This window comes from Phyllobates terribilis, unplaced genomic scaffold (genome assembly GCF_046119375.1).
Source record: "Phyllobates terribilis strain yellow unplaced genomic scaffold, ASM4611937v1 Scaffold_4__5_contigs__length_816908805, whole genome shotgun sequence".
Classification (NCBI taxonomy): domain Eukaryota; kingdom Metazoa; phylum Chordata; class Amphibia; order Anura; family Dendrobatidae; genus Phyllobates; species Phyllobates terribilis.
Window position 1 is genome coordinate 696,022,171 of NW_027362764.1, and position 288,358 is coordinate 696,310,528.

General features: G+C 46.4%; 3 protein-coding genes and 1 long non-coding RNA gene across 6 annotated transcripts; 2 read left to right on the top strand and 2 right to left on the bottom strand.

Moving 5' to 3' along the window:
- Nucleotides 1–12,326: 12,326 nt before the first annotated feature.
- Nucleotides 12,327–13,382, bottom strand: LOC141264488 (uncharacterized). Of its 2 annotated transcripts, none has more exons than XR_012319967.1 (2): nucleotides 13,345–13,382; nucleotides 12,327–12,821 (listed from the first exon to the last, which is right to left on the bottom strand). It is a non-coding gene; the product is annotated as an uncharacterized lncRNA (long non-coding RNA). The 2 variants fall into 2 exon arrangements; XR_012319968.1 differs by lacking the exon at nucleotides 13,345–13,382 and adding an exon at nucleotides 13,098–13,138.
- A 914-nt stretch (nucleotides 13,383–14,296) lies between these two features.
- On the bottom strand, nucleotides 14,297–19,960 carry MRPL38 (mitochondrial ribosomal protein L38). Its single transcript, XM_073679573.1, has 9 exons — nucleotides 19,810–19,960; nucleotides 18,768–18,947; nucleotides 17,678–17,815; nucleotides 17,277–17,485; nucleotides 17,128–17,200; nucleotides 15,570–15,615; nucleotides 15,326–15,484; nucleotides 15,110–15,246; nucleotides 14,297–14,875 (listed from the first exon to the last, which is right to left on the bottom strand). The coding sequence occupies exons 1-9, from the start codon at nucleotides 19,871–19,873 to the stop codon at nucleotides 14,739–14,741; spliced, it is 1,143 nt and encodes a 380-aa protein (XP_073535674.1). The 5' UTR covers nucleotides 19,874–19,960; the 3' UTR covers nucleotides 14,297–14,738.
- A 135-nt stretch (nucleotides 19,961–20,095) lies between these two features.
- LRRC69 (leucine rich repeat containing 69) lies at nucleotides 20,096–62,254 on the top strand. The gene is made up of 8 exons (XM_073679574.1): nucleotides 20,096–20,364; nucleotides 28,897–29,023; nucleotides 38,390–38,462; nucleotides 49,559–49,754; nucleotides 51,264–51,335; nucleotides 54,518–54,619; nucleotides 58,127–58,309; nucleotides 62,073–62,254. Exons 1-8 carry the CDS (start codon nucleotides 20,188–20,190, stop codon nucleotides 62,181–62,183), a joined length of 1,041 nt encoding a protein of 346 aa, XP_073535675.1. The 5' UTR covers nucleotides 20,096–20,187; the 3' UTR covers nucleotides 62,184–62,254.
- Nucleotides 62,255–65,834: 3,580 nt separating this feature from the next.
- On the top strand, nucleotides 65,835–162,833 carry SLC26A7 (solute carrier family 26 member 7). 2 transcript variants are annotated; one of them, XR_012320170.1, is made up of 19 exons: nucleotides 65,835–66,223; nucleotides 68,414–68,524; nucleotides 68,631–68,800; nucleotides 71,090–71,254; nucleotides 71,336–71,488; nucleotides 72,654–72,736; nucleotides 85,999–86,146; nucleotides 86,795–86,908; nucleotides 89,020–89,097; nucleotides 89,185–89,280; nucleotides 92,943–93,049; nucleotides 102,485–102,551; nucleotides 107,658–107,771; nucleotides 113,366–113,414; nucleotides 141,260–141,357; nucleotides 153,827–153,881; nucleotides 153,956–154,062; nucleotides 158,022–160,502; nucleotides 160,671–162,833. XR_012320170.1 is itself a non-coding variant. In XM_073679575.1 (18 exons), exons 1-18 carry the CDS (start codon nucleotides 66,022–66,024, stop codon nucleotides 158,064–158,066), a joined length of 1,962 nt encoding a protein of 653 aa, XP_073535676.1. In that variant the 5' UTR covers nucleotides 65,835–66,021; the 3' UTR covers nucleotides 158,067–162,830. The 2 variants fall into 2 exon arrangements, 1 of the variants encoding a protein (XP_073535676.1); XM_073679575.1 differs by having other exon boundaries at nucleotides 158,022–162,830.
- Nucleotides 162,834–288,358: the final 125,525 nt, after the last annotated feature.

The following is a 288,358-nucleotide window of genomic DNA, read 5'->3' on the forward strand; positions in this document are numbered from 1 at the left end:
CCCCCCTGAGTCAATACTTTGTAGGACCACCTTTTGCTGAAATTACTGCTGCAAGTCTTTTGGGGTCTGTCCCCACCAGCTTTGGACATCTAGAGGCTGACATTTTTGCCCATTCTTCTTTGCACACTCGCTCTAGCTCAGTGAGATTGGATGGAGGCGTCTGTGAAAAGCAATTCTCAAGTCTTGTCACAGATTCTCAATGAGATTTAGGTCTGGACTGTGACTGGGCCATTCACACACATGAAAATGCCTTGATCTAAACTATTCTATTATATCTCTGGCACGATGTTTAGGGCCGTTGTCAGGCTGGAAGGTGAACCTACGCCGCAGTCTCAAGTTTATTGCCACCTCTAACAGGCTTTCCTCCAGGATTGCTCTGTATTTAGCTTCATCCATCTTCCCATGAACTCTGACCAGCTTCCCTGTCCCTGCCAAAGAAAAGCCTCCCTGCAGCATGATGCTGATACTAACCTGTTTGACAGTGGGGATGGTGTTTTTTAGGGTGATATGCAGTGTTAGTTTTCCACCACAAACAACATTTTGCATTTAGTCCAAAAAGTTCAACCTTTGTCTCATCTGACCAGAGCACCTTCTTCCATATGCCATGTAGGGGCAGGGCCGCCATCAGGGCATAACTGCCCTTACTGCTGTATGGGGCCCGGTGAGCAGCAGTAAAGAGCGGGGCCCGGTGCCCCCTTTCTCTTGTGCTTCTGCTCACCCGGCCCCGGGGTATCATGTGCCTGCATGCCGTTGCCGCCAGTTTACGTCTCCTTCGCACAGGGAGGCTTGGAGCTCTCACAGCCGTCAAAACTGAACGGCCATGCAGCTCGAAGGGAGTCCCTTCTCCCTTTCAGTGACGCGCTGGAGATGGCGTGTACTCGTCGGCATCGAGCGCAAGGATGCTGCCAGTCCAGAAGTGCAGCTGCAGGGGATCATATGAGAGGTAAGTATAAAACTTTTTTTTTTTTAATAGAATTAAATGGTCTTGGGGGACAGCACATGATGAACTGGGAGTGGGGGGTGGGGAGAGCAAGTGATGAACTAGGAGTGGGGGGAGCACACGATGAACTCGGAATGGTGGGTGGGGAGAGCACATGATGAACTGGGAGTGGGGGGGTGGAGAGAGCTAATGATGAACTGGGAGTGGGGGGTGGGGAGAGCAAATGATGACCTGGGAGAGGGGAGAGCAAGTGATGAACTGGGAGTGGGGAGAGCACATGATGAACTGGGAGTGGTGGGTGGAGAGAGAACACGATCAACTGGGAGCGGGGGTGGGGAGAAGTAATGATAAACTGGGAGTGGGGGGTGAGGAGAGCACACGATGAACTGGGAGTGGGGAGAGCACATGATGAACTGGAAGTGGGGGGAGCACATGATGAACTGGGAGCGGGGTGGGGAGAGGTAATGATAAACTGGGAGTGGGGGGTGAGGAGAGCACACGATGAACTGGGAGAGGGGAGAGCAAGTGATGAACTGAGAGTGGGGAGAGCACATGATGAACTGGGAGTGGGGGGTGGGGAGAGCACATGATGTACTTGGAGCGGGGGTGGGGAGAGGTAATGATAAACTGGGAGTGGGGGGTGAGGAGCGCACACGATGAACTGGGAGTGGGGGGTGGGAAGAGCACATGATGATCTGGGAGTGGGGGTAGGGAGATTACATGATGAACTGGGAGTGGGCAGAGCATATGATGAACTGGGAGTGTGGAGAGCACATGATGAACTGGGAGCGGGGGGCGAGGAGCGCACACGATGAACTGGGAGTGGGGGGTGGGAAGAGCACATGATGAACTGGGAGTGGGGGGTGGGAAGAGCACATGATGAACTGGGAGCAGGGGTGGGGAGAGCTAATGATGAACTGGGAGTGAGGGGTGGGGAGAGCAAATGATGAACTGGGAGCTGGGGTGGGGAGAGGTAATGATAAACTGGGAGTGGGGGGTGAGGAGAGCACATGATGAGCTGGGAGTGGGGGGTGGGAAGAGCACATGATGAACTGGGAGTGGGGAGAGCACATGATGAACTTGATGAACTAGGAGTGGGGGTCGGAAGAGGACATGATGAACTGGAAGTGGGGGTAGGGAGATTACATGATGAACTGGGAGTGGGCAGAGCATATGATGAACTGGGAGTGGGGGGGAAGCAAATGACGAAGTGGGGGTGGGGAAAGCAAATAATGAATTGAGGATGGGGGAGCACAAATTATGATGACTTGAGGGTGGGGGACGGGGGACAGCAAATAATGATGACTTGAGGGTGGGGGACAGCAAATGATGAATTGAAAGTGGGGGTGGGGAGAGCAAATGATAACTTGAGGATGGAGGGGGAGAGCAAATGATAATTAATTGGGATGGGGAGAGTAAATGATGATGAAGTGGGGTGGGAGAGAGGACATGACAAAATGATTTGGGGCGGAGGGGGGCATGAAAATATAATGAATCAGGAGTTGGGGGCGTTGAGGATGATGAAGTGTGACTTGTAATGAATTGGGGATAAAAGTACAGGTTCTAATTAATTTATATATTTATTAGGTGAGGAAAGTGGCTATTTACAGTTAGTGGAGGCTCAGTGGTGGATTACAATTTATATTTAGAATGATGGGTTGGATAACAACTAATAAATTAATGTGTCTACAGCTGCGTAATGTAGAAGTTGGGGAATGTGCTCTAGATAATAACTGTGTGTTATTTTATGCAAAGATGAGTCCTGGCTGGAAGAAGTGATGGCAGTCTGTGCTAGATGAAGGAGAAAAGCAAAGATGAAGGACTTCAACTAGAGATGTCACTGGTGAGTTAGTGTGTTATCTGTACATTGACACTATATACTATGTACAGAGCTCCTGTGTATAATGTCACCGGTGTTCACTATTACCTGTACACAATATTCTATGTATAGCGTCTCTGTGTATAATGTCACTGGTGATCACTGTATTACCTGTACACTATATACAGAGCTCCTGTGTTTAATGTCACCGGTGATCTCTGTATAACCTGTACACTATACACTATATACAGAGCTCCTATGTATAATAGCACTTATGATCCCTGTATTACCTGTACACGGACACTATATACAGCGCTCCTTGTATGTCGTCACTTGTGATCACAGTATTACCTGTACACTGACACTATACATACATTGTATACTATGTACAGAGCCCCTCTGTATAATGACACTTATGGTATTATTATTGTGTTTTTTTTATTAATGATCCGTATTGTAATATTCGGTCACTATGTGGTGGAAATATGTGGTCTGGTCACGTGTGGAGGTATTTGTTCCTTGCATGTGGTATTATTCGGTCACCATGTGGTGGTAATATGTGGTCTAGTCATGGTGTGGCTGTATTTGCTCCTCGTATGTGGTATTATTTGGTCACTATGTGGTGATAATATGTGGCCTGGTCATTATGTGGCGGTATGTGTTCCTTGTATGTGGTATTATTCGGTAACTATGTGGTGGTAATATGTGGTCCGGCCATGGTGTGACAGTATTTGTCTCTCGTATGTGATATTATTGGTCATTTTAAAAAATTTATGTGACACATTCCCTTAAAGAAAAATAACTAAAAATATACTTAAAAAGAGTATTGGATATTTTAAGAAATGTTTAATAGGTTAGATTAGAGTAGGACCCGGCCAGAAGAGTCTCCTTGTCATGGTGGTGGCTTAAAAAAATATTTTGGCCAAAACAAAACCTGATGGCTATGTGTGTGATCTGGTGTTCGATGGGAACTGTTAATGTGTGATTGGCGAAGACGTGGTGCAGAAGTGGAGTTTTCCAAGAGTGAATGGTGGGACTGTGGAAGATTTGAGGGGTGGAGGCGGAGCTGGGGTAGAGCCTGGGTGAGTCTAAATGGGGCCCGAAAATTTTGCCAGTATGGGGCCCTGAAATTCCTAGTGGCAGCCCAGTGTAGGGGTCAGAGGTAGCATGTTTTCTGGTCAGATGAGACCAAAGTAAAACATTTGGGTCTAAATGCAAAACGCTATGTGTAGCGGAAAACTAATACTGGACATCACCCTGAAAACACCAACCCCACCATCAAACATGGTGGTGACAGCATTATGCATTAGTGAAGCTTTTATTCAGCAAGAATGGGGAAGCTGGTCAGAGTTGATGGGAAGATGCATGAAGCTGAATAGTGGACAATCCTGGAGACTGCAACAGACTTGAGACTGCGCTACGTTCACCTTCCAGCAGGACAATGACCCTAAACATCCTGCCAGAGCTACAATGGATGGTTTAGATCAAAGCATATTGAATGGCCCAAGTCTAGACTCCATCTAATGTCACTGAGCTAGAGCTAGTGTGCAAAGAAGAATGGGCAAAAATGTCAGCCTTTAGATGTGCAAAGTTGGTAAAGACAGACTCCAAAATTTTGCAGCAGTTATTGCAGTGAAATAGGGTCCTACAAAGTATTGACTCAGGGGGCTGAATACAAATGCACAATACAATTTTCAGATGTATACTTTTAAACTATTTAGTAAATCTTGTATCATTTCCTTTACACTTCACAAATACTTACTACTTTGTGTTGGTATATCACATAAAATCCCAATAAAATACATTTAGGCGTAGTGCACACAATGTGGTTTTAATTCGTTTCTGCGGCGGTTATTCCGCGGCGGAAACGCATTAAAATCGCTTGGTAATAGATCTGTCATGTATAGCAATGATAATCCGCATGTGCTGTGCACATGATGCGGAAATTTCCGCTGCGGATTATCATTGCGGCACAAACCGCAGCACAATCAATTCAGGCGTGATTTCGCAGCGAAATCGCGACCATTTACTTGCACTGAATCGCAACAAACCTGCATGTATAATATCTATACATGCGGATTTGCTGCGTTTCAAAGTAAATCAATAGGCGCAGAATCACTCCGGAATCGCGCCGCGGCTGGTACCCAGGTCGGGAGAGGAGGCTATTACTCCTCTCATCCGACAGCTGCTCTGGCTGATAACAGCGAGAGCAACGTGGATGGGAGAAGCAGCAGCCTGCGTCTCCCAGCCCGCATGCCAGCGGCAGTTAAAAAAAGAATTAAAAAAGTAAAAATTAAAAAAAACAAAACAAAACTTCATACTTCATGTCCTCCTGGTCCCCGGCGGCGATCCTCTCTCATCGGCGCCCTGCAGTGTACTTCCAGGACCTGTGGTGACATCACTGATCATCCGTTGGTCACGCGATCATCAGGTGATCAGTGACGTCACCGATCATCTGATTGTCGCTTGACCATCAGGTGATCAGTGCCGGCAGCAATCAGCTGATGGTCACATGACCATCAACTGACTGCTCAAGCCGGTAATCAGCTTATCGGTCTCAAGACCGATCAGCTGATGCTTTCCGTGGGAACCTTCACAAGAAGGTTCCCACGATATCTTGGTTTTCTCTCCGGATCTGCCCACACACCGGAGGGATGTTCGTCAGGTTCTGCTAAGGCTCCGGCAGAATCGCCTATACGCAAAATTTGAGAAATGCCTCTTCGAGCAGACCTCTCTTCCCTTTCTGGGCTATATTATCTCTGAGACTGGTCTGCGGATGGATCCCGAGAAGGTTTCTGCCGTCTTAAAGTGGCCCCGACCGGAGGGGTTGAAGGCGATTCAGCGATTCATTGGCTTCACAAATTATTACCGCCTCTTCATCCCGCATTTCTCCTCCCGGACCGCTCCCATTTCCGCGCTCAACCGTAAGGGAGCAAATCCCAGGGAATGGACTTCCGAGGCGGAGGAGGCCTTCATCTCCCTAAAACAAGCTTTCTCCTCCGCCCCTGTGCTGCACCGTCCGGATTGCAACAAGCAGTTCTTCCTGGAGGTTGATACTTCCTCCTCCGGAGCCGGAGCAGTGCTCACCCAGAAATCCCCGTCCGGGAGAATGGTAACCTGCGGCTTCTTCTCCAAGCTCTTCTCCTCGTCCGAGCGCAACTACTCTATAGGAGATCGTGAGCGGCTAGCCATTAAATTGGCGCTGGAGGAGTGGCGTTACCTGCTGGAGGGGGCTCTGCACCCGGTGGTCATCTACACTGACCACAAAAACCTGGCCTATTTACAAAACGCCCAAAGACTCAATCCGTGTCAGGCCCGGTGGTCTCTGATCTTTGCCCGATTCTGCTTTACTCTGTACTACCGCCCGGAGGACAAGAACATTAAAGCTGACGCTCTATCCCACTCATTCCTGTCTTCCGACCAAGAGGAGGAGTCTCTACATATCATCGACCCCTCCAAAGTAATGACTGTGGCTCCGTTTGACCTGTCTCATCTTCCACCCAGTAAGACCTTTGTAGCGGTTCCGGATTGCAAGAAGATTCTACTCTGGGGCCATTCATCCAAACTAGCCGGTTATGCTGGCCAGGGAAGACTTTTCTGCTCATCGCCTGACATTACTGGTGGCCTTCCCTATGCAAGGATGTTGCAGACTTTGTTGCGGCTTGTTCCTCCTGTGCCCGTAACAAGGTTCCCAGGCACCTTCCATCCGGCCGTCTTCTTCGTCTTCCCGTACCTTCCGCTTCGTGGCAACACATTGCAATGGACTTCATTACGGATCTCCCTGTCTCTGCCGGTTGCACTGTCATTTGGGTGGTCGCTGACCGCTTTTCTGAAATGGCCCACTTCATCCCTCTGCCTGGTCTCCCATCTGCATCTGTGATGGTTAAGGACTTCATCCATCACATCTTTCGTCTCCACGGCCTACCCCTCCACATTGTGTCTGATCGCGGGGTCCAGTTCACTTTGCGCTTCTGGAGAGCTACGTGCAAGCTGCTGGATGTCTCCTTGGATTTCTCCTCTGCTTATCATCCTAAGTCCAATGGTCAAGTGGAACGTATCAACCAGGTCCTTACCAGCTTTCTTCGGCACTTCGAAAACGCTCACCATAACAATTGGGTTGAGCTCCTACCCTGGGCCGAGTTCTCTTATAACAACCATGAGAGCGAGTCTTCTTCCAAATGCCCGTTCTTTGTGGTCTACAGTCAACACCCCCAGATTCCGTTTCCCATCTCTTCTTCAGTGGACAATTCTGCTGCGGAGTTCCGTTTCCCATCTCTTCTTCAGTGGACAATTCTGCCGCGGAGTCTCTGGTCAGCGAATTTTCTGCTATTCGGGAGGACACTAGATCCACACTTCTTCAGTCCTCCGAGCGGATGAAGAGACATGCTGATAAGAAACGTCTGGATCCGCCTCAATTCCGTCCGGGAGACAAGGTCTGGATCTCCTCCAAATATGTTTGTCTCAAAATACCATCGTATAAGTTGGGTCCGCGGTTCATCGGCCCGTTCGAGGTTCTGAACCAAATCAATCCCATGGCTTACAAGCTAAAACTCCCGGCCACCTTACGGATTCCCAACTCCTTCCACGTATCTCTCCTCAAACCAGTTGTTCTTAATTCTTTCTCTGACGATCCAGGTACCACCCCAGCTCCGGTCTCCGCTGAGGACGTCTATGAGGTAGAGAACATTTTGGCCACCAAAAGGGTAAGAGGAAAAACCTTTTTTCTGGTGGATTGGAAGGGGTTTGGCCCAGAGGAAAGGTCTTGGGAACCCAGGGAGAACATTCATGCCCCTCATCTTCTTAAGGAATTTCTTGCAGGCCTAAAAAAGAGGGGGCGTAAAGTGTGTGTGTGTGGGGGGGTACTGTAGCATCGGCGTCTCTGCCTCCTGCCAGGCAGAGACGCCGTCCCCCTTACCGCCGCGGTTCTGGTCCGGCGTCTTCTGGCCTCCCCGCTGCTGCTGCACGTAGCTTCCCAGGCACTGTGCTTAGGGCGCACTCCCTCTCTCTTAAAGGGGCCGCGCGCGCCATCCTAAAGACTCCCCGGCCAATGGCCGGAGGACTTCCCATATATAAGGCACCTCCTCCAAAATGGAGGTGCCTGTGCAAGGTTGTTGCTCTGTCTGCTTACTGTTGCTTCAGCCTTCAGGTCCCTCTGCAAGTCAGTTCTGTCTGCCAGTCTATCAGTCCAGCCCGCCAGTCTGACTACAATCCAGCCCGACAGTCTGTCTACTATCCAGTCCGCCAGTCTATGGGCTCAGCCCGCCTGCTTACCTGGAAGCACGTGCCAGTTACCTGCCGTGCCCGCCAGCCTGCTTACCTGGAAGCACTTGCCAGTTACCTGCCGTGCCCGCCTGCCAGTTACCCGTTGTGCCCGCCAGCTTGCCTAACCGGAGCACCCGTCTGGCTATCTGCCGAACCAGCCAGATTATCTACCCGGACCACCCGTCTGCCTTCCAGCCGTGCTCATCCGCTGTACCGGTCAGTTCCTGCCATCTGACCTGTGGGAGTCACCTGCTCTCATACAAGGTCGGTCCCAGAGTGGCACCTGGTCCCCCTGCTCGGTCCCTCCCTGGTTCACGGAGTCGATTGAGCCGCCGTGTGACCTTGGTCAGGCCGAGTAGGTACTTATTCACACCACTCTGGTCTCTCCTTGCACCGCAGCACAGAGGTTCCCCCACCCGGACCCGTAACACATATAAGAAAATAATATTTTATTGATAACAGGCAACACGCTTCAAATGCGGACTGCTTTCTTCTTCAGGGCCTAGTGAAGAAAGCAGTCCGCGTTTGAAACACATTGTCTGTTATCAATAAAATATCCTTGTATACGCGGCCAATAATTATTCATCTTCCACCGACCTTGGAGCCCAGCTACCTCATTTTGCCACTTTGCTCTTATCTTACCGTTAGGACACTTCATGGTCCATAGATCACGACAAGGAGGTGCAGCCAAGAAAGGATCGAATATGCTTCATTAGGGTTGTGCCTAGACCCTAGCACTGATATCACTTGAGGGGCGGCGCTGGTTTCTGCTTTTTCCTGCACGCCAGTTAATCTTGTTACAATGTGCACTGACAGTGCGCTCTCTTGCTGGCTCATCACAGCCGGCAAGGGAGCGCACTGTCACTGTCATATTGCACATTGACAATATCCTACTGAGCATACATCAGAATTGACAACCGACGCATGCTCAGTAGAGCAGGGACTAGTTCAACCCCCTGAAACAGAGATCACTGATGATGATTCATTTTAGGATGGAGACAGAGGCTGTGGCACTGACTGCATCTTCTGCCCCCTGATGACGATTCATTTGAGTATTCCAACATGCACCAGGGGTTCTCAAACAAAGTGTCATAAAAGAGGAAGTAAAAAAAATTATACAGTTAAAGTAACATAGATAGGGAAATCAGACCTTCAGCAGGCGGAATGTTATCATGACGAGAGCGGAGTATAAAGCTGTGTCACTAATGGGTAGCAGCCCCAAATCAGCATCGATCACTTGGGTCCGCTATCCATTACTGACACAGCGCTATGCTCCACTATCTTGTCATGGTAGCAGTCCATCTGATGAAGGTCTAATTTATAAGACTGAAACCTTACTTATTTTGGGTTGCACTTCTAATAAAGCATTATATCATTTTTACATACTTGAAAGTGCCGGATTCCCCTTTCTTTCTTTAAATATATGGAGTGGTTTCCTATCTGAGCACCCACCAACACGGAGTGTTGTATATCTTGTATATTCTGTAAAGCCATGCCTCAGCTTATGCCATCAGTTAACAAGCTACACCCCACTAAACTTGTGCTGTAAAAACTGATGGGTCGGTTGAAAAAAAACATGTTTAAATGTCGGCAACTGTTTATAAAGTGGACTAAGCGTTCTCAACATTGTGAGAGAGCGCACAGTCTAGCTTAGCAAGTTCAAAAACCCAAGACTGCATTTCTGAAGTAGGATTGACATACTGCATTACAAAAACAAAATAAAATATATATACATATATACACTGCTCAAAACAAAATAAAGGGAACACTTAAACAACAGAATATAACTCCAAGTAAGTCAAACTTCTGTGAAATCAAACTGTCCACTTAGGAAGCAACACTGATTGATAATCCATTTCACATGCTGTTGTGCAAATGGAATAGACAATAGATGGACATCATTGGCAATTATCAAGACACCCTCAATAAAGGAGTGGTTCTGCAGGTGGGGACCACAGACATCCCAGTACCAATGCTTTCTGGCTGATGTTTTGGTCAGTTTTGAATGTTGGTTGTGCTTTCACACTCGTGGTAGCATGAGACGGACTCTACAACCCACAGAAGTTGCTCAGGTAATGCAGCTCATCCAGGATGGCACATCAATGCGAGCTGTGGCAAGAAGGTTTGCTGTGTCTGTCAGCATAGTGTCCAGAGCCTGGAGGCGCTACCAGGAGACAGGCCAATACACCAGGAGACGTGGAGGGGGCCGTAGGAGGGCAACAACCCAGCAGCAGGACCGCTGCCTCTGCCTTTGTGCAAGGAGGAACAGGAGGAGCACTGCCAGAGCCCTGCAAAATGACCTCCAGCAGGCCACAAATGTGCATGTGTCTGCAGAAACGGTTAGAAACCGGCTCCATGAGGGTGGTATAAGGGCCCAACATCCACAGATGGGGGTTGTGCTCACAGCCAAACACCGTGCAGGACGCTTGGCATTTGCCACAGAACACCAGGATTGGCAAAGTCGCCACTGGCGCCCTGTGCTCTTCACAGGTGAAAGCAGGTTCACACTGAGCACATGTGACAGAGTCTGGAGACGCCATGGAGAGCGATCTGCTGCCTGCAACATCCTTCGGCATGACTGGTTTGGCAGTGGGTCAGTAATGGTGTGGGGTGGCATTTCTTTGGAAGCCCTCCATGTGCTCGCCAGAGATAGCCTGACTGCCATTAGGTACCGAGATGAGATCCTCAGACCCCTTGTGAGACCATATGCTGGTGCGGTTGGCCCTGGGTTCCTCCTAATGCAGGACAATGCCAGACCTCATGTGGGTGGAGTGTGTCAGCAGTTCCTGCAAGATGAAGGCATTGTAGCTATGGACTGGCCCGCCCGTTCCCCAGACCTGAATCCGATTGAGCATATCTGGGACATCATGTCTCGCTCCATCCACCAACGTCACAAGTTGCACCAAAGACTGTCCAGGAGTTGGCGGATGCTTTAGTCCAGGTCTGGGAGGAGATCCCACAGGAGACCATCCGCAACCTCATCAGGAGCATGCCCAGGCGTTGTAGAGAGGTCATACAGGCACGTGGAGGCCACACACAATACTGAGCCTCATTTTGACTTGTTTTAAGGACATTACATCAAAGTTAGATCAGCCTGTATTGTGTTTTTCCACTTTTATTTTGGGGGTGACTCCAAATCCAGGTCTCCATTGGTTAATAAATTTGATTTCCATTGATGATTTTTGTGTGATTTTGTTGTCAGCACATTCAACTTTGTACAGAACAAAGTATTCAATGAGAATATTTCATTCATTCAGATCTAGGATGGGTTATTTGATTGTTCCCTTTATTTTTTTGAGCAGTGTATATATACATACATATCTATATTTTCACAGATCGAAAAAAAAAATGCAAAGAAAATTTGATTAAGGCTGCGTGCCCATGATGCGTTTTTCATGCGTTTCCGCTGCGGAATTTCCACAGCGGAAACGCATCAAAAACGCATGGTAATCCGCACCACATGGTCCCCAATGGCATTCCGCAATGTCAATGCACATGCTGCGGATTTTTCCGCAGAGTTTCTGCAGCGCTCATAAATCCGCAGCATATTCATTAATTTTGCGGAAGCGCCGCCATTGACTTGCATTGAGACGCATAGAATCCGTGTCTGTACATTTGTACACGCGGATAATATGCGATTCAATGTGCGGATGGTACCAAAGTCTGGAGTACCATTGTACCTGTAAAAAAAAGAATAAAATAACAAATAAAGTTTATATTCACCTTTCCGACGGCTCTCTGCATGCCGGCAGCGCTGAAGGACCTTCGGTGACGTCACAGTCATGTGACCGCAGGCCCTTCACCGCTGTGTCTCGCGATATGCCGGCAGCCAGGAACCAGACAGGAACGAGCGCTGCAGCACACGCCGGGGCATCGGGGGTGAGTATAGCTTTATTTTAAGCATTGTTTTACGATCACACTATATAAATCCATGCTGTTTGCATGGATTTATATAGTGTGACCAAGTTGTCAAGCACTTTCCAAGTGATGCTAATCGCCTGGAAAGCGCTTGTCAATCTGCATGCGGAAACGCATGTGAATCCGCATGTATTCTGCAGGAAAAACGCATGCACAATCTGCATGCGTTTTTTTCTGCCAGGGAGATGCAGAAATGCTGCAGAAATTTTCTGCTTCATTTCTGCATCGTGGGCACATAGCCTTATATTGCTGCTAATATAAAATGTTGCATTTTTTCCACCCTATAGAACAGATGGGAAAAAAAAAGCAAAACACCAATACTAAATTATTAGAGGACACTGTTCTGCCCAATACTGTGAATCAATGCTGACGGGCAATCTGAAAAAATGCATGCGATACTGTGATGTTTATTTTCTATACGATTTTGGCTTTTAGAGGCGAAACATTTTACAGTTTTAACTGCAACAAAACAGATTCCAGATCGTAGTAACCACAAGCTCTGATTTCACCTTGAGATCGGTTATTCAGCACCAAATGTTTCCCCATCAGGCAGCGCTGGTATCATACATGCATCCTATTAACCAGACAGGACACATGCACAATACTTGTTGAATGTGACCCTGCGAGTATCTGCTTCATTGGCACAACCCCTTTAAGTTACAAACCTACGATTGCTTGTTTTTTTAAAGTTTTGCAGTGTGCAGACGTAAAAATTGTGGCATAGTAGATGCTAAGTAGATATGAGATGAAAAGGCTTTAAATCCCAATTGTCCTGTGCTATAACTTTTGCTATTGGCAACATATCTGTTAATTCTGTGGATTCCATGTGTTACATGTAGATTTTACTGTGGATACACTGCTGAAAATCTGCTACCTGTGCAGCTATTCTCAATCTGCAAATGTTCTAAGCCAAACAACCTTCGGGCTGAGTGCCGGGTTTCTGATACAGTTCCATTGCAATTAATTTGAACATGTGAAATTATTAAAGGGGTTGTCCAGGCTTACGGCTTGTGAATCTTCACAGTGTGCACTGTCAGGAGTCTCCGATGCCAGGCGTGTTACTGCCAGTATGTGATTTGCAAACATGTGCAGACTAGACGTGTCCGGCCTACACTTGTATTGAGTTAGGCCGGACACGTCTAGTCGAAATGTGGCCACCCTTTCCTCCCCAGCTGCGGCCTCCGCCATTCTCCCCCCCCCTTCCGTCCACCCTTTCCTCCCCAGCTGCGGCCTCCGCCATTCTCCCCCCCCCCCTTCCGTCCACCCTTTCCTCTCCAGCTGCGGCCTCCGCCATTCTCCCCCCCCTCCCTCCCCAGCTGCGGCCTCCGCCATTCCCCCCCCCCCCTCCGTCCACCCTTTCCTCCCCAGCTGCGGCCTCCGCCATTCTCCCCCCCCCTCCGTCCACCCTTTCCTCCCCAGCTGCGGCCTCCGCCATTCCCCCCCCCCCTCCGTCCACCCTTTCCTCCCCAGCTGCGGCCTCCGCCATTCCCCCCCCCCCCTCCGTCCACCCTTTCCTCCCCAGCTGCGGCCTCCGCCATTCTCCCCCCCCCCTCCGTCCACCCTTTCCTCCCCAGCTGCGGCCTCCGCCATTCTCCCCCCCCCCCTCCGTCCACCCTTTCCTCCCCAGCTGCGGCCTCCGCCATTCTCCCCCCCCCCCCTCCGTCCACCCTTTCCTCCCCAGCTGCGGCCTCCGCCATTCTCCCCCCTCCGTCCACCCTTTCCTCCCCAGCTGCGGCCTCAGCCATTCTCCCCCTCTGTCCACCCTTTCCTCCCCAGCTGCGGCCTCAGCCATTCTCCCCCTCTGTCCACCCTTTCCTCCCCAGCTGCGGCCTCAGCCATTCTCCCCCTCTGTCCACCCTTTCCTCCCCAGCTGCGGCCTCAGCCATTCTCCCCCTCTGTCCACCCTTTCCTCCCCAGCTGCGGCCTCAGCCATTCTCCCCCTCTGTCCACCCTTTCCTCCCCAGCTGCGGCCTCAGCCATTCTCCCCCTCTGTCCACCCTTTCCTCCCCAGCTGCGGCCTCAGCCATTCTCCCCCTCTGTCCACCCTTTCCTCCCTAGCTACAGTCTGTGTGATAACCCCCTCCGTGCGCTTCTCTCCTTACGCACACCTAAGTTCCTACCAACTCCACAACCATGGACTCTAAACTTTGGTGCACCAACAGCTGATGACAGTGGCCAAAAACTGCAATGCAGCTGAAGCAGACAGTTATGTCATTACATTAGTAATTAGCAAATTGGTTGTTATCCAGGATCAGAGTGGAAGAAAAGGTTAGAGGGGCCTAATGCAGAAGGAACATTAGTATGCATATTATATACACATGAGATCACACAAGTGTATATATATATTTTTTTAGTGATACTTTTGAGAAGTCTATTTTTATTTTAATTACAAAAACTCCGGCTGTAACCATTTTATGTCCCAGCAGCACAAAACCATTGATTGAGAGACAGCTTCCTTCTCCTGCAGTGGTTCCCAGACTCCAGTCCTTCCAGTCCCCCCAACAGATCCAGATTTCAGAATTTGCTTAGCATTGCACAGATGAGTTTCATTAGCAAGGCATCAGGAATTACCACAGGTTCTCTCACTTGTGCAATACTAACAAAAAATCCTGAATTGATGCTCTGTGGGGGGCTGCGAGGACCGGGGAAACCCTGTTCTGCTGTGTGTCATTAGTACATGTCCCTCATACAGACAGTTACACTGCAGATCTTCATTCACACAAGACATCTATATAGTTGTATAATGATGAATGATGGCAGCACAAGCAGAAAGTCCGCTGACAGGTCATCATCTCTGTATCAGTAAATGCCATATGTTGGCTCATCAGAGTCCCGGTACCGGTCCAAATATCTTAGAGGCTGACCGTGAGGAAATTTTATTTGTGTTGGATGATAAATTGGAGGAAACTGGTGTTCAAAGATGGGTTCCTTCATATCTAGGAGGAAAGAAGAAACGATCATCAATCAGGTAAATTAACATAATTTTGGTAGCAGTAAATGACTCGGTCTCCTGATTTCCCAAATGATTGGAGTTATGTCCAATAGCATGAAGGTTTCCTGTACTTATCGCTCTCTACCGACACACTGTAACAAGTCCAGCTGTGTGCAGGCAGCACAATCTATCATGTGGCAGATAATGGTGGGATCAGATCCATGTACAATGCACTCACTCAGGACATTGTGGAACATGTGGCTCACGCTGTCGTCCCATGCGCACTGGAAGAATGCCAGGCCCGCCGGGGTCATCTTATCCTCATACTTTCTGTAGAAATCCAAAGTCTTAAATGTCCTCATCTTCAAGTTGTGGCTGTAAGAAATGTACAGTTTAATATCTGCATCTAAATAAGACTGGGATCATCAAGGTAAAAGCAAACTTAGGATGTTACCAAGGGTTTGGGAGCAGCTCGTCCTTGAAATTAATATGTCCTTCTTGCTTGAATAGGATGAATATGTATCTATGGTATCCGGTGCCTTTGGCAGGGAATGCGGGGAAGTAGTGACACACTTCATCTCCAGAATATACCTGGTTACCAGGAATGTTACCGCTAAAGAAAACCAGAGACAGCGTGAGACTATATCCAGCCGAGCACAATACAAGGAGCGCAGCCAGACGGACAGCGAGATACTCACACCAGCCAGTGCACATACTCAGAGTCTGTCGCCCTCAGGTGGCCATCTGGAAGTATAGCACAGATGTGAATGTGTCAGATATCAGAGACAATTCAAAGACAATCCAGCACTACAGTATAATAATAATAATCTATATTTTCATATAGCGCTAACATATTCCACAGCGCTTTACATACATTATCGTCGCTGTCCCCATCGGGGCTCACAATCTAGATTCCCTATCAGTATGTCTTTGGAGTGTGGGAGGAAACACACGCAAACACGGGGAGAACATACAAACTCCTTGCAGATGTTGTCCTTGGTGGGATTTGAACCCAGGACCCCAGCGCTGCAAGGCTGCAGTGCTAACCACTGCGCCACCGTGCGGCCCTAGTATCAGACAATGTATAAAGTAGCACAAAGATATAGAAAAGTGACTGCTGGAAAGGTCAAAAACCCCAACACAAAAAAATATGGTGGTTTGGGAGGAAGGGGGATAGCCACTAATCTTCACAAGTTTTTTAGTAATCTTGATGCTTATGTATATCCCCCAAAGAATGACCATGCAAATGTATAAAAATTGCCATAAGTTGCTTTAGAGTGGCTATTTTTTTATTCTTGGGGGGTGGGGGAGGCAGAGACAGCAGCTACAGTTCTCGCCTTTGCTTTCCCTACTGATGCAGCACAAACGCTGACAGCCTCCCTGGTCATTAGCTAGTATGTGACCAGTCAGTGGCCGCATGCTTTATTTTATTGGCTTTAGTGCCGAGCCATCAGCGGGGCAGCCCGTGTCCCACGAGGCCATCAGCGGGGCAGCCCGTGTCCCACGAGGCCATCAGCGGGGCAGCCCGTGTCCCACGAGGCCATCAGCGGGGCAGCCCGTGTCCCACGAGGCCATCAGCGGGGCAGCCCGTGTCCCACATGGCTACTGATAGGTTGAAGTGAAAAAAATATCTGCATTAGATCAGCTTGGAAAAAAAACATCATCATTTAAAGGGGTAATCCGGCTCTGCTCCCACCTCTACTTGTGATGTCCCATTTACAGATATCTGCTTGCGTGCATGAGCATCAGGTTATGTAATCCCCCCTAAACACCTTTAAGTGGAAATGAGTGGAGCTTAACTACCTCTGAAATGGGACTGGTGCATGATACCAGGTATCAGTAGATAGGACATCAGCTTCCCAGCTCACCTCAAAATGTCTGCATTAAATTGGCTTGACAATCATCATTTAAAACATTTAAAAGGGTGAAAACCAGCTTGGCTCCTACCTCTGCTGAAGCAGGAGTGAGTGTAGCCGGATTACCCCTTTATCGGGACAGGTATCAGTAGATGTGACATCACCTCATGATGTTGAAGTGAGGAGAGAAGGACTAACCTTGGAACTTCTGAATTTCATGGCTAATTTGTATTGAACTTTATTTTTGACAAAGAAAATTATCAACACCGATAATGGATGTAATTGACAAGTATTAAATCATGAAGATGCAAGGAAAAAACAACCCAGGATCTGAAATAGAATATTTCACAAATGTGAGATAAGGGTGACACAGAACATGGCAAAGCTTTCTCCTAAATACCTGGATTTGCTAGTAGCACGGTCCACAGAGAACCTTCCTCTGCCTCAAATGAAACCTCTGGGGCGCCCGCAGCCTACAATGATGAACATTGATCAGGTACGTCTCTATGTTAGGAGTCTAGTCCTAGAGTGCGACATACAGATGCCAACCTCTGTAGGAGTAACCACGTTCCCATAATACACAGGCATCACTGCATCCTCTCCTGTGCTGTACTGGATTCTTAATGTGACCCTGGGAACAAATGTGGCTTCCCCAAAAAGATCCTTGTACACCCCATAATGCTCGGCCACTCTCTGTATATGATTGGGGCCACATGATCTCTCCCACTCAGCCCGAACTTCATCCAGGGGAATTCGCACTAGGATAAAACAAAGAAAAATTTAATTAGCCTATAAAATATACAACATCCATCCTACAACCATCAATTTACAGACATTGTCACTGTGGATGTGAACTGCATTATGTGGATGGCTCAGGAGAACGCCCCCGGGGAGCATATTCCCAGTCTGCAAAAAAAAATCTTAAAGGAAAGAGAAAACAGCGGTCATACATGTGCGGTGACGTGAGGCTTTCTCTAGCTCCGGGTTCTTGTGATTTGCTTCAAGCACTTCCTTCTGGGCCTTTATTCTTTTTTTCATAGAAGAGGACATGTAGGGAAAGCCGATGTCAACCTTCTGCAAGCCGTCATCTAGGAGACAGAAAAAAACGGTATCTTACTGCAACTACGGGAAATCAAAAGGACAACTCAATGGGATTAAAGGGGTCTATGAAATAAAGGGACTGAGTGCGTGATATGCACATGGTCATAATTCCACTTTATTCCCAGTGCGGTTATGTGACCGCATGTATGAGATTTGTATACTTGCCGTCTGGTGCAGACCTCACTGTCCTCCACTAGAACATTGAGAAGCAGAGGAGGACTCTTTAATTACTCACAAGTATACAAATTGCATACATGTGGTCACGTAACCCCCAGAGAATACAGGGGAATAGTAACTGTGTGTGACTGATATGATTTTAGGGCAGATCCATGTTTAGCACTGCAGCCTTGCAGCACTGGGGTCCTGGGTTCAAATCCCACCAAGGACAACATCAAGGAGTTTGTATGTCCCCCCCGTGTTTGGGGACAGTGATGATGATGTCTCTAAAGCGCTGCAGAATATGATGACACTATAGAATTAAGCATAATAAATCCAGTCCGCTTTGGCAGTCATGTCGCCATGGCTGGCAGGACTGGATTAAGGACGCCCCCTCCAACTGACTGAACAATTACCGGCACCGACTGTTGTTCTAACCAGGATACACAGCCGGTATTGGAGTTTTCCGATCACACCCACATCCCAGCTCCTGATCAGAGATGAAGAGTAAACAGCATCCTGTACAAACTACCTACAGACTGCTGCTGTGCATTCAGATCATTTTCCATGAAAGAGTTAAAATAGATCTACGAAGCGACAGTATACTGGATTACTCAATGTAGCAGTATGCATGTAAGTATATATGAGCACATCGACAGGTCCAGAAACCCACGGTGAAGTCTGCAATAAGTGCAGTGTTTTCCACGAATGTGAACACGGCCCTGGAGGCGGCTCTTTCCCTATAGAGGACACAACAGGTGCAGGAACTGATATGGACACTACCTGCGACCGGGTACAGGAACTGTCTGTACGTCCTCCACCAGTTTGTCTTCTTGCTCTCCTTGTCGGCGTATTGGTAATACTTTCTGAAGCAGCGATACTTCTTCAAAGATTCCAAATCCTTATCCCGAAACTCGTCATTGGGTAGCGGGCCCAGAGGAGCAGCGCGCCGGCACAGGGCGGCTGCAGAGAGGAAGGAAAGACAGAACAAACCATGAAAAAAATGACAAAGTAACCACATTCTGCACAATCCGCCATCTGCAGAGGACACTCCTCACTGCAGCCTCCCGCTCTGACGTCATACTGATGAGCGGCAGCCGATGAGGATCGGTGACCTCTGATTGGCTGCAGCGATCACATGACACATCTCTGGACCAGCGCTGGTGCAGGACACACTGGCTGATGTGATTATAGGGGTGTAAGATGTAAAAGGACTTGGGGTTTAGAGACCACAAGTTAAAGGGATTCTATAGGGAGTATAGGGGTTCACTATTCTAAATGTGGAAAATGCCTTTAAAGGGATTGTCTTGGTCTGAGATACTGATAGGTGGTCAGGATCAGAGAAGTCTGACACCCGGCCCCCCAACCCCTCCCCCACCCAGAACTGTGCTGTTTCTGCTCCGGTCATACAGCCGACCAATGGGGATGCCAGACTGATCTGATACTGACGGCCTATAGTAAAGATTAGTCACCAGTATCTCAGTCCAGGACATTCCCTTTAAGATACATTGAGGTGACTTTTGAACATTGGGGGAAATGTATTAGCGAATAGACACCAGAAAACTTTAAGACGTGACCTGGTCTATAGTGCGGGCGGCAGGAGAGGGGAAGGTGCCTTATTTTGTGTCCAGGTTGTCAACTACCCCCTTAAGGCTGCGTTCACACACAGCAGTCGCGGTTCTCACTCCGGCACAATGCTCATCTACTCCGCCGCTTGTATGACCGCGTCCCTTTGTTTGGCGGAGCTCCACGTATGACAGGCACAGGCGGCCTGCAGCACTCACTCAGCCTCCGGTCCGGTAACCTGCCATTCCCGCCGCCTTACCCGCTGTGCTCAGAGTCCTCCCTGTCACAGGCCACACTGCCATCCTGGCCAAGGGCGCCGCCATGTTCCCTGTGGTCAGTAGACCCAGACGCAAAAGGCGGAGACACGCCGAGCATGGAACCAATCACTGTGGGACTGTGGGATGAAACAACCAATAGAAATCCGGTGGTGACAGTCATGTGATTATGTCCTAACCAATCACTCTGCACTACGGGAAAGGGTGAAAGGAAAGACAGAGAGCGCTTTGGCCAATCGTGTCACCAGTTTTGCCATTAATTAATATGGCCGCTACCAGAAAACGTAAACGTCGTTGTCTTGGTAACTGGATGCGTCTTAACTCCATGATGACCGGTGGGATGTGGTGATAGCAGCAGGCTCATGGCTGACGTGCTGGTGCTGCGGGCCATCCGGGGGAGAGCCAGGACCCTGAACCTGAGCGGGAGAAAGCTGCACCGTGTGCCGGGGGCGGTGGGCTGCCTCACCCAGCTGGCGACCTTACAGCTGAAGGATAACTCGCTGTGCCAGCTGCCCGCAGAAGTGATCGCGCTGAGCAATGTGAGAGCCCGCACTGATACTGGGCTGTAACTGGATGATACTGTTGCAGTATCTGTGAGTTGGTATCTCCCAAATTGATGTAGATCATCGCCTAGCAACAGGTGACCCCCACTGGAGACTCTGGGCATCCCGGCACCTGGGCGGCTGTGGGGACTCTGGGCATCCCGGCACCTGAGTGACTGCGGAGACTCTGGGCATCCCAGCACCTGGGTGACTGCGGAGACTCTGGGCATCCCAGCACCTGAGTGACTGCGGAGACTCTGGGCATCCCAGCACCTGGGCGACTGCGGAGACTCTGGGTATCCCGGCACCTGGGTGACTGCAGAGACTCTGGGTATCCCGGCACCTGGGTGACTGCAGAGACTCTGGGTATCCCGGCACCTGGGCGGCTGCGGGGACTCTGGGCATCCCGGCACCTGAGTGACTGCGGAGACTCTGGGCATCCCAGCACCTGGGCGACTGCGGAGACTCTGGGTATCCCGGCACCTGGGTGACTGCAGAGACTCTGGGTATCCCGGCACCTGGGTGACTGCAGAGACTCTGGGTATCCCGGCACCTGGGTGACTGCAGAGACTCTGGGTATCCCAGCACCTGGGCGACTGCAGAGACTCTGGGTATCCCGGCACCTGAGTGACTGCGGAGACTCTGGGTATCCCAGCACCTGGGTGACTGCAGAGACTCTGGGTATCCCGGCACCTGAGTAACTGCAGAGACTCTGGGTATCCCGGCACCTGAGTAACTGCGGAGACTCTGGGCATCCCAGCACCTGGGCGACTGCAGAGACTCTGGGCATCCCAGCACCTGGGCGACTGCAGAGACTCTGGGTATCCCGGCACCTGGGCGACTGCAGAGACTCTGGGCATCCCAGCACCTGGGTGACTGCAGAGACTCTGGGTATCCCGGCACCTGGGTGACTGCAGAGACTCTGGGTATCCCGGCACCTGGGTGACTGCAGAGACTCTGGGTATCCCGGCACCTGAGTAACTGCGGAGACTCTGGGCATCCCAGCACCTGGGCGACTGCAGAGACTCTGGTCATCCCAGCACCTGGGCGACTGCAGAGACTCTGGGCATCCCAGCACCTGGGCGACTGCAGAGACTCTGGGCATCCCAGCACCTGAGTGACTGCGGAGACTCTGGGCATCCCAGCACCTGAGCGACTGCGGAGACTCTGGGCATCCCAGCACCTGGGCGACTGCAGAGACTCTGGGCATCCCAGCACCTGGGCGACTGCAGAGACTCTGGGCATCCCAGCACCTGGGCGACTGCAGAGACTCTGGGCATCCCAGCACCTGGACGACTACAGAGACTCTGGGCATCCCAGCACCTGGGCGACTGCGGAGACTCTGGGCATCCCAGCACCTGAGTGACTGCGGAGACTCTGGGCATCCCAGCACCTGGGCGACTGCAGAGACTCTGGGCATCCCAGCACCTGAGTGACTGCGGAGACTCTGGGCATCCCAGCACCTGGGCGACTGCAGAGACTCTGGGCATCCCAGCACCTGAGTGACTGCGGAGACTCTGGCCATCCCAGCACCTGGGCGACTGCAGAGACTCTGGGCATCCCAGCACCTGGGCGACTGCAGAGACTCTGGGCATCCCAGCACCTGGGCGACTGCAGAGACTCTGGGTATCCCGGCACCTGGGCGACTGCAGAGACTCTGGGCATCCCAGCACCTGGGTGACTGCAGAGACTCTGGGTATCCCGGCACCTGGGTGACTGCAGAGACTCTGGGTATCCCGGCACCTGGGTGACTGCAGAGACTCTGGGTATCCCGGCACCTGAGTAACTGCGGAGACTCTGGGCATCCCAGCACCTGGGCGACTGCAGAGACTCTGGGCATCCCAGCACCTGGGCGACTGCAGAGACTCTGGGCATCCCAGCACCTGGGCGACTGCAGAGACTCTGGGCATCCCAGCACCTGAGTGACTGCGGAGACTCTGGGCATCCCAGCACCTGAGCGACTGCGGAGACTCTGGGCATCCCAGCACCTGGGCGACTGCAGAGACTCTGGGCATCCCAGCACCTGGGCGACTGCAGAGACTCTGGGCATCCCAGCACCTGGGCGACTGCAGAGACTCTGGGCATCCCAGCACCTGGGCGACTACAGAGACTCTGGGCATCCCAGCACCTGGGCGACTGCGGAGACTCTGGGCATCCCAGCACCTGAGTGACTGCGGAGACTCTGGGCATCCCAGCACCTGGGCGACTGCAGAGACTCTGGGCATCCCAGCACCTGGGCGACTGCAGAGACTCTGGGCATCCCAGCACCTGGGCGACTGTGGAGACTCTGGGCATCCCAGCACCCAGACGGCTGCGGAGACTCTGGGCATCCCAGCACCTGGGTGGCTGCGGAGACTCTGGGCATCCCACCACCTGGGAGGCTGTGGGGACTCTGGGCATCCCGGCACCTGAGTGACTGCGGAGACTCTGGGCATCCCAGCATCTGGGAGGCTGTGGGGACTCTGGGCATCCCGGCACCTGAGTGACTGCGGAGACTCTGGGCATCCCAGCACCTGGGCGACTGCGGAGACTCTGGGCATCCCAGCACCTGGGCGGCTGTGGAGACTCTGGTCATCCCAGCACCTGGACGGCTGCGGAGACTCTGGGCATCCCAGCACCTGGACGGCTGCGGAGACTCTGGGCATCCCAGCACCTGGGCAGCTGCGGAGACTCTGGGCATCCCACCACCTGGGCGGCTGTGGGGACTCTGGGCATCCCAGCACCTGGGAGGCTGTGGGGACTCTGGGCATCCCAGCACCTGGGTGACTGCGGAGACACTGGGTATCCCGGCACCTGTGCGGCTGCAGAGACTCAAGGCATCTCGGCACCTGGGCGACTGCAGAGACTCTGGGCATCCCAGCACCTGGGCGACTGTGGAGACTCTGGGCATCCCAGCACCCGGACGGCTGCGGAGACTCTGGGCATCCCAGCACCTGGGTGGCTGCGGAGACTCTGGGCATCCCACCACCTGGGCGGCTGTGGGGACTCTGGGCATCCCAGCACCTGAGTGACTGCAGAGACTCTGGGCATCCCAGCACCTGGGCGACTGCGGAGACTCTGGGCATCCCAGCACCTGAGTGACTGCGGAGACTCTGGGTATCCCAGCACCTGGGTGACTGCAGAGACTCTGGGTATCCCGGCACCTGAGTAACTGCGGAGACTCTGGGCATCCCAGCACCTGGGCGACTGCAGAGACTCTGGGCATCCCAGCACCTGGGCGACTGCAGAGACTCTGGGTATCCCGGCACCTGGGCGACTGCCGAGACTCTGGGCATCCCAGCACCTGGGTGACTGCAGAGACTCTGGGTATCCCGGCACCTGGGTGACTGCAGAGACTCTGGGTATCCCGGCACCTGGGTGACTGCAGAGACTCTGGGTATCCCGGCACCTGGGTGACTGCAGAGACTCTGGGTATCCCGGCACCTGGGTGACTGCAGAGACTCTGGGTATCCCGGCACCTGAGTAACTGCGGAGACTCTGGGCATCCCAGCACCTGGGCGACTGCGGAGACTCTGGGCATCCCAGCACCTGGGCGACTGCAGAGACTCTGGGCATCCCAGCACCTGGGCGACTGCAGAGACTCTGGGTATCCCGGCACCTGGGCGACTGCCGAGACTCTGGGCATCCCAGCACCTGGGTGACTGCAGAGACTCTGGGTATCCCGGCACCTGGGTGACTGCAGAGACTCTGGGTATCCCGGCACCTGGGTGACTGCAGAGACTCTGGGTATCCCGGCACCTGGGTGACTGCAGAGACTCTGGGTATCCCGGCACCTGGGTGACTGCAGAGACTCTGGGTATCCCGGCACCTGAGTAACTGCGGAGACTCTGGGCATCCCAGCACCTGGGCGACTGCGGAGACTCTGGGCATCCCAGCACCTGGGCGACTGCAGAGACTCTGGGCATCCCAGCACCTGGGCGACTGCAGAGACTCTGGGCATCCCAGCACCTGGGCGACTGCAGAGACTCTGGGCATCCCAGCACCTGAGCGACTGCGGAGACTCTGGGCATCCCAGCACCTGAGCGACTGCGGAGACTCTGGGCATCCCAGCACCTGGGCGACTGCAGAGACTCTGGGCATCCCAGCACCTGGGCGACTGCAGAGACTCTGGGCATCCCAGCACCTGGGCGACTACAGAGACTCTGGGCATCCCAGCACCTGGGCGACTGCAGAGACTCTGGGCATCCCAGCACCTGAGTGACTGCGGAGACTCTGGGCATCCCAGCACCTGGGCGACTGCAGAGACTCTGGGCATCCCAGCACCTGAGTGACTGCGGAGACTCTGGGCATCCCAGCACCTGGGCGACTGCAGAGACTCTGGGCATCCCAGCACCTGAGTGACTGCGGAGACTCTGGCCATCCCAGCACCTGGGCGACTGCAGAGACTCTGGGCATCCCAGCACCTGGTCGACTGCAGAGACTCTGGGCATCCCAGCACCTGGGCGACTGTGGAGACTCTGGGCATCCCAGCACCCGGACGGCTGCGGAGACTCTGGGCATCCCAGCACCTGGGTGGCTGCGGAGACTCTGGGCATCCCACCACCTGGGAGGCTGTGGGGACTCTGGGCATCCCGGCACCTGAGTGACTGCGGAGACTCTGGGCATCCCAGCATCTGGGAGGCTGTGGGGACTCTGGGCATCCCGGCACCTGAGTGACTGCGGAGACTCTGGGCATCCCAGCACCTGGGCGACTGCGGAGACTCTGGGCATCCCAGCACCTGGGCGGCTGTGGAGACTCTGGGCATCCCAGCACCTGGACGGCTGCGGAGACTCTGGGCATCCCAGCACCTGGACGGCTGCGGAGACTCTGGGCATCCCACCACCTGGGCGGCTGCGGAGACTCTGGGCATCCCAGCACCTGGAAGGCTGTGGGGACTCTGGGCATCCCAGCACCTGGGTGACTGCGGAGACACTGGGTATCCCGGCACCTGTGCGGCTGCAGAGACTCAAGGCATCTCGGCACCTGGGCGCCTGCGGAGATTCTGGGCATCCCGGCACCTTGGTGACTGCGGAGACTCTGGGTATCCCGGCACCTGAGTGACTGCGGAGACTCTGGGTATCCCGGCACCTGGGCGGCTGCGGAGACTCTGTTCATCCTGGCACCTGGACGGCTGCGGAGACTCTGGGCATCCCGGCACCTGGTCGGCTGCGGAGACTCTGGGCATCCCAGCACCTGGACGGCTGCGGGGAATCTCGGCATTCCAGCACCTGGGCGGCTGTGGAGACTCTGGGTATCCCAGCACCTGGACGGCTGTTTAGACTCTGGATATCGCAGCACCTGGACGGCAGAGGAGACTCTGGGCATCCAGCACCTGGGCGGCGGCGGAGACTGGGCATCCTGGCACCTGGGCGGCTGCGGAGACTCTGGGCATCCTGGCACCTGGGTGACTGCGGAGACTCTGGGCATCTCGGCACCTGGGCGGCTGCGGCGACTCTGGGCATCCTTCACCTGCGCCACTGCGGAGACTCTGAGCATCCTGCACCTGGGTGACTGCGGAGACTCTGGGCATCCCGGCACCCGGGTGACTGCGGAGACTCTGGGCATCCCTGCACCTGGGTAACTGCGGAGACTCAGGGCAGCCCAGCACCTGGGCGGCTGCGGAGACTCTGGGCATCCCGGCACCTGCGCCGCTGCGGAGACTCTGGGCATCCCGGCACCTGGGTGACTGCGGAGACTCTGGGCATCCCAGCACCTGGGTGGCTGTGGAGACTCTGGGCATCCCGGCACCTGGATGGCTGCGGAGACTCTGGGTATCCCAGCACCTGGACGGCTGCGGAGACTCTGGGTATCCCAGCACCTGGACGGCTGCGGAGACTCTGGGTATCCCAGCACCTGGACGGCTGCGGAGACTCTGGGTATCCCAGCACCTGGACGGCTGCGGAGACTCTGGGTATCCCAGCACCTGGACGGCTGCGGAGACTCTGGGTATCCCAGCACCTGGACGGCTGCGGAGACTGGGTATCCCAGCACCTGGACGGCTGCGAAGACTGGGTATCCCAGCACCTGGACGGCTGCGGAGACTCTGGGTATCCCAGCACCTGGACGGCTGCGGAGACTCTGGGTATCCCAGCACCTGGACGGCTGCGGAGACTCTGGGTATCCCAGCACCTGGACGGCTGCGGAGACTCTGGGTATCCCAGCACCTGGACGGCTGCGGAGACTCTGGGTATCCCAGCACCTGGACGGCTGCGGAGACTCTGGGTATCCCAGCACCTGGACGGCTGCGGAGACTCTGGGTATCCCAGCACCTGGACGGCTGCGGAGACTCTGGGTATCCCAGCACCTGGACGGCTGCGGAGACTCTGGGTATCCCAGCACCTGGACGGCTGCGGAGACTCTGGGTATCCCAGCACCTGGACGGCTGCGGAGACTCTGGGTATCCCAGCACCTGGACGGCTGCGGAGACTCTGGGTATCCCAGCACCTGGACGGCTGCGGAGACTCTGGGTATCCCAGCACCTGGACGGCTGCGGAGACTCTGGGTATCCCAGCACCTGGGCGGCTGCGGAGACTCAGGGCATCTCAGCACCTGGGCGGCTGCGGGGTCTCTGGGCATCCTAGCAACTGGGCGGCTGCGGGGACTCTGGGCATCCCAGCACCTAGGCGGCTGCGGGGACTCTGGGCATCCCAGTACCTGGGCGGCTGCTGAGACTCTGGGATAAAAACAGAAAGTTGGAGCTTTTCTCTGCACCGAGCCTAACCACTGAAGAGAGTGAGCTGTGTGCATCATGTTTCATCCACTATTTATAACAGAAGCCACACTGCAGGGCCAGATCTGGCATCAGATGCACCCCCTAGATGTATGACGGGGTCTACCTGGCTTTACCGAGCGGTCTGTTGCTTTCATGGACAGCAGCGTAGCCAGGTCCATCTCAAGGGTTATGAGGGCTCCAAGGTGACACAGTCCAGTCCCAGGGGCCATCTTCAGTTTTCACCTATAAATTTGTATTTAGATTTGTTTCTTTTTATAAATCCACCCAAGAATTAGCGCCCTCAATACCAACGAATATTGCTAGCTCTAATCAGACAAATACAAACGGTGCCGGGCAGACACCACCCCATCGGTCAACGCCGTTTCGCATGAACACCTGCTTTCTCAAGGCCCCACCTGGGGGTGATGTTTGTCCGGCACAGTTTGCAAATATGTGGATAAAGCCAGCACTATGTGTTGGTATCGAGTGACGCTAATTTCTGTGTGATTTAGGGACTTATATCTGTTTATAATCTGCGCACCGTTACTTGTGATTTTGGACACCAAATCTGGAGGTGGATTGTGTACCTGCTGTGGGGACTGTCCGGTGGAGTTGCCGATTGTGCAGCCTGCAGTGTTGGTGTGAGATCTACTTTCTACCTTGCATTAGTTGTTTCCTCTGCTTACTGACATTGAATGGAAACATTGATTCCTGAGGCTGAACTGACGAGCTAGCAAATCTCTACTAAAACACAGCAATAAGATTGATGTAGCCGGTGCTCCGTGCTGGAAAAAGTCTGCATCCCTTAGAGCCGTGGATTCCGCTGTACGTCCATTGGTCCAATAGTCTTTAGAACAAGGCCAGCTCCTCACACTATCTGTGGCTTATTCTCTTCTTGTATTTTATATAGTCGTTTTGGGGACAGAAACATTGACATAGAAAAATTTGAGCGCCTTCTGTCTTTAAAGGGTAGCCGGTATTTTTTTTTTTTCATAAATCAATAGAACAAGTGAAAATCAGAAACTTTGTAACATATCTTAGAAGAGAAATCCGCTTCCTCCTTGTCCTGGTCATTCACTCTTTCTTCATGGGTAAAATCTGTCTTCAGTGAATTACAGATGGCGGTTGCTGCTCATAAATGTCTATGGAGATGCGAGGGGGGATGGAGGCGTTAGGGGCAGACAGACATTCTGCTGCACGTTCTCCTGAAACAACAGCTACAATTTAAAGGGGTTGTCCAGTGAAAACAAGTTATAGCCTATCCACAGGGTAGGTGATAACTTGCTGATCGGTGGGGGAATTTCTATGCTCTTTACAAAACAAGTCATATGGCCAACAGCCATCATTCTCTATGAGGCTGCCAAAAAAGACAAGAGCAGCTTTCGGCAACCCCATATGGAATAAATGGGGAAGAGAGGCGGTCGAGCATGTGCACTGCCGCTCCCATCTAGTCAGACCTACACTGATCCAGTATTGATGGTCTGTCCTAAGATATCCTAAAAGGGGCTGTGCACTACTAGGATAACCCCTTCTCAATCTGAGTGTTTGATCCCGTTTTAATCAAAACACCTACACTCACCTCCTGTGCCGGCGCCGTTCCAGCGGTGTCAGCTCTCGTGTTCCCGGGGCTCATTTTAGGTTACAAAAAGGTGTTTTTATTTTAACGGGGGCAAACATTCAGAGTGAGAAAGGGTTGTCCTGGTAGTGGACATCCCCATAAAGATCAGTTAATGATTTTAATATCCTAGATAAACCCTTTGACATAAGCTTGTTTTTAGAAAATCTGAAAAACATAGCGGACATTGCTCAATATTAACCAGATGATGTTTTTCTACAGCTCACTGTTTTGAACTTGGGGAACAACCAGTTTGTAAAAGTTCCTGAAGAGCTGAAGTTTTTACAGTCCTTACAGATATTGCACTTGTTCGGTAATAGGATTACTGACATCCCAATCTGTGTATTTGGTAAGTCCTGAAATGTTGTAAATCAATCGTCTAATATACAGTGATGACACGGACATTTTACAACACTTAGATTACCAATACAGTATTAAAAGGTAGCCTTTCTTCTGAGGACAGATATCGATTGCCATGACTTTGTATTTTAATTTCCCACAATTTTTTGAGGCTATCATCAGATGTCCAAAAATGTACAAACTATTAGATCCCCCTATACTTCAAGAGCAGTTTGGAGAATATGTCATTTAGTATACAACCCCAATTCTAAAAAAGTTATATGTTATGATAGTGTAGCAACTCATTCGGGAAAATAAGTAACACACTAAAAACTGCAACTGATTCTGTTGGTTTTCTTACGGACTAGAGATCATGGCTGTGGAGTCGGTAAGCCAAACCTCCGACTCCTCAATTTCCATGACTCCGACTCCCTCATACATGGCTCATGTGTAAGTGATAAATTTACTATAGCACAGATTCATCTCAAAGTCTAGACCCTTAGATCAGGAATAGGACTGACATTTATAGGACATTTCATAACTTTCCCAAATTCTTAAGAAAAAAATATTCCCCATAAACTGCATTGAACTACTGTACCCAATTTATTATATATTTTAGGAGTCGGTCCATTTTAGTCCAACTCCACCAAAATGGGCTCCGACTCCATGACTCCGACTTCACAGGCCTGCTAGGGATCCTGACCCCATAGTCCCTAGAAGATCCTGCATGAGCTGAGATAGCCCTAATCACATACTAGACTATGGCAACTCTAACCTATGCTGCCTAAAAGGCCCTCGAGCATTTCACGTTCATCCTAAGGAACCGGAGGGCAGAGCAGAGTGCAAATTGCTTACAGAACTGAACGTGTGGTGAAATAGAAAGAGATCCCAGAGTGAGTAAAACAAACCACGAAATAGAAAATAAAGGATTAAGTACGTACTGTTAGACAATATGCTGCATACTTCCTAAAAAGGAACCGAAGATCAGTGCAGGGTAAAGAACATAAACTGCAAAGAGATGAACCCTAGCTGGTCTTTCACTGACTGGCTTACACTACAACAGTATGGCTGGACATGGAAATGAGACTATCACCAGCAGGGGGAAAGTATATAAAGCCGCACCCAAAAGGTGATAGAGAAGACAAATGAGTAAATGAAAACACTTGTTTCTCTAAAAGACTGAAGCAAGGATAACAAAAACTAAACACCTGGAGAAAAGCTGTTTCTGCTCTGGCTTGGCAGAAAGAGAAGCCGACTACAAAGCACAGGTTCAAGGGTTCAAACCCAGACCCATGACATTAGGACGCTGTAAGAATGCAATGATTTGGAAATCTATTATAGCCATATTCACTGCAGAAAATAGGAAATCGATCAGAAGGTGAAAGTTGGAAGTGTTTCCATTTCATTTGAAAAAATTAACTCATTTAGAAATTGATGGTAGCAACACATCTCAAATAAATTGGAACAGGGTTAATAAAAAGCTGGAAAAGAAAGTGTCACTGATGAAAAACAGCTGAAGGGTCAATTTTCAGCTAAGTCACATGATTGTGTATAAAAAAGAGCATGTTAGAGAGGCAGAGTCTCTCAGAGGCAAAGAAACTCCAAGATCCATCAATCTGTGAATAACTGCATCTAAAAATTGTTGAACAATTTCAGAAAAATGTTTCTGAACATAAAATCACAAAGACATTGAATATCCTCCACCTTCAATACATAACATCATGAAAAGATTCAGAGATTCTGGAGAAATCCATTTGCACAGGGAACAAGGCCGACCGTCAATATTGGATGTTCGTGATCTACTGGTCCTCAGATGGCACTGCATTACAAACAGGCATGATTCACTGCAAATCACTGCATGGACTCCTATTGGAAGTAATAATAATAAAAGTCAATATCGACCCTTTAATGAGCCTCACCGCATGACATAGTAGAAATGTTCCCCCTTAGATCCCAGTCAGTGGCCTTTCATACAGCTAAATCAGATCTAATGTTTTACACTGATGAGGGGTAGCAACCCTAAACACGTGTCTGCAAATGTAGATTCTGGTTTGGCTTGTATCCTAAATCATATGGCAAGGCCCGTTAAAGGGTCGATATTGACTTTTAGGATTGCTACTTCCCATAGGAGGTGCTAAAGTTCAAGTCCGCTTTTTCTTTGAAAAGGCAATTTGCATGGACACAGGAATACTTCCAGAAAACACTGTCTGTGCACACAGTTTACCATGCAAACTGTACATGAAATCTATATCATGCATAGAAGCCGTATACAACACAATCCAGAAATGTTGCCACCTTCTCTGGGCCAAAGCACATTTAAAATGGACTCGGGAAAAATTGAAAACTGTTGTGTGGTCAGATGGAGCAGGGAACTTACATTAGTGGCACCACTCCAGCCCTGAAATACAAACAAAACGCTGGAGTGGTGCTTTCATTTGCTACCTGGAAGGCCAACACACAATAAAAAATAACAATGCATAATCTCTGGAATATTGGGCGCAAAGGCCAAAAACATTTTTTTTAGTTTAAAAGCCTAAGGCCAGTTTCACACATACACATTTCACTGTCCGGTTACAAACTGATACACGGACTGGACGCAGGCCTCCTGCACCGAGTGCGGCAGCCTCACATGAGCCCATGAGACTTTCGAGCTTGGATCCGTGACTGCTCTGTGCATTTTGGTCTGTACTCGGACCGTGAAGCACTGATGTGAGAACCCTGCCTAATATTGACTGTGCCCATAGCAGTTCAGCACATCTTACTCTAACATCACATCCCTTTTCCTACTTTTTTGCTACTTGACTTGTTACTGTAGTTATTTTCTAGGAACATGTGTACAGTAGCAGGAACTTTGTTTATGGGAAAGAACTGAGTAGAAATTTGAGAAGGTTTCTTTGACGTAGTAGCACAGTCCTGAGGGCCCTTATGTATAATAACAAAGAGATGACGCCCTCCACCTCCCATTCCTGTTCACTGGTGGAACGTTGCTGGCGCCGATCCTCCATGGCTACTGGATGGGACCTTCAGTACCTTGACTGTTGAGCGGAACAGTCAAACTACTAGATCTTGTAGGGTAATTGAGGTAATGTGATTGTACCTCCTACTTATACACTAAGCCTACTGCCAAGAGAAACCTGGTAATAAGGACGTTATGGAATTGCCCTGGTCAAATGTCCTTAGAGCAGACAAAGGGCAAACTAGATAAACCGGATCAACTAATGACCTGTGAAAGAAAAGTACCGTATATTGATTTAAGAGATTATCTATGACAAATACTATATGTTTGAGCTACAGGACTCACCCAGATGATAGGACAAATATATCTTGCAATTAGAACTTCCCTGGTGGATTAGAGGTGTGAGATGGTGGACACAGACTCGCCAACATTATTTCCAATTTAGGCAGTTATCATCTGTGGGGATTGCTGTGTATAACTACCTCTAGTATATGTGTTGGTGCAATGAACTAATTTTATATGCACAGAGGCGTAGCTAGGGGTTCAGCTCAGGGAGGGCGCAACGTCTGTGTGAGCCCTGGTTACAACTACAATGGTGCACCCTAATTGTGGGCATAGGGGAACCTCATCAGATGACCAGGCTGAAAATACATCTGTATACAAAGACCAGCACTGATACTACCGCCATACAGTGACATACCAGTCCTACAGACCATACAAGTGATTACAGTACAGTTATTTATTAGATTACTTAGATATGACATTCTGATGGAGTCATTAATTTTTTCCATCTTTTCCATCTGGCCCAGACCGAAATGACAACTTCTCCAGCCGCAATTTGTCTGCAGAGATTACAACAAAAAAAAATTTGACTTGTCACATTTCCAGCAGTGTCCCCATTTATCCCCAACCTACACAAACGCCTCATCTTGCTGATATCCCAATACTGAGCCTCTGCTGCAGTATGTCGCCTTATTACTGCACCTGCTGTGTGGGAATTCTCTTAGTGCCCCACATAATAATGCCCACTACTGTGCCCTTTACTCAGTAAAATGCTTCTTTTGTACCTGCTAGATGGTAAAATTGCCCCTTGAGAAAATATTTCTACCCTGTGTAAATGCTCTAAAAAATAGTGGCTACATTTTCCCCCTAGAAAGTAATAATGCCCCCTTGTGTGCCCCTTTGACGGTCACAATACCCTGAGTGCCCTATAACAGTAATGCTTCTTATGTGCCAACTTAACATTTAATAATATCCTGAGTCCCTCCATGTACAGCATACATGTCAAACTCTGGCCCGTGGGCCAAATCTGGCCCCCAGAGTGGTCTTATTAGGCCCACGACACCAGAACCACCAAGCCTATGTGAGGTCCATTATTCTGTTTTGGGACTATGTGGGGCCCATTAATCTGTATGGAGCACTTTGTGGGGCCCATTATATTGTATACTGGTTGGCCCACAACTTTGTCCAAGTTTTTCATTTTGGCCCTCTGTGTGTTTGAGTTTGACATCCCTGATCTACAGTAATAATGTCCTCTGAGTCACCCCTTGTACAGCCCCTCTGTACAAAGTATAATGGGCTAACAGCTCCCCTATACAAAGTATAATGCCCCCACAGCTCCCCTATACACTGTGTAGGGATTTGTACTCACCGAACCGGGTTGGAGGTAGGCACAGGTTCACAGAGTGATGCTGTCTGCGTGTTCAAACAAACTGGTGGTTTGTTTAGTGTCCATACACCAGTGAGGAAGCAAAAGTAACAGCCTTTTCCTGGCACAAAAAAGGAATAACAGAACAAAGCTCAAAATAACAAGTCCATGCAGCACGGCCTCAGCCGTTTAAACAAAGTGCCTTCCTCTGCCTCCCACAGAGTCTAAGCTGCACATGCAAGGTCTGCTCGCCTTGCCCAACACACACAGACTGAGACAGGCACAGCTGTCTTAAATCAGCCTTCCAAGACCTGGACTGGAGGTAAGTGAGCAGCTGTTCCCCCCCAGCTCTTTCAGCTGCTCGTAAAACCCGGCCCTGTAATCCGGGCCCATTAAATTCCTCTCAGCTCTATGTGCGCTGGAGCCTACTTCTCCGGGTCCTACATCACCGAACTTGGCACTTCAGGGGCACATACCTCCCGTCCACGACCTGTCCGGCAGCCACCTTACATACCCCCCCCCTTTGCCCAAAGCCAGGGGGCTTTGCACCTTCTGTCACCATACAATAAACCATTGACAAGACATCAGCATTCCGATGTTGTTTCCCAGGCCTATGCTCTACCCGGAAACTAAAATCTTGTAGAGCCAGGAACCACCTAGTCACTCTGGCATTGTTCCCCTTCTTTTCTCGCATCCACCTCAGTGGGGCATGGTCTGACACTAACCTGAACCTTCTACCTAACAGGTAATACTTCAGAGTGTCTAACGCCCACTTAATGGCCAAACATTCTTTTTCTACAATGGAGTAGTTCTTCTCACAAGTGGAGAGCTTCCGACTGAGGTATATTACAGGGTGTTCTTCTCCGTTAATCTCCTGGGACAAAACTGCTCCCAACCCGACATCCGATGCATCCGTCTGGACCACAAACTCCTTGGAGAAGTTGGGCGCCACCAAAACTGGCTGTTTACAGAGGACCAGTTTCAATTCCTGGAAGGCTGCTTCTGCTTCCAGGGACCACTTGGCCATAGCCGACTTCGTCCCTTTCAGAAGATCCGTCAACGGGGCTGCTATCAGGGATCCGGTATGGTTTTAGATTGACCCGAACATGAGGCTCTGTGAGAACCTCATGCTCTATGACCTGAGTGAGTCCTGGCCACTCCGAAAACAGGTCTTTATTTTGCTGTATCAACTCTTTGCACTGTTGCTTTTGGGCACGTGACAGTGACTCTGCCACCTTCACCTCTTTCACATCGGCTTCAGCCACTAAACAGGGAGCTTCCACGGGCTCTCTATCTTGCCATGGCTTAATCAAGTTAACGTGGTAAATTTGGTAGGGCTTCCTCTTCCCCGGTTGGTGGATTTTATAGTTGACTTCCCCCACTTTCTCTACCACCTCATAGGGGCCCTTCCACTTGGCCATGAACTTGCTCTCCACTGGGCACTAGCACAAGCACTTGATCTCCTGGATTGAACGATCTCACCCTGGCCGACCTATTATACACCCTGGACTGTGCCTCTTGTGCCTTGAGGAGGTGCTCCCTCACAATGGGCATCACGTGGGCAATCCTCTCTTGCATCTGGGCAACGTGCTCCACCATACTCCTATAGGGAGTGGTCTCAGCTTCCCAGGACTCTTTCGCCACATTCAGGAGTCCTCAAGGGTGTCGTCCATAGAGTAGTTCAAACGGGGAGAAACCTGTGGAAGCTTGGGGAACTTCCCTGATGGTGAACAACAGATAGGGAAGCAGACAGTCCCAGTCTCAGCCACCCTTTTCCACTGCTTTCCTCAACATTGCTTTCAAGGTTTTGTTAAACCTCTCGACCAGTCCGTCCGTCTGGGGATGGTACACGGAGGTTCTCAGTAGTGCAATTTGCAATGTCTTGCACAATTCCCTCATGACCTTCAACATAAATGGAGTTCCTTGGACTGTTAGGATCTCCTTAGGCAACCCCGTTCTTGAAAACATGTGGACTAACTCCCGGGCTATACACCTGGCGGAGGAGTTTCATAGTGGTACGGCCTCCGGATACTGTGTAGCACAATCTAATACCAGCACGGATATTCTGATGCCCTCGGGCGGACTTGACCAGAGGCCCCACTAGATCCATTGCTATGCGTTCGAATGGAACCTCGATGACGGGTAGGGGCACTATGGGAATTCGGAAGTGGGCCACTGGGGAGGTTATCTGGCATGTGGGGCAGGAACGACAATAACTCTTTATTTCTCTATAGCAACCTGGCCAGTAGAATCTCTGGAGGATCTGATCCTGAGTCTTGTCTGCATCCAGGTGACCACCCAACATATGAGAATGAGCCATGTCTAACACCCTGGCACCAGCAACTGTTCTATTACCTCACCCCTTGGCTTGGTTACTCTGTACAGCAAATCCCCATTAACAGCAAAATGAGGGAACCGAGTGTCAGCCCCCGGTTCCTGAGGCACCCCATTTAACACAGTAACATTTTCAAAGGCCCCTTTCAGAGTTAAATCCCTGAGTTGGGCAGTTCCAAAGTTTCCCTCGGACACCTCCAGCTCAGGGATATTGGCCTCAGGGGATGTTGCCTCATCCTCATCGCCCACAAACACACAAATGGGAAACTCATCTACCATGTTCTGCACCAGTGAGGAAACAAAAGTAACAGCCTTTTCCTGGCACAAAAAAGGAATAACAGAGCAAAACTCAAAATAACAAGTCCATGCAGCACGACCTCAGCCGTTTAAACAAAGTGCCTTCCTCTGCCTCCTACAGAGTCTAAGCAGCACATGCAAGGTCTGCTCACCTTGCCCAACACACACAGACAGACTGAGACAGGTACAGCTGTCTTAATTCAGCCTTCCAAGACCTGGACTGGAGGTAAGTGAGCAGCTGTTCCCCCCCAGCTCTTTCAGCTGCTCGTAAAACCCGGCCCTGTAATACGGGCCCATTAAATTCCTCTCAGCACTATGTGTGCTGGAGCCTGCTTCTCCGGATCCTACATCACCGAAGCTTGGCATTTCAGGGATACATACCTCCCGTCCAAGACCAGTCCGGCACCACATTACAACTGTATGATGGGTCCACAGTTCCCCTATACACGGTATAATGCCCCTACAGCTCCCCTATACACAGTATGATGGATCCACAGTTCCCCTATACACAGTATGATGGGCCCACAGCTCCCATTTACATCATCTGATGTCCTCACTGCTCCCTCAGAACACAGTATAATGACCCCCACCAGTAGTCCTCACACTGTATAATGGCCCCCACATTGTAATTTGGCCCTTATGATGGACCCTTCAGTAGTTACCACACTTTGAGAGCCTCCCACAGTAGGAAAAAAAAGTAAGTAAAGTCTGCTCACCATTGGGGTGTGGTGCAGTCTCAGCCTTGCTTGGATCCAGCCTGAGCAGCCTGGTTCATGAATCAGAAAATAGAAGGAATGATCCAGCGTATCAGGCTATAAACTTGAATAAAACAGGTTTTATTGAGCCATTAAAAAATGCTGTTACCACCATAATAAGTCTTAGTGCTCACAAGGATCACAGCTGTCTTGAGACAACTGTGATCCTTGTGTGCACTAAGACTAATTATGGTGGTAGCAGCATTTTTAATGGCTCAATAAAACCTATGTTTTATTCAAGTTTATAGCCTGATACGCTGGACCATGCCTTCTATTTTCTGATCCTCCCACAGTAGCCCCCAAACTGTATTATGTCTCCCACATTAGCTGTCATGCTGTATAATGGCCCCCACAGTAGACTCCAAACTGTATAATGACCCCCACATTAGCTGCCACACTATATAATGGCCCCCACAGTAGCACCAGAACAGTCTAATGGTCCCCACACTTTGAGGACCCCCCCCCCAATTGCCCCTGCAATGCATTATTGGCCCCCTCCCCCACTGTATGATGCCCCAAGTCACACCACAAGTTTTACTTTAAATAAAAAACATCATATACTCACCTAATCGAGGATCCTGATGAGTCTACTGGCAAAGCACGGGTGCACGCACAGGGTAGTCAGAAACCCAGCACGGTGCGATGACGTCTCTGTGCCGGGACTCTGATGTCCTGGCGTGCGCCGTCGCTTTGGGCCACTGCATCATTCTACTGTTCTGTAGACCGCAGGCTTAAAGCGACCTGGGGTCTTCAGAACGGACAGCGGTAGTGCAGGCAGACTGTGCACAGCGATATAGTAAAGAGTAGTGGTAGCTCCAGGTGAGCGACCGCACCCTCTGCCCACCTGGTAACTACGCGGCTATTATGCATTACAATAAGCTTAATGATTGGCTGCAGCTGTGATGTGCACTGTAGTCATGACCTCACCATTGCAGCTATTAGACAGCTATTAGACAGTCGTACTGCGTTGGAACCCAGGAGGGTGAGTAACATCTATGGACTCAATTTGACCTTCCTACCTGTGAGGTTTATTTTTTTTTTTCATACTCAACAGCTTGACGCCATTTCATCTTTTAGACTTCTGTTGCCCAATAAATTGTGGGACTTTGAAATCAACCATGTGCTGTAGAACATTGGCTACAAATTGCCCATGTGCGGTCCGCCGCGGACGAGGTCCGAAAACACACTTGTCTGAACGAGTCTATAGTTACACTGTACAATTAATATTCATGAAATCCAGTGCTATAGAGCATATCGGTGACTTCTAAAAGTACCGTCAGTAACATTAGATTCTATGATCACAGAGGTTGTGTACTGATGATCATTATTCCAAAAATGTCAACTTGTGCCTATAATATTATCTTTTTTTTTTTTTAAATGAACAAGATGGATTACAAAATCTGATATCTCTAAATCTGAACTATAACCTCATTGAGAGTCTTCCTGCGGAAATTCAGAAGTAAGTACCTTAAGTTAGCTGCTCAGCGTGTGAAAGTAAAGGTTTCTTACCTTTGATATTCCTACTGATTAGTAACTTCATTTAAGGCCTCATTAACATGTCCATGTTTCCAGTACATGTGGTATTTATTTTTTTTATGGATACCACATGTACTCATTATAACCTATGGGGCTGTTCACATGTCATCCGTGCTGTTGGGAAAAACAGACAAGGGCCAATACAAGTCTATGCATCCATGAAAAACACGTACAGCACACGGATGGTATATCTGTGCTCTACGTATGCTGTACGTGTTTAACATTGCAAAGTATAGGAGAAGCTTTGTCATTTAATTATTTTTATTTCAGTGATGACACAGATGGAAACACTGATGGCACCAGTCCTGATTTTTCACATACGTGGTTAACCTCTTCATGGCACTTGACATACCTATACGTCATGGTCAGGTGAGGGTTACCTACCGAGGACGTATAGGTACTTCATGACGATCATGTGCAGCGCAGGAGCTGCACCTGCACATCACCGCCGGGAGCTCGACTTACGTGATAGCCGAGCCCCGGCTCTCACAGCCAGAAACAGTGCATGCACCGCCCCCGGCTGTCTAACCATCTAAATGCCGCAATCAATATTAATCCCAATATTTAGGAGGCTTGGACCGGGAGGGGTCTCATCACAAGGGTCTGATCGTCGTCATGGCAACCTGAGGTTGTCATGACGATCCCTGAGTCTGCCCGCTACAGCAAGCCTGTTAGACCAGGCTGAGAGCCTGGTCTAAGACGCTTCTGACATTGTAAGGGCTCTTTCATATGTCGTGATATTTTTGGTACTGGAAAAAACAGTATCGGAGATATCAGTGTCATTGTGTGGCATACATGTGCCGCCCATGTGCTGCATCTGTATAACACATACCGGCGCCTGGGAAACAGCAGTACAGTTTGTGCTTTTCCCAGGCACTGGGTGCTGGAGGCTAGTCTCATCATTGTTCCCTGCTCGTGCTGAGCGTCAGCAAGGGACAATGTTGAGAGTTGTATTCAGCCCCCGCTGTCTACAACAAGTGTAAAATTAAGAAAATTAAAAAAAAAAATAAAAAAAAATCCTTCACCTATCTGAAGTTGAAAGAATCCATAGTGTCCCACGCCGTAATCCAAAAGTATTGGCACCCCTGCAATTCTGTCAGATAATACTCAGTTTCTTCCTGAAATTGATTGCAATCACAAATTCTTTGGTATTATTATCTTCATTTAATTTGTCTTCAATGAAAAAAACACAAAAAGAATTGTCCTAAAGCCAAATTGGATATAATTCTACACCAAACCTAAAAAAAGGGGGTGGACAAAAGTATTGGCACCCTTTGAAAAATCATGTGATGCTTCTCTAATTCGTGTAATTAACAGCACCTGTAACTTACCTGTGGCACCTAACAGGTGTTGGCAATAACTAAATCACACTTGCAGCCAGTTAACATGGATTAAAGTTGACTCAACCTCTGTCCTGTGTCCTTGTGTGTACCACATTGAGCATGGAGAAAAGAAAGAAGACCAAAGAACTGTCTGAGGACTTGAGAAACCAAACTGTGAGGAAGCATGAGCAATCTCAAGGCTACAAGTCCATCTCCAAAGACCTGAATGTTCCTGTGTCTTCCGTGCACATCCCTAGATGTGGACGGAAAATAAAAATTGATGAGAGATTTCAATGCAAGATTGTGCGGATGGTTGATAAAGAACGTTGACTAACATCCAAACAAGTTCAAGCTGCCCTGCAGTCCGAAGGTACAACAGTGTCAACCCGTACTATCCGTCGACTTCTGAATGAAAAGGGACTGTATGGTAGGATACCCAGGAAGACCCCACTTCTTACCCCGAGACATAAAAAAGCCAGGCTGGAGTTTGCCAAAACTTACCTGAGAAAGCCTAAAACGTTTTGGAAGAATGTTCTCTGGTCAGATGAGACAAAAGTAGAGCTTTTTCGGAAAAAGCATCAACATAGAGTGTACAGGAAAAAAAAAGAGGCATTCAAAGAAAAGAACACGGTCCCTACAGTCAAACATGGCGGAGGTTCCCTGATGTTTTGGGGTTGCTTTGCTGCCTCTGGCACTGGACTGCTTGACCGTGTGCATGGCATCATGAAGTCTGAAGACTACCAACAAATTTTACAGCATAATGTAGGGCCCAGTGTGAGAAAGCTGGGTCTCCCTCAGAGGTCATGGGTCTTCCAGCAGGATAATGACCCAAAACACACTTCCAAAAGTACTATAAAATGGTTTTAGAGAAAGCACTGGAGACTTCTAAGGTGGCTAGCAATCAGTCCAGACCTAAATCCCATAGAACACCTGTGGAGAGATCTCAAAATGGCAGTTTGGAGAAGGCACCCTTCAAATATCAGGGACCTGGAGCATTTTGCCAAAGAAGAATGGTCTACAATTCCAGCAGAGCATTGTAAGAAACTCATTGATGGTTACCAGAAGCGGTTGTTCGCAGTTATTTTGGCTAAAGGTTGTGCAACCAAGTATTAGGCTGAGGGTGCCAATACTTTTGTCCGGCCCTTTTTCGGAGTTTTGTGTGAAATGATCAATGATTTGATTTTTGCTTCATTCTCTTTTGTGTTTTTTCCTTGCAAGCATTGCAAGCAAATTAAATGAAGATAATAATACCAAAGAATTTGTGATTGCAATCATTTTCAGGAAGAAACTGAGTAATATCTGACAGAATTGCAGGGGTGCCAATACTTTTGGCCAGCACTGTATGTGCGACATTTGCTCATCACCATGAGTGGTGGCTTGAGGCGACCGCTCACGTTGGAGAGCAAAGGAGAATGACTCGATGCAGTGAGACCGGGCCCCTGACCTATGGGGAACTCACTGCAGAGGCGTTTATAGTGATATGATAAGTTCCCTACCACAGTTGTGCTCAAAAGTTTACATACCCTGGCGGAATTTTTCCTTTCTTGGCCTTGTTTCAGAGAATATGAATGATAACAAAAAAACTTTTCTCCACTCATGGTTATTGGTTGGATGAAGCCATTTATTGTCAAACTACTGTGTTTTCTCTTTTTAAATCTTAATGACAACCAAATACATCCAAATGACCCTGATCAAAAGTTCACATACTCCAGTTCTTAATACCGTCTATTGCCCCCTCTAACATCATTGACAGCTTGAAGTCTTTTGTGGTAGTTGTGGGTGAGGTTCTTTATTTGCTCAGATGGTAAAGCTGCCCATTCTTCTTGGCAAAAAGCCTCCAGTTCCTGTAAATTCCTGGGCTGTCTAGCATGAATGGCGCGCTTGAGATCTCCGCAGAGTGGCTCAATGATATTGAGGTCAGGAGATTGAGATGGCTACTCAAGAACCTTCACTTTGTTCTGCTGTAGCCAATGACAGGTCGACTTGGCCTTGTGTTTTGGATTGTTGTCATGTTGGAACGTCCAAGTACGTCCCATGTGCAGCTTCCGGGCTGATGAGTGCAAATTTGCCTCCAGTATTTGCTGATAACGTGCTGCATTCATCTTTCCTTCAACTTTTACCAAGTTTCCTATGTCTTTGTAGTTCACACATCCCCAAAACATCAGCGATCCACCTACTTGCTTTACTGTAGGAATGGTGTTACTTTCATCTTAGGCCTTGTTGACCTCTCTCCAAATGTAACGTTTATGGTTGTGTCCAAAAAGTTAAATTTTTGTCTCATCACTCCAAATTACTTTGTACCAGAAGTTTTGAGGCTTGTCTCTGTGCTATTTGGCGTATTGTAGGCAAGATACTTTGTGGCATTTGCGCACTAATGGCTTTTTTCTGGTGACTCGACCATGCAGCCTATTTTTCTTCATGTGCCTCCTCATTGTGCATCTTGAAACAGTCACACCGCTAGTTTTCAGAGAGTCCTGAATTTCAGCTGATATTATTTGTGGGTTTTTCTTTGCACCCCAAACAATTTTCCTGGCAGTTGTGGCCGAAAATTTTGTTGGTCTAACTGACCGTGGTTTGGTTTTTACAGAGCCCCTGATTTTCCATTTGTTAATCACAGTTTGGATGCTGCTGACTGGCATTATCAATTCCTTGAATATCTTTTTGTATCCCTTTCCTGTGTTATACAGTTCAACTACCTTTTACCGTAGATCCGTTGACAATTCTTTTGCTTTCCCCATGACTCACAATCCACACACGTCAGTGGCTGGATGAAAGATGCAAGAGTCTGTCTGGATCCTAGAAACTCACTCAGCTTTTATGCACACACACTGATTACAAACAGGTCACAGGTGAGGATGTTACCTTTAGTAGCCATTCAAACCCATTTGTGTCAAATTCTGAGCATGTTATCAGGCCAAAATCACCAGGGTATGTGAACTTTTGATCAGGGTCATTTGGATATTTTTGGTTGTCATTAACATTTAGGCTGTGTGCCCACGATGCGTTTTTCAAGCTTTTACGCTGCGGAATTTCCGCAGCGTAAACGCTTGGGAAACGCTTGGTAAACCTTCCCCCATGGTCTCCAATGCAATTCCGCACTTTCAATGCCCATGCTGCGTATTTTTCCACAGCGTTTATGCTGCGCTCAAAAATCCGCAGCATGTCCATTAATTTTGCGGAAGTGATGCGTTTTCGCCGCCATTAACTTGAATTAGAACGCGCCAATTCCGCAAGACTGCATCTGTACTTGCGTAATTGGCGCATTATAATGTGCGGATGGTACCCGAGTGTGGAGGACAAGAGACTCTCCTCCACACCCAGGTACCATTAAAAGCTGTAAAAAAAAAGAATAAAATAAAAAATAAAGATTATATTCACCTTCCGACGGCCCCCGGACTCCTTCTCTGTGCTTGCCGACAGATCGCGGTGGACTGAAGGACCTGCGGTGACGTCATAGTCATGTGATGGCCGGTCTTTCAGTACAGCGTACCGCGATCTGCCGGCAGCCAGCACAGGAGCGCAGCAAGTCTCAGGGGCCATCAGAAGGTAAGTATAGGTTTATTTTTTTTATTTTTAACCATTCTCTCGGGTCACACTATATAAATCCATGCCGTTTGCATGGATTTATATAGTGTGACCTAGTTGTCAAGCACTTTCCAAGTGATGCTAAAATCTCTTGGAAAGCGCTTGTCAACCCGCATGCGGAAATGCATGTGAAGAACGCTTCATTTCCACATGTCCCTGGCATGAAAAACGCATGTACAATCCGCATGTACAATCCGCATGCGTTTTTTTCTGCCAGGGAGATGCAGAAACGCTCAGGAAAAAATATGGAGCATTTCTGCATCGTGGGCACATAGCCTTAAAAAAAGAAAACAGTAGGGTGACAATAAATGGCTTCACCCAACCAATAACCATGAGTGGAGAAAAAGTTTTTTTGTTATCATTCATATTCTCTGAGACAAGGCCAAGAAAGGAACAATTCTGCCGGGGTGTGTAAACTTTTGAGCACAAATGTATATCCATATTACACATATTATCTATTTTAGAAATGAACTAGTCTGGTAGTTATGCTCCAAACTCTGAGGTATCAGTCTTGCTAATAGTTGCCTCTGGAGAGTGGCGACTTTATCACGATGGTATTGGATATTTGATATTTATGTTTTATTATCAGCAATTACATTGTTATAACAGGGTCTAACAGGGGAAGATAGGAACAGCCGCCAACGAACAGGGGCGCCCATCTTGTATCTCTTAGGGTGCCAACCTCCGCAGTCAGGCAGCACCAGACTAGTTCATTAGTTAGGGAATATTAGGACTATATATATGTTTTTTGGTCCAATTTTTGGGTATAATTATATACAAGGGGCCTATTCAGGTTACCATTTTGAGTGGTCCGACCTACCTTGGAATATCCAAATCTTTTTAACATTGTACGTTACACTAGTCTTTTTGGTGTTTTTTAGATTTTGATTAAATATAAACCATTTTAGGGGATTATATGTTCACATACACGTGAAGGGTTAATAAACTTCTTGAATGTGCTTTTGAGAGGTGCAGTTTTTAGAATGGTGTCACTTTTGGGTATTTTCTGTCATATAGGCCCCTCAAAGTCACTTCAAGCGTGATGTGGTCCCTAAAAAAAATGGTTTTGTAAATTATATTGGAAAATGAAAAATTGCTGATAAAATTTTAACCCTTATAACTTCCTAAAAAAAATATGTTTCAAAAATGATGCTGATGTAAAGTAAACATGTGGGAAATGTTATTTATTAACTATTTTGTGTGGTATAACTATCTGGTTTAATGGCATAAAAATTAAAAGTTTGAAAATTGTGACATTTTAAACATTTTCACCAAATTTCTGATATTTTCACAAATAAACACAAAAGATATTAAGCTAAGTTTACCACTACCATAAAGTACAATGTGTTATGAAAAAACAATCTCAGAATCAGGGATGATCCGTTGAAGCGTTCCAGAGTTATTACCTCATAAAGTGACACTGGTCAGAATTGTAAAATTTGGCTTGGTCAGGAAGGTGAAAACTGGCTCTGGTGTAAAAATCTACTTTGATTATTTAAATGTGCTGTCAAATACCCAAAGGGTAGTCCCAGTCCCAGCAAGTGTTCCAGCTTGCTGGGACTGGCACCCCTTATAATGCCTTCCCCTTGGCCTTGATTGATGCGACATTGTTGTAACACGGTACTGTGTTCTGCAGTCTTGCGTGTGCCCACATGCTCCCAGCTCATGCTTCGTTCTCTACCTGTTTGGGCAAAGGCCTTCATTGTATGTTATTGAGACCAAAGCCCACAGCGAGGAGGGTCCTGAACATTGGCCTGGGCCTGGAACAAACAATACATGTGCAAGATTTCAATTCACAACTGTGCCGTTCTCTATCAAAGCCAGACTATTAGCCATCAAGAGATATACAGCAGGTGAAATAAGTATTGATCACGTTGTCAATTTTCTTAGTAAATCTATTTCTAAAGGTGCTATTGACATGAAATTCTCACCAGATGTCCGTAACAACCCATCCAATGCACACAAAGAAATCAAACCATAGTTGTCCATAAATTAAGTTATGTGTAATAATGAGAAATGGTGCACGGAAAAAGTATTGAATAAAGAAAGAGGGTGCAAAAAGCCATTGAAAGCCATGACACCAGCTGAAGTCTATCTGTAATTAGAAAGCAATCCTGCCACTTAGTGAAAAATAATATCAGCTGGTTCAACTGATGGCCTATAAAAATATGTTTCATTACCAAGGTGCCGCACAAGAAACATCTCATAATGGGTTGATGGGTAAAACCAGTGAGCTGTCCAAGACCTTTGTAACCTTATTGTTGCAAAACATACTTTTGGCATTGGTTACAGAAGAATCTCTTGAGAAAGGTCCTTAAATGAACCAAAATGTTGCCATTATGGGCGATTAAACGTCACCTATTGTACTTATTTTGGAGTGCTGATTTCCTTTTTTCTTTTATCTGGAGGTTTAGTGTTTGCCTGGGAAGTCCTGCACCCATATGCTCCTTTGCTGGTTTCTACTTAGAAAATTGGTGACGTGTTCAATACTTATTTCACCCGCTGGCCACAGAGATATGTTTAGACATGTCTTAAAATGCCCTACTTATCGCTTTAAATGATTTAGTAGGCATGCATTATCTGACAGGACCCCTTTAAAGGCCTTATTATTTCATCTTAACCTTAGGACAATTGGATGTTATCTAGGGAGGGTGCCCACTGAGACCCATGCTGTCAGCTGTGTAAAAGACAGGTGGGGCGAAATGTAGGATTATGTGCTATTTATTAAAATAACAGTACATGGGTACACCAGAGCGAAAGCATTGTAAGCTGCTGTCCATTTTTACTGTAGTGGTCTTGAGTGGGTGCCCTCCACCAAGACATATAGTATATACATTACTGTAGCTTTGACATTTAACCAGAGTGATGTGGTCTCCCGGCTGTGTGCTGCATACATTCTTATCCGTGACCCCATGACTAAATGTTTTGCTCAACTACAGGGATCAGTGCTCTTAATCTCTGGGTGTTTTTGCTAGGAGAAAGCTCATGCACATAACTAGAACATGCTGGGCACCATGGTAAAGCTAACTATCGTCATCCACTAAAGAAAACCGAAAATAGCCGCTGGCTGAAATAACTATTCATAAGACTCAAAATAGATTTTAATGCTAAAGGACATTAGGTCTGCTACATAAACAAGAACAGGTTAGCATATGATAAAATGTGATTAGGGTGGCAAGGATATTCATCAGTTTAGCTCTTGTTACTTCCTGTTATCAGAGTTTAGTTGGCACAGGTGGCATTAAAGGAGAGGATGTATTTAACCATATTTACCCCATACTGTATTTCAAACTATTTCAGAAATATAACTTCTAAACAGCAAACTTGCTGACTTGAAGCGATCTTTGACTGAGATCTTTTTTTCACTCCCTGTATCCAAATGCTCACTTGTATATGTCACCTTCACCTCAAAAATATCTTCAGAATCCATCCTTTTCTTATAGTGGAAAAGCCAAAAATAAGATGTTGCTCTGGTTCATTCTCATCTTGACTACTGCAATGCGCTAATAATCTGTCTTCCTTTAACTGAATTCTCACCTCTACAATCTTTTCTGAATGCAGTTGCCAGGATCACATTTCTGTACAGCTGCTACACCGATGCCTCTACTCTGTGCCAGTCATTGCACTGGTTTACCATCCTTGATAGAATACTATATGAACGTATTACAATCACTCTTAGAGCTCTCCACAGTGCTGCATTGCTCTATTTCTCCTCCCTCATCTCTATCTGCAACCCTATCTATCCTCTCAACAATGCTGCACCACCTACATCTCCTCCTTCATCTCTATATATTACCTTACCTGTTAACTCTCTCCACAGTGCTGCATTGCTCTATATCTCCTCCCTCATCTTTATCTACAACCGTACCCATCCTCCCCACAGTGATGCAATGCTCTACATTTCCTTCATCTTCTGTCTACCTCCCGACAGCATGCTCTTCACAATGTTGCACTACCCTATATCTCTTTCCTCATTTTTGTGTACCACCCTGCCTGTCATCTCCACAGTGCTGATCCACCTACATCTCCTTCCTCATCTCTATCTACCACCCTGCCCGTCCTCTTTACATTGCTGCACCATCTTCATTCTCTTCCCTCATCTGTCTCCCACATACCTGTGCTCTCTGTTCTGGTAATGATCAATGACTAACATCCTCAATAAGCCAAACCTCCAACTCCAAGACTTACCATATCTCATGCTTACCAAAATTCTGGAAAGCACTATCCCAAGCTATCAGGTTAGTTCCCTGTGCCCACGGTTTTTAGTGTACCCTATACAAACATTTTTAGGCAGACATATCACTTTCTTTCTTATCATTTTTTCACTGTTTACACTTGGGCTTCACAAGGTGATGTGTGTGCATCACCAAATGTAGTGGAAATCCATGCTAAAATTAAAAATATTTTCATCAATGAGGTGAATGGAGTTCATCAGCTATGAACTCTGCTCACCTTATTCACATCACCGCGAGTTACTGATACTGCGCTATCACGCAGCTCAGTGTCTCTGCTGGATGCTAGGCTGAATAGTTGCATCATGCAACCATTCAGCAAGGCATCTAGATGTAGCAGAGCTAGACTTGTCACGGGACAAATGGATTACCTTCTCGTCGGACAGGTGAGGAATATGGTGGTTTATTATTTTTCCTTTTTCCATAATAAATGGGTAAAAGACGGGGGTGGGGATATTTATTTCAAATAAAGATGTCAGTGTCTTTATTTCTATTAAAGGACTTTATTCCGGCTGTGTATTATTTACAATATGACTATGAGGTTAGTAATGGGTGCGTCTTATAGACACCTCTCCATTACTAACCCCTGGGCTTGATGTCAGCTGCCAATACAAAGCTGAGAGCTGATGTTTTTAGTCTGGAAGGGGGCCAATATCCATGGCCCCTTTCTAGCCTATTAATATCAGGCCACAACTGTCTGCCTAACCTTTGTTGGTTATTAATTACACGGGGGACCCAACATAATTTTTTTTTGGGGGGCGGGATCCCCCATTTTAATAACCAGTAAAGGCTACAGCTGGGGGCTGATATTAATAAGCTGGGAAGTTTCATGTTTATTACCCCCTTCCCAGGCTAAAACATCAGCCCCCAGCTGTTGGCTTTCCCTCTGTTGGTTAATAAAATTTATGGGGGACCTCACGCCATTTTTTACATTTATTTATTACTTAAATACATGTACAGTAAGCTACACATGCAAAGCACTGATTATATGTCTCACATATTTCTATCTATCTATCTATCTATCTATCTATCTATCTACCTATCTATATGTTTTTAAGAATATTTAATTTGAAAACTATCTTTAAATGACATAGAGAATTACTCTCTGTAAAAGCTAATGTTAAAATCGCATTGCATACTGATTGCATTCGCGTGTAATTCGGATGTCATTCGGATGCTAGGTGAGAAAAATCGCATTATACTCGCATGACACTCGTCTGACTTTTCAGGATCAACATCGGACCACTTTTTTTAACGGTGATGGGTATGAGTCCTCAATGTGAACATGTTTACACGGGTGGGACCTGATGCAATGGGGTGGGGCAGACACAAGTCCTGCACAGGGTTCCTTTACTGTCAGTGTCCGCCCCTGGGTGTGGGTGCCAGGTGTTGGACCCCAACCAATCTAATCCTAAGAATAGGTTGTCAATATCTCAGAACAACCTGTTTAGTTTGTGGTCCATAATCTCTTGGACTGCGTTCCCACTATTAGTATTTGGTGAGTTGTTGATAATGCAGATTTTCTGCACCCAAAATATGCAGCATAAAAAGACTCCCCAAAAACTCATCGTGGGAATGTAGCCTTAGGTAAATTCGACTTTTCTGCATCGAATATTATTCTTTGGGTAAAATCTGCACATAAAACTCAGCGTACCTGCAAGAGAAATTGACATGTTGTGGATTTGACACGCGCACCGAAGGTCAGATTATGCTGCAAAAAAAGTACAGTGGGCAGGAGATTCCTATAAATCCCATCCTTAGCTGTTACTGTAAGACTCTGTTTTTTTTTTAACCTTAGTGTTTTTACATGTTTGGCATGTGTCATACCCAAAATAACATCAGCCAGCAGCGTACCTCAATTTTTAATGTGATCTATGTAGGCTGCAATGTCTTGAAAAACTCAGTATAAACCACAACTGTTTACACAACATCCCCAAAGAGTTGTGTATCCTACCAAACCTTTGTGAGCTGCACCTTGGAAATAACCAACTGGAGACCCTCCCGGAGCAGATCGGCTATCTGGGCAACCTGAAGGAGCTGCGGGTCTACCGGAACAATCTTTGTGGCCTGCCGGAGGTGAGGAACATATGTGCTATTCTCATGTTTGGTATTTTGCCTGTTTTAAAGCTTAAATAATGTATTAATGTGACAGATGAGCCCCCTCTGTGGCTGACAGTGCTGTTAGGGTTATACTTAAGGGGTGAAAGTAAAGCCTAGAATATCAGTGCAAGGAAGTCAACTGTATAATTTTGGAAAGCTGGACAGCTACAGTATTTCTTTCGACTTTCCCTATACACATGCATTCTCAATTTGGCATTCATGTGTTCTCAGAGGGCAAAGAAGAGTAAGGCCACGTGCACACATTCAGTATTGGGTCAGTGTTGTATATCAGTATCTGTAAGTGGTGACGAGTTTCTATTATACTTTTCCTCTGATTGTTCCACTCCTGGTTTTGGCTACAAATACTGATATAAAATGCTGACCAAATACTGAACATATGAACGTGGCTTAAACCTGGCAGTGGCTTATCTTCCCTAAAAACAAAAGGAAAGAGTATTGAAATTCAACATGCTCAATTCTTTCTCCCGTCACCATTTATTGGGGGAGAATTTGCACATAAAATTTTTGTCCAATCCGCCTAAATTGGTGTGGTTTGGTTGATTTTTTTTCCTTTATGTTCATGGGCTCCTTTTAAAGCGGTTTTCCAGGCTTACTAAATTGCTGACCTAACCCTGGGATAAGTCATCAATATGAGATCGGTGGGGGTCCAACAACCGGCATCCTCACCAAGCAGCTGTTGTCTGCGCCATTCACTGTTGTGACTGCTCCTACTACAGCCCAACTCCTATTGAAGTAATTAGAAGCTGTGCTGCAGTACGCAAGAATGGCCACTACACAATGAATGGAGCTGTGCTCTCTTGGCTGAGTTCACTATTTACGTCCGGCTGTCAGCGGATCACTGTTTCCATCCAGCTGAGTGTCGGACCCCTGCCACCCTCATATCGATGACCTATCCTAAATTACCCCACAGACATGACAGTAAAGTCAGCTGGATCGGCCGTCAGTCTAATGTGTATGGGGGCCCCTGACTCTCCCCAGGCATCATTTGTTAGAATTCCAACAGCTGATCCTTATGCTCTCTGGGATATAACCCGCTGTCAGGGGATTCTGGCAACTTCTAGATAACGCAGGAATCCTCGGCGGAGCCAAGCGATCCTGTGTATGTGGGAGTCAGGGAAGATAGCTATCTGCTTAATGATTGTTCAGCCGACAGCTTTCTAATGTGTCAGGGCCTTAAAAGGCTTCTCCAAGAGTGTAATAAAATGACCCCGACATGTAATTCAAACGGCAATCTATCCTAGTCACTTGTCAGGACTGGTTGAAGTCTGAAAAAACACACCTCCTGAGACCTGTGTCTCAATTGACTGGAGAGCCATTTTATTACATTTTTATTAAACATTTTACGGATAGCTCATCAATTTCTTAAACCTAAAAAGACTCATTTAATAAGTCTGTAAGGCTCATTGTTTTCCATAATGTGTAGTCTCCATCTTACATACAGTATGTACATTGTTTTATCTCTAGGGGCTTTGTAGATTGAGGATGTTGAAAATTCTGGATGTTGCAGGAAATCAGATACAGACATTTCCATCCAGGGTAAGTAATAAATCCTTCAAATTAAAGTGGTCGCCCAGGATTGAAAAGAACAATTAGTTTTTTTATTCTCCCAGGAATATTTGCCTCTTTCCTTTAGAGTCTGTGTCTAGTACAACCCCTGGCAAAAATTATGGAATCACCGGGCTCGGAGGATGTTCATTCAGTTGTTTAATGTTGTTGAAAAAAAGCAGATCACAGACATGGCACAAAACTAAAGTCATTTCAAATGGCAACTTTTGGGCTTTAAGAAACACTAAAAGAAATCAAGATAAAAAATGTGATACTCAGTAAGGGTTATTTTTTCAGACCAAGCAGAGGGAAAAAATTATGGAATTGCTCAATTCTGAGAAAAAAATTCTGGAATCATGAAAAACAAGCACACAAAAGAACACTCCAATATATCACTAGTATTTTGTTGCACCACCTCTGGCTTTAATAACAGCTTGCAGTCTCTGAGGCATGAACTTAATGAGTGACAAACAGTACTCTTCATCAATCTGGCTCCAACTTTCTCTGATTGCTGTTGCCAGATCAGCTTTGCAGGTTGGAGCCTTGTCATGGACCATTTTCTTCAACTTCCACCAAAGATTTTAAATTGGATTGAAATCCGGACTATTTGCAGGCCATGACATTGACCTTATGTGTCTTCTTTCAAGGAATGTTTTCACAGTTTTTGCTCTATGGCAGGATGCATTATCATCTTGAAAAATGATGTCATCATCCCCAAACATACTTTCAATTGATGGGATAAGAAAACTGTCCAAAATATCAATGTAAACTTGGGCATTTATTGAAGATGTAATGACAGCCATCTCCCCAGTGCCTTTACCTGACATGCAGCCCCATATCATCAATGACTGTGGAAATTTGCATGTTCTCTTCATGCAGTCATCTTTATAAATCTCATTGGAACGGCACCAAACAAAAGTTCCAGCATCATCACCTGGCCCAATGCAGATTCGCGATTCATCACTGAATATGACTTTCATCCAGTCATCCACAGTCCACGATTGCTTTTCCTTAGCCCATTGTAACCTTGTTTTTTTCTGTTTAGGTGTTAATGATGGCTTTTGTTTAGCTTTTCTGTATGTAAATCCCATTTGCTTTAGGCGGTTTCTTACAATTCGGTCACAGACATTGACTCCAGTTTCCTCCCATTTGTTCCTCATTTGTTTTGTTGTGCATTTCCTGTTGTGGAGACATATTGCTTTAAGTTTCCGGTCTTTGACACTTTGATGTCTTCCTTGGTCTACCAGTATGTTTGCCTTTAACAACCTTCCCATGTTGTTTGTATTTGGTCCAGATTTTAGGCACAGCTGACTGTGAACAACCAACATCTTTTGCAACATTGCGTGATGATTTACCTTCTTTTAAGAGTTTGATAATCCTCTCCTTTGTTTCAATTGACATCTCCCATGTTGGAGCCATGATTCATGTCAGTCCGCTTGGTGCAACAGCTCTCCCAAGTGTGATCACTCCTTTTTAGATGCAGACCAACAAGCAGATCTAATTTATTGCAGGTGTTAGTTTTGGAAATGAAAATTTACAGGGTGATTCCATAATTTTTTCCTCAGAATTGAGTGATTCCATAATTTTTTCCCTATTATTGGTCTGAAAAAAAATTACCCTTACTGAGTACCACATTTTTTATCTTGATTTATTTTAGTGTTTCTTAAAGCCATAAAGTTGCCATTTGAAATTACTTTAGTTTTGTGCCATGTCTGTGATCTGTTTTTTTTTCAACAACATTAAACAACTGAATGAACATCCTCCGAACCCGGTGATTCCATGATTTTTGCCAGGGGTTGTATTACAGCTCATCCCTATTGAAGTGAATGGGGGTTGTGCTCTGTATTACCAGACATGGCCCATAAAAAAGTGTGGTGCTGTTTCATGGAAAAAGGTAGACACATTTTTTTATTCAAGACATCTCCTTAATATCTTTAGTCCAGTTTTGCTCTATTGAACTGTTCACATGCATGCTGCCATCCAGCTAACAAGGAATCCTTACACCTAATGAGCCAGCACATGTAGCTCTTACTGGTATTCTCTAGTCACTCCTGACCTAGATACCAGTTCTCCCAGAGATGATAATGAGTGAAAGTAGCCAAAATGTCATCAGTGACTCGAGATGGGACAGTCGGTCATTGTGCCGCCAGCGGGGATCTGTTTGTTGTTGAGCAATCACTACCCTTCATACTGTGATTCCTGCACACGATGAATGGTGCCGCCGCATTTATGGTTCAGCTGCATCTTTCCAATGGGGATAATCATTTGTTGAGCTTTGTTCACATCTGCGTTCTGTCATAGAACAATGAAAATTACATCTACGTCAGATCATGATGGACACTGACGATTGACTATATTGGGGGCTGCTTCTATTAATGAGTCTGTCCTTTTACTATAAAACTGGTATTTTGACCATCTCTGCAAAAGAGGCTCCGAAAGCAGATGTGAACATAGCCTTAAAGCGGCTGTCTGGTTGAAATTTTTATATATATTTTTTGACCCCTTTGTTTTTCTTCTCTTAAAGGATTGCTCCACTACTTTTATACTGATAACCTATCCTTGGGATAAATCATCAATATCAGATCGGTGGGGGTTGGACAGCCAGTGCACCCATAGATCAGCTGTTCTTGGTGCCGTTGGTGAATAGATGTTACAGCTGTGGAGCTGTACAGTATAGCTCTGCCATCTGTGCATTGGCTGCAGTTGGGTACTGCACATCCAGCCGAACCCATCGGACATTGATGACCTATCCTATATTGATGACCTATTGGTGACAGTTTCAGCCAGTCACTGATGCAAGCAGTTTGGTGCTGTCTACATCAGTATAACTGCTGAGCCCAGTGATTGTCTGCAGCTGTCACATGACGTGGACATGAAATAACTGCTGCAGCCACATCCACAAAGACCGGAGGCTGCCACCTGGAGCTGGTGTGCGAGCGGCAGTGGATGAGTGCAGCTGTCTTTATTTTGGATTAAAGAGAATAATAATCTGGAGAACCCCTTAAAATATTAAAGGGGGTTTCACCTATGCTTTATGGGGGGAGGACTTCACAAAGAAAGACCCTCTAATAGCGTGTAAACAATGTCATATATGTGTGTTTTTCTGACTACATTACATCATAAATAGCATTAGACCACATTTCGCATGTAGGTTTGTTCATTTGTGTTTCCAGATGCACGAAATCCCTTTACGAGAACTATACTGTGAAGAAAATCCTCTGCTTGTAAAGGAGCCGGTGACTGCCATCCAGGATGAGGAGATGTTGTCCCTAAAGGTAAAAATGTGCCCAGACCCTGAGTAGATGATTGAGAGAAATGCCGCAGAATCAATCATGATTAGCTTTTGATGGATGTTCAGTAATGGGGTTTAAAGAATTGAGTAGAAAGTGTTATTATTTGTGATGCTGTTGTGTGGTTGTCTGGTGATGTGATTAGCCAAGATCTGGCGCCAACGTGCACGTCTACACGCAAGTCCGTTCTGCTAGTCTGGCTGCGTACAGTGAAGTCTGTAGGGCAGGCGACTAGTCAGTTGTGTAATTCTGGCACACATGCTGTGTATCAACAGGGTGTGGCTTATCGAAAAATGAGTGAGGCTTTAGCCACAGGAGGTTTAGCTGGAAAGAGGGTGTGGCTTTAGGCAGAAATAGGGCGTGGCTTTAACTGGGTGTGGCTATAGTCATAAAGGGGTGCAGCTTTAACCATAAAGAAGGCATGGCTTTAGCTATTAAGAAGGTATGTCTTTAGACAGAATGAGGGTATGGCTTTAGTCCGAATGCGGGCGTGGCTTTAGCTGGAAAGAGGGTGTGGCTTTATTCTGAAGGAAGGTGTGGCTTAGACGGAAAGAAGGTGTGGTGTAAAGTCAGACAAATTCTATAGATACGCCCAGTCTATCATCCAGCATGAGCCGCTGCGATACCACTGCTGCATTTCAGAATATCTAGTGTAAAGTTATGCTGTCAGGGTATTGGATGGCAATAGTAAATCTGCCCTCACGTTTTTTTTTTACCCTGAATTAGATGCTAGGTTAGAGTCAATCAGTTAAATAGAATTACATTACAGCGACCCTCTAATAAAAAATTTGTAGGATATTGGGGCAGGAATAATAATCCTGACTAATTGTTAAGAAGTGTAAAATTTGATATGCATTCTAAAAATTTTATTTATACTTTACTATGTTCATTAAAAAATCGTAATCTTACAATTTTCACACTGGCCACTGGGGCATTTTTAGACTCATACTTACAGTTCTTTACAGAAGACTTTTCAGAAGTCTCATTATAATCAGAGGCAGGATTACAATTGCAGGTAACACCTCTATACAGAGCAGAAAGCAAAGGATCCACCAATCACAATACAGTGGGTACGGAAAGTATTCAGACCCCTTTAAATTTTTCACTCTTTGTTTCATTGCAGCCATTTGGTAAATTCTAAAAAGTACATTTTTTTTCTCATTAAAGTACACTCTGCACCCCATCTTGCTGAAAAAAACAGAAATGTAGATTTTGTTGCCTATTTATTAAAAAAGAAAAACTGAAATATCACATGGTTATAAGTATTCAGACCCTTTGCTCAGTATTGAGTAGAAGCCCCCTTTTGAGCTAGTACAGCCATGAGTCTTCTTGGGAATGATGCAACAAGTTTTTCACACCTGGATTTGGGGATCCTCTGCCATTCTTCTTGGCAGATCCTCTCCAGTTTCGTCAGGTTGGATGGTGAACGTTGGTGGACAGCCATTTTCAGGTCTCTCCAGAGATGCTCAATTGGGTTTAGGTCAGGGCTCTGGCTCGGCCAGTCAAGAATGGTCACAGAGTTGTTCTGAAGCCACTCCTTTGTTATTTTAGCTGTGTGCTTAGGGTCATTGTCTTGTTGGAAGGTGAACCTTCGGCCAAGTCTGAGGTCTACAGCACTCTGGAAGAGGTTTTCATCCAGGATATCTCTGTACTTGGCCGCATTCATGTTTCCTTCAATTGCAACCAGTCGTCCTGTCCCTGCAGCTGAAAAACACCCCAATAGCATGATGCTGCCACCACCATGTTTCACTGTTGGGATTGTATTGGGCAGGTGATGAGCAGTGCCTGGTTTTCTCCACACATACCGCTTAGAATTATCACCAAAAAAGTTCTATCTTCGTCTCATCAGACCAGAGAATCCTATCTCTCATAGTCTGTAAGTCCTTCATGTGTTTTTGAGCAAACTCTATGCGGGCTTTCATATGTCTTGCACTGAGGAAAGGCTTCCGTCGGGTCACTCTGCCATAAAGGCCCAACTGGTGGAGGACTGCAGTGATAGTTCACTTTGTGGAACTTTCTCCCATCTCCAGGCACAGTGATCTTGGGGTTCTTCTTTACCTCTCTCGCCAATGCTCTTCTCCCACGATTGCTCAGTTTGGCTGGATGGCCAGGTCTAGGAAGACTTCTGGTGGTCCCAAACTTCTTCCATTTAAGAATTATGGAGGCCACTGTGCTCTTAGGAACCTTGAGTAATGCAGAAATTCTTTTGTAACCTTGGCCAGATCTGTGCCTTGCCACAGTTCTGTCTCTGAGCTCCTTGGGCAGTTCCTTTGAGCCCATGATTCTCATTTGGTCTGACATGCACTTTGAGCTGTGAGGTCTTATATAAACAGGTGTGTGCCTTTCCAAATCAAGTCCTATCAGTTTAATTAAACACAGCTGGACTCCAATGAAGGAGTAGAACCATCTCAATGAGGATCACAAGGAAATGGACAGCATGTGACTTAAATATGAGTGTCTGAGAAAAGGGTCTGAATACTTATGACCATGTGATATTTCAGTTTTTCTTTTTTAATAAATTTGCAAAAATTTCTACATTTCTGTTTTTTTTTCAGTCAAGATGGGGTGCAGAGTGTACTTTAATGGGAAAAAAATGAACTTTTTAGAATTTACCAAAAGGCTGCAATGAAACAAAGAGTGAAAAATTTAAAGGGGTCTGAATACTTTCCGTACCCACTGTAGGTGGTCACAGTTGCCCCTGCGCCCCTCCCTTTAATGACCTTTGCACATTTTCATTACCTGCTTCAATACACAAAATAGGGACTGCGTCATACTATTGTTTCTAACGTACATGTTTTTATTTATTTAATACAGATTGTAATTTAAAAATAATAAAAAAATGACCAATATTTTTTAAAAATACTTGTAAAAGAAAAAACTTTTTGGGGCTATTTAAAGTGTTAATGCTGCTACAGCAAGTGATGGTATTTGATAGAATATGGCAAAATATTCAGATTAATAGGAGTACAATTGCCAGGATCTATGTTGATCCTAGTACTGGAGGGGCCAAAGCGTCGGCCCCTGTGCAAGCAACTTCTGCACAGCCCAATTCCAATCAGTGGGGCAATACTGCAGATTATCTCAGGCACCGCCCCTGCAGGACCTATACTGGATGTAACAAATAAAAAAAAAAGTTTTAGCAATTAACTTTTTAATGTTTTACATTTTTGTATGATTTTTTTGCATGTTTTATCAGTCAGGCAATATTCCAATTTTATTAGTATATTTCACTTTGATGCTGCAAGCAAGTACAAAATTATCAGATTTTCTGGATTATAATTCAGATTACCAAGTAGCAAGCATGTAGCCATATGACCAGAATTGTAAAGTCTGGGAATGGTCCGTCATCTCTTCTAATGATATCTCTTCTGCTCCATTGCCGATCTCATTACCGATCACTCACATTACTCCCTTTGCCTCCTCTTTTTTATTTTTTCTAGAATGATCCCACTATTATGAATACTTACCATCTGTATTATCATAATCTTCCAGGAAATAACAGCAAGATTTGTTTTAAGTCATCTGCAGAATGGAAGCTCTCAATTATTGCGTGAACAGATCACATATTATCCCGATGCTAGAAGACTGCTGAACAGTAGAAATGTCTGTGCCCTGTGCGGAAAGTGGTTTCTAGACATGTGGCTCGAGTGTGTAAAGTTTGTGGATGTGAAAAAGGTAATAAAGAAAAACGTACATAGTGACCCAAGTTCATTAAACCGTTGTGGCCACAATTCTGTTGTAAGATTGCAAAACGCTGCAATTTTTTTGTGCAGCCGTTAAAAGATTCCCCGAAATCATTAAGGAGCAGACAGCACATAGGAGACTCCAAGACTGGTGTATATACCTGTGCAGACATGGGGATCAGTGGGTGCTCTCGTCCGCTGGCCCGAGAACGCATGGACCAGGACTCCTTTTCTGTGGGCATAATACTACTCAGGCATCACAGGGTGAGGGTAAAACAGTGTGGCAATACTTTATTGAACCACCAATAGACAATAAAACATATAGAACAGTCCCAGCCAATACACAAGGTGCAAATTATAGAGTCTCACCCTTCCGCTGGTTCGCCAGGATTAGAGCAGCTGCGACTTCAGGGCTTCCAGGGCCAACTACCCCAACCAGTTTCACACCGCTTTTGGCGGGCACCCACAAAGAGGAGGTAGCGGCAAGCTTAGGAAGCTGACAGTTCATAGATGTATGTGGCCAGGTGACTTGATTGGCCCAACCTGTGTGTCCCAAACGTCTCCATGGGCTCAGCGATGGGCAGTTGTCACGCCAGCTGTTAGTGCAACACAGTGGGAAAAGGGAAAGGGAGCCCAGATACTAGGGAAAGGGGGAAGTGGAGACCGCCTAGTCTCGTCTAGTGTCACCCTGTCTCAACTACTGTCAAATGTGTATTCCTCCAGCTGGAACCGTGGTCCATTAAGCTGGCATCCTGTAGAGTCTCTCCGGGAACAGAGGCATATCCCCCTTTTATAGTTCACAACTGTCATTCAGGCCATCATCCACAGGTCAGCGGGAAGGTGGGATGAGGTCAACTCTCATTGTTCGAGTATTTAATCAATCTGCATATTTTGTCCTTCACTGTTTGCAAGTCAACAGGCTACGTGGACTTATACAATGGGTAACCAACATATTAGCAAACATCGATTGTACAATTACCCTGCGTCCCTGTCCTCCAAAGATACTAGACAATAATCTGCAACAAACATCAACTCAGGAGTCATCGTTCAGGCTCATATAACAATGGCCTATGACACCGAAAAATAAGTCTGGCCTAATTAAGAATAAATGCTGTGTTGTCACAATACTTCACATAGAAGACACAAAGACTGCTGAATATACATCACATAGTAGACACTGGGACTGCTGTATATACATCACATAGGAGACACTGGTACTGCTGTATATATTTCACCTAGGAGACACTGGGATTGCTGTATATATATCACATAGGAGACACAGGGACTGATGTGTATACATAACGTAGGAGACACTGACTGGTGTATATATAGCACATAGGAGATACTGAGATTGCTATATATACATCACATTGGAGACACTGGTACTGCTTTATATATATCACCTAGGAGACACTGGGACGCCTGTATATATATCACATAGGAGACACAGGGACTGATGTGTATACATAACATAGGAGACACTGACTGGTGTATGTATAGCACATAGGAGATACTGAGACTGCTGTATATACATCACATTGGAAACACTGGAACTGATGTATATACATCACATAGGAGACACTGGTCTTGGTTTATATACAGCACATAGGAGACACTGGGACTGGTGTATATACAGCACATAGGAGACACTGAGACTGTGGTATATACGGCACATAGGAGACACTGGGACTGGTGTATATACAGCACATAGGAGACACTGAGACTGTGGTATATACGGCACATAGGAGACACTGGGACTGGTGTATATACAGCACATAGGAGACACTGAGACTGTGGTATATACATCATATAGGAGACACTGAGACTGTTGCATATATATCACATACGAGACTCTGGGACTGTGGTATATACATCACATAGGAGACACTGCAACTGCTCATCATCATTGAAACGGGAGCTTAGAGCACACTATCTTCACCCACAAAGAACTTTGTTGCATAATCCTTCGTTGCGTGAGCCATAGCGTTGGTAGTGAACTCTACGTGCATGTGCTTGCAGTCTAGGGAGGTATTAAAGGGCCGCAAAACGTGGCCAGTGGCGCAAGCACTCGGTCCCCACCATTGCACTAGAGTGGAATACAATGGATTTAGAGCTCTGTATCCGAGAAACTGATTTTCAGCCTCTATAAAGAAACAATACAAAATTAATTAGCAAATAATTTTGATACTCAAAGAAGTTCAAGGATAGCCATTTACTATAAGACTGAAGCAGGTGACAGGCTATTTCTTTTGGGGAACTTTGATAATTTCAGTCAGGGGCGACCACACAGGAAATGTTGGATAGGTTGTATCTTAAAGGGAAGCTATCTTCATAAAATGACCTATTGTTTAAAACAGATTTTTGTGTTACATTTTTTTCATCATGATCTTTATTAAAAAAATAAATAATAATCTTGGAATTTTCGCAGTGGTCACTGGGGTTTTCTTTAGACTCATAATTACCGTCCTTTCAGGACGAGTTTACAGCTGTTTCCTTATCAGCAGAGGCTGGATTACAATGACAGGTATCACTACTATAAACATCTGATAATACAGGATCCACCAGTCACAGGCGATGTCACAGCTGACCCTGCTCATTAGATGCATCAATACAAAAGATAAGGTCGGAATTTGAATATTGTGGCTAATGTGCATGTGTAGTTCCTGGGACAATAGGAAGTTAGAGTCTAAAAAAAGTCCTGGTGGCCAGTGTGCACCTAACCAAACTATACAGATGTGTTATTGAGGCATTTGGCTGATTGTTTGTTCATTTTACTTCTATCTCATGTCTGTGGCCAGAATAATACTCCTGCTGATGCCAGGTCAAACGAGTGTTTGTAAGACGGCGTGTTCCTGATCATCAGCCCATGTATACATGTCATAAATCAGCTGACAAAGGAGCAAAACGCTCCTCTTCATAGACTGCCGGGATCATTCATGCATGATGCGGCCTATAAATCATAGTTGTTGGCAGCAGATCTCCTCGTGTATTTGCAGGGAACGTCCTGTATGGGGACAGAATGATCTTGTTGCCTCCTCAGGTCCGGCCATTTTTTGTGTTTGCGCTTTTGTTCTTTCTTCTCCTAGCATTTTACTCTTTTGTTGACATAGCCCTAGTTTTTTGTGGGATGAGTTGTAGCTTTGAATTAGAATATTTACTGTAATTGTAAATAATGTACTGAGAGGTGGGAAATGGTAAAAAAAAAACACAGTTCCACCATTGTTTTTTGAATTTTGTTTTTATGGTGTTTACTAATAAATACTTCAGATGAGTATGATTACGACTATACCAAACTAATATAGTTTGTTATTATTTTAGCAGTTTTAAAAATATCAAAACGTTGTTAGAAAAATATGGCTTGTGTCTCCAATTTCAGATATCGTATTGTTTTTATTTTTACATCGATGGAACTGTATGAAGGCTTGATTTATAGTGTGGATAGCTGTAGATTTTATTGATACCACTTTGTAATAAATAAGACATTTTGGTTGCATTTTTGGGGGGTGGAGGGTAGGTAACTAAAAATGGGCAATTCTTGCATATTGACTGTTTTTTGTTTATGGTATTTTTGGTATGAGATGGATGGACAGATTGATAGATAGATAAAAAATACACTGTGCAAATGGAATACCACCATTCACTCTTTTGGCCTCTGTCAGGTAAATTCAGCCCTTTGGATGCGTTTGGCGTCCATGCCCGGCACATACGTCAATTTGCTTAATAAAGTGTTTTTTTTTCTTTTTCCTTGTCAATAGAAAATGAAGACATCAAACAATCTGCAGCTGTTACCAGTGAAAATCTTACTGTGTTCCTACCAGTGCTTTAACCAGAGACATAGTGATATTTTTGGAGTCGCCGTCCAATGAGGGGCCTTATTGTAAAACATTTCATATGATCTACATAATGTACAGCATTTTCAATAAATGTTTTTTAAGTAGCTACTCAATAGTAGTATTTGCATGTACAGTGGATATAAAAAGTCTACACACCCCTGTTAAAATGCCAGGTATGTCTGCAAAGCCAAGCGCACCGACCTTCTACAGCTAGATCCAGAACAACTGTCTGTCAAACCTGATACACCCATGACAATTCCCTTTAACTAATTTATATGAGGTCTGCAGCAGCTGGATTCTATACTCTCCAGCAGCTGAACCTCAACATTGCACACTGCAGCTGCTGAAGAACCTCTCTGTAAAGTTGACCTGTCACCAGGTTAAAGTGTCCAATTTTTGCTCATTTTATTCCTACTGCTCCCCTGAGGATTCCGTTTTTTTTAATTCACCATAAATTCTATAAATTTAGGTAATTTTATTTAGTGCTAATTCTTATGATCTTTACCAAGGGGGTGTGGCTCCCAGGATAATCACGCAGAGTAGCCTAAAGACTCGCCCTCACAGAATCCTGTGAGGCCCGCCCCCTTGTAAAGACCAGAAAAATTAGCATTTGATAAAAAGGTCCATGTCTCTGGTACCATATGAATAAAAAAAATAATAATTTTGAGGGGAGCAGCAAGAATAAAATAAGATCAAAAATTATAGATAGTGGAACAGAGAATTAGTGTTTGAAGATGACCGAGCTGCTGCAGACGATACGAGGTTCCACACTCCAAGGTTGCTGCAAGTAGTTTTATTATGCGTTTCTGGCTTGAACTGAGTCCTTTTCCAAAGGGACTAAGTAAAAAAGTAACAAAAAAAAAAAAAAGTTTTACAAATTTGTAAAAATATAAAAAAAAAATAAAATCACTAAATAAAAAACTAAAAAAACATACTAATAAATACATATATTTATGTAAGAACAAAAATAAACAAAAAACTACACATATTTGGTATCGTGTCTGTAACAACCCAAACTATAAAACTGTCACACTAGTTAATCCCTTCCATGATCACTGTAAAAAAAAAAAAAAAAGTGGTAAAAACCTTTTGCTTTTTCATCATACTGCCAAACAAAAAGTGGAGTAATATGCTATCAAAACGTAAAAAAAAATAGTTTTATTGTGTAAAAGCGGCAAAACATAAAAAACTATATAAATGTGGTATCGTTGTAATCATACTGACCCGAAGAATAAAGCTGCCTTATCACTTTTTACCACATGGAGAACGGCATTAGAAAACAAACAAAAAAACTATTGAATTGCTGTTTTTTGTTTATTCTGCCTCACAAAAATTGGAATAGAAAGTGATCAAAAAATGTCACGTGCCTGAAAATAGTACCAATAAAAATGTCAACTCGTTCTGCAAAAACAAGCCCTTACATGACTCTGTCGGCTGAAATATGGAAAAATTATAGCTCTCAAAACATGGTGATGCAAAACATTTTTTGTAAAATAAAAGCGTGTGTGACAGCTGTAATCGCACCGACCCGAAGAATAAAGTTGTTAATCACTTATACCACCATGCTAGGAACAGTGTAAAAAATACATAAAAGCAATTCTTCACCTGCTGTTGATTTGTTCACTCTGCATCCCAAAGATCGCAGTAAGGCTCGGCTCACATTTATCCTGCTCTCTGCGCTGAGCGCTTACACCGGGGTTTCCGTGTAAATCTATGAAATATGTGATTCATACAGAAAACCCAGCGGAAGATTCCCTATAATGAGGCAGAAGAAGGCACTGTGGACGCCGTCTGGCCTATTATCCGGCGGTGTCCGTCTTTTTTATTAAGCATGCATAAAAGCTCAGTCGCTCACAGTTTTGTGCAGTTCTGAAAAGAAGGACACCGCTGAACAGAGGCCAGATGGAGTCCAGAGTAACTCTGCTGCCTCATTATCGTGAATCGATCCCTCGGGGGTTTCATCTGAATTATGTCACTCAGAGATTTAGATGGAAACCTCAATGTAAGTGCTGAGCGTAGAGAGCTGGATAAATGTGATCCCAAATGTTATGCAAATTGTTCCCAATAAAAGCTTCAACTCTATCCACAAAAAAAGCCCCCACTTAGGTCCATCATCTGTTAATGGAAATATAGGGGGCTTCCTTGTTACTGGTAGCAAAAAGGCTCTGGAAAAGCAAAATGGGTCCTTACTCCCCCAAAAGAAATCCAGCGAATTCTGCTCTCCCAAATCCAAATTTCCCATTCCTTCTGAGCTCCACAGTGTGTCTAAACCACAGTTAGCATCCACGTTTGGCATTTCTGTAGCGATGAGAGCCACCTAATTTATGGGTGCATATCTTCAGAAGCACAAGCTAGGCACAATGTACTAGTCACTACAACCTACTGGGCACTACAATGTACTCGGTACTACAATGTACAGGCACTACAACGACAGATTTGCAATTTTCACTCAGCAACTTCCACTACCGCTTGTTTCTGGAAAACACCCATGGAGACAAATCATCACTACACCTGTAGATAAATTCCCAGAGGGGTGTATTTTCTATAATGGGGTCACTTGAGGGGGAATACTGCTCTTCTAGCATGTAGGGGCTCTGTATATGCAGTCCGCAAACTATTCTATGAAAGTTTGTTCTCCAAGAGCCAAATTGTGCTCTGTTCCTCACCGTGTGGCTAAGCAGTACTGTACAGCCACATATGGGGAATTTTTAAGTTCAGCATAAATTGTGGGACAAATTTTGGTGCTATTTCTACCTATTTCCCCACGTGACAATGTAAAATCTGGGACTAAAACAACATTTTGGTGGTAAAAATGTAATTATTTTTTCTTCACTGCCAATGGTATAAAATTCTGTGACACACTTGTGGTGTCAATATGATCACTGCTCCCTTACACAAATTCATTGAGAGGTGTAGTTTGTAAAATGGGGTCACTTATGGGGGGTTCTGCTGTTCTTGCACCCCAGGGGCTCTGCCAATGTGAAATGGCACCCGCAAACCAAAGCAGCAAAATCTGCACTATAATATGGTGCTCCTTCCCTTCTGAGCTTTCAGGTGCCAGAAAATTAGTTCCCAATTACATGTAGGGTATAGGCGCACTCAGGAGAAATTGCACAAGAAATTTTGGGGTCTGTTTTTTCCTGTTACCCTTGTGAAAATTAAAAATTTGGGGCTAAAGAAACATTTTTGTAGAAAAAATGTGATTATTTTTTTTTATTCTCACGGCTCAACGTTCTAAAATTCTGTGAAACACCTGCAGGTTCAAGGGGCTCACCACATATCTAGAAAAGTTCCTTGAGGTGTCTAGTTTCCAAAATGGGGTCACTTGTGGGGGGGGGGTTCCAAATCTGACTCATGGGAATATATTTTTAGTAAGTTATTCCCTATTAATTCCACAGCTCTTTACAGACATTATTGGCACTGTTCCCATTGGGGCTCACAATCTAGGTTCTGTTAATAGAACATAAAAAAGTGCATCCTGTAGAACTCAAAAAACTGCCACATAACGGGACCCATGCAGACCCATTAATAATCATTGGGTCCCTCTGCTGAGGATACGTAACTGGTAAGCTGTATCCATGTATCAGGTTCTACAAAACCCTTCTACACCATGAAGAACATAATCTGGAAATGTAATTTTTACATATCTACTTATAAAGTGAATTATAACGTCCAGAGAAATGTCCAGTGATTGCAGCCAGTCTTCTCACAGGGCTCGCTTACAGTCATTGCACAATGTGTTCAGGACACTTGCACATGCAAATAAGGAAATATCTCGGTACTTCAGCCGTTCCAGCTGTCAGGGCACATAGTACAGGAGGGGACGGTATTATACAGTGCTGCATTCACATCTATTAGCACGACTGAAGAGATGGCGGGTAAGAAAGCATGCAGGAAAAGTTACCTGCAAACACTATGGGAGCGATTATCTAGGATCAGCTCGTCGGAGGTGAGACGATGGTGGCTGAGAAGAATCCCCATACTGGAGTGGGCTCCCAGATATAAACTGCAGGACAACTTTATTCCAGATCTCATGTCAGGGATGATGCTGACGGTCCAGCAGGTAGCACAGGGTAAGAAAACTCATTTATCTATAATAATTTGTGTATTAAAGGGCTTGCATGGTGTCCCAATCAGTAGAACGGAGATCCTTAGTACCCCATGTGAATGCAGTCCTGGTCCCTTATGTGCATTATGGTTCAATTAATTGTCTATGGGGCTGACGGGGACGGCCAAGCACAGTACTGACATGAGAAGTAATACCTTATGTAGTGATTTGCCTTATGAGCCCATGCAGCATGATACCCACAATCGTAAAGCAAATATACATTTGATTGATGATATATTTCATTTTGTGATTGGGGGGGATGGAGCGCTGGGGGGAGATCTCTGCACGTAATCTGTGCCACTGTCATCATCATCATCATCACCATTTATGTCCCAGAGCAGAATCTGAGCGCATAGTTGTCAATCATAGTTTAGTACCTTCGTCCCACATTAAAGGGAATCCATCACCAGATTTTTGCTACCCCATCTGAGAGCAGTATGATGTAGGGGCAGAGACCCTGATTCCAGTGATGTGTCAATTTCTGGGCTGCTTGTTGTCGTTTTGATAAAAAAAACTTGTTCTTCTGCAGATCTAGCGGTTCTCTGAATGCTGAGTTGTGTATAACCCCGCCTACACCACTGATTGGCAGCTTTCTGTGCACACTATGCATAGACAAGAAAGCTGCCAATTACAGCTGGGTGCCTGGCAGCAGTGATAATCTCCTACTAATAAAATAATTATTTTATTAAAACTACAGAAAACAGCCCAGTAAGTGATGCATGCTGGAATCAGGGTCTCTGCCCTTACATTATGCTGCTCTCAGATTACATAGCGGCAACTTGGTGACAGAGTCCCTATAATTTGCCTCCTAAACACTAAACACTGGGCATTCAGAAGTGGGGAGCGAACAATTTTTTTTTTAAATTAATTAAAGCAGATCCATCACCATATCTCACAATATAAACTGCATATATAACAAAATAAATCTCTTAAACCTGATGAGACTGGAGTACTTACTGTGAAAATGCATGTCAGAATGTCTATATAAGGCTTGTTTCTCAGGGGAAATTTTTTATGCATACATGAAAAATGGTCCAGTTTTCATCAGTGTATTGGATCAGTGTGTCAGCTTTTGCCATCAGTTTTTTCTCATCTCTAAAAAAACCCCTTGTTGCAGGTTTCCAAGCTTCTATTAATCAATCAGTGAAAAGCGGGCAGCGGTAGGCTGACGATGCCATCTGTCTGCTATCCGAGGTATTCCACAACCCTTACACTAGCATGGAAGAAATTGATCATAGATCAAAAGCAGACATATATTAGTTATTTTTTTGCAAATGCTTGATGTGAGCAAGACAGAGTTGAGCTGTTTTTTTCAGAGTGGTTGACAAGTCTAGGAAACATGGAGGTGGGGGGGGGGTGGAGAAGAAGTCCTTCCTTGGGAACGGAAGCTTAATCCTCTGATGGGATACATTACAAGGTTCCTTATATTTGCTTGTTTTATCGATTCGTGAAAAGTTTGTTGAAAGTCCAGTTTGAGCATTCGTCACTGTTTTCATGCCACGTGGACCTTACAGATCCCTTTCCGTAGTCATTATTATCAGACATTTTTGTCACGAAAAATAAAGGAAAGACTAAGTGCAACACAAAGAGAAGAGGGAGTTGAAGCCCAAACACTAGGGAAAGGGAGGAGTGGAGACCCCTAGGCAGATCTAATATCACCCTGCCTACCCTACCATCCCTATATAGATTCCACACCTATCGCCAAGCAGGACCCTAAGCCCTGGATGTCCCTAAAGCTTGGCCCTAGATAGGGAAGGAGAGGGGTGAGCACTGGTCAGGTCCCACTACAAACTAAAGACAACAAGGTAGACAAACAAAAAGGGGATACACTTAGCTTAAGCAGACAGCAGAGGATTAACACCAACTGTCCTCCAAGGGCACCAGAGAAGAAGCTAGCTGACTGCTAGTGCTCCAGGCTTTCACAAAGGTATATAGAAGTATCACCGGCGATTCCCTGGAGCAAACTTGAGTTTTTTTTAACTCCTAGACAAGGGTGTGTCAATCAGCAGCAGGAGTGAGGTAGCCGCTGGGTCCAAAAGGAAGAAGAATTAAGACGGCGTCTGTAATGCCAGGCGCAGTGACCTTCTACAGCCAGATCCAGAGCGACTGTCTATTAGAGCTGACACACCCGTGACAATTTTCTTCTTACCTGCAGGTCTTGCCTTTGCAGTGATGTCATCAGTTCACCCTGTTTTTGGTTTATATGGCTCTTTCTTTGCCCCGTTGATATATGCCATTTTTGGGATGAGTCGCCATGTTATAACAGGTAACCAAAAAAACATTTTTTAAATGACCTTTTCGAAGTCGTTATAATTCTTCAGCGCTATCGTGTACTTCTACTAATTCAGTCTCACGTTCTGTTTGTATGGCAGGGACGTTCGCTATCACATCCCTGATATCTTGTGCTGCCGTTGAGCGACTGGTTCCACTGAACACCAGCAATGTCACCAATACCTCGCTGGGCGATCCGGGCTTATCCGACTTTGATATGCAACGAATAGGAGTCGCGGCAGCGGTGACGTTTCTTGGCGGGGTCATCCAAGTAACAGTCTCATATGTTCATATATCATTTGTAGTTATTAGCCACACATGTTATGTGACTGTAATATACAGATGCTGATTCAGCCAGTGACCCCTAAAATATCTTCGGGCTATAGAAAGAGCGCAGCCATTTGCTGTCTTGACTATAATGGACTGACCATGTGGCATTTGAAAAAACAAGGTTTATTGTAGCCGATGCCTCTTTGTGGTCGGGGGGTTGAAGTTACACTAGATAAACATTCGTGACATATTGCTGCCTCTCCCTATAAATGTATAAAAGTTGATCAAAATATTATATGTACCCCAAAATAGTAGAAATAAAAAAAAATATCTAATCCCTAAACTGACGCATAATTATTAGTTATGGCTCTTACACAAAATCTAATTTGTTTCCATGAAGCATGATTTTATTGGGCAGAATAACCGAAGGTGATCGTAAAAACCGCCCTCAGACAGGGGCGGTCTGAGTTGTCAGTATGGTGCTTGACAGTGATTGACAGCTGTGATGACCAATCGGAGGCTGGGGCATGCTGAGCTGTCCATGTCTTGAGTGTCAGTTTAGCCTTCCAATCAGGACCAGGGTGTGCCGGGGCTTCATCCATGTGTCTCCTGTTCGGAGTATTTACCTGGCTATTTAGCCAGCTCTCTTCCTTAGATTGCTGTGAATTGTAGCTTTGCTCAAGAGGTGTGAGCTTACTTTGTGCTCCTTGTCTTGTATTCTGATTTTTGCTGCTCGACCTTGGATTTACCTTTGACCATCCATTTGCCTAGCTCTTTTTGTTGTGATCCGCTACCTTCTTGGAATTCTGACCTCGGACTGTTACCTGACTACTCCTTTGTCTCACCCCTTTGTCTATGACGTACCCTCCTGGCTTTTGATCTTGGACCTCTAGACTACCCAGCCTCATGGCTTATCTGTGAGTAGTGGCTAGAATCACAAAAAGAAGCAATCATACAACTATATCAACAAGGAAATAAAGGAGGTCTTTATCCAAAAATGCTTTAAATAATTTCCTAAGTTCATCATTAATCTATTTTTGCATGGATCCCTTTATACCGTACATTCATCCTTAGTACGCACTATGGCCCCAATTCATCAAGACCAGCGATTTTCTCACTAGTCTTAAAGAGGTGGCGTGATGGAGTCAGCCACTCCTGATTCATGAAGTGTGCCACGCCAGAAATCTCACTCCAGTCCTGGAGTGAGATTTTTGGCGTAAGGAACACCACAGATGTCAAGAATTACAAGAGCTGTTGCATCAAATCCCCGGTGGTCCCCAATCTCTCCCCAGCTCAGAGAAGTTGGTGTGAAAACACCAAAAGTTGCAAAAATTAAGCCAAAATTTTGTGACTTCACAAAGCAATATACACCAGAATTCTGATGAAATTGCTTTGATCATGAATCAGGGCCTGTATGGAGCAGAACTAGATGTTTGGCACACTGGATGTAATAAAGTTAATAAGTAGAAATTGATTTAATCAGGGGCTGATTAGATAATAGAAAGGACAAAGCACAGACTGAAGGACATTTAAGGTTATAAATGCCTCTGCTAAAACAAAGCTACATTCTTCTACAGGCAATACAATAATTTATGTATTTTCTTATACTTATGTTACTTTCTTGCTATGGTCCATATTGTTAGAATTGTCCACTCTGGACATCTCCTATGACTTGGATCACTATGGTAAGGGCCAGAGACTTGTTAGGATACTGTTACACATTGCAGGCAAATCGGATGTGTATTGAACAGGAGGATCCATAGCAGAAATGCAAGTATCCAAGGCTGACATGTGGATTTCTTCTGTTGATGTGACATTAATGTGCACAATGAGTAACCCCAATTAATTCAATTTTTTTCCCAGTAGAATTCATAAGAAGAATAAACATGATCTTGTGGTCTTTTTCTTGCAAACTTTTTTTTTCCAAAGCGCAGACAGAAGTTTGCAACGATTTTCTATGAAGAATGAGGATGGGGTATAAAATATATAAAATATCCCCTTTGCTTGCAATTACCCCCATTTCCATAGCATCTGGAGAAGTGACTGTGCACGCTCCCATACTAATCAATAGACAGCGGCCACATTTTCATTTCCAATAGCTTCATTCTTGCCGTAAATGTTAGCACCTGTGACTATCGGACATTTCTGACATACATATATTGTGGATGTGCCATACATATCCCAGATAGGACAACCCCTTTAAAACCTCATTAAACATGTGAAGTGGGAACCATATAAAGATCTTAATCAAAGATGACAAAAAATGTTCTCGTTGTTGTTTCTATGATAGATGTCCATGTTTCTGTTGAATTTGGGCTGTACAACCATCCTATTGTCCGAACCGGTAGTTAGTGCAATGACAACCGGTGCAGCGACTCATGTGGTGACGTCACAAGTAAAGTTCCTTCTAGGAATGAAGATGCCCTATATGTCTGGACCTTTAGGAATGTTTTATGTGAGTATCATGTGAATATTATTACATTTTATTTCATTTTATTTGTAATATTTAGGTTCCCTTCTATATTTTGTTTTATAGATTTATATCTATGTTTTTAAGAACCTCCATCTGGTCAATGTCGGAGCTTTGCTTTTATCCCTTCTCTCCCTTGTGGTGCTGATTCTGACAAAAGAACTTAATGAAAAGTACAAAAGTAAAATCAGATTTGTGATCCCCATTGACCTGACACTGGTGAGTTCTACCTGGGGGGGATGATTACTGAAATACTGACACGTTCTGTAACTATGTAATATGTTTTTGGAGGCCCTCTTGTGGTTTAGAGGCTAATACATTTTATCCTTGGTATCAAATGTTCCTAGTGGGCTGATGTTGTGAATGGAGTCATCCTTAGTGGTGAAAGGGGTTGTCAGTTGCAGATATTCCCTTTTATATGCCCTACTAGGTCACTTAAATAGCATAAGGGAATGTCTCTATGGTGTGACTGCTTGGACTGGCCCACAGGAGAAGAGGAGAATTCTCCAATGGGCCACCACCCTCTTATATGAGCAGTACTTGGCGGCAGACGAGCGGCCTACACAACAAATCCTACAAATCTCCACAAAGAGTAAGAGTTGAGGAGTAGTGAACATCACCACTTGTCATGAATCTGAAGAGTAGCAGTCGTCATGCCCACTTTGTTGGATCTTGGCGAAAATTGGTTGAGAATGCCAAAAGTCACATCATTTTAGTGCGGCCACCAGTTGTGCCAAAATTATGCTATTTTTCAAAGATTTTTATGCCACGATACTGTTTGAAAAAATTTGATGTATCGGACACTTTATTTTGCTCTTTCAAGTATTTTATTAAATTTTACAAAACTAGAAACAAAATTCAAATAATAAAAAAGGGGGAAAGAGGTCAGAAGAGGGAATTTAGGCCATGTGCTGTGTGATTTACCAAGGGATAAGTTAGCCCTTGAAATTCTGGATGAGCATAAACTACCTACGGGTTCCTGATTTTGTAATATTTAGGCCACGGCCCCACTATCAGTATTTCATCAGTATTCGGTCAGTATTTTTTCTCAGGAGTGGGAGCCAAAACCAGGAGTGGGTGATAAATGCAGAATTGGTGACTTGTTTCTATTATACCTTTTCTCTGATTGATCCTCACCTGGTTTTGGCTCCCACTCCTGAGAAAAAAATACTGATCAAATACCGACAGTGGGGCCGTGGCCTTAGCTGGAGTATCATTCAAGATACTTGTAAGCTGCTCCTTACTGATAAAGTTATCACAAATACTTTGTTTTTATATCATTGTGTATAAATATTCTAATTTTGCTTATTTTGTGTTCCATTTTACCTCAATGCTTATTTATTTCATATTCTGATAACTGTGATATGCTCTGTTTCTCCTACAGATAGTTTCAACCTCTCTTGCTTGTTACTTTGCTGATATGCCTAAATCTATTGGAGCTGACGTTATAGGACATATTCCAAAAGGGTAATTTTCCAACCTCAATCCATCTTCCCCTCGACTTGGACCATTTTCCCTGTCCCTGCTGCTGAAAAACATCCCCACAGCATGATGCTGCCGCCACCATGTTTCACTGTGGGTTCTTGGGTGATGAGCTGTGTTGTTTCGGCGCCAGACATAGCGTTTATCTTGGTGGCCATAAAGTTCAATTTTGGTCTCATTTGACCACAGCACCTTCCTCCATACATTTGAGGAGTCTCCCACATGTCTTTTGGCAAACTGAAAACGAGCCTCACAATTTTTGTGTGTAAGTAATGGCTTTTTTCTGCCCATTCTTCCATAAAGGCCACCTCTATGGAGTGTACGGCTTATTGTGGTCGTATGGACAGATACTCCAGTCTCTGCTTGGGAACTATGCAGCTCCTTCAGGGTTACTTTTGGTCTCTGTGCTGCCTCTCTGATTAATGCCCTCTCTTGGCTGATTTGTTGTGGTGCCATGTTCTTTCCATTTGATGATAATGGATTTGATGGTGCTCCGGGGGATTATCAGAGATTGGGATATTTTTTTATAACCCAACCCTGACTTGTACTTCTCAGCAACATTTTCCCTGACTTGTTTGGAGATCTCCTTCATGGTGTTGTTTGGTAAGTGGTGCCTCTTAATGGTGATGCAGCCTCTGTGGCCTTTCAGTAAAGGTGTGTATATACTGACAGACCATGTGACACAGGTGCATCTCACAAAATTAGAATATTATCAAAAAGTTAATTTATTTCAGTTCTTCAATACAAAAAGTGAAACTCATATTATATAGAGTCATCACAGTGATCGATTCAAGTGTTTATTTCTGTTAATGTTGATTATTATGGCTTACAGCCAATGAAAACACAAAAGTCATTATCTCAATAAATTAGAATCATTAACAAAAAACACCTGCAAAGGTTTCCAATGCGTTTAAAAAAGGTTCCTTAGTCTGTTTCAGTAGGCTCCACAATCATGGGGAAGAATGCTGACTTGACAGATGTCCAGAAGGCAGTCATTGACACACTCCACAAGGAGGGTAAGCCACAAAAGGTCATTGCTAAAGAATCTGGCTGTTCACAGAGTGCTGTGTCCAAGCATAATAATGGAAAGTTGAGTGGAAGGAAAAAGTGTGGTAGAGAAAGGTGCACAAGCAACTGGGATAACCGCAGCCTTGAAAGTATTGTTAAGAAAAGGCCATTCAAAAATTGATGGGAGATTCACAAGGAGTGGACTGCTGCTGGAGTCATTGCTTCAAGAGCCACCACACACAGACTTATCCAGGACATGGGCTACAAATGTCGCATTTCTTGTGTCAAGCCACTCATGACCAATAGACAACGCCAGAAGCGTCTTACTTGGGCTTAGGAGAAAAAGACCTGGACTGTTGTTCAGTGGTCCAAGGTGTTGTTTTCAGATGAAAGTAAATTTTGCATTTCATTTGGAAATCAAGGTCCCAGAGTCTGGAGGAAGAGTGGAGAGGCCACAATCCAAGCTGCTTGAGGTCTAGTGTGAAGTTTCCACAATCAGTGATGGTTTGGGGAGCCATGTCATCTGCTGGTGTAGGTCCACTGTGTTTTATCAAGACCAAAGTCAGTGCAGCCGTCTACCAGGAAATTTTAGAGCACTTCATGCTTCCCTCTGCCGAGAAGCTTTTTGGAGATGGAAATTTAATTCTCCAGCAGGACTTGGCCCCTGTCCACACTGCCAAAAGTACCAGTACCTGGTTTACAAACAACAGTATCACTGTGCTTGATTGGCCAGCAAACTCGCCTGACCTTAACCCCATAGAGAATATATGGGGTATTGTCAAGAGGAATATGAGAGACACCAGACCTAACAATGCAGACAAGCTGAAGGCTGCTATCAAAGCAACCTGGGCTTCCATAACACCTCAGCAGTGCCACAGGCTGATCGCCTCCATGCCACGCCGCTTTGATGCAGTAATTGATGCAAAAGGAGCCCTGACCAAGTATTGAGTGCATTTACTGAACATTAGTGTTGATCGAGCGCTAAAATGCTCGGGTGCTCGAAGCTCGGGCCGAGCTCGCCGTGATACTCGGGTGCTCGACCTGAGCAACGAGCCCAATGTTAGTCTATGGGAGACTCGAGCATTTTTGCGGCGGCACCCCCGGCAGTCTTTTAAAAGCCTAACAAGTGCCCAAAACGATAGTGACAGTGCTCAAATGACATGGGGACAGCATGGGGATCGCCCCAGGAAGCATTTCTGACCCCCAGGTCACTGCTGTCAACAACGTGGTCAGAGGTATTAAGCCACTTTTATGGGCTCACAATAAAACGTTCAAAAACGAAACTGAAACTTTTTTCCTGTGAAATATGTTAAGGAATTTCTTTTCCAGGGTAAAGACTTGTGTATAAGGTAAAATAAATAACCAAAAACAAAAATACTCCTCCACACCTTGGGCTATGTTCACAAGTAGCATTTTTTATGCATTTTTGCACTTTTGTATTGCTTTCAACTGTGACAAATGCATTCACCGGGAAATGTCATTTTAACATTTTACAACCTTATCTGGCCATGTGCTGTGTGACACATGCATAAAGTGCTGAAAAGACATGGGAACAGCATGGGGAAGACCCCTGGAAGCATCTCTGACACCCAGGTCACTGTCTAAAAGTGTGCCCATCATAAGTGATCCTTGCCGCATCAGAAGATGCAGACTTGCAACTATCCCCGTGCAAGTTCTAGTCCCAGGGCAGTGTTCAATTGTACCTCCCCCATTCCTTGCTATACAAGCGCAAGTATGCAGCCTGCCACCCACCCACCCCCAGGCTGTAATACTATACTGCTTGCTTGCACTTGAAATTGGGCCTTTTAGGCATGTGGAGGCGGAATCTGGCAACCACGTCATGGCTGCGTTGGCGGCCTGGAATCCATACTCAGTCCCCAGCCGCCCGGCGGCCGGGTGTCCATGCTCGGTCCCCAGCCGCCCCGCGGCCGGGTGTCCAAACGCAGTTCCCAGCCGCCTGGGGGCAGCCGGGTGTCCATAAACGGTCCCCAGCCGCCCCTATTTCTCCTTGGAACATCCCCCCACACACTTTTCTTAGCCCGGCCTGCTTTAGGGCAGCATTGGACGAACCCACCAGAGAACCAGACTCCTCCGGTGGGCCCTGGCTTCTCCATCAGGGGAGTTGAGAGTGCCAAGGTGAGGAGCATGATGATGATGACAGAAGTTAGCATCTGCTTTGTTTTCTTTTAATGCAAGTGTAAGTGTGCAGCCTGCCACCCACCCACCCTCAGACTGCAATGCCATACTGCGAGCTTGCACTTGAAATGGGGCCTTTTAGTTTGGAGGAGGCCGAAGCTGGCCACTACCTCATGGCTGCTTCGGCAGTGAGGTATCCATACTCAGTCCCCAGCCGCTCCTATTTGTCCTGGTGTGCCTTATACATAAGATTAAGCGCGTATACCAAAACATTACCTGTGCCCTCCCCAGTGCATTTAGTGGGAAGGAGAGCCTATTCCGCTGTAGTGTGTGCATGCCAAACCCCTGTTCATGGTACATGCGAAGATGCCTCCCACCCTGCACCTGTCATTGCAGACTTGCAACTATCCCCGTTTAAGTCCTTCCTCCCATTCCTAGCAATGCAAGCGCAAGTATGCAGCCTGCCACCCACCCCCAGGCTGCAATACCATACTGCTTGCTTGCTTGCACTTTAAATTGGGCCTTTTAGGCATGTGGAGGCGGAATCTGGCCACCACGCCATGGCTGCGTCGGCGGCCTGGTATCCATACTCAGTCCCCAGCCGCCCGGTGGCCGGATGTCCCCGCTTGCTCCCCAGCCTCCAGGGGGTGGCCGGGTGTCCATACTCAGTCCCCAGCCACCCCTATTTGTCCCGGTAACCTTTCCCACACTTTTCTTAGCCTGGCCTGATTTAGGGCAGCATTGGCCGAGCCCACCAGACAACCAGACTCCTCCGGTGGGCCCTGGCTTCTCCATCAGGGGAGTTGAGAGTGCCAAGGTGAGGAGCATGATGAGGATGATAGAAGTTAGCATCTGCTTTGTTTTGTTGGAATGCAAGCGCATGTATGTAGTAGCGGCTAGGCCTGAGGTGGTCAGCGTTTTGGCGCATATCCTACCTCCTCCGAGGATTGCTGGATGTTTTCCTGCTACTATCCAAGTTCTATGACTCCCGTTAAAACAAAGCTTCAGGTGATAAATGATGGATGAGGTAGTGGCAAAGGAGAAAGAGCAGGAGGAACAGGGACCATTCACATCAATATCAGGCCAGTCAACCAGATATGTCTTGTAGGATATGTTTCTGTAACAAATGGAGCGGTTCGGCTACACAGTTATAGGGCATACAGTGACTGCAATGCCTAACAAAAATTTCGAGGCACTCCAATGCCCCTTGGAAATGAAATGGAGGTCAGAGGGCCTTAACTAAACCTTTTTTTCCATTTATAGCAACTGGGTCTCCTGTGCACTGTTGGCCTAAGCAGTGAATGTAAGGCTTTCCAAAAATTATGAGGAACTGCAATGCCCCTTACAAGAGCCATGCAGTACAGCATATTACAAACATAAGTCCCATTATTGGGGAGTGGGTCTCCCATAGTATTTGCTTATGCCTTCCAAGCAAAAGCTTCCAAAAATTAGGACGGAGCAACTTGCAATGCCCCTTACAAGAGCCATGCAGTACAGCATATTACAAACATAAGTCCCATTATTGGGGAGTGGGTCTCCCATAGTATTTGCTTATGCCTTCCAAGCAAAAGCTTCCAAAAATTAGGATGGAGCAACTTGCAATGCCCCTTACAAGAACCATGCAGTACAGCATATTACAAACATAAGTCCCATTATTGGGAAGTGGGTCTCCCATAGGATTTGCTTATGCCTTCCAAGCAAAAGCTTCCAAAAATTAGGACGGAGCAACTTGCAATGCCCCTTACAAGAGCCATGCAGTACAGCATATTACAAACATAAGTCCCATTATTGGGGAGTGGGTCTCCCATAGGATTTACTTATGCCTTCCAAGCAAAAGCTTCCAAAAATTAGGACGGAGCAACTTGCAATGCCCCTTACAAGAACCATGCAGTACAGCATATTACAAACATAAGTCCCATTATTGGGGAGTGGGTCTCCCATAGGATTTGCTTATGCCTTCCAAGCAAAAGCTTCCAAAAATTAGGACGGAGCAACTTGCAATGCCCCTTACAAGAGCCATGCAGTACAGCATATTACAAACATAAGTCCCATTATTGGGGAGTGGGTCTCCCATAGGATTTGCTTATGCCTTCCAAGCAAAAGCTTCCAAAAATAAGGACGGAGCAACTTGCAATGCCCCTTACAAGAACCATGCAGTACAGCATATTACAAACATAAGTCCCATTATTGGGGAGTGGATCTCCCATAGGATTTGCTTATGCCTTCCAAGCAAAAGCTGACAAAAATAAGGACGGAGGAACTTGCAATGCTGGCACCCTGGTGGTATAGTGGTGGTGGAGGCTGAGGATAAGGAGAAGAACATAAAACAGCCGAAATGAGGAAGCGTATACCCATGTGTGGGTGTGAAGCGGTGCATGTGAATACACCTCCCGAAATAACACTGTGGATTTGACTTTATGTTACTCTGCTGTCATTCGGTGGTGTTGAGAAGTCTGGCCCAATCCAGCCCTTGTTCATTTTGATAAGGGTCAGCTTGTCAGCATTGTCAGTTGACAGGCGAGTGCGCTTATCAGTTATAATTCCCCCAGCGGCACTAAAAACACGCTCCGATAACACGCTAGCGGCAGGGCAGGCCAGGACCTCCAAGGCGTACAGAGAGAGTTCATTCCAAGTGTCCAGCTTGGATACCCAATAATTAAAAGGCACAGAGGAATCACGGAGGACGCTGGTACGGTCGGCAAGGTACTCCCTCACCATATTTTGAAACTTTCCACTCCTTGTGAGAGTAGCCCGCGCCTCAGAGCCTGTAAGCTGGGCGGGTGTCAGAAATCTGTCCCAGAACGTTGACAGTGTTCACCTGCCTCTGCTGGATTGGAGTTGCATCTCTCTCGCCTGTACGCCTTGGTTGGGCAACGAACTGTGACCTCTGCCGCTAGCGTGTTCAGATGGGAATTTTTTAAGAGTTCTGCAGCAAGGGCCTTCTGGTACTGCCCCATTTTTGTAGACCTCTCCACCTCAGGAATAAGAGAGTGAAAGTTCTCCTTGTAGCGGGGGTCTAAAAGTGTCACCAACCAGTAATGACTGTCACCCAACATTTTGACAACGTGAGGGTCACGGTTAAGGCAGCGTAACAAAGTCAGCCATGCGTGCCAGACTGCTAACGGGCAAGATTTCCGTGTCCTCACCAAGATGACGACTGATCATGCTCTCCCCCTCCTCCTCCTCCTCCCCCCTGTCCTCAGGCCACCCACGCTGAACCGACGGTATGACACTTGTACAGGTACTACCGTCTACAGCGCATGATAGCAGCTCCTGTTCTTCCGCCTCCTCCTCTTCCTCCTCTCCCTCATTGTCCCCCAATGCACGTTGGGATGAGATGAGGCTGGGCTGTGTGTAATCGCCCACTACGGCTTCTTGATCCATCTCATCATACTCTGGCTGCAATGCCTCCTCTTTAATTCTCTGCAGAGAGCGTTGCAAAAGACAGACAAGTGGGATGCTGACACTAATGATGGCATCATCGCCACTCACCATTTTGGTGGCCTCCTCAAAGTTTGTCAGGATGGTACATATGTCAGACATCCAGGTCCACTCCTGAGGTCTTATGTGTGGAGTCTGACCTGAATATCGACGGCCTTGTTGCAGCTGGTACTCCACAACTGCTCTCTTCTGCTCACAAATCCTTTGCAACATGTGGAGGGTAGAGTTCCAACGTGTGGGGACATCACACACCAGTCGGTGTGCCGGAAGCTGCAAACGCTGCTGCAACACAGCAAGGGCGGCGGAAGCTGTAGCCGACTTGCGAAAATGAGCTGACAGGCGGAGTACTTTCACGAGCAGATCTGGGAACTCGGGGTACGATTTAAGAAACCGCTGAACCACGAGGTTAAGCACATGAGCCAGGCATGGTACGTGCGTGATCTCACCTCGCCTCAGAGCCGCCACCAGGTTACGGCCATTGTCACACACGACCATGCCGGGATGTAGGTTCAGCGGTCTCAGCCACAGATCTGCCTGCTCTTTCACAGCTGTCCACAACTCACAAGCAGTGTGAGGTTTATCACCTAAGCTTATGAGTTTCAGCACAGCCTGTTGCCGCTTGGCGGAGGCAGTACTGCAGTGCTTCCAGCTTGTAACTGATGTGGTGATATCGGAGATGGAGGCTGAACATGAGGAGGAGGAGGATGATGCGCACTGTGGGGGCAACTATGACTGACATAGAGCCCGCAATCCTCGGTGTGGGGAGGACGTGTTCCGTCCCAAGGTCCGACTGGGTCCCGGCCTCCACTATGTTTACCCAGTGTGCCGTCAGAGAGATATACCGTCCCTGGCCACAAGCACTTGTCCACGTGTCCGTTGTCAGGTGGACTCTCCCAGTAACTGCGTTGTTGAGGGCACGGCAGATGCTTTGGGACACGTGCTTGTGTAGTGCGGGGATGGCACACCGGGCAAAATAGTGTCGGCTGGGGACCGAGTACCGAGGGACTGCCACCGCCATAAGATTGCGGAAGGATTCCGTCTCCAGCAGCATAAAAGGCAGCATTTCCAACGCAAGCAGTCGTGAAATGTGCGAATTTAGGACTGTGGCCTGTGGGGCGTTAGCTGCGAATTTCCGCTTTCGTTCAAAGGTCTGGGATATGGACAATTGAACGCTGCGGTGGGACGTGGACGTGGACGTTGATGCTGTTTCTTGAGAAACTGCCATAACAAGTGAAGACTGAGAGGAGGGGGCATCTTTACATGCAGTATGGACAGGGGATTGCCTTGCACACACAACAGGGGACTCTATTGCACGCACAACAGTGGAAGAAGCAGTGGTGACACCCGCTGACACTGGTCGTGGACCCTGGGTTTCGCCCCACAAAGTCGGGTGCTTTGCTGCCATGTGCCTGATCATGCTGGTGGTGGTCAGGCTGGTAGTTTTGTCACCCCTGCTGATGCTGGCATGGCAGGTGGAACATATGGCCTTTTTGGGGTTATCAGCAGAGTCTTTAAAAAAATTCCAGACTCTGGAAGACCTACCACTTGTGCTGGCAACGTCCCTCGTGTTGGTGTTACGGGGAACGGTTGCCCGCCTTCTGTCTGCGGCCACCACACTGCTTCTTCCTGCCTGTTGGGGTACTCTGCCTCCCTCCCCCTGTGTGCTGCTGGCCTCACTCTGCATGTCCTCCTGCCACGTTGGGTCAGTTACTAGATCATCCACCACCTCCTCCTCTTCCACTTGCGCACCACGATGCTCCTCCTCACTTCCTGGCAATTGTGTCTCGTCATTGTCCACCTCTTGTGACAAATTGCCAGCGTCGACTTCCTGTGGCCGTGGCTGTTCAAATATTTGGGCATCACTACATGGGATCTCCTCTTCCACCTCTTCAAGCGTATCAGGCGAGGGGCACAAATATGGAAATGGACCAGTGAACAGCTCTTCAGACTGTCCAAGTGTGGGATCAATTGCTGTCTGACGACACTCGGCATGGTGGGAGGAAGGAGCATCAGGGTGAGGAGGAGTATGCGGTCGAGACTCACGGCTACTAAGAGTTGACCGTGTGGAAGACAGACCGGAGGTGGTGGTGCCCAGGTAACTGGAAGTATTATCTGCTATCCAATTAATAAGCTGTTCACACTGATCAGTTCTCAACACTGGTGTTGTTCTCTGCTTCCCTAGTAATTCGGTCAAGAAGTGGGAGCGAGAAGATGTGGCTGTTGGTTGTGGCACATTTTCACCTTGGCCACGGCCCCGTCCTCTGCACGAACCATCACCAGAACGTCCACTTCCACGTCCCTTGCCACGCGCCTTGCCCATTGTAAAGGAAGTAAAATAGCTTACACTTGCACTATCAATGGAAAAAGGGTAATAAAAAATAGATTAGAACCGTGGAAGAGGAAAACCACAGTTCTATTTCTCTGGCCAACACCCGACTCTTTTAAACAATCTGAACAATCAGGGAGAAACTATTACTGTTTTTCTTTATGTAAAAAATACCAAAACCTGAATAATAGAGATTTTTTACTGTGGGATGGCAAAACCACAGTTATTGTTTACTGGGGTATACCAGACAATTTTAAATAGATCTAATTGCGGCTGAACAGTGAGCGACACACTCAAACTGTGTTTTTTTAGATACCAAAGGCCCAAAACTGGATAGTACAGAGATTTGACCCGTGGAACTGCAAAACCACACTGGGATTTGTCGGGCCTACACCAGACTATTTTCAACAGATATATTTTTGTGTCACAACAGTCAGGAGACACTACTGTTTTTCTTTACGGAAAATATACCAAAACCTGAATAATAGAGATTTTTTACTGTGGGATGGCAAAACCACAGTTATTGTTTACTGGGGTATACCAGACTTTTTTAAATAGATATAATTGCGGCTGAACAGTGAGCGACACACTCAAACTGTTTTTTTTTTTAGATACAAATGGCCCAAAAGTGGATAATACAGAGGTTTGAACCGTGGAAGTGCAAAACAACACTTCTGTTTCTCTAGCCTACACCTGACTATTTTCAACAGATATATTTGTGTCTGAAAAATCAGAGACACGCTTTTTTTTGGGGGGGGTAGGGACACCAAAAGGTTACTAAGACGGGTATTTGTACAGTGTGAAGGAGGAAAAAAAAGAGTATTTAGATGAAAAAAAAAGGATTTTTCCTGTCCCCTGAGACCTGGAGCTAAGTCCAGCAATTTCAGCAACAGGAGCAGCACACAGGACTGTAATGCAGTGTTTGCTGGTATAACCACTGCGTCTCCTATACTGCCTGCCTGCCTGCCTGATATCTGGGATGGATATTAGTCCTGAGAAGGACTATTTGTTTGATCTGGCAGCCTTTACAGACCCTACACTAACTATTTCGCAGTTTATATCTCTCCCTAAATCAGCAGCGCTGTCCCTACACTGTCTGATCCGGAGCTACTGTGTCCAAGATGGCGGCGCCCGGTTTTAAATACTCGAGGTGACGCTGTGCGGCCAGCCAATCACTGTAATGCCCACAACCAACATGGCTGCGGCATTACAGTGACTGGCTGGCAATCCCTGCATGTTCATTGGCTCTGTAAAGAGCGCCAAATATGCAGGGCGGAGTCCCGAGCTCCCGCCCGAGTAACCCGGAAATGCTCGGTGCTCGCCGAACATCCCGAGTAGCGTGATGCTCGGGCGAGTACCGAGCAGTGTCGAGCATGTTCGCTCAACACTACTGAAGATACATTTCAGTAGGCCAACATTTCAGATTTTAAAAACATTTTTCAAGCTGTTATAAAGTATTCTAATTTACTGAGATAATGACTTTTGTGTTTTCATTGGCTGTAAGCCATAATCATCAACATTAATAGAAATAAACACTTGAAATAGATCACTCTGTTTGTAATAACTCTATATAATATATGAGTTTCACTTTTTGGATGGAAGAACTGAAATAAATTAACTTTTTGATGATATTCTAATTTAGTGAGATGCACCTGTAGATTGCACACAGGTGGACTTCCTTTCACTAAGCATGTGACTTATGAAGGGAATTGCTTGCATCAGAAATTTTTAGGGGTTACATAGCAAAAGGGGTCAATACATGCACATGCCAATTTTTGATTATTTGATCCCATAAATTTAATTTATGCCTATATTTTTCTCACTTCACCAACTTAGACTATTTAGTGCTGATGCATCACACATAAATCGGATTACAAAAGTATTTAAACACAGATTTAGTGTAACACAACAGGTAAAAAGCCAAAGGGGTGAATACTTTTGCAAGCCACTGTAGATTAAAGGTTAGACACAAATGTGTCACCCCAGGCCTGGATGCCACAAATATTAAAGGCTGTGTCTGAGAGCAGGAGGGAGGTTCTCTGGTTAGGGACCATTAGCATGCAGCACCTCCTGTCCCAGGCCAGTAGGGGGAGCAGGCTGCCCCTATAAAAGCTGGAACTGAGGGCAGGGTTAGGGAGACCAGGACCCACTTCTGAAGCATCCAGAAGGGTTCCCAGAGGAAAGGGACAGGTCAGCAGCAGCTGAGGAGTCCGGGAGGCAGATGAGGAACAGCAAGCCAGGGACAGAGGCGACGAGAGCCGGTCCTGGCTGAGAGAGAACTACACAACCGGACACTGGGGTCCAAGGCTGTCAGGGTTGCAAGCCCGGCAGCAGAGAACCAACCCGCAAGGGATTTCAGGTCCCTTGGCCTTAGAAGCCTGGAGGCTCCGCCACACAGAGGGACCAGTACAGCATGGAGAGGCAAAAGGTACCTAAAGCCCGAGTCGCAAGCCATACAGGCGAAGTACACGGCCAGCTCAGGGACGTGGGCTATCACACCACGAAAAGGGGGATAGTCAGCAAGGGCAGAGAGAGAACGGTAGGCCTTCACACTCACCCTGGCCAGTGGGGCTCGCCCGAATGCTCTCAGACACCCAGGCCCATTCCTGCCCGGTACTTCTGTTGGGTCATTAGTAATACCAACAATAAAGACCCTGGACTGTTTGAAGAGGACTCTGCACTCTTATTACTGCGGCCTGCACTATCACCCCCAGCATTCACATACGCTGCCCTGAGGCTACACTCTTCCCGTGGGGAGTTATCCTACCCCTGTGCTGCACACCAACATCAGCCCCAGCGGTCTGCCTAGCAGCGGCGGTCATCCCTGATCGCAATCCACGGGTGGCGTAGTCGGACATTCATAACTCTACAAATAGACTGCCACAGTATTTGGTCTGACCACCCTGAGCCACGGGATCGGGTTGCCACTACTACCCCCATCATCGCACTAAAGCCCGGTTCCGTGTGCCCCACGGCCCAGGGGGCGAGTCACAATACTCAAGCAGTGACGGAGAGTCCCATGTGGCTTTAAGTGGGACCAAACAGGAAACAAGATGGGTCCAACATCGGCCATATTAGAAAATGGCAATAGCAGAAACACAATCGCAGTCTCCAGTGGTAAGAAGTGGAAATGCTGCACAATTTATCAAAATGAATAAGAGCAACCACTAGTGGTTAATCTGCAGAAGGACGCCAGAATCCTGACTGACTGTGGCTCCTGACATCCCAGCTGTCAGCTGCTACTGAGGGCAGTAGACACATAGTATTACACTATGGATGGATTTTTAGATGAACAACGCACATGTAATACACAGACAGCCCGAGTCTGGCAGAGTAGTTAGTTTGTGGCTTTTCACTCTAGCTCATAAAGAGAGGGTCCAACAGTACCCCATCTATGACGTCCAGATGGCCAGACAGAGCAAAATGACATGGGTTGCCTTGGACAATGAAACCAACTGCAGTGCTGCTGTGCACCCCGGTGCAAAATCAATTAATTGATAAATAAAATAAATATATTTACCGTCAGTTCCTATTCTCCCGATTCTCCAGGTCGCCTGCTGGTCCTTTTTTCCACTTCTGTTTACAATAACGTTTATCCATAATTATAGCCATACTATGTGACTTTGACCTCTGCGACCAACATGTCTCCACAATGTCACTATGGCCTGTGGGCCGCTATTGACCAACCCAGTTACGTGTCATTAGTACTCACAGAAATAAGCAGAGTAAAGGAAAGGAGGTCATAGGATCATGGCAAAGCCGTAAATGCATAAATTAGATGTGTATGGGAGCATAGAAACCCATAGTCAGTGGGAACGAGGGTTGTAATGGAGTAAAAATTGTGTCTTGTGTCTATGATGGAAATTTCTGATTGGCTTCAATGAAGGTTCGGGGCTTTCCATCTGTATGGGCTTTACCAGACAAACGGCAGAGGTGGCACAAAGGCACTAGTGAGTGGCCTTAACCTCAGAGGGGTTGACCACTTGTCTTTAGTTTAACAGATGTTTTGGTGACATAATTTTGTGGTACTTAACTATGTAATAGTGTGACAGGTTCTTCTTCTCAAAGCAGATTTCCCCACAGACTGCACAACTCTCCAGTCCAAAAAGTGGCTGGTGAAGTAGGAGCTTGTGACCCGGCCTGTCCATCAGCCTCACATGGGAAAGCTGCTTTTCTGTTGGAGGAGGCTGATGGACATGTCTGGTCACATGCTCCTCCATCAGCATTATGGACAGAAGAGGTGGTCATTTTGAGGAGAGCCTCTTCAATGTTCCTACTAAAGACTGAGATAAGTCAGAATCTGACAATAATGGTTGTTTCTCTCTTACCATCTTAGAATACCCCTTCCTCAGGCACCGCCAATGGACACCCTCCAGCATGTGGTTGTGGAAGCTTTTGGGGTGGCCATTGTTGGATATGCAGTGTCGATATTTCTTGCCTACAACTCATCCAAAAAGTTTAAATACCCATTGTGTGAAAATCAGGTAATCCACGCTTATGTTTTATTGAAGTGATGTATTTGGGGAGTAAGGCTATGTGTACACGTTCAGTATTTGGTCAGTATTTTACATCAGTATTTGTATCCAAAACCAAGAGTGGAACAATCAGAGGGAAAGTATAATAGAAACACGTCACCACTGCTGTATTTATCACACACTCCTGGTTTTGGCTTACAAATACTGATGTAAAATACCAACCAAATACTGACCATGTGAACGTGGCCTAAATGTATCATCATGCTGTAATCAAGAAAAAAGAACGGCAATAGCCCAGAACATAACAAAGACTTCATAAATGTCACAATAAGGCTACTTTCCCATGAGGAGTTTTTGATGCTGCTTAGTTTCACTGCACAAAAAGAGCAGCGTCTTATAGCAAATTGGATGGGATTTATAGAAATCTCCTGCCCGCTGGGCGGTGCGTGTTTCAAATCTGCAACATGTAAATTTCCCATTGAATACATTGAATTTTATGTGTGGATTTTCCTCATTAAATTGCATCAGATAAGGAAAATCCATCAGCGTACAACATCATGTACCGAGGGCATCATCATTCACCTCCATAGAATGTTTAGAGGAATTAGAACATTTTGAGAACATGTTGTTGAAGACCTAATCCTTTGTTTCTTGCAGGAACTCTTTGCCCATGGGCTCAGCAATATTATCCCATCATTTTTCTTTTGCATTCCAAATTCAGGAGCCCCCGTCCGTACTTTTCTGTTATACAGCATGGGATCGAAAACCCAGGTCAGCATCCTGCAATGTCCGTGATATGTGGATGAACATGTAGCTAAGGCTCAGGACAGACCAAGTGGTGCCCATTCTACAGGAAGACCTCCTGACGTACAGGTCAACCTGCCCATAGACTTCTATAGCCAAACATAAAACATGACAGTGCCCGTTAGGATACATTTGGCTGGAATACATCAGGATCTCCAGCTCCATATATACTGTATGACATGCACAGCTATGCTTTCCAGTGTGACTGTGACATAGTAAGTCAGTGGCTTATCGTTGCATATGATCAGGGTTCACGCATGGTGGATTGTATCCAGCACAGCCAAACATCGTCTGCAAAGTCCAGTTTCCTTTGGATATATGAACCAGCAATGAGTAATTTTAGGAAAAATAAATATTTTACGGTTTAGAGAAGTACTGCTCCTCTACCAAGAGAAAACGGTAGGAGTGCTACACACAAGGATAGTGTTGTCATGATCGGATGGATTCTTCGAGAAGTAAAAGAAAACTTGGGGTGAATGGTCCCCAACAAATATAATCTAACCACTCGTATAGCCACATACACTTCATCTGTGAGTTTCCTGAAAACTTTCTTGCTTGCGGTTATGGAGATTGTTCATAAGTTGTTTAAGGCTATGTGCCCACGATGCAGAAATGCTCTGGATTTTTCCTGAGCGTTTCTGCATCTCCCTGGCAGAAAAAAACACATGCGGATTGTACATGCGGATTGTACATGCGGCTTGTACATGCGTTTTTCCTGCCAGGGACATGCGGAAGTGAAGCGTTCTTCACATGCATTTCCGCATGCGGGTTGTCAATCGCTTTCCAAGCGATTTTAGCATCACTTGGAAAGTGCTTGACAACTTGGTCACACTATATAAATCCATGCAAACAGCATGGATTTATATAGTGTGACCCGAGAGAATGTCAAAAAATAAAAAAATAAATATATACTGACCCTCCGATGGCCCGTGCTGTCTTGCTTCGCTCGGTCCCAGCTGCCGGCAGCGGTGGATTGAAGGACCTGCCGACGTCAGCTTCGCGTGACCCGTCACATGACTCTGACGTCAGCGCAGGTCCTTCATTCCATCGCGAAGTGCCGGGAAGCAAGAGGAGCGCAGCGCGAACCGCCAGAAGGTAAGTATATATTTATTTTTTTATTTTATTCTTTTTTTACATCTTTTTAATGGTACCTGGGTGTGAATGAGACTCTCCTCTCCTCCACACCTGGGTACCATCCGCACATTAGAACGCGCCAATTATGCAAGTACAGATGCAGTCTTGCGGAATTGGCGCGTTCTAATGCAAGTCAATGGTGGTGAAAACGCAGCACTTCCGCAAAATAATTGGTAGTGCTGCGTTTTTGTCCGCAATGATAATCCGCAGCGGAAATTTCCGCAGCATGTGCACAGCACATGCGGATCATCATTGGGGAACATGGCAGACCTTCTACCATGCGTTTTTTAAGCGTTTCTGCAGCGTGGGCACACAGCCTAAGGCGTCACTGACCATCATCTTGTTGACTGTTTCCAATGTTTAGTAGTACAACTATGAAAGCGGTTCAGTTTTAGGCTGTGTGCCCACGATGCGTTTTTTAAGCATTTCCGCAGCAGCAAAAACGCTGCAGAAACTCTTAAAAAACGCATGGTAGAAGGCCTGCCATGTTCCCCAATGATAATCCGCATGTGCTGTGCACATGCTGCGGAAATTTCCGCTGTGGATTATCATTGCGGGAAAAAAAGCAGCACTACCAATTATTTTGCGGAAGTGCTGCTCTTTCGCCGCCATTGACTTGCATTAGATCGCATGGATTACGCTTTACTAGATAAGGACTTGCGGAATGCACGCGTTCCAATGTGCGAATGGTACCCAGGTCTAGAGGACAGGAGACTCTCCTCCGGACCTGGGTACCATAGAAAACTGTGAAAAAAAGAATAAAATAAAGATTATATTTACCTTCTGGCAGCCCCCGCTCTCCTTGTCTTCACTTGCCGGCAGCTAGCGATGGAATGAAGGACCTGATAAGGTTAGAACTTTGGTGATAAATGCTCTTTAATTGACAAGTATTGATGTAACATGTATGGTAATGCTGTAGGTGAAAGTATCTCTTTGCTCTTCAGGTGGTCTCCCTGATGTCGTGCGCATTGGTCCTGATCATCATTTATTTTGTAGCACCGTTCTTATACTGGCTTCCTATGGTGAGGGAATTTATGGTCGGAGAAGTGAATCTTTTACCTGCACCTTGAATTTGGAAACTACTAATATTATCCACATTTCCATCGCAGTGTGTCCTGGCTGCGATAATAGTTGTGGGCCTGAAGGACATGCTCATACAGTTCAGAGATCTGAAGAAATACTGGAATGTTGATAAATGGGATTGGGTAAGTACAGGAATAATGGATTTCGGCTACTAAGCTGCTATTTATTAAACAAATATCCATTTTGGTTTCACCATTATATTCTAGTTATTAAACAATCAGTGACGTAATCAGCCCGTAACTTCCCATGGTCCATCCTGAGGGCATTGAATCAAATGTTCCACTGTGTATATCACAATAGGACCCCGCAATCCCTCGATTCTGATCCCTAACAACTGAAAAAAAAAAGAAATGCAGATGGATATTTTGGATCTTCAAGCTCAACGCTATGAGCCCTCTGGGGCTAAAAGAGGCTTTGGAGAACATCTCTGAGTAAGGGCTCATGCACACATCTCTGATTTTTCAAATGAGAAAAATCAGTCTGCGTTTTATCATTGTTTTTTTAATTAGAATTTCATGAGTTTGGTCAGGTTTTTCTTTCATGAGAGAAAAAAAAGGTTTCTTCATGGTGGCTCAGTGGTTAGCACTGTTACTTTGCAGCACTGGAGTCCTGGGTTCAGTTCCCACCAAGGACAACATCTGCAAGGAGTTTGTACGTTCTCCCCGTGTTTGCGTGGGTTTCCTCCAGGTTCTCTGGTTTCCTCCCACACTCCAAAGACCATACTGATAGGGAATCTAGATTGTGAGCCCCAATGGGGACAGCGATGATAATGTATGTAAAGTGCTATGGAATTAATGACGATACATAAGTCTGATAAATAATTCTCCTATGAGTCTGTGAAACTCAGCTGGCATCTGAGTGCTATCCGATTTTCAATATCAGACATTTTTCTGCGATCATGCACTGACCTCTCCATCTGCAAAAAATCACAAACATATGAACAGCACCATAGACTGTCATAAGTACGAAAAACACAGGTACCATTTCTACGCAAAAAACTTACTTGGAAATCAGCCCTAAATCTGATCTCCGTGACCCAAAAGTTTATTTTCTGACCAATATTCCATTCAAGCATCCATCTGCACCATCTGTAGCTTTATCACTCAGTTTGACCAATTGAATTTTTTATTTTGAGACCATCTGGCAATTCATTTTTCTACCTATGCATATGTGATGTTATCACCAGGGAAGATTTCTAAAGATACAAGTTTCATGGTAATCTAATTTTGTTAGATGTCCCGTATGTAACCCACTTGTTTCACTGGTTGGCTTCTTTATATGTACATCTGCCAAATACAGTACAGACCAAAAGTTTGGACACACCTTCTCATTTAACCCCTTAACGACCTTGGGTCTTTCTGTTTTTGTGTTTTCATTTTTTGCTCCCATTCTTCCCAGAGCCAGAACTTTTTAAATTTTCGTTCAATATAGCCGTGTTAGGGCTTATTTTTTGCGGGATGAGTTGTACTGTAAAACGCCATCACTGGTTTTACCATATCGTGTGCTGGAAAACGGGAAAAAATTTCCAAGTGCGGTGAAACTGCAAAAAAAATGCAATTCCACAGTTGTTTTTTGGGTCCTTTTTTTACCACGTTCACTGATTGCTAAAACTGACCTGACATAATTATTCTCCAGGTCATTATGAGTTCGTAGACACCAAACTTGTATAGGTTCTTTTTTATCTAAGTGGTGAAAAAAAAATCCAAAGTTTGGTAAAAAAAAAAAAAAAAATGACGCCATTTTCTGAGACCCGTAGCGTCTCCATTTTTCGGGATCTGGGGCCAGGTGAGGGCTTAATTTTTGTGCGCCGAGCTGATGTTTTTATTGATACAATTTTTGGGTACATCCGATGTTTTGATTGCCCATTATTGCATTTTATTGCAATGTTGCAGCGACCAAAAAAATGTAATTCTGGCGTTTAGAATTTTTTTCTCGTTACACCGTTTACTGATTGTATTAATTCTTCTTTTATATTGATAGATCAAGTGATTCTGAACGCGGCGATACCAAATATGTGTATGTTTTTTTTTTTTATATATATATATTTTATTTTGCATGGGACGAAAGGGGGGTGATTTAAACTTTTATATATTTTTATTTTTTTAATATTTTTAAAAACTTTTTTTTACTCTTTTTGCTTGCTTCTATAGTCTCCATAGGAGACTAAAAGCAACAGTTGTCTGATTGCTTCTACTGCATACAAGCGATGTTTGCGTGACCGTGGCTGCTCGTCTCGCGGCTGTTTGACAGCTGCAACACATGCAGGGATTGCCTGTTAGGCCACCTTATCCGAGCACGTTCGCTCAACACTGGTAACCAATGAAAAATATGCAAAAGTGAGACATAGGAAGTAAGCAAACCGAATACCTACATAACCGATTAGTTCCATATAATAAGATGAGAAGAATATCCATAAATGTGGAAGATCGGAGTAAGAAGGGAAGAAGTAAAGGGAGGAGGGATAAAAGAAGAGAAAGAAGAAAAAAAAGGAAGGGGGGGGCAGTTTATCACTATGCAGCTTAGCTTAGGTAATTTCTTTTAGTTCTCCTTCGTATAGTGATTGGAAGTTGGGGGAACCCCCTAAAGAGAATCTGGGGTTGCCAAAGCTAGACAAATTTTATGTTGTCTCCATTAGCTTCTGCAAAATCTTCCATGTGACATATGTCAGAAAGCTCTTGTGGCCACTCAGAAAGAGACGGGGCTCCTGTCGAACGACAGTGTCTAGTCATCACTGAGCGAGTTGCAGTTAGACAGAATCTCAAGAGGCAACGTTTTTGAACTCCAATGGAGCCAGGAACAATGGGCAGGAGGGCTGTCTGTGGGGAAGGAATAATTCTATCTGAAGTAATAATAAAGTATGTTAAGAATACGTCTTTCTGAAAAGGTTTTAATTTATCAGTGTCGCTCTGCCGGCACCATTGTACTCTATTGCCCCGTCGGCACATATGTTCAAATACAGTTTTGCGGGGGGTTCAGAAGTAAGCTCCGACGGGGTCATCGAATGGGTGCCGGAACGCAATGTGAGAGCATCCTCTGCCGATGGTATGAGGCCCATATGTAGGGGCGCAGCATGTCAGGTTTTGCACTTTCTTTGAACCTGCACAAGACTTTTCCTCCTCTGCATATCCAAAGCAACAAGGTGGTCTGTATCTGGCCCTGTGAAAAACAAGTTATGCTCTACCCTACAAAATATGGGATCAGAAGTAGTCAAAACAACTAGAATGCCTGTAAGAAAATTTGGCTTCCTAACCAGTCCAACTAACATCTCTTTTATTTAGCATTTTTCTTAATCAGTATAATAAAACTCCATCAATTAAAGGACATTTCCAGGATTAGAAAAAAGGGGCAATGTTTTTTCGAACAGTGCTATGTCTGTCCGAGGGCTGTATCAAGTGAATAAGGCTGGGGGCAAAACCAACTACAACCCACACTGTGAAGATTTTGTTTTCTTCCAGAAGTTATTATTTGGTGGTATTTTTTTTTTTCATGAAACCTTGACCATCGAGTCACTGTTCTTACAAAATAACGACCCCTTAAAATGTCAAGTTGATTATAATATTGGTTAGCACCAGTACAATATGCAATATAGACAATAGAGAACAATGATATGGGGACAAAGCCCCAAAACAGGCTTCAGATCCATTTTAGCCATCTGTCAATATTCTAAGTAAAAGAAACCTAGTGTGAAATGTTGTGCTGTCATTCATTGCCGTACAAGAACAGACAGAACACTTTGTAACCTTATTTCTGATTCCTCTGTTTCCTTTCTGGATTTTATTTGCAGGTGATCTGGATTTGCACTTATCTGGTTACAATCTGCTTTGCCGCAAATATTGGCCTCTTATTTGGAGTTGTGTTCAGCATAGCAGTTAGCGTGCTCAGATTAACCAGGTAAGAACTACAGTATATAATTCATTGATTTTGTGCTTCTTTTACATATTTTAGTCGCTGTTGAATTTGTACACTCTGTATTGTTAGATATTGTTTAACCCCTTTCCGGTTTGCTTTTTTTTCCCCGTTTCTGCACCATTTTTCCAAGCCCTTTTCCAAGAACCAAACTGTAAAGAAATCCAAGCGTAATGAAATAGTGAAAAAAAAATGCAATTCCGCCATTGATTTTTTTACCCCCATATTTCCGTCTGCAGTAAAAATGAACTGGTAATATGATTGTCCAGGTCAGTACAATTACGGCGATGCCAAACTGGTTTACTTTTTTATTATATTTTAGTATTTGAAAAAAAATTGACTTTGTAAAATAAAATTTATTTTTATATCGCCATTTTCTGAGACTCATTCAGCTCCAGCGACGGAAAAATTAGAGAATGTTTTGAGAGCTTGCTTTTTGCGCATCGAGCTGCAGTTTTCTTCTTTGGTGCGTATCATGTTTTCACTGCATTATTTCGGGAGGAGCGGCAGCTGAAAAACTAATTCTGGCCCTGCTTTGTTTTCTTTAGTTTACCTTATGGGTTAAATCATTTTATATTGTTAGCTTGGATTTATGCAGACGTGGCAATACCAAATTATTATTATTACTATTATTTTTGAAAAAAAATTTGAAAAAAGGAGGTGATTCAAACTCATGTTTTATATATTATAGTGGGGTTTCTACTCACTTGGGTGCGTCGGGAGGCAAAAAGGAAGCTTTTTAATTTAAATATTCATGTCGGTTTATTGCTTCATAAACCGGTCAAAAGCAAAAGGAAAACAAACAGCCTTTAGTGCAGGCAAAAACAAAGTAAACAGTCCTCAAGCACAGTCTCTGGCTAGCATCCAGTACACGGGCTCAGTCTGGAGACAACAACACATAGGATGCCTTCTCCCTCCAAACACAGACCATGTGTTATGTTCTGCAACTTAGAACTAAGGAATAGGAGGGAAAAGCTGTCCCAGAACTGAGACTCAGCTTAAACCCTATGCTGGGATGGGTGCCCTATTCCTTGTGAATAGCCCCACCGACACTCCTGCACTGAACTCAGACGAAGACCTGAAGGAAAGGGAAAGGGTGTCCCTAAAAGATCTAAGGACTGGGAGCAAAAACAGGAGACCTCCTCAAAGAAAAGTAAGTTGCAGAAATGAAGATAAAAGGAAACAAAACTGGTGGAACAAGAAGTCCCAGGATAACAAGGCAACTTAGCCAGAGCACAAGCAAAACAACACTGATGTCCAGCGGGGAATGGGAGACAGGTGCTGAGTAATAAAAGTGAGGAGATCACGTGACCAAGACAACCAGCACCAGAGGAAAAGACTAGAAGCCAGAAAACCACAAAAAGATGGCTGAAAAGTAAAACAACATAGATTCTAACACCATGTGTCAAACAAAGGACTCCATTTTAAAATCTTAACCACACCCAGAGATGAGGTATGTGGGCAGCCAGACCCGCCATCTCTCATGGCTGCCCATAACCCAGCCCCAGATACACCAAACAGTCCTCTTAGTGCTTAGATGCACTAGAGCAACATTCCTGGTTTACATCACAGAGGACAGCCATCTCTGTGATACATACCTCCCATCGACTATGTGTCCGTGAGCTATCTTACATACCTCCCCACTCTGCCTAAAGCCATGGAGCTTGGCACCTCCTACTACTAGACAGGGGATTCTTGAGGGGGCATCAGCATTCCCATGTAGCTTCCCGGCTCTATGTTCCACATGGAAGCTGAAATTCTGTAGGTCTAAAAACCAGCGGGTGACTACCATTCTTCCCCTTTTTCTCCCTCATCCACCTGAGTGGGGCATGGTCTGATACCAATTTAAACTTTTGTTCCAATATATAGGACCATAGCGTGTCCACCACCCATTTTATGGCCAAGCATTCCTTTTCTATGACAGCATAATTCTTTTCACACGAGGACAGCTTCCTACTCAGGTAGAGAACAGGGTGCTCCCCCCCCGTGTATCTCCTGGGAAAGGACTGCTCCTAAACTGACATCTGAGGCATCTGTTTGGAGTATAAATTCTTTCTTGAAGTCGGGGGCAACCAGAACTGGTTGCTTACACAGAGCCCCTTTCATTTCTTGAAAGGCCATCTCCACAGTCCATTTGGCCGTTACTGATTTTGTCCCCTTAAGGAGGTCAGTCAGGGGTACTGCCATCATGGCGAAGTTTGGGATGAACCTCCTGTAGTATCCCACGATTCCTATAAAGGCTCTAACTTGCTTCTTTGATAGTGGTCTCAGCCAGGTTTGGATTATCTCCACTTTACTGATTTGGGGATTGATCTCGTCTCTACCCACTACATATCCCAGGTATTTGGCTTCCTCTTTCCCCATGGCACATTTTTTTGGGTTTATTGAAAACCCTGCCTTCCTTAGAGCATGAAACACTGCCTGGACCTTTTCCAGATGACTTCCCCAGTCTGGGCTGAAGATAACAATATCGTCCAGGTATGCCACGGCGTATTTCTTATGGGGTGCAAGGATTCGGTCCATGGCTCTGTGGAAGGTGGCCGGGACCCCCTGTAGTCCAAATGGCATCCGGACATATTGGAAGCATCCGTCCGGCGTAGAAAACTCAGTCTTCTCCTTGGCTTCCGGTGACATGGGGATCTGACAATATCCCTTAGTTAAATCCAAAATGGTTATGTACCTTGCTGGCCCAAGTCTCTTGATCAGCTCATCAACACACGGCATCGGATATGCGTCGAATTTGGAGATCTCATTCAATTTACGATTGCAGAATCTCCATTTGCCATCGGGTTTTCGGACCAGGGCAATATAGCTTGACCAACCGCTCTTGGATTCCTCAGTGACCCCAAGTTTCAACATCCGATCCACTTCCTTGGAGATCAATTGTCGTCAGGCCTCTGGATTTCGATAGGGCTTCAAGTTCACCCGCACATGTGGCTCTGTCAGAACCTCGTGTTCTATGACCTTTGTGCAGCCAGGCAATTGTGAGAACAGATCCCTGTTCTTCTGCAGTAAATCCCGACACTGCTGTTTTTTGGCCTTCGTCCGCGTCTCCGCTATTGAGACTCTTCCAACCTCACCTTCTGGTTTGATCAGCAAGCACAGTGCTTCAACAGGATCTCTATCTTGCCATGGCTTGATGAGATTGACATGGTAGATCTGGTATGGCTTCAGTCTTCCTGGTTGATGAATCTTATAATTCACCTCACCAAGCTTTTCCATCACCTCATAAGGCCCTTGCCACTTAGCCAAGAATTTACTTTCCACGGTAGGAATCAGCATGAGGACTCGGTCTTCAGGATTGAACTGCCTTAATCTGACTGACCGGTTGTAGACCCTTACCTGAGCCTCTTGTGCCTGGAGGAGATGTCCTTTTACAATGGGCATCACCTTCGCAATCTTCTCCTGCATCAGTGCAACGTGCTCGTTGACGCTTCTGTGGGGCGTGACTTTGGCTTCCCAGGTTTCCTTTGCTATATCAAGGAGACCCTGCGGATGTCGACCATACAGGAGTTCATGGTGAGAACCCTGTAGAGGCCTGTGGATCCTCTTGGATAGAGAACAACAGATACGATAGGAGACAGTCTCAGTCTCTACTGTCCTTTTCTATGGCCTTCCTCAGCATACTCTTCAGTTTTATTAAACCTTTCCACAAGGCCATCTATCTGAGAATGGTATACTGAAGTCTTCAGTTGGGAGATTTTCAGGGCCTTGCATAACTCCCTCATCACCTTACTCATAAAGGGTGTTCCCTGGTCTGTCAGGATCTCCTTTGGTAATCCTGTCCGGGGAAAACTGTGGACCAATTTGCGGGCTATACTCTTTGCAGAGGAGTTTCTCAGGGGGATCGCTTCAGGATAGCGTGTGGCATAGTCCAGGATGACCAATATATATTGATGCCTACGAGCAGATTTAACCAGGGGACCGACCAAGTCCATAGCAATTCTCTCGAACGGCACTTCAATGATGGGCAATGGCACGAGGGGACTTCGAAAGTGAGAAATGGGTGCGGTTAACTGACATGTAGGACAGGACCTGCAATACTTTAAGATTTCCTGGTGACATCTGGGTTAATAGAACCTCTGCATGATCCATTCCTGTGTTTTTTCCACTCCCAGATGGCTACCCAAGACATGTGAATGGGCCATGTCTAACACCCTTCGTCTATAGGGCCCCCGACACCAATAACCAAGCTTCTCCCTCACTTTCGTAACTTAGTACAACAACTCCCCACTCAACATAAAATAGGGAAATCTTGTGTCAGCCCCCGACTCCTGTGCAATACAATTTACGACGGTGACATTGTTAAAGGCTTCCGTCATAGTTAGGTCCCTATGTTGGGTGGACCCAAAATTCTCGCTGGTCATCCCTAACTCAGGAATGTCAGTCTCAGGGGACACTACCTCCTCATCCCCCACAATAACACAGAAGGTTAACCTATCCGACTCTGGATGTGGTGATACCTCTTCAGGGTTAACTGATTTCTTATCCGAGACAGCGAACCCTGACCCCTTCCCCCACAGATCCCAAAACAAACATAAGTCTCGGCCTATAATAATGGGGTGCAACAAGTCCTGGACGACGCCAACCTCGTGGGACTCATGGGTACCATGGGCCGTTTCAATGTCCATTCTGGCCACAGGGTAGTCTTTAGCATCACCATGAATGCAGCGTACATCAACCTTCTTTCCTGGGATCAGTTGGAGAGGAAGTTTGGCCCTTACAAGGGTCACCAGACTCCCGGAGTCTAGCAGTCCAGTTACCTGCAAACCATTTACCTTCACGGGACATGCTTGTGGCCCCTCACTGGGTGGACAGTTCACACTGCAGGCCGGATATGCATAGTATGAACAGCAGCGTCCGAGGCTACAGTCCATCTACTCAGGGGTAAGGAGACAACGGGCGGCTATATCGCCTGGGCTGTGACATTTCCAGCAAATAATATCACTGATAGGGACCTTTGGCATTACCTTCCCCGCCCCTTTGGACCTTGGATGCCCCACCCCCTTTTGGGCCTCCGCCCCATGTTGGTATCCCCAGTATGGAGTGGGCTGCTTTCCCAAGGAACCCTCCACCCCCTGATACCTCTCGACCAGTCCGATCAGTTCATCAGCATTCCAGGGATCACCCTGGGCAACCCAAGTCTGTATTGGCCTTGGCAGGGAATGCACAAACCGGTCCATCACCACTCTCTCTACCATCTGCGCAGGGGTAGAGGACTGGCTGCAGCCATTTTTGGACCAGGTGCAAAAGGTCAAATATTTGGGAGCGAGGGGGTTTGACACAGCAATACACCCAGTGGTGGACCCGCTGCGCCCTGATAGTCATGGTCACCTCCAATCGTGCCAGAATTTCGGTTTTCAGCTTGCCATACTCCTTGACGTCCTGCAAAGCTAAGTCATAGTAAGCTGGGGCTCCCCTGTCAAATATGGCGCCAGCACCTCTGCCCACTGCTCTGGCAGAAATTTCTCCCTCTCTGCAACCCTTTCCAATACAGTCAAAAAGGCTTCCACATCATCCCCAGGGATCATCTTCTGCAAGGCCCGTCTTACCGCCTTCCGGACGTGGGAGTCATTAGCCGGACTTGGGGTTGGGGCGCTCATCCTGCCCTGGATGGCGGTTGCCAGAAGCTGCATCTGTTGCCGCTGCTCCTGCTGTTGGATCTGCTTTAACAACATTCTGTTGGTCTCCTGCTGGTGCTGCTACGACTGTACCAGGTGTTTCAGCAGGTCCTCCATTTTGTCCAGCGACGCTTGCTGGCTTGTGGCAGACTTCACCCAGGACATGCAGTACACCTTGTAGCAGTCACACGTGTCTGCTGGGAATGCTGCCCGCACTTCTAACACCAATTGTGAGGTTTCTACTCACTTGGGTGCGTCAGGAGGCAAAAAGGAAGCGTTTTCATTTAAATGTCCATGTCGGTTTATTGCTTCATAAACTGGTCAAAAGCAAAAGGAAAACAAAAAGCTTTTAGTGCAGGCAAAAACAAAGTAAACAGTCTTTTAAGCACAGTCTCTGGCTAGCTAGTCCAGTGGGCACACAGGCTGGATAGCATCCAGTACACGAGCTCAGTGTTGAGACAGCACCACACAGGAGGTCTTTTCCCTCCAAACAAAGACCATGTGTCAAACAAAGGACTCCATTTTAAACTCCTAACCACACCCAGAGATGAGGTATGTGGGCAGCCAGACCCGCCTCATCTCTCATGGATTCCTGTAACCCAGCCCCAGATGCACCAAACAATCCTCTTAGTGCTTAGGTGCACTAGAGCAACATTCCCAGATTACATCACAGATGACAGCCATGTCTGTGATACATACCTGCCATCGACTCTGTGTCCGTGAGCTATCTTACAATATATATATATATGTATATATATGTATATATATATATATATATGTATATATATATATATATATATATATATATATAACAGACCAAAAGTTTGGACACACCTTCTCATTTAAAGATTTTTCTGTATTTTCATGACTATGAAAATTGTACATTCACACTGAAGGCATCAAAACTATGAATTAACACATATGGAATTATATACTTCGCAAAAAAGTGTGAAACAACTGAAAATATGTCTTATATTCTAGGTTCTTGAAAGTAGCCACCTTTTGCTTTGATGACTGCTTTGCACACTCTTGGCATTCTCTTGATGAGCTTCAAGAGGTAGTCACCAGAAATGGTTTTCACTTCACAGGTGTGCCCTGTCAGGTTTAATAAGTGGGATTTCTTGCCCTATAAATGGGGTTGGGACCATCAGTTGTGTTGTGCAGAAGTCTGGTGGATACACAGCTGATAGTCCTACTGAATAGACTGTTAGAATTTGTATTATGGCAAGAAAAAAGCAGCTAAGTAAAGAAAAACGAGTGGCCATCATTACTTTAAGAAATGAAGGTCAGTCAGTGCGAAAAATTGGGAAAACTTTGAAAGTGTCCCCAAGTGCAGTTGCAAAAACCATCAAGTGCTACAAAGAAACTGGCTCACATGAGGACCGCCCCAGGAAAGGAAGACCTAGAGTCACCTCTGCTTCTGAGGATAAGTTTATCCGAGTCACCAGCCTCAGAAATCGCAGGTTAACAGCAGCTCAGATTAGAGACCAGGTCAATGCCACACAGAGTTCTAGCAGCTGACAATGTACAATTTTCATAGTCAAGAAAATGCAGAAAAATCTTTAAATGAGAAGGTGTGTCCAAACTTTTTGTCTGTACTGTATATACAGTATATATTTGCTGAGAAGAGTTAAAAATACCTATCATACAAAATATTGAGGTCTAAAAAGGAGGAACATGAAAGTGCAGAGACATCATAATCCAATGCAGAGTATATGGAAAGCATAGTTGCATCAGAAACATCATCATGCAGTTATGAAAAAGACAAATACCATGTGTCTATAGAGATCAATAATACATGTGATAAGTACAGAGACCCATACTTGCATCCAAAAAGTTTAGATGATATAAAAAGCAAGTTCTATAAATAAACTTGTGAAGATCATATAATGCATACAGTGAATGTTAATGGAAACCCATGTACAGTGGGGAAAATAAGTATTTGATACAATGCCGATTTTGCAAGTTTTCCCACCTACAAAGAATGGAGAGGTCTGTAATTTTTATTGTAGGTACACTTCAACTGTGAGAGACAGAATCTAGAAATAAAAACCAGAAAATCACATTGTATGATTTTTAAATAATTAAATTTCATTTTATTGCATGAAATAAGTATTTGATCACCTATCAACCAGCAAGAATTCTGGCTCTCACAGACCTGTTAGTTTTTCTTTAAGAAGCCCTCCTACTCTGCACTCATTACCTGTATTAATTGCACCTGTTTGAACTCGTTACCTGTATAAAAGACTCCTGTCCACACAATCAATCAATCACACTCCACCCTCTCCACCATGGCCAAGACCAAAAAGCTGTCTAAGGACACCAGGGACAAAATTGTAGACCTGCACAAGACTGGGATGGGCTACAGGATAATAGGCAAGCAGCTTGTTGAGAAGGCAACAACTGTTGGTGCAATTATTCAAGATGACTGTCAGTCTTCCTCGGTCTGGGGCTCCATGCAGGATCCCGCCTCATGGGGTAAGGAGGATTCTGAGAAAGGTCAGGAATCAGCCCAGAACTACACTGGAGGACCTTGTCAATGATCTGAAGAGAGCTGAGACTACAGTCTTAAACATTACAGTTAGTAACAAAATAGTCCTTCATGGAATAAAATCCTGCCGGTGCGCAAGGTCCCACTTCTCACGCCAGTACATGTCCAGGCCCGTTTGAAGTTCACCAATGACCATCCGGATGATCCAGAGGAGGCATAGGAGAAGGTCATGTGGTCATATGAGACCAAAATAGAACTTTTTGGTATCAATTACATTCGCCGTGTTTGGAGGAAGAAGAAGGATGAGTACAACCCCAAGAACACCATCCCAACTGTGAAGCATGGTGGGGTAAACATCATACTTTGAGGATGGGGTCATGTATCATGACATTTTGTCCAACAACCTCCTTCCATCAGTAAGAGCATTGAAGATGGGTCGTGGCTTTGTCTTCCAGCATGATAATGACCCGAAACACACAGCCAGGGCAACTAAGGAGTGGCTCCATAAGAAGCATTTCAAGGTCCTAGAGTAGCCTAGCCAGGCTCCAGACCTGAACCCAATAGAAAATCTTTGGAGGGAGCTGAAACTCAATGTTGCCCAGCGACAGCCCCAAAACCTGAAAGATATGGACAAGATCTGTATGGAGAAAGGAGCCAAAATCCCTGCTGCAGTGTGTGCAAACTTGGTCAAGAACTACAGGAAACGTCTGACCTCTGTAATTGCAAAAAAAGGTTTATGTACCAAATACTAAGTTCTGTTTTTCTATTGTATCAAATGCTTATTTCGTGCAATAAAATGCTAATTAATTATGTAAAAATCATACAATGTGATTTTCTGTTTTTTTTTAGAGTGTACAAGCAATAAAAATTACAGACTTCTCTATTCTTCTTAGGTGCGGAAACTCTGGCGAAAAATCGGCAGTGTATCAAATACTTATTTTCCCCACTGTATGTGTATGTTTCATGAAGAGATGCACAGATTAATACCAATAATTGAGCTTACCCATAATGTCAGTGGATAGATGTATTCTCCCAGCTGCTCCAACGTGCGTTTCGCATAGGTGCTTCCTCAAGGGGAAGTGCTGGGCACACTACTAGAAGATGTACACAGCATCATGTATTTTTTTTTCCAAGTGCACAGTTGTCTTGGAACTACGTAAATCACTAAATACATGCATGTTCCTCATATAAACTCATTTATTAAAACAGTTTTCATATATTTAAATGCACACTAGGATCTATGTTTGTTTTCTGGTACATTACATGAAAAATGGCCTGTGAATTAATACAAATTTCCTTACCAAACAGATCAAAGATACTACATATCGTATCCATGCATGAAGAATATTGCCCAATGACTGAAGATAAGCACCCAGTAAGGAATTTACAACTCGCACTCAAATTCTTATTTAAAAGTTTTTTACACCTTTGCACAGTTTTTTTTTTATTCACTTGGTTCCTAAATGCAAAATGAAGCAACATTCTAATAGTCTATATTAGAACATTTTATACTATTTTGCTGCTGCAGAGTTTCCTCTGTTACTTAACTAAGTGCTCTACAAAACTGATGATATACTGTAAATCCACTAGAGCGCCTGCTTGATTCTGATGGCTCTCTCTGCTTCCCATCCAGGGTTGCCAAATTTCCAGAATCTCCTGGACAGTCTGTAAAAATAGGGCACTTTTTTGTTCTGTCTATAAAGAAAAATATAAGGCGTCCGTGATTTGACGCCAAAGAAACTTCTACAGATTATTTTTACTGCAATTATAATTTTACAATTTACAGTGAATGCAGCTGATGTCTTCATATCAGAATTATGAGCTGTAGACATGGATCACTTATCATAATGGTGTATTATGGCTTTCTCACTTGTCCGTAAAAAATATTGTCTGTCCGTGATTTTTATTAAGCTATTCAGAAAAAATAAAAAGTCAAGTTGGCAACCCTGTCCTCATCCCTTCTTTTAGTGCTAGAGATAGTAGCACTCTCTCCACTGTAGATCAGCAGTGGATAAAAGGGAAAGTATTTGCAGTCTCAGGGAGGGCAGAGAACACAGGCTGTAGGTAAGGAGGACAGTACATGAAGAGTAAATAAGTGCAGGATAGAATTTGTGCTGATTTAAGAGCTAATGAAGAACTCATCTGATATATGAGCTAATAAAGGAACAAAGATTGCAGACTGAGACTTTGTGAAATGTTATTAACTAAAAGGGACCATTAGCATATAGAAAATAATTTTTCCCTATCCATAGCTTTTATGAGGCTTGTAGGGGCATAAACAATAGTTCCTATTCCAACTGCTAAGACTTCTACTATGTGTAAGGGTTTTAAAATTATGGACCTGAACAAAGATAAAACCCACCACAAATGCCCAAATGTGTTATATTTGCATGAACCCATGCATTTTAGCTTTGCATTTCAGGACAAACCCATCGGTACAGTTAAACTTCCAACATATTGACATATCCTAGAGCTGTATAATCAATGTTTAGGCCCATCATAATTTTACATTGACTGCACCTAGCATACATTGTGGCATAAGTGTAATATTTATGTACTATTATTATTTATTATTATTGTAGTGCCATTTTTTTCCATGGTGCTTTACATGTGAAAAAGGGGGCAAAACCAATTACAATAATCTTGAACAAAAATGCAGTGGTGACTGGCACAGGACGAGAGAGGACCCTGCCTGCTAGGGCTCACAATCTACAAGGGATGGGTGAGGATACAGTAGGTGGGGGTAGAGCTGGTTGTGCAGCAGTATGGTTGAGTGAGGGTTACTGCAGGTTGTAGGCTTGTCGGAAGAGGTGGGTCTTCAGGTTCCTTTTGAAAGTTTCCATGGTAGGCGAGAGTCTGATGTGTTGGGGTAGAGAGTTCCAGAGTAGGGGGATGCACGGGAGAAATCTTGAATGCGATTGTGGGAAGAGAAGATAAGAGGGGAGTAGAGAAGGAGATCTTGTGAGGATCGGAGGTTGCGTGCAGGTAAGTACTGGGAGACTAAGTCACAGATATATGGAGGAGACAGGTTTTGGATGGCTTGGTATGCCAAGAGGCCAGGAAATAGCGGGGGGAACAGGTGGATTAATCAGGCAACGGCGTTTAGGATAGATTGGAGGGGTGTGAGAGTGTTAGAAGGGAGGCCACAGAGCAGGAGGTTTCAGTAGTTGAGGCAGGAGATGATGAGGGCGTGCACTAGTGTTTTTGCAGATTCGTAGTTGAGGAATGTGCGGATCTGGGAGATATTTTTGAGTTGGAGTCGGCAGGAAGTGGAAAGGGCTTGGATATGTGGTATGACGGAGAGATTAGAGTTCAGGGTTACCCCGAGGCAGCGAGCTTGTGGGACTGGGGAAAGTGGGCAGCCATTGACTTTGATGGATAGGTCAGATGGGGGGTTGAGTGAGATAGGGGAAAGATGATGAATTCAATTTTATCCATGTTAAGTTTTAGAAATCTAGCAGAGAACCATGAAATAGCAGACAGACATTGTGGGATTCTGGTTAGTAAGGAGGTGATATCAGGTCCAGAGAGGTAGATCTGTGTGTCATCCGCATAGAGGTGATACTGAAAGCCGTGAGACTCTAAAAGCTGTCCCAGGCCAAAGGTGAAAATGGAGAAGAGCAGGGGGCCTAGGACTGAGCCTTGAGGGACACCGACAGATAAGGGGCGAGATGAGGAGGTGGTGTGTGAGTGGGAGACACTGAATGTTCGGTCTGTTAGGTATGAGGAGATCCAAGATAGGGTCAAGTCTGTGATGCCGAGAGATGAGAGAGTCTGTAGTAATAGGGAATGGTCCACTGTGTCAAAGGCAGATGCTAGTTCCAGAAGGAGGAGGACATAGAAGTGTCGCTTGGATTTGGCGGTTAGTAGGTCGTTGGTGATGTTAGTTAGGGTAGTTTTAGTAGAATGGTGAGGTCAGAAGCCAGATTGTAAGCGGTATAAGGTAGCGGTATTGATCATGTTGGGGGGGCACTCACTTCACCGGGTCAATTAAAGCACACAAGCCACGTTTTCCAGTAAGCTAAAGTCCAGCAGTTTATTACACGTCATAAACTGCTTATAACATAGTTCATCTCAGTGGCTCGCAGGAATGTTACACATGTAATGTCCTAGAGCCTTTTCAGTGGCAGCTATGTCCGCTTGGCTTTAGATACAGACTTCAGCAAGGTACAGCATTAATGTCCATATAAAGAACCATTTTTACCTTTGCCGGGTCTTAGCTGCTTCTTTCAGCTCTGTTCTGCCACAGCTGTGGCTTTAAGGCTCCCCAGCCATGGTCTCCAAGCCACGTGCCTTCGAGGGCTACTGGCATCCCAAACACAGGGATCTAGCCTCTTGCCTCACCAGGCCTCTCCAACTGTTTCAAAACCACCCGAATTTATATATCAGTCTGTGCACACAGGACCTGTGATGATGTCACAGTCATGTGATCAATCTTCTGATTAAAGAATATGGCAAAGTCTTCAGTTCAGATGAGAGGAGAGTGAAGAGGCGCTGGGGGACAGAGGAGAGAATTGAAAGTGTTGAATAGCTGTTTAGGGTTGTGAGACAGGGAGCAGATGAGAAGTATGTTTGTTTTGCTGCAGTGAGTGTGGACTTGAAAGTAGTGAGGGACAGTTTGAATGCGATGAAGTGCTCGTTGGAGTGGGACCTTTTCCATCTACGCTCAGCAACCCTGAAGCCCGTCTCAGTTCTTTAGTCAGGTTGGTGTGCCAGGGTTGTCTGTTGATTGTGCGAGCTTTGGTATGTGTGAGGGGGGCGACCGAGTTGAGAGCTGCAGCTGTTGTGATGTTATATAAAGCGGCAGCAACATCTGCATCATGTAAGGAACTTATGTCTGTAAGAGGGAGAAGGGATTCAGAGAGTGAGTGTAGGTCAAGGTGTTTCAGATTTCTGCGAGGATGTGCAAGTTTTTGAAGTGGGTATTGTGGACCTGGAGAGGAGAGGGCAGAGAATGTAAGTAGTTTGTGGTCAGAAAGAGGGAGAGATGAGTTAGAGAGATTAGATAGGAAACAGGAGGATGAAGGCGATGTCCAGTGTGTGGCCATCTTTGTGAGTGGCTGCGGAGGACCATAGGGCGAGGCCGAAAGAGGAAGTGAGAGATAGAAGTTTAGAGACAGCTGAGAGGGAAGTGTCAATGGGGATGTTGAAGTCACCCATGATGATAGTGGGGATGTCAGCGGAAAGGAAGTAAAGTAGCCAGGTGGTGAAGTGGTCAAAAAAAGTAATGGCTGGCCCTGGGGGGCGGTAAATGACAGCCAGTTGGAGGTTGGAGGGGGAGTAGATGCACACACAGTGTGCCTTAAAAGAGGAAGCGTAACGGAGGATGGCAGTGGGATTTGGATGAAGGAGCAGTTATCTGAAAGGAGAAAACCTACTCCTCCGCCATGTTTACCGCTGGGGCGGGCTGTGTGGGAAAGGTGGAATACACCGTACAAAAGTGCAGCTGGAGAGGTTGTGTCAGAGGGGGTGAGCCAGGTTTTGGTGATGCCGAGGAAGGAAAGTTTGTTAGTAATGAAAAGATCATGGATATAGGAAAGTTTGTTGCAGACAGAGCGAGCGTTCTATAGAGCTCCTGTTAGTGGGACTAGGGAAGCGAGGGCTGGGCGGTTGGGTATCAGGTTAGAAAGGTTGCAAGAGTTTGTGATAGATCGTGGATAGGAGGTAGAAGTGACTGTAAAGATGTGGTGAGGAAGGCCAGTATATGGGGAGATATCGCTGGCAGTGAGGAGGAGCAGAGAAAATGTTAGTAGGTGGGAGCGGTAGAGGGCATGAGTTGGCTGTCTGTGTTTGGAGACACAGGATTGTATGTTGAGGAATAGTTCTGTTCTGAGGAGGAAGTGAGATGGAAGGGGAGGATGGAGGGAGAGATGAAGATTTCATTACTAGGTGTAGGGACTGGGGGGGTTAGTAGAAAGTGGAGGACTATAGGGGAGAGAGTGAAAACAAACAGAAACATTGTTTACTTTGGCTGGGTATCCAGTTTCCTTCTGTTCCAAATCAGGTCTAATTCATGCATCACACTTGTCTGACACACTTGCATGATACACTGCACCGCAGACTACGTCAGCAGACTCACTACTCACAATATATCTTCTAACAAATGCATTCAGGTGTGAAACAGAGGGAAGAGGCAGCTGACCCATCTTTATCAGATAATTACAAATTGAGCCAGATGCAAGATATAAAACACAGGCAAAGCAAAACAGGCTGGTCATAAACAAAAGTGGTGAACAGGGGTCATACAGGGTCCGCTTACAAACATACTATTTGATTAAATTCTTATTATAGGCAGCGCTATTGACTAATTCCTAATTTCGCCCAAGGAAACATTTATAGATATAAACAATAATGGAAAAACATGAGTTGCAAATAATATTTTGACATAATTACATCTCCTTGTCCCAGTGGTAATCACTCATTATAGGGACTGATGTGAGTATATGAAATGCTAAACTTCCTTTTTCTATCTTTCTTCCAGGAATTAAAAATGATCTCTATTGGGTCACCACTGTTTTTTCTCAACGCCAAGAGATTCCACACGGACGTCCTGGAGATGAACAATAAATGTGTAACAAGAAGAGGATCCTGCACGGTGAGGAAATTATCTTTATATTATAAGCAAAACATTGAGATAGGTCAATGATGGAGGCTCTACCTCAGATCCATGAAAATACCTTTTATAATTCTCCTGTGCCGTATGCTAATCGGTGCAGTTGGTGTGAGGCGTGTTGCAGGTCTGTGCTCAGCGCCTCCTCTGTCTGTGCAATCATCAGCCCTCCTGTCTTGTTGGACATGGATGATGTCTTCCATGTCATCCACCCACCGCTGCAGATCTCGAGTCTGTGCAGTTGAAGCACAAACCTGCTCTGGCGCACCTCAGTCTGCCCTCCTGATGGCAGAGCAAAGTCCTGCATTGTGCTTGCGCCAGCTTCCCTTCCGGGCCATCGGCTCCATCAAGAGTGAAACGAGTCTGCACAGATCTCTGCTTCAACTGCACACACTTCAGATTTGCAGCATTGGGTGTATGACGTCATCCATGTCCATCAAGATAATTGTCATATTTTTTTTCCATAAGGCCACCCTCACACGTCCAGTATTTGGTGAGTTTTTTTACATCAGTATTTGTAGCCAAAATCAGGAGTGAAATGTGGCACCATGCTGTTCACAGGTACCACAGGACCCAAAAGGGTGCATGGATGGACTTCTCCACAAGAGGCCCTCATTACATGCAGACACCTCCACCCTTCCACCTCATACCACCAGAGGGAGCCCTGATAGGGATATATATATATGGAGGGTGGAGCCAGGCAGTTCAGTGAGTAGTTCAGAGAGTGTGCTGCCACTGAGAGCAGTGAAGACGAGGCACGTCTGCTGCTGGATTGAGGGCCCCGAGTGTGGCTGGAGGCAGTAACTAGAGGAGAGAGGAGTTGAGGGGGCAGAGGAGCATCATAGGCTCACCCCAAGACACAAACCGGACACCGGGTCCGCGCCTACAGGGTCCTCTATACCCAGTAGGGACAGCCAGCATACCAGGAGGCTTCCAGACCTGAAGCTACCAGCAATAAACGGACTAGGAACCACAAAGGCCCCGGCGTCCAGGGATAGTGGTTGCCAAAGAAAGGTCCTACTACCAAGCAGTCAGGTGAGAGAGCAACACAACACAGAAGCTAGGCCAAGTTTCAGGCTGGCTAAAAGCTTAGAGAGAGGGAGACACGGACCAGGAGGCCTTATACCCGCTCACTGGGGAGAGTCCTGAAGTGCACCCTTCCTAGCAAGTACCCTGGACCATACCTGCCGTTACTCCAGTAAAGGTACTGAAGCAAACCCTCTGTGTGCATGTCCGTCATTCCCCTTGACCTGGCCATCTTTCACCTGCATCTCTTACATCTACACTGCCCCGGGGGCTCGCTTCGCCTGTGGGGAGGTGAAACATCCCAGCTGCCATCCCATCACCCTCGGAGGTCTGCAGCAGCGCCGGTAACCGTTACCGGAAACCACAGGTGGCGTCACAAAACAAACTTTATACTAAAGAACCCCCTTTTTCAAGAGAGACCCCAGAGTACGGGCCCGGGAGCCGACTGCCGTGACATCCTAAGCAAGGTAAAAAGGCCCGGGTACCGAGTCCCCTATCCCCCTGGGCGAGTCAGAAACAATCAGAGGAAAAGTATAATAGAAACACGTCACAACTTCTGTATTTTATTCCACTCTTAGTTTTGGCTTTCAAATATTGATGTAAAATACTGACCAGATACTGAATGTGTGAACGTGGCATAAATCGTACACATGAAAATAAGTAACTTTGAAATATATCTTATCAGAGAAATCTGCTTCACACTCCCTTTCATTCCACAAACAGTAATAAATTCTGTCTTCAGTGAGTACAGATTTTCACATTACCGAGATAAGAGATGGCAATTAGTGCTGAAACAACAGGAAAGCCGGGCTCCCACTAGCGTGTGGCATCGGATGTGATTGTTAGAACTCTCCTGTTAGTTTTTTTTTAGTTTGCTGGTCACATGACCATTTTTGCCTATTTAATCCGGCTCCGCCCTCCTGGTCTTGCTGGACTTCATTGTATTTACTACTCTTGAGCTAGCTTGGTGCTCTGTTGCCGTTCTCTGTTAGTTTTGCTAGGTTTTCTGACCTCTATGCTTTTTGTTGTGTGTTTGTCTTTGACTGCTACTATTTCTGCTAGGAGGTGTCCAACTTATCCCAGTCCCTAGTTCTTGTAGGGATCCCTCCCTCACATCTATAGGTCTTCGTACAGACTAGCCGAGGACTTTAGCGGGTCTGATCGCAGGATCAGGTTCCCCGTTACATCGTAGGGATCTAGTTTAGTTCTATTGTAGGGACAGTTCTCCTGTCTTTCCTTAGTCCCTGTAGCAGATCATAACAGTAAGTCCAGCCCTAAAAGAAAAAAAAACATTTTCTGAGACTGAACTTAATTACGATATTGGTAATCGGGAATTGCTGGCAATTAAACTCGCATTTGAACACTGGCGTCACCTCTTGGAAGGTGCTGAATTTCCCATTCAGGTTTTCACTGATCATAAAAATCTGATCTATCTTGATGCTGCCAAACGCTTGAATGCCCGTCAGGCTAGGTGGGCACTTTTTTTCTCGCGGTTTAATTTTTCCGTTACTTACATCCCGGGTACCAAGAATGTTAAAGCGGATGCTTTGTCTCGCAGCTTTTCTCCCATGGTCGGTGTTGTGGAGGAAGAGGAGAGCATTTTACAAGAAGGTGTTGTGATTGCTGCTTTGGACTCCGTTTTGGAGGATGAGATTCTTAAAGCTCAGGAGAATGCCCCATCTAACACTCCCCATGGGAGGTTATTTGTGCCTAGGACCTTTAGGAGAGATTTGTTTGTTGAGTGTCATGAGTCTCGGTTGGCAGGTCATCCAGGAATTTCTGAGACCAAGAGACTTGTGGGTCGCAGTTTTTGGTGGCCTGGATGGCAGAAGGAAGTCATTAAGTGGGTGCGCCAATGTACTGTGTGTGCTAGATCCAAGTCTTCGCATGCTCCTGCTGCGGGGTTGCTTTGCCCTCTGGAGGTTCCTAGTGCACCTTGGACACATCTGGCTATGGACTTTATTACTGACCTTCCCACCTCTGAAGGTTTCACGGTCATCTGGGTGGTCGTGGACCGTTTTAGCAAGATGTGTCACTTGGTTCCCTTCATCAAACTGCCTTGCGCTAAGACACTCGCTAAGGCCTTTGTCAAGGAAATTGTCAGACTACATGGTGTTCCTACTGACATTGTTTCTGATAGGGGACCTCTGTTCGTGGCTCGTTTTTGGCGTGCCTTTTGTGACAGGTTGGGAGTTCATTTGTCGTTTTCATCTGGATATCATCCTGAGTCTAATGGCCAGACAGAAAGTAAGAACCAGGATGTTGAGCAGTTCTTGAGTTGTTTTGTGGCAGACAATCAAGAGGGGTGGTCTGAGTTTCTGCCACTTGCTGAATTTGCTCTTAACAACCATACATCCTCTTCTGCTGGGTGTTCGCCTTTTTTTTGCTGTTCTGGGAGACATCCGTCTTTTGGGTCATTCTCCAAATTGGTTTCGGCTGTGCCTGAGGAGGAGAGTTTTTCCGGTGATTTGGAGAGAGTTTGGACGGATGTGCGTGGTAATGTTCAGGAGGCTAACAAAAAATCTAAGAGGTACTTTGATAGGAAACGGCAAGAGGTTTTGTTTGCTGTTGGTGACATGGTTTGGTTGTCCTCTAAGAATCTGCGATTGAGGATTCCTTCTAAAAAATTGGGTCCCAAGTTCGTAGGGCCCTTTAAGGTGCTTCAGATAGTTAACCAATCTGCTGTTAGGTTGGAGGTTCCTACGTCCTGGAAGATTAACCCGGTGTTTCATGTTTCTCTGTTGAAAAAAGCTGATGTGTCGGATGGTGATGCCTCTACCACTGTTCCTCCGGTGGTGGAGGACGGGGAATATGAAATTTCCCGCATCCTAAATTCTAGACGGTATAGAGGGAGTTTGCAGTATCTCGTCGCTTGGAAGGGTTTCGGACCTGAGGATAACTCATGGGTGAGGGCGGATGATGTTTCTGCTTCCAGACTTGTCAGAGCGTTTCACAGGAGGTTTCCTGGTAAGCCTGGGCCTAGGGGATCCGGAGAATCCTCTTAGAAGAGGGGGTACTGTTAGAACTCTCCTGTTAGTTTTTTTTTAGTTTGCTGGTCACATGACCATTTTTGCCTATTTAATCCGGCTCCGCCCTCCTGGTCTTGCTGGACTTCATTGTATTTACTACTCTTGAGCTAGCTTGGTGCTCTGTTGCCGTTCTCTGTTAGTTTTGCTAGGTCTTCTGACCTCTATGCTTTTTGTTGTGTGTTTGTCTTTGACTGCTACTATTTCTGCTAGGAGGTGTCCAACTTATCCCAGTCCCTAGTTCTTGTAGGGATCCCTCCCTCACATCTATAGGTCTTCGTACAGACTAGCCGAGGACTTTAGCGGGTCTGATCGCAGGATCAGGTTCCCCGTTACATCGTAGGGATCTAGTTTAGTTCTATTGTAGGGACAGTTCTCCTGTCTTTCCTTAGTCCCTGTAGCAGATCATAACAGTGATATGCTAATGACACTCGGCTCCTGCTCTGCTGCGAGTGTGAGCCAAGTGTCAGTGCTCCGTGTTCTGGTCCTCTCGCATGAGAGAATCACAGCACAGGTGCAGAGGAGACAGAGAAAGTAATTTCTCCATCTCCTCTGTTGCTGGCGTCAGCGGGAATCACACTGCACTTGGGGGGATATCCGAGTGCAGTGTGATGTTTTCCAAGCGCCCATAGACTTATATGGGTGTGTGCGATCCGATTCACAGATGCAATCGCAGCATGCAAATATTCGCAGATGTGAGCTGCACCATAGGGTAACATTCAGCCAAGTACTATCCGATTGCATCGCAAGTGGGAGCGAGCCCTAAAGGGAAAATTTGTATTCACTGTCCCTGAAGACAAAATTTATTACTGAATACAAAGTTTACAGAGTGAAAGATCAGCCCAGGAGAAAGAAACAGATTTTTCATATAAGATCCATTATAAAGATTATTTTTTTCATCTGCACTATTGATGTCTGAAAAATTATTAAAACAGCAGTTACTCTTTAAGGATTTTTCCCTATTCATGTTCTATTCTTATCTAATGTATAGCTTGGTTCTGTTAGGACACAGATATGATTAGCGACTCCAAGTCCAGTTTAGCTACACTGTCCAAAGAAATGTAAGATACTGTATATCTTTCTCCTGTCTAATCCTTGGCCAAGCCTGCTGCTCTACCCCTATGCTTTACACTGCAGGTGAGCAGGAGAGAGCGATATAGCTTAGACCTCATGCACGTGGTTGTATTATTACTTGGTACATTGGATGGCGTATACATGAGCTATTCACCTATAGAAGCTCCATAGATATAACAGCAGACAGATCACAATATAGCAGCACATGGAGGTGCCACAACTCTGTACTACATACACAACATGTGGCCTTTATGTATTGTGCAGAATTAAGAAATATCTCCGAGGAGAAAAGAGAAGGAACAATGCTCTCTCTGCATGAATGCTGTCTGCATATATTGTATGATCCTATCTGGTATCTATATATGTCTAATATCTATCTATCTATCTATCTATCTATCTATCTATCTATCTATCTATCTATCATAAGATGGAATAACCTGATCTGTATTTTAGCATAAAACTGGAGCTTTACTGATGACAATGCCCAGAGGAGTCTACAAAGGTAAGGAAATGTTTTATTCCTTTAAGATCAGTGAAGCGGCTTATGAGAGAAAGCTCGGGCACAGTGTGGTGCTGACATATACATTTTGATGAGATTATAGCTGTTTTGTAAAGAATTAGTCTCCAGGCTTATGGACAGTGATTTTTTGGTAAAAATAAAATAATATAGGTAAAACCCCCTGATATTTTGGCGACTCTTTTGTAATAGATCTACTGCTAATAAACATTTTCCAATCCACAAAGAAATAAACGTTCCACAACCTTTGATAACTATTATTAGTGACACCGACACTTGCAATGTTTTAGAGTATATATTCACAGAACTACCAAATCATACCACCATACCATTACTAAATATGTGTGGTACCCCTGTACCCCGTCTACTGCTGCCGAGTAAAACAGTTGTTCTGTGGCAGTAGATTTGTTCCATTGTGGCATTACTACTTTGGAGCCTGTGAGATAGGAGATGTAATACATTGTATGTGACTCGCCCCCTGGGCCGTGGGGCACCCAGAACCGGGCTTCAGTGCGATGATGGGGGTAGTAGTGGCAACCCGATCCCGTGGCTCAGGGTGGTCAGACCAAATACTGTGGCAGTCTATTTGTAGAGTTATGAATATCCGACTACGCCACCCGTGGATTGCGGTCAGGGATAACCGCCGCTGCAAGGCAGACCGCTGAGGCTGATGTTGGTGTGCAGCACAGGGATAGGATAACTCCCCACAGGAAGAGTGTAGCCTCAGGGCAGCGCATGTGAATGCTGGGGGTGATAGTGCAGGCCGCAATAATAAGGGTTCAGAATCCGCTTCAAACAGTCCAGGGTCTCTATTGTAGGTATTACTAATGACCCAACAGGAGTACCGGGTAGGAATGGGCCTGGGTGTCTGAGAGCATTCGGGCGAGCCCCACTGGTCAGGGGGGGCTCTCTATGCTCTTGCTGACTATCCCCCTTTTCGTGGCGTAATAGCCCACGTCCCTGAGCTGGCCGTGTACTTTGCCTGTGTGGCTTGCGACTCGGGCCTTAGGTACCTTTTGCTTCTCCTTGCTGTACTGGTCCCTCTGTGTGGCGGAGCCTCCAGGCTTCTTAGGCCAAGGGACCTGAAATCCCTCGCGGGTTGGTTCTCTGCTGCTGGGCTTGCAACCCTGACAGCCTAGGACCCCAATGTCCGGTTGTGTACTTCTCTCAGCCAGGACCGGCTCTCGTCGCCTCTGTCCCTGGCTTGCAGTCTCTCCTCTGCCTCACGGACTCCTCAGCTGCTGCTGACCTGTCCCTCTTCTCTGAGAACCCTTCTGGACACTTCAGAAGTGGGTTCTGGTCTCTCTAACCCTGCCCCTATTCCAGCTTTTATAGGGGCAGCCTGCTCCCCCTACTGGCCTGGGACAGGAGGTGCTGCATGCTAATGGTCCCTGACCAGGGAACCTCCCTCCTGCTCTCAGACACAGCCTTTAATATTTGTGGCATCCAGGCCTGGGGTGACACATTCCCCCCTAGTAAAATTTAGTACTCCGGGACTAACAGAAAACACAAATACAGGGTATAAACAATAACATAACATATTTACAAGTACATTTTGTCCTTAAGGTCACGGCGCTTCCTTGACCGGGTGTCCATATCACCCAACAAGGTGAAGTTTTCCACAGTGTGGGGACCTGTCTCCATAAACCCCAAGTTCCTGGCCTTGTACGGGGCGACAAGGCTGAGCTACCTACTTTCGGCCACAAGGGAGCCAAGCCACGACAGGTTTTTCTTCTGTGGCCATCTTCACAAGAGGGCACCAGGTGCAGCTATCTACATGGTAGTTCCGGTTATTCACCGTCCATAACCTGCCAGTCCATTGTATCTAGGAAAACTGGGAAAACAGTATTAGTAACCAGGTAATAAACATAAAACATTTGCAATATACAACATTTAGATCTTCCAGCGAGCTGGTATTTGACCCCTAGTGCTCCGGGTTGACCTGCGTAACCCACTGTCTGGTGGTGGTCTAACCTGGCTTTCCACACTAGTATTAAGGGTACAGTTACTAGCTCGGTTCATAGGCAGGGCTGGCAGCTGTCTGCGGGTTCTTTGGCTTAACGCAGGCATGGCAGGCTCACTGTCAGCAGAGGGTTGACTCTCTTGGGCTGCTGGCATGGGTTCTTCTTGTTCTTCCTGCTTTCCTGTAGGCTCCTGCTGGGTAGGCTGAAGGAAGTGTAGGACGGGTACCACTATCGCATCGTTTATTCGAGTCCAGGACCGGGGGAACTCTCCAAGAACTGTGCTGATCATTTCTTCCTTGTCCTCTGGGGGTTCAAGGTCATCTTGATCTTCACTTGGACTCTGTAGTTGCTTGGGGCACTGTTTTAGGTGGTCTCTGGAGACGGTGCTAGTGGTTTCTCCTCCATCCTTGGTAATTACACATACCTTCCAGTTGTCGTGGTTGGACGGTAGTACTGTGTACGGGTCTCTCTCCCACTGGTCATCCAGCTTGTGAAGCCTTCTCTTCCGCTTCAGGACCTGCTCTCCAGGTTCCAGGGGACCAGCAGGGGCGTGTTGGTTGAAGAGCCTCTCCTGCATTTCTCTCGCTTGAGCCAGACTCCTCTCCACACTCTCTTGTACCTTCTTGTACTGTAGCCGCCGTTCCGTATCTCAGTCCGCGTCTGGGGAGGTGTCCTCGGGTGTCAGGACTCCCATCTCCAGGTCTATCGGCAGCTTACCTGGTCTTGCCCGCATCAGGTAAGCCGGGGTGCAATTCGTAGCATTCACCGGGATATGGTTGTCAATCAGGTCTGGCAGCTTCTCCGGCCACAGGCTGCGTTCTTCCAGGGGCAACGTCTTGAGGAGATCAATGATGATATTGTTCATTTTCTCACACAGCCCGTTGGTTTGCGGGTGGTAAGGCGTTGTCCGAATCTTCCTACAGCCGTAGAGGTTGCAGAACTCCTGGAATACTTCAGCCTTAAACGCTGGACCTTGATCTGTCAAGACCTGTTCCGGATACCCGTGTGGACGGCAGAAGTGTTGCTGGAAGGCTCTGGCCGCTGTTTGGGCTGTCAGGTCTTTAACAGGAACCACCACCAGGAACCGGGAGTAATGGTCCACAATCGTGAGGGCATAGATGTAGCTGGACCGGCTTGGAGCCAACTTCACATGGTCCAGAGCTACCAACTCAAGAGGCTGCCTGGTGAAGATGGACCTCAAGGGTGTCTTCTGGCTGGTACAGTCCTTCCTTCTGAGGTGGCATGGGCCGCAGTCCCTGCTCCACTTCTCTATGGCCCCTCTCATACTGACCCAGTAGAACCGCTCTCTCAGTAGGAACTCCAGTTTCTTCCACCCGAAGTGTCCCGCTCTGTCATGGTAGGCCTCCAGGACCATTGCTGCATCTCGTCTTGGGACCACTACCTGCCAGGTCAGCTCGTGCGTCCGGTGGTTGACAAGCCCTCTGCACAGCTTACCCTCGTAGAGGAATAGCCTGCTTTTCTCCTTCCATAACTGCTTGGCTTCCTCTGGAGCATCCAGGCCAGGGCTAGCATCTGCCTGGGTCAACAGGTCTTTCACCCGGCGAATTGCAGGGTCACTATCTTGCGTTTCAGCCCAGCTGTGGTGGGGTAAGGGGTTCAACATGACGGTGGTTAGGTCTTTGTCCCTTACCCGGTGAGAACACTGAGTGGCCCCATGCCGGTGGAACGCAGGGAGCTCTACTTCCTCCAGCTCTTCCGAGTCTTCTTCTCCTTCGGGTAGGTGAGGCATTCTTGATAGGGCGTCTGCGTTGGCGTTGGTTCTGCCTGCCCAGTACTTGATTGTGAAGTCATAATTTGATAGCCGGGCCATCCACCGCTGTTCTAGGGCACCTAGTCTTGCATTGTCCAGGTGTGTCAGCGGGTTGTTGTCCGTGTACACAGTGAACTTTGCGGAGGCCAGGTAATGCTTAAACCGTTCTGTGATGGCCCACACCACTGCCAAGAATTCTAGCTTGAAGGAGCTGTAATTCTCCGGGTTTCTTTCAGTGGGCCTCAGCTTCCGGCTGGCGTACGCGATCACCCTTTCTCTGCCCTGTTGATTCTGTGACAGTACGGCTCCCAGCCCCACATTGCTGGTGTCTGTGTGGAGGATGAAAGGCTGACCATAATCGGGGTAGGCCAGGATCTCATCCCCCGTGAGGGCCATCTTCAACTGGTGGAAGGACTCCTCTTCCGGCTTGTCCCACTTGAAGGGTGGCTTTTGGCTTCTGGTCTTGGATTGCCCTATCAGGAGATCCTGCATGGGAGCCGCCATCTTTGTGAACCCGGGGATGAACCTTCGGTAGTAGACTACCAACCCGAGGAACTGCCTCACTTCTTTGATGTTAGAGGGGCTTGGCCAGCTCTTGATGACGGTAACCTTGTCGGGGTCGGGGGCTACTCCCTCTGCACTCACCACGTGTCCTAGGTACTGTACCTTTGGCTTTAACAGATGGCACTTGGAGGGTTTCACTTTCATGCCATAGCCTGCCAGGGCTTCGAACACCTCTGCCAGGTGTTTTAGATGGTCCTCGTAGGTCTTCGAATAGACGATCACGTCGTCCAGCTAAAGTAGGACCGTCTCGAAGTTTCGGTGCCCTAGACAGCATTCCATCAGCCTCTGGAAGGTCCCGGGTGCGTTGCAGAGCCCAAATGGCATACAGTTGAATTCGCTCAATCCCATCGGGGTGGTGAAGGCGGTCTTCTCCTTGTCAGCCTCTGCCACAGGAACCTGCCAGTACCCGCTAGTAAGGTCCAAAGTAGAGAAGAAATTAGCTGATTTTAGTGCGGCTAAAGACTCCTCTATCCTAGGTAACGGGTACGCGTCCTTATGGGTGATACGATTGATTTGTCTATAGTCCACGCACATTCTCATGGTACCGTCTTTCTTTTTTATCAAAACTAAGGGAGCTGCCCAGGGGCTACAGCTATCTCTAATGACCCCAGCTTCTTTCATTTCTCTTAGCATGCCCTTTGCGTTCTGATAATGTGCAGGAGGTACAGGTCTGTGTCTCTCTTTTATTGGTGGGTGGCTCCCCGTGGGGATGTGGTGTTCTACCCCTTTCACTCTGCCGAAGTCTAGTGGGTGCTTACTAAAGATTCTCTCGTACTCCTGAACCACCTGGTAGACTCCTTGTTTTTGGAGCAAGGGAGTGGAGTCAGTACCCACGTGGAGTTTCTGGCACCAGTCCTCCTTGTGTTTCTGGGAGCCATTATCCTCCACCGGGGGAGATGGAGGCAAGGGTTCCACGACCCTGAGAGCATTGTGTTCGACGGCAAAAATTTGGCTAGTGTAGCGTACCGGGGCAAGTGTACTTCCCTTTCCCCGATGTTTAAGATCCGGACGGGTACCCTTCCATGGCGGACATCAACCACCCCCGGGCTGTCAAAATGGTGGGCCTGCTGTCTGAGTACACGGGTTCTACCATGGCTTGGTAGTCTCTCCCTCTTAACCCGATTGCAGTCCGACACCAGATCATCACTTCGCTTTTGGGAGGCATGGCAATGGGGAACGGGTCGCTCATCCTCACGCTACCGATCTCACCACCAGACAGTTCTACCTGTTGCCGTCTCATCAGGGCTCTTATCTCTTTCTGGAGGACCCTCTGTTGGCTGGAGCTCGCATTCATCGCCACCTGCTGAAAAATTACAATTACTTCTGAAAGACAATTTTTAATCACGTTAGTACCCAAAGTTATTTTAGGGTGACTTTCACGACGGTCAATGTCCACAATGATCACTCCCTGTGCCGGCAGTTCAACCTTACCAATCTTGATGGTCATCTCTCTGAACCCCACCTGCGGCACGGGTTGGCCATTGCTGGCGATGATGCTTAAGTCATCGTCTGGATAACGGGTTATATCAGCGTCACTCCAATACCGCTTGAAAAGTACGTAGGGGTTAGTAGTCACTTGAGACCCGGTGTCCAGCAGTGCACTCATGGGGATACCGTCCAGCACTACGGGTAAGACCGGGCATCCCTCCACGTGCTTATCGCGCCAATTAGACGGGTCTGGTGACCTTATGCCTGGGGGTTGGCCCTCTGCCCCAGGTCGGACCCATTTAAAGTACAGTACCTGGCTATGTGTCCTGGCTGGCTGCAACGGCGGCAAATCGGCTGTCCATCCTCAGTGTAACGGTCGGCGGGCCTTCCTCTGAACGACTGGATCCTCCTCTGTCGACGCCACGGGACATCCTCTGGACTTGAAGCCAGCTTGATTGGTCCTGACGGGTCCATCTGTAACGACTGTACGGTCCTGGTCAATTCAGCAACACTCTTTGTTAGGTCTTGGACCTGATGGTGGAGGTTCGCAGGCGGGGATGGATTTAAGGCCTGCGCATCAGCCCCCACAAGGTCTGCGGGGTAGGGCGCTGCCCCCTGGTGGTAAGTGATGGCAGGACGCCAGGAAGCTACAGCGCCACCTGGTGCGGGTTCTCGGAGCACCCAGATTGCCCTATCTTTGAACTGTGCAAAAGTCAAATCGGGGTTCTGTAGGGCCATCAGGCGCAGCTGGGTTCTGTGGGCGCTGGACAGCAGACCTTCTATAAACTGGTCAGTCAACAGTTTATCGGTGTCCTGCACGCTGCCAGGGTCAGCTTGTTTGATTGCTCCCAGAGCTTCTTGCAGGTTTAAGGCATAGTCTCTGATACTATCTTGGGCTCGCTGCTTACAGCCATAGAACCGCATTTTGATTTCTGCTGAGGTACGGGTGTCAAAGGTGTCCCGCAGACGGGTCAGAACCCCCTTTAAAGTCCTTTTCTACTCAGCTGTCCAAGACTTTACCTCCCATTGGGCCGCACCAGTTAACTGCCCTATTAGTATGCTTACTTTCTGTTCTTCTGTCAGGGGATAAACCTTGAACAGGCTATACAGCCTTTCTTTAAAGTCGCCCAAGGTATGTGACTCACCAGCATACTGGGGCAGCCAGGCCGCTCTGGGGATATAGGGCATTGAGAACGGCATCACAGCTGCAGCGGCTATGCTGGTGGTAGAGGGTCCCTCCGCGTCCGAAATCTTCCTCCCCCCTAGTTAACCGTGGCCTACCTTCCGACGATCCTCTTCTGTAGGCCGCGGCTCCACTCGCGATGCTCTGGGTGAGGACCTTGCGTCGCGGGGTGATGACGTCAGCGTCGCTCTCTCTCCTTCCAGGACCTTGCGCAGCGTCTCAGCGTAGGGCACGTCTCAGCGTAGGGCGGAGCTTCAGGTCTCGCGCGTTTTTGACGTCCACGCCCCTCTTCTTCCCACGCGGCGTCCTGAAGATGGCGTCCGATGGCGGGAAAACGGCTGAAGATGGCGGGAAACGGCTCCGGATGGCGGGAAGTGGCCCCGAATGGCGGGAAATCTCTTTTTAAGGTACGTGTACAGTCTTTTCAGGCGCGCAATACCCGTTTGTGGCGGGTTGGTCACAATCCTGCCGACTACGCCAAAGCTGACTCGCCCCCTGGGCCGTGGGGCACCCGGAACCGGGCTTCAGTGCGATGATGGGGGTAGTAGTGGCAACCCGATCCCGTGGCTCAGGGTGGTCAGACCAAATACTGTGGCAGTCTATTTGTAGAGTTATGAATGTCCGACTACGCCACCCGTGGATTGCGGTCAGGGATGACCGCCACTGCAAGGCAGACCACTGAGGCTGATGTTGGTGTGCAGCACAGGGATAGGATAACTCCCCACGGGAAGAGTGTAGCCTCAGGGCAGCGCATGTGAATGCTGGGGGTGATAGTGCAGGCCGCAATAATAAGGGTTCAGAATCCGCCTCAAACAGTCCAGGGTCTTTATTGTAGGTATTACTAATGACCCAACAGGAGTACTGGGTAGGAATGGGCCTGGGTGTCTGAGAGCATTCGGGCGAGCCCCACTGGTCAGGGTGAGTGTGTAGGCCTACCGTTCTCTCTATGCTCTTGCTGACTATCCCCCTTTTCGTGGCGTAATAGCCCACGTCCCTGAGCTGGCTGTGTACTTTGCCTGTATGGCTTGCGACTCGGGCCTTAGGTACCTTTTGCTTCTCCTTGCTGTACTGGTCCCTCTGTGTGGTGGAGCCTCCAGGCTTCTTAGGCCAAGGGACCTGAAATCCCTCGCGGGTTGGTTCTCTGCTGCTGGGCTTGCAACCCTGACAGCCTCGGACCCCAATGTCCGGTTGTGTACTTCTCTCAGCCAGGACTGGCTCTCGTCGCCTCTGTCCCTGGCTCGCAGTCTCTCCTCTGCCTCACGGACTCCTCAGCTGCTGCTGACCTGTCCCTCTCCTCTGGGAACCCTTCTGGACACTTCAGAAGTGGGTCCTGGTCTCTCTAACCCTGCCCCAGTTCCAGCTTTTATAGGGGCAATCTGCTCCCCCTACTGGCCTGGGACAGGAGGTGCTGCATGCTAATGGTCCCTGACCAGGGAACCTCCCTCCTGCTCTCAGACACAGCCTTTAATATTTGTGGCATCCAGGCCTGGGGTGACACATATGTGCGTACACTGAGGATTCATAAATATGCATCGTAATCTATACTTTGCTGCCATCTACTGGTCGGTGTATGTGTATGAAAATTAGGTGATTAATCTCCTCACAACAAGCTGCCATAGAAACAGCTATCTCCTTACATCTCCTAACTCACAGTGCCCAAAGTAGTTCTGGGACACTGGAACAAATCTACTGACACACAACAACTGTTTCACTCAGCAATAGTAGACCTTGTACTGGGATGACAAACTACAACTCAGAACTAAAACAACATTTTTTTTAGCTCTTCAAAGGCGAATAGGAAAGATCGAAGGACTTAGTCACTCAAAGGCCTGCACCAACCTGGAGCTAACCCTTCATATAGTGGCCACTAGTACTATCCAGTCACTATATTGTGACTTTATAGAACAATAGGATTTTTCAAGACAATAACTATCATAATTAACGAAGAAGACTCAACATTATATATATCCTACCAAAGGCAAAATGAGTCAATATACTGTATCTCCAAGAAATTTATAAAAAAAGATTAGAATTTTATTGACTCAACATTTACAAACACTAATAAAAACGGCCATGCTATAAGCACTAGCGTATCAAGAAACTGTCTCCTATATACCGTATTTTTTGGCTAGATGACACGCTGGACCATAAGACGCACCCCGAATTTTGGGGTAGAAAATCGAAAAAAAAAAAAAGATTTTTATAAGATGGGGGTCTGTCTTATAGTCCGAATTTAAGGTATCTTATCTGGGGGGCGGTAGAGCAGGGTCACAGGAGGCAGGGTCCTTTCTTTAGGAAGCTGGCGGTGGCAGAAGTGGGGCAATGCTGCAGGCCCTGGGTTGGAGGAGGGGGTATCCCAACGGTACGATGCTGCTGGCCCGGTGTTGGTGATGAGGCAGAGCAGAGTGCGTTGTGTGACGCCCTGCGGCTGCAGGCTGTCACAGAACTCCTGGGTGTTGCACAGATGGGATTCTCCCCAGTGGCCTCAATACATGCAGACACCTCCACCCAAGTCCACTAGATGGAGCCCTGTCAGGTATATATATACAGTGCCTACAAGTAGTATTCAACCCCCTGCAGATTTAGCTGGTTGACACATGCGGAATTAACTTGGCATTGTGACATTTGTACTGTAGATCAGCCTGGAAGTGGGAAATGCACTGCAGCAAATTTTTTTTTTTTTTTTTTTAAAACGTTAAAAGTTAATTCAGAGTGTCATTTATTATTCAACCCCTCAAACCACAAGAATTCTGTTTGGTCCCCCTAAAGTATTAAGAAGTAGTTCAGGCACCAAGAATAATGAGCTTCACATGTGTGGATTAAAGATCTCTTTTGCCAGCCTTTTCTGACTATTTAAGACCCTCCCCAAACTTGTGAACAGCACTCAGACATGGTCAACATGGGAAAGACAAAGGAGCATTCCAAGGCCATCAGAGACAAGATCGTGGAGGGTCACAAGGCTGGCAAGGGGTACAAAACCCTTTCCAAGGAGTTGGGCCTACCTGTCTCCACTGTTGGGAGCATCATCCGTAAGTGGAAGGCTTATGGAACTACTGTTAGCCTTCCACGGCCAGGACAGCCTTTGAAAGTGTCCTCCCGTGCCGAGGCCAGGCTTGTCCGAAGAGTCAAGGCTAACCCAAGGGCAACAAGGAAGGAGCTCCGGGAAGATCTCATGGCAGTGGGGACATTGGTTTCAGTCAATACCATAAGTAACGTACTCCACCGCAATGGTCTCCGTTCCAGACGAGCCCGTAAGGTACCTTTACTTTCAAAGCGTCATGTCAAGGCTCGTCTACAGTTTGCTCATGATCACTTGGAGGACTCTGAGACAGACTGGTTCAAGGTTCTACGGTCTGATGAGACCAAGATCGAGATCTTTGGTGCCAACCACACACATGACGTTTGGAGACTGGATGGCACTGCATACGACCCCAAGAATACCATCCCTACAGTCAAGCATGGTGGTGGCAGCATCATGCTGTGGGGCTGTTTCTCTGCCGAGGGGCCTGGCCATCTGGTCCGCATCCATGGGAAGATGGATAGCACGGCCTACCTGGAGATTTTGGCCAAGAACCTCCGCTCCTCCATCAAGGATCTTAAGATGGGTCGTAATTTCATCTTCCAACAAGACAACGACCCAAAGCACACAGCCAAGAAAACCAAGGCCTGATTCAAGAGGGAAAAAGTCAAGGTATTGGAGTGGCCTAGTCAGTCTCCTGACCTTAACCCAATTGAAAACTTGTGGAAGGAGCTCAAGAATAAAGTCCACATGAGACACCCAAAGAACCTAGATAACTTGGAGAAGATCTGCATGGAGGAGTGGGCCAAGATAACTCCACAGACCTGTGCCGGCCTGATCAGGTCTTATAAAAGACGATTATTAGCTGTAATTGCAAACAAGGGTTATTCCACAAAATATTAAACATAGGGGTTGTATAATAATTGACCCACACTTTTATGTTTAAAATTTAATAAAATTCAACTGAACAACAAAACTTTTTGGTTTGTAAGATTTATGCTTCTGTTCATAAAACCTACTCTCGTTTGCAGTTTGAAGGCTCTAACTTATTTGCATCTTATCAAACCAGCTAAATCTGCAGGGGGTTGAATACTACTTGTAGGCACTGTATATACTGGGGGTGGAGTTCAGGAAGTCAGTTAGTAGGAAGCAGTCAGTGTGACACGATGCTGCAGCACCAGACAAGCTGAAGTCTGTGTGGCTGAAAGCCAGGCTAGGCCCAAGTTGCGGGCTAGTCTGGCCAGTGAGAGCCTAGAGTGGGCTAGAAGGCAAGGAGAAGAGAAGAGCCATGAGGGACAGAGGAACCGCAGAGGGTTCGTCCCCTGTTGCAAGCCGGGCACCGGGCCCGAGCCTATTGGGACCTCCATGCCCAGTAGGGAATCCGGCATACTGAGTAGGATTTCATATCCCTCAGTCCACCTGTGAATACCGCCTATTTAGAGGACTAGGTACCAGGGATCGTGGTAACCAGTGGGAAAGCCCTCGCTGCCAAGCAAGACGGGTGAAAGAAACATCAAGGGAGCTAGACCCTGTTCCAGGCAGGTCAGAAGCTCCAGGGAGAGAGACAGGAAGATACAGAAAGGAGGCCTTACACCCGCTCACTGGGGAGCAATACCAGAAGTGCACACCACCTACAAGTACCCCGGACCGTACCTGACTACCATCTGCAGTAAAGGTACTGAAACTAGCCCCGGTGTGTGTGTGTGTTCTTCCTCTGACCCGGCTGGGTCCCATCTCCCCTGCACCACCATCCATTACCCCCCACGCTGCCCTGAGGCCCTAGCCACCTGTGGGGAGCCGTTCCATCACAAGCTGCCCTAACATCTGCCTCAGAGGACTGCCCGCAGTGGCGGCTCCCTTTAGCCGCATTCCACAGGTGGCGTCACAAACACTTTACAAATCCATTATAAATAATTCCCCTTTTTGTTGACCGCCCTGGGCCACGGACTGGGCCAGCCACCGTGATATCACCCATCGGCATCCATAGGCCCGGCTGCCGAGTACCCCTCGGCTCTGGGGGCGAGTCATCTCGCATAGAACAGGGTCCATTTCTCAGGAAGCCGGCAGCCACAGAACTGTGGCGATGCTGCAGGCCAGGTATCAGCGGTGAGCAAAGCGGAGTGCATCATTGCTTTTCCAGCAGCCATTTTCCTGAAGCCGTGGGCCACGCGTGCGCAGATTGGGATCTCAGCCCAGCCAAGATCTCAATATGCGCACATGCCGCCGGAGGGGGCCATTTCCCTGAAGCTCGCAGTTCCAGGAAAATGGCCGCCTCTGGCGGCACGTGCACAGATTAAGATCTCGGCTGGGCCAAGGTCCCAATTTGCGCACACGCCAACTCCGGCGGCCCACTGCTTCAGGAAGATGGCCGCTGGGAAAGCAATGATGTACTCCACTCTGCTCACCGCCTACACCAGGCCCGCAGCATCGCCACACTTCTGCCGCCGCTGGCTTCCTGAGGAAGGGACCCTGCTCCACCACTGCTACAACTCTGCATTCAGACTATAACACGCACCCTCTATTTTCCTCTTAAATTTGGGGTAAAAAAGTGCATCTTATAGTCTGAAAAATATGGTATATAAATCAATTGAGGTTAGCAGAATGAGCTCAAAGAAAAAAGGGAGACAAGAAATGGATACATGGAATGTAATGAAACTAGTGATTAAATAGTGTGGTCATGAAGCCAAAAATTATATATATATATATATATATATATATATGTAACCTACTATCAGCTGTTGTGTACCTGTGTGTAGCCAACACCTTACAAGATAATAAAGTAATGATTATAGTAATATAAGTGTGAGTCTCACGCAAGGTAATGGGTACATATGGATACAATTATACTAGATCTGTTACTTATATCATGTGTATCCATGTGCAACCATGTGAAATCAGTAGATAGTAGTTGCATAGATGGCAAACACAGACCGAACATATAATAAAGAATATAGTGTATTACCCATGTCCCACAATGTACACCCTAGTGTACCAACGCACATTTCGGAAAAAAACACCTTCAGGGGGTGGAGCGATTATAGTGTGACTTTTTTAACTATTTCCTGTAGAACTACTTGCAAGTAGCAAAATATAGTTTCCATGAGCTTTTATTGTTCACGTGATTCTAACTTTGATGGTTCTATATCAAAGCAGATTTGAAGACGATATATCAAAGACTGAAACGCAGAAGTGTTAGATATTCTAAAAAGTCATATTACAGATCAAGCTGCTGTCAGTAGAATTTAACTATTACATTTTCTATTTGTTATATTATTACAGTAGCTTCTGAAAGTATTTACCCCCTTCGGCATTTTTTGTGTTTTGCTTCCTCACAACCAGGAATTTCACAATTTTTTTTCAGGGTTTGCATCAGTTCATGTAAAGAACATGCTTACAATTGTGATCATTTGGTTTTCTTTCTATTGTGAAGCAAACAACCAATAGAACAAAATAACTGAAGACTTCAGTGTACATAACTATTCACCCCCCTAAAGTCAGTACTTTGTAGAGCCTCCTTTTGCAGCAATTACAGCTGCAAGTCGCTTTGGATAAGTCTCTATGAGCTTTCCACATCTTGCCACTGGGATTTTTGCCCATTTCTCAAATGAAAACTGCTCCAGCGCCTTCAAGTTAGATGGTTTCCTCTGGTGAACAGCAATCTTCAAGTCTGACCACTGATTCTCAATTGGATTAAGGTCTGGGCTTTGACTAGGCCACTTCAAAACATTTAGATGTTTCCCCTTAAACCACTCTAGTGTTGCTCTAGCAGGAAGCTTTGGGTCATTGCATTGTTGGAAGGTGAACCTCCGTCCCAGTCTCAAATCACTGACAAACAGGTTTTGAGCAAGAATGTTTCTGTATTTCGCACCATCCATCCTCCCCTCGACTCGGATCATTTTCCCTGTCCCTGCTGATGAAAATCATCCCCACAGCATGATGCTGCCACCACCATGTTTCACTATGGGGATTGTGTTCTTGGGGTGAGGAGTGTTGGTTTGTCCATGACTTGTTTGAAGATCTCCTTGGTCTTCATGGTGTTTGGTTAGTGGTTTGGTTAGAGGCTTAATGATGTTGCTGTTATGATCTGCAACATGTACTAAGGAAAGATTGGGGAAAGCTGTCCCTACAGTAAGACTAAGCTGAATCCCTACGATGTAGCGGGCTGCCTGTTCCTAGTGAACAGACCCGCCTTAGTCCTCGGCTAGTCTGAATGAAGACCTATAGAATTAAGGGAGGGGTCCCTAAAAGAACTAAGGACTGGGACAAAAATGGAACACCTCCTAAACGGAGAAGTTGTTGCAGAACACAAAAAGACAAACTGACAAAAATGTACTAGAGGTCCCAGAGGACCAAGCGAACTGACAGAGAAAGTCCAGCACAGCCATAAGGGCGGAGCTGGAATATAAAGGCAGGTGGTCACGTGACTGCAAAACACAAGATGGCAAAAACAAACAGGAGTGTTCTAACAGTTGCAGCCTCTGTAGCCTTTCAGAAAAGGTAAAGTTTGCATACTGACATACCATGTGACCCTTAGATTGTACACAGGTGGACTTTCTTTCACTAAGCATGCGACTTATGAAGGTAACTGCTTGCACCAGAATTTTTTAAGGGCTTTGTAGCAAAAGGGATGAATACATATTCACATGCCAATTTTTACTTATTTAATCTCAGAAATTTAATTTATGCCTATATTTTTCTCACTTCACTCCACCAACTTACACTATTTAGTGCTGATGCATCATACATAAATCAGATTACAAAAATATTTAAACACAGGTTGTAATTAATGATGAGCGAACGTGCTCGCCACTACTCGGTACTTGCCCGAGCATCATGGTGCTCAACAAGCTCGGCAAGTATTTCCGGGTTGCTCGGGCGGGAACTCGGGTCCCCTCCCTGCATGTTTGGCGCTCTTTAGAGAGCCAATGAACATGCAGGGATTGTCTGCCATGCACTGTAATGCCGTAGCCATGTTGGTTATGGGCATTACAGTGATTGGCTGGCCGCACAGCATCATCAGGTCTATATCAGACCTGGCGACGCCATGCTCGTCAGTCACTCCGGATCAGACAGTGTAGAGAGAGCTGCTGCTGTGTCAGGGAGAGATTTGATCGTGTATTAGGTAGTGTAGGGAGAAAAACCGTACATTACACATATTCATCTTAACAAACAGTCCTTCTGAGGACTAACTAATCCATCTGCAGAGATATCAGGCAGGCAGGGTGTATAGGCAGGCGGTGTATATAGCAGACTGCAGTGCATATAGCACAAGAGGCTCCATTCCAGTTCTATCGGCTGCTGCTGTTAGATATTTCTGGAAATAGGCCCAGGTCTCAGGGGCCAGGAATAATTTATTTTGCATCTTAATCCTCATTATTTGCTTAAAAAGCAATCCAGAGAACACGTTTCTTCTGCGCCATTTGCTTGTTGGCACTGCAGAATACAGCCAGGTCCTTTCCATATTACAGCGCTAAAAATCCATCTATTTAAAACTGTGTTTTCTACGTCACACGGATCACATATACGTTTTCAGAAAATACTGCCATTTCTGGCCTCCATTAAATTTTTTTTCAGTGTGTCAGTAAAGTTTTTGACACTGGTTTGCTGTTCAAACCAGTTACCTACAGGCCAGGTATTTAAAACTGTGTTTTCTCCGTCACACGGATCACATATAAATTCGCTCCAAATTCAGTCATTTGTAGTGAGCGTGGAAGATACTGTCCTCCATTTAAAATGGGCAAGGCACGTGGCAAGGGACGGGGAACTGGACGTGATGGTAATGGTGCATGCAGAGGCATGTGCCACAACAAACACCACCCACATCTTCTCGCCTGACCTTCCTGTCCCAATTTCTAGGGGACCGCAGCACACCACTATTGAACCCAGAGTAGTGTCAAAAGGTTGTTGGTTGGATAGCGGATAATGCTTCCAGTCACTTAGCCACCACCACCACCACACTGTCTTCCACACGGTCAAGTCTCAGTAGCCGTGAGTCTGGACCGCATATTCCTCACCCTGATCCTCCTTCCTCCCACCATGCCGAGTACCCAGAGACAACTGATCCCACACTTGAACACTCTGAAGAGCTGTTCACTTTTCCAATTATATATTCGGGCCTCTCGCCCGGTCCACTTGAAGCGGGCAAGAGGAGATCGCGTTTAACGATGCCCAAATATTTGAGCAGCCATGGTCACACGAAGGCGACGGTGGGAAAGTATCACAAGAGGTGGACGATGATGAGACACAATTGCCAGAAAGTCAGGAGGAGGACCAGGGTGCGGAAGTGGAAGACGAGGTGGTGGATGATATAGTAACTGACCGAACCTGGCAGGAGGACATGCCGAACGAGGACAGCAGCACACAGGGGGGGGGAGGCAGAGCACCCAAACAGGCAGGAAGAAGCAGTGTGGTGGCTGCAGACAGAAGGCAGGCAACTGTTCCCCGTAACACCAACACGAAGGAAGTTGCCAGCACAACTGTTAGGTCTTCCCGAGTCTGGTTGTTTTTTAAAGACTCTGCCAATAACCTCAAAAAGGCCATTTTCACCACCTGCCAGGCCAGCATCAGCAGGGGTGGCAAAACAACCAGCCTGACCACCACCAGCATGATCAGGCACATGGCAGCAAAGCACCCGACTTTGTGGGCTGAACCCCAGGGTCCAGGAACAGTGTCTGTGGGTGGCACCATTGCTTCTTCCGCTGTTGTGCATGCAAGTTAATCCCCTGTCCATGGTGCATGCGAAGATGCCTCCTGCCCTGCACCTGTCGTTGCACACTCTCAAGTAGCAGCATCAGGAAGCACGTCCATGTCCTTGTCCCAGCGAAGCGTTCAGTTGTCCATACCCCAGTCCTTGGAACTCAAGCGCAAATATGCAGCCAACGCCCCACAGGCCATACTACTAAATTCTCACATTTCACGACTGCTTGCGCTCGAATTGTTGCCTTTTAGGCTTGTGGAGATGGAAGCATTCCGCAACCTAATGGTGGAGGCCGTCCCTTGGGACTCAGTCCCCAGCCGCCACTATTTCTCCCGGTGTGCCGTCCCCGCATTACACAAGCACGTGTCCAAAAACATTAGCTGTGCCGTCACAACGCAGTTACCGGTAAAGTCCACCTAACCACGGACACGTGGACAAGTGCTTGTGGGCAGGGACGGTACATCTCTCTGACGGCACACTGGGTTAACATAGTGGAAGCCGGGACCCAGTCGGACCTTGGGACGGAACACGTCCTCCCGACGCCAAGGATTGCAGGCCCTAGGTCAATCAGGGTTGCCCCCGCGGTCTACAACTCCTGCACCTCATCCTCCTCCGCCTCCTCCTCCTCTTCAGCTTCCATCTTCGAAATGACCACATCAGTCACAAGCTCGAAGCACTGCAGCACTGCCTCGGCCAAGCGGCAACAGGCTGTGCTGAAGCTAATATGCTTAGCTGAAAAAACGCACAATGCTGAAGAGTTGTGGACAGCTCTGAAAGAGCAGGCAGATCTGTGGCTCACACCGCTGAACCTACAGCCAGGCATGGTCGTGTGTGACAATGGCCGAAACCTGGTGGTGGCTCTGAGGTGAGGTGAGCTCACACACGTACCATGCCTGGCCCATGTGCTTAACCTCGTGGTTCAACTGTTTCTCAAATCCTACCCGGAGCTGCCGGATCTGCTTGTTAAAGTACGCTGCCTGTGTGCCCATTTTAGAAAGTCAGCTACAGCTTCCGCCGCCCTTGCAATGTTTCAGCAGCGTTTGCAGCTTCCGGCTCAGACTGGTGTGTGATGTCCCCACGCATTGGAACTCTACACTGCAGATGTTGAGAAGGATTTGTGAGCAGAAGAGGGCAGTTGTTGAGTACCAGCATTAACAAGGCAGTCGGTATTCAGTTCAGACTCCACACATAAGACCTCAGGAGTGGACACGGATGTCAGACATATGTACCATCCTCCAAAACTTTGAGGACTCCACCAAGATGGTGAGCGGCGATGACGCCATAATTAGCGTCACCATTCCGCTTCTCTGTCTTGTGAAACGCTCTCTGCTCGCAATCAAAGAGGATGCAGGCGGAGCACGATGAGATGGAGCAAGGAACCATACAGGGTGATTACACACAGCCAAGCTTCATCTCATCCCAACGTGGATTGGGTGACAGTGAGGAAGAGGAGGAGGAGGAAGGACAGAAGCTAGTTTCATGCACTATAGACGGTACTACCTGCACAGCTGTCATACCGTCTGTTCAGCGTGGATGGCCAGAGGACAGAGAGGAGGAGGAGAGCATGGTCAGTCATCCTCTTGGTGAGGACACGGAAGTCTTGCCTGTTAGTAGTCTGGCACGCATGGCCGAGTTTATGTTACGCTGCCTTTCCCATGACCCTCGCGTTCTCAAAATTTTGGGTGACAGTTATTACTGGTTGGTGACACTTCTAGACCCACGCTACAAGGAGAACTTTATATCTCTTATTCCTGAGGCGGATAGGTCTACAAAAATGGGGCTGTATCAGAAGGCCTTTGTTGTGGAACTATTAAAAAAATTCCCATCTTCAAACGTTGGTGGCAGAGGGCACACTTCGTTGGACAACCAAGGAGTACAGGCGAGAGAGACACAACTTCAATCCAGCAGAAGCAGGTGAATAATGTCAAAGTTCTGGGAGAGTTTTCTCAGACCCTCCCATCGGACAGGCCCTGAGGCGCGGGGTACTCTTACAAGGAGTGCAAAGTTTGGGAAGATGCTGAGGGAGTACCTTGCCGACCGTACCAACGTCCTCCGTGATTCCGCTGTGCCTTATAATTATTGCGTATCCAAGCTGGATACGGCAATGAACTGGCTCTCTATGCCTTGGAGGTCCTGGCCTGCCCTGACGCCAGCGTTTTATCAGAGCGGGTTTTTAGTGCCGCTGGTGGAATTATAACTGATAAGCGCATCCGCCTGTCAACTGAAAATGCTGACAGGCTGACTCTTATAAAAATAAACAAGGGCTGGATTGGGCCAGACTTCTCAACACCACCGAATGATAGCAGCGTAACAAACTCCAGTCCAGTGTCTTTTCTTGGGAGGTGTATTCCCATGCACCTTTTCACACCCACACATGGGTATACGCTTCCTGATTTTGGCTATTTGCTCTTGTCCTCCTCCTTCTCCTCATCCTCCACCACCATATCACCAGGGTGACTGTGGTCCGTGATGCAACACCCACCTAATTTTTTTAAATGGTGTTTATGATGCCCGTAAAATTTTTTTTTTATACAGTATGCTCATGTATACCCCCCAGGGGTAAATGTTTGTCAGCCCATACACTTAGTGCATGGGCATTACAAGTATAGGAGGCCCGCTCCTTTCTAATGGGAACATTTTTTTATGAGGCCCTCCTCCACGTCTCTTCCAAGGGGCATTGAAGTGCCTCCAAATTTTTGGCAGCCCTTGCATTCACTGCATAGGCCAACACTATGGGAGACTCTCTCCTTTCTAATGGGAATTTGTCATTACTGTGGCCCTGCTCTGTGTGTCTTTAAATTCCTAGTGGGGTTTTTCCTAAAATTGTCAGCCGTTGGACTCACTGCATACCCTATAACTGTATAGCAGACCCTCTCATTTCTAATGGGAACATGTCATACCTTGTTACTGTGGCCCTGCTCCGTGTGTCTTTAAATTCTTAGAAAAACAACAGTTTCGACCTCAAGGCTGTGGGGTCTAAAAGATAGGGGGAGGTCGAGAAACAGGCGCAGATCTAAGTGTAGATTTTCTATGTAGATTAGAAAAAGAAAAAAAAGTCTTTAGGTTAAGTGCCCACGTAGCGTTTTTGTAGCGTTTTTGTAGCGTTTTTACGGCTGCGAAAACGCTTGTAAAACCGTCTGCCATGCAAAGCAATGTGAATTCGGATGTGCTGTGCACATGATGCGCTAATTTGCGCGCCGAATTCGCATTGTGTTGCAAAACGCAGCATGACCATTTCTACTGCGATTACGCTGCAAATTCGCGGCCATTGAGAAACATTGAAACTCAGCAAACCCGCAGGTATATGTGGATTTGCTGCGTTTCAATTAAATTCAATGGCAGCGAATTTGCAGCGTAATCGCAGTGCGTGTGGTACCCGGGATGAAGAGGAGACTACAGCTCTTCTTCATCCCAGCTACCACGTGGTGAAAAAAAGAAATAAAAAAGTTAAAAATAAACAAAACCTGTATACTCACCTCTCCGGCGGCCCCCGGTCTGCTTCTGGCCACGTCCTCTCTCCTTGGCGTCTCGCAGTGTACTGTCAGGACCTGCGGTGACGTCATTTAGTCACCTGATGGTCACGCGACCGCTGACGTCGGCGGTCAGGTGATTGTCACATGACCATCAGCTGACTAAATGATGTCACAGCAGGTCCTGACAGTACACTGCGGAACGCCGAAGAGAGAGGACGCGGCCGGGAGCAGACTGGAGGAGACCAGAGAGGTGAGTATACAGGTTTTTTTTAATTTTTAACGCTTTAATTCTCTTTTTTTTACTATAGATGCTGCATTTAAAGCATCAGTTGTTCACACATTATAAATCCATGCCGGTTGCATGGATTTATATTGTGTGACCAACTTGTCAAGCACTTTTCCAAGTGATGCTCAAAATCACTTGGAAAACTGCTTGAAAAAGCGCATGTAAAAACGCTGAAAAAAAACGCTTTTCTCTGCATGCGTTTTTTTCTGCCAGAGAGAGGCAAAAAGGCTCTGCATCAAATGTGCTACGTGGGCACATAGCCTTAAGCTCACCTTTAAATTATCTTGTAATACTGCAAGTCGACCTCACGGTCTTGTTTCAGTATCCAATTCCTCGGGTATGCAGCTTCATCACAGGTATGACAGGATCTCTCAGCCAGGGATCCATAGGATAGGATTCAGAATGAAATACCCGATAAGACTAGCGCTCCCAGACTTACAAGGATTGGAAAATTAACTCTTTATCTTCAAAAGATTTATTTCACTCTGTTTTCTCGATATAGTATATATTAAAACAATAAAACAACGCGTTTTGGCTATAAAATAAAAAACACATAGCCTTCTTCAGGTATGAACATATCTTAGAGTATATGAGAGTTATATAGTCTTCACAATTGCACCTGGTTATGTTAATTGGATTAGATTAACCATATAGATACCAAGTATTGTTTCAGTTAATCATGTCAGCTGTTTTTCTATACATATATATGTGCAGGTTCCAAAAAAATTTTTTTTTATTTTTTTTTATTTTCAAGTTATCATACATTATCTATAAAATTTATTTTCTTTTTATTATTCCCCCTCCCATACATGAAGAAGGCTATGTGTTTTTTATTTTATAGCCAAAACGCGTTGTTTTATTGTTTTAATATACGCTATATCGAGAAAACAGAATGAAATAAATCTTTTGAAGATAAAGAGTTAATTTTCCAATCCTTGCAAGTCTGGGAGTGCTAGTCTTATCGGGTATTTCATTTTAAATTCTTAGTGGTGTTTTTACTAAAATTGGTCAGCCTTTGGACTCACTGCATACCCTATAACTGTATAGCAGACCCTCTCCTTTCTAATGGGAACATGTCATACCTTGTTACTGTGGCCCTGCTCTGTGTGTCTTTAAATTCTTAGTGGGGTTTTTCCTAAAATTGGTCAGCCATTGCACTCACTTATACCTTATAACTGTATAGCAGACTCTCTCCTTTCTTATGGGACTTTGTCATTACTGTGGCCCTGCTCTATGTGTCTTTAAATTCTTAGTGGGGTTTTTCCTAAAATTGGTCAGCCGTTGCACTCACTGAATACCCTATAACTGTATAGCAGACTCTCTCCTTTCTTATGGGAATTTGTCATTACTGTGGCCCTGCTCTGTGTGTCTTTAAATTCATAGTGGGGGTTTTTCCCAAATTTTGGCAGCCTTTGCAGTCACAGCATGCGCATTGCCACTAAAGGAGACCTGCTCCTTTATAATGAGAACATTTTTTTTACTTAGACCCTCCTCTATGTCTCTTCAAAGGGGTATTGGGTTGCGTCCAAATTTTTGGCAGCCCTTGCAGTCACTGGATACGCAATAACAGTATAGGAGACACACTTGTTAATAATGGGAACAACAAAGCATAGCCGCCTGATGGCTCTCTAACAATAGCTAGGGCCGGCTGCTGGCCTTTTAAGAATAGTAAGGGCCATCTGATATCCCTATAAAAATAGGCTTTATGACTTTCAGAGTCCCTCCATCATAAATAAAACAGTATGTGTCTGATGATGTGTCACACACCACATTGCCAGATAAGGTTGTAAAATGTTAAAATGACATTTCCCGGTGAATGCATTTGTCTTAAAAAATAACGTAAAAAAAACAAAACAATAGGATCTTTCTTTAGTATAAAAAACAGTGTCACCAATTTAACCTCAATGTAATCACATTGTTCAACTCATGCACCTCCTTCTCCATCTCCGAAATGTCCACATCAGTCACAAGCTGACAGCACTGCAGCACTGCCTTGGCCAAGCAGCAACAGGCTGTGCTGAAGATAACATGCTTAATGCTTAATTGACAAACCGCCCAGCGCTGCAAAGTTGTTGAAAGCTGTAACACAGCAGCCTGATCTGTGGCTCTCACCGCTGAACATACAGCCAGGCATGGTCGTGTCTGACAATGGGCGGAACCTGGTGACGGAGAAATGACAGCCGGGGCAGATACGATTTCCCTCTATTCCAGTCCTTTCACCGAGCTAAAGAATATGGCTGTGGTGAAATACAACTCCCACTGAGAAGCTGTTTCAGATTGAAAAAGATTGTGCCCACCAGAGGATTTGATTCTGAGGACTAACCTTTCTTCCCCGCTCAAGAGACCCATAGCAGCTGCAAAGTTAGCGCTATCATGAACTCTCCTGAGGTAGAAGCCAAGGCACACCAGAGGATTCTCTGGTGGGACCGTCCAACCCTGCCAAGAAGCAGTCCTGGCTAAGAAAAGTATGTGGAAAGGTTCCCGGACACTCTATGGCTGCTTTTTTACTGAGGAGGAAACACACGCAAACACGGGGAGAACATACAAAGTCCTTGCAGATGTTGTCCTTGCTGGGATTTGAACCCAGGATCCCAGCGCTGCAAGTCTTCAGTGCTAACCACTGATCCAATGTGCTGCCGTTCACCCTCTAATATCTAACAGGCTGGAGAAACTTGCACCTACTGCCAATCTATCTTCAGATCCTTTGTGAGAAAATGTATTTGGGCAGCCACTCAGTCTACCAAATAAAATTCCTGAGAACAGAATTGAGGATGGCTTCGCTACTGGTACTGGGGGCAGTGCTAATGCCATGGCGTCGTACCATAGGTTGCTGGAAATATTCCAGGCTGGTAGGAGGCAAGCAAATTCCAACAGAAAAGTACCAGCAGTAATGTTCAGGGACCCGCGCTTGTAGAAGACGGAGACAACACCGGGAGAAATAGTGACGGCTGGGGACAGAGTGTGGACACGAGGCATGAGGCATGTGGTTGTGAAAAGCTTCCGCCTCCATGAGCATAAAAGGCCACATTTCCAGTGAAAGCAGCTTTACAGGACTTCCTGTGAGAAATGACATGCAGGGTAGATAGGGTTTCCCTCTATGCCAATCCTTTCACCGAGATAAATACAACTGTCAGCAAAAAAAGTTGTGGACTGAAAAGCTCCCGCCTCCACGAGCTTAAAAGGCCATATTTCAAGTGCAAAAAGCTGCCCAGAAATCTGGCAGTTTAGTGTTGCGGCCTGTGGGTGGGTGGCTGGCTGGCTGCATACTTGCACTTGCATTCCAAGTAACAAAAAACTAAGCAGATGGTGGCCTCTATCATCATCATGGCCTAACCTCGGCACTATGAACTCTCCTGAAGGAGAAGCCAGGGCCCGCCAGAGGAGTCTCCGGTTCTCTGGTGGGCCCGTCCAACCCTGCCGAAAAGCAGCCCTGGCTAAGAAAAGTGTGGGGGAAGGTTCCCGGACACTCTATGGCTGCATTTTTAATGTAGATCGGCCATGCTTATGCATGTCACTATATGGTGGCCTGATTCTAACGCATCGGGTATTCTAGAATATGTATGCGACAGACCGGGCGCAATCAGCAGAGCGGTGTTTAAATTTGGCGCCAAAATCGCTGATTGGTCGTGGCCGGCGGTCGCGACTGATCAGCAGAGCGGGGTTTAAATTTTGCGCCAATAATGCTGATTGGTCACGGCCAGCGAACGTGACCAATCAGCAAAGCGGTGTTTAAATTTGGCGCCAATAATGGTGATTGGTCACGGCCGCGACCATTCAGCAGAGCGGTGTTTAAATTTGGCGGCAATAATGCTGATTAGTCGCGGCCGGCAATTTGGCGCCAACAATGCTGATTAGTCGCGGCCGGCAACCGCGACCAATCAGCAGAGCGGGGTTTAAATTTGGCGCCAAAATCGCTGATTGGTGGCGGCCGGCGATTGCGACCAATCAGCAGAGCGGTGTTTATGTTTGGCGCCAATATTGCTGATTGGTCGCGGCCGGCGACCAATCAGCGATTTTTAACACAAATGTCCGGACCTTTGTAACACCATGCGGATACTGTGGGGACATCAGCGGCTAGGGTGTCAAGGGAGGACCGGGGAGCGGCGCTGCGGGTCCGGATACTTCTGCCACGAGCGCCCGCTCATGTCCCGGGTTCTCGCAGCAGAAGTATCCGCACAGGCAGCGCCGCTGACATCCATGCGGCTAGGGTGTGAAGGGAGGACCAGGGAGAGGCGCTGACATCCAATTGGTCGCCGCCGCTATTTAAATGTGCCGCACAAATCGGTGATTGGTCGCGGTCTTGGCGCGACCAATCACCGATCTTGGCTCCACATTTAAACACTGCTGTGCTGATTGGTCGCGGACGCTATTTAAATGTGGCGACAAAATCGGTGATTGGTCACGCCCAGCGTCGGCGACCAATCAGCACAGCGGTGTTTAAATGTGGAGCCAAGATCGGTGATTGGTCGCGGTCGATATTTAAATTTGACGCCCAAATCCGTGATTGGTCGCGGGCAGCGTCTGCGACCAATCAGCGCAGTAGTGTTTAACTTTTGCGGTAAGATCAGTTATTGGTCGGGTCCGAAGACCGCGACCAATCATCGAATCGTCTTGGTGAGGACCGGGGAGCGGCGCTGCCTGTGCGGGTACTTCCGCAGCGAGAACCCGGGACATGAGCGGGCGCTCGCAGCAGAAGTATCCCGACCCACAGCGCCGCTCCCCGGTCCTCCCTTCCGCATGGAGGTCAGCGACGCCGGCGGTCCTTCCGCTGCTACCGGCCGGGAGATGAGCGCCTCGCGCCGGTCATCTCCCGGCGGCATCTCCGTCCCGCAGATGGGTCCGCATGGAGGTCAGCGACGCCGGCGGTCCTTCTCCTGTTACCGGCCGGGAGATGAGCGCCTCGCGGCGCTCATCTCCCGGCTGCATCGCCGCTGAGCTCCGTCCTGCAGATGAGCCGCTAACGGCCGCCATCTTTTTTCAGAAATCCCGCGGCGCTGATTGGCCGCTGCCGGACCAATGAGCGACGCGGAATTTCCTGGACAGACAGACAGACGGGATAAGACAATTATATAGTAGATTTCTCAAACCGCATTACAGATCAGGCCATTGTCCAACTCTGTATTCAAGAAATTAAATGCGCAAAGAAAGATGTGTGTATGTGTCAAAGCACCACTAACAAGGACGAGTTGATGTTGGACGGGCTGCCGTTGCTTCTGCAACAAGATGCATTACAGGACTTCCTGTGAGAAATGACATGCAGGATAGATAGGGTTTCCCTCTATGCCAATCCTTTCACCGAGCTAAATACAACTGTCAGCAAAAAAAGTTGTGGACTGGCTCCGTACTGTCCCTGGCCACATTCACCTGTCCACGTGTTTGTGGTTAGGCGGTCCTTCCCAGTAAGTGCACTGGGGAGGGCACGGGTAATATTGTGGGACCCATGCTTGTGGAAGGCGGAGGCAATATCGGGAAATATAGTGGCTGCTGGGGACAGAGTATGGACACCCGGCTGCCGCCGGCATGAGGTTATGAAAAGCTTCCGCCTCCACGAGCCTAAAAGGCCACATTTCAAGTGCACGCAGCTGTCAAAAATTTGGCAGTATAGTATTGCAGCCTGTGATAGGGTGGGTGGCTGGCTGCATACTTGCGCTCGCATTCCAAGGAATGGGGTAGGGACAGCTGAACGCTGCACTGGGACAAGGACATGGACGGTGATTGTTGCAAGTCTGCAACGACAGGTTCATGGTGGGAGGCATCTTCGTATGCGCCAAGGATCACTTATGATGTGCACATTTTTAAGCAGTGACCTGGGAGTCAGAGGTCTTCCCCATGCTGTTCCCATGACTTTTCAGCACTGTATGCATATGTCTGATGATGTGTCACACACCACATGGCCAGATAAGGTTGCAAAATGTTAAAATGAAATTTCCTGGTGAATGCATTTGTCTTGGTTGAAAGCAATCCAAAAGTGCAAAAACGCATCAAAAACGCTACGTGTGAACATAGCCCAAGGTGTGGAGGAGTATTTTTGTTTTTGGTTATTTATTTTGCTTTATATACATTGTACATGTCATGGAAAGGATGTTCCTTAACATATTTCCCCGGAAAATCCAGTTTGGTTTAGTTTTGGTATGTTTTATTATGAGTCCGTAGAAGTGGCGTAATACCTCTGACAACGTTGTTGACAGTAGTGACCTGGAAGTCAGAAATGCTTCCAGGGATCTTCCCCATGCTGTCCCCATGTCATTTGAGCACTGTTCCCGATTTGGGCAATTTTTAGGCCCTCTGCAGACCGCCGGGGGAGCCGCCTGAAAAATGCTCGAGTTTCCCATAGACTTACATTGGGCTCGTTGCTCGGGTCGAGCACCCGAGTATTCCAATTTGCTCGACCCAAGCAATGAGTACCCGAGCATTTTAGTGCTCGCTTATCACTAGTTGTAATGTAACAAAATAGGCAAAAAGCCAAGTGTGTGTGAATACTTTCACAAGCCACTGTATAAGGATTGGTCCAAATGGATGACTGACTGCTCATGGTCAATGGCTGCACAATTTTGACGTAAGGTCTAACAGCCTCGGCCATCACATCATGGGAAGGTAGAGTTTGGCTTGCAATCAGTCAGTCGTTGTAACATTCTGGGTGGTGGAACCACTGTGCCATGGCCCGAGGAGAGCCTGGAGGGGCGTTACTAGGGGCCTCACCAAGTCTGACCTCGAATGTACGGCGGCTTGACGACTCTGTGATCCGAGGAGGGACAAGGAAGGTGGACCAGGTGCTACTCTGGGACTGACCTCGGGTGGAATGGCTCTTGGAAGAAGGGAAGGAAAAAACAAATGTGCAAAAACATAAAATCTGCCTAAAAGTGCTGTAAGGTGGCTGATGGTCGCATAGTCGATGGGAAGTATGTATCACAGAGATGGCTGGTTTCTGTGATGTAACTCGGAGTATTTTCTGTAGTGCATGCATGCACTAAGAGGACTAATTGTTGCACCTGGGACCAGGTTACGGGTAGCTGCGAAGAGTTGGGTGGGTCTAGCTACCCACATACCTCACCTCTGGGTGTGGTTAACAGCCTATATGATGGAGGCTGTTGTTTGACACATGGTCTGTGTTTGGAGGGAGAAGGCCTCCTGTGTGTTGTCTCCAGACTGAGCTGTGTGCTGGACATGTACCAACCTGTGTGGCCACAGGTCCGGTTTACCAGAGACTTTGCTTAAAGGACTGTTTTCTTTGTTTTTTGCCTGCACTAAAGGCTTTTTGCCTGCATTTTACTTTCTGACCGGTTTATGAAGCCAATAAACCGTTCTGGACATTTAAAGGAACATGCCTCCTGTTTGCCTCGCATCGCACCTGAGTGAGTACAATCCCTACAGTGCAAAGAGGTTAATGGGCAAAGATAGATTTTTTTTTGTACAATTTTCTACCCAAATGATCATTTCTGTTTCAGGAAAATTCCAGAGTGACAGAAGTCTCAGCGTGACCTTCATCTTAGACTGTAGTAGAATTCCATTCCTGGACTGTACCGGGGTGACTGCACTCACTCAGGTAATCATAGAAGTCATTAACTGATTGTGATTTCTTGGAAATAGAGCTGGGCATTAGAGATGAGCGGTGTTCGACTAGAACTGTTCGCCAATCTCAAATTCGAGCTGTTTTGGGCGGTGTTCGAGTTGTTCGACGAACCCGAACGATTTGCAAAAAATTCGGCTGTTCGAGGTTATGTTCGATAACTGTTCGTGCACCAAAAGCGTGTCCTGCATGTCTGGCGCTATTTAGAGCACCAATCATGCAGGGATTGTCTGCCACTCACTGTAATGCCACAGCCATGGTGGTTGTGGCATTACAGTGATTGCCCAAATCGATGGGAACAGTGCCAACAGTGAAACATGAAAAGCCGGCAATTCATCAGCGGCATACACCGGTACCCGACAATTTAGAACCGAAAGAATAGAGCTTCACACATAGATTAGACAGATAGAAACATGTCAGTCACACATATAAGAAGCACAGTGACAGTGTTGCTTACTGTACTTGTCATTTAGTGTAAAGGATTTATCAAAAAAAATAATAGTGTTTTCATGCACCGTCTCTTTAAAAAAGCCGGCCGGCAATTCAGCAGCGGTACCCGACAATTTATAACAGACAGAATACAGCTTCACACATAGATTAGATAGATAGAAACATGTCAGTCACATATATATGAAGTACAGTGACAGTGTTGATTACTGTACTTGTCATTTAGTGTAAAGGATTTATTAAAAAAAATAATAGTGTTTTCATGCACTGTCTCTTTAAAAAAGCCGGCCGGCAATTCAGCATCTGTACCCAACAATTTAGAATAGAAGGAATAGAGAATCACACATAGATTAGGTAGATAGAAACATGTCAGTCACATATATATGAAGTACAGTGACAGTGTTGCTTACTGTACTTGTCATTTAGTGTAAAGGATTTATTAAAAAAAATAATAGTGTTTTCATGCACCGTCTCTTTAAAAAAGCCGGCCGGCAATTCAGCAGCGGTGCCCGACAATTTAGAATAGAAGGAATAGAGAATCACACATAGATTAGATAGATAGAAACATGTCAGTCACATATATATGAAGTACAGTGACAGTGTTGATTACTGTACTTGTCATTTAGTGTTAAAATAAAGGATTTATTTAAAAAAAAATTGGCGTGGGGGTCCCCATAATTTTAGGCTCTAGCGGAGGTTAACCAGACGGCTGGGGCAGATGTTTGAAGCCTGGGAAGGGGGTAATACCCACGGAGCTTCCCAGGCTACTAATATCAGCCCCCAGCGGAATACCTAGCCTTTACTAGCTATTAAAATGGGGGACCCCCCCAAAAAATGACGTGGGGTCCCCCCTATTTTAATAGCTAGCAAAGGCTAGGCAGACAGCTGGGGGCTGATATTAATAGCCCAGGAAGGGAGCCATGAATATTGGCCCCCTCCCAGGCTAGAAACACCAGCCGTCAGCTGCCCCAGAAATGGCGCATCCTTAGGATGCGCCAATTCTGGCACTTAGCCTCGCTCTTCCACGCTGCCCTGGTGCGGTGGCAGGGGGTAATAGGGTTGGGGTTGATGTCAGCTTATAATGCCAGCTGACATCAAGCCCAGGTTAGTAATGGAGAGGCGTCTATAAGACACCCCCATTACTAACCCCATAGTCAAAGTTAAAAGAAAACACAAACACCCAGAATAAAGTCCTTTAATTGAAATAAAGACACATTCCTTTATTGTTCTAAATTAAACCATACTTACCATCACACCCATTCCAGCTGAAGCCAACGATCTCCTGCAATAAAAGAAAAATAATAAAGCAACCTCATCCTTACCTTTCCATGGTTCCCACGACAGCTTCAGCTCTGCTACATCGAGATGACAGGCTGGACCGCAGCAGAACGCTGCCATCCAGCCTGTCATCCCGCAGACACTGAGAAGCGCAGGCATGCTTGCGCTCCTCAGTGTCTGGCTGTGACGGCATCCAGATGAGCCGAGGTCATGTCCAATGAACTCGGCGCACCTCATGCACGTCACTGACAGCGTGGGAGAATTCTCCTGCACTCAGCACTTCAGCGTGAGAATTCTCCCACGCTGTCAGTGACGTACATGAGGTCAGCTGAGTTCATTGGACATGAATGAGCTCACCTCATGCACGTCACTGACAGCGTGGGAGAATTCTCACGCTGTAGCGCTGAGTGCAGGAGAATTTTCCCACGCTGTCAGTGACGTGCATAAGGTGAGCTGAGATCATTGGACATGAATGAGCTCACCTCATGCACGTCACTGACAGCGTGGGAAAATTCTCCTGCACTCAGCGCTTCAGCGTGAGAATTTTCCCACGCTGTCAGTGACGTGCATGAGGTGAGCTCATTCATGTCCAATGAACTCAGCTGACCTCATGTACGTCACTGACAGCGTGGGAGAATTTTCACGCTGAAGTGCTGAGTGCAGGAGAATTCTCCCACGCTGTCAGTGACGTGCATGAGGTGCGCCGAGTTCATTGGACATGAACTTGTCTCATCTTTATGCCGTCACAGCGAGACACTGAGGAGCGCAAGCATGCCTGCGCTTTTCAGTGTCTGCGGGATGACAGGATGGATGGCAGCGTTCTGCTGCGGTCCAGCCTGTCATCTCGATGTAGCAGAGCTGAAGCTGTCGTGGGAACCATGGAAAGGTAAGGATGAGGTTGCTTTATTATTTTACTTTTATTGCAGGAGATCGTTGGCTTCAGCTGGAATGGGCGTGATGGTAAGTATGGTTTAATTTAGAACAATAAAGAATTGTGTGTTTATTTCAATTAAAGGACTTTATTCTGGGTGTTGTGTTTTTTTAAATACTTTACTAGAAATTCATGGTGGTCATGTCTAATATTGGCGTGACCCCATGAATTTCGGGCTTAGGGCCAGCTGATAATGCCAAGCTGGCCTTAACCCCTTTATTACCCAGTGAGCCACCGCACCAGGGCCCTGGATGAGTTGGGTACAGCGCTAGAAGATGGTGCTTCTATGAACGCGCCATTTTCTGGGGCGGCTGCGGACTGCAATTTGCAGCGGGTGGGGCCCAGAAAGCTTGGGCCTCCCTGCGCTGCGGATTCCAGCTCCCAGCTGCCTAGTTGTACCTGGCTGGACACAAAAATAGGGCAAAGCCCCACGTCAATTTTTTTTTAATTATTTCATGAAATAATTTTTTTAAAAAAGGGCTTCCCTATATTGTTGTGTCTGGCCAGGTACAAATAGGCAGCTGGTGGTTGGGGGCAGCCCGTTCCTGCCTGCTGTACCTGACTGGACACAAATATAGGGCGAAGCCCCACGTCAATTTTTTTTAAATTATTTCAGGAAATTCATGAAATAATGAAAAAAAAATTGATGTGGGGCTTCGCCCTATATTTGTGTCCAGCCAGGTACAGCAGGCAGGAACGGGCTGCCCCCAACCACCAGCTGCCTATTTGTACCTAGCCGGACACAACAATATAGGGAAGCCCTTTTTTTCTTAATTATTCCATGAATTTCATGAATTTAAAAAAAAAATGCGTGGGGCTTCGCCCTATTTTTGTGTCCAGCCAGGTACAACTAGGCAGCTGGGGGCTGGAATCTGCAGCGCAGGGAGGCCCAAGCTTTCTGGGCCCCACCCGCTGCAAATTGCAGTCCGCAGCCGCCCCGGAAAATGGCGCGTTCATAGAAGCGCCATCTTCTGGCGCTGTACCCAACTCATCCAGGGCCCTGGTGCGGTGGCTCACTGGGTAATAAAGGGGTTAAGGCCAGCTTGGCATTATCAGCTGGCCCTAAGCCCGAAATTCATGGGGTCACTCCAATATTAGACATGACCACCATGAATTTCTAGTAAAGTATTTAAAAAAAACACAACACCCAGAATAAAGTCCTTTAATTGAAATAAACACACAATTCTTTATTGTTCTAAATTAAACCATACTTACCATCACGCCCATTCCAGCTGAAGCCAATGATCTCCTGCAATAAAAGTAAAATAATAAAGCAACATCATCCTTACCTTTCCATGGCTCCCACGACAGCTTCAGCTCTGCTACATCGAGATGACAGGCTGGACCGCAGCAGAACGCTGCCATCCAGTCTGTCATCCCGCAGACACTGAAAAGCGCAGGCATGCTTGCGCTACTCAGTGTCTGGCTGTGACGGCATCCAGATGAGCCGAGGTCATGTCCAATGAACTCGGCGCACCTCATGCACGTCACTGACAGCGTGGGAGAATTCTCACGCTGAAGCGCTGAGTGCAGGAGAATTTTCCCACGCTGTCAGTGACGTACATGAGGTGAGCCGAGTTCATTGTCGGCTCATCTGGATGCCGTCACAGTCAGACACTGAGGAGCGCAAGCATGCCTGCGCTTCTCAGTGTCTGCGGGATGACAGGCTGGATGGCAGCGTTCTGCAGATCCAGCCTGTCATCTCGATGTAGCAGAGCTGAAGCTGTCCTGGGAACCATGGAGAGGTAAGGATGAGGTTGCTTTATTATTTTTCTTTTATTGCAGGAGATAGTTGGCTTCAGCTGGAATGGGCGTTATGGTAAGTATGGTTTAATTTAGAACAATAAAGAATTGTGTCTTTATTTCAATTAAAGGACTTTATTCTGGGTGTTTGTGTTTTTTTTTTAACTTTGACTATGGGGTTAGTAATGGGGGTGTCTTATAGACGCCTCTCCATTACTAACCTGGGCTTGATGTCAGCTGGCATTATAAGCTGACATCAACCCCAACCCTATTACCCCCTGCCACCGCACCAGGGCAGCGTGGAAGAGCGAGGCTAAGTGCCAGAATTGGCGCATCCTATGGATGCGCCATTTCTGGGGCGGCTGACGGCTGGTGTTTCTAGCCTGGGAGGGGGCCAATATTCATGGCTCCCTTCCTGGGCTATTAATATCAGCCCCCAGCTGTCTGCCTAGCCTTTGCTAGCTATTAAATTAGGGGGGACCCCACTTCATTTTTTTGGGGGGGGGTCCTCCATTTTAATAGCTAGTAAAGGCTATGTATTCAGCTGGGGGCTGATATTAGTAGCCTGGGAAGCTCCGTGGGTATTACCCCCTTCCCAGGCTTCAAACATCTGCCCCAGCCGTCTGCTTAACCTCCGCTAGAGACTAAAATTACGGGGAACCCCACGCCAATTTTTTTTAATAATAAATCCTTTATTTTAATACTAAATGACAAGTACAGTAACCAACACTATCACTGTACTTATTATATATGTGACTGACATGTTTCTATCTATCTAATCTATGTGTGAAGCTCTATTCTGTGTGTTATAAATTGTCGGGTACAGATGCTGAATTGCCGGCCGGCTTTTTTAAAGAGACGGTGCATGAAAACACTATTATTTTTTTTGATAAATCCTTTACACTAAATGACAAGTACAGTAAACAACACTGTCACTGTACTTCATATATATGTGGCTGACATGTTTCTATCTTTCTAATCTATGTGTGATTCTCTATTCCTTCTATTCTAAATTGTCGGGTACAGATGCTGAATTGCCGGCCGGCTTTTTTAAAGAGACGGTGCATGAAAACACTATTATTTTTTTAAATAAATCCTTTGCAGTAAATGACAAGTACAGTAAGCAACACTGTCACAGTACTTCATATATATGTGACTGACATGTTTCTATCTATCTAATCTATGTGTGAAGCTCTATTCTGTGTGTTATAAATTGTCGGGTACCGCTGCTGAATTGCCGGCCGGCTTTTTTAAAGAGACGGTGCACGAAAACACTATTATATTTTTTAATAAATCCTTTACACTAAATGACAAGTACAGTAAGCAACACTGTCACTGTACTTCATATATATGTGACTGACATGTTTCTATCTATCTAATCTATGTGTGATGCTCTATTCCTTCATGTCTAAATTGTCGGGTACCGGTGTATGCCGCTGCTGAATTGCCAGCCGGCTTTTTTAAAGAAAGCGTCTTCTGAGCAGTTTGTGAGCTTTTGGACACCTTTGAAGGTGTTTTCTATGTGTTCCTATGTGTTTTTGTTTGCCTGCCATTGGTTTTAACGGTGTTCGACGGTGTTCTAAGGTGTTCGACGAACAGTTCCTCGAACATCCCGGTGTTCGACGAACCGAACCGAACCCGAACACTACGGGGGTGGCTCAACACTACTGGGCATACAATCAGACTTCACATTAAAAGAAAATTCCTCATCGGTGGCAGCATTAGGTCAGTGTATAAGAAATATTCCACCACAAAACAGAAGCAAGAAGGAGGTTATTAGGTGAAAGTAGAAGACGTTGTCTAAGGAGTAACGTCTTTACTTGTGGAGAGTGACATGCCAGTGTAAGGAGACTTATAGGCCATGCAATGCTCCTCTGGGAAATTAAATATGCAAACTGCCTTTTCAGAGAGGAAGAGGATTTGAACTCTAGTCCCACCTATTGGAAGTAGCAATCCTAAAAGTCAATGACGATCCTTTAATGAGACTTGCCATATGACTTAGGATATAAGCCAAACCAGAATCTCAATTTGCAGACGTGTTTCAGGTGTTGACCCTCCTCAGTACAAAGCAAGAGATCTGATTTGGTTTTTATCCCAAGTCATATGGCAAGGCTCGTTAAAGGGTCGATATTGACTTTTAGGAGTTTATATTTAATTTTGCTGAGGAGCATTGCATGGCCTATAAGTCTCCCTACACTAGCATGTCAGGCATGTTCCTCTACATAAGGAGAGATGTTACCCCTTAGAACCCAGTCAGAGGCTTCTCATAAAGCAAAATGAGATCTCTTGCTTTGCACTGAGGAAGGGCAACACCCCGAAACATATCTGGTAATTGAGATTCTGGTTTGGCTTTTATTCTAAGTCATGTGGCAGGGCTCGCTGAAGGGTCGATAAAGATTTTTAGAATATAGATCAAGTCCTCTTCCTCTGTGAAGAGGCGAATAGAATAGAAGACATTGTGTGACAACAATACTGCCCTTCCTGAACCCTTCCATAAATCGAATTAACAACAGGTCCCAATACGCAAAAAAACATCTAAAACAGACCCACCTACTATTTACAACACTTTTATTTAGATACTTTAAAGAGGGGGGCTTTATTATATCAGAGATACAATGAGGGTTGGGTAGGTGATCTTACCCTCACTGAGGGTAAGCCGACGGGGGACTCCATATCACAATCTTAGGGTGCCAATCTCCACGGCAAGGCGATAGACTGAATTAGGGCTAGATCACCTACCCAACCCTCATTGCATCTCTGATATAATAAAGCCTAAATGCTTCGCTCTGGGTGTTAGGTTCCTCATTTTCACTAGATCCTTTTTAGAGCATTGATTAATGGATATGGACATGGACACCTGTTTTTTTTTTTACCTGTCAGTGAGCTCGTTCTGTCTGAGAGTTTATAATGGTTTTAGCACTCTTTGGATAGGTTGCCAGGAGCATAATTTCGATCTGGGTGCTGCCGGTGAAAAATCAGACAGCACTCGGACCAATGTTATTGAATGCAGTGCAGATAAGTGATTTTTTTTTCCACGGACTGAACCTGCATGTGAAAAAATGGCAACATGTGCTAGTTTCTTCTGCATATCGGATGAGACTCTCCCATTCAAGTCTGTGGGTGCGCAAAAAAAATCAGATGCAGTACGGAGCCACAGTATAGCATCCGCTTTTTACAGATACATTGCAATTCTGTAACATAGGAAACTGCAAATGGTCCTGAGTGATGGTTGTGTGAAGAGTAGACCTTGTGCACGAGCACATAGACTAACGTTGGATTCATGTGCTGTCTGTTCTCCTAGTGGACTGCATATTGTCCAAAAATATCAGAATATGAAAATATGTGAACGTACCTCTTTTTTAGCATCTCTCAGTTGATTTATGGCCACATCGATGTTCAGCTCCCCTTTGGTGTTCTTTACGGTTATAAATCAGCTGAGAGAAGCTCAGTAGAAGGGATCATTCATACGTCAGTGATTTTGTCACACGAGAAAATCAGTCCGAGTTGAGAGCGAAGACATATAAAATAATTACAAAATCTCTGGTCAGGACGAGCTTCACTGATGGATTCTCAGTTAACTCATTCTGCAGCAACAATAGGTAGGGCAACACAGAAGCAATCGGAGGCAGGCAGTGTAGAACTGTCAATCAAACCCAATTGCAAAAATTATTTTCAGTCCAAAATGTTTGCATTTGAGTAAAAAATCCTGCTCCCATAGGAGTTCATATCTTTTAAAGTTATAGTCTTACAAAAGAAACAGTTGTAGGGAATTTTAATGTAGCTGATTTTATAGAAGACTATTTAAAAGGGAATTTGTCAGCATGATTTTGCTATGTAATCTGATATCCGCGTTATGTAGGGGCTGAGAGCCTGATTCCAGTGATGTGTCACTTACTGGGCTGTGATTTTGTTTAAAAAAAAAGTATTTTATCAGCAGGAGAATATCACCATAGGACTAGTTGTCTTGTGCCTCCTAGTCCAACTACACCCGACTAATGATTAGCAGATTTTTGCCTGTGCACAGTGTACACAGAAAGCAGCCAATCAGTGCTGTGGGCGGGGTTATACAGGGATCAGCATTTGATGTCTGCTAGATCTGCAGCAGAGAAGATAGTGATTGTATCATAGCTGCTGCACCTAGTAAACTAAGTGACACATTGCTGGAACCAGGGTCTCTGCCCCTACATCATGCTGCTGTCACATTATACAGCAAAAACTTGCTGACAGATTCCCTTTAAAGACAGAGGGAACTCCATGGCATAAGGGCTCATTCAGATGTCCGATTTTTGTGTACGAGTCCTACCCATGAAAAATGCGGATTGCACTCGTACCTATGATAGTGAATGGGGTTATTCATCAGTCCGTGCAAAATCGCGGAGACATGTCTTATAACGGCAATGTAAGTCTATGGGTTGGTGAAAAAAATCGGACTGCACTCAGAAGACATTTTTACAAACTGTTAGTCTATGTTCACACATCTTGTTTTTTTCAGCGTTTTTTATGCGTTTTTTTCATGCAAATTTTCAGCTGCGTTTTACAGTACCAGCAAAGTCTGAGATTCCAGAAATCTCATGCACACAGCTTGTTTTTTTTTTGTTCAGGATTTTGTGCCTTGCATGTTTTTTTTTTTTGCAAAATAGAGCATGTCACTTCTTTCAGCATTTTTCACCCATTGGAAGTAATGGCTAGTGAAAAAACGCCTAGTATGAACATAGCTATCATGTTTTGTTGCGTTTTTAGTGAAAATAAGCAAGTAGAGCAGTATGTGAAACATTAATTTTTGTGATTTTACCATCTTGTCTTGGTCACTAAGATGGTAGTTTGTATTAGGAGAGTTTAATTAAGTTAGTAATGTGTACAGTGTAAATATTGGCTGACCTTCCTGTGAGACTGAACAATACCTGTGGCCCAGGGAGGCGTGAAATTGAACAATGCCTGTGCAACTGAATGGCAGACCCCATAGTGTCATACAAACTCAATGCACTGCCAGTGTCTTAGGTAAACTATTCCTGAACAATTCACCTCCCCAACTGTTATTTTAATACCAGAATGAGATTTTTTTTTGCACTGAACTTTATGTACATGCATAAAAGAGATAAAAGGACAGTGAAAAAAAACCTCTGAAAAAAATGCACCAAAAAACAAGCAAAAAAGCAAGAAAAATCCTGAGCAACCTCCTGGAAAGAGATCGGGTTTTGCTACAGAAAAAAAACGCTGAAAAAAACATGATGTGTGAACATAGCCTTAAATTGGAAAAGATAGAGAAACTTTTTTTTTTCACGAATGAGAAAACCTGATGAAACTCAGACCAAACTTTTATAAAGCTCTGATGAATCTCTAACCGAAATCACTATTGAAACTTAGTTTTCCTTGTAAGTGAAACAAATTGACACATGAATGAGCCCTTTGATTATTTTCACACATTGGTTTTTTTGCTGCGTTTTTTGCAGCTAAAACCTGATCTCTTGGCAGTAAAAAAAAGCTGCAGACAAAAGGCAGGTTTCTCTGCCTTTTTTGCAGTATTACTTGCTGCATTTTTCAGTATGCCACAGTTCTGCATAAACAATACAAAGTGCTAGGCCGGCGTCACACCAGCGTATGTCATCCGATGCGAGAGCATGCGATGTGACATGCTAATGACCCTCGGCTCCTGCTCTGCTGCGAGCGGGAGCCGAGTGTGAGTGCCACTGTTCTGCAATTCTCTTGCATGAGAGGATCGCAGCACAGCTGTGGAGGAGAAGGAGAGAGTAATTTCTCCATCTCCTCCATGGCCTGACTCGCTGTATATCGGACTGCACTGAGCTGACATGCGAGTGTAGTCCGATGTTTCACTCACACCCATAGACTTGTATGGGTGCGAGTGAATCGAGTCTCACTGAAAATCCATTGTTCTCTCATACCGAATCAGCATGAGAAAATAATCCCCCCCCATAGTATAACTCTGGGCCAAGTCCTCTGCGATGTTTTATCGCATAGCACTCAGCTGTGTTATACGGCAGTGTGACACTGGCCTTAGGCCACCAATGCAAGACGTATGTGAAATCATAATGTTTTGGGTTAAAAGGTCAATTTGATCAAATGACTTGATCAAAAAACCTTTTTTGATGAAAAAGTTTATTATGTCTGAAAATATAATGACTATTCTGAACAAAAAGCTGGATTCATATATGAATCGCAGCCATAAACTAAGGTTACATGAGTTCATGACAAAATACACGATGGCAATCTTAAGAGCAGTGAGGGAAGTTGAACATTGTTTACTTTCATACATTAATAGGACATTGAGTTGGTAGGGCATTTCTTACTTTAACACATTGGCAGGGCATTGAGTTGGTAGGGCATTGAGTTGGTAGGGCATTGTTTACATATCACTAATTTGATTAATTTGTACTTGGAGACAGGACAAACAAAATCACAAAAATAAATAGGTTTCACATCCTGCTGTACCTGTGTTTTCTTCACCAAAAATGCTGCAAAAACTGATAACAGCATTTTTTGCTGTGTTTTTGCATTTACTCATTGCTGCAATAATTGACATGCTACAATTTTAAAAAATGCAGCAGTTTTTCAACTCAGTGAGGAGAAATAGCATGTGCATGAGGTTTCTGTCCCCATGGCTGTGCTGTAAGTATAGGGTGCTGTGAGACACTGTTTCCAGACTGCCTCTTCACTTTACTTACAAGGGCGATGGTCGCAGATTAGTGTTGAGCGAGTATGTTCTGTTAACCCTTTCGGCGAGTATACTCAGGCCGAGCACAGAGTAGTTACAGCTGCTCGGTGATAAGGTTGAATCGCTCCCGTGTGCATGATTTGCGACTGTTTGACAGCTTTAATACATGTGAGGAATGTCTATTTCTTACACATTCCTCCCATGTAATAAAGCTGTGAAACAGTTGAAATCAAGCACACGGGAGCGATTCAACCATATCACCGAGCAGCTGTAACTACTCTGTGCTCGGCCTGAAAGGGTTAACAGAACATACTCGCTCATCACTATCGCAGATAGCTTTAACTCGACCACAGGATGGCACGTTGATGAAGATTTAGAAGAAACTTTATTTTTCTTGCAGGAATCTTGTTACAGTCCATACAGCAGCAGGTAAAAATAACTTTTCCTGAGAGACAGGCTGTGAGCACATGAGCTTCTAATGGTGGTAAGATGGAGAATGAGGAGAAGCAGGGAGAAGAAGGGAGGGGTTAGTTACATCACAGCCACATGAGAGGGAGACAGGGAGAGAGAGGGGACAAACTTCAAGGAAAGTAAACATACTAGCAATGCAATAGAACAGTAATACATAGCAAGTGTAAGAAGTCCATTATAGTCCATGAAATTCCCAATCATGGGACATAACAATGAGGTTTCGGAAATGTCTGCTTTTGCTGCCACTGTAAAAAGCAACTTTCAATTTGCATAAGAAAAACGCTGCAAAAAATGCGACATGTAAACATAGCTTTAGGCTACATTCCCGAGATGGGCTTTTGGTGAGTTGCTGATTTCTGTACCTATTAACCCTTTCACGACATACGCCATACATGTACGGCGCATGGCGTGTCTCCCCCTCATCCCGGAGCCCGCACCTTTCCGGGGACATGACAGCTGATCTGATCATCTGTAATGTGCCACCGAACAGCTGCGGGTGGAATCGCGATCCACCAGTGGCTGTTAACCTGTTAAATGCCGCTGTCAATTTCTGCATTGTTGACACAGGGAAAATGCACAGTGTCAAAAACGCACCAAAAGCTCATCGTGGGCACATGGCCTGAATGTAGGAAAACTGCTGACCAGCCCCTTTGCTCCTTCAGGAGATAAGCTGCCGTCATGGGTGTCTTTCAGTAGCTCACCCCCATCCTCCCCTTAGATCACAAGCACATTCAGTGAAACCGAGCATGCATGTGTATGGGGGTGGGGGGACCAGGACTTGTTTGCTGGCTAAGGAGTATGAGCAGCTTTATCTGCCTCCACTAACAGCTCAGAAGATGTAAAATATTGCCTTGAATAAAATGCCTTATTTCATTGTGTTTGTGAGTATTTCTATATATTTTCAGATTTTCCAGGATCTAGGAGAATACGACACTAATGTGCTGTTCTCGGGCTGCAGTGGTAAGTACCGTCCATTGTATGGCACGGTGTCTGTTGGGTCTTCTTCTATATTACCGGATGTATTTTCCCTGCAGCGTCACTAGTGAAGGCCCTGATGTTCTGCGGCTCAGACTGTGGTCCGAAGCACAAGCATTTCTTCAGTACAATAAGAACTGCACTAGATGCCGTCAAACTAAAACCGGTAAAACATTTCACCTTAAAGGGCTTATCTCAGCTTCTTGTTGAGGAGTGCATTTTCCGGCTGTCTACTTGCTGGGGTGACCGCTCGGGTGCACTCTCTGATGCTGCAGGAAGAGGCTGCTTTGCCTCTGCAGCATCGGTGGAGAGCAGCAGCACTGAGCCTGTCTGGATCAAGCGATCCTGGCCAGCTTTAGAGCAGCGCTTACAAGTTCTTTTGTAAAGAGCTTGTAAGCACTGCACTCCTTGCCTAGTAGACCGGACACTGCTGATAGATTGTAGAGGTGGGCGCTAAGCTGGGAAATAAGCAGTGAGCAATCAAATGAAAGTTCCCTCCGTTCTTCAGAATGAAGAGGATTTTTAATAACAAGAAAATCGCAACGTTTCTTAATTTTGCGAGCACTTTGCAATACGACCCATTTAACATGATGATGAGAATAACCCTTTATTCTTTGTCACCTTTTATAATCGTCTATAATAAATGCTTAGAGGGGTTTTCTAGAAACAAGTTATCATCTATCCACAAGATTGGTAATAACTACTAGATTGGTGGTGGTCTCAACGGTCAGACCCCGACCAATCTGCAGGACGGGGGACTTTTTTTTATGATACAGCAATTTATCTTCCCCCAATAGTATTTGGAATGCGCCTTATATATTAGTTTATAAGGCTGTGTGCAATATCCAGGGGTCTGAGATCACAGATATCACCAATAATAATTTCCCATACAGCTGCCCCAAGAGGGGGGATTTCTAGCTACCAGCACCTTTCCTATTGAATATCAGCAACTGATGAGGGTTTGTTTTGGTGTCAGACACACAGATTATAATGGGGCAACTCCTTCCTTTTACTAAAGTGTAAAGTGACATTTATCCCAGTGCATGTCAGAGCAGTATATTATAATAATTCAATATAAGTTCTCTACTGTGAGAAGTCATGTTTTTTATTTAATGCGAATTAATGCTTAGTAAGCAGAATTGTAGGAATATATATATATATATATATATATATATATATATATATATATATATAAAATGTTTATATGTGTCATATAGTAGGTCACAGAACCTCCTTGTGCCCATATCAGATATTGTTAATATGAGTAAATTACATTTTTGCCCTTCTTTATTGCAATGCAGTGCCATCTAGTGGTAGTATTGGAGAAGTACACTTTAATTCTCCGACACCATGATCTCTACAAAATTGCATTAGACAGTTGCCCCAGGTGACTCTACGGATGAAGCAGCCATCCGTAACTGTAACAGTAACTGGTATGGACATCAAAAGCTGAAGGTGGAAGGGGTTAATCTCATGGATTGCAAAGAGAGAATAGATGACAATAGAAATGTATTGGAGAATTGCTCATAGTACAATTCCCTAATATACTCTTAAGGTGGAGGGTTAAAACTGTCAACAAAGAGTAGACGGTAATATTAGCGGATATCATGGACAATTTGATGTTAAATGTTTTATTACTTTATATTGCTATGGAAATTACTTAACCCCTTAACAACCTTGGGATTTTCCGTTTTTGCGTTTTCATTATTTGCTCCCTTCTTCCCAGAGCCATAGCCTTTTTATTTTTCTGTCAATATGGCCATGTGAGGGCTTATTTTTTGCGGGACAAGTTGTACTTTTAAACGCCATCACTGGTTTTACGATATCGTGTACTGTAAAACGGGAAAAAAAATCCAATTGTTTTTTTTTTTTACCACGTTCACTGAATGCTAAAACTGACCAGCCATTATTATTTTCCAGATCATTATGAGTTCGTAGACACCAAACATGTATAAGTTCTTTTTTATTTAAGTAGTAAAAAAAAAATCCAAAGTTTGCTTTAAAAAAAAAAAAAATGGTGCCATTGTTTGAGACCTGTAGCGTCTCCATTTTTCGGGATCTGGGGCTGGGCGAGGGCTTATTTTTTGCGCATTGAGCTTACGTTTTTATTGATAGCATTTTGGGGTAGATCCGATGTTTTGATCGCCCGTTATTGCATTTTATTGCAATGTTGCGACGACCAAAAAAACGTAATTCTGGCGTTTAGAATTTTTTTCTCGTTACACCGTTTACCGATCGGATGAATTCTTTTTTTATATTGGTAGGTCGGGCGATTCTGAACCCTGCGATACCAAATATGTGTATGTGTTTTTTTTTTTAATTATTTTATTTTGAATGGGGTGAAAGGGGGTGATTTAAACTTTTATTTTTTTTTTATATTTTTAAAAATATTTTTTTTACACTTTCTGCTTGCTTCAATAGTCTCCATAGGAGACTAGAAGCAGCAGTTGCCTGATCCCCTCTGCTGCATGCAAGCGATGATCAGATCGCCTGTATGCAGCATATGTGCTCACTTGCTATGTTTCAGAGGAGACAGACAGTCGCCCTGCAGTGGTTTGCAGGAGATCTCCACGTTTGGCAATGCAGACAGCTGCCTAGATAGGAGGCTGTGTTTAGGACCAGCGACTACCTCCCTTGACTCTGCATGTATATATAACTGGTGTGTCTAGGTGGGTGTCGCCGGTTATACTCATTTCTACTTGGAACTTGGCTGAAGCATCATTACGTCCTCTCTGGAGTCTTGAGGCCGTTTGCCCTGTTGGAGTTCTTCTAAAGCTGAGTTGTTGTTCCCCTGTGTTGTGCTCCCCTTTTGTCTTTAGAGTGCTAGCGGAGGTTGACTAGTGCCCATCTTCTTCCACCCCCAGCTATAGCCTTACGCCAGGGATAGTAGGGCGAGGCACATGATCGGCAACAGCTGCGGAGGCTGTATAAGGACGTTAGGGAGAGACAGGGTGACGCTAGTCCAGATTAGGAGGTCACATCTTCCCACTTTCCCTAGTGTCTGGGCTCCCTTTCCCTTTCCCCCCCTGTGTTGCACTCACACCTGGCGTAACTCTCTGTGTTGCACTCACACCTGGCGTGACACTATGAGCACCGACAACTGGGCGGTGCTCATAGCAATCAGTACAAGACAACCACAGAGGTCTGCTGCAGACCCCGTGATGTTATGCCCACCCATCGGTGACCCGCGATCACGTGACGGGGTCACCGATGGACGGGGCTAATGCCGCACTTCCAGTACAGCGATGTTACATGCCTCTGTCAGAGATTGACAGCGGCATTTAACTAGTTAACAGCCATGGGTGGATCGCGATTCCACCCGCGGCTGTTGAGGGCACATGTCACCTGTATAAATCAGCTGACACCTGTCCGGTTCAGTGCGGGCTCAGTGCCCCAGGCCAGAAAGGAGTTAAGGCCACATTCACACGTTCAGTATTTGGTTAGTATTTTAGATCCGTGTTTGTAGCCAAACCCAGGAGTGGAGCAATCAGAGGAAAAGTATAATAGAAACATGTCACCACTTCTGTATTTATCACCCACTCCTGGTTTTGGTTTACAAATACTGCGGTAAAATACTGACCAAATACAGAACATGTGAATGTTGCCTAAAAGACCTTAAAGCACCGCTCCAGTGTTTTTCTTTTTATTTCCCTGCTGGAGTGGTGCCATTAGTCCAAGTACCATGATCCTAGTATTATACTTGCCAGTCACCGTCTTCAGCTCTTCCCAGCGCCACTCTGGTCCTATGCTGCCATCTTGTGACCACAATTTCTGACTGACCGGAAGTCAGAGGTAACGGTCACAATCTCTCAGTGTAAATCTATGAGATCCTTGTTTTGGCCTCGTTCTGCCTCTTATAGACTTACATTGAGTAGTGACCTCCGGATCACCCAGCAAACTTTGAAGCAATCCGGCAGGTCACAACCTACAGAAGACCGGAGCGGCACCGAGAACAGATGAAGATGGCGGCTGGGGAGTATAAGACTGGGAGCAGGGAACTTACATTAGTGACACCACTCCAGCAGGGAAATAAGAAAAAAATTGCTGGAGTGGTGCTGTAAATGTGGAGATATATGTTACCTTGGTTAGTTATATGACTGATTTTACCATGTTACCTTTCTCTAGTGCACTGGATCCAGTCTGGAAGTTCTCGACTCATCTGACGCATAGGACAAGAGCTGGAGAAGTAATGGACTTTATTTATTCTGTGATTTTCAGCTGGGTGAACATGCAAAACAATGGGCCCGATTTATCAAAGCTTTACTTTGAAATCTTACAAAATTTAGACGCAACTCGTAGTTGTTCTTACATTGTGCAATTTTTGGCATCTTCATGCCCGTTTCTCTGAACTTCACTAAAGTGGGCAGAGCTGGAGCACGACGGTGGCAGGGGCATGACACCACAGCTCCTCTAATTCATGACAAGCTCTGGAGTTCCCTACCCCAGAAATCTCACTCCAGTACCTGACTGGAGTAAGATTTCTAGCATAGGGCACAAAGGAGCATGCCACTCGTCAGATGCACCAGATTCATGAAGAGGCGTGCACCTCCTCTGACTGCAGCACGCCCCCTTATCAAGACCCAGAAATGGTAAAGGGATCGGCAACACTGCAGTAAAGGTTTCGTGATCAGCAGCAAGGGACGTGTTCTTATCAATAAAAGGTAACATCAGCCACAAAAAGATGAAGGCTTGATGCTTTTGCAAAGATGAGAATATTTAGAATATTTATTAGGATCCGGCATAAGTGAACACAGATGAATTCCAATGTTTTGACCAGTACAATGGTCTTTGCATGACATAATCCCACACATCATCATATACCCAGCTCTTTACTCATACATTGGAGTTCATCTGCTTTCACGAATGCCAGACCCTCATATTTATACTCATCTTTGCAAAAGCATCAAGCCGTCATCTTTCTGTGTGCTGAGGCTACCTCTTATGACCCTCGTCATCACCGGTCTTGATGAGTTTTCTTAATGAATACTCTAACTAAACTTTCATTTCTTTTTCATCCACCATGGAACGTTATGAAACTTTGCAAATCACTTTATTAGGGGATTTGTCTTCACTCCTGTAAGAAAAAAATATGATATAAATGGCTGCCAAGCGCTTGCGTTTGTACCAGCCTGTTTGCCTGCCTTCACCTGCATTGATATCAGAGAATAGTCATTTGGAGTACAGCTGATGGCAGTGAAAGGGTCAGCACGTGTTCTCTTCTGAGTGTTGTGCAGTTTGCCCCCTATTTTGTTCCCATACCAAACCTATGTTTGATTATATTTTACAACCAGTGGGGACGATCCTTGCACATATTCCCAGGATCCCTTCTGCCAGGGCCCTATATGCGTGATCTATGGTATATACAGCTAATCTTAGGAATTGTACAGTGTACTTCCATTATAATCAGAGGAAGAACCGATGTGTCTTGGAACACTTGTAACACCATCTGTTTGCACAGAAAAATGGTGCATAGTGTGAAAAAAATATTACTGTGTGATATGTGTAACTACAGATGTAGCATCTGTTAACTTAACCCACGTGGTTGTCGGCAGCCTTTTATTTCCTTTGTATTAGGAGCAAATAGCATAAATAGCACTAAAGTTCACAAATTGAAACACGTCACATTTATTAGTCACCTGCACCATTTTTCATTTTGTTCCAAACACTGAACCCTATTTGTTCACATATGTGATTGTTAATTACACAGGTTAAAGCGAACCATCAGTAATGCGTGGGGCGGGGCAGTGCAAAATATTATGAAGGACACCAATTACAGCATCATTTTTTATATATGCAAATTAGATTCACAAGTGCACTGGGGACGTATCAGTGCACTGTGCACTTGCAGTCTGTGGCACCACTTTACTTCTCCTGCTTCTTGATTGACAGCTGAGACAGAGGCACGGGTACACAATGTCACCTCTGCTTTCCGATCTAGTGAGCTCCAACACAGAGACCAAAACCTGATGTGTAAAATATACTACTGCAATCAGAGCAGGCATCTGATGCTCCACTTCAGTGGTCTCCAACCCTTTCTGAAACTACAACGCCCAGCCTGCGCTGAAAGCCCACATCTGTTATGGCATTTAAGTGTTTTTTTCATAATCATAAATGGGTAAAATTTAAATTTGTATATAAAACAAGTAACTTTGCAGTGTACCAGTGTACCTCTTATTAAAAATCCCCCCCCCCCTCCACTCATGAGAATGGAGGGATTTTCATTTCTATTGCCCAGGTTGCAGGCCTCTACAGCTGTCTATCAGTGATTTCCTAGGCAAAGAGTGCAGTGCTTGAAAGCTCTTTGCTACAGACTTGTAAGTGCTGCACTGAAGCTGTCTGGATTGCTGGATAGCTTCATTGACACTGCGCTCCTCCGATGCTGCAGAGCGAAGGCTGCCTCTCCTAGCTGCTAGAGTGAACACAGTTTGGCCCAGTGGCTCAAACAAGTCACTGGTCCAAACTGTCAATCATTAGGAGTGTACTGTCACTGACTCAGCAGGAGGAAGCTGGGAGGATGTGAAGCTGGGCGCTCCTGATGACCGATCATGAGAATAAGGTGGGAGGATGGGGAGCTGGGCACTCCTGATGACCGATCATGAGAATAAGGTGGAAGGATGGGGAGCTGGGCGCTCCTGATAACAGATCATGAGAATGACCGATCATGAGAATAAGGTGTCATGATGGGGAGTTGTGCGCTCCTGATTAACCAGTCATGAGAATAAAGTGTCAGGATGGGGAACTGTGTGCTCCCGATTGAACGATCATGAGAATAAGGTGGAAGGATGGGGAGATGTGCACTCCTGATAACCGATCATGAGAATAAGGTGGGAGGATGAGGAGCTGGGCGCTCCTGATAACAGATCATGAGAATAAGGTGGGAGGATGGGGAGCTGGGCGCTCCTGATGACCGATCATGAGAATAAGGTGGGAGGATGGGGAGCTGGGCGCTCCTGATAACAGATCATGAGAATGACCGATCATGAGAATAAGGTGTCATGATGGGGAGTTGTGCGCTCCTGATTAACCAGTCATGAGAATAAAGTGTCAGGATGGGGAACTGTGTGCTCCCGATTGAACGATCATGAGAATAAGGTGGAAGGATGGGGAGCTGTGCACTCCTGATGACCAATCATTAGAATAACTTTTTTAAGGGAGTTGCTTGATCAGAGCTGAATAATTTATGTTTTTTTCAATTAAATAAAGATAATTATGTGTAGAATATAAGGCTGGACATTGATTATTCATGTGTGAATATAATACATTTTAAAAATCAGTCATAAGTTAATGTGATTTTCCCTGTTTCATTAATTTACCCTGTGGGTCAGTGAAGTTCTTAATTCACAGTCCAGAAGTGACCAAACCTGAAGATCTTAAAATGGGTTCTCTACTTTGGACAATTTCCACTTGTTAGCAGAGGACCTTTATAATAAGCAGCTCACAAGATGTCATCCTGCTGGGACCCTCCACAATCAGCTATCATCTGTGAGGAAACCTAGCAGTACGTGTTCATTTATCCTGCAGCGCAACCATATCAAGGAGGAGTCTGAGTAATGTAGTACAGGACAAGTCCTCCAATGCGAGATACCCTCTTTGCCACTGTCCATCACTCTAGCCAAGTGATGAGTATCCTAATCTGCGTCCCCCTATATTACCTCAGTATCGGCACACAGACACGCTGTGGTTAACAATGATATGGCCGCTGTTTCTGGCATTATGATGGTTGCACTGGTATATACTGTGTCTGAGATTGTTTTGTGGCACCGTGGCTATTCCTATCTGACGATGTTTGGGCAGCATTTGTTGTGGGAGCAGTGTGGTTTTCACATTGGGAACTGTTTTGGTCACTGTAATGTGGATACTATAGCATTTTCTCTGTCAGTCTTGCACCTATAGCCCACTGGAGTAAGGTGCGCCAAATTTATGCAGAGGCACCAAATATTAGAATTTCTGCCAGCGTAAATATCGAGTACACTGTATGCCAGTTATCTCGTGTAGATTCTAGTAAATTTGTTGCACTGCTAGATACGACACCTTCTTTCTAAAATGTTCTGGGACTGGAAGAAATGGGCAAAAAGTGACAAAATGTTGCACAAAATGTCAACTGTTGACCCGGTTTTCTGGCATAGAGGTGATGGCAAAATCCCGCCTATGTATACTGCATTGGGTGGTGTATTTTGGTTGTGACCTAACAACCTAATCCTTTGGCTATCTACCAACCTGACATCATCTTTTTTCTAATTCGCGATGAGCGAACCTGAACTGTAAAGTTTGGGGTTCGTACCGAACACCTAGTGTCCAGTGCTGAACTCAGAACATAGACTTCTCCCAAAAGTCCGATTTAGAGAGAGAGAAAGAGATTCAGGTTCAAGTTCTGGTAGAGTTCTGGTACCCGAACCGAACTTTGGACAAAAGTTCGGATGACCCGAATATCCATGGGGTCTGCTTATCCCTAGTCACCAGGCTTTACTCACCCTCTTAGCAACTTCCTAAAAAACCCCACCCCACAACAGACACCCTGTAACAGGTGGAATAATGACATTTGCTTGACACTACAGTGTAGGGACAAAGTGGATGGTGAGAGGCCGTGGTCACTATCACACTTGAAATGTAAGGAACCAGACTTTTTACTATCAGTATCATTTCTATATTTTATATTCTCACAAATGTATGCACTTTATAATTACCTGCAAATTTAATTAGAAAGGAAAAACATAACTTAGCCTTTCTCTATGCACATTTATTCCTACTTGCATTAACACTTGGATTTATCTGCTACAAGTCCTTGATTTCCATTGTTCCTTATCCTACTGAGATCCACAATATATGAAAGGTACATTCTATCTATTCTACTGATCTACTGAGATCCACAATATATGAAAGGTACATTCTATCTATTCTTGTTTACTACCTCGATTACTTTTTCCTGGCAATTTATGGAATTTATTTTTCCTCTAAATGCAATGATTTTTCCTGTTTAAATATTTTCTATATGTTTCATAAAGATCAGAATAAAAAAACATTAATAAACATATAATGTTTGGGTGTAGTACCTTGTTGTTGTCAGCAGATGTCTCCATTGGTCCTCTCCAATTTCGAGGCTCCACATGACTGAAATATTATTACTTCCTCATTAAGACTAGTTTTCTATTTTACGTTTCAATTTTGAGACAAAAGCGTTTCATTCATTAATAAACTATTAGTGGATATATTAGAATTACAGTTTTGACTGTACTTGTGATTACTGCATTTACCTTATTGCAAAATGTCGCTACAGAATTTGTATAAAATCACCCCATTTTAGGTTATAACCTAGCAGGACACTTGCTAGCAGTAGCCCATTGATGCTGGAATAAAGGGGTATTCCAATCTCATACATTTATAACTTATCTACAAGAAATGCCATAAATGTCTGATATGGTGAGAATGGGTCCCTGTTGCACCGTGGGGTATGGAGAGGTGATCGTGCATGTGTCTGTCTCGTTTGTATGGGAATTTCAAAAATGTGGAAAGAGTGCATGGGCTAAAGAACAGGTTGAAGCCTCCAAACACCAGTGAAAAAGTTCCTTTCTGTGTGTATGATGTTTCATCATCCAGACATTGTCTATGGCAGCCATACACTTCTAGCTAATGTAGCATTTGGCAACCATTGCTCACATCAAGGAATGAGAGACTCTGGGTTATCAATGTTTCTGTTTATACAGAACTTGATTATCAGTATATTCCTGGTGATAGCGGGCACAATGCTTAACATTTAGCATCTGTCAATAAGAGAGGTTCTAGCTTTATGGTTTTCAGTGCAGGCACAATACTTGAGCGTCACATTATAGTTGCATGACACAACCTACTTAGTCCATTCATTCTTCCTATATCTCCAGGGTGACTATTGCCCAGCTTCTGTGCAGTCAAACCCAGTATTTTTTCACCATAACTCAGAACCTGGTCATCACTCGCCCCTCAATACCAACTATTCGGTCACAGGGTCCTCCTATTTGCACTTGTGGCTCTGTACACAGCTGAAAATGAGCTTGCATCTGCTGTCTACTATAATTCTGGACATAAGAGAATCCAAACTGACATTGTTCATCCAGGATACTTCTTGCTATCACTGCTGTTTTCCTTCCTAATACATTCCAACTAATACTAGAACTCTAGCATCTGCCTTTTATAAGTAATTCGTCAGAAGTTTTTTTCCACTTAATCTGAGATCAGCATGATGTAGAGATAGGTACCCTGATTCCAACAATGTGTCACTTACTGGGCTGCTTGCTGTCGTTTTGATAAAATCACTGTTTTATCATCAGGAAATTATCACTAGAGGAATAGAAACCTGCTGCAATGTGGTCCAGCCACACCCCCACCAGTGATTGACAGCTTGCTGCCTATGCACAATCTACACAGGAAGCTGCCAATCAATGGTGGGGGCGGGGTTATACAGAGCTCAGCATTTAGAGAACTGGTAGATCTGCAGCAGATAAAACAGTGATTTTATCAAAACTACAGCTAGCAGCCCATTAAGTGATATATCGCTGGCATCACGCTGCTGACATCATTCTCCGGGGCAGCATAGGCGATGAACGTCAGAATGGTAAACGTTCCAATGGAGCTGAAGAAACCAAAGATGTATTGTAATGGAGAATTTAGTGAGGTGGCAGTATAAGAGGATGGGGAGCAGGAAGAGACATTCAAGAAGATAATATGATGTGAGGGCACTGGTGAGGAAATAGCATATCTGAGGAATAGATGAGGAAACAGTACGGGGAGCAAGGGGTGGTGGGTTAATGTGTGCAGAAACAGTATGACTAATGGGGATGTGTGAGGAGATTGCATGGAAAGGGAGTGAAAAAAAGTGTGAGAAGACAGTATGGGGAGTGGGGGAAATGTGTGAGGAAATAGTGTGGGAAGGGAAGGGGGAAATATGTGAAGAGACAGTGGGAGGTAGGGGAAATGTGTGAGGAGACAGGATTAAGGGAAATAGAAGAATAGTGTAAGGAGACAGTATGGGGGGAGAAAAGTTTGTGGTGACTCAGTACAGAGACTGGGTAATGTTTGTGTGTGTGTGGGGGTGCAGTATAGAGTGAGTGCAGCGTGCCAAGAAGGGGAACTGTGAGGAGGGTGCACAGTATAGAGACTGGATGATGTGCGGGGCAGTATAGAGAGGGTACGGCATGCAGAGAAGGAGTAGTGTGAGGAGGGGGCACAGTTTAGAGATTTGGCAATATAGAGGGAAACAGTGTAAGGGGACCATGTAAAAAGGGGGCCCAGTAAGGAAAGAAGAAAGCAGTGTGGAGGGCATGTACCTTAAGAGAAACAGTGTGGGGGTTATATTATGTGTAGGAAGCACAGTAAGACTCAATTATTTATTCAGGGGCACATTGTAGGGCAGATATTTTTTATTCAGGAGCATTATAATGACACTGCAATCTTTAAGTATAGTGTTAAGATATGCTTCAGACGACCAAAGAAGATGGAAGTCTGCAGAGATGAATTATGGATGTGAAAAGCCATTATGGCATCTGGACAAGATGGAGAAGAAAAGAATAAGAATGACTCCAATCAGAGAAGATTTCACTGATAAAGTATCTGGATGTAAATGTTTATTTGTGATACTGAATGCATCTCATCAGTACTGTGGTTCCTGTACAGTCCTCAGTCTGATAATGGCTGTTAGCAACAACTCCCACCATCTCCTTACCATTTTTAAGGACATACTGGGATTTGTAGGTTCATGCGATACAATTGCATGCGATACAATTGTATATGGGGCTGACCTGACATTACAATCGATCGCTGAACTAAGCTTTGTTATGTATGATGTACTAATGGTGGTTCTGGTGATATATGCATGTACTGATGGGGGTTCTGCTGCTGTATTCATTTACTGATGATGGTTCTAGTGACGTATTTCTGTACCTATGTTGGTTCTGGCGTATTTCTGTACTCATGGTGGTTTTGGTGATATGTTCCTATTCTAATGGTGTTCTGGTAATGTATTTCTGTACTGATGGTGGTTCTGGTGATGTATTTCTGTACTGATGTTGGTTATGGTAATGTATTTCTGTACTGATGGTGGTTATGGTAATGTATTTCTGTACTGATGGTTATGGTAATGTATTTCTGTAAGAATGGTGGTTCTGGTAATGTATTTCTGTAATAATGGTGGTTCTGGTGATGGATTCCTGTTCTCATGGTGGTTCTGGTGATGTATTTCTATACTGATGGTGGTTCTGGTGATGTATTCCTGTAATGATGGGGGTTCTAGTAATATAGTTTTGTATTGTTATTGGCTCTGGCCCTTTAAATATCTAACGATCCATAAATTGTAAGATTATGTGATACATGGACATGATAATAAAGTGTTGTGCTGTCTGACGAGGGTTACTACATTTATATTTATGAAATATTATTTATGAAATCTGCTGTTATCTTTATGTTGGCTTTTGAATTTATGTGTCTCTTTGGTTGGTCAAGAAACACAGAATATTTGTATAAGCCTGGATGTTGACACTTGTGTTGATATTTACTGCAACTTATTGTCTGTAGTGATGAGCGAGTATGTTCGGTTAACCCTTTTGGCGAGTATACTCGGGCGAGTACCGAGTATCTTCAGCGTACTCGGTGAGATGTTTGAATCACTCCCGTGTGCATGATTTGTGACTGTTTGACAGCTTTAATACATGTGAGGAATGCTTGTTTTTTTCGCATTCCTCACATGTATTAAAGCTGTCAAACAGTCACAAATCATGCACACGGGAGTGATTCAAACATATCACCGAGTACGCTGAAGATACTCGGTACTCGCCTGAGAATACTCGCCGAAAGGGTTAACCGAACATACTCACTCATCACTAATTGTCTGTTATCTCTGGAGGACAGGGACTCATGATCATGGAACAATGATGTTTGCTAAATATGTTGATTGTATAGTCCATTGTATAAGTCCATGTGGCTTGTTGACCTGCAGAGCAATGGAGGACAAACTATGCAAATTGATTAAATGCTCAAGCAATGAGACATGAGCCCCTGCCACCTTCCCCTCTCACCTGTGGATGATGACCTGAACCATAGATGTAAATATAAAAAGGGATTTATAACATTCCGCAAGAGGGATCAGAGTGAATTGCCAGAGCAACAGCTAGGACATCATGGCTCCATCAAGAGGGACACAGATTTGGATTCTATAGGGTGCCAGCTTAAGGGACCATGCCCGTGGCTGGAAGAATACAGATCTGCTCCATTTACTATCACAGAACCCTTGGACACATTTGGAGAAAGCCATCCATATTCGGAGAAGCCTGGTTGAGACCCTCGGGTCTCCAGGCCATGTACCTCAATAGACTGTCAGCTTCCTAAGCTTGTTGTTACCTCCTCTCTGTGGGTGCGCGCCTAAAGCCTGGTGCCACTGGTGGGAGTAGTTGGCTCTGGAAGCCCCAAAGTCGCAGCTGCTCTAATTCCCGACGGAAGCGGAAGGGTGAGACTGTAATTTTGCACCATCTTTGATATTTGCTAGGACTGTTCTATATGTTTATTGTCTGTATGGTGGTTCAATTAAGTATAGCCACACTGTTTTACCCTCACCCTGTGTTGTCTGAGTAGTATTCTGCCCACAGGAGTCCCCTGTGTCTTCACAGGATTGCCCAGGTTTGGCAAGCTACAATGCTTAATGTTATAATTAAAGGGTTTGTCCGGGTCTGTAATTAAAGTCACTCTATGTGACTACAGACTTCTGAATCCTCACAGTGCATGCACTACACCCTGTCAGGATCCTCCGTTGCCGATGGTGAGAATTGGAGGTCATGTACTGCAAGGATGGGATTTGCATACATGTAGTCACGTGCCAACTACATGTGAGCTTTATTGCTCAATTCACTTGTATTGAGCATTGAGTGAAGTTCAGCACGTCTAATTGGAATGTGACCGGAAGTATGCAAATCACATACTAGCCTCCAGCACCAGAGAGTCCTGACAGTATGCAGTGCGTGCACTGTGAGGATTCAGACGTCTGCAGTCACATAGAGGGACAGCTGACATTCATCACAAACCTGGACAACTCTTTTAAGTATAAAATTAAGCATTATAGCATGCCAAATCCTAACAGTGTGTAATATATTCACTTTCAGGATTTGGTGCTGCTTTCTGGTTGCAGCGGTTACCATTGAGAGAATTATGAAGAGCAGCTCGTTGACACACGACTGTAAGTAAGCAAATCGCATATGAGAGGTCTCATGCCAACTTCTCAAACTGCTTGAGCTATGTATAGGAGGGGCGCCAAACCAAATTCTTGCCTAGGGTGCCGGAAAACCTTGATTCACCGTAGCAAAACACTATGCACCCTACAATATTACCAATAAAAAACTACAGGTTGCCAAGCAAATATCAAGCTCTCAAATCCACCGATGGAAAACAAAACGTTACAGGTCCCAGAAAATGGCGACGTAAACATATTTAACTTTTTATTTACAAAGTTCTGAAATGTTTCAACCAGAAAAATCACTGTAATCGGATTTGAATGAACAATCCCGTTGCCAGGTCATGTTTACCGCACACCAAATGCTGAAATGCCAAAAACTAAGAAAACAAAGGCAGAATATTTTTTCCCACCATTTCACCGCAGATTTTTTTCCCCCCATTTTTCAGTACATTACATAGGGACATGAATGATGTTATACAAAAACTACAACTTATCCTGCATAAACAAACCCCCATATGTCAGTCTCAATGGGAAAATAGAAAAGTTGTGGCTCTTGGAATAAGAGAAGGAAAAAATAAAAGAGCAAAAATGAAAATTGGCCATGGTAGGAAGTCTTTATGTTTAGAAATAGATGGAATACTGATATGTTCATATTTTACAAATTAAAAAAACTACACGGGGCGTCGTTAATTGTTGCCAGCATATACCCAGAGAACTTTTTTTAATCTCACCATGGGTCTGTTTTTTTTTAATCTGGGAAACTCAAGTGCAATATCTCTAACACTATATTGTAGGAAATGAAAAGTGATGATCCCTACTCGCCCCACACATGTTTTTTTTTTTTTTCAAAGCAATGTATTTTAAAGCTATGTACATTGGGTTTTTTGGAGGAAATTAATCACTTAAAAAGCCTCTCAGCCGCTTACTTTTAATTTCTATTTTAAAACCACTTTGCTTTTTACATGTTCCTTGTTTTGAGTGTTTTTATCTGACTTTAGATTTGGATAATCACCTGGTAGAAAAAAAGGAAATGCTTGTCACATCTTTGAAGCTGCTCGTGATAGCATCCAAACTAGGTGCTGTCCAAATAAAAAGACTGCAAATAATGTTTCAAAAAACTCTTAGAAAAAATATCTTCAAAAACTCTTCAAAACTACTTCAGGAGACTAAAAACTCCTACAAAAACTCCCCAAATGGTATGTGCAGACAGCGCCTTTATAGCCATCATACTCACTGAGTTTTTGAAGCAGGAAAACAAGTTTTTGAGGAGTTTTGCATTTATGAGGAGGATTTGAAGAGTTTCCACTCACTTTCTGCTCAGCTTCTGCTCCAAGAACTTCTTGAAAACCTGCACGCACATAGCCAAGTAGTGTTTCCTGAAGAGGCTTGCTCTTGAAAAACCTGTCATTTTTGACCCCAAAGAAAAATACTTTGGCTGCACTTAGCCTCAGGCTCTGATTCATCATTTGCAGTTTTCATGAAGTCACTTTTCTGTTTTTTTTTCTTGTTTTAATCATTGCCAGTTTTTGAGCCAGAATCTTCAAAATGGCTCATGCGGTTTATGAGTTTTGCGCAAAGTCCAAAATGGTCTTTTTTCAGGTCTTTAGCTGTTTCTTTTTAGCACCCAAAAGTCACACATTTTGCAATATGATACAACAATTGCACCAAATTCTCCAACTTTTTTAATGTCACAAATGACAAATCAGAAAAGAACATCTGCAAATCCGAAACATAAGAAAAAACAGGCAAACACATAAAATAGACTTTAAAAAAGGCACAACCTACTAGAATAATTAATAAATTAGGACCACTGAACATCGGCATCGTAGATAGCAGGAAACGGAGGTATATCCAACACTCCGATGAAGGTAAAATATCTAACTTTATTCTTCAGTAAAATATGCAATTTGCCACTTCAGAGAGGACGAGGACTTGACCTCTATAGCGCCATTTGTTGGATGCAATGATCCTACAAGTCATTATCGACCCTTTAATGAGCCTTGCAATATGATTTAGGATTAAAGCCAAATCATAATCTCAGCTTGCAGACACGGTGTTTCGTGGTATTGCCCCTCGTTAGTGCAAAGTATAAGAACTGATTTGGCTGGGTGAGAGGCTCCAGATCGTCTTCAGTAAAAAAAAAACCCAGTCAGACATAGCTAAAAAAGTTCCTCTGATGCATTTTGACAGCAGTCAGTGATCTTAGTCGCAGAACTTTTTTAGCCGTGTCTGACTGGGTTTTATTTACGGAAGAATAAAGTTATAATAAATAATAATAAATTTGATATTTTACCTTCTTTAGAGTGCTGGATATTACTGCTACAAGAAGAATTAGTTGCAAATGAAAAACAGGCGGAAAATACAACAAAACTAGACAAAAAACAGGCTTGGTGGGAGTTTGGTGCTGAAGGGGCATGATTGTACATCTTCTGCTGATGAAAAATGTGCAGAAAAGAAAAACAAGGGTTTTTTTTTTCCGTTTTTCATAAAAATGCTACTAAATACATTCTAGGAACTACAATCTCTATGACAATATTCCACTAGCGTAGAAGAATAAATAATAAAAATATTGTTTGCAGCGGCTTGAATAACAAAAAAGCCGAGCCATTATTTCTAGATGGATGTAAAAACAATAAGAAAAACGTTGAAAGATTAATCTGCATAATACGCATAATAATTGAATATAAATATTCCTTGAACCTTGGTACTCTCTTTTTCTCTGTGCTCAGCTTGATGTTATTTCCCATAATTCTTCCTCCAGAAAAATTCTGCCAGAGAAGAAAAGCTAAAAGATACCAGCATGTAGGAAAACAATGGGCTTATAATGGGAATACAACGTGGAGGAACGCAGAATTTAATTGCGCCCTGCTGCCTAGGGAGGCTCGCTATTTAGGTGTATGTTTTGTCTTTGTCCTGTGCTTTCTTCATAATATGCCCCCAAGCTAATATTTGTGATTTGTACATATCCTGACACAAGCCTCTCCCGGGAGGACGGGCAAATGTGCTCAGATTCACAATTAGTTGTCCAGAAGGATATACCTTATGTTGTTCCAGTCTCCCTCTGTATATCCTCATCTTAGCTCAATAAATAATTTGGTTATCATCAGAAAATTTCCACATTAATGTTTGCATGTCCATATGGTTACTAGTATGGCAAATGTGCGCTAACAAAACATCGAAAATGAGACATAAATAACAAAAAATAACGGAGCTGCCCTCAGTGGGATACAGTCTACAAAAGATTTCTGCACATTGCGAGAATTATTCTCAAAGCCATTTGTGTTTTTCGTGTAATTACCATATGTCTCTTATGAAGCAATATGCATTAGGAAAATCAGATGCTTGATGCACGTTAGAGAATTTATCTGTTTAATTAAGAAAAATATTTTTGCCCCTCCTCCAACAATGAACTTTTATATTGTGCTTTTTCTCCAATTCTACAAATATGTGTGAATCAGATGAATTTGATTTGTTTAACTTGTTCTTAGTATTATAGGATTTTTAAGTAGATAGTCTGGACATGCTCTGATACAGGAATATACTATATATTTCACCTATTTTACGCTCTAGTTTTGATGGCTCACTAGTGACTAATGAGTGAGGGCAAAGACAGGGCAGTATGTTAGATCAGTAGGGCAGCATGCTGGCTCAGTGGTTAGCACTGTTTCTTTGCAGCGATGGGGTCCTGGGTTCAAATCTCACCAAGGACAACAAGGAGGCTTGTATGTTCTCCCCATATTTGTGTCTATTTCTTCTGGGTTCTTCAGTTTCCTCCCACACTCTAAAGACATACTGATATGAAATCTAGATTGTGAACCCCAATGGTGCTGTGGAATATGATGGTGCTATATAAATAAGCATAATAAATAAAGACTATAGAAGGGAGGTTTGGTCCCTTTATGGGACTTAGAAATAAGAATTTTGGCCTTCACCCTATAAATACTGTACAGTGATTTGGACTTACATTGCGGATCCTAGGTTGGAGCCCACAGAGCCAACTGCTGGCTGACAGGAGTGGTCAGGTAGCCAGTTTGGAACCAGAAAGACCATCAAAGAATAAAACCAGAAGGCAAAAAAATAGTCAGAAAATGGGCTGCAGTCACACAAGTTGACAAGCTAAACAGGAGCTGAAAGCTCAGGACTGAACCAGAGCAGATAAACTGTATCCGGCAGCTTCCAGCAGAAATATTAGAGTATTAGTAGGGTGTGGTGATCTCTCATGGGCCAAAGCAGGGAGCTGATTCCTTTAGCTGCACAGCGGACCCAGGCATACTGCACTGCAGATCCCAGGTACCCTAGTCTCACTGGCTGGATGGAGCCTTTTGCCGCCCAGAGCTTCTGGTCCTGACATCTTCGTCACCAGTGCAGAATGAATATGGTGGCATCTGGTTTCAGACACTACAGAAGTAGGTTCTGAAAGAGAAGTGATGTTAAATATGTAAGCACATGGTTGTCGTAAAGTCACTGTACCAACCAGAGACAATTATTTGACATAGTTTCCAACTTTTGGTAATAGGTCTGCATGATTTAGTGCGGTATGATCAAAAATCTTTTGCATAATCACACATTTTACAAGCCATGCTGGATTTGCATGTGAACACTTTGGTACCATCTGAAGATGTAGCATCCTGGCAGCTCATAAGTGAAATCCTCCCGAAGCGCCGCTTTCCCAGAGGCTTTTTGAGACTTTTGAGATGCCAAAAGGAGCTTCTAAAGAGGTAATTGTACAGGGAAGTTTCTCTTCATCCATTTCACACATTTGCTGACCCTTCTGGACATCTATGAGGTCTCTCCCAATTATGTCTCTTGGTAGACCCATTTCTTATCCTAATAATAAAGGTCACAATTAACCTGATGGACTTTTCTTGATGATATGTGTATGATAATAGCAATAAAATCTACTGTGCTCTTGGATGTTGATCTGCACATACTACAGCAGGTGGTGTTTGTACCAAATTAATCACTTATGGGTTATGGCTTTGGGTCCAAGGAGTCCCAGTCTGACACTGGCATCACCGAGTGTCCCGACTATCATAATCCAAAAACACACATTGTATGGCTGCAAACTGTCTTTGTGTGTTCTGGCGCCTTACGCATATAGGCAATTTTTTCTCTTTGGTGAAGTTTTGCTTTTATAGATTATTGCACTGTTAGCGGATTCCTAACATACTTCAACAGTGGAAGCGGAGGTTGGCACCTTCAATAACCAGGCCTGAAATAACCAGGGCTGCATCTCTTTCATTTGATGGATTGTGGGAGTGACAGCAGTCAACCCCTTTTCGATCAGTAAATTATCGCATATCCTTCAGTATACCAGCATCTCCTATAGTGGGATAAACGCTTTCATTACATTATTTATAGACCACACATATATAGTCCAACCAAAGCCCCATAAATTGGATGTACTTACATCAGCCCATAAAAAGCTGGAGAGATTTAAATATATATATTTTTTTAATATACAAAAAAGACAGGAAAAAACAAGTGAGTAAGCTAAAATACAGGAATATCTCTTACTCAAAATGAGAAACAAAATGAACATATACCCTGCTATAAGTAAATGACTAAAAGCAATAGTGCATATAAATAACATTGGGTACTTAGTAAACACCGTTTTTGATAAAAAAATGCGTAAAAGCCATGCCACCAGCGTCAAGGTGACCGAAATTCGGGATAGTCCTAAATTAACGTCTAATATTAAAACCTTACCATGTGTCAAAGTGATGTCAGTGTGACTAAGGGCTGAGCACACAGTAAATAGGAAGCTATATATATGTCTCTTACTTTCTTGCTTATTCCCAGCACTATGCATCTGGTGGTCCTTCAGGTTTTTCTGTTGACCTGCAGTGACACCATTCCAATCCTGTGTACCTACCACTGCAACAATCACTGTCCTCTTAGGTGATGGGCGCATGGTCGGCAGTGGCCAGCTCTGTACAATTTTATATTTTGGGCAGGTGTAATACATCCATTTGCATTATTCCGAAAAAAGATAAAATAGAAATAATATAATTATATGTCATCTCTTCAATACATCACCCAGATGCCAATACTTCATATATATCTCACTGTAGACACCTACATAATCGGCACTGCTCCATGCCATCCTATACATATATACCCAGCTTTCTACTCTATTCCAACAATTACTGACGATTCGATTGAACCTTTCATTTCCATTTCCGCCTAGCATAATTAATAATTACCGGGATGTAAAACTCCTCTAGGATTGTATCTTGTCAATATCTACCATCTGCAAAAGAGACTATACCGATTAAAATCGTACCTCTGAAAACGAGACGGGGTATTGACTTCCATCTCTACGCGCTGAGCGGTTTTATTCTACAATTTTCAAAAGAAAATGATTAGCTTTGTAAAAAAAGGGACACAAATAAAAGCTTTTCTGCCATCAACAGGAACAGAACAGGATGACTGCGCTGTAAAGCCACAGAGAAACCGTTAAGTTTAATTGCTTTTATTAATGACTGAATTCATTATAAGGGGGAAAAAAAATCCTCTCTCAGTGAAAAGCTGACACCAGACAAAGTCTTCGGCAACTCTGGAGCTTTAAGACACAACATCTGTTCCATTAAATCTAACATCCACATTCAAAGCTTTGACTGAAAGTACAGTAGTTGTTTTTGCCAGTCTTCAAACAGCTGTTTTTTTCCCTAGGCCATACATGCTCTGGAACGAACCCATGAAGGCCCAATTTCTGGCGTAAATCTCTGAGGCTGCGCATGTTAAAAGCCACCAGGAGACCCCGGTGTACAGCTATAATTAGGATGAAGTTCTCACCTCCGTATCTCCCGTTTACTGCTGATGTCTAATTTATTCTTATGTGTCAACCATCACCGTTAATATTTTACAGGATTTGTAAATAGCCGCAGATTCTAATGGGCAATTATTTGCCTCCATGTAATTGAAATTGACTGCGCCTATGATATATACTTTTTTCAGTGAAGATTAACCTTTTTTGTTTAAGGGGGTTGTGCCATTTTTCATCAATAGATCTTGGAATTAAAATAAGTTCCACAATTGGATGTGTTAAAAAAAAATGTTCCTGTGCAGAGATAATCTTATATATGAGCACCTGCTGGTCTAATCATACCAAATCTGATGGGCAGGGGAGGAAAGAAAAGAGTATACAGACAGGACAGCAGGGGATCACAGCTAATTTGTTCTTTGAGGTAAAACATTTTTTTAAAAACAGGCAGAGAAATGTTTTCCTTATAGAAAGCAGCAGCTGCGATCCCTCGCAGTAATGTCTGTATTCTTTATTTTGTTTCCTCCCCTGCCCAGGAGCTGTGGTATGATCAGACCATGTTCCTGCATGGTCAGACACAACCATTACACAGTGTATAGCTGGGGCACAGATATATCTTGGCGCATGAACAATTTTTTTTAACACATCCAATTCTGAAACTTATTATTCCAATAGAGAAAGCAGAAAAATCCAGCTGACAGATAAAGTCCAAAAAAGTGCATTTGACAAAAGTCATCTTGACAAAGAGCGCTTGCCGCTCAAAACGCGTCAAAAGATGCCTGCATTCTCTTTTTTGTGAATACACAATTTTAATCTTGGAAAATAAAATGCACTTTTTGGACTTTATCTTTGAGCTGGATTTTTCTTTCTCTATTGGATGTTGCTCCCTGCCCAGGTGCTATCCGCACTCCAGAAGCGTGGAACTGCAGGTGGTGAGCTAGATTTACTTCTGTGACTTATTATTCAAATATCTATTGATAAAACTGTACTTTGTTTGAGTGACAACCCCTTTAAGTGTATGGAGCTGAGGTGGCTTCAAAGGATGTAGCTAAAAATGTTAGCCTTTTGGCCATATGGACATTAAAGGGAGTGGTGTCTCGGTTTGCTATCTCTTTCTATGGCCACAGCCCCACTATCAGTATTTAATCAGTATTCGGTCAGTATTTTTTCTCAGGACTGGGAGCCAAAACCAGGAGTTGGTGATAAATGCAGAATTGGTGACTTGTTTCTATTATACCTTTTCTCTGATTGTTCCTCACCTGGTTTTGACTCCCACTCCTGAGAAAAAATACTGACCGAATACTGACCAAATACTGATAGTGGGGCTGTGGGCTGTGAGCTGGAATAGAGAGCCACATTATATAAGTTATATTAGTTGAATTATACAACAGCTGCAGGCTTATACCGGGGAACTATCTAGGCTGGAAAGTAGAAGACGCTGCATTCAATGATATCTTTTGTTGATACGTGTGATGTTCCTCTCTAGACTGTATTGTACCTCTCAGGTTTGTTTGTAACAGTTTTGTCTACTACTATTCTCCATGTTGTGATAATAGAAGATAATGATTTCTCTATCTTCCAAGTCAACTAGAGATCATTCTCCCACAATGTCTGAGTGCGAAATCATTCTCCTAAAAGCTGAAATCAGCAGCAGTATTACATGGGCCTTCATAAAAAGGGTTGTTCCAGTATCATGTGTTCACCGGAGATGGGATTGACGGAGACACTGCTCCAACTACTGCTCCATTTAACCCCTTCCTGACATAAGATGTAATAGTACATCTTATGTCGGGTCCCTGGGTATGGAGCGGGCACAGGAGCTGAGTCTGCACCATACACGGCAGATGCCAGCTGTCATACATTGCTGACATCTGCCTGGAACATGAGTTTCTGGAGCTCATGGGGATCGCTGCATTTTAACCATTTAAATGCAGCTGATGTCATGGCAAACTCCATCGCCGCCATCTTGGTTCTTCTATGAAGCCCAGCCTATGGGTGGACTTCATAGGAAATTATCTTTTTCATTATATGTGAGTATTGTAGAAAAGACATGGACCGCACATCCAAAATTCATACATTAATATAAAACAGCTAGCCAAAAATTTACAAAAATGAACATGAAGTTCTTAGTTTAACATTCTGATCAGACAATATGAAGTCAAGTCAAAAGGTGCAAGCGTCATGCACCGATCATCACCAAAGCAGCAGCGCACAAGCAAGGTGAGCGACCTAGTGTCCCACAACACTCAGGCTGCAACGCTGTTGTACTGTAGTATGCAGTAAAAGAGATCAAGCAATCACAGGTTCAAGTCCCCTAAGGGGACCAAAACATGAAATTAAAAGTTTTTAAAAATATATATATATAAAAAAAAGTTAATTTTAATCACCCACTTTCCCCCCATTAAAAATAAAGAAATAAAAAAAAAAATTAAAGATAAACATTTGATATTGCTTTAACTGTAAGAGTTCAGTCTATCAAGATATAAAATGATTAAACTCAATCGGTAAAAGCCATAAAGAAAAAAAACTAAACTCCAGAGTTATGAATTTTTTTGTCTCCACAACGTCCCAAAAAATGCAATAAGAAGCCATCAAATTGTCATATCTATCCCCAAACAGTATCAGTAAAAACATCATCTCACCACACAAAAACCAAACCCTCACACAGCCCCATCAATGAAAAAAATACAGAAGTTACGGATCTTGGAAAATGGCGACAGAAGCAAACTTTTTTTTTTTTTTATGAATTTCGATTTTGTTTTCACCACTTAAATAAAAAAAACGATACAAGTTTGGTATTACTGTGATCATACTGACATGAAGAATCAATCTCTAAGGTCTTTTGTACTGCACGATGAACACCGTAAAAACAAAACTAAAAAAATTACGTCATTGTGATTTTTGCCCCATTTCACAGCATTTGGATTTTTTTTCTGCTTTCCAGTACATCACATGGTAAAATGTATGGTGTCCTTTGAGAGTACATATCTTCCTGCAAAAAAAGACCTCATATGGCTATGTCGATGGAAAAATAGAAAATTGATGGCTCTTGGAAGAAGGGGAGAAAAAAACTAAAGTGTAAAAACAGAAAATTGCCATGTCGGGAAGGGGTAAGGTGGGAAGTCAGGACTCAGCAGTCAGACCCCCACTGATCAGATACTTATCTCTTATTACTGGATGGAAGATACATTTATAATTGGGGGGGTCTATCCACTGGGACAACCAATGGTTATTAGGACAGTGGTCCTGCGGAGCTTCCTAACAGCTATCTCCATCAGTCCTATCTCCTGTGAACAGATGTGATCTTGGAACACCTCAAATGCGATTGGCTATGTGCACTGTCACCCCATATAAAATTTATGGGACTGAAGGAGATAGTCATTCACATGCTTAACTGCAGCTCCAATCAAATGGCTACTCTAGACCCCTGTTGTCATGATTAGTGGGGGTCCTAGTGGTCACAACCCACCAGTCAGACACATATCATCTATCCTGTATAGGTAATAAGTTGTAGTCTTGGCACAAACCTTTTAATTTTAATGTCTGGCATGTAACACTACATTGCCACAGTTTTTGGTGCGCCAGCTTCCTCTAGTGATAATATCTGATCCCACAAGGTTTCTGAAACCAGACACAATGCAATCAGCTGGTTTAAATATATAAATTGGTTGTAAACCCCCTTAAAGCAGATTTGGATGGTCATATATAGATTAACTAGATGTTAGGGCAATACTGTAGTTTAGGTTGAAGCAAGAAGTGCAGCCATGTTTTGAGCAGTAACTAAGAGTACTTGGGTCCAATGCAAAATCAGTAATAGAGCTCTGCAACCCCCTCCTCACCTTTCATGTACCATTGATAATACTGATGTGTTCTTTTTTGGCAGAGAGATTTTGAGCCCCTATTGGCACCAGATCCCAAGTGCTGCTGCTACCACTCATCTTTCATAGCTATAAGGTGGAGGGATGAGTTTTAAATAAGCAGATATGTAGCCACATAAAAGTAGGAAAATGGTGACCGTAAGGGGACACTTTTATGGGCGAGTGTTTTGAGCATGATCTGTGACCTGCACAGAGGTCTTTGTGCAGAGAGGGGAGGAGATGAGCACTTGTCTTCATCTATTATCATTTGTCTCCAGCTTTATAATAGATTAGCTAGGTTACCTTTCACTATGACTTAACATTACTTTTAATATTAAAATAGAAACGGACATACATAAAAGGCTATTCATAAATGTCTGTGATAGTTAATCACTTTATACCCTATGAAATAACAATTCTGGAGCATTCCACTGTTGTTTCGCCTAAAAATTTATGAAAAGACTGACAAATTTGAGTTACCATTTGGGGGGAACACTGACTAATGAGAGTATCAATCTGTGTAGGAACGCACCAGTCTGACAAAAGTGAATGCTAATGCCCTGAGTCATTTACGAGTTAGCAAAGATAGACTGAAAATCGAGCCAGACGCAACAACAAATTGAGCACGTTACTGCCTCCGTGTGCAGCTCTGAGCGCTCATCAGCATTGTGAACAGGTTCTAGAGCTACATTATTTTGATATGTAAAATAGACCGAACCAATGTCACACAGGTAGTGATGAGCGAGCACTAAAATGCTCGGGTACTCATTGCTCGGGTCGAGCAAATTGGAATACTCGGGTGCTCGACCCGAGCAACGAGCTCAATGTAAGTCTATGGGAAACTTGAGCATTTTTCAGGCGGCTCCCCCCCGGCGGTCTGCAGAGGGCCTAAAAATTGCCCAAATCGATGGGAACAGTGCTCAAATTACATGGGAACAGCATGGGGAAGACGTCTAGAAGCATTTCTGACTCCCAGGTCACTGCCTAAAAGTGTGCCCATCATAAGTGATCCTTGGCGCATGCGAAGATGCCTTCGTCCCTGCACCTGTCGTTGCAGACTTGCAACAATCACCGTCCACGTCCTTGTCCCAGTGCAGCGTTCAGTTGTCCCTACCCCATTCCTTGGAATGCAAGCGCAAGTATGCAGCCAGCCACCCACCCACAGGCTGCAATACTATACTGCCAAATTTTTGACAGCTGCTTGCACTAAAAATGTGGCCTTTTAGGCTCGTGGAGGCGGAAGCTTTTCATAATCTCATGCCGGCGGCGGCCGGGTGTCCATACTCGGTCCCCAGCCGCCACTGTTTCTCCCGGTGTCGTCTCCGCCTTCCACAAGCACGGGTCCCACAACATTACACGTACCCTTCCAGTGCACTTACTGGGAAGGACCGCCTAACCACAAACACGTGGACAGGTGAATGTGGCCGGGGACGGTACGAAGCCAGTCCACAGCTTTTTTTACTGAGAGTTATAATCACCGGGAAATGTCATTTTAACATTTTACAACCTTATCTGGCAATGTGGTGTGTGACACATCATCAGACACATCCTGTTTTATTTATGATGGAGGGACTCTGAAAGTCATGAAGCCTATTTTGAAGGGCTATCAGACGGCCCTTACTATTCTTAAAAGGCCAGCAGTCAGCCCTCGCTATTGTTAGAGAGCCATCAGCCGGTTATGCTTTGTTGTTCCCATTATTAACAAGTGGGTCTCCTATACTGTTATTGCGTATCCAGTGACTGCAAGGGCTGCCAAAAATTTGGACGCAACCCAATACCCCTTTGAAGAGACATAGAGGAGGGTCTCTGTAAAAAAATGTTCCCATTATAAAGGAGCGGGTCTCCTATAGTGGTAATGCCCATGCTGTGACTGCAAGGGCTACCAAAATTTGGGAAAAACCCCACTAAGAATTTAAAGACACACAGAGCAGGGCCACAGTAACAACAAATTCCCATTAGAAAGGAGAGAGTCTGCTATACAGTTATAGTTAATGTAAAAAAATATATATTTCAGCTCACCTGGGTCAGCCTGCTCGGTCCACTTTCTCATGAGGCAAGGTGCTCGGATTGTAAAGATCCCCGTCTGGGAGACATTAGGCAGTGGTGAAAGGGTAGTTATCCAGCAACTCGTGAACAATGATCTATGTATCCAAAATGCGTAAGCCTCTGTACGTTTTTATTTGAACTATGGTCTCATGTTTTTAATTTTTTCAAAATAAAGGCTATTTTTTAAGTCAATTTCATGAGTTGCTGGATAACTACCCTTTCATATACAGTTATAGGGTATGCAGTGAGTCCAACGGCTGACCAATTTTAGGAAAAACCCCACTAAGAATTTAAAGACACATAGAGCAGGGCCACAGTAGCGTCAAATTCCCATTAGAAAGGAGAGAGTCTGCTATTCAGTTATAGGGTATGCAGTGAGTCCAAAGGCTGACCAATTTTAGGAAAAACCCCACTAAGAATTTAAAGACACGTAGAGCAGGGCCACAGTAACGTCAAATTCCCATTAGAAAGGAGAGAGTCTGCTATTCAGTTATAGGCTATGCAGTGAGTCCAAAGGCTGACCAATTTTAGGAAAAACCCCACTAAGAATTTAAAGACACATAAAGCAGGGCCACAGTAACAAGTACGACATGTTCCCAATAGAAAGGAGAGAGTCTGCTATTCAGTTATAGGGTATGCAGTGAGTGCAACGACTGACCAATTTTAGGAAAAACCCCACTAAGAATTTAAAGACACAAAGAGCAGGGCCACAGTAGCAAGTACGACATGTTCCCATTAGAAAGGAGAGGGTCTGCTATACAGTTATAGGGTATGCAGTGAGTCCAACGGCTGACCAATTTTAAGAAAAGCCCCACTAAAAATTTAAAGACACATAGAGCAGGGCCACAGTAACGACAAATTCCCATAAGAAAGGAGAGAGTCTGCTATACAGTTATAGGGTATGCAGTGAGTCCAACGACTGAACAATTTTAGGAAAAGCCCCACTAAGAATTTAAAGACACATAGAGCAGGGCCACAGTAACGACAAATTCCCATTAGAAATGAGAGAGTCTGCTATACAGTTATAGGGTATGCAGTGAGTCCAAAGGCTGACCAATTTTAGGGAAAACCCCACTAAGAATTTAAAGACACATAGAGCAGGGCCACAGTAACAAGTACGACATGTTCCCATTAGAAAGGAGAGGGTCTGCTATACAGTTATAGGGTATGCAGTGAGTCCAACGGCTGACCAATTTTAGGAAAAACCCCATTAAAAATTTAAAGACACACAGAGCAGGGCCACAGTAACAACAAATTCCCATTAGAAAGGAGAGAGTCTGCTATACAGTTATAGTTAATGTAAAAAAATATATATTTCAGCTCACCTGGGTCAGCCTGTTCGGTCCACTTTCTCATGAGGCAAGGTGCTCGGATTGTAAAGATCCCCGACTGGGAGACATTAGGCAGTGGTGAAAGGGTAGTTATCCAGCAACTCGTGAACAATGATCTATGTATCCAAAATGCGTAAGCCTCTGTACGTTTTTATTTGAACTATGGTCTCATGTTTTTAATTTTTTCAAAATAAAGGCTATTTTTTAAGTCAATTTCACGAGTTGCTGGATAACTACCCTTTCATATACAGTTATATGGTATGCAGTGAGTCCAACGGCTGACCAATTTTAGGAAAAACCCCACTAAGAATTTAAAGACACATAGAGCAGGGCCACAGTAGCGTCAAATTCCCATTAGAAAGGAGAGAGTCTGCTATTCAGTTATAGGGTATGCAGTGAGTCCAAAGGCTGACCAATTTTAGGAAAAACCCCACTGAGAATTTAAAGACACATAGAGCAGGGCCACAGTAACGACAAATTCCCATAAGAAAGGAGAGAGTCTGCTATACAGTTATAGGGTATGCAGTGAGTCCAACGACTGAACAATTTTAGGAAAAGCCCCACTAAGAATTTAAAGACACATAGAGCAGGGCCACAGTAACGACAAATTCCCATTAGAAAGGAGAGAGTCTGCTATACAGTTATAGGGTATGCAGTGAGTCCAAAGGCTGACCAATTTTAGGGAAAACCCCACTAAGAATTTAAAGACACATAGAGCAGGGCCACAGTAACAAGTACGACATGTTCCCATGAGAAAGGAGAGGGTCTGCTATACAGTTATAGGGTATGCAGTGAGTCCAACGGCTGACCAATTTTAGGAAAAACCCCATTAAAAATTTAAAGACATACAGAGCAGGGCCACAGTAACAAGTACGACATGTTCCCATTAGAAAGGAGAGGGTCTGCTATACAGTTATAGGGTATGCAGTGAGTGCAACGGCTGACCAATTTTAGGAAAAACCCCACTAAGAATTTAAAGACACATGGAGCAGGGCCACAGTAACAAGTACGACATATTCCCATTAGAAAGGAGAGGGTCTGCTATACAGATATAGGGTATGCAGTGAGTGCAACGGCTGACCAATTTTAGGAAAAACCCCACTAAGAATTTAAAGACATACAGAGCAGGGCCACAGTAACAAGTACGACATGTTCCCATTAGAAAGGAGAGATTCTGCTATACAGTTATAGGGTATAAAAAACCAGACAATGTGAACTGAGGTCTAAGATGGCAGACATACAAGAAACAGAGGCATGTTCACACTAGCAAAAAAGAAGCAAGACAAAAATATATCTCATACCCTACCATAATTATATATAAATGTAAAGCAAAATTGCATAATAAATATAGGGTACTTAGTGAACTATTTTTGATCAAAAAAAGTATACAAGCCGTCCCACCAGCGGCAAGGTGACCCTAAATTTTGATCAAAAATAGTTCACTAAGTACCCTATATTTATTATGCAATTTTGCTTTACATTTATATATAATTATGGTAGGGTATGAGATATATTTTTGTCTTGCTTCTTCTTTTTTGCTAGTGTGAACATGCCTCTGTTTCTTGTATGTCTGCCATCTTAGACCTCAGTTCACATTGTCTGGTTTTTTGACTTGTTTGCATTCTGTGCAATTTAAGGGTGTGGCATGCCCTTTGTTGAGCTGATTGGTATATATGTAGCTTACCACGGGCCTAGGTGGTCTGGAGTTGGGACCCGGTCCTATTTGTCTACCCTTTTATATGCATTACTTCAACTTTGATATACAGTAAGGTTTTTAATATAGGCAGTATAGGTACCGTCCCAATTTAGGGTCACCTTGCCGCTGGTGGGACGGCTTGTATACTTTTTTTGATCAAAAATAGTTCACTAAGTACCCTATATTTATTATGCAATTTTGCTTTACATTTATATATAATTATGGTAGGGTATGAGATATATTTTTGTCTTGCTTCTTTTTTGCTAGTTATAGGGTATGCAGTGAGTCCAACGGCTGACCAAATTTAGGAAAAACCCCACTATCAATTTAAAGAGACATAGAGCAGGGCCACAGTAACGACAAATTCCCATTAGAAAGGAGAGAGTCTCCCATAGTGTTGGCCTATGCAGTGAATGAAAGGGCAGCCAAAAATTTGGAGGCACTTCAATGCCCCTTGGAAGAGACGTGGAGGAGGGCCTCATAAAAAAAATGTTCCCATTAGAAAGGAGCGGGCCTCCTATACTTGTAATGCCCATGCACAAGTGTATGGGCTGACAAACATTTACCCCTGAGGGGTATACATGAACATACTGTATAATTTTTTTTTTTTACGGGCATCATAAACACCCTTTAAAAAATTATGTGGGTGTTGCATCACGGACCACGGTCACCTTGGTGATATGGTGGTGGAGGATGAGGAGAAGGAGGAGGACAAGAGCAAATAGCCAAAATCAGAGAGCGTATACCCATGTGTGGGCGTGAAAAGGTGCATGGGAATACACCTCCCAAGAAAAAACACTGGATTTGACTTTATGTTACGCTGCTATCATTCGGTGGTGTTGAGAAGTCTGGCCCAATCCAGCCCTTGTTCATTTTTATAAGAGTTAGCCTGTCAGCATTTTCAGTTGACAGGCGGATGCGCTTATCAGTTATAATTCCACCAGCGGCACTAAAAACCTGCTCTGATAAAACGCTAGCGGCAGGGCAGGCCAGGACCTCCAAGGCATAGAGAGCCAGTTCATTCCACGTATCCTGCTTGGATACCCAATAATTATAAGGCATAGAGGAATCACAGAGGACATTGGTGTGGTTGGCAAGGTACTCCCTCAGCATCTTCCAAAACTTTGCACTCCTTGTGAGAGTACCCCGTGTCTCAGGGACTGTGCGATGGGAGGGTCTGAGAAAACTCTCCCAGAACTTTGACAGTGTTCCCCTGCCTCTGCTGGATTGAAGTTGTGTCTCTCTCGCCTGTACTCCTTGATTGTCCAACGAAGTGTGCCCTCTGCCGCCAGCGTTTTCAGATGGGAATTTTTTTAATAGTTCCGCAACAAAGGCCTTCTGTTACAGCCCCATTTTTGTAGACCTGTCTGCCTCAGGAATAAGAGATATAAAGTTCTCCTTGTAGCGTAGGTCTAGAAGTGTCACCAACCAGTAATGACTGTCACCCAAAATTTTGAGAACGCAAGGGTCATGGGAAAGGTAGAGTAACATAAACTCAGCCATGCGACCAGACTGCTAATAAGCAAGACTTCCGAGTCCTCACCAAGAGGATGATTGACCATGCTCTCCTCCTCCTCTCTGTCCTCTGGCCATCCACGCCGAACAGACGGTATGACAGCTGTGCAGGTAGTACCATCTATAGTGCATGAAACTAGCTCCTGTACTTCCTCCTCCTCCTCTTCCTCATTGTCACCCAATCCACATTGGGATGAGATGAGGCTTGGCTGTGTGTAATCACCCTGTATGGTTCCTTGCTCCATCTCATCGTGCTCCGACTGCAATGCATCCTCTTTGATTGTGAGCAGAGAGCGTTTCAGAAGACAGAGAAGCGGGATGGTGACGCTAAATATAGCGTCATTGCCGCTCACCATCTTGGTGGAGTCATAAAAGTTTTGGAGGATGGTACATATGTCTGACATCCATGTCCACTCCTGAGGTCTTATGTGTGGAGTCTGAACTGAATACTGATGGCCTTGTTGATGCTGGTACTCAACAACTGCCCTCTTCGGCTCACAAATCCTTCCCAGCATCTGGAGTGTAGAGTTCCAACGCGTGGGGACATCACACACCAGTCTGTGAGCCAAACGCTGCTGAAGCAAGGCAAGGGCTGCGGAAGCTGTACCTGACTTTCTAAAATGGGCACACAGGCGGCATACTTAACCGCGAGGTTAAGCACATGGGCCAGGCATGGTACGTGTGTGAGCTCGCCTCGCCTCAGAGCCGCCACCAGGTTCCGGCCATTGTCACACATGACCATGCCTGGCTGTAGGTTCAGTGGTGTGAGCCACAGATTTGCCTGCTCTTTCAGAGCTGTCCACAACTCTTTAGCATTGTGCGGTTTGTCACCTAAGCTTATTAGCTTCAGCACAGCCTGTTGCCACTTGGCCGAGGCAGTGCTGCAGCGCTTCCAGCTTGTGACTGATTTGGTCATTTGGGAGATGGAGGCTGAAGAGGAGGAGGAGGCTGAGGAGGATGAGGTGCAGGAGCTGTAGACCATGAGGGCAACCCTGATTGACCTAGCGCCCGCAATCCTTGGCATCGGGAAGACATGTTTCGTCCCAAGGTCCGACTGGGTCCCTGCTTCCACTATGTTAACCCAGTGTGCCATCAGCGAGATGTACCGTCCCTGCCCACAAGCACTTGTCCACGTGTCCGCGGTTAGGTGGACTTTCCCGGTAACTGCGTTGTTGAGGGCACGGCTAATGTTTTGGGACACGTGCTTGTGTAATGCGGGGACAGCATACCGGGAGAAATAATGGCGGCTGGGGACCGAGTACCGAAGGACGGCCGCCGCTATCAGGTTGCGGAATGCTTCCGTCTCCACAAGCCTAAAAGGCAACATTTCGAGCGCAAGCACTCGTGAAATGTGAGAATTTAGTAGTGTGGCCTGTGGGGCATTGGCTGCACATTTGTGCTTACGCTCCTAGGACTGGGGTATGGACAACTGAACGCTGTGCTGGGACAAGGTCATGGACGTGCTTCCTGATGCTGCTACTTGAGAGTGCGCAACCACAGGTGCAGGGCAGGAGGCATCTTCGCATGCACCATGGACAGGGGATTGGCTTGCATGCACAACAGCGGTAGAAGCAATGGTGCCACCTGCAGACACTGTTCCTAGACCCTGGGGTTCGTCCCACAAAGTCGGGTGCTTTGCTGCCATGTGCCTGATCATGCTGGTAGTTGTCAGGCTGGTCGTTTCGCCACCCCTGCTGATGCTGGCCTGGCAGGTGGTGCAAATGGCCTTTTTGGGGTTATCAGTAGAGTCTTTAAAAAACAACCAGACTCGGGAAGACCTAACAGTTGTACTGGCAACTTCCTTTGTGTTGGTGTTACGGGGAACGGTTGCCTGCCTTCTGTCTGCGGCCACCACACTGCTTCTTCCTGACTGTTGGGGTGCTCTGCCTCCCTCCCCCTGTGTACTGCTGTCCTCGCTTTGCATGTCCTCCTGCCAGGTTGGGTCAGTTACTATATCATCCACCACCTCGTCTTCCACTTCCGCACCCTGGTCCTCCCCCTGACTTTCTGGCAATTGTGTCTCATCATCGTCCACCTCTTGTGGCACTTTCCCAGCGTCGCCTTCGTGTAACCGTGGCTGCCCAAATATTTGGGCATTGCTACACGCGATCTCCTCTTACCCCGCTTCAAGTGGACCGGGCGAGAGGCCTGAATCTATAAATGGAAAAGTGAACTGCTCTTCAGAGTGTCCAAGTGTGGGATCATTTGTCTTCGGGCACTCGGCATGGTGGGAGGAAGGAGGATCAGGGTGAGGAACTTGCGGTCCAGACTCATGGCTACTGACACTTGACCGTGTGGAAGACAGGGTGGTGGTGGTGGTGGCTAAGTGACTGGAAGCATTATCCGCTATCCGACCAACAACCTTTTGACACTGCTCTGGGTTCAATAGTGGTGTGCTGCGGTCCCCTAGGAATTGGGACAGGAAGGTCAGGCGAAAAAATGTGGGTGTTTGTTGTGGCACAATTTCAGCTTGCCCACGGCCTTGTCCTCGGCCTCTGCATGCACCATCACCATCACGTCCAGTTCCCTGTCCCTTGCCACTTGCCTTGCTCATTTTAAATGGAGGACAGTATCTTCCACGCTCGCTACAAATGACTGAGTTTGGAGCCAACCTATATGTGATCCGTGTGACCGAGAATACATAGTTTTAATACATGGCCTGTAGGTAAGTAGTTTGAACAGTAAACTGGTGTGAATTGCTTCACTGACACACTAAAGTAAATTTTTAATGGAGGCCAGAAATGGCAGTATTTTCTGACAACGTATATGTGATCTGTTTGACGGAGAAAACACGGTTTTAAATAGCTGGATTTCTAGCGCTGTAATATGGAAAGGACCTGGCTGTATTCTGCAGTGCCAACAAGCAAATGGCGCAGAAAAACGGTGTTCTCTGGATTGCTTTTTAAGCAAATAATGAGGATTAAGATCCAAAAAAAGTATTCCTGGCCCCTGAGACCTGGGCCTTTGTATAGAAATATCTAACAGCAGCAGAAGGCAGAATTGGAATGGAGCCTCTTGTGCTATATGCACTGCAGTCTGCTATATACCCTGCCTGCCTATATACACTGCCTTCCCTTGAGAAAGGAAAGCACAGGCAACGCGAAACGTGCGTTGGGAAGACGCCAATCCACCCCAGCTACCGGTCTGAGGGTCTTTGGGACACTACAATTAGGGTAAGCGGTCTTAGGCTTTGTGGTACAATACTCAGGTACTTATATATGTGTTGATGGTGGCCCTGGGAGTTTGTATTTTAGCAGGCACACTGTGTGCTTATACTCCTATTACTTGCTTTATATACACTACCTGCATTAACCTGTTATGATTAGCCTTAAATATTCCGCTTTTCCCGGCCCATACCTAGTATACAATCATAGATAACCTCTGACCAGTTTTTTTGTTCTGGGTTTTTTTTTTTCCTGACACTGCTCTTTATGCACACTGCTTTTACCCATATTGTCTTCTTGCTAATATGTATACATGTGTATTTAATAAAGATTTTGCTATATTTTTGTACAAGAAAATCCTAGGTTCTCTGTTTTTTTTCATGTTTTTGGAGTCACATGGGCACACTCTTACTTATGCATGCTGATGTTCCCTAGTCTAATATGATCTTGGGAAACCTTTATATAACTATATACACTGCCTGCCTGATATCTCTGCTGATGGATTAGTTAGTCCTCAAAAGGACTGTTTGTTAAGATGGATATGTGTAATGTATGGTTTTTCTCCCTACACTACCTAATACACAAGCAAATCTCTCCCTTGCTCAGCAGCACCTCTCCCTACTCTGCCTGATTCTGGAGTGACTGTGACGAGCATGGCGGCGCCAGGTCTGATATAGACCTGATGACGCTGTGCGGCCTGCCAATCACTGTAATGCCACAACCATCATGGGTACGGCATTACAGTGAGTGGCAGGCAATCCTTGCATGTTGATTGGCGCTCTAAAGAGTGCCAAACATGCAGGGAGGGGAACCGAGCTCCCGCCGAGCAACCCCGGAAAAACTCGGCGAGCGCCGAGCATCTCGAGCAGTGAGATACTTGGGCGAGCACCAAGCAGTAGCGAGCATACTCGCTAATCACTACACACAGGCTATCCCTGCAGGTGTCACAGCTGTCTAACAGCCGTGACACTTTCCACCGCGGCGACAGTAAAAGAAATGCCGAGCACGCAAAAATACTCCGCGAGCACCGCAGCATGCTCGCCGAAAGGGTTAATGAGACATTCTCGCTCAACACTAGTTATAATGGGTTCATTCTCTCTATACCTCTGCCTCAATATTTCAGAGGAGAATTATAAAAATTTAGTACATGGATCAATTACAGCAAATAAAGGGACATATGTGATGGAAGCGGTATCAACTAAACATGAGCTTAGATCAGCCCAGATAGATAAAACCTTTTCTGCCCTGTGCCAAATATATATATGTCATGGGCGTCAAACATGATCACTGAACTATACAAGCTAGGAAATCCCCATGTAATGGTCACCGCCAGTCCTGGTGACATAATAGTCATGCCAGCTATTAATTGTAATATATGTAGTAAGTTCTAACAGATGCCAAAGTATTGGTCAAAAAGAATGTAAAAAAGAAAAGTAAAAATAAATAAAATAAAATATAAATAACATATTCTTTTTTAAAATTACATATAACATGAAATATTAAAAATAATTAAAAAAAAAATGGACATAGTACTGTGAAATCATTTTAGGGAGGTATGGAAAAAAATGTTGCAAAGTAAGAATGCTTTCAAAAGAAGAAATATTAATAGCTTATTTATTAACAATTAACAAAATGTAAAGTGAATGACCAAAAAAGAAATCTAAGGGCTCATGCAGGCAACCGTAAATTCGGTCCGAGTGTGATCCGGCAAATTATCGGATTGCAGTCAGAGCAATGTTATTCTATGGAGCCGTACAAATGACCAATTTTTTCCTTGGACGGAGTCTGTGTGAGGAAAAAAATCACAGCATGTACGATTTGCATCAGTAAATTTCACTCGGTTATGCAAGTCAATGTGTCCTAGTCCTTGTGATCAGAGTGTGATCAGGGTTTGACCAGAGTGTGATCAGGGTGTGATCAGGGTGTGATCAGGGTGTGATCAGGGTGTGATCAGAGTGTATTCAGGGTGTGTTCAGGGTGTGATCAGGGTGTGATCAGGGTGTGATCAGTGCGTGATGAGAGTGTGATCAGAGTGTGATCAGTGTGTGATTAATATAATCGGCCTGATTCTTTTGAAAGAGAGAAAATACGGTTGTGTGACTCTAGTCTGCATAAAATCAATATTACGAGTGACCGCCCTTTGCCTTCAAAACAGCATCAATTATTCTAGGTACACTTGCACAAAGTCAGCATTTTGTACTATTATAGTCAGGTGATAATGATCATCATTTCATATGTAGGTTAAGATACAGTCATTAACTGAATCAGAAACAGCTGTGTAGTAGGTTTAAAGGGAGTCTGTCACACCCAAAATGCAAAATGAACTACTTAAACATTTAGATTGGAGCAATGTATACCAGCAGTATACATTTTAGTGTTTTTGATCTCTTCGATGCACCCATGGTGACACCAAGGACTCAGTGGTCTATTATCGCCCTCCCATTTGCATATTGATCACTTTTTCCTGATCTTGATTGACAGCGCCTGTCAGGCAAAATGTATTTTTGTTCTAGTTTTTAAAATGTTGAAAGGGCAGCCAGAGATGTCTTAAATCTCCGCCCCCTGTTCGTTTGGAAGAGAAACTACTCATGCTTCCCCTCAAACAAGGAATTTTTATAACCACCATAAAACTTCAGCCAAGAGCAAGCATACTGGTCTACCCTGGATTTTCCCTCTAAAGCCCTATTGTGTAACTTTACAAACTTTTAATGTTGAGTTTAATAATGCCCATGACTGTCACAAACATGTGGACCACATTTTTGGGATGCTCACCTTTTTCCAGTTATGATGGTGCATCTTTCATAACTGGGAAACCACCAGAAACCTAGGAAATGGGTTCTGAGCTTCTGAACGTCTTTGAAATATCATATTTGATATCAATCTCCGTGAATATTGGTGACGGCAAACATGATGTATCCATCTGGGATATGGGCCCCCCCATACCAAGATAGGGAAAATGAAGGATTTTTATGTCTTGTGCAGCTGGGTGGGTTCACAAAACCGAGCCCCCATGTGAGGTAAGCAACATGGGTGTGTCCTAGTGTTTTGCCTCCTTACTAAAAACCAAAACGGCCATCTTGGCCCATTCCAACCAGGGACATCAGATGCAAGCACTCCTCGCTGCGTGGAGGAATCACACCTAATTTCCGGGGAGCCGCCCCCCCCCCCCCCCACAGAGTCTGAGACCATCACCTCGTGGCACAGGTTTTGCTATTACTTATCCCTTTTACTTTAATAACTGTTTGATGCATACAGTACAGACCAAAAGTTTGGACACACCTTCTCATTTAAAGATTTTTCTGTATTTTCATAACTATGAAAATTGTACATTCACACTGAAGGCATCAAAACTATGAATTAACACATGTGGAATTATATACTTAACAAAAAAGTGTGAAACAACTGAAAATATGTCTTATTTTCTAGGTTCTTCAAAGTAGCCACCTTTTGCTTTGATGACTGCTTTGCACACTCTTGGCATTCTCTTGATGAGCTTCAAGAGGTAGTCACCGGAAATGGTCTTCCTACAATCTTGAAGAAGTTCCCAGAGATGCCTAGCACTTGTTGACCCTTTTGCCTTCACTATGTCATCCAGCTCACCCCAAACCATCTCGATTGGGTTCAGGTCTGGTGACTGTGGAGGCCAGGTCATCTGGCGTAGCACCCCATCACTCTCCTCCTTGGTCAAATAGCCCTTACACAGCCTGGAGGTATGTTTGGGGTCATTGTCCTGTTGAAAAATAAATGATGGTCCAACTAAACGCAAACTGGATGGAATAGCATGCCTCTGCAAGATGCTGTGGTAGCCATGCTGGTTCAGTATGCCTTCAATTTTGAATAAGTCCCCAACAGTGTCACCAGCAAAGCACCCCCACACCATCACACCTCCTCCTCCATGCTTCACGATGGGAACCAGGCATGTAGAGTCCATCCGTTCACCTTTTCTGCGTCGCACAAAGACACGGTGGTTGGAACCAAAGATCTCAAATTTGGACTCATCAGACCAAAGCACAGATTTCCACTGGTCTAATGTCCATTCCTTGTGTTCTTTAGCCCAAACAAGTCTCTTCTGCTTGTTGTCTGTCCTTAGCAGTGGTTTCCTAGCAGCTATTTTACCATGAAGACCTGCTGCACAAAGGCTCCTCTTAACAGTTGTTGAAGAGATGTGTCTGCTGCTACAACTCTGTGTGGCATTGACCTAGTCTCTAATCTGAGCTGCTGTTAACCTGCGATTTCTGAGGCTGGTGATTCGGATAAACTTATCCTCAGAAGCAGAGGTGACTCTTGGTCTTCCTTTCCTGGGGCGGTCCTCATATGAGCCAGTTTCTTTGTAGCGCTTGATGGTTTTTGCAACTGCACTTGGGGACACTTTCAAAGTTTTCCCAATTTTTCGCACTGACTGACCTTCATTTCTTAAAGTAATGATGGCCACTCGTTTTTCTTTACTTAGCTGCTTTTTTCTTGCCATAATACAAATTCTAACAGTTTATTCAGTAGGACTATCAGCTGTGTATCCACCAGACTCCTGCACAACACAACTGATGGTCCCAACCCCATTTATAAGGCAAGAAATCCCACTTACTAAACCTGATAGGGCACACCTGTGAAGTGAAAACCATTTCCGGTGACTACCTCTTGAAGCTCATCAAGAGAATGCCAAGAGTGTGCAAAGCAGTCATCAAAGCAAAAGGTGGCTACTTTGAAGAACCTGGAATATAAGACATATTTTCAGTTGTTTCACACTTTTTTGTTAAGTATATCATTTCACATGTGTTAATTCATAGTTGTGATGCCTTCAGTGTGAATGTACAATTTTCATAGTCATGAAAATACAGAAAAATCTTTAAATGAGAAGGTGTGTCCAAACTTTTGGTCTGTACTGTATATGTAAATTGTCTCTTTTATAATATCTTGTATATCTTTTGTAAACACTGCCAACTTTCGGGAGTAAATTCTTATTATTTACCAGCTTCGTTCTTCTTGTCCTATGTCAAGCAAACACGTTCCTCACCCACTAATTTCACGTTACCTAACGGGTACCCGATCCACCTGTTAAGAGATCGGTGGTGGCAGCATACTGTGTATTTATGTGATATTGTGGTTTGAGGGTGGCTGGATTGAGGTATATATACTGTACGTTCCTGGACGGAACTGGTGGTATATATACAGTACAGACCAAAAGTTTGGACACACCTTCTCATTTAAAGATTTTTCTGTATTTTCATAAGTATGAAAATTGTACATTCACACTGAAGGCATCAAAACTATGAATTAACACATGTGGAATTATATACTTAACAAAAAAGTGTGAAACAGCTGAAAATATGTCTTATATTCTAGGTTCTTCAAAGTAGCCACCTTTTGCTTTGATGACTGCTTTGCACACTCTTGGCATTCTCTTGATGAGCTTCAAGAGGTAGTCACCGGAAATGGTTTCACTTCACAGGTGTGCCCTGTCAGGTTTAATAAGTGGGATTTCTTGCCTTATAAATGGGGTTGGGACCATCAGTTGTGTTGTGCAGAAGTCAGGTGGATACAAAGCTAATAGTCCTACTGAATAGACTGTTAGCTGCTTTTTTCTTGCCATAATACAAATTCTAAGTAAAGAAAAACGGGTGGCCATCATTACTTTAAGAAATGAAGGTCACTCAGTCCGAAAAATTGGGAAAACTTTGAAAGTGTCCCCAAGTGCAGTTGCAAAAACCATCAAGAGCTACAAAGAAACTGGCTCACATGAGGACCGCCCCAGGAAAGGAAGACCAAGAGTCACCTCTGCTTCTGAGGATAAGTTTATCCGAGTCACCAGCCTTAGAAATCGTAGTTTAACAGCAGCTCAGATTAGAGACCAGGTCAATGCCACACAGAGTTCTAGCAGCAGACACATCTCTACAACAACTGTTAAGAGGAGACTTTGTGCAGCAGGCCTTCATGGTAAAATAGCTGCTAGGAAACCACTGCTAAAGACAGGCAACAAGCAGAAGAGACTTGTTTGGGCTAAAGAACACAAGGAATGGACATTAGACCAGTGGAAATCTGTGCTTTGGTCTGATGAGTCCAAATCTGAGATCTTTGGTTCCAACCACCGTGTCTTTGTGCGGTGCAGAAAAAGTGAACGGATGGACTCTTCATGCCTGTTTCCCACCGTAAAGCATGGAGGAGGAGGTGTGATGGTGTGGGGATGCTTTTCTGGTGACACTGTTGGGGATTTATTCAAAATTGATGGCATACTGAACCAGCATGGCTACCACAGCATCTTGCAGCGGCATGCTATTCCATCCGGTTTGCATTTAGTTGGACCATCATTTATTTTTAAACAGGACAATGACCCCAAACACACCTCCAGGCTGTGTAAGGACTATATGACCAAGAAAGAGAGTGCAGGGGTGCTACGCCAGATGACCTGGCCTCCACAGTCACCAGACCTGAACCCAATTGAGATGGTTTGGGGTGAGCTGGACCACAGAGTGAAGGCGAAAGGGCCAACAAGTGCTAAGCATCTCTGGGAACTCCTTCAAGATTGTTGGAAGACCATTTCCGGTGACTACCTCTTGAAGCTCATCAAGAGCATGCCAAGAGTGTGCAAAGCAGTCATCAAAGCAAAAGGTGGCTACTTTGAAGAACTTAGAATATAAGACATATTTTCAGTTGTTTCACACTTTTTTGTTAAATATATAATTCCACATGTGTTAATTCATAGTTTTGATGCCTTCAGTGTGAATGTACAATTATCATAGTCATGAAAATACAGAAAAATCTTTAAATGAGAAGATGTGTCCAAACTTTTGGTCTGTACTGTACGTCCTGTCACATCACGTGCCACAATAGTCGACATAAATGAGAGCAGCTGCGCCCTGTTGCTTATCCTCGGTCAATACCGTGTTTGACCAGCAGGATAAGGGGGCACCAAAGGGCTGCAAGGTCTGACCAAGTGTTTCCTGACAGCGCCTGCTTGCATAGAGTGAGCACTATCTGGACTCAATCTGCATTCCTACAGATGTACACTGAAAAAACGTAATGATTGTGTCATTTTATTAACTCCTTAAAGGGTTGTTCCTAACATAGTAAGTTATTCCATTGGATTGAGGATAATTTTCTGATCTCTGTGGTTCTGATCTCTGGGACTCCCAGCAATCCTAGGAATGGGGTTATAGAACCTGGGAACCGGTCTCTGCAAAGCCCTGTCTTGAATAGAGTTGAGGTGCACGGCTCAGTTTACCAGTGCTGTCCCATACAAAATAAATTCAGTGTAGGTGGAGCATGCGCACTTCTGCTCCATTGAAGTTTTTGGTTGTATCCCCAGCAATCATTCAATTATCCTAATCAAATTAATAGGGGATAACTTACTATCTTGGAAATAAAAAACATGACAGGAAAAGAAGCAGCTTTACCAATACTAGGTCAGATTACCAATGCACTAGCAGGATGCAGCAGACCCCCATGATAAAGGCGGGGGAGCACAGGTGCAAAATACTGATGCACTTTCAAACCTACCAATTCAAGGATGGAGTGGCTGCCTAGTATTAAAAATGCCCTCAGATGAAGCTTGCATAGGACTCCAGTCAGACAGGTACATATGATGCACAGTGTATGGTTTACAGCCTATTGATGACACTCATACTATTTGGTGTCACTGTCCCTTCCTTAAGACATATTCCTAATCAAGAGGGAGTGAGTGGCCATTCGCAGCTCTCACTTCCTCTTGATTACTTATACGTTTGAAGGAGGAGACAGTAATATCAGCTCTGATTGGGCGCAGGGTTCATGTGACATAACAACCTCACGTGATCCCCAGGAACATGATGCCAACACCGCTGAAATGGCCCTTGCACAGTAGGTGAGTATAAGTGTTTTTATTTTTTCATGGCCAAACATGGGGATTGTGAAGAGGTTGTCCAAGTAGTGGACAACCTCTTTAATTGCATCGTTTTGGAGTAAGTATCTGAGCAGTTCATGTTTTGATCTTTGTATAGGATAATCCAAACAAGCAAATCTGTCATTGTTTTTCCACACTGTTTACAGTTTGGCATAAATAATGTGCTACCTTTATTCTGTGGGACATTACATTAACGGGGATACCAAATAGCTTTTGTATGTTTAATTACTGTAGGAAAGCTAGGTAGGCTAGGGTTTAATCCTAGCACTGCAGGTCTTGGTTAGATGCACCTGACTTGCTTTAACTATTAACCAGGACCTGTGTTCACTAGGTGTCAGTCTGGTGGATAGAGCAGAGTCGAGTGTGCTGCTGGTGACTGACCAGCCAAAATGTGAGCTGTAGTTGAGAGAGAGAGACGTTCCGGGAGTCTCTCTCTGAATGGAGACTGCATGGGTCAGCTCGGAAAGCTGAGCAGTCTGTGGGAACTTCAGAGAACCGTGTGGAAACTGCAGCCTGTTCAATGTGAACTGTGCCCAGAGTTGAACACTTCTGTTTGGTGCTGGAAGCTGCTGGAGCTCAAGCTGAAGTGGATACAGAGACAGGTGGGACCATGCCTCTTCTGTGTATAAAGTTTGTTCTGGGAGAAAGGACTGTAATTGGCTCGGGTGAGCACGCACTGACATATATGTGCCAGCTAAATGAACTGTTTATTTGCTGTGATACCTTTGTGCCCAGAAGAGGCTGTTTTTGGCTTTGAATCCCTTGGAGTTTTATAAAAGCAATAAAACTGCACCTGTTTCGACCAAACTGCATTTCCTGTGTGAATGCTATCTAATGCCTACCTGAGAGCATCAATCCGCACAATACTCATTTAATAAATGCTATTTTAATTGAGAAAAATGTATTCATTCTTTATTTATCTGTCTTCTCAAACACCTTTCTTAACTTTTTTCAGCCCCTATAGGGCACTTACAGTTATAACTTTTATTACACTGGAGTGCCACTATAGTTTAAGGTACTGTGTCACTGCATTTCAGTGAAAGAGCAACACCCTAGAGTCTAGACTGTCATAGTGAACTTTCCAATATTGGTCACTGAAAGGAAGGGGCAGAGGATCTCAGCCATAAACTGTTTTCCTTGTTGGTTAATAGCCCTTTTTATGCCTATCTTCACTCTCCAAGGAGATCAATGCTCGGGTGAGGGCTTCTGACCCCTCTTTTTGTCAAGGTAAAATATATATTATAGAAAATCAATTAGTGTCTTTTAATAGATTACCTAATCAGTGTGAATTAATAAAGAGATGATGGAATAATCTATGTGTATGCATGTATGCAAATGTGTATATGCACATGGATTATGTTAATAGTTAATGAATATATATTAAATTGGTGTAACCTTCACAAATGGTGCCGTGACTCAGATCACACTCGAGGGGAACTCTAGGTCTTGGGGTGCCCATCACCGAACCACCTACGGACGAGCCGGGACTGCTCAAAGCGAGAGCCTGATCAACTCTCATCACTAAATACGGTAAGTCTGCAGATTTAATGAATCCGTAGTACTTACTCGTATTTTGAGCTGTCTCTGGTGAGTTTGTGGTGTCTAGATTGGCCCTTAGGGACAGCCCGTGTGACTGGGCGGGTCCCCGCTGTGTGATTCCAAGAACCCTGGTGCAGTCTCTCCTGGCTAACTGCTGCTCTGTGTATGAATCTTCCTTAACTTCTGACAAAGATTCTTAAGAGACTGAAAACTGTTAGGTTCAGTCGCGGCAAGTGATCGAAGATTGGGTAGGACATGCACACAGATATAACTATATCTAGTGTCCGGAGAGCTCAGAGCAGGACGAGCCCTCCTCCTTTCACCTAGAGCCGTACGTGACTCCCCCGACGGGAGGGGTGAAGTCAGTGGAACAGCAGCTGAGGCCGACCGGACTCGTACTGTGCACAAATCAAGGATCTTTGTCAGTCGAAAGGCAGTAGTGATTAATCAATGTTTCCGTGGAGCAGAAAGAAAGTGTCTCCCCTTCAGGAGGGAGAGGATGTGATGACTATCATGGTCGGTCGAGAGGGGAAAAGATCATTTAAGAATGCACTGAAAGTGTTTAAGTTTAGAAAAGTTTAGGAAAGTTGCACATGAGATTTGTGTTGAAGGATATGTTGAAATAGAAGAGAAGGAAGGAAATATGTAGAGAAAACCAAAAGAGTAATGTCATTGTGTGGGTTGTACCCGGCCCGGGGGGGTAGATTACAGTACGAGATGTTGAATGCAGCAAGGAAGATAATGGGTTGTTGGAAAGTGAATACATGTGGAAAAAAGTTGCGCTGAGTTTGTCGAAAGAAGCGAAAAAGTATGTGCAGAAACTTAAACAGTTAACTAAAATATGCGAGCTACCAGATAAGGGCCAGTTACAGCTGCTAGAATAGCAAACAGCCTTGGCTTGATGCAGAACAGCAGAGAATTTGTCAAAAAAAGGGTGGGTGGAGGAAGAAAATACAGACAATAAGGGAAAGAAGCCATGTTATGTGTATTACAAAGATACTACTCTCCAGCCACCGCCTGATAATGGCGGACAGGGGGAATGGACCTGTACAATTTCCAGTCAGCAGATTATTGTGTTGCATGTCACGTACCCAATCCAGGAGGCCCACCCCTTGCTACTACCCAAGCCACTCCTAGTGCCCCATCCTCATCTGTTATACTTATGTCCGCCCAAAGTTCCAACCCTTCCTGCAGCGGCCATGTTGCTACACCCATGGCAGCACCTCCGGCCTCTGACCAGATGTCCCTTTGGTGGCGGCCATCTTGGTGCACCCTTCCTGTAGTGTGCTTCCTTCTGGTGGCGGCCATCTTGGCACACCCGGAATACAGGCAGCAATACACACTACACCCGGAATATGTATGATGAAGATCCTCATGACCAGTGTGTGACACAACTTAGAGCTACAATCAACAATATTCTGAACTATGTTGGAACAAGGAACCTTAGGGTATGTGCACACGATGCAGAAATGAAGCAGAAAATTTCTGCATCATTTCTGCATCTCCCTGGCAGAAAAAACGCATGCAGATTGTGCATGCATTTTTCCTGCGGAATACATGCGGATTCACATGCGTTTCCACATGCGTTTCTGCATGTGGATTGACAAGCTCTTTCCAGGCGATTTTAGCATCACCTGGAAAGTGCTTGACAACTAGGTCACACTATATAAATCCATGCAACCGACATGGATTTATATAGTGTGACCCGAGAGAGTGGTAAAAATAAAAAATAAATGTATACTTACCCTCTGATGGCCCGCGCTGTCCTGCTCACTCCGTTCCCATCACATGACTCTGACGTCAGCGCAGGTCCTTCAACTCACTGCAAAGTGCCGGGAACCAAGCAGGAGCGGTGCGCGGGCCGACAGAAGGTAAGTATACATTTATTTTTTATTTTATTCTTTTTTTACAGCTTTTTCAATGGTACCTGGGTGTGGAGGAGAGTCTCCTCTCCTCTACACCCGGGTACCATCCGCACATTAGAACGCGCCAATTACACAAGTACAGATGCAGTCTTGCGGAATTGGCGCGTTCTAATGCAAGTCAATGGCGGCGAAAATGCAGCGTTTCCGCAAAATTAATGGACATGCTGCGGATTTTTGAGCGCAGCATTTACGCTGCGGAAAAATCTGCATCATGGGCACAGCACATGCGAATTTCAATTGGGGAACATTGCTGCCCTTCTACCATGCGTTTTTAATGAGTTTCCGCGGCGTTTATGCAGCTGCAAAAACGCTGATGAAACGCATTAAAAACGCATCGTGTGAACTCAGCCTTACTTCTATTGCTCTTCCTGCTATAAGTTCTGGAATGAATGGATTTCCTATACAAGCCTGTGCCCAAGCAATAGTCCAAGCTATACCAGAGTATAGAAGATTAACTATGTTGGAGGAGATAAGACTAATCAGAAATGACTATCATAAATCTCAAATTCTCACCTGAGCTGTGGAAAGTGCCACAGCTAGATCAGACTCACTGAGCCGCCAGATGACCTCACAAGATAACCTGAATGAACTATTTCCTAGACAAACAAGCCCACCTCCTGCTATAAGAAAGGAGCATTAATTCCCTGTGTTTCTCCTGCTAATACTCCATTGTTTACAGTGAAGAAGAAAACTGCAAGAGGAGAACCGGATAAATTCAGAATGGTGCAAGATCTGAGAGCTGTAAATGCAGTTACAATCCTGGAGACCCCAGTGGTGCCAAATCCACATACATTACTCAGTGAAATTCCCCCTGAGGCAACGCATTTTACAGCAATCGACTTGGCAAATGCCTTCTTCAGTGTGCCTCTGCATCCAGACTGTCAGTATCTTTTTGCTTTTACACACAGAAGAGTACAGTACACCTGGACTGTTATGCCTCAAGGAGCTCAGAACTCTCCTCATCACTTCACACTGGCCTAAACTACCTGTCTCCAACCCTGGAAGAGTGAGAACCCTGAAGTCACATTGATACAATATGTCGATGATCTACTCTTCTGTTGTCCAGACGACCAAACTTGCCACAAGTTCAGCTATTCTTTGCTCCAATTTCTGGCCACCATTGGATGCAAAGTTACTCTGCGAAAGCTACAATGGTGTTGTACCAAAGTTGTGTTTTTGGGTCATTGCATATCCCAAGGTACCAAGCATCTCACTGAAGAGCGGAAAACTGCCATCCGTGACACCCCGTATCCGAGAACTGTCAAACAACTTCAAGCTTTCCTGGGAATGGTCACATACTGCAGGCAGTGGATCCCTAACGCGTCAGCTCTCATGCAACCTCTATATGATAAGGTCCACTCTTCTGAGCTTGACCTGCATTTTGACCAAGAAGTTGAAGATGCAATAGACCAGTTGAAAGAACTCATCATTTCAGCCCCTGTACTGGGGATTCCCAACTATGAATTTCCATTCTTTCTATTTGTCTCTGAAGCGTGTAGCCATGCCTCAGGAGTTCTGACACAAAAACATGGAGGCCACATGAGACCCATCGGATATTATTCCAGTGAATTGGATCCAGTGGCGCAAACGGCTCCAACATGTCTCAAAGCAGTGCTGGCAGCTACAGAACTCCTCCACAGAACAGCAGATGTTGTACTTAGCCATCCTACAACTATACTGGCCCCTCATGATTTCAAAGCTATCCTTGCACAAACTCAGCACAACCATCTATCTATGCAACGTTGTGTCAGAATCCAAAGTGAGCTCCTTTTACCACAAAATGTACTGTCTTGAACCCCTCCACTCTGCTTCCTCTGTCAAGAGGGGACTGCCCTGAAGACTTAGGGGGGTCCTCAGAAGACCATAAATACCCTGATTCGAGTGACCATGATTGCTTTGAGGTCATGAAGGCAGAAACCTCTCACCTACCTACCGTCTCTGAGCAGCCACTGCCTGAAAGCGGATCTGATACTGTATACTGACGGGTCCAGATACGCAGATGAATATGGAACTTACCATACCAGATATGCAGTGGTGTCCCCACCAATGGTTGTTTCTGCTGGACCACTGCCATCTTATATGTCAGCTCAAGAGGCCGAACTGTATGCTCTGACCGAAGCCTGCAAGTGCGCAGAGAGTCGAGTGGCCAATATTTACATGGACTCGAGGTACGGATTCGGGATTGCCCATTACTTTGGCCTGATATGGGCCCTGAGGGGCTACAAGACAGCCAGTGGAGCTCCAATCCGGAATGCAGCGGCAGTGAGGAGTCGGCTAGAAGCTCTGAAGTTACCTAGGCAAGTGGCTGTGATCAAAATTAAGGCTCATGGGAAGCTGAATTCAGAGGAAGCCAAAGGGAATCATCTGCCTGACATTACAGCAAAAGCAGCAGCTATGGAACCAATATTTCCAGAGCAAGCAGAGGTGTCGGGGGGTACAGAGGTGTTTGTGCTCACCAGAAGTCAGAGACAACGAGGAGATGAGGAAGAAACGGGAATGAGAAATTTGGGGTTGGAAGATGAAGAGGAGCAAAGATTGGAAGAGAATCCGACACACAGGACTTAAGTGGACCGGCAGAATGCGGTAACGGAAGATGGAAAACAAGGATTAATAATAATAATAATAATAATAATAATCTTTATTTTTATATAGCGCTAACATATTCCGCAGCGCTTTACATACATTATTGAAGGATTGAAAACAAGAAGTGATTGAAAGTGATCAAGGACCCGCCTTCACTGCAGAAGTTACCAAATCAATCTGGGAGATGATTGGGGCGGATGTGGGCCTGCATACTCCTTATCATCCTCAAAGCAACGGCAAAGTTGAAAGGATGAATGGCACTTTAAAAAAACAAAATTCTTAAAGCCAGTAAAGAATTGTCACTTCCATGGCCGGAGGTGCTGCCTATTGCCCTATACTCAGTCCAAAATACCCCGAGACAACCCACAGGGCTCACACTATATAAGATCTTGTTTGGGGGGCCACCTAGAATGGGTCGATATTACCCAGAGCAGCTTAGTTCAGGGAATTATAAGCTTGTGAATTTTGTTGTCGGACTTGCTAAAGAGTTAAAACTAACACATGCTACAGTGTACTCTTCTATTCCAGACTCAGATCTAGAACCAGGTACTCACAGCATCCAACCTGGAGATTTTGTCTGGATAAAGAATCACGTGCTAGGCACACTGGATGCCAGATTTGAAGGGCCCTACCAAGTGCTGCTTACATCACCTACGGCTGAAGGTCGAAATCCGAACATCATGGGTCCACACATCCCATTGCAAGAAGGTGGTCTCAGACCCACAACCCTCATGTTCCTTTGTCTAATGACAGTAGCTGGGGGGAAGCCTTTGTTACGGTAACACGTGCACTCCAAGCAATTATTACTAAAGAGAATGATATTCCAGTTTTCTGGTACAACACTTCCTTGAATGTGGTGACATGAAGATTAGGATTAGATTGGAGGGCAAATAGACTGGGGAATGTGCCATAACTAAAGCTATAATGTCTGTTTACCTTATATCTGAGTCCCAGGAATCCAAAGAGGAAATAGAGGCTGCGTTTACAGGCGCATACAGGGCCAAGGGAGAAGTTAACCCCAAAGGCAGTTTTGACCCACATACAGTTAGGTCCATTTATATTTGGACAGAGACAACATTTTTCTAATTTTGGTTCTAGACATTACATCAATGAATTTTAAACAAATCTATTCAGTTGCAGTTGAAGTTCAGACTTTCAGCTTTCATTTGAGGGTATCCACATTAAAATTGGATGAAGGGTTTAGGAGTTTCACCTCCTTAACATGTGCCACCCTGTTTTTAAAAGGGACCAAAAGTAATTGGACAGCTTAAATAATTGTAAATAAAATGTTCATTTCTAGTACTTGGTTGAAAACCCTTTGTTGGCAATGACTGCCTGAAGTCTTGAACTCATGGACATCACCAGACGCTATGTTTCCTCCTTTTTGATGCTCTGCCAGGCCTTCACTGCGGTGGTTTTCAGTTGCTGTTTGTTTGTGGGCCCTTCTGTCTGAAGTTTAATCTTTAACAAGTGAAATGCATGCTCAATTGGGTTGAGATCAGGTGACTGACTTGGCCATTCAAGAATATTCCACTTCTTTGCTTTAATAAACTCCTGGGTTGCTTTGGCTTTATGTTTTGGGTCATTGTCCATCTGTAGTATGAAACGACGACCAATCAGTTTGGCTGCATTTGGCTGGATCTGAGCACACAGTATGGCTCTGAATACATCAGAATTAATTCGGCTGCTTCTGTCCTGTGTCACATCATCAATAAACACTAGTGACCCAGTGCCACTGGCAGCCATGCATGCCCAAGCCATCACACTGCCTCCGCCGTGTTTTACAGATGATGTGGTATGCTTTGGATCATGAGCTGTACCACGCCTTCGCCATACTTTTCTCTTTCCATCATTCTGGTAGAGGTTGATCTTGGTTTCATCTGTCCAAAGAATGTTCTTCCAGAACTGTGCTGGCTTTTTTAGATGTTTTTTAGCAAAGTCCAGTCTAGCCTTTTTATTCTTGATGCTTATGAGTGGCTTGCACTGTGCAATGAACCCTCTGTATTTACTTTCATGCAGTTTTCTCTTTATGGTAGATTTGGATATTGATACGCCTACCTCCTGGAGAGTGTTGTTCACTTGGTTGGCTGTTGTGAAGGGGTTTCTCTTCACCATGGAGATTATTCTGCGATCATCCACCACTGTTGTCTTCCGTGGGCGCCCAGGTCTTTTTGCATTGATGAGTTCACTAGTGCTTTCTTTCTTTCTCAGGATGTACCAAACTGTAGATTTTGCCACTCCTAATATTGCAGCAATTTCTCGGATGGTTTTTTTCTGTTTTTGCAGCTTAAGGATGGCTTGTTTCACCTGCATGGAGAGCTCCTTTGACCCCATGTTTACTTCACAGCAAAACCTTCCAAATGCAAGCAATACACCTCAAATCTACTCCAGGCCTTTTATCTGCTTAATTGAGAATGACATAACGAAGGGATTGCCCACCCCTGTCCATGAAATAGCCTTGGAGTCAATTGTCCAATTACTTTTGGTCCCTTTAAAAACAGGGTGGCACATGTTAAGGAGGTGAAACTCCTAAACCCTTCATCCAATTTTAATGTGGATACCCTCAAATGAAAGCTGAAAGTCTGAACTTCAACTGCATCTGAATTGTTTTATTTAAAATTCATTGTGGTAATGTCTAGAACCAAAATTAGAAAAATGTTGTCTCTGTCCAAATATATATGGACCTAACTGTATATATATTGATGTTCTCGGAGTGCTTAGGGGGGTGCCAGACGAATTCAAGGCCTGAGACCAAGTGAAGGCGGGATTTCAGTCCATAATACCCATAAAAACTGTTAACAAGAACGTAGATTGGATAAATTAAACATATTATAACCAACAAAGATTTGTCAATTACACCAAAGATGCCTTACAAGGGATAGCTGACCAACTAGCACCCACATCTACCATGGCTTTCCAAAACAGAATAGCTCTGGATATGTTACTTGCAAAGAAAGGAGGGGTATGCAAAATGATAAATGAGTTTGTAAAGTTAATATCCATATTTCTGTGTTAGGGGTGGCCTTCGATTACCCAGTCACTAGATCTTTTAGGGTCTCCACCCCTCTCCTGTAGGTATTCGTACGAGTTAGATTTAGGAACGTTGGTGGGTCCGTCTAAAAGGGACAGGGCGTCTGTCACATTGTAGGGTTCCAGAATAGCCTTAACATAGGGTCAATCTCTTCTCCCCCTCTGATTTTTAGCATATGGATATTAAAAGCAAATAATTGATTTTAGGGGGGTTTGTCAAGGTAAAATATATATTATAGAAAATCAATTAGTGTATTTTAAAAGATTACCTAATCAGTGTGAATTAATAAAGAGACGATGGAATAATCTATGTGTATGTATGTATGCAAATGTGTATATGCACATGGATTATGTTAATAGTTAATGAATATATAACTAACAGCTTCTGTTCTAATTTGTAGACACGAACAACTAAATGATTTCCTGGGAATGACGTATGCATGTGCACGGCTGATAACAGAGAGATTCATGTCGAGTTGGCAAAGATGGCGCTGAGAGGCGAACTCACCCCCTCCATCGGAATTCCTAAGGCGTTACTCAAACCAAGAGATACATAGATGGACAAATTACAGCGTGCCGAGTTATCAGAAAAGAGCAATAATTTTACTAATCCCACCTAGAAGGAGAATGCTATTTAACCCCATGTCTACGTAATAAAGTATGCCATTTTGCGTGGTCCAGTTTCTGAGTGAAGTTTTTCAACCAGATTAGCAGATTTGGATAATTAGCTTCTCTGTATGCACTCAGACATCTTTAATTTGGAGGTTGAGCAGTTACCTAGTGTATCTTAAATTGGTGTAACCTTCACATTTTCAGCATTCATTGGAACCTTAGCACCCAGATCCCAACCAATTCATACACATTCTGACACATCGTTATGAGATGTCAAACAATTTCTGAGTAACGTTTCGTTTTTAACCGTTGTCCCTCATCATAAAGTCTTATGGGTTGTCAGTCTAATGACAAAGTCAGCTCCCCTTCTTCTGTAGTCACTAGTGATCACTATATCCAAGGGGCCATCCAGCAGAGATCAGAGTTATCTGTGACTGTGGCTGTTGCTGCTGGAGGACGTCTGTCAATCACAGCCACCATCCTTTGCTATGCTGTATATTAATGGTGCTCTTCCATAAATAAAGGATTTCAGCACCAAAGAGTTAGCATCTAGGTAAGATGTGTTTGACTTTTTCATAATTTGGTATATATGGTAAATACCTTCCTCTGATCTAAGAAATAACTAAACTAAAAGTGGGTAAAAAGTGAAAGGAAATTTACATTCAGCATTCTTTTTGTAGATTCAATTTCTAAAAGAAACATCTCATTCCATTAGTTAAACTTGGAAATCAATGATGTCCTTTTGGTCAGATGCTCTAGAAACGGTCTTACGATTCACTAACCTATCAACTTATCAATGGATCAAATGTTATTTCCCATTTGTACATGATGCACATACATATAATGCAGAAAGATATCGATACAGAAAACTGCAACTCGACACCTAAACTGACATATTCAATGGCTTGTGCTGTGTTAAAGTATACCTGTCATTTCAGGTGACTTTTCAGAATGAGCAGTCATTTGTATATATAAGGTATAACGTTATTTCTGACTTTTATATACATATGTATATGTATCCTGTTCTATCATTAATTGTCAGTTGTGTCTGTGCTAGTGGGTGGAGACTAACTGCTATGATTTCTCCCATACACTGTGCATCAAAACATGAGGGATTCCTGTTCTCCCGTCTCTCTGTAGCACATGCTCAAGTATCAGTAGCATGGAAGACTAAGCATCCAACAGCAATACTGAGCGGTGTAGCTGTGAATCCAGATGAAACACTTACTAGAAGCTACCATACCATCTTTGTGTGTCTATACATACCTGTATATAACCCCTCTCCTCTATCCTAGTGGCTCTCCCCTTTCCATAGACTGCAACAGGCAGCTGTAATCCGATCCCTCAGTGAGTTGGCTCTTCATCTTGTTTTAAGCAATAGATATTTTAACTGTATTTCAGAGTAAAGGAGGCAGAATGGAGGAAAAGTGGCTCATATTTCTTTGATAAGTTTCTTTTACCACCTTGTGCTACAGATTTTTGCAAAGTTTTTTGAAGCAACCGAAAATATTGAAAGGGAACCTGTCAGATCTCAAAATGCAATTAACCTGCAGAAATAGAGTTCATCTGTAGGAAAATAGCATTATAATGCTCCTGGCTGCCTTATTGAAAGTGCAGCTACTGGGAGAAATTGAACTTTATTCCTATCAGGAGCCGCCGCCTTTCAGTCATTAGTGGCGGTGGATGGAGCTGCTACAGTCACCGCTCATTACACAGTGAGCAGCAGCTTTAAGGACATGTCAACATATTGATTGACAGCTCACTCTTCAGCACATCTGTTCACAGCAATCTGTCAATCAAAGTGCTGGGGCGTGCTTACAGCACTCTGAGCAGTGACTATGGCTGTGCCGGCCGTGCCTCTATGACTGAAAGCCGGAGGCTTCCGTGACGATTAAAGTCCATTAGCTCCCAGTAGCCTCGTTTTCATTAAGGTGGCCAGACGGCATTGTAAGGCCTTTAACCCTAGAACGCATGACCATAAAAATCTACACTTTCACATACCTGGGGCCTTTTAGGCCCGTGTGCAAATAATAAATAAATGACCAACTGGAAATGACAAACAACTATATACCTGAGGAATACCTAGAGTTTCAAAATTCTAACTAAAGAAATCTTGCAGAAAATAGAAAACAATTAACAGGGCGGGCCTGCGAGGCCCTAGGTATGCGTTCTAGGGTTAACCTGCAGATTCATCCTATACCCCCTATTCACCCTATACCTACAGGTTAATAGCGTTTATAGACCTGACTGGTTCCCTTTAAGTGTGAATATTATTTTTTCTGCATCAAGATGTAATTAATGCATTGTATATTTGGTTAAAAAAAATTACATCGGTATATTACTATTCATGCCTAATATTGAAGACCAGACTATGAAGAATGTGGGCGAGGAGGGAACAGCAGATAAATTGCACGGGGGCAGCTAGAAGGTGGGGGGTGAAATGAGCAGGAAACATGAAAACACCAAGATGGATTATTGATGACTCTTGATGCATAAGAATTTTCCCCATTCATTAAGGCTTGCTTCATCAATTTTAATGTTGTATTTGTTTAGTGAAGTGTGTTTATGTGGAAAGGTTATATTAATACACAAAGATTCTGTTTAGATGCTAATAAACAATGGCTTGCTAAGCACCGGGCACAATGTAAACACACAGAGCTGAATTAAACACCTTATAATTTTTCAGAAATAAATGCACGGCAGGATCTGGGTAACCGTACGTTAATTTCCCCCTGGGTAATTAGTAGGGCAAATACAAAAGAACAAAAACAATTTTACTTGGTCTCTTACACGGAATAAATGCTTGTACAAAGTCAGATGTAATCACTCACCGGGTACGTGGTTTACTAGGATGTGGTTATTTCAGAGAGAATTCTTAGTAGCAATCATCATCTCGTAATGTAATTAACACTCCGAGTATCATTCTTCCCATATACTTAAAGATATAGCTGCAGTTCTGGCTAATTGTACCTGTTGTTAAGTGGTTCGCTGTGATGGTCTCCCTTATTCCAATAGTCCGTGTGTTTTGTGTTTCTTTTCCATGTTTCTAGCATATTATTTAGGTAAATGACAAAGTAAGATGGAATATAATTAACGGAATGGATAAGCCATTAACATGTGTCATTCATGGCTATGTACTGTTTAATTGATACTGTATATAGCAGCAATAACTGCAACAACAACAAAAAGCTTGTATATAAAATAAATTGTTCTTTCGTTACTTAATTGCATGGATTTGGAGCAAAAGAAAAATCATTTTTGCAATTAGGTTTCGTTAAAACTTTCGCAGCGTTTGGCTTTTGCAGGCTCTTTGTTTCCCTGCACCGTCTACATTGATGTAGTCTGCGGTCCTAAATCAGCTCAGAAGAGGACAGGAAAAAAAGTTACAGTCAGTAAAAATTGAAAATAGATATGTGAACAGCACCATAGACTATAATAGGTAGGATGTCTATCTGTGAAAAACTAACATCTGAATAAGATCTTAGGAGTGCTGTGGTCTTTCGTAAATTATTGACTGGATATTCATTCTGCCACTAAGCAACATGATCCACCCACAGTGCCGACCATAACATTTCTACAACAAATCCACAGGCCCCGCTCTCATTATTCCACACACATGCACAGGAACAGAATGATTAAAGCAAATAATATGTTAATCCATTCCAAACATCCACCATACATGTACAGTGTATGTCAGGTGCAGGAGTATGGAGCAGGCCAGGAGCTGAGTCCACTGTACACATGATGCAGGGCCGGCTCCAGGTTTTTGTGGGCCCCGGGCGAAAGAGTCTCAGTGGGCCCCTTTAACACATACCACAATTCAAGATGCACCAGTTCACTGTGTACGCCCCCCAACATGCAGCCCTGTGCACGCAGCTTCAGTCAAATTCCTTGTGCAAGAGGAAAGAAATGCAACATCACCCCCTTACATATGCAAGGCCCCACATGCAACATTAACCCATTCCCTGTGCAAGCCCCCACAACATGCAGCACATGCATGCATCATCCCCTTCCCTGTGATAGACCCTCAACATCACTTACATGCATATGCAAGCCCCCAACATGCAACATCACTCCCCTATGCAATCCCCCACAACATGCAGTGCCATGCTTGCATTGCCCCCTTCAACGTGCAAGTCCCCCCAACATGCATCACTGTGCATGAAGCAACATGCATCCATGTGCAAGACCAATGACATACAACATAACCCCCCTTCCCTGTGCAAGACCCGCAAAATGCTACATTAAAGGGATTGTCCACTACTAGGACAACCCCTTCTCCTTCCCCACGTTTGGCCCCGATAAAATAATAAAGCTTATACTCACCTCCCGTGCTGGCGCCGTTCCCGAAGTATCGGCACTCGCAGTCCCGGGGATCTTGTGCGGTTGTTCTGACACGTGATTCCGGTGCCCAATCACCGTCACTGTCCCCACCTTTGGAAGTCCGGGCAAAAGCTGATCTCTGACTTCCCCTTCATGTTAGATTTGTCCGAAGGTGGGGACAGTGACGGTGATTGGGCACCGGAATCACGAGTCAGAACAACCGCACGAGAACCCCGGGACCGCGAGTGCCGATACTGCGGGAACGGCACCAGCACGGGAGGTGAGTATAAGCTTTATTATTTTATTGGGGCCAAAATAAGGGTATGAGAAGGGGTTGTACTAGTAGTGGACAACCCCTTTCCTGTGAAAGGCCCTAGAACATGCAGCACCATGTAAGCATCACTCATTTACATAGCCCCAACATGAAACATTAACTCATTCCCTGTGCAAGCCCCCACAACATACTGCACATGCATGCTTCACCCGTGCCCTGTGCAAGACCCCCAGCATCACGCCGTTACTTGTGCAAGCCCCCACAACCTGCAGAACCGTCCATGCAACTTATGCACATTCCCTGTGCAAGATAAATGACATGCAACCCCATATGTAGTAACTTGATCCACTTTTTATGCTCCCAAAACACAGTGTTAGACCCTTTAAACTTAGACCTATATACTGTATACAAAACTAAAATACATAATTGCTGTCTCCACACTGACCCATTATGCAGCTCCTCAGTCCTCTCAGGATCTGTAGTGAAGTATCAGCATTCACCTCATCTCCAGCAGCACCACGCTGCTTCCTGGTATCAGATCCACACTGAACTGGAGGAGGCCCCGCCCCTTCCAATCACATCATCACCTCCCAGGAGCAACTCCAGTATAGACGCTACGCGGAGCTAATACCAGGAGTCAGCTCTGTCCCAGATAGCCAGTGGGCCCCCCTGTTTGTCCAGGGCCCCGGCACTTGCCCGGGTGTGCCGGGTGGTGGCGCCGGCCCTGACATGATGGGTGCCACCTGTGTTAATCAGCCTTTACCCACCACTAGCAAGAGACTGGAGTAATCACTGACAGTAGAATTTCAGAGGTGTGCTGATTTGGATGCCCATTGGTCTTCACCTTCGGATGCGATTGTGGAGTGCCAACAGGTAGCCCTGGCAGCCAGAGGCCTGCTGAGATCCCCCATGGTTACAAACTATGTGCTTCATAGGAAATCGTAATTGTGTCTACATACTGCAATAGTTTAATATGACAATATTGCAGTAATGTAGTATTTTAGTACATAAAATAGGTAATTGCAGGTTGAAATCCATTAGGGGAACTAAAAATAAAGTAAAAAAAAAGTTTTAAAAAATACATAGACGTTTTAATCACCACTTCTATAGTTAAAAATTAAAAATATATATTTTAAAAAATAAACACATTTGGTATCTTTACGTCCTCAAAAATATGATAGTTCAAAATAACAAAATTATTTAACCTGTATCAAAAACCCCATAAAGCAACCAAAAAAACAAAAAACGCAAGAAATGCAATAAAAACGACCAAAAGTCATATGTACCCCAAAATGGTGTTAATAAAAACATCAGCTGGCCAAGCAAAAAACAAGTCTTCATTCAGCTCCCTTAATGGAAAATTAAAAAATGTATGGGTCTCAGATTATGGCGAAATAAGCATATATTTTTTTTTTTACAAATTCTGATTTTTTTAACTACTAAAACATAAAATAAAATGATACAAATTTTGTATCTCTGTGATCATACTGATCTGAATAATCATAAAGCCGGGTAATTTTTACTGCACACTGCACTCTATGAAAACGAAACCCCCAAAACAATAGCATCATTGCATTTTTTTCAGAGCATTTGGAGTTTTTTTTCTCAATTTTAAGTAAATTTAAGAGGTAAGATTAAGGCTGTGTGCCCACTATGTGTTTTTTAAGCAATTCCGCTGCAGAAACGCTTAAAAAACGCTTGGTAGAAGGTCTGCCATGTTCCCCAATGATAATCCGCATGTGCTGTGCACATGATGCAGAAATTTCTGCTGCGGATTATCATTGCTGAAAAAAACGCAGCACTACCAATTATTTTGCGGAATTGAGGCGTTTTCGCCGCCATTCACTTGCATTGGACCGCATGACATCCACATGACTGCATCAGTACATGCGGATTCCATGCGTTTCAATGTGCGGATGGTACCCGGGTTTGGAGAAGAGGAGACTCTCCTATTTTTTACCATTCTTTTACGGTCACACTATATAAATCCATGCCGGTTGTATGGATTTATATAGTGTGACCAAGTTGTCAAGCACTTTCCAAGTGATGCTAAAATCGCTTGGAAAGCGCTTGTCAACCCGCATGCGGAAATGCATGTGAAGAATGCTTCACTTCCGCTTGTCCCTGGCAGGAAAAACGCATGTACAATCCGCATGCGTTTTTTCTGCCAGGGAGATGCAGAAACGCTCAGGAAAAAATATGGAGCATTTCTGCATTGTGGGCACATAGCCTAATGGTGGCATTCAAAACTACAACTCATCCAACATAAATCAAGCCCTCATTCCGAAAGGAAAATAAAAAAGTTATGACGTTTAGAATATAGGGAGGATAAAAACAACAACAAAAAAAAAGGCCAAAAAAATGGCCAAGGCTTAAACTTAATGAGGAGATCCACCCATCAGTAAGTAAGGAATAACTCAAGAAAGGAACAGTCAGAGGAAATAAATTTTCAGGAAGTGCAGCGATTGGATTAAAGAGGACTGGGGTAAACTTATATTATCTAATGAAGCCCCCTTCAGACTCTGGGACATCTGGAAGAAGTATTTGTCTGGAGAAAAAATGGTGGGCACTACCATGAGTCCTGTAATGCCAACACTAAAGCATTCTGAGACCATTCATCTATGGCAAGGGTGCACAACATTTTTTGGTCCAAGGGCCACATTATCATACTGAACCAATCCGAAGGCCCGCAAAAAGTTTTAAAGGGGTACTTACTTGAATACAACACCAGTGCCATCATCAGTACATTCATACATCATCATAACAAAGTGTTGAGTATTTGAGAAGAATTTGGAGAGTTTCTGCTCAGTTTCTGCTCCAAAGGATGAGTGTGAACACACCCAGACTTACACTGAGTTTTTGGAGCAGAAATTCAAATACTCCTCATAATCTCAAAACTACATTTTGAGGATGTTTCAGCTTTGATATGAAGCACGTTATGGATTGCTACATGTTCAGAACTACCATCAGTACATGAATGCAACACCGGTACCACCATTAGTACATGAATGCAGTGCCAAAACACCATCAGTACATGAATGAAGTGCCAGAACCATTGTCAATACATGAATGTAGCACCACAATCACAATCAGTACATAAATGCAGTGCAGGCACCACTGTCTGTACATGAATACAATGCAGGAACCACCATCAGTACAGAATGCAGATGCAGATCCACCATCAGAATATGAATTCAGCGCCTGAATCACCACCGTCAGTACTTGAATGCAGCACCAGAACCCCCATCAGTTCACAAATGCAGCACAGGAACCAACATCAGTACATGAATGCAGCGCAAGAACTACCATCAGTACATGAATGCAGTGCAGAAACCATCATCAGTATATGAACTCAATGCCAGAACCACCATCAGTACATGAATGCAATACCAGAACCACCATCAGTACATGAATGCAGTGCTAGAACTACTGTCAGTACATGAATGTAGTGCCAGAACCACCTTCAGTGCATGAATGCGGTACAGTAACTACCGTCAGTACATGAATGTAGCTCAGGAACCATCGACTGTACATGAATGCAGTGCAGGAACCACCATCAGTACGTGAATTCAGTGACTTAACCTCCATCAGTACATGAATTCAGTGCCAGAACCATCATCAGTACATGATTGCAGCACCACACCATCAGTACATGAATGCAGCGCAGACCATCAGTACATGAATGCAGTGCCAGAACGACCATCAGTACATGAATGCAGTGCAGGAACCACCATCAGTATATGAATTCAGTGGAGGAACCACCATCAGTACATGAATGCAATGCAGGAACCATCGTCTGTACATGAATACAGTGCAGGAAACACTGAATGCATGAATACATGAATACAGCGACAGAACCACTGTCAGTACACTGTAATAAAACCACCTTAGTACTTTTACATGATAATAATACCCACTTTGTGCCTCCAAATACTGTTGTAAATGTGCCCCTAAACAGTTCTCATATGTTCAATTAAAAAAAATAAACTCACTCTCTCCCATGGCAAGCGGTGTAACTCCTCTTGTTCTTTGCAGTATGCAGCCTGTCGGATATACACTGTGTGCAGAATTATTAGGCAAGTTGTATTTTAGAGGATTATTTTTATTATTTATCAACAACTATGTTCTCAATCAACCCAAAAGACTCAGAAATATCCAAGCTTAATATTTTTGGAAGTTGGAGTGGGGATTTTTTAGATTTGGCTATCTTAGGAGGATATCTGTTTGTGCAGGTAACTATTACTGTGCAGAATTATTAGGCAACTTAGTAAAAACCAAATATAATCCCATCTCACTTGTTTATTTTCACTAGGTAAACCAATATCAGTGCACAAAATTTAGAAATAAGCATTTCTGACATGCAAAAGCAAAAACCCCAAAAATTAGTGATCAATATAGCCACCTTTCTTTATGATAACACTCAACAGCCTTCCATCCATAGATTCTGTCAGTTGCTTGATCTGTTTTCGATCAACATTGCGTGCAGCAGCCACCACAGCCTCCCAGACACTGTTCTGAGAGGTGTACTGTTTTCCCTCCCTGTAGATCTCACATTTTATGATGGACCACAGGTTCTCTATGGGGTTCAGATCAGGTGAACAAGGGGGCCATGTCATTATTTTTTCTTCTTTTAGACCTTTACTGGCCAGCCACGCTGTGAAGTAGTTGGATGCATGTGATGGAGCATTGTCCCGCATGAAAATCATGTTTTTCTTGAACGATACCGACTTCTTCCTGTACCACTGCTTGAAGAAGTTGTCTTCCAGAAACTGGCAGTAGGTCTGGGAGTTGAGCTTCACTCCATCCTCAACCCAAAAAGGTCCCACAAGTTCATCTTTGATGATACCAGCCCATACCAGTACCCCACCTCCACCTTGCTGGCGTCTGAGTCGGAGTGGAGCTCTCTGCCCTTTATTGATCCAGCCTCTGGCCCATCCATCTGGCCCACCAAGAGTCAATCTCATTTCATCAGTCCATAAAACCTTTGAAAAATCAGTCTTAAGATATTTCTTGGTGGCCCATTCTTGACGTTTTATCTTATGTTTCTTGTTCAAAGGTGGTCGTTTTTCAGCCTTCCTTACCTTGGCCATGTCCCTGAGTATCGCACACCTTGTGCTTTTTGATACTCCAGTAACGTTGCAGCTCTGAAATATGGCAAAACTGGTGGCGAATGACATCTTGGCAGCTTCACGCTTGATTTTCCTCAATTAATGGTTGTTATTTTGTGCCTTTTTTGGCCAACACGCTTCTTGCGACCCTGTTGGATATTTGCCATGAAACGCTTGATTGTTCAGTGATCACTAGTGTTGAGCGATACCTTCCGATATCAGGAAATATCGTATCGGATTGGATCGGACCGATACTCAAAAAGTATCGGATATCGCCGATTCCGATACCGGAAACCAATGCAAGTCAATGGGACACTAATATCGGAATGAAAATAAACCCTTTCTTTCCTTGTAGGTTAATTCTACATGAAGTAAAACAACTAAGAATAATGTAGAATGTATTATGCGAAAAGCCGGCAATTCATCAGCGCATACACCGGTACCCGACAATTTACAACAGAAAGAATAGAGCTTCACACATTGATTAGATAGATAGAAACATGTCAGTCACATATATATGAAGCACAGTGACAGTGTTGCTTACTGTACTTGTCATTTAGTGTAAAGGATTTATTAAAAAAAATAATAGTGTTTTCATGCACTGTCTCTTTAAAAAAGCCGGCCGGCAATTCAGCAGCGGTACCCGACAAATTATAACAGACAGAATAGAGCTTCACACATAGATTAGATAGATAGAAACATGTCAGTCACATATATATGAAGTACAGTGACAGTGTTGGTTACTGTACTTGTCATTTAGTGTAAAGGATTTATTTAAAAAAATAATAGTGTTTTCATGCACTGTCTCTTTAAAAAAGCCGGCCAGCAATTCAGCATCTGTACCCGACAATTTAGAATAGAAGGAATAGAGAATCATACATAGATTAGATAGATAGAAACATGTCAGTTACATATATATGAAGTACAGTGACAGTGTTGATTACTGTACTTGTCATTTAATGTTAAAATAAAGGATTTATTTAAAAAAAAATTGGCGTGGGGTTCCCCTTAATTTTAGTCTCTAGCGCAGGTTAAGCAGACAGCTGGGGCAGATGTTTGAAGCCTGGGAAGGGGGTAATACCCACGGAGCTTCCCAGGCTACTAATATCAGCCCCCAGCTGAATACATAGCCTTTACTAGCTATTAAAATGGGGGACCCCCCCCAAAAAATGACGTGGGGTCCCCCCTAATTTAATAGCTAGCAAAGGCTAGGCAGACAGCTGGGGGCTGATATTAATAGCCCAGGAAGGGAGCCATGAATATTGGCCCCCTCCCAGGCTAGAAACACCAGCGTCAGCCGCCCCAGAAATGGCGCATCCATAGGATGCGCCAATTCTGGCACTTAGCCTCGCTCTTCCCACTGCCCTGTAGCTGTGGCAGTGGGGTAATAGGGCTGGGGTTGATGTCAGCTTATAATGCCAGCTGACATCAAGCCCAGGTTAGTAATGGAGAGGCGTCTATAAGACACCCCCATTACTAACCCCATAGTCAAAGTTAAAAAAAAAACACAAACACCCAGAATAAAGTCCTTTAATTGAAATAAACACACAATTCTTTATTGTTCTAAATTAAACCATACTTACCATCACGCCCATTCCAGCTGAAGCCAACGATCTCCTGCAATAAAAGTAAAATAATAAAGCAACATCATCCTTACCTTTCCATGGCTCCCACGACAGCTTCAGCTCTGCTACATCGAGATGACAGGCTGGACCGCAGCAGAACGCTGCCATCCAGCCTGTCATCCCGCGGACACTGAGAAGCGCAGGCATGCTTGCGCTTCTCAGTGTCTCTCTGTGACGGCATCCAGATGAGCCGACAATGAACTCGGCTCACCTCATGCACGTCACTGACAGCGTGGGAGAATTCTCACGCTGAAGCGCTGAGTGCAGGAGAATTCTCCCACGCTGTCAGTGACGTGCATGAGGTGAGCTGAGTTCATTGGACATGAACTCGTCTCATCTTTATGCCGTCACAGAGAGACACTGAGGAGCGCAAGCATGCCTGCGCTTCTCAGTGTCTGCGGGATGACAGGCTGGATGGCAGCGTTCTGCTGCGGTCCAGCCTGTCATCTCGATGTAGCAGAGCTGAAGCTGTCGTGGGAACCATGGAAAGGTAAGGATGATGTTGGTTTATTATTTTTCTTTTATTGCAGGAGATCGTTGGCTTCAGCTGGAATGGGCGTGATGGTAAGTATAGTTTAATTTAGAACAATAAAGAATTGTGTCTTTAATTCAATTAAAGGACTTTATTCTGGGTGTTGTGTTTTTTTTAAATACTTTACTAGAAATTCATGGTGGTCATGTCTAATATTGGCGTGACCCCATGAATTTCGGGCTTAGGGCCAGCTGATAATGCCAAGCTGGCCTTAACCCCTTTATTACCCAGTGAGCCACCGCACCAGGGCCCTGGATGAGTTGGGTACAGCGCCAGAAGATGGCGCTTCTATGAACGCGCCATTTTCCGGGGCGGCTGCGGACTGCAATTTGCAGCGGGTGGGGCCCAGAAAGCTTGGGTCTCCCTGCGCTGCAGATTCCAGCCCCCAGCTGCCTAGTTGTACCTGGCTGGACACAAAAATAGGGCGAAGCTCCACGTATTTTTTTTTTTCAATTATTTCATGAAATTTATGAAATAATTAAGAAAAAAAGGGCTTCCCTATATTGTTGTGTCCGGCCAGGTACAAATAGGCAGCTGGTGGTTGGGGGCAGCCCGTTCCTGCCTGCTGTACCTGGCTGGACCCAAATATAGTGCGAAGCTCCATGTCAATTTTTTTTTAATTATTTCATGAAATAATTTTTTTAAAAAAGGGCTTCCCTATATTGTTGTGTCCGGCCAGGTACAAATAGGCAGCTGGTGGTTGGGGGCAGCCCGTTCCTGCCTGCTGTACCTGGCTGGACCCAAATATAGGGCGAAGCCCCACATCAATTTTTTTTTAATTATTTCATGAATTTCCTGAAATAATTAAAAAAAAATTGACGTGGGGCTTCGCACTATATTTGGGTCCAGCCAGGTACAGCAGGCAGGAACGGGCTGCCCCCAACCACCAGCTGCCTATTTGTACCTGGCCGGACACAAAAATATAGGGAAGCCCTTTTTTTCTTTATTATTTCATGAATTTCATGAAATAATTAAAAAAAAAAATACGTGGGGCTTCTCCCTATTTTTGTGTCCAGCCAGGTACAACTAGGCAGCTGGGGGATGGAATCTGCAGCGCAGGGAGGCCCAAGCTTTCTGCCCCCCCCACCCCGGTGCAAATTGCAGTCCGCAGCCGCCCCGGAAAATGGCGCGTTCATAGAAGCTGGATGCTGTATCTGGCTGGCATACAAAAATATAGCAAAGCCCTCGTCAAAATTTTTGGGAAAAATTAATTAAAAAATAAATAATAATTTAGGGACTGCATCTTTATTAACTCCTCAAATGTCATTTAGTGTTAAAATAAAGGATTTATTTTAAAAAAAAATTGGCGTGGGATCCCCCATAATTTTAGTCTCTAGCGGAGGTTAAGCAGACAGCTGGGGCAGATGTTTGAAGCCTGGGAAGGGGGTAATACCCACGGAGCTCCCCAGGCTACTAATATCAGCCCCCAGTTGAATACCTAGCCTTTACTAGCTATTAAAATGGGGGACCCCCCCAAAAAAATGACGTGGGGTCCCCCCTATTTTAATAGCTAGCAAAGGCTAGGCAGACAGCTGGGGGCTGATATTAATAGCCCAGGAAGGGTGCCATGAATATTGGCCCCCTCCCAGGCTAGAAACACCAGCCGTCAGCCGCCCCAGAAATGGCGCATCCATAGGATGCGCCAACTCTGGCACTTAGCCTCGCTCTTCCACGCTGCCCTGGTGCGGTGGCAGTGGGGTAATAGGGCTGGGGTTCCTGTCAGCGCCAGCTGCCATGAAGCCCAGGTTAGTAATGATGGGCGTCTATAAGACACCCCCATTACTAACCTACAAAGTGTTAAAAAGAAAAAACACACTACACCCAGAAAAAAATAATTTATTTGAAATAAAACACACCATTTTATTTAATTCTTAGTTTACTAAAAAAAAAAAATAGTTACCTGTCCACGTTCCTGCGCTGATCTCCCATGCACAGCTGTCACATCTGGAGATGGTGACAGCTGTGCATGGCTGCTGTAAGCTCACGCTGCCGGGAACACATCCGCTCCCGGCAGCGGGAGCCACTGACTGAGGTCACCGGAGTGCATTCAGTCAGCGCTGCTCCGAAGACCTCCTTTACGGCACTGCTGTACCGTGGGAATTTCTCACGATACAGCAAGGCCGTAAAGGAGCTGACCGGAGCAGCGCTGCCTGAACTCCGGTGAACCCGCTTATGCAATGACGGGGCTGCTTTACGGCCCCGTCATTCTAGCGGCGGCAGCGGTTCAGAGCGGTCACATTCTATGTGGCTGCTCTAAACTGGAGATCCTCGTGGGACACTCGTGGACTACTACGGAGGGGTAAGGATAAGGTTGTGGTTTATTATTTTATATTTTATTACAGGAGATCGATGGCTTCGGGGAATTTGGTGTCTAGGTGAGTATAGGTGTAGTTTTTTATTTTTTACTTTATTTTAGGTGGTGATCGGCGGGGACAGGTAATGTATGAACTAATTTATTGTAGGTAACCACTGGCCACCAATGACATGTATTTAAAATTTATTGGGGACACAGTAGGGCAATTTAAATAGCAGGATCAGGCTGATGGGAACTACTGGTCCCATCGAGCTGATCCTGCTGGCACGAGTGGACGGGGGACAGACATAGGCCGATGGGAGTAGTAGTGTCACATCGGCCTATGTCTGCCTGCACGCACACACCCGCACACATCGCACAGACACAGCGCACACCCGCACACACTCGCAGACATCGCACAGACACCGCGCACACCCGCACACACTCGCAGACATCGCACAGACACCGCGCACACCTGCACACATCGCACAGACATCGCGCACACCCGCAGACATCGCACAGACACCCACACACACCAATCATGACGGGCTGATGGTCTGGGAGGTGAGGCTGACCTATGTGGCCGTGGGAAAGTTCATGTGAGTTCATGCAATGCAGTCAAGCATGAACTCACGTGAACCCTCTGAGGGCACCACGGCTACTTCAAATGAACAGCTGATCAGCATCACCTGATACCTCAGCTGTTCATTTGAAATAACCGGCGGGAAAGCGCAGCACAGAACGGGAAAGCCGGCGGTGAAGTCTTTTCACTGCCGGCTTCCCCGCCCGGGTCCTTCGCTCCCCGCTCCTTGGTGCTGTGCTCCCCGCCCGGTCCTAACTTACGATTGGGATTGGAGGTGGCGAGAGGAGTGGAGGATCGAGGTGGGAGGCTGCCGGGAAGCAGTATGGGGCCGTGTGATTGTTTAAAAGCCGGCGGCTTTTTACCGCCCGCCGGCTTTTAAACAATCAGGAGAATTCTCCCACGCTGGGATGGCATTCTGATGACAGGCTGGATCTCAGCTGAGCGCTGCCATCCAGCTTGTCATCCTTCAGAGACACTGCAGAGCACAGGCATTATGGGAACTTCCGATTCCGGTATTCGATATTGTAAAAGTATCGGAATTAAGTATCGGAATTCCGATACCGCGAATATCGGCCGATACCCGATATTTCAGTATCGGAATGCTCAACACTAGTGATCACTAGTGTTGAGCATTCCGATACTGAAATATCGGGTATCGGCCGATATTCGCGGTATCGGAATTCCGATACTTAATTCCGATACTTTTGCAATATCGTATACCGGAATCGGAAGTTCCCATAATGCAATGAGCCAGTTTCATTTTATTCAGCCAATGAGGATCCTAAGAAGTGTGGGCACATCCTGTTAGGCATGTAGGCATCTTAACTAATCGCATGGCTGTGATTGGCTGCTGAAATGTTGTCATGATGCACTATAAAAGCCGCCGCTGCCATTTTGAGCTCACTCTGCTGTGAATTCAGTTAGGGATAGGACGCTGTTGTTCTGAGGGACAGTTTTAGCTACCTATTTGGTCTATTCTGCTTTACCCAAGCTACTTTATAAATCGCTGTGCCTTGCAGTGCTAGTGCACAGTTCTCTGTGCTGTTCACCGCTTTCTGCAAGGTCTCTGTGTGTGAGTGCAGCTCACCCTGTAGTGTGTGCTTCAACCACGTCTGGTTGTAGTGCACTCAGTGTGTGTCACTGCCTCATACATTGTCCTTTTTTGCCAATTCATAATTTTTCCTGATTTCTCCTATTAGTGTGGTGGTTCCATCCGTATTCAGCTAAATTGATTCCAAACACACTATATAGAAGTAGTTAGAGGAGCCTTTCTGCAACATTGGGCCCTGCAGCCCCAGCCAGATTAGTATTAGCCATTTTTTGCAGCCTCATCTATTGCATTGTAGGTTACCTTCCTACATTGTAATAGCTACAAAAAGTTTGTGATACTATCGTTATTACATCTTTAGGCACATCCAGTGTCTTTTTGTGACAAAAAAACCCTAAGTAAAGTTCACCAAACACTCCACTTTACAGTTGTGTAGGCCACATTAGCTCATATTAAAGTCTAGTCCACACTTTATAAAATTAGTGTTTCTTATACCTGTTAGCAGCTGTTCAGGAATAAGCACACTAAGCCCTTAGTACTTTTCTGCCTATCTTTATCAGTCTACCAAGATGAAGAAGGCAGGGAGTAAGGCATGTGGTCGTGGGCGTGGGCGTGGAGTTTCTGCAGGGAGAGGACGTGAGGATTCTGTGCCTGCAGGGAGAGGACGTGGGGATTCTGCGCCTGCTGCGGGCACCAGTGACTCAGCATCCCCCAGTTTTACCAGGGAACAGTCCTTTATGCGCAGCTTTGTAGGAGCTAGCCGTACCCCACTGCTGCGCGAGGACCAAATTGAAGCCGTTGTCGGATGGCTGGCAGCTAACGCATCGACTTCAATTAGTTCCAGATCCTCTCAGGTCCTGAGCACTGAAGAGCACCCATCTGTCTCTTCACCACCTGCCAAATTGCCCAGGCAGTTAGAGAGCCCTGGACAGGAGCCATCTCTACTTCTGTTCTCTGAATCTCTTGGCTTGGAAAGAGGGGGCCAGCCAAGCAGAATTCGTGAATTTGAAGAAGAGGTAGTATGCAGTGATGCGCAACCGTTTTGTCTCTCTGAATCTGAAGAGGCGGGTGGGCCAGTGCCTATGGTCAGCAGCACACCTCAGTACGCATCTGATGATGAGACTCAGGTGCCACTTTCTGGTGCGTACTGTGCTGTCGAGACTACCCAGGAGAAGCAGTTGTTTGAAGAGGGTGGTGTAGATGATGAGGTCCTTGACCCATCATGGCGTGAGGGACAGGAAGGTGGTGGGAGCAGCTCTGAGGAAGAGATTCCCCGAACAGCCCAAAAAGGAGGGAGAGGGAGGGGGCAGACTTGGTTGCCTGTAGCCTCCACTTCGGCACCCATTAGGAGCATGGCTCTTCCAAAATCCAAAGCGGGTGCTCCCAAGACTTGCAGTGCCTGGTCCTTTTTTGACACAGTTGCAGATGACATTTGCTTTGTCAAATGCAAGCTGTGTAATCAGAAGGTGAAAAGAGGGAAAAGTGTCAGCAACCTCAATACCACAAATATGTGGAAACATGTGCGGACCAAGCACGTGGTGGAGTTACAAAAACACACTGAAGACCTAGGCCAACCTACAGCGCCACCTACCACCTCTTCAGCTCGTGTTGTAGCCTCTTCCTCCAGCTCACACACAGCTGGTTCGGCTTCCTCACAGGATCGCCATGGAAGAATCTCTGGCACTGTTGTACAGAGACACAGTGTAATTCCACCCACAGCACCACTTTCCCAGTCATCCTCACACTCCCAGGCCAGTCTACAGCCATCATTAGCACAGGCATGGGAGAAAAGGCGCCCATACTCGGCAAACCACCCCCGAGCACAGGCTCTGAATGCTGGCATTGCTAAACTACTGGCCCTTGAAATGCTATCATTCAGGCTGGTGGAGACTGACACATTCCGTAACTTTATGGCATTGGCAGTCCCACAATACAACGTGCCCAGCCGATTTTATTTGAGCAGGCAAGCCGTCCCTGCCCTGCAACATCATGTGGAGGGAAAAATTAAACATGCGCTACAAAACGCCGTCAGTAGCAAGGTCCACCTGACCACCGATGCGTGGACCAGTAAGCATGGAAGGGGACGATACCTTTCCCTCACTGCCCATTGGGTAAATGTGGTGGAGCTGGGTACAGATCTTGAGAGTGGCGCTGTACGTGTTCTGCCAACTCCAAGGATTGCAGGAATCCAGTCTGTACACATTGACTCCTCCTCATACTCCAGTTCCTCTGAATCAGCGCTGCAGGAGCCGTCACGGTCTACCTCCACATCGACCCGTGAACGGTTACCTGTTATGGTGACCAATATGAGCACAGCCGTGGCCAAACATCAACAGGCCGTATTAAAATTAATTTCTTTGGGGAATCGAAGCCACACAGCGCAGGAGCTCTGGAATGCCATCAAGCAGCAGAGCGACGTGTGGTTTGTGCCAGCGAATCTCCAGCCAGGCATGGTAGTGTGTGACAATGGCCGAAATCTGGTGGCAGCTCTGGGCCTAGGCAACCTCACTCACATCCCATGTCTGGAACATGTGCTCAACTTGGTCGTGCAGAGTTTTTTGAGGGACTATCCGGATCTTGATGCACTGCTTCACAAGGTCCACATAGAGTGCGCTCACTTGCGGCATTCCAGCAATGCAAGATCACGCATTGCAGCTCTGCAGCGCCGATTACGTCTTCCGAAACATCGCATCATATGTGACCTACCCACCAGGTGGAATTCAACGTTACATATGTTGGAGAGGTTGTGTGAGCAGCAGGCAGCAGTAATGGAGTACCAGCTGCAGCAGGCGCAAACAAGTCGCAGTGCGCGCCGTTCACACTTCACCACCACTGAATGGGCCTCTATGAAGGACATTTGCCACGTTTTGCGTGCCTTCGATTATTCCACGCGGATGGCGAGTGCAGATGATGCACTAGTCAGCATGACTATCCCCCTTATCTTCCTGCTTGAAAAAACACTGCAAGCACTAAGGGACGAGGTTTTGGAAGAGGTGGAGGATGAGGAGTCACAAATGCCATCTGCTTCTCTACAGTCTGCGCAACGTGGTTCCTCACAAAGGCCTAGGTAGGGGACACTTTGTGAGGAGGATGAGGAGGAGTCAATGGATGAGGAAGACATCTGTCCAGAGGAGGGAGGTACACAATGCTCTAGTAGTCAGTATCTAGAGCGAGGGTGGGGTGATGCAGAGCAGGCAGAGATCACGCCTCAAGCAGGGGACAGCATTTCTTGGCCAGTTGGCAGTCTGCAGCACATGGTTGATTTCATGCTGCAGTGCCTGAGAAACGACCGCCGCATCGCCCACATTCTCAACACGGCTGATTATTGGGTGTCCACCCTCCTAGATCCTCGCTACCGGGACAACTTACAAAGCCTCATAACACCGTTGAACCGGGAGCGTAAAATGCGGGAGTACCAAGACGCACTGGTGCATTCCATCATGTTCTCCATTCCAACCGAGAGCAGTGCTGCTAGTGCTTTACAAAGCAGCTCAGTGCGTCGAGGCAGTGGAGGAAGCTCTGCACAAATAGGGAGCAGAAGCAGCGCCTCAGCACAAGGCAAGACCAGTATGGCCGAAATGTAGCAAAGTTTTGTGTCCCCGCCGCCACAAATGTCTACACCATCACAGACGGCTCCAGTCAGCAGGAGGCAACGTTTCCGTCAGATGGTGACAGACTACATGTCTTGCCCTCTTAGTGTACTCCCAGACGGCTCTTCTCCCTTCAAGTTTTGGGTCTGTAAGCTGGATACATGGCCAGAGCTTAGTCAGTATGCATTGGAGGTGCTAGCTTGCCCTGCTGCTAGTGTATTATCGGAACGCGTCTTTAGTGCCGCAGGTGGTGTACTAACAGACCGTCGCATGCGACTATCCTCCGATAACGTTGACCGGCTTACTTTTCTCAAAATGAACAAGGCCTGGATCTCTCATGAATTTGCCAGTCCTCTTCCAGAATAAATAATTGGTTGGCAACAGTATCCAGGTCTCCTGTTGTGTTCATGTTTCTACCACCTGAACTGTAATCCCTGAGCTCCAACACCGCCAGTTGGCGCTTGGAAGTGCCGTCTGCACAGTCAACACTTGCTGCCGTGTTATTGGGGTTCAGTAACGTCAGCTGTTCCCCTGCTGTGCGGACGGCAATTTCTCCTGCTCTGTCCACATTCTCACTACTACAGATTTTAAAGTTGCTCCAATTACACCTCTGGCTCCTCTGTTTTCAGTATTATCCCTGAGCTCCAACACCGCCAGTTGGCGCTCGGAAGTGCCGTCTGCACAGTCAACACTTGCTGCCGTGTTATTGGGGTTCAGTAACGTCAGCTGTTCCCCTGCTGTGCGGACGGCAATTTCTCCTGCTCTGTCCACATTCTCACTACTACAGATTTTAAAGTTGCTCCAATTACACCTCTGGCTCCTCTGTTTTCAGTATTATCCCTGAGCTCCAACACCGCCAGTTGGCGCTCGGAAGTGCCGTCTGCACAGTCAACACTTGCTGCCGTGTTATTGGGGTTCAGTAACGTCAGCTGTTCCCCTGCTGTGCGGACGGCAATTTCTCCTGCTCTGTCCACATTCTCACTACTACAGATTTTAAAGTTGCTCCAATTACACCTCTGGCTCCTCTGTTTTCAGTATTATCCCTGAGCTCCAACACCGCCAGTTGGCGCTCGGAAGTGCCGTCTGCACAGTCAACACTTGCTGCCGTGTTATTGGGGTTCAGTAACGTCAGCTGTTCCCCTGCTGTGCGGACGGCAATTTCTCCTGCTCTGTCCACACTCTCACTACTACAGATTTTAAAGTTGCTCCAATTACACCTCTGGCTCCTCTGTTTTCAGTATTATCCCTGAGCTCCAACTCCGCCAGTTGGCGCTCGGAAGTGCCGTCTGCACAGTCAACACTTGCTGCCGTGTTATTGGGGTTCAGTAACGTCAGCTGTTCCCCTGCTGTGCGGACGGCAATTTCTCCTGCTCTGTCCACATTCTCACTACTACAGATTTTAAAGTTGCTCCAATTACACCTCTGGCTCCTCTGTTTTCAGTATTATCCCTGAGCTCCAACACCGCCAGTTGGTGCTCGGAAGTGCCGTCTGCACAGTCAACACTTGCTGCCGTGTTATTGGGGTTCAGTAACGTCAGCTGTTCCCCTGCTGTGCGGACGGCAATTTCTCCTGCTCTGTCCACATTCTCACTACTACAGATTTTAAAGTTGCTCCAATTACACCTCTGGCTCCTCTGTTTTCAGTATTATCCCTGAGCTCCAACACCGCCAGTTTGCGCTCGGAAGTGCCGTCTGCACAGTCAACACTTGCTGCCGTGTTATTGGGGTTCAGTAACGTCAGCTGTTCCCCTGTTGTGCGGACGGCAATTTCTCCTGCTCTGTCCACATTCTCACTACTACAGATTTTAAAGTTGCTCCAATTACACCTCTGGCTCCTCTGTTTTCAGTATTATCCCTGAGCTCCAACACCGCCAGTTGGCGCTCGGAAGTGCCGTCTGCACAGTCAACACTTGCTGCCGTGTTATTGGGGTTCAGTAACGTCAGCTGTTCCCCTGCTGTGCGGACGGCAATTTCTCCTGCTCTGTCCACATTCTCACTACTACAGATTTTAAAGTTGCTCCAATTACACCTCTGGCTCCTCTGTTTTCAGTATTATCCCTGAGCTCCAACACCGCCAGTTGGCGCTCAGAAGTGCCGTCTGCACAGTCAACACTTGCTGCCGTGTTATTGGGGTTCAGTAACGTCAGCTGTTCCCCTGCTGTGCGGACGGCAATTTCTCCTGCTCTGTCCACATTCTCACTACTACAGATTTTAAAGTTGCTCCAATTACACCTCTGGCTCCTCTGTTTTCAGTATTATCCCTGAGCTCCAACACCGCCAGTTGGCGCTCGGAAGTGCCATCTGCACAGTCAACACTTGCTGCCGTGTTATTGGGGTTCAGTAAAGTCAGCTGTTCCCCTGCTGTGCGGACGGCAATTTCTCCTGCTCTGTCCACATTCTCACTACTACAGATTTTAAAGTTGCTCCAATTACACCTCTGGCTCCTCTGTTTTCAGTATTATCCCTGAGCTCCAACACCGCCAGTTGGCGCTCGGAAGTGCCGTCTGCACAGTCAACACTTGCTGCCGTGTTATTGGGGTTCAGTAACGTCAGCTGTTCCCCTGCTGTGCGGACGGCAATTTCTCCTGCTCTGTCCACATTCTCACTACTACAGATTTTAAAGTTGCTCCAATTACACCTCTGGCTCCTCTGTTTTCAGTATTATCCCTGAGCTCCAACACCGCCAGTTGGCGCTCGGAAGTGCCGTATGCACAGTCAACACTTGCTGCCGTGTTATTGGGGTTCAGTAACGTCAGCTGATTCCCAGCTGTGTGTCCGGCAAATTCTCCTGCTTTGTCCACATCCACTGTACTACGGATTTAAAACCTCCTCCAAATACACCTCTGGCTCCTCTGTTTTTAGTATTTACCCTGGGCTCCAATACCGCTAGTTGCTGCTCAGAAGTGCCGTCTGCACAGTTAACGCTTGCTCCAGTGTTATTGGGGTTCAGTAACGTCAGCTGATCCCCAGCTGTGTGTCCGGCAAATTCTCCTGCTTTGTCCACATCCACTGTACTACGGATTTAAAACCTCCTCCAAATACACCTCTGGCTCCTCTGTTTTTAGTATTTACCCTGGGCTCCAATACCGCTAGTTGCTGCTCAGAAGTTCCGTCTGCACAGTCAACGCTTGCTCCAGTGTTATTGGGGTTCAGTAACGTCAGCTGATCCCCAGCTGTGTGTCTGGCAAATTCTCCTGCTTTGTCCACATCCACTGTACTACGGATTTAAAACCTCCTCCAAAAACACCTCTGGCTCCTCTGTTTTTAGTATTTACCCTGGGCTCCAATACCGCTAGTTGCTGCTCAGAAGTGCCGTCTGCACAGTCAACGCTTGCTCCAGTGTTATTGGGGTTCAGTAACGTCAGCTGATCCCCAGCTGTGTGTCCTGCAAATTCTCCTGCTTTGTCCACATCCACTGTACTACGGATTTAAAACTTGCTCCAATTACACCTCTGGCTCCACTCTGTTTTTAATATTTACCCTGGGTTCCAGCACCGCCAGCTGGTTCTCGGTAGTTCCATTTGCTCTTGTACCTTCTACTACCCATCCGGTTTCCAGTACCGTCAGCTGGTTCTCGGCAGTGACTTTGGCACGGGTACTCCCTCCTGCCCAGCCTGGTTCCAGCACGCCAGCTGTTTCCGGGTAGTGTCAACATCACTTTGCCTCCAATGCGTTGTCCTGTCGTGTTGCGGTCGGGTTAGCCGACTCTATGGTGCCTGCAGTTTAGGTGACTCCTATGTGGGCTGCGGGATCTGGCAATGAAGGCTGGTTCCATAGTGCCAATAGGACAAGCACCCCCTGTAGGACTGTGGGTTTTGGTAACTGCGGCCGGCTCGCGGCCTTGAACTTTTTTTTACATGGGTACCTTCTGCTACCCATCCGGGTTCCAGTACCGTCAGCTGGTTCTCGGCAGTGCCTTTGGATTAGGTGCCTCCTTCTCGGTATCCAAGTTCCACCAACGTCTGCTGGTCCTTGGTAGTGCTTTCTGGCACAGGTACCTCCTGCTTAGTAACCGAGTTCCAGTACCGTCAGCTGGTCTTCGGCAGTTCCATTGGCTCTTGTACCTTCTGCTACCCATCCGGGTTCCAGTACCGTCAGCTGGTCCTCGGTAGTTCCATTTGGTCTTGTACCTTCTACTACCCATCTGGGTTCCAGTACCGTCAGCTGGTTCTCGGCAGTGACTTGGCACGGGTACTCCCTTCTGCCCAGCCTGGTTCCAGCATGCCAGCTGTTTCCGGGTAGTGTCAACGTCACTTTGCCTCCAATGCGTTGTCCTGTCGTGTTGCGGTCGGGTTAGCCGACTCTATGGTGCCTGCAGTTTAGGTGACTCCTATGTGGGCTGCGGGATCTGGCAATGAAGGCTGGTTCCATAGTGCCAATAGGACAAGCACCCCCTGTAGGACTGTGGGTTTTGGTAACTGCGGCCGGCTCGCGGCCTTGAACTTTTTTTTACATGGGTACCTTCTGCTACCCATCCGGGTTCCAGTACCGTCAGCTGGTTCTCGGCAGTGCCTTTGGATTAGGTGCCTCCTTCTCGGTATCCAAGTTCCACCAACGTCTGCTGGTCCTTGGTAGTGCTTTCTGGCACAGGTACCTCCTGCTTAGTAACCGAGTTCCAGTACCGTCAGCTGGTCTTCGGCAGTTCCATTGGCTCTTGTACCTTCTGCTACCCATCCGGGTTCCAGTACCGTCAGCTGGTCCTCGGTAGTTCCATTTGCTCTTGTACCTTCTACTACCCATCTGGGTTCCAGTACCGTCAGCTGGTTCTCGGCAGTGACTTTGGCACGGGTACTCCCTCCTGCCCAGCCTGGTTCCAGCACGCCAGCTGTTTCCGGGTAGTGTCAACGTCACTTTGCCTCCAAGGCGTTGTCCTGTCGTGTTGAGGTCGGGTTAGCCGACTCTATGGTGCCTGCAATTTAGGTGACTCCTATGTGGGCTGCGGGATCTGGCAATGAAGGCTGGTTCCATAGTGCCAATAGGACCAGCACCCCCTGTAGGACTGTGGGTTTTGGCAACTGCGGTCGGCTCGCGGCCTTGAACTTTTTTTTACATGGGTACCTTCTGCTACCCATCCGGGTTCCAGTACCGTCAGCTGGTTCTCGGCAGTGCCTTTGGATTAGATGCCTCCTTCTCGGTATCCAAGTTCCACCAACGTCTGCTGGTCCTTGGTAGTGCTTTCTGGCACAGGTACCTCCTGCTTAGTAACCGAGTTCCAGTACCGTCAGCTGGTCTTCGGCAGTTCCATTGGCTCTTGTACCTTCTGCTACCCATCCGGGTTCCAGTACCGTCAGCTGGTCCTCGGTAGTTCCATTTGCTCTTGTACCTTCTACTACCCATCCGGGTTCCAGTACCGTCAGCTGGTTTTCGGCAGTGACTTTGGCACGGGTACTCCCTTCTGCCCAGCCTGGTTCCAGCACGCCAGCTGTTTCCGGGTAGTGTCAACGTCACTTTGCCTCCAATGCGTTGTCCTGTCGTGTTGCGGTCGGGTTAGCCGACTCTATGGTGCATGCAGTTTAGGTGACTCCAATGTGGGCTGCGGGATCTGGCAATGAAGGCTGGTTCCATAGTGCCAATAGGACAAGCACCCCCTGTAGGACTGTGGGTTTTGGTAACTGCGGCCGGCTCGCGGCCTTGAACTTTTTTTTACATGGGTACCTTCTGCTACCCATCCGGGTTCCAGTACCGTCAGCTGGTTCTCGGCAGTGCCTTTGGATTAGGTGCCTCCTTCTCGGTATCCAAGTTCCACCAACGTCTGCTGGTCCTTGGTAGTGCTTTCTGGCACAGGTACCTCCTGCTTAGTAACCGAGTTCCAGTACCGTCAGCTGGTCTTCGGCAGTTCCATTGGCTCTTGTACCTTCTGCTACCCATTCGGGTTCCAGTACGGTCAGCTGGTCCTCGGTAGTTCCATTAGCTCTTGTACCTTCTACTACCCATCCGGGTTCCAGTACCGTCAGCTGGTTCTCGGCAGTGACTTTGGCACGGGTACTCCCTCCTGCCCAGCCTGGTTCCAGCACGCCAGCTGTTTCCGGGTAGTGTCAACGTCACTTTGCCTCCAATGCGTTGTCCTGTCGTGTTGCGGTCGGGTTAGCCGACTCTATGGTGCCTGCAGTTTAGGTGACTCCTATGTGGGCTGCGGGATCTGGCAATGAAGGCTGGTTCCATAGTGCCAATAGGACAAGCACCCCCTGTAGGACTGTGGGTTTTGGTAAATGCGGCCGGCTCGCGGCCTTGAACTTTTTTTTACATGGGTACCTTCTGCTACCCATCCGGGTTCCAGTACCGTCAGCTGGTTCTCGGCAGTGCCTTTGGATTAGGTGCCTCCTTCTCGGTATCCAAGTTCCACCAACGTCTGCTGGTCCTTGGTAGTGCTTTCTGGCACAGGTACCTCCTGCTTAGTAACCGAGTTCCAGTACCGTCAGCTGGTCTTCGGCAGTTCCATTGGCTCTTGTACCTTCTGCTACCCATCCGGGTTCCAGTACCGTCAGCTGGTCCTCGGTAGTTCCATTTGCTCTTGTACCTTCTACTACCCATCCGGGTTCCAGTACCGTCAGCTGGTTCTCGGCAGTGACTTTGGCACGGGTACTCCCTTCTGCCCAGCCTGGTTCCAGCACGCCAGCTGTTTCCGGGTAGTGTCAACGTCACTTTGCCTCCAATGCGTTGTCCTGTCGTGTTGCGGTCGGGTTAGCCGACTCTATGGTGCCTGCAGTTTAGGTGACTCCTATGTGGGCTGCGGGATCTGGCAATGAAGGCTGGTTCCATAGTGCCAATAGGACAAGCACCCCCTGTAGGACTGTGGGTTTTGGTAACTGCGGCCGGCTCGCGGCCTTGAACTTTTTTTTACATGGGTACCTTCTGCTACCCATCCGGGTTCCAGTACCGTCAGCTGGTTCTCGGCAGTGCCTTTGGATTAGGTGCCTCCTTCTCGGTATCCAAGTTCCACCAACGTCTGCTGGTCCTTGGTAGTGCTTTCTGGCACAGGTACCTCCTGCTTAGTAACCGAGTTCCAGTACCGTCAGCTGGTCTTCGGCAGTTCCATTGGCTCTTGTACCTTCTGCTACCCATCCGGGTTCCAGTACCGTCAGCTGGTCCTCGGTAGTTCCATTTGCTCTTGTACCTTCTACTACCCATCCGGGTTCCAGTACCGTCAGCTGGTTCTCGGCAGTGACTTTGGCACGGGTACTCCCTCCTGCCCAGCCTGGTTCCAGCACGCCAGCTGTTTCCGGGTAGTGTCAACGTCACTTTGCCTCCAATGCGTTGTCCTGTCGTGTTGCGGTCGGGTTAGCCGACTCTATGGTGCCTGCAGTTTAGGTGACTCCTATGTGGGCTGCGGGATCTGGCAATGAAGGCTGGTTCCATAGTGCCAATAGGACAAGCACCCCCTGTAGGACTGTGGGTTTTGGTAATTGTGGCCGGCTCGCGGCCTTGAACTTTTTTTTACATGGGTACCTTCTGCTACCCATCCAGGTTCCAGTACCGTCAGCTGGTTCTCGGCAGTGCCTTTGGATTAGGTGCCTCCTTCTCGGTATCCAAGTTCCACCAACGTCTGCTGGTCCTTGGTAGTGCTTTCTGGCACAGGTACCTCCTGCTTAGTAACCGAGTTCCAGTACCGTCAGCTGGTCTTCGGCAGTTCCATTGGCTCTTGTACCTTCTGCTACCCATCCGGGTTCCAGTACCGTCAGCTGGTCCTCGGTAGTTCCATTTGCTCTTGTACCTTCTACTACCCATCCGGGTTCCAGTACCGTCAGCTGGTTCTCGGCAGTGACTTTGGCACGGGTACTCCCTCCTGCCCAGCCTGGTTCCAGCACGCCAGCTGTTTCCGGGTAGTGTCAACGTCACTTTGCCTCCAATGCGTTGTCCTGTCGTGTTGCGGTCGGGTTAGCCGACTCTATGGTGCCTGCAGTTTAGGTGACTCCTATGTGGGCTGCGGGATCTGGCAATGAAGGCTGGTTCCATAGTGCCAATAGGACAAGCACCCCCTGTAGGACTGTGGGTTTTGGTAACTGCGGCCGGCTCGCGGCCTTGAACTTTTTTTTCATGGGTACCTTCTGCTGCCCATCCGGGTTCCAGTACCGTCAGCTGGTTCTCGGCAGTGCCTTTGGATTAGATGCCTCCTTCTCGGTATCCAAGTTCCACCAACGTCTGCTGGTCCTTGGTAGTGCTTTCTGGCACAGGTACCTCCTGCTTAGTAACCGAGTTCCAGTACCGTCAGCTGGTCTTCGGCAGTTCCATTGGCTCTTGTACCTTCTGCTACCCATCCGGGTTCCAGTACCGTCAGCTGGTCCTCGGTAGTTCCATTTGCTCTTGTACCTTCTACTACCCATCCGGGTTCCAGTACCGTCAGCTGGTTCTCGGCAGTGACTTTGGCACGGGTACTCCCTCCTGCCCAGCCTGGTTCCAGCACGCCAGCTGTTTCCGGGTACTGTCAACGTCACTTTGCCTCCAATGCGTTGTCCTGTCGTGTTGCGGTCGGGTTAGCCGACTCTATGGTGCCTGCAGTTTAGGTGACTCCTATGTGGGCTGCGGGATCTGGCAATGAAGGCTGGTTCCATAGTGCCAATAGGACAAGCACCCCCTGTAGGACTGTGGGTTTTGGTAACTGCGGCCGGCTCGCGGCCTTGAACTTTTTTTTACATGGGTACCTTCTGCTACCCATCCGGGTTCCAGTACCGTCAGCTGGTTCTCGGCAGTGCCTTTGGATTAGGTGCCTCCTTCTCGGTATCCAAGTTCCACCAACGTCTGCTGGTCCTTGGTAGTGCTTTCTGGCACAGGTACCTCCTGCTTAGTAACCGAGTTCCAGTACCGTCAGCTGGTCTTCGGCAGTTCCATTGGCTCTTGTACCTTCTGCTACCCATCCGGGTTCCAGTACCGTCAGCTGGTCCTCGGTAGTTCCATTTGCTCTTGTACCTTCTACTACCCATCCGGGTTCCAGTACCGTCAGCTGGTTCTCGGCAGTGACTTTGGCACGGGTACTCCCTCCTGCCCAGCCTGGTTCCAGCACGCCAGCTGTTTCCGGGTAGTGTCAACGTCACTTTGCCTCCAATGCGTTGTCCTGTCGTGTTGCGGTCGGGTTAGCCGACTCTATGGTGCCTGCAGTTTAGGTGACTCCTATGTGGGCTGCGGGATCTGGCAATGAAGGCTGGTTCCATAGTGCCAATAGGACAAGCACCCCCTGTAGGACTGTGGGTTTTGGTAACTGCGGCCGGCTCGCGGCCTTGAACTTTTTATTACATGGGTACCTTCTGCTGCCCATCCGGGTTCCAGTACCGTCAGCTGGTTCTCGGCAGTGCCTTTGGATTAGATGCCTCCTTCTCGGTATCCAAGTTCCACCAACGTCTGCTGGTCCTTGGTAGTGCTTTCTGGCACAGGTACCTCCTGCTTAGTAACCGAGTTCCAGTACCGTCAGCTGGTCTTCGGCAGTTCCATTGGCTCTTGTACCTTCTGCTACCCATCCGGGTTCCAGTACCGTCAGCTGGTCCTCGGTAGTTCCATTTGCTCTTGTACCTTCTACTACCCATCCGGGTTCCAGTACCGTCAGCTGGTTCTCGGCAGTGACTTTGGCATGGGTACTCCCTCCTGCCCAGCCTGGTTCCAGCACGCCAGCTGTTTCCGGGTACTGTCAACGTCACTTTGCCTCCAATGCGTTGTCCTGTCGTGTTGCGGTCGGGTTAGCCGACTCTATGGTGCCTGCAGTTTAGGTGACTCCTATGTGGGCTGCGGGATCTGGCAATGAAGGCTGGTTCCATAGTGCCAATAGGACAAGCACCCCCTGTAGGACTGTGGGTTTTGGTAACTGTGGCCGGCTCGCGGCCTTGAACTTTTTTTTACATGGGTACCTTCTGCTACCCATCCGGGTTCCAGTACCGTCAGCTGGTTCTCGGCAGTGCCTTTGGATTAGGTGCCTCCTTCTCGGTATCCAAGTTCCACCAACGTCTGCTGGTCCTTGGTAGTGCTTTCTGGCACAGGTACCTCCTGCTTAGTAACCGAGTTCCAGTACCGTCAGCTGGTCTTCGGCAGTTCCATTGGCTCTTGTACCTTCTGCTACCCATCCGGGTTCCAGTACCGTCAGCTGGTCCTCGGTAGTTCCATTTGCTCTTGTACCTTCTACTACCCATCCGGGTTCCAGTACCGTCAGCTGGTTCTCGGCAGTGACTTTGGCACGGGTACTCCCTCCTGCCCAGCCTGGTTCCAGCACGCCAGCTGTTTCCGGGTAGTGTCAACGTCACTTTGCCTCCAATGCGTTGTCCTGTCGTGTTGCGGTCGGGTTAGCCGACTCTATGGTGCCTGCAGTTTAGGTGACTCCTATGTGGGCTGCGGGATCTGGCAATGAAGGCTGGTTCCATAGTGCCAATAGGACAAGCACCCCCTGTAGGACTGTGGGTTTTGGTAACTGTGGCCGGCTCGCGGCCTTGAACTTTTTTTTACATGGGTACCTTCTGCTACCCATCCAGGTTCCAGTACCGTCAGCTGGTTCTCGGCAGTGCCTTTGGATTAGGTGCCTCCTTCTCGGTATCCAAGTTCCACCAACGTCTGCTGGTCCTTGGTAGTGCTTTCTGGCACAGGTACCTCCTGCTTAGTAACCGAGTTCCAGTACCGTCAGCTGGTCTTCGGCAGTTCCATTGGCTCTTGTACCTTCTGCTACCCATCCAGGTTCCAGTACCGTCAGCTGGTCCTCGGTAGTTCCATTTGCTCTTGTACCTTCTACTACCCATCCGGGTTCCAGTACCGTCAGCTGGTTCTCGGCAGTGACTTTGGCACGGGTACTCCCTCCTGCCCAGCCTGGTTCCAGCACGCCAGCTGTTTCCGGGTCGTGTCAACGTCACTTTGCCTCCAATGCGTTGTCCTGTCGTGTTGCGGTCGGGTTAGCCGACTCTATGGTGCCTGCAGTTTAGGTGACTCCTATGTGGGCTGCGGGATCTGGCAATGAAGGCTGGTTCCATAGTGCCAATAGGACAAGCACCCCCTGTAGGACTGTGGGTTTTGGTAACTGCGGCCGGCTCGCGGCCTTGAACTTTTTTTTACATGGGTACCTTCTGCTACCCATCCGGGTTCCAGTACCGTCAGCTGGTTCTCGGCAGTGCCTTTGGATTAGGTGCCTCCTTCTCGGTATCCAAGTTCCACCAACGTCTGCTGGTCCTTGGTAGTGCTTTCTGGCACAGGTACCTCCTGCTTAGTAACCGAGTTCCAGTACCGTCAGCTGGTCTTCGGCAGTTCCATTGGCTCTTGTACCTTCTGCTACCCATCCGGGTTCCAGTACCGTCAGCTGGTCCTCGGTAGTTCCATTTGCTCTTGTACCTTCTACTACCCATCCGGGTTCCAGTACCGTCAGCTGGTTCTCGGCAGTGACTTTGGCACGGGTACTCCCTCCTGCCCAGCCTGGTTCCAGCACGCCAGCTGTTTCCGGGTAGTGTCAACGTCACTTTGCCTCCAATGCGTTGTCCTGTCGTGTTGCGGTCGGGTTAGCCGACTCTATGGTGCCTGCAGTTTAGGTGACTCCTATGTGGGCTGCGGGATCTGGCAATGAAGGCTGGTTCCATAGTGCCAATAGGACAAGCACCCCCTGTAGGACTGTGGGTTTTGGTAACTGCGGCCGGCTCGCGGCCTTGAACTTTTTTTTACATGGGTACCTTCTGCTGCCCATCCGGGTTCCAGTACCGTCAGCTGGTTCTCGGCAGTGCCTTTGGATTAGATGCCTCCTTCTCGGTATCCAAGTTCCACCAACGTCTGCTGGTCCTTGGTAGTGCTTTCTGGCACAGGTACCTCCTGCTTAGTAACCGAGTTCCAGTACCGTCAGCTGGTCTTCGGCAGTTCCATTGGCTCTTGTACCTTCTGCTACCCATCCGGGTTCCAGTACCGTCAGCTGGTCCTCGGTAGTTCCATTTGCTCTTGTACCTTCTACTACCCATCCGGGTTCCAGTACCGTCAGCTGGTTCTCGGCAGTGACTTTGGCACGGGTACTCCCTCCTGCCCAGCCTGGTTCCAGCACGCCAGCTGTTTCCGGGTCGTGTCAACGTCACTTTGCCTCCAATGCGTTGTCCTGTCGTGTTGCGGTCGGGTTAGCCGACTCTATGGTGCCTGCAGTTTAGGTGACTCCTATGTGGGCTGCGGGATCTGGCAATGAAGGCTGGTTCCATAGTGCCAATAGGACAAGCACCCCCTGTAGGACTGTGGGTTTTGGTAACTGCGGCCGGCTCGCGGCCTTGAACTTTTTTTTACATGGGTACCTTCTGCTACCCATCCGGGTTCCAGTACCGTCAGCTGGTTCTCGGCAGTGCCTTTGGATTAGGTGCCTCCTTCTCGGTATCCAAGTTCCACCAACGTCTGCTGGTCCTTGGTAGTGCTTTCTGGCACAGGTACCTCCTGCTTAGTAACCGAGTTCCAGTACCGTCAGCTGGTCTTCGGCAGTTCCATTGGCTCTTGTACCTTCTGCTACCCATCCGGGTTCCAGTACCGTCAGCTGGTCCTCGGTAGTTCCATTTGCTCTTGTACCTTCTACTACCCATCCGGGTTCCAGTACCGTCAGCTGGTTCTCGGCAGTGACTTTGGCACGGGTACTCCCTCCTGCCCAGCCTGGTTCCAGCACGCCAGCTGTTTCCGGGTAGTGTCAACGTCACTTTGCCTCCAATGCGTTGTCCTGTCGTGTTGCGGTCGGGTTAGCCGACTCTATGGTGCCTGCAGTTTAGGTGACTCCTATGTGGGCTGCGGGATCTGGCAATGAAGGCTGGTTCCATAGTGCCAATAGGACAAGCACCCCCTGTAGGACTGTGGGTTTTGGTAACTGCGGCCGGCTCGCGGCCTTGAACTTTTTTTTACATGGGTACCTTCTGCTGCCCATCCGGGTTCCAGTACCGTCAGCTGGTTCTCGGCAGTGCCTTTGGATTAGATGCCTCCTTCTCGGTATCCAAGTTCCACCAACGTCTGCTGGTCCTTGGTAGTGCTTTCTGGCACAGGTACCTCCTGCTTAGTAACCGAGTTCCAGTACCGTCAGCTGGTCTTCGGCAGTTCCATTGGCTCTTGTACCTTCTGCTACCCATCCGGGTTCCAGTACCGTCAGCTGGTCCTCGGTAGTTCCCTTTGCTCTTGTACCTTCTACTACCCATCCGGGTTCCAGTACCGTCAGCTGGTTCTCGGCAGTGACTTTGGCACGGGTACTCCCTCCTGCCCAGCCTGGTTCCAGCACGCCAGCTGTTTCCGGGTAGTGTCAACGTCACTTTGCCTCCAATGCGTTGTCCTGTCGTGTTGCGGTCGGGTTAGCCGACTCTATGGTGCCTGCAGTTTAGGTGACTCCTATGTGGGCTGCGGGATCTGGCAATGAAGGCTGGTTCCATAGTGCCAATAGGACAAGCACCCCCTGTAGGACTGTGGGTTTTGGTAACTGTGGCCGGCTCGCGGCCTTGAACTTTTTTTTACATGGGTACCTTCTGCTACCCATCCAGGTTCCAGTACCGTCAGCTGGTTCTCGGCAGTGCCTTTGGATTAGGTGCCTCCTTCTCGGTATCCAAGTTCCACCAACGTCTGCTGGTCCTTGGTAGTGCTTTCTGGCACAGGTACCTCCTGCTTAGTAACCGAGTTCCAGTACCGTCAGCTGGTCTTCGGCAGTTCCATTGGCTCTTGTACCTTCTGCTACCCATCCGGGTTCCAGTACCGTCAGCTGGTCCTCGGTAGTTCCTCAGCTTTCTTGTACCTTCTGCTACATTTCCAAGTTCAAGGTTTTTGAAATGGTTCTTGGTAATCACTCTAGATCTCCCTGACGAGGACCCTGAAGACGAGGACCCTGAAGACCAACCCTAAGAAGACGAGGACCCCGAAGACGATGACCCTGAAGACGAGGACCCTGAAGACCACCCCGAAGAAGACGAGGACCGTGAAGACCACCCCGAAGAAGACGAGGACCCCGAAGACGAGGACCAAGAAGACCAACCCGAAGAAGACGAGGACCCCGAAGACGAGGACCCCCGAAGACGACGACCCTGAAGACCACCCCGAAGAAGACCAAGAAGATGACCCTGAAGAAGTTGACCAAGAGGACAAAGAAGAGAAGACAAGCACCAAGATACAGAAGAACAAGAGACAGAAAACCAAGAAGCAGAAATACAAAAAGCTGCAGAACAAAAAGCGGAACATTAAGTGACGCGCCCCCTGGGCCAGTGTTGTTTGGGGGATACCCGGAGCCGGATCAGATGGGGGTTGTAGTCTCCGAGTGGCGGTGACCCGGTCCGTGCCCAGGGTGTCAAGCTCAGTGTGTGGCAGTCCTTATAGATGTTACTAGATGTTCTTTTATGTCGACTACGCCACCCGTTGATTTGCGGTCAAAAGTCCGCCGCTGCAGCAGGGTCCGCTGAGGCTGTTGGTATGTGTGCAGCTTTGGTAGTATAACCCCCAACGGGAGGGGTATAGCCTCAGGGGGTCAGATGTAGAGGATGGTGGTTGTGAAGGTGCAGGATGAATCAGCAAGAAGACTCAGAGCCGGGCTGTGCAGTTCAGGGGTTTTTACTTACGGGTGTTCTTATGGTCACTCTGGCCTGAAGCGACCACCCGAGCCGTGCTGCGTCCACCAGGTCCTGGACTCGGCTAACCCCCAGGCAGTTCTGGAGCATGGTCCTGAGCTCCTGTCTGACTTTCCCTCACTTCTGGCCGTTCTCACCAGGGATCCACCTATGTCCGGCTCCCTCGGGTCTCTTGGTGGGTACACCTCCTCTGGTTTCCCTGACCCTATACTTGGTCTGCCTTCCTGGTGGATTTGGTGAGGGTCGTGGCAGATCCTGCCCACGACCTCCGGTCTCTGGCTAAGGTGTGCTTTTCTCTCTGCCAGCTTGGGATCCGGTACCCTAGGTGCCAACTCTTCACCCTCTGATCTAATTTTGGGTTCTTGGAGTTCCCTCTTGTTTTCTCTGGGTCCTTCTGACTCCTCTCTCTCTCTTGGCCTTGGAGCTGGGCCCAGCCGGAACCACAACTCCCTGTCAGCCCTTCTGGCTGAGCTTCTCTGCTCTGCTCCTTTGACCAAACTCTGACAGACTGACTCACTCTACAAAAGACCCTGTCCTAAGATGGTGCCCACCTTATATACTCCCTCTATGTGTGAGCTCAGGTGACCAGCACCCAATGAGCTCCTAGCATTACCCAGACTGCTCCCCCTATCTGCCCCTACACTACTGGGATGTTCCACCCCCCTCCCACTCCAGCCAGGAACAGACACTGTCGTACCTGCACATTAACTGGTGGGAGTACCGTCGGTCTATTCCCCGGAAATGGGATGTGTGTAGTGCATGCAGCTAACTGAGCTCAGTTCCACACTCCATCCTTACCCGGGAGTGGAATACCACACCTCTGGCTTGAGGTGCAATACCCCTGTAGCAGCCGAATCCTCAGGGTGCTACATTCCCCCCTGGTAAATCACAGCACGTCCTCGGGCTGTAAGAGAACAAAAACATCCACAAACATACATTTTTTTTTTTTCATAAAACATAAACATATAAAACAATATATATATATTATAAAACTTTTCATATAAAACTCTTCATTGGAAACATTCTTGTTCCTCCGGCCACGGTGCAACTTGTGACCGGGTAAAGTGCGACAGTCTCTTTTGGAAGAAAACAGTTTCCTATAAAACCGGTAGGGGGCGCTTTAGGAAGCGCAACTATATACAAGGGAAATATGGCCGCTCTCAGTCCTCGACCAGTGGGAATAGGGACACACGGGTTTCAGTTCAATTGGCTGGTCCCAACGGGGACTATATTTTAACTAGAACAGTTCTTATACCCTGACGGGTAACTATGTACAGTCTCTCTCTACCGTTCTTCAACTACGGCGTCCTCCTGCTCCTTCTTTAGATTCTTCAGACCCGTCCGGGTCCTCTTGCTCCTCCTCACACCGCAGCTCCTCCTCCGTCAGGCGATGTACATGGAGGGCGTAGGGTCCTTTGGCACACTTGTGCCGGGTGAAGGTGACCTCGTCCCCTACATACAGGTTACGACCTCTGTGTCCCTCCGGCAGATGGCTTTCTACGTCTCTGCGGGTTACAAAGACGTTGCCGGGGGTCTGATGGTCTCTGATAAAGCCCCATCCGTGCTGCATATTGAATTTTATCACAGTCCCGGTGGCACGGGGACCATGAGCTGCACGGGGTTTCCTCCTGGTCCGGCTCTTCTGCTCCGCGCTCCTTATCTGCATTTGCTGTTCCCGGACCAGCCTCTCTCTCCGCTCCCTCTCGAAGACCTCGAGCTGCTGCCGGCAGCACTCTGCACGCTCCGCTGCGGCCGCCCGAGTCTCCTGAGTGAACCCCATGAGGTCTTCTCCGGTGGGGTCCCACTCAAACTGTGCCTCCTCCAGCGGGGGTGAGGTCCTCTTTACAGGCTTCGAAGCCGGAATCAGGGGCTCGCACATGGGCCTTGCTCTCTGGAGTTCCAGCTGAATGTACTCCTGGGGCCATACAAAGGGCTGCCCATCCGGGCACGTATGCTGGGCAAATAGATTTTCACCCAGGTGCGGCACTCTAGATGTTGAGGGCGCGTTGATGGCAGCGGCGCCCGGGTCGACCAGGCCTTGCGACCAGGCTTGGGGCACCCTAAAGGCAAAGGGCACCGTAAGAACGGCGGCGCCCTGGGTTACTCGGCCCTGCGACCAGGCCGGTGGCTCCGCGGAGGTAGGGGGCGCTGTTGGTATTGCGGCGCCCGGAGGTACTAGGCCTTGCGACCAGGCCGATGGTATTTGCTACTTTGCCGCGCTCAGGGTCGAAACGCGTGACGTCACAGGGGTCGCGGCCACGGTTACTGCTTGAGGCCTAGTCTGCGGCGGTGACGATGCAGCGACGGGCACGGCAGGGGGAACTTCGGGCTCTGCGACGGGGAGCTGGGGCAGGTACACGGTTTCTCGGCTCGGGGTAGAGACGTCCCCTTTACCTGCCTCCGTCCGTTCAGCTCCCTTCTCGGCGCCGTCTCCTGCCTTCATTCCTCCTGCGCCATCCTCAGAGGCGGTCTGTCTCCTCGTCTCGGGCGGCGTGCTCCGCTGACGGGTTCCGGTCTGCTGGGCCATCTCTCGGCTCCACTCCGCCAACGTTTCCCGCTGCACCCGGGCCATCCTCCGTGCGAGGCCCTCCAGCGCGGTCTGTGCACACTCCCGGTCTCGGGGGAGCTGTGCCAGGATCTCCACTAAGCCTAGTGGGGTTGTTGCTTGCAGCAGGCTCCTGACCACTGGGTCGGTGCTGCCTGTCTCTCCCTCCATCTCCGGGTACGCTTTCTCTGGACTCTCCTCCAGACGTCTTGTCTCCGGGTGCGCTCTCTCCAGACTCCTCCAGGCTGCACCCATCTTCGTTCTCTTGTTCTGTCTCCGCCCACATTGAGGATGGTCCCGGGGCAACTTCAGTTCCAGGGGCAGTTCTCTCACGCTGATGGACACTTCCAGCATCACAGTCTCTGTTGGTGGGCGCAGTTTCCGCTTTTGGCGCCATTCTTCGACCTGGCCCACGATGGGAGGTGGCCTTTTGCCACCCTCTGCCACGCCCATAATGGCGTCCGCTCTTCCAAGGCGGGAAATCTTCGGAAATGGCGGGAATCGTCTCCCAGTGGCGGGAAACTCCATGGATGGCGGGAAAAAGCTGCAAATGGCGGACAACCGGCGGGAAACGACCTGTGATGGGGTCCGTTGGCGGGGACCCTCCGGAACCGGCGGGAGACTTCTTTTTGAGGTAACGGTGAACTTTTCTTCAGGCACGCAGTACCCGGTTGTTGCGGGCACGTTATCCTGCCGACTACGCCAAAATTGACGCGCCCCCTGGGCCAGTGTTGTTTGGGGGATACCCGGAGCCGGATCAGATGGGGGTTGTAGTCTCCGAGTGGCGGTGACCCGGTCCGTGCCCAGGGTGTCAAGCTCAGTGTGTGGCAGTCCTTATAGATGTTACTAGATGTTCTTTTATGTCGACTACGCCACCCGTTGATTTGCGGTCAAAAGGCCGCCGCTGCAGCAGGGTCCGCTGAGGCTGTTGGTATGTGTGCAGCTTTGGTAGTATAACCCCCAACGGGAGGGGTATAGCCTCAGGGGGTCAGATGTAGAGGATGGTGGTTGTGAAGGTGCAGGATGAATCAGCAAGAAGACTCAGAGCCGGGCTGTGCAGTTCAGGGGTTTTTACTTACGGGTGTTCTTATGGTCACTCTGGCCTGAAGCGACCACCCGAGCCGTGCTGCGTCCACCAGGTCCTGGACTCGGCTAACCCCCAGGCAGTTCTGGAGCGTGGTCCTGAGCTCCTGTCTGACTTTCCCTCTCTTCTGGCCGTTCTCACCAGGGATCCACCTATGTCCGGCTCCCTCGGGTCTCTTGGTGGGTACACCTCCTCTGGGTTCCCTGACCCTATACTTGGTCTGCCTTCCTGGTGGATTTGGTGAGGGTCGTGGCAGATCCTGCCCACGACCTCTGGTCTCTGGCTAAGGTGTGCTTTTCTCTCTGCCAGCTTGGGATCCGGTACCCTAGGTGCCAACTCTTCACCCTCTGATCTAATTTTGGGTTCTTGGAGTTCCCTCTTGTTTTCTCTGGGTCCTTCTGACTCCTCTCTCTCTCTTGGCCTTGGAGCTGGGCCCAGCCGGAACCACAACTCCCTGTCAGCCCTTCTGGCTGAGCTTCTCTGCTCTGCTCCTTTGACCAAACTCTGACAGACTGACTCACTCTACAAAAGACCCTGTCCTAAGATGATGCCCACCTTATATACTCCCTCTATGTGTGAGCTCAGGTGACCAGCACCCAATGAGCTCCTAGCATTACCCAGACTGCTCCCCCTATCTGCCCCTACACTACTGGGATGTTCCACCCCCCTCCCACTCCAGCCAGGAACAGACACTGTCGTACCTGCACATTAACTGGTGGGAGTACCGTCGGTCTGTTCCCCGGAAATGGGATGTGTGTAGTGCATGCAGCTAACTGAGCTCAGTTCCACACTCCATCCTTACCCGGGAGTGGAATACCACACCTCTGGCTTGAGGTGCAATACCCCTGTAGCAGCCGAATCCTCAGGGTGCTACATTAAGCATAAGACTAAAAATCAGAGCAAAAGATAATATCTAAATTATAAGCAGAAGATGACTAAGCAGTGTATGGGGGTGAGTCCGTTCCTCCTCGTGGTGCCCCTGGAAAAGACCTGCTGCTGCAGGCCAAACTGAACGCGGACAAATCTTGTTGTAAATCTTTTGTGACGGGCAGAACGAAAGGTGTAATGTCCAACCTTTTATAGATAACAACTACAGGAATGCCTGCCACAAATAAGAATATGATGAAGAAGAAGAAGATGAAGAAGATGAAGAAGTAGAATATGAAGAATGTAAAAAAAAAGAATAATACGAAGAAGGTGAAGAAGAAGATGAAGAAGGTGAAGAAGAAGTGGATGAAAAAGATGCTGAGGATGATGAAGGAGAAAGTGTGGGAGAAGTAAAAAAGAAGGTGAAGAGCATGGAAGTAGTGAAACATAAATATCTGACAAAATATAAAAATACTTAACATAGTCAATATTTCCGTAACTCAGAACGTCTTAAAAAAAAAAATTAATTCCTGCTATTCCATTTGATTGGGCTAAACCTCTATGCCTTTATTGTCTCCCCCACCTCCACCAATACATTCTACATTATTCTTAGTTGTTTTCCTTCATGTAGAATTAACCTGCAAGGAAAGAAAGGGTTTATTTTCATTCCGATATTTCTGTCCCATTGACTTGCATTGGTTTCCGGTATCGGAATCGGCGATATCCGATACTTTTTCGGTATCGGTCCGATCCAATCGGATCCGATATTTCCCGATATTGGAAGGTATCGCTCAACACTAGTGATCACGCTTCAAAAGTTTGCAAATTTCAAGACTGCTGCATCCCTCTGCAAGACATCTCACAATTTTGGACTTTTCAGAGCCCTTCAAATCTCTCTTCTGACACATTTTGCCAAAGGAAAGGAAGTTGCCTAATAACTAAGCACACCTTATATAGGGTGTTGATGTCATTAGTCAACACCCCTCCTCATTACAGAGATGCACATTACCAGATGTATTTAATTAGTAGTTGGCTCTCAAGCCTATGCAGCTTGGAGTAGGACAACATGTATAAAAAGTATCATGTGATCAAAAAACTCATTTGCCTAATAATTCTGCACACAGTGTAGCATGACGAATTGATGCTATCATGCCGCCCGACGTTTCCAGTGTTCTGGAACTCTGAAAGGCCACAGACCTAAAGCAGCATGTGGCCTAAGATAATAATGGTGGAGTAAGGAGCCAATGGCTCTCTGGTTTGTCATAGCTTTAGCTGTATCCACATCTTGAGGAACCATACAAGGCTGAAAATGCTCCTGGTCCATGATATTTGCCAACACCTCTGGAAGTTTGTGAGGTTTCCTCCTATTTCTGGAGCCTCTTGATGTTTTCGGCAAGAGTTGGAAAGTATATTATAACTGCAGTACAGTAATAAAATAATGTATATTCATGGCCAAAAGATTTGAGACTGTCACAAATTTTAGTTTTCACTAAGTTTGCTGCTTGAGTTTATAAAGGCAATTTGCATTACTAAATTATTATGAATAGTTATCAGGTGAATGGCTAATAATTGCTGTCATTCTTTGCCATGAAAATTAACTTAATCTCAAAACTCTCATTTCTTCTAAACTTCAGCCCTGCACAAAATGACCAGCTTACATAATTTCATTCATCTTCTCATTAGCTCAGAAGAAAGTGTTAACCAGGATAATGTAGCTGACATCACTCTGTCATGCTGATTGAATTATAAGCACATACTGGTTGCTTTAAAAGGGGTCTATAGCTTGAAAGCATTGCCTTCTTCTTTGAACCATGGTTACAGCCAAAGAAACGAGCAGTCATCATTGCCTTGCATCCAAAGGATTTTACTGGCAAGGACATTGCTGCTTGTAAGATTGCCCCTAAATTAACCATTTATCGGAGCATTAAGAACTTCAAAGAGAGATATTCAATTGCTCTGAAGATAGATTCAGTGCACCAAAGAAAGTCCAGCAAGTGCCAGGACCACTGCCTAGACAGGATTTAGCTATGAGGATCTAGTCAACACCAGTGCAGAGCTTGTTCAGGAATGGCAGCAGGCAGATGTAAAGTGCCTGAGCGAGGTAGTTGTGGGCAAGCTGTAGCTCCTGCATGCTCTGGCACTCTACAGAAAAATTGTGTCCCATTCCCAGTGTGCTGTTAGGTGTGTGGTGCATCACACTCACTTTTGGGCCATAGGCATCCGCTCACTCCAGACTTCCATCTTCCAGAACCGCCGCACACAATCCAGGGGACATCAAGTGTGTTACGGATCCGGGTGGTGGAACCTCTGTGCTGTGGTGCAAGGAGGGACCAGAGGGGCGTAACTAGGTATCAACTCGGACTGACCAAGGTCGCACGGTGGCTCAATTGACTCCGTGAACCAGGGAAGGACCGAGCAGAGGGACCAGGTGCTACTCTGGGCCAGTTCTTGTATGAGAGCAGGTGACTCCCACGGGTCAGAGGGCAGGGACTGACCGGTACAGCAGATGAGCACGGCAGGCAGGCTGACGGGTGATCCGCGTAGACGGACTGGCAGACACCATGGGTAACTGGCAGGAGCCTCCAGGTAGGCTGGCTGGTAGGCACGGCAGGTCACTGGTACGTTCTCTGGGTAGGCAGGCAAGCCTGGCCCATAGACAGACTGGCGGGTTTGGACCGTAGGCAGACCATTAGGCTGGAGAGTGTACTTGGCTGGCGGAGACAGGTAGTCAGGCTGGTGGACTGGACTGGTAGTCAGGCTGGCGGACTGGACTGGTAGTCAGGCTGGCGGACAGAACTGGTAGTCAGGCTGGCGGACTGGACTGGTAGTCAGGCTGGTGGACTGGACTGATTGTCAGACTAGCAGCGGGACCTGAGGGCTGAAGCAGAGTTTAGACACAACCTTGCATGGCACCTCCATTTTGGAGGAGGTGCCTTTTATAAGAGAAGTCCTCCGGCCATTGGCTGGGGACTCCTTAGGACGGCCCTAAGCACAGTACCCGGGAAGCTGCACGCGCCGGCAGCAGCAGCAGGAGAGCCGGAAGACGCTGGGGTAGGAGCGCGGCGGTAAGGGGGACGGCGTCTCTGCCTGTCAGGGGGCAGAGACGCCGATGCTATAGTACCCCCCCTTTACGCCCCCTCTTTTTTTGTCTTGAAAATTTTTTTTTAAGAAGAAGCGGGGTGTGGATGTTCTCCCTAGGTTCCCAAGTTCTCTCCTCTGGGCCAAACCCCTTCCAATCCACCAGAAAAAAGGTTTTTCCTCTTACCCTCTTGGTGGCCAGAATGTTCTCCACCTCATAGACGTCCTCAGCGGAGACCGGAGCTGGAGAGGTACCTGGATCGTCAGAAAAAGAATTAAGAACAACTGGTTTGAGGAGAGATACGTGGAAGGAGTTGGGAATCCATAAGGTGGCCCGGAGTTTTAACTTGTAGGCCACTGGATTGATTTGCTTGAGGACTTCAAATGGACCGAAGAACTGTGGACCCAACTTATAGGAGGGTATTTTGAGACGAACATGTTTGGAGGAGAGCCAAACCTTGTCTCCCGGATGGAATTGAGGTGGGTCCAGATGTCTCTTGTCGGCATGTCTCTTCATCCGCTCGGAGGATTGAAGAAGTGCGGACCTAGTGTCTTCCCAAATGGTGGAAAATTCGCTGACCAGAGACTCCGCGGCAGGGTTGTCCACTGAAGCGGAGATGGGAAACGGAATCCGGGGATGTTGACCATAGACCACAAAGAACGGAGACTTGGAAGAAGATTCGCTCTCATGGTTGTTATAGGAGAACTCGGCCCAAGGTAGGAGCTCTACCCAATCGGTATGGTGAACGTTGACGAAGTGCCGGAGGAAGCTGGTAAGGATCTGGTTGATACGTTCGACTTGGACAGTGGACTGAGGATGATAAGCAGAGGAGAAATCCAGGGAGACATCCCGCAGCTTACACGCAGCTTTCCAGAAGCGCAAAGTAAACTGGACCCCGCGATCAGACACAATGTGGAGGGGAAGGCCGTGGAAACGAAAGATGTGATGGATGAAATCCTTAGCCAGCACAGATGCAGACGGTAGACCAGGCAGAGGGATAAAGTGGGCCATTTTAGAAAAGCAGTCAGCGACCACCCAAATGACAGTACAACCGGCAGAAACAGGGAGATCGGTAATAAAGTCCATAGCAATGTGTTGCCACGGGGCAGCAGGTATGGGAAGAGGCAGGAGACGGCCGGCTGGAAGATGTCTGGGAACCTTGTTGCGGGCACAGGATGAACAGGCCGTGACGAAGTCTACAACATCCTTGCGCAGGGAAGGCCATCAGTAATGCCGGGTAATGAGCAGGAAGGTCTTCCTCTGGCCAGCATGGCCGGCTAGTATAGATGAATGACCCCAGTGAAGGACTTTCTTACGATCCGGAACCGCTACAAACGTCTTACCGGGTGGGAGGCGAGACAGATCCAAGGGAGCCACACTCATCACTTTGGAGGGATCGATGATATGCATAGGCTCCTCCTCTTGATCGGAAGACAGGAAGGATCAGGACAAAGCTTCAGCTTTAACATTCTTGTCCGCAGGATGGTAATGTAGGGTAAAGTTGAAACGGGCGAAGAACAAAGACCACTTGTCCTGACGCGGATTGAGTCTTTGGGCATTTTGTAGATATGCCTGTTTTTTGTGGTCAGTCTAGATGACCACTGGGTGAAGAGCCCCCTCTAGCAGGTAACGCCACTCCTCCAGTGCCAATTTGATGGCTAGCAGTTCTCGGTCTCCTATGGAATAGTTGCGCTCGGACGAGAAGAAAAGCTTGAAGAAGAAGCCGCAGGTTACCATTCTCCCGGATGGAGATTTCGGGGTGAGCACCGCTCCGGCTCCGGAAGAGGAAGCATCAACCTCCAGAAAGAACTGTTTGTTGCAATCCGGACGGTGCAGCACCGGGGCAGAAGAGAAGGCTTGTTTTGAGGAGAGGAAAGCCTCCTCCGCTTCGGACGTCCATTCCTTAGGATTTGCTCCCTTACGGGTGAGCGTGGAGATGGGTGCAGTCCGGGAAGAGAAATGTGGGATGAAGAGGCAGTAATAGTTAGCGAAGCCCAGGAATCGCTGAATCGCCTTCAACCCCTCCGGTCGGGGCCACTTTAAGACGGCAGAGACCTTCTCGGGGTCCATCCGTAGACCAGTCTTAGAGATAATATATGCATAATACCTACGCAATGGGTAATTAAATCACATATTATCCCATTCATGGGAAAAAGAGGGGATTTTACACCATATTATAATATATAAACCTATAAGAGAAATGGTGCACCCCCAGAAAATACAATTAGTGCAAACAAATGAATTAAAAGGTATATATTTTATTTAGGTATATTAAAAACAGGAAACATTACAAAAGTATAAAAAGAAGGTCAATAGGTATGAAGTGAGAAACACATGAAAAAGAAGATCACAGAGGGACATAGGGGCTCAATAGGCAGTGCATGAAGAGTCCTCTATATAAATCAACACAGAAAATGACAGTATTCACAGTAAGGGGCACAAACGTGCATGGACTCATAAGGCAGTACCACTGCCATACGCATAATTACCAGTGTCCATCTAACAATTAGTGTATAGGTATATCTATGCGCTCACTGTTGAGTATAAGTCAAGCTTACCCATGTATGTCCGCTGTGATCGTGCCCCGACGCGCGTTTCGCGTGGTGGGCTTCCTTGGGGGGCGGTGTGATGTGTATGAAGTCTCATGTCTCCTTATATATCCCTCCTTGCCACAGCCATTGGTAGCGGCGCACGCGAGCGAAATCCCGGTGTCCATGAGTCACTTCCGGCTATCCTGATGACGGCGCGGGTCAGGAAAGTGTTTCCTGTGACGTCACTTCCCGCGTCGCATCATACGGATGCCTTTGGTGATGATGGTACTATAGGGACTCACTACGCGTGCGCACATCCAATTGGCCATCTTTCTTATGGGCAAAAGTGAAGGGCAGGACTCAATACTCTCTCATTTAAGGCCAATATTAAGTTCATACCATGTGGGAAGTATTTAAAACCAGGGAACCAGGAGAGGAGCGTGAAAGAGCAACAAACAAGACAGTCACAATTCATATGAGAGAGGGGGGTAACTCTCATTACGTGGGACATCACTCTAAAATATATATCAGCATATGTGGTCGCAAGGAAAACAGTCCTATATTTCCTCTGCGTTTCCAGATGTATGACTGTATTTTTCTCCATATACGCTCCATTCCTCACAAGATCCCATAAGGGTTTATAGAGTTGAGGTCACGTCCTTCAATAGGTAGGGCATATAGATAGAGACATCAAATATAACACGTATCCAACTATAAGATGTGAAAAAAACATATAAATAAAAAATGATTAAAAGAACAACATACACTTTAAAAACGAATTGAAGAGAGAGGTGTAGAGACACACGGATTGTTTTTTATAGAAAAGGTGAAAAAGATAATTTTTCATTGAGCCCAAATGGGGACATTGTGTCCAGAGTGAAAATCCAACGACATTCTCGTTGGGCTAAAATTTTCCTTCTGTCACCTCCCCTGATACCACACAATACTCTGTCTATTCCAATAAATTTGATTTCATCAGTATTGCACTTGTGATGTAACCTAAAATGTCTAGATGACCACTGGGTGAAGAGCCCCCTCTAGCAGGTAACGCCACTCCTCCAGTGCCAATTTGATGGCTAGCAGTTCTCGGTCTCCTATGGAATAGTTGCGCTCGGACGAGAAGAAAAGCTTGGAGAAGAAGCCGCAGGTTACCATTCTCCCGGATGGAGATTTCTGGGTGAGCACCACTCCGGCTCCGGAAGAGGAAGCATCAACCTCCAGAAAGAACTGTTTGTTGCAATTCGGACGGTGCAGCATCGGGGCAGAAGAGAAGGCTTGTTTTGAGGAGAGGAAAGCCTCCTCCGCTTCGGACGTCCATTCCTTAGGATTTGCTCCCTTACGGGTGAGCGTGGAGATGGGTGCAGTCCGGGAAGAGAAATGTGGGATGAAGAGGCAGTAATAGTTAGCGAAGCCCAGGAACCGCTGAATCGCCTTCAACCCCTCCGGTCGGGGCCACTTTAAGACGGCAGAGACCTTCTCGGGGTCCATCCGTAGACCAGTCTTAGAGATAATATAGCCCAGAAATGGAAGAGAGGTCTGCTCGAAGAGGCATTTCTCAAATTTTGCATATATGGTGATTCTGCCTGAGCCTAAGCAGGACCTCATGAACATCCCTCCGGTGTGTGGACAGATCTGGAGAGAAGACCAAGATGTCGTCCAGGTACACCACCATGCATGAATATAAGAGGTCACGGAAGATGTCATTAACTAGTTCTTGGAAGACGGCTGGAGCATTACAGAGGCTGAAGGGAATCACACGATATTCATAGTGGCCGTCCCGGCTATTGAATGCAGTTTTCCACTCGTCTCCTTGGCGGATCCGGACCAAGTTATACGCCCCACGAAGATCGAGCTTGGTGAAGATCTTCGTGCCTTTAAGGTGGTCGAACAGCTCAGAGATGAGCGGCAGGGGGTATTTATTTTTGATAGTAATCAGGTTGAGTCCCCTATAATCGATACAGGGGCGTAGTGAACCATCTTTCTTTTTACGAAGAAGAATCCAGCTCCAGCCGGGAAGGTAGATATCTGGATGAATCCCCTAGCCAGATTTTCTTCGATATACTCCGACATGGCCCGGGTTTCGGCCGACAAGGGGTAGATATGCCCACTTGGTGGAGTGGCACTGGGTACCAGGTCGATAGGGCAATCATATGGCCTATGAGGTGGCAGTGTCTCTGCTTCCTTCTTGTCAAAGACATCTGCATAGGACCAGTAAGGTGCCAGTAGACCAGGTAAATTAGCCGGAGTAGACGGAGGTTGAGCCGGGCGAACCGGAACCAAGCAGGTTTCATGGCAATCCTGCCCCCAACGGAGCACCTCACCGGATCGCTAATTCAGAAAGGGTTTATTTCTCTGCAGCCAGGGTAAACCTAGCAAAAGGGAGTGAGAAAGTCCAGATAGCACATGGAAGGAGATCCTCTCTGAGTGCAACATTCCCACCTGAAGGGTTACAGGCTCTGTGACGAGCAAGATGGTCACTGGAAGGAGTCTTCCATCCATGGAAGTGACTGGCAATGGTTCAGCCAGAGGTTTGGTGGGAATCTGATACTTTTCTACAAGGGACTGAGAAATGAGATTCCCAGCGGCTCCGGAATCCAGGTGGGCGGTTTCAAAGAAGCGGTTCTCTCCACAGGAAATAGAAATGGATAAAGTCAAGAATGGAGAGGATTTACTCTTGTCTAGGATGACCTCTCCGAGCGGTCCTAGACACTGGAGTTTCCCAGCTTCACCGGACAGGAACCGATCAGATGCTCCTTACTACCACAGTAGAAACAGCTCCCCTCGGCTCGGCGTGTTTCTTGGCGAGACTTGACCATCTTGGTCTGGTCGATCAACATGGGTTCGGGCGAGCATGCCCGGGGAGTTGCTGGTTGGGAGGCAGGTTTCTGGAAAACAGGAGCAAGACGAGGAAATCTTCTCTCCTGGGTAGTCTCCTTAGCTCGTTCCAGGAAACGGATGTCAATCCGGGTAGCTAGTGACACCAGGTCATCCAGGGTGGTAGGAATGTCCCGGCCGGCTAGCTTGTCCTTGATCAGTCCGGAAAGACCCTCCCAGAAGGTAGACACCAGGGTCTCGTTGTTCCAGGCAAGCTCATAAGCGAGGGTACAGAACTGTATGGCATACTGGCCCACGGTGAGACTCCCTTGGTGGAGACGGAGCAATGAGGAGGCAGTAGGAGTCCTCCGTTCAGGCTCATCGAAGACCTTCCAGAAGGCAGTGAGGAAAGCCGGAAGATCGGACACCAGGGGATCCCCTCTCTCCCATAGAGGGTTTAGCCATGCCAATGCTTCCCCGGTGAAGTGAGACATGATGAACGCCACCTTGGCCCGGTCGGAGGGAAACTGATGTGCCAGTAGTTCAAAGTGCAGCATGCACTGGTTCAGAAATCCCCAACATAAGATGGGGTCACCCCCAAAATGAGGAGGCGCAGAGAGCCGGGGTCCAGAGCTTGATGCCGTGGCACTGGTAGGCAGAGGTGCCGCCGGAGCGGGTGTCGCTCGGCTCGAGGCGGACACAGGTGGGGCGGACAGCGTGTCCAGGCGAGAGTTGACAGACCGCAGGTAGATCAGGATGGTCTCCTGTTGGGATCTCTGACGAGAAACCTCCTGGTACAGGTCAGAAAGCGAAGGAGCCTGGGGGCCACCAGGTTCCATGGCCCGTGCAAACTGTTACGGATCCAGGTGGTGGAACCTCTGTGCTGCGGTGCAAGGGGGGACCAGAGGGGCGTAACTAGGTATTAACTCGGACTGACCAAGGTCGCACGGCGGCTCAATCAACTCCGTGAAACTAGGAAGGACCGAGAAGAGGGACCAGGTGCTACTCTGGGCCAGTCCTTGTATGAGAGCAGGTGACTCCCACGGGTCAGAGGGCAGGGACTGACCGGTACAGCAGATGAGCACGGCAGGCAGGCTGACGGGTGATCCGGGTAGACGGACTGGCAGAAACCACGGGTAACTGGCAGGAGCCTCCAGTTAGGCTGGCTGGTAGGCACGGCAGGTAACTGGTACGTTCTCCGGGTAGGCAGGCAAGCCTGGCCCATAGACAGACTGGCGGGTTTGGACCGTAGGCAGACTGTCGGGCTGGAGAGTGTACTTGGCTGGCGGAGACAGGTCGTCAGGCTGGCGGACTGGACTGGTAGTCAGGCTGGCGGACTGGACTGGTAGTCAGGCTGGCGGACTGGACTGGTAGTCAGGCTGGCGGACAGAACTGGTAGTCAGGCTGGCGGACTGGACTGATAGTCAGGCTGGCGGACTGGACTGGTAGTCAGGCTGGCGGACTGGAGTGGTAGACTAGCAGCGGGACCTGAGGTCTGAAGCAGAGTTTAGACACAGAGCTACAACCTTGCACGGGCACCTCCATTTTGGAGGAGGTGCCTTTTATAAGAGAAGTCCTCCGGCCATTGGCCGGGGACTCCTTAGGACGGCGCGCGTGGCCCTTTTAAGAGGGAGGGAGTGCGCGCGCGCGCCCTAAGCACAGTGCCCAGGAAGCTGCGTGCGCCGGCAGCAGCAGGAGAGCCGGAAGACGCCGGGCCAGGAGCACAGCGGTAAGGGGGACGGCGTATCTGCCTGTCAGGGGGCAGAGTGTCACGGGTGTGTTGCCACGAAGATCGTCACGAGTACACAGCCTGACTTCTCGCAGCTGACTTGTTGGTGCTTTGTGTTTTTTCGGCAGTGAAGGAGTTAATTCTCTCTCTCTGGGCTAGCTGTCGGTCCTAAGTGATGGGCGAGCGCCGTTCCGAAGGGACGGGCGATGGCCTCCGTCGATTTACTGTCACGGGTGTGTTGCCACGAAGATCGTCACGAGTACACAGCCTGACTTCTCGCAGCTGACTTGTTGGTGCTTTGTGTTTTTTCGGCAGTGAAGGAGTTAATTCTCTCTCTCTGGGCTAGCTGTCAGTCCTAAGCGACGGAGGCCATCGCCCGTCCCTTCGGAACGGCGCTCGCCCATCACTTAGGACCGACAGCTAGCCCAGAGAGAGAGAATTAACTCCTTCACTGCCGAAAAAACACAAAGCACCAACAAGTCAGCTGCGAGAAGTCAGGCTGTGTACTCGTGACGATCTTCGTGGCAACACACCCGTGACACAGAGACGCCGATGCTACAAAGTGCTTGTCAACAGTCAAACTTTTACTAAACAGTTCACAGTCATTACAGACGAGCATGTGGAATAGGGCACAACAGGTTACAGGCTTTCCCTCAGGTACCGGAGATAACTTCAGCCCTAGCACTCGTTCTTGATAGAGCATCCCTTCTATTGCTGTTTCCACTACCTCTAGAGATCCCTCTCCACCGACGGCTGAGCAGGCCTCTGTGGCCTGACGGTCCTCCTCTGGAGAGAAGATGTTGACCACCACCCCATAAAGTATTCTCTAAGCCCGTCATCCTTTATAAATGTTACCACTCCGGCAGCGGCCAGTGAAAATGGTCCGACCAAGCGTTAAAGTACACTTAGTCACCGGTGCCAGTCTCTCTTATTAACCCTTACCCCCGGGTTAGATTGAAGTGTTGGACAAGGCTGTACGTCATCCTGCCGGGCAAGGCCCCCCCCCGGACTCCGTAACTCTGCCCTGATCTTCCTCTCCCTCCTTCTCTTCTCTTCTAGCACTCCCGCTATCCACTCAGTTCTCTCTGGGGTGAGAACCAAGGTATCCTCCACGTACATTTTGGGTAGTGGGGTGGGGTAGGGGATTTAGGTAGACTCACCACCTTTGGTGCCTCAAATGGTCGCGCCCATTGCCTCGTCCGCGGGGCTTTGGTAGGACGGCCACTACTGTTCCTCGGTCGCGCTCCACCACCGGCCGATTAGGGAAATTTTTTCGGTGGGTCAAGGAAAATCAAGTCCTTGGGGTCTTTCTCCGGAGCACCTGTACCCCAGTGGCCACCCGGCCGCCGTCCTGCAAAGGTCTCTTGCCTTTTCCATTCCATGTGACCAATGCTGCCACAGAAGGACCCGCTGGAGAGCTGCATGTTATCCGTCATCGTCTCTTTCAGCAATGGCACCGATCTTCCCAGCACGAGGAGTTCTTCTTCTGGTCTCTGCTCATTCTTGGGTAGGATAACTTCTGGCAGCTCCGCTCATTCTCTTCTGACTGGCTGTGACGGGGGTAGTGACGGGGGTAGTTTTTTCTTCCTTCGTCACGGCCGTTGGGGGCGGCTACTGCTCACCATAGGCTGGCCTGTCTGGACAAGTCCCTCCTTGGACTGGACGGACTTTCGTGCACTTTTTCTTCGGGTATACCCATGATGGGCGGGTCCAACGTACCATTTCGCTCCACTCACCGCCATCTTCTCATCGGTGTTCAGCGCCATCTCTGTTTCGGCTGGATCCTTCTCAGAATCTTTCAAGTTTGCTTGCATGGATCAATCGACTATGCCAAATGTAAGGTGCCCAAGCGAGGTAGTCAAGGGCGAGCTGTAGTTCCTGCATGCTCTGGCACCCCACAGGAAAATCGTGTCCTATTCCCAGTGTGCTGTTAGGTAAGGGGTGCATCACACTCACTTGTGGGCCATAGGCCTCGGCTGACTCCAGACTTACATCTTGCGCAACGGCCGCACACAATCCAGGGGACACCAAGTGCTTTTCAATAGTCAAACTTTTACTAAACAGTTGACAGTCATTACAGTGGAGCCTGTGGGAGAAGACCGTACGATTACAGTCTTTCCCTCAGATACTGGACATAACTTCAGCCCTAGCACTCTTTCCTGATAGAGTATCCCTTCTATTGCTGCCTCCACTACCTCTAGGGATCCCTCTCCACTGAAGGCAGTGCACCCGGATGTCATCATCCTAAGCCATTGAGGATCCGTGTCCATCTTCCCCGGCAAGCGTGCAGGTGCGATGTGCCCTATGGCCTCAGCACCAGTCTCGAGGTCCTGGGCCTGACGAATGGATCAGCATGGAGAAGTTGTATGGCAATCCACTGCCCCGAGTGATAGGCCCATGCTGGCCCTAGCAGCCCACTGCAATTGAACTCCACAAATACCTTGCTTAAACCTTCCAATAATCCTAACCAACCATAACCAGGAAGTACCTCTCCTTTTATTAACACTATTCCCCTCCCATCTGTGAGCTTGTATTTAACATTAACTATTCTTTATCTTTATACACTATCATGGGGTTTTTGCATTTGTCCCACTGTCCTACACATTATCATAAAACATTACATAGGGATTATACACATACACATTAAATACATAAAACGCATAACACTGTTCACATTAGACATATGTATATGGTGGTTGTCTTCAGTGTAGGGACAGGGTAAGACAGTCCACATCCTCACACAGGTGTCAGTGCTTATGATGAGTGAGCATACTCGCAAGTACTCGGTACTCGCCCGAGCATCTCAGTACTCGAGATGCTCGGTGCTTGCCGAGTACTTGCGAGATGCTCGGGCGGATGCTCAGGTCCCCTCCCTGCATATTTGGTGCTCTTTACAGAGCCAATGAACATGCAGGGATCGCCTGCCACTCACTGTAATGCTGCAGCCATGTTGGTTGTGGCATTACAGTGATTGGCTGGCCTCACAGAGTCATCAGGTCTATATCAGACCTGGCGCCGCTATGCTCGTCAGTCTACTCTGCAATCAGACAGTGTAGGGAGAGGTGCTGCTGAGCTATTGAGAGATTCGCTTGTTTATTAGGTAGTGTAGGTAGAACAGAAGCATATTACACATATCCATCTCAACAAACAGTCCTTCTGAGGACTAATCCATCTGCAGAGATATCAGGCAGGCAGTGTATATAGGCAGGCAGGCAGTGTATATAGCAGACTGCAGTGCATATAGCACAAGAAGTTCTATTCCAGTTCTGTCTACTGCTGCTGTTAGACATTTCTAGACATAGACCCAGGTCTCAGGGGCCAGGAATAATTTTTTTTGGATCTTAATCCTCATTATTTGCTTAACCCTAGAACGCATGACCATAAAAATCTACTTTTTAACATACCTGGGGCCTTTTAGGCCCGTGTGCAAATAACATGGAATAACTCAAACAAAAATGACAAACAACTATATACCTGAGGAAGACCTAGAGTTTCAAAATTCTAACTAAAGTAATCTTGCAGAAAATAGAAAACAATTAACAGGGTGGGCCTGCGAGGCCCCAGGTATGCGTTCTAGGGTTAAAAAGGAATCCAGACAAGACAGTTTTTCTGCGGCATTTGCTTGTTGGCACTGCAGAATACAGCCAAGTCCTTTCCATATTACAGTGCTAAAAATCCAGCTATTTAAAACTGTGCTTTCTCCGTCACACATGTTTTCAGAAAATATTGCCATTTCTGGCCTCCATTAAAAATTTGTTTCAGTGTGTCAGCGAAGTTTTTGACACCGGTTTGCTGTTCAAAATAGTTACCTACAAGTCAGGTATTTAAAAATGTGGTTTCTCCGTCACACGGATCACATATAGGTTTTCAGAAAATTCTGCCATTTCTAGCCTCCATTAAAAATTTGTTTCAGCGTGTCAGCGAAGTTTTTGACACTAGTTTGCTGTTCAAAATAGTTACCTACAGGCCAGGTATTTAAAACTGTGTTTTCTCCGTCACACGGATCACATATATGTTTTCAGAAAATACTGCCATTTCTGGCCTCCATTAAAAATTAATTTCAGTGTGTCAGCGAAGTTTTTGACACCGGTTTGCTGTTCAAAATAGTTACCTACAGGCCAGGTATTTAAAACTGTGGTTTCTCCTTCACACGGATCACATATATGTTTTTAGAAAATACTGCCATTTCTGGCCTCCATTAAAAATTTGTTTCAGTGTGTCAATGAAGTTTTTGACACCGGTTTGCTGTTCAAAATAGTTACCTACAGGTCAGGTATGTAAAACTGTGTTTTCTCCGTCACATGGATCACATATACGTTTTCAGAAAATAATGTGATTTCTGGCCTCCATTAAAAATTTGTTTCAGTATGTCAGCGAAGTTTTTGACACCGGTTTGCTGTTCAAAATAGTTACCTACAGGTCAGCTATTTAAAACTGTGGTTTCTCCGTCACACGCATCACATACACGTTTTCAGAAAATACTGCCATTTCTGGCCTCATTAAAAATTTGTTTCCGTGTGTCAGTGACGTTTTTGACACCAGTTTGCTGTTCAAAATAGTTACCTACAGGCCAGGTATGTAAAACTGTGTTTTCTCCGTCACACGGATCACATATACTTTTTCAGAAAATACTGCCATTTCTGGCCTCCATTAAAAATTTGTTTCAGTGTGTCAGCAAAGTTTTTGACACCGGTCTGCTGTTCAAAATAGTTACCTACAGGCCAAGTACTTAAAACGGTGGTTTCTCGGTCACACGGATCATATATAAGTTCACTCTAAATTCAGCCATTTGTAGTGAGAGTGGAAGATATTGTCCTCCATTTAAAATGGGCAAGGCGTGTGGCAAGGGACGGGGAGCTGGTTGTGATGGTGATGTTGATGGTGCATGCAGAGGCCGAGGCCGTGGGCAAGCTGAAATTGTGCCACAACAAACACCCACATTTTCTCTCCCGACCTTCCTGTCCCAATTCCTAGGGGACCGCAGCACACCACTATTGAACCCCGAGCAGTGTCAAAAGGTTGTTGATTGGATTGCGGATAATGCTTCTGTTATGCACACGCCCGGACTGACTGGCGTGTGCGTGATTTAGTGATTCCACTGTGCCATGAACCGGAGAGTGCCTGGGGGGGCGTAACTAAGTATCCACCCGATCCGACCAAGGTCGCACGACGGCTAACGACGCTGTGCACCAGGGAGGAACCGAGCAGAGGGACCAGGTGCTACTCCAGGTCAGACCCTGGACACGGCTGTTGACCCACACCGGGGAATACAGGAACAGGCAGGTTAGGCTGGCAAACAGACTGGTCGGTATAGGTAGGCACGGCTGGCGTACAGACGGGGAGGTGCTGGCAAGCTCGGCTGGAGTGCAGACGGGGAGGTACTGGCAAGCTCGGCTGGAGTGCAGGCTGGATAGGGTCCAGTACAGACTGGGACTCAGGAACAGAACCGCAGATGCGGTAGACAAGCAGAGCAGAGAGGAACCGCTGGAGCGGTGGGCAAGACGGAGCAGAGAGATACCGCCGGAGCGGTGAGCAAGACAGAGCGGGGCGAAACCGCCAGAGCGGTGAGCAAGGCAGAGCAGGGCAAAACTGCTGGAGCGGTGAGCAAGGCAGAGCAGGCAGGAGCCGCCGGAGCGGTGAGCAAGGCAGAGCAGGCAGGAGCTGCCGGAGCGGTGAGCAAGGCAGAGCAGAGAGAAACCGCCGGAGTGGTGAGCAAGGCAGAGCAGAGAGAAACCGCTGGAGCGGTGAGCAAGGCAGAGCGGGCAGAAACCGCCGGAGCGGTGAACAAGGCAGAGCGGGCAGGAACCGCCGGAGCGGTGAGTAAGGTAGAGCAGAGATAAACCGCCAGAGCGGTGAGCAAGGCAGAGCGGGCAGAAACCGCCGGAGCGGTGAACAAGGCAGAGCGGGCAGGAACCGCCGGAGCGGTGAGTAAGGCAGAGCAGAGATAAACCGCCGGAGCGGTGAGCAAAGGCAGAGCAGAGGGGACAGGGCTCTGTTCACACGGAACAGACTGGAAGGGAAAGGCAGAACCAGATACACACAAGATACTTGCAATGAAGTAGCGAGTGGACTCTAAACTCACAAACGGAAGTACAGCGACAACGAGTAGGAGTTAGGTGCAGGTTCAGACTCTGCAGAAAAAGGGAAGGTACGGACATAGAGAAAAACAGGTAACAGGCTAGGAGAGTGTACAGACAAGAACTGATACTGCAGCGAGATACAGGAGCGGGATCTAGGTATGCGGCCCCTAGAAGGCGGGACGAACAGGCTAGGAGCGTGTTCAGACTGGCCTGGAAATACAGCCTCCAGGAAGGCGGACAGGCAGGCAAGAAAACACAGATAACAGATCTAGGTATGCGGCCCCTAGAAGGCGGGATGAACAGTTTAGGAGCGTGTTCAGACTAGCCTGGAAATACAGCCTCCAGGAAGGCGGACAGACAACAGGCTAGGAGATAGTTCAGACAGGACCTGGTACATCAGAGGCAAGAAGCCCTCTGAAGGAACGAGTTGCTCAGGTCCCTCCTACTGGGTGGAGGGGGTTTAAATATCCAGTGACAGACAGCAATAGGCTGAGGATGCATTAAGGGTGTGCCCACAGTAGCTACAAAAAACAGGAAGTAACCGGGCCGCCGCCCTAAGCAGTCAGAACAGAGACAAGCAGACAGCATGAATAGAAGCCAGGCTAGCAGACTGGACTGAAGATCAAGTTTGCGATCTTTCAGAGAGAGAGATGGTGCACCATGCAAGCCCGCCACCAGGTATGTTACAGTACCCCCCCCTTACGCCCCCTCTTCTTCAAGCCTGCAAGAGTGTTCCGCAGAGAATTGGGAGGCCAATCCTTCTCTTCAAGAGGATTACCTCTTCTGTCCACTAGAGGAAACGAAACTGGTCTCATCATCTTGGTAACTAGGATGCTTCCTCCCATCAAGCCATCCTCAGCAACGGATGAAGTAGGTGAAGTACCAGGTACAGGGTGTAAGAAAGTCTCTGTCCTTTTGTTATCAGGTAGCACCCCGGAGGGTTCAGGAGACAACTGGAGGTCCTCCGCCTGGTTGGAGGGGTGCAGAGACTCGGGGGTAACCACTGCTTCGGGGTACACTTGGTCAAGCTCGCTGGACGAAGTGAGCGAGGTATCAGGTACAGGGTGTAGGAAAGTCTCTCTCCATTTGTTATCAGGTAGCACCCCGGAGGATTTAGGAGGCAACTGGAGGTCCTCCGCCTGGTTGGAGGGGTGCAGAGACTTGGGGTTATCCACTGCCTCGATGGACACAAGGCCAGATTTATTAGAGATGGAGGGTCCATGCTTTGGGACCATCCTCAAACTGGTTTCAGAGATGACATGTCTGTGAGGCGGGACGGTACCTGAAGCCAGATCATTGGTACAATCATCGAGACTGTGTGGGGACATTGCCTCATCTTCTCTTCCTTCGGAGACTTCAGCACACAGCGAGTCAGCGACTAGCAGATCGGGTGAAGAAGAAGAAGACATTGCTGACTGTCCTGAAGATATGGGGACTGGACACCCCTTGTACCTTAACAGTCCCCCAATATACACCATGCAAGGTCTCCAGACCAGAGCGGGCACTAGATCTCTCGGCTCTGGACGACTTGTGGGTAAACCAGTCAGCACCTGAAAGGAAATCTTCTTCAAGTGTAATGCTCCAATCTGGAGCTTAATTTGTACAGACATCTTTTGACTGTTTCTGAGTAGGGCTCATCCTTCTGCTGACAATGCCCAAACCGGCTTCTGGAGTTTTCGGACGGGAATCAGACACTGACTCTTCAAGGCTTTAAGCCCGAAACTTCTGATTAATCCGAGGCTTTTACTTGCCATGTTAACAGTGATGGTCATCTGTGGAGAAGAAACACTAACGCCCAGGGCAGCCTCTCCTACAGGCCTAATGTCTTGGGATTCTCCAACCTTCACTGGACAAAGACCATCAGGGGGTCCCAAACAACCGCAGCGGGACTGCAATCCGATTTTGTGACTGAGCTCCGGCCTTTGCTTTGCCTGACGAACATGGTCAACCTTCATGGATTCCGTGCGGGTAGCTGCTTCTACAGGCTGGGGAACAGGAGGTCTTTGGCAGGACAGAACCTGGCGTGATGGCTTGCTTCTACGCCTAGCACGTCTGGACTGCCTCTTGAGGTTGGGAAGAGAAGTATTCTGTGGAGTGTAGTCATCCTGTGAGGATTCTGGGTGGGCAGCAGTCTCTTTAGGCTGGAGAACTGGTGAGTTACCCACACACATTACCCATCGGGGCTGCTCCGGGATATTGGGAAGGGAAGCTTTAGCAGAGGCTTCAGGATTGGGGTCATCGAAGACCATTAGAAAGGCCACCAGGAAGGCCTGCAGGTCAAGGACGATAGGATCCCATGCTTCTCATAGGGTGGGTGATCCATTTCAAGGCATCACCCGCTAGGTAGGATATCATAAATGCCACTTTAGACCAATCGATAGGAAAATAGAGAGGGTAGAACTTGAAATGCAGCATGCATTGCTCCACAAATGCACATCTTTGTTTAGGATCCCCATAGTACCGTGGCGGATCCGCAGGAACAGGTGCAGAAAGCTCCATTTGGGCAGGTGCGTACATCGCCTGGACATCAGCTTGCGAAAAATTTTTTTCTTGGTGCACGTTTTTGCCAGAAAATGTCTCTGAGAGCAAAGGGCCGTGGGGCTCAACGGGAACCATGGCCTGAGCAAACTGTTATGCACACGCCCGGACTGACTGGCGTGTGCATGATTTAGTGATTCCACTGTGCCATGAACCGGAGAGTGCCTGGAGGGGCGTAACTAAGTATCCACCCGATCTGACCAAGGTCGCACGACGGCTAACGACGCCGTGCACCAGGGAGGAAGCGAGCAGAGGGACCAGGTGCTACTCCAGGTCAGACCCCGGACACGGCTGTTGACCCACACTGGGGAATACAGGAACAGGCAGGTTAGGCTGGCACACAGTCTGGTGGGTATAGGTAGGCACGGCTGGCATACAGACGGGGAGGTGCTGGCAAGCACGGCTGGAGTGCAGACGGGGAGGTACTGGCAATCTCTGCTGGAGTGCAGGCTGGATAGGGTCCAGTACAGACTGGGACTCAGGAACAGAACTGCAGATGCGGTAGACAAGCAGAGCAGAGAGGAACCGCTGGAGCAGTGAGCAAGGCAGAGCAGGGAGATACCGCCGGAGCGGTGAGCAAGCAGAGCAGGCTGAGACCGCCGGAGCGGTGAGAAAGGCAGAGCAGAGAGAGAGACCGCCGGAGCGGTGAGCAAGGCAGAGCAGGCAGGAGCCGCCGGAGCGGTGAGCAAGGCAGAGCAGGCAGGAGCCGCCGGAGCGGTGAGCAAGGCAGAGCAGGCAGGAGCCGCCGGAGCGGTGAGCAAGGCTGAGCAGGCAGGAGCCACCGGAGCGGTGAGCAAGGCAGAGCAGAGAGAAACCGCCGGAGCGGTGAGCAAGGCAGAGCAGAGAGAAACCGCCGGAGCGGTGAGCAAGGCAGAGCGGGCAGAAACCGCCGGAGCGGTGAACAAGGCAGAGCGGGCAGGAACCACTGGAGCGGCGAGTAAGGCAGAGCAGAGATAAACCGCCGGAGCGGTGAGCAAGGCAGAGCGGGCAGGAACCGCCGGAGCGGTGAGTAAGGCAGAGCAGAGATAAACCGCCGGAGCGGTGAGCAAAGGCAGAGCAGAGGGGACAGGGCTCTGTTCACACGGAACAGACTGGAAGGGAAAGGCAGAACCAGATACACACAAGATACTTGCAATGAAGTAGCGAGTGGACTCTAAACTCACAAACGGAAGTACAGCGACAACGAGTAGGAGTTAGGTGCAGGTTCAGACTCTACAGAAAAAGGGAAGGTACGTACATAGAGAAAGCAGGTAACAGGCTAGGAGAGTGTACAGACAAGAACTAACACTGCAGCGAGATACAGGAGCGGATCTAGGTATGCGGCCCCTAGAAGGCGGGACGAACAAGCTAGGAGCGTGTTCAGACTGGCCTGGAAATATAGCCTCCAGGAAGGCGGACAGGCAGGCAAGAAAACACAGATAACAACAGATCTAGGTATGCGGCCCCTAGAAGGCGGGACGAACAGGCTAGGAGCGTGTTCAGACTGGCCTGGAAATACAGCCTCCAGGAAGGCAGACAGACAACAGGCTAGGAGATAGTTCAGACAGGACCTGGCACATCAGAGGCAAGAAGCCCTCTGAAGGAATGAGTTGCTCAGGCCCCTCCTACTGGGTGGAGGGGGTTTAAATATCCAGTGACAGAAAGCAATAGGCTGAGGATGCATTAAGGGTGTGCCCACAGCAGCTACAAAAAACAGAAACTATCCGGGCCACCGCCCTAAGCAGTCAGAACAGAGACAAACAGACAGCATGAATAGAAGCCAGGCTAGCAGACTGGACTGAAGATCAAGTTGCGATCTTGCATAGTGAGAGATGGTGCACCATGCAAGCCCGCCACCAGGTATGTTACAGCTTCCAGTCACTTTGCCACCACCACCACCACCCTGTCTTCCACACGGTCAAGTCTCAGTAGCCGTGAGTCTGGACCGCATATTCCTCACCCTGTTGCTCCTTCCTCCCACCATGCCAAGTGCCCGGAGACAACTAATCCCACACTTGGACACTCCGAAGAGCTGTTCACTTTTCCATTTATAGATTCGGGCCTCTCGCCCGGTCCACTTGAAGCGGGGCAAGAGGAGATCGCATGTAGCAATGCCCAAATATTTGAGCAGCCATGGTCACACGAAGGCGATGGTGGGAAAGTGTCACAAGAGGTGGACGATGATGAGACACAATTGCCAGAAAGTCAGGAGGAGGACCAGGGTGTGGAAGTGGAAGACGAGGTGGTGGATGATATAGTAACTAGAGATGAGCGTTGTTCTACTCGAACTGTTCGCCAATCTCAAATTCGAGCTGTTTTGGGCGGTGTTCGAGCCGTTCGGCGAACACGAACAATTTGAGAAAAATTCGGCTGTTCGAGGTTATGTTCGATAACTGTTCGTGCACCAAAATCATAACTGGATTTTTTCTCAGTAATGATGAAAATTAATGTTAATACGCAGTTTGAGTGTACAGCGGGGTGGGGGGAGGGGCAGGGGATGGATCTCTGCAGGAACAATGAAGATCTCCATTTTTTTTTTCTCTTTCCCGCATTTACAGTGGGGAGGTGCAATCTGTCAGCCTATCAGCAGCGCACACACGGAGCGAAGTGCTTTTTTTCACACAAGCAAGGGCATGTGTCATTGGCAGTGTATGTCACATGTCCTTGCCCTATAAGACCAAGCCATTTTCCCCGTCGCCACCATTTTCTCACTGCTGCAGCTGCGTGTTAGACGGCACCGCTGTTGCTGTGTGTGCTATACCTTGTTAATTTCAAGCCAATTTTCGCACAAATCTACAGATAGCTTGGGAGTAGGGAATAGTTGTGATTGCAGTCCTTTTAAGGACTAGGTTACAGCATTTCCTACGACTTTTATCAGGCAGGTCTGTGCTCTTAAATAGATAGATTGTGGGAGTAAAGACTAATTGTAATTGGAGTCCTTTTCAGGACTAGGTTACATCAGTTCCTATCAGTTTTTGCCAGGCAGGTCTGTGCCAGTGCTGTGCAAGTTTTTTTCACAGCATTTGGCTGAATCTAGCAAAGCTAATCCTTTTTGGCCTATTGCAGAGTGTGTTAGTCAGTGGAGTAGCCTATCTGTGTTGCAAGATATACCACCTGTGTATAGAATACCAATTTTTTTACTGCACCTAGTGAAGTAAAATCTTTTGGGCATAGCATCATTCTATTAGTCCATCTATACTGACCTCCATCAGGTTGCAAATTGAATATAATTTTTTTCTGCATCTAGCTCTGAAAAAATATTGGGCTTCTAGCTGTGTGTGGGACTTGTTGTATTAGTCCATCTATACTGACCTCCATCAGGTTGCAAACTGAATATATTTTTTTCTGCATCTACCTCTGAAAAAATATTGGGCTTCTAGCTGTGTGTGGGACTTGTTCTATTAATCCATCTATACAGACCTCCATCAGGTTGCAAACTGAATATATTTTTTTCTGCATCTACCTCTGAAAAAATATTGGGCTTCTAGCTGTGTGTGGGACTTGTTGTATTAGTCCATCTATACTGACCTCCATCAGGTTGCAAACTGAATATATTTTTTTCTGCATCTACCTCTGAAAAAATATTGGGCTTCTAGCTGTGTGTGGGACTTGTTCTATTAATCCATCTATACAGACCTCCATCAGGTTGCAAACTGAATATATTTTTTTCTGCATCTACCTCTGAAAAAATATTGGGCTTCTAGCTGTGTGTGGGACTTGTTGTATTAGTCCATCTATACTGACCTCCATCAGGTTGCAAACTGAATATATTTTTTTCTGCATCTACCTCTAAAAAGTATGTGGCCTTCTAGCAGTGTGTGGGACTTTCTCTATTAGTCCATCTATACTGACCTCCATCAGGTTGCAAACTGAATATAATTTTTTTCTGCATCTAGCTCTGAAAAAATATTTGGCCTTCTAGCAGTGTGTGGGACTTTCTCTATTAGTCCATCTATACTGACCTCCATCAGGTTGCAAACTGAATATAATTTTTTTCTGCATCTAGCTCTGAAAAAATATTTGGCCTTCTAGCAGTGTGTGGGACTTTCTCTATTAGTCCATCTATACTGACCTCCATCAGGTTGCAAATTAAAAATAATTTTTATCTGCATCTACAGTACCTCTGAAAAAATATTTGGGCTTCTAGCTGTGTGTGGGACTTGTTCTATTAGTCCATCTATACTGACCTCCATCAGGTTGCAAATTGAATATAATTTTTATCTGCATCTAGCTCTGAAAAAATATTTGGCCTTTTAGCAGTGTGTGGGACTTTCTCTATTTCTCAATTTCACCATCTGCAAGCTCTTGGCTACAGAAATGCTGCCTTTCCGCCTGGTGGACACAGAGGATTTTCGAGACCTTATGTCCGTCGCAGTGCCCCAGTACCAGATGCCCAGTCGGCACTACTTCTCAAAGAAAGGTGTGCCTGCGCTCCACCAGCATGTCGCACACAACATCACCGCTTCTTTGAGAAACTCTGTGTGTGACAGGGTGCATTTCACCACAGACACTTGGACGAGTAGGCATGGACAGGGGCGTTACATGTCGCTGACTGGGCACTGGGTAACTATGGTGACAGCAGGACAAGGGGCTGCTGTCCAAGTCTTGCCGTCCCCACGAGTTGTGCGTCAATCCTCTTTATGTCAAAGTTCCTCCACTGCTTCTGCCTCCTCAACCTCCTCTCGGTCTTCCACCTGCACCCAAAGTCTGTCTGGTCATGCCACAAGCTTTCTAACTGCGCAGAAGGGATCCTGCACACCTCCTTACTATGCTGGCAGTAGGGCTCAATGTCATCAGGCGGTTTTTACATTGAAATGTCTGGGAAATGTGAGTCACACAGCTGAGGAGTTGTGGTCAGCTCTGGAGAACCAATTTCATGAATGGTTGTCTCCACTGGACCTGAAACCAGGGAAGGCCGCGTGCAACAATGCTGCAAACCTGGGTGCGGCCCTTCGCCGGGGCAATGTCACACACGTGCCTTGTATGGCTCACGTGTTGAACCTGGTTGTCCAGCAATTTTTAGCCCACTATCCCAGACTAGATGGCCTTCTGCAGAGGGCACGGTCGCTGTGTGCTCACTTCCGCCGTTCGCATCCCGCAGCTCAGCGACTTACATCTCTACAGAAGTCGTTGGGCCTGCCACTTCACCGGCTAAAATGCGATGTGCCTACCCGGTGGAATTCAACTCTGCACATGTTGCAGCGACTGTGGCAGCACCGACAAGCCCTGGTGCAATACGTTCTGACATATAGCCTGGGCCAACGAGATCCAGAGATGGGGCAAATCACGCTGGAGGAGTGGTCTCAGATCAGGGACCTATGCACCCTTCTGCACAGTTTTGAAATGGCGACGAAGATGTTTAGTGCTGACGATGCCATTATCAGCATGACTATTCCGGTGATTTACATGCTGGAGCACATGTTAAACAGAATTCGGAGTCAGGTGGTGGCACAAGAGGAGGTGGAGGAAGTAGAGGAGGAGGAGTTGTATGCAGAAAGGGCTAACATCTGCAAGGTCCAGACGGTCGGCAGCACCAAGGCGGCAGGCATGTGAGGGTGGGGGAGATGGTTTTACCAGGGCGCATAGTAGCAGCCAAACTAGTGAGGAAGGTGCAGGAGCCCAGGAAGAAGTGGAGGACGAACTGATGGAAGACTCATCAGATGACGGAGACCTTGATCACATTTCTGTTGTGCGAGGTTGGGGGGAGAGGACAGAGGAAGGAAGCATGATTGTTACCTCGCCACCAACACAACAGGGACTTGGTGCTCCTGGATGCGCAACACACATGAGTGCCTTCTTGCTGCACTACCTGCAACATGACCCTCGAATTGTGAGAATTAGAAATAATCCTGACTACTGGGTTGCCACACTGTTAGATCCCCGGTACAAAAGTAAATTTGCAGAAATTATTCCTGCCATAGAAAGGGATGCACGCATGCAGGAGTATCAGCAGAGACTGTTGTAGAATCTTACATGTGCTTTTCCACAAAATACCAGTGGTGCACGTAGTGAATCTCACAGTTCCAACTTGCCAACCGTGGGACCGTCAAGTGTTCAGCACTCAAACCGTAACAGAACCACAGTATCTGCTGGTAACATCAATTTTGCGGAATCATTTCACCACTTTTTTAGCCCATCCTTTGCAAGGCCACAGGAGACAAGAAGTCTGACACATAGTCAACTCCTAGAGACGATGGTACAGGAGTATTTCCAAGTAAACATTGAAGCCATGACTGTGTCACTGGACCTTTGCTCTTTTTGGGCTTCCAATCTGGATAAATGGCCGGAGCTAGCCACTTACGCCTTGGAGATCTTGTCATGCCCCGCAGCCAGCGTTCTGTCTGAACGTGTGTTCAGCGCTGCTGGTGGTGTGCTGACAGATAAGCGCACGCGGCTCTCCACTGATAATGTAGACAGATTCACGTTCATAAAGATGAACAAATCATGGATCCGAAACGACTTTTCTACCCCTGGTTAAAATCACCCTACCAACCGTTTAAAGCTTTCAAATTACTAATCATGTTTATCTGTATCTTGGCTGGAAAATAATTTGGGCTTTGTAGCAGTGTGCAGCACTGATTCTATTAGGCCATCTATAATAAGCTCCACCAGATTTAAAATTACTAATCGTGTTTATCTGTATCTTGACTGGAAAATAATTTGGGCTTTGTAGCAGTGTGCAGCACTGATCCTATTAGGTCATCTATACTAAAGCTTCACCAGATTTAAAATTAATAATAATTTTTAGCTGCATCTAGCCCGGAAAATAATTTTGGGGCTCCGAGATGCGCAAGACACATAAGTGCCTTCTTGCTGCACTACCTGCAGCATGACCCTCATATTGTCAGAATTCGAAGTAATCATGACTACTGGGTTGCCACACTCTTAGATCCCCCAAACTTTTCGATCAACCTTTTCATTTTAATAAAGACCAAAAAAATGGTCATTTTTGAAATTATAAGCATTAGTAGGTTGTTAGAAACTGAAATCAAACAGTTTTCAACTCAAAACTTTATTCTAGGTGATGTTACATTTTCACATAGGACCCCTTGTTCGAAAGGAGCTTCTGAACTCTCTCGTCCATTGAATTTGTCAGGTTTTGGATGGTTTCTGCTTCAATTGTTTTGCATGAGGACAGAATACCCTCCCAGAGCTGTTGCTTAGATGTGAACTGCCTCCCGCCATCATAGACACTCCTTTTAATGATGCTCCAAAGGTTCTGAATGGGGTAGAGGTCAGGGGAGCATGGGGGTCACACCATAAGTTTGTCCCCTTTTATGCCCATATCAGCCAGAGATGCAGATGTTTTATGTGCAGCATGAGATGGTGTATTATCATGCAAAAAAATGATCTTGCTGTGAAATACACGGTTCTTCTTCTTGAACCATGGCAGGAAGTGCTGTTTGAGAAAATCCACATACATTATGGAGTTCATCTTTAGCGCCTTCAGGGATCCTAAAGGGGCCGACAATCTCTCTCCCCATGATTCCAGCCCAAAACATTACTCCACCTCCTCCTTGTTGGCGCTGTAGCCGTGTTTGCGTGGGGTGTCCATCAACCAGCCATCCTCCACTCCATCCATCTGGACCATCGAGCGCTGCACGGCACTCATCCGTGAACAAAACAGTTTTGAAATCAGTCTTCATGTAATGTTTGGCCCACTGGAGCCGTTTCTGCTTGTGTGAAGTGGATAGAGGAGGTCGCCAGGATGGCGTATGCACAGCTGCAAACCTCTGAAGGACCCTGCATATTGTTGTTCGGGGGACGTTGGAGGCACCAGCAGCTTCAAAAACTTGTCTGCTGCTATGACAAGGCTTTTTTGCCGCTGCTCTTTCAACCTGACGTAATTGCCTGTAGGAAAGAGTCCTCAGTTTGCCCTTATCAGCACGCACACGTGTGTACTGTGAATCAGCTACATACTTCTTGATTGCCAAGACACTTCATCCTGATCATCGCACAATGTTGATTGTAGTCATGCCTTGACCTAAACACTCCACAATTTGTTGCTTCTCAGCAGCCGACACATCCTTTTTCTTTCCCATTTTGGCAGAAAATGTAGGCTGCTTAATAATGTGAGACAGCCTTCTTAAGTAGTCTTGCCTTTCATTGGACACACCTGCCAAACTAATTAGCACAGGTGTCTGCAATTGCTTACAGTGATATAAAGAGCCCTGACACACATCACCATCAATGAGTTTAACTGACAAACAAACAAATTCTTCCCTTATCACTCCTAAACACTTTTTGCATAATAATTTGGAACACAGTGTACATGTGCTTTTCCACAAAACACCAGTGGTTCACGTAGTGAATCTTACAGTTCTAACTTGCCAACCGTGGTCTGTATGGAGTTGTTCAATAAAGGGCCCAAAATTAAGATAACATAGATGGGAGAGGTCTCTATGAATAGGAATTCCTAAGTATTTGATACCCTGTGAGGGCCAGGCAAAGGGAAAGTTGGACTGGATGGAATCCTATATGGATTTGGGGAGGGAGACATCGAGGGCCTCAGACTTCGCTGCATTGATTTTAAAATTTGACCATGTAACAAAGTGATCTATTTCAGCCATAACAGCATGGATGGATATATGTGATTGAGTGATATATACTAGGACATCATCAGCAAATAGAGAGCACTTGTACTCGGTGCCTCCCACCTCAATCCACCTAATATTGGGGTTATGGCGAATTGATGAGAGCAGGTGCTCCGTCACTAGGATGTATAAGAGAGGGGACAGAGAACATCCCTGCCTTGTCCCATTGGTGATTGTGAAAGGTGATGAAAATGTTCTGACGCGCCCCCCGGGGCCTTAGGACACCCGGAGCCGGACCCTTTTTGGTGGATGCTGGTGGTTGTAGTCTCCGTGGCGGCGACCCGGTTCCGTGGCTCAGGGCGGTCAAACCAGTGGTGGAACTATTTATGTGGTTTTGATGTTTAAATGTCCGACTACGCCACCCATGGATTGCGGTCAGAGTGAACCGCCGCTCCAGGGCAGACCGCTGAGGCTGGTGTTGTGGGTGCAGCAGAGCGTAGCATAACTCCCCACGGGAGGAGTATAGCCTCAGGGCAGTGTATGCGGAGGATGGGGGTGATGGTGCAGGGCAGCAGCAGTAACGACACGGAGTCAGTGATGCAGTCCAGGGCCTTTACTCACAGTTCTTATTATCCAGACCACGTCTGCAGGTAACGGCTGCCCACGTCGTACTGTGCTCACCAGGTGAGGGGCTCAGACAACTCCCAGATAACTTTGGAGTGCTTCACAGGACCCCCTTTGTGTGTCCTTTGTCTGGCCTTTCTTACCAACCCTTCTGTCCGGCTGCCTCGGGCCTCCTCTTGGTAAACTTGGCGCCAGTTTCCCTGACCCTATGTGGTGCCTTCCTAGCGGGTGTAGCGAGGGGCTGCGCCACATAAAATCTCACAGCCTCCTGTTTCTAGCTGAGGGTCGTTTCCTGCCTCCACTAGTTTCGGGGACCGGTCTCCCCCTTTGGCCTGACCCCTCCACGCAGGTGGATTCGGGCGTGCGGTGGCGACTCGCCCGTCCGCACCCCTGGGATCCCTTCGTTCCTCGTTCCTGGAGCCTTCTCCGCTCCTCTTCCTTCCTTTTCCCTCTTCCAGGCCTGGGCCTCTGTTACTAGGCCCGCCTCCGGAGCAGAGCTCATGCAGAGCCCCTGCTCCCTGCCACTTCTGCTCAGACTTCTCTGCACTGAACTAAGATGGTGCCCACCTTTTATACTCCCTTCTCAATGCACCCAGGAACTGCTTCCTCCCTGCTCCTGCACTACAGGGTTCCCCTTCCTCAGTGTTACCTCCCCCCACTCCAGCCAGGGACAGGGACTGTCGTGCCCATCTCAGGGGCATATTGGTCGCCCTGCCCCACGGCAATGTGGTGTAATGCATGCAGGTGTCGGGTCCTGATCCACACTACATCCTTACCTGAGAGTGAGATATCACACCTCTGGGTGAGGTGCAATACCTCTGTAGCAACCGAGCCCTCAGGGTGCTACAGTTCCATTTATCTTCAGCCTAGGTGACGTATTGCGATACAGGGCCGTGATTTTGGCTATAAAAGGGTCCCCTAGACCCCTACGCCAAGCTTTTTAAGAGAATCATATATGGCGTGCCAGGAGACTCTATGGAATGCTTTCTCAGCATCCAACGAGAGTATCTAATTACAAATTTTTAACTGCATCTAGCCCAGGAAATACTTTGTGCCTAGTAGCAGTGTCTGCTAGTCAGCGGATTATCCCGGCTGTTAAGCAAGCTACACCACCTGTAGTTTGGACACTTAATTTTTTCAAAGGAAATGCTTCGGGACCACGGGATACTCAGTGAAGAGCATCAGGAGGCACCCCAAGGCATAGGGGCTGGGACTGGCAGTAGGATGCCTTGCGGTGGACAGCCGAGCTCGATCCTTATAAAAGCTTTTTAACTGCAGCAGCTTTAGTGGACGCTACTGGAGCTGGAATTACGCGGCTGCTGGCATGAGACTTGCCCTCCAATAGATCCTTGTAAATGGATTTAAAGTGTATTCATTCAAATTAGAGAGACAATTTAAATTAAAAAGCTTAGAGCTGCCTCCACCACAGGGGGGCTCGCTCGACCCACCAGCGGACAGGCACCAGTATTGGGAGAGGGGGGCTGGCCGTCAGGGTTCACCGCGGCTCTGGCACAAACCCGGCGACGCGGAGGTGGCACGGGCAGGAGCGGACTGAACGTGTCGGCTTCTCACTTTTTGGATTTTAGAAGGGCATGACATGCCTATATCTGTGTCTCCCCCTCCTTTTACTCCTCCACCTCTTTTCTTTTCGCATGACTATATGTACTTGTCACTTTTCCATGTGTTAGTTGTGTCTTCTGAGCAGTTTGTCAGCTTTTGGACACCTTTGAAGGTGTTTTCTATGTGTTTCTATGTGTTTTTGTTTGCCTGCCATTGGTTTTAACGGTGTTCGAAGGTGTTCGACGAACAGTTCGACGAACAGTTCGGCGAACACACGGGTGTTCGACGAACCGAACCGAACTCGAACACTACGGGGGTGGCTCAACACTAATAGTAACTGACCCAACTTGGCAGGAGGACATGCAGAGCAATGACAGCAGCACACAGGGGGAGGGAGGCAGAGCACCCCAACAGGCAGGAAGAAGCAGTGTGGTGGCCGCAGACAGAAGGCATGCAAACGTTCTCCGTAACACCAACACAAAGGAAGTTGACAGTACAACTGTTAGGTCTTCCCGAGTCTGGTTGTTTTTAAAGACTGTGCCGATAAGACCACCACCAGCATGATCAGGCACATGGCAGCAAAGCATGGGACTTTGTGGGCCAAATCCCAGGGTCCAGGAACAGTGTCTACGGGTGGCACCATTGCTTCTTCTGCTGTTGTGCATGTAAGCCAATCCCCTGTCCATGATGCATGCGAAGATGCCTCCTGACCTGCACGAGTCGTTGCACACTCTCAAGTAGGAAGCATCAGGAAGCACGTCCACGTTCTTTTCCCACCGCACCGTTTAGTTGTCTATACCCCAGTCCTTGGAACACAAGCGCAAATATGCAGCCAACGCCCCACAGGCCACACTACTAAATTCCCACATTTCGTGACTGCTTGCACTCGAAATGTTGCCTTTTAGGCTCGAGGAGAAGGAAGCATTCCGCAACCTGATGGCGGTGGCAGTCCCTCGGTACTCAGTCCCCAGCCGCCACTATTTCTTCCGGTGTGCCATCCCCGCATTACACAAGCACGTGTCCCAAAACATTAGCCATGCCCTCAACAATGCAGTTACCTGGAAAGTCCACCTAACCATGGACATGTGGACAAGTGCTGATGGCACACTGGGTTAACATAGTGGAAGCCGGGACCCAGTCGGACCTTGGGACGGAACACTTCCTCCCGACGGCAAGGATTGCGCGCCCTAGGTCAATCAGGGTTACCCCCACAGTCTACAGCTCCTTCACCCCCTCCTCCTCAGCCTCCTCCTCCTCTTCAGCCTCCATCTCCAAAATGACCACCTCAGTCACAAGCTGGAAGCACTGCAGCACTGCCTCGGCTAAGCGGCAACAGGTTGTGCCGAAGCTAATATGCTTAGGTGACAAACCGCACAATGCTGAAGAGTTATGGACAGCTCTGAAAGAGCAGGCAGATCTGTAGCTGACATCACTGAACCTACAGCCAGGCATGGTCATGTGTGACAATGGCCGGAATCTGGTGGCGGCTCTGAGGCGAGGCGAGCTCACACACGTACCATGCCTGGCCCATGAGCTTAACCTTGTGGTTCAGCGGTTTCTCAATTCCTGCCTGGAGCTGCTGGATCTGCTTGTTAAACTATGCCACCTGTGAGCCCATTTTACAAAGTCACCTACAGCTTCCGCTGCCCTTGCCGTGTTTCAGCAGCGTTTGCAGCTTCCGTCTCACAGACTGGTGTGTGATGTCCCCACGCATTGGAATGCTACACTGCAGATGTTGGGAAGGATTTGTGAGCAGAAGAGGGCAGTTGTTGAGTACCAGCATCAACAAGGCTGTCGGTATTCAGTTCAGACTCCACACATAAGACCTCAGGAGTGGACATGGATGTCAGACATATGTACCATCCTCCAAAACTTTGAGGACTCCACCAAGATGGTGAGCGGCGATGACACCATAATTAGCATCACCATCCCGCTTCTCTGTCTTCTGAAAGGATCTCTGCTCACAATCAAAGAGGATTCATTGCAGGCAGAGCACGATGAGATGGAGCAAGGAACCATACAGGGTGATTACACACAGCCCAGCCTCATCTCATTCCACCGTGGATTGGGTGACAATGAGTAAGAGGAGGAGGAGGAAGAACAGTAGCTAGTTTCATGCGCTATAGACGGTACTATCTGCACAACTGTCATACCGTCTGTTCAGCGTGGATGGCCAGAGGACAGAGAGGAGGAGGAGAGCATGGTCAGTCATCCTCTTGGTGAGGACACGGAAGTCTTGCTTGTTAGCAGTCTGGCACGCATGGCTGAGTTTATGTTACGCTGCCTTTCCCATGACCCTCGCTTTCTCAAAATTTTGGGTGACAGTCATTATTGGTTGGTGACACTTCTAGACCAATGATACAAGGAGAACTTTATATCTCTTATTCCTGAGGCGGACAGGTCTAAAAAATGGGGCAGTACCAGAAGGCCCTTGTTGCGGAACTATTAAAAAATTCCCATGTGAAAACGCTGGCGGCAGAGGTCACAGTTCATTGGACAAACAAGGACTACAGGCGTGAGAGACACAACTCCAATCCAGTAGAAGCAGGGGAACACTGTCAAAGTTCTGGGAGAATTTTCACATCCCCTCCCATCGCACAGGCCCTGAGGCGCAGGGTACTCTCACAAGGAGTGCAAAGTTTGGGAAGATGCTGAGGGAGTACCTTGCTGACCGTACCAACGTCCTCCGTGATTCCTCTGTGCCTTATAATTATTGGATATCCAAGCTGGATACGTGGAATGAACTGGCTCTCTATGCCTTGGAGGTTCTGGCCTGCCCTGCCGCTAGCGTTTTATCAGTGCGGGTTTTAGTGCCGTTGGTGGAATTACAACAAATAAGCGCATCCGCCTGTCAACTGAAAATGCTGACGGGCTGACTCTTATAAAAATGAACAAGGGCTGGATTGGGCCAGACTTCTCAACACCACCGAATGATAGCAGCGTAACATAAACTCAAAGCCAGCGTCTTTTTTTGGGAGGTGTATTCCCATGCACCTTTTCACACCCACACATGGGTATACGCTTTCTGATTTTGGCTATTAGCTCTTATCCTCCTCCTTCTCCTTCTCCTCATCCTCCACCACCATATCACCAGGGTGACAGTGGTCCTTGATGCAACACCCACATAATTTTTTTAAAGGGTGTTTATGATGCCCTTAAAAATTTTTTTTATACAGTATGTTCATATATACCCCCCAGGGGTAAATGTTTGTCAGCCCATACACTTAGTGCATGGGCATTACAAGTATAGGAGACCCACTCCTTTCTAATGGGAACATTTTTTCATGAGGCCCTCTACGTCTCTTCCAAGGGGCATTGGAGTGCCTCCCAATTTTTGGCAGCCTTTGCATTCATTGCCTAGGCCACCACTATGGGAGACCCACTTCATAATAATGGGAACATTTTTTCAGGAGGCCCTCTACGTCTTTTCCAAGGAGAATTGGAGTGCCTAAAAATTTTTGGCAACCCTTGCATTTACTGCATAGGCAAACACAATGGGAGACCCACTTCCTAATAATGGGAACATTGTTTTCAGGAGGCCCTCTACGCCTCTTCCAAGGGGCATTGGAGTGTCTCACAGTTTTTGGCAGCCCTTGCATTCACTGCATGGGCAAACACAATGGGAGACCCGCTTCCTAATAATGGGAACATTGTTTTCAGGAGGCTCTCTGACCTCCACGTCTCTTCCAAGGGGCATTGGAGTGCCTCCAAATTGTTGGCAACCCTTGAATTCACTGCATAGGCAAACACAATGGGAGACCCACTTCCTAATAATGGGAACATTGTTTTCAGGAGGCCCTCTGACCTCCACGTCTCTTCCAAGGGGCATTGGAGTGCCTCCCAATTTTTGGCAACCCTTGCATTCACTGCATAGGCAAACACAATGGGAGACCCACTTCCTAATAATGGGAACATTGTTTTCAGTAGGTCCTCTGACCTCCACGTCTCTTCCAAGGGGCATTGGAGTGCCTCCCAATTTTTGGCAACCCTTGCATTCACTGCATAGGCAAACACAATGGGAGACCCTCTTCCTAATAATGGGAACATTGTTTTCAGGAGGCCCTCTGACCTCCACGTCTCTTCCAAGGAGCATTGGAGTGCCTCCAAATTCTTTGCAACCCTTGCATTCACTGCATAGGCAAACACAATGGGAGACCCACTTCCTAATAAAGGGAACATTGTTTTCAGGAGGCCCTCTGACCTCCACATCTCTTCCAAGGGGCATTGGAGTGCCTCCCAATTTTTGGCAACCCTTGCATTCACTGCATAGGCAAACACAATGGGAGACCCACTTCCTAATAATGTGAGCATTGTTTTCAGGAGGCCCTCTGACCTCCACGTCTCTTCCAAGGGGCATTGGAGTGCCTCCCAATTTTTGGTAACCCTTGCATTCACTGCATAGGCAAACACAATGCTAGACCCTCTTCCTCATAATGGGAACATTGTTTTCAGGAAGCCCTCTGACCTCCACGTCTCTTCCAAGGGGCATTGGAGTGCCTCCCAATTTTTGAAATCCCTTGCATTCACTGCATAGTCAAACACAATGGGAGACCCTCTTCCTAAAAATAGGAACATTGTTTTCAGGAGCCCCTCCTCGAGGTCTCTTCAAAGGGGTATTGGGGTGCGTCCAAATTTTCAAAGGGGTATTGGGGTGTGTTCAAATTTTTGACAGCCCTGCCACTCACTACATACGCAATAACAGTATAGAAGACCCACTCTCTCGTAATGGGAACAACAAAGCATAGCCGGCTGATGGCTCTCTTAGAATAGTGAGGGCGACTGCTGGCCCTTTAAGAATAGTAAAGGCTACCTGATGGCCCTATAAAAATAGGCTTTGTGATTATCAGAGTCCCTCCTTCATAAATGAAACAGGATGTGTCTGATCATGTCTCACACACCTCATGGCCAGATAAGGTAGTAAAATGTTAAAATGAAATTTCCCGCTGAATGCATTTGTCACGGTTGAAAGCAATGCAAAAGTGCAAAAACGCATCAAAAACGCTACTTGTGAACATAGCCCAATGTGTGGAGGAGCATTTTTGATTTTGGTTATTTATTTTGCCTTATATACAAGTCATTACCGTGGAAAGGATGTTCCTTAACATATTTCCCAGGAAAATCCATTTTGGTTTCGTTTTCGTATGTTTTATTGTGAGTCCGTAAAAGTGGCGTAATACCTCTGACAACATTGTTCACAGCAGTAACCTGGGAGTCAGAAATGCTTCGAGGGGTCTTCCCCATACTGTTCATATATCATTTGAGCACTGTTCCCATCGATTTGGGCAATTGTTAGGCCCTCTGCAGACCGCCGGGGGGAGCCGCCTGAAAAATGCTCGAGTTTCCCATAGACTTACATTGGGCTCATTGCTCGGGTCAAGCACCCGAGTATTCCAATGTTCTCGACCTGAGCTACGAGCACCTGAGCATTTTAGTGCTTGTCAGGGGTGGATTAAGAGTAGTCAGGGCCCCGGGTATTTTAGAAGTTGTGGGCCCCCCCAGGTACCGGATGCATCACGTGACATGTTCCATGATCCCATTTGATAAATCATGTAATAGGTCATGTTAGTAACACACACAAATTTAGCAGGGGTGAGAGACCGTGACTGTTCTGGAGGCTAAACCAATAGGCTGAAATTAATTCTGCTCAATATTACCATAGTATCTATAATATACTTACCTTGTAATGTCTTCAAATCCTGTTCCGTCCAGATGTGTCCGGATCCCAGAATTCCAAGCGGTGGGAGTTCGTCTACCTACATATTGGGACACCCAAGTGATGGGTGTCTCAAAATGGAAACCGCTGGTGGAACCAGCCTTTTGCGCGGTACCACCAGCGGAACACCGTCGTGAACATGCCGTACACGCCGCACACGCCGCCGCCGGGATCAGCTGAATGATTCACTGACCGCCGCTATCTTTGTACAGGATGAGCGCTTGCGCAGTTTTAATGTGACCGCCGCTATCTGCCTGCACAAAGATGGCTACGGTCTGATTTACTGCGCGGGGAGACAGCTCAAATGAGAGAACACATGAGGGAAGAAGACAGCACATGGGTGGAGAGAGAGAGCAGACAAGGGGGAGAGCACATGGGGTACACAGGTCAAAGAAGAGATCACATGGAAGGAGAAGACAGCAGATGGGGGAGAGAGAAAGCACACAGGAGGGAGAGAGACAGAGCACAGAGGGGAGACTGCTCAAACGGGACAGCACATGAGGGGAGAACAGCACAGGAAGGAGACAGCAGACAAGGGGGATAGCACATGGGGTAGACAGGTCAAAGAAGAGAGCACAGACGGGAGAAGTCAGCACATGGGGGAAGAGAGAGTGGATAGGTGGGTGAGCACATGAGGGGGAGAGATTCTCAACGCTGTAAAGGCTGCCCTCATCGTGACATTACCGCCCTCCCGATGCGATAGCATCAGTCCTCCATCTAGTAAAAAATAATTATTATTCATAATTGTATGACTTAATATTGAGCAGAATTAAGTATCCTGATATCCCCCTATATACAATACTAGCTATTGAGCCCGTTCTACACCCGGGTGGCGAGCATTTTAATTGGTATATTGTCTCCCATGCTAGTATGTGCTGCCCCCATCCTGGTATTTGTGCTGCCCCCATCCTGGTATTTGTGCTCCCAAATCCTGTTCCCCCATCCTGTTATGTGCTGCCCTCATCCCTATCCTGGTATGCATGGCACGCCTCATCCCTCTCCTGGTACGTATGGCACCCCTCACCCTCAATCCTGGTATGCATGGAACCCCTCACCCACAATTCTGGTATGCATGGCACCCCTTACCCCAATTCTGGTACGCATGGCACCCCTCACCCTCAATCCTGGTATGCATGGTACCCCTCATCCCTATCCTGGTATACATGGTACCCCTCATCCCTATCCTGGTATGCATGGCCTCTCATCCAAATCCTGGTATGCATGGCACGCTCAGATCCCTATCCTGGTATGCATGGTACCCCTCATCCCCCAGTCCTGGTATGCATGGCACCCCTCATCCCCCAATCCTGGTATGCATGGTACTCCTCAACCCTGGTATGCATGGTACCCCTTACCCCTCAATCCTGGTATGCATGGCAACCCTCATCCCAATCCTGGTATGCATGGCACCCCATCTCTCATCCTGGTATGCTTGGCACCCCTAATCCCAAATTTGATATACAGTACAGACCAAAAGTTTGGACACACCTTCACATTTAAAGATTTTTCTGTATTTTCATGACTATGAAAATTGTACATTCACACTGAAGGCATCAAAACTATGAATTAACACATGTGGAATTATATATTTAACAAAAAAGTGTGAAACAACTGAAAATATGTCTTATATTCTAGGTTCTTCAAAGTAGCCACCTTTTGCTTTGATGACTGCTTTGCACACTCTTGGCATTCTCTTGATGAACTTCAAGAGGTAGCCACCGGAAATGGTCTTCCAACAATCTTGAAGGAGTTCCCAGAGATACTTAGCACTTGATGGTCCTTTTGCCTTCACTCTGCGGTTCAGCTCACCCCAAACCATCTCGATTGGGTTCAGGTCTGGTGACTGTGGAGGCCAGGTCATCTGGTGTAGCACCCCATCACTCTCCTCCTTGGTCAAACAGCCCTTACACAGCCTGGAGGTGTGTTTGGGATCATTGTCCTGTTGAAAAATAAATGATGGTCCAACTATACGCAAACTGGATGGAATAGCATGCCGCTGCAAGATGCTGTGGTAGCCATGCTGGTTCAGTATGCTTTCAATTTTGAATAAATCCCCAACAGTGTCACCAGCAAAGCACCCCCACAGCATCACACCTCCTCCATGCTTCACGGTGGGAACCAGGCATGTAGAGTCCATCCGTTCACCTTTTCTGCGTCGCACAAAGACACGGTGGTTGGAACCAAAGATCTCAAATTTGGACTCATCAGACCAAAGCACAGATTTCCACTGGTCTAATGTCCATTCCTTGTGTTCTTTAGCCCAAACAAGTCTCTTCTGCTTGTTGCCTGTCCTTTGCAGTGGTTTCCTAGCAGCTATTTTACCATGAAGGCCTGCTGCACAAAGTCTCCTCTTAACAGTTGTTGAAGAGATGTGTCTGCTGCTAGAACTCTGTGTGGCATTGACCTGGTCTCTAATCTGAGCTGCTGTTAACCTGTGATTTCTGAGGCTGGTGACTCGGATAAACTTATCCTCAGAAGCAGAGGTGACTCTTGGTCTTCCTTTCCTGGGGCGGTCCTAATGTGAGCCAGTTTCTTTGTAGCTTGATGGTTTTTGCAACTGCACTTGGGGACACTTTCAAAGTTTTCCCAATTTTTTGCACTGACTGACCTTCATTTCTTAAAGTAATGATGGCCACTCGTTTTTCTTTACTTAGCTGCTTTTTTCTTGCCATAATACAAATTCTAACAGTCTATTCAGTAGGACTATCAGCTGTGTATCCACCAGACTTCTGCACAACACAACTGATGGTCCCAACCCCATTTTTAAGGCAAGAAATCCCACTTATTAAACCTGACAGGGCACACCTGTGAAGTAAAAACCATGTCCGGTGACTACCTCTTGAAGCTCATCAAGAAAATGCCAAGAGTGTGCAAAGCAGTCATCAAAGCAAAAGGTGGCTACTTTGTAGAGCCTAGAATATAAGACATATTTTCAGTTGTTTCACACTTTTTTGTTAAGTATATAATTCCACATGTGTTAATTCATAGTTTTGATGCCTTCAGTGTGAATGTGCAATTTTCATAGTCATGAAAATACGGAAAAATCTTTAAATGAAAAGGTGTGTCCAAACTTTTGGTCTGTACTGTACATGGCACCCCTCATCCCATACCTGGTATGTATGGCACCCCTCATCCCCCAATCCTGGTATGCATGGCACCCCTCATCCCCCAATCCTGGTATGTATGGTACCCAATCCCTCATCCTGGTATGCATGGCTTTCTCATCCCCAATCCTGGTATGTATGGCCCCCTCATCCCTATCCTGGTATGCATGGCACTCCTCATCCCCCAATCCTGGTATGCATGGTACCCCTCATTCCCCAATCCTGGTATGCATGGTACCCTCATCCCCCAATCCTGGTATGCATGGTACCCCTTATCCCCCAATCCTGGTATGCATAGTACCCCTCATCCCCCAATCCTGGTATGCATGGTACCCCTCATCCCCCAATCCTGGTATGCGTGGTACCCTCACCCCCAATCCTGGTATGCATGGTCCCCTAACAGGATGTCTCGCTGAGCTGCCTCTTGTAGCATTTTCAACACTGCTGCATCCTCCCAATTCTGGTAAGTCTCCACCTGGCTATAGGGAGGCACGGCCACTTCCTGCAGGCATTTAATCCCATCGCGTCCGGCAGAGGTGAGATTCTCTGGCCTATCCCCAAGCAGCAAGGGGTTTATTATGCAGCTCCTCCCACCACTCCTTGCCTGATCTAAGGTTCTAGTTAAGTCTCTGTCTAGATTACTGTAAGGTGTACTCCTGTATTGTCTCTCCTGCTTTCTGACCCAGCTGCCTACTTATTTATCCTAAAGGTGAACTGCCCCACAACTGGATATACGCGCACTTCCGGGACAATGGAATGCACGCTCACTCCTCCAGAGCCGACATAGATTATTTCCTGGTAAGGTTGTGCGCATGCGCCGCGCGTCACATCCGGTGACGTCACGGCCGTAACCTCGCCCACCATCACCGCATTGGACCTCTAGGCTGACTACCTACGTCCGTAACTGTGGGGTTACCACCCCCTATGACAGAGCGCTACCCCCACTACCCGTGTACTGCGCGGCATTGGTCTTCATTCTGCCCAGTCCCGCCCCTCATGACATTTAAGCAATGCAGAGGGAAACAGGCACTGTGACTACATTGAACCAGCGGTGGACACCGCGTCCTAGCACCAAGACCCCTGCACATGGCATCACAGGTATATGTTTCTTTGCGCATTCTCCTTTCTCTGGTGTCTATGCCTCAGCCCTTACTTCATTGGGTTCTCCACGTGTATCTATAGGTCAGTGATGTACATCTCCTAAGGCGCATTGCCCGTTCTCTCCCTGCACACTTGAATCTGAGCAGTCTGGTATGTCTCCTTATAAGCTAGTATATAGGTTGTTCTTCTGAGGTAGATATATGAACAGGAGATGTTTACATGTGACACTTGCTTCCAGATGTATTATACTTCATTTATTTTACTTTTTGATTTGATTATTATTCTGTCTCTATTTGGTAGACCACACTGATGAAGGCCTTATGTTTAAGCAGAAACGTTTGTTTTATTTTGGACTGCATTAAATTCAACATAAATTCATATTTTGAGTGCCGAGGTTATTTTACTTATTTATCCTGACCTCTCTGCTCCAGACCTCGGCTGCATACATTGAACCCATGCTGCCTGCCTGACCCTGGATTATCAGACCATGTATTTGCCTCTGTTCACCTGTACCTCTTACCCGAGTCTCTGGCCCTCCAGTCAGCTGCTGCAGACCCGTGAACTGCCCTGAATTTGTACCTGGTGATTACCGGCGGCAAAAGCCTATCCTTGCCATCAGAGGCTACAGTGAATAACTAGTAGTCACTTATTTACGCCTTTCAAGGCTAAGTCCGCCCCATGGCGCAGTGGATCCACACCCACCAGCATTACATCCACTATTATGGAGACCATGCCACAAGAAAAAAGTGATAACTAAGAGGCTCGGTGAACAAAACATTAACATTTTGGTTCCATGGTCAGGAAACTCTCCAGATCTCAATCCCATTGGGAACCTGTGTTTAGTTCTCAAAAATGGGTGGAAAAAGAAAACCACAGAAATTCTGATAAACTTCAAGCAATGATTATTAAAAAATGGGTTGTCATCAGTCAGGATTTGGCCCAGAAGCTGATATGCAACATTACAGGGTGAACTGTAGAAATCTTGATAAATAAGGATCAACACTATAAATGTTTAATTGGTTTTTGCATGAATTTGATTTATTTATCAATAAAAGTTTAAAAACTCATGAAATATTTATAATTGGACTTCAGTAAGCATAGAAAAATCTGACTAAAAGATCTAAAAACACTGAAGCAGTAAACTGTGTGAAAACCAAAATTTGTGTCAGTCTCAAAACTTTTGGCCACGACTGTGCTGTGTATTTAAGATGTGGAACCATGTTTAAAGGAGGGAATTATAGATGAGTAATTTTGCCTGCTTTGAAGATCTGCCAGTTTGTAAAACATATCACTCAGAGTCTTAAAGCTCTTGGTCTCTAATACAGAAATAGAATATGTATCAGAATTTCCACTTGCCATTTGCCATGTATGATACTGGTTTGACTGATATGACAAACGGGCCTTTGGGACCACTGAGGCACTTTGCCCCAGGGGCAACTGTTTCCTCTGCACCTCTTATACTTACATCCTTGCTATTATTCTAAGCTCTATACAGTTTTTTAAGCAAACTGCATATAGCTACATTGGGGAAAATAAGTATTTGATACACTGCCGATTTTGCATGTTTTCCCACCTACAAAGAATGGAGAGGTCTGTGATTTTTATTGTAGGTACACTTCAACTGTGAGAAACAGAATCTAAAAAAAAATCCAGAAAATCACATTGTATGATTTTCAAATAATTATTTGCATTTTATTGCATGAAATAAGTATTTGATCACCTACCAACCACCAAGAATTCTGGCTCTCACAGACATGTTAGTTTTTCTTTAAGAAGCCCTCCTTACCTATATTAATTGCACCTGTTTGAACTAGTTACCTGCATAAAAGTCATCTGTACATACACTCAATCAATCACAGTCCAACCTCTCCACCATGGTCAAGACCAAAGAGCTGTCTAAGGACACCAGAGACAAAAGTGTAGACCTGCACAAGGCTAGGATGGGCTACAGGACAATAGGCAAGCAGCTTGGTGAGAAGGCATTAACTGTTGACCCAATTATTAGAAAATGGAAGAAACACAAGATGACTGTAAAACTTCCTTGGTCTGGCGCTCCATGCAAGATCTCGCCTCGTGGGGTAAGGATGATTCTGAGAAAGGTCAGGAATCAGCCCAGAACTATGCAGGGGGACCTGGTCAATGACCTGTAGAGAGCTGGGACCACAGCCTCAAACATTACCGTTAGTAACACACTACGCTGTCATGGATTAAAATCCTGCAGGCATGCAAGGTCCTTCTGCTCACGCCAGCAAAAGTCCAGGCCTGTTTGAAGTTCGCCAATGAAAATCTGGATGATCCAGAGGAGGCATGGGAGAAGGACATGTTGTCAGATGAGACCAAGATAGAACTTTTTGGTATCAACTCCACTCGCCGGGTTTGGAGGAAGAAGAAGGATGAGTACTACCCCAAGAACACCTTCCCAACTGTGAAGCATGGTGGGAAACATCATACTTTGAGGGTTGATTTTCTGCAGAGGGGACAGGACAACTGCACCGTATTGAAGGAAGGATGAGGTCATGTATCGCCAGATTTTGGCCAACAACCTCCTTCCCTCAGTAAGAGCATTGAAGATGGGTCGTGGCTGGATCTTCCAGCATGACAATGACCCGAAACACACAGCCAGGGAAACTAAGGAGTGGCTCCGTAAGAAGCATTTCAAGGTCCTGGAGTGGAGTAGCCAGTCTCCAGACCTGAATCCAATAGACAATCTTTGGAGGAAGCTGAAACTCATTGTTGCCCAGTGAGCCAAAATCCCTGCTGCAGTGTGTGCAAACTTGGTCAAGAACTACAGGAAATGTCTGACCTCTGTGATTTCAAACAAAGGTTTCTGTACCCAATATTAAGTTCTATTTTCTATTGTATCAAATACTTACTTCGTGCAACAAAATGCAAATTAATTAATTAAAAATCATACAATATGATTTTCAGGATTTTCTTTTAGATTCTGTCTCTCACAGTTGAAATGTATGATAGTCTACAATAAAAATCACAGACATCTCCATTCTTTGTTGGTGGGAAACATGCAAAATCGGCAGGGTATCAAATACTTATTTTGCCCACTGTATGTACATATCTTTGCAAATTCCCAATTATATCTCTGCTGTTGATTTTTGGCAGTGATCACTGAGATGACATAATGAAAATTTAGAATTCTGTTCGCTGGGTAGGGACTGAGGATTTGGTAAATATTGTAAGACCATTTTCTTTGGTATTTCAACCAATACTCAGTTTACTCCCTTAACAACTGCCGTGATGCATTTTCACGGTGGCAGTTAAGGTTACTTATTCCTCAGCGCCACGCTTTCACGTCGCTGAGGAATAAGGCTGTAGTGCCCCCAGCATCGGAAATTCTCCGGGGTCTAAGCTACTGGGGATAGCTGAGGCCCTGGAGAACATGATCATGATTTTTCCTGTCCCAGATCACTTGATTCCTGCTATTCAGTGAATAGTGGCGATCATGAATAAAAAAAAAGTGTGCCCGCGGTTACAATGATTTCTCTCCCCTCTGACATGATAAACATATAAAGAAAAAAAAATAAGAAATCAAATCCCCCTTTGTCACCCACTTACTTAGATAAAAATTATAAAATAAAAAAAATATTTTTTTCAATTCTTTGCAGTTAGGGTTGGGGTTAGGTGTTAGAGTTAGGTTAGGATTAGAATTAGGGTTATAATTAGGGCTAGAATTAGGGTTAGGATTAGGGTTAGGTTTAGGGTTGTGTTAGGATTAGGGGTAGAGGTAGGGTTAGGATTAGGGTTAAGATTAGGGGTAGGGTTAAAGTTAGGATTAGGGTTAGAATTAGGATTAGAATTAGAGTTAGGATTAGGGTTAGGATTAGGGTTGTGTTAGTGCCCAAGTTGGGGTTAGGGTTGTGTTGGGGTTAGAATTAAGGTTGCGTTAGGGTTGAGCACAAGTGCTCGCTACTTGAGTTCGCCTAGAGTGCTCTGGTATGCACCGAGTACCGTGGGTGCTCGAGTGACATGCTCGAGTCCTCGTCGCACATGTTTTGCATACAGCAAAAAAATAAACAAGCAGGGATTGCCTGCAATCCCAGAATGGTTTCTTTGGGTGTCTTACAGCCACTAAAAATGTGGGGCAGGGACTTGAGGATGTCACTCAACCACCTCCGATACTCGGTGTATACCCATGCAACCAATGCAAACTTAAGTAGAGAGCACTTAAGCTCCACAGTAATGACCAGATATTCAATATGACAACCTAATGTTATCAAATTCTGTGTCGTATCTCTGGGTTCAAAATGCTCACTATACCCCTTGATAAAATCCTTGAGGGGTGTAGTTTCTAAAATGGGGTCACTTGTGGGGGGTTTACACTTTTTAGGCACATCAGGGGTTTTTCAAACGAGACATGGCACCCGCTAATTAGGCCAGCAAATTTTACATTCAATAAGTCAAACAGTGTTCCTTCTCTTCCGAACCCTGCCGTGCGCCCAAACAATTATTTTTCCCCTTATATGGGGTATCAGGGTACTCAGGAGAAATTGCACAACAATTCTTGGGGTCCATTTTCTCCTCTTACTGTTGTGAAAATAAAAAAATTGGGGCTAAAAGATC

Coding starts and splice junctions, on each gene's coding strand:
- MRPL38 (XM_073679573.1), bottom strand. CDS start 19,873: ATGGCGGCGCCCTTGGCCAGGATGGCAGTGTGGCCTGTGACAGGGAGG. Junction 15,616..17,127: donor CGTGCTACTAGCAAATCCAG/GTATTTAGGAGA, acceptor CTATACTTCCAG/ATGGCCACCTGAGGGCGACA. Junction 15,247..15,325: donor GAGCTGCTCCCAAACCCTTG/GTAACATCCTAA, acceptor CATTTCTTACAG/CCACAACTTGAAGATGAGGA.
- LRRC69 (XM_073679574.1), top strand. CDS start 20,188: ATGGCTGACGTGCTGGTGCTGCGGGCCATCCGGGGGAGAGCCAGGACC. Junction 38,463..49,558: donor CTTCCTGCGGAAATTCAGAA/GTAAGTACCTTA, acceptor TGATCTATGTAG/GCTGCAATGTCTTGAAAAAC. Junction 49,755..51,263: donor ATCTTTGTGGCCTGCCGGAG/GTGAGGAACATA, acceptor TTTTATCTCTAG/GGGCTTTGTAGATTGAGGAT.
- SLC26A7 (XM_073679575.1), top strand. CDS start 66,022: ATGGCGGGTAAGAAAGCATGCAGGAAAAGTTACCTGCAAACACTATGG. Junction 86,147..86,794: donor ACCCATTGTGTGAAAATCAG/GTAATCCACGCT, acceptor TGTTTCTTGCAG/GAACTCTTTGCCCATGGGCT. Junction 153,882..153,955: donor GCTGTTCTCGGGCTGCAGTG/GTAAGTACCGTC, acceptor TTTTCCCTGCAG/CGTCACTAGTGAAGGCCCTG.